We start from the raw sequence: 218,187 nt of genomic DNA on the forward strand, positions 1-218,187 counted from the left end.
CAGTCCCACATAACTCAATCCCCACTGGTTCTTACATCTTTTTGCACTTAGACACAGCTTGTGTAAGACGTGTTCCCTGAAAAATAAACTGTTTTTGAAGCTGTGTCCACCTAGCACCCGCCCTGCTCTGTAAAATGGCAACAGCTTCTCAGGAATTGTGCCACAACTTTTGAAATCAGCCCCAAATGATCTTCGGTCATGTGACACAACTGTGATATCCTGGCAGGTACTCACTGTAAAAGCAGTGTCAGAAAAGCATGAAAGATAGAGTAGGGAGATTTAAGGTATTTTAAGGGAGGTCTGCTCTTTGGTGAGATTAAAAAAAACTGCCCTGTGGCTTTACATTTGGATTCCCGTAATCATTTGGACACCCCACAGTGCGAGACAGGATACTGTACTAACAGATTCAACTTAGCCACGAAACTTCAGCATGCTTTTGATTGAGTATATGCTTGTTGAAACAGATTTGGATCAGTAGCCACAGCTCGGCATCCCCATGTTGGAAACATTTGTGTTCTAAACAGAACCAGACCCAAACACTTTTGAGAGACAGATAACTGTGGATCAGCCGATCTGAGGTATGCTGTGGAACTCATACTTCACGTTGGCCTTAAATAACATTTTTTACCATCAGTCTTATTTTCCTCTGACCTTCTCATGTCTGACAAGGTTGTGTGTGTGTGTGTGTGTGTGTGTGTGTGTGTGTGTCTACGTGTGTTGTGTTGTGTACCCATTCGTAGTACACAGCCCCCGGTGTAAATATTCATCAGCACCTGAGAGAAAACCAGACTCAGGAACGTGCCTCAGCTGAAGTCCTGGGTATTTTATGGAGGTTTGGACAGGAAAACAACACACCTGTCAATTCCCATTATGCTTTGTGGTTACCTCCTGCATAGCAGATCCTTGCCTGATTTAAGAATGTCTCTATAAACACATTCCAGGTTGATGTTACACTAATGCCACTTGCAAAGTTGTTGACCTGATTCACATGTTTGGGGTTTATTCTCCAGCTGGGGTCCCTATTACAGGAGTGACCTTAAAGGGCCTTTATTGCAAAATAACATTACAAAACATGACTGTAAGGCAGTTTTAACTAAAACTTCAAGTGACATGCAAATAAATAATCTACCTGTCAGTGAATGTCTGCTGGGTCTGAGGTGAAGGCATTTTGCTGGTGAAGGATGGCTGCCGCTGAATCCTGTACAGCAGAGGTTGGCAGCTGGAGCACAGAGGGCTGCCGGGGCCCGAGGACAACATGGCAGCATCGATCTCCATCTTCTCATCGAAGGTGCAGAGTTTAATGGCGGCAATGGCAGCTTTGTGGGTGTCGAGGCGCAAGGTGAGGGGCATGTCGCAGAAGACGTGCTGGGGTCCGAGGTTAATGCTTTTCCCCGTATCTGCTATCAGCTCTATGTTGGCTATGGCTGGGTTGTCTGCAACAGGGAAATACAGATAGATATGTCAGCTGTTCTTTTTGTCATTTCATTACATTTAACAGAGTAGGAAGGGTTATATCTGGAGGCCAGGATTTTGGTAACTAATCTTATACACGTATTCAATGCCAGTGGTATGTGACTACTGGGTGCCCTTATTTATCTCTTGGTTAAATATCAGTACAATAAGCAGTTGAGTTTAAATCATTCTGGTTAGCTGAAAAATAAGTTAAAGGTTCAGGACTCTGTACATAACATAGAACTTTAGGAGATCTGGGGAATCCAACCAAAACTGACTCAGTGGCAGGCATTAAGAATAATCATATAGAAGTAACCAATCTTCTCACTGATGGACTTTGTTTGTTGTAGGTTAGAGGCATCAGTATTACATTGAGGCTGTCTCATAACCAGTTAAAATCTGGCTCCCCAAACCTGTTCAGCTCTGTCTACATCTGCACATCTTAAAATTTCAGGAGTTTGGGGCGCTGTTTACATCAATTTTGCGACCTTTTTTTCGAGTCACTGGTGTCTATGCATTGCTTAGTAAGCGTCACCACACATTATTTATCCATCCAGTCTCACTGCATTTCACTGCAAACAACTTGTTTTTAGTGTATTCCAACTGCATACTGTTCTCTTACAGTCCTGCTGACTATGTATCACATCTCTCATGCTGCATTCATTAAATATAATATTCAATACAACATAAAATCACATGGAGGCACATTATGCACACAAAACTGCAACTGATTAGACATTTAAGTGAGATACTAAAAGTTTTGTTTTTATCTATTCTAAGATGATCTGTGCTCCTCCTCAGCAGCTGAAGGTCTGGGGGATGATGTCCCACCTTGTTTCCTTTCTGCCAGCATTTTTTAGAGAACCCACAGTATATTTACAGTATTGCTATCTGACACACTAAACTGACGGTATGTGAGTGTGACACTTACTTGAAGAGATGTAGGTGACCCAGAGTGTAAGAGCGTGTGGAATGACAGGGTGGAGGAACCTTAGCGTGAGGGTGCAGCCCTCCGTGTCGGGACATGGTGAGGTCACATTAGTGTCATAAAGGCTGAGCTCAGGACTCCAGGCCTGGAGGCTGGGATCACAAGGCTGCTCCACATCAGGTGGGCCTGAGGTTCAATAACATCACACAGACACACGTTTGTGTAACACACCATGCACACTGATCAGCCATAACATTATGATCACTGACAGGTGTAGTGAATACCACTGATGACCTGGTTATCATGGCTCCTGTCAGTGGGTGGGATATATTAGGCAGCAAGTGAACATTTTGTATTCAAAGTTGATGTGTTAGAAGCAGGAAAAATGGGCAGCGTGAGGGTTTGAGTGACTTTGACAAGGGCCACATTGTGATGGCTAGATGAGCATCTCCAAACCTGCAGCTCTTGTGGGGTGTTCCCGGTCTGCAGAGGTCAATACCTATCAAAAGTGCAGTGAACCTGAGACAGGCTCATGGGCGGCCAAGGCCGCACGTGGGGAGTGAAGGCTTGCCCGTGTGGTCAGAATGTTATGGCTGATCGGTGTGCTCAATCATAATCCTGATTCAGACATGATGATGATTAGAAAGTGTGGTGAGCTGCAGCGTCCTCCACAAAACAGAAAAACACACCACTGATAGTGGATAGATTAAAAGTCTCTCATTGATGCAGGACAACATCCTGCTGTAGTTGGACTGTACAAGCTAAGGCATGAGTCTGAATGGACACATACACACACATATACAACATAGGCAAATGGTTTGGTCTGAAGCAGCATCTGTCATTTGCAGCTTGTGTGTTTTTCCATATGCGGGAGTATGTTCAAGGTAAACAGAGGCATGTCAAGCCAGGCTGTTCAACCTGAAAGGGCCAAAGATAGAGGCTCTGTATGTGTGTGGCAGTCTAACATGAACCTGTGTCTCAGATCTGGACCGTGACATTTGTCTGTGTCCAAATATTTATCGCATATTGCATGGCTGGTATTGCTTTGAACTATCAATATGTATATGTATGTATTTATGTATTTTCCCAATCTTACTGTAAACGATGGGATCCTACGTGAATACACAGTCTTCGACCAATTAGACAGTTCAGTTTTAGTGTTTATAAATAGAACCTACAGTAAGTTTTTTTCTGAATTATTATTAGTATTTCATAGCTCATTTCATCTCAACATGGATTGTCCACTTCTATTTGACCGACCTAACACATTTCTCACGATTAGTTTTAACAACTACCATCAAGCTCACTCCCATTAGCAACGTGAGAGAGCAGAATTTTCCAGTTGACACAGTTACGACCCCCCCCTCCCCACACTTAAAACATGGCCCACATTCAAAAACGCAGTAGTGTATCCATTACACCAGACAAAATGAGTTGCTAATTGTTACAGTGTTAGCTATTAGCACAATGGAATTACATTACGGTAGTGTTATTATCAGCTGTGTCCTGAGTGAAAGACAAATAAAATCAGGATGTTAATGAGGTGTCTTTCACACCCACTATGATCAGTCCTGTGTGGGGATCACCAAGCTGTCGGAAAGACAAACAACAGCAGCTAAATGACGTCGAAATTGACCTAAATAGGTGTATAAATGAACCAGAGCTGTAAACTGTAAATTCTCATACATTTTCATGACTACTAAAGCACTAGCAATATTAACAAAATCTTAGACCTTAGATTAAAACTTTTTAATGTACTAATTATTGGCTAGAGGAATATAAGATATGGAGTCTCTCTAACGCTGAAAGAGAACTGGAACGACTGCCTACGTGGAGCAGGTGGAATTTATGGGACATACAGTAAGATCAGAGTAAGATTTGGCACCACAAAAGTACAAGCAGTACAGCAGAGTAGGTAATATATGGTCATGAGTCTGAAAATACACTGCTGGCACAGGATTAGCCATTTGTGCTTGTTAATTTCATCCTTGTAAATCCAGGAAACATCACTTTTTTGGTGCAGTTAAAGTACCAAATGATGAAAATCACACATTCATGGAAATTCACCCAACTCTGCAGCTCCATGCAGCTCTACAGAGGGCTTTAGACTGCCAATTTCTGTACCTGCGAGAGGTGTAAATGTGCAACTGTTTGCTAACACATTTACCATAACAACTTCAGAAGGTGATAATATGCGGGGGGGGGGGTTTCTTGTGCCACTGCCCTCAAGTGACCAAAAAAGTACTGATGCAGCTTTATGCCTTCCAATTAGAGCTTTGATTCTCTGCCCTAACGGGCTAGGTTCGGGCCCAAAACTGTTATGGTTATTTAATAGAAATTGTTTACTTTTGGTTTCACACAGGACACAAACAGTGGTCTCCTGGGTGAAAGTCCCCAATACCTTCATATGTGGACTTTCTCGCTCTTTAAACTACGTCACCTGACTTTCTTTGTCATGCGCGTCCAAAGGGCCACAGACCGAGCAGCAGGATTTGCCGGCTTGGGAGTGAGACTGGATTGGTATCACCAGCATAAAACTGTCTATATCAAGTGTCCCAGGTTTCTTTTTCCATTCTTGTACATATTTAAAAAATATGTGGTGATGCATTTTTGTCTATATTAATGAATGCGTGTTTCTGAACGCTGTTCTGTATGCAATATAATAATGAACAATAACGAGCTAGGACAATATTGCTCACACAGTGAAACAGAAAAAAGCTTTCTTTACATATGTTATGTTTTGTTTAAGCATTGTCTTAGCACTAGATACTTTCCATTCTAATGTTTAACTTGTGTTACTCTTGTTTTAATGCTATACTTATCTTATATTTTGGATATTTTTTCTTCCTCTATACTAGTACTTACTTTTACCGCAGCCACAACTCATTCCTTCACAAGTATTATACATTTCCATCTTTATACATTAGTCAGCTTGGAAATGTGATATTAGATTTTCATTCACCCTGTGCAAGTATGGACTTTTCTACCTTTCATTCCCTCACTCTACTTTCCGCAAATGGCGGTACAGTGAACAACATGATCCACCTAATTTAAATCCTCTCATTTTGAATTATTAACCACTTTAGAGCTCAATGCAGCACATAAACTAATTGAATCTTTCCCAACACGGGCACAGGCTCTGTTTTCCCTCAGCCTGAGAACCAGTCAAGACTGTGGCACAGGCAACATTTTGAGGAGATGTAAAAGGACAATTTTGCCAGCAATTCCAGCCAACAATGTTTTGCCATTAAACTTATGCTTTGTATTGCCGGCCATGATATCCGCATTGAATTTGTCCAATTTCCCCTCTCTGTTTCCCTGCTGATGGCAATATTGCCCATCTCTGTTGGCTGACAAAGTGACCCCGCGCATCATTGTTCTCAGAAGTGGGAAAGAGTGAAAAGGGAGCCAGGGAAGCCAGCAGACTGGCTGTCTCCTCAGCTGTGTGCATACCACTGTTTAGAGTAAGACTGTAATTGACTCTTTATCATCATTATGATCCCACAGCGAAAGAGAGGGAGCCGTAATCCCCCCCTGTTCCTCCTCACCGCTTGTTTTCAAAGCATAAATTCCATCAGAGGATTTCCACATATTTGGGTAGAGTTTCCACGGAAGAGAGGGAAAGTGTTGTTGTTTTTGTATGGTATTTCGCTCTCTTATTTTTCCTTTCTTTCTTTCTCTTTGCTTTCTTGTTTGCTTCCTTGTGTCTTTTCTTTCCCCTCACACTACATGTCATGTCAAAATAAACCGGACTTCTCCAAAAATTATGACTGGAATAACAAGGACCATGTGCTTACACGAAGCGTAATGTTTCAAAGTACAGTGCAACAAGATTCTCTTTTTTTTTTCTTTTTCTGGCTTTTTTGTTTATGACGGAGGTTCAATGTTTGAACGGCACCCAAACATTACCCAGAGTAGACGCTTTGCCTAATAATCCTTGTTCTCGCTTTGGCTAGAACAAGACAGAGACAGAGAGAGGTCTGTAGCTGAGGGCAATTATCATTTAATGATTTTCTGCTTTTTCCTCTTCCAGGACCCATTAGCCTTGCACGCACCTGAAATTTACAGGGAAGAGACGTGTGTGTGTGTGTGTGTGTGTGTGTGTGTGTGCGTGTTCGTGTGTGTGTGGGGAGGGGGTTCATGTGCTCTGCGGAAACAAGAGACAGAGGTAGAACTCACAGACACAAACTCAAACTGCTACGTTGCTCTCTGTCAATAATTATTGACAGAGAAGAACTGTAAAAACAATAATTTACCCGTAGTACTCCTTACCACTACCAATTTTCATTCCAACATGGCCATTATTTATTTGAATAAATTCCAATCATAGAAAAATAACCTGTTTTGATCAAGTAATTTATCACTAAAAAAAACCCTCTGTCATGGTGAAATTCTAACTCAAAATGTTGAGAATTTAGTTGCGGCTTTACATACAGTTCCAACAACCTCTCATGTTCAGTTCTGTTTATACTCACACTGATGTGCAGAAGGGGTGTTTATGTTGCAACAAGTAAAAGGCTGGCACTATTTGGTAAAACATATATATATATTCATTCTTCTTTTAGACACACAAAAACTAGGTGATTTTTGACTGACCAACTGCCTCCTCGGGTGTCCAGTAGCCTGACGTGTCACAGATGCGAGGTGAGGAAGCCTCATAGGCGTACTGGTGGAACACGCCGTCTTTCTCGCAGTCTCCACAGTTGATTGTAGGTACATGAGAGGAGGAGCTGAGACGAAGGGAAACTGATTGATTATGAAATATCACACTTTATCTATCGATTGTCATGACAAGGTAAATATGTCTCTTTTAAGAGTAAATCTACAGTAATGTTGAACCAACTCTTTTTTACTGTAGATGGAAAAAGCAAGAAAGCTGAAGGGCAGACACACAAAAAATGTAGGAGTGGGTTGCAGTTTCCGGTCAAAAGATGGCCCTCAATTTGTTGACTTGTGGAGGAGTTTTTTTAGGCTATAATCACAACAGTAGCTGGATGTGTTGTATGGGCCCTAAGGCTCCAAATCAAGATAACAAATTCAGCCTTCTTTTGACAAACTTTTTAACAAACTGTTAAACTGTTTAACTGAACTTTTTTACATTAGTAAGAGTAAGTGTCCAGGTGGTCATCACTGGTTAATACAAAACATGAACAGAACCGATTAAAAAGATACCAGGTATAACCTGGCACTGATTGCTCTTGTTAGCAGCCTGAATATGGTTTTTATCACCAGGCATTACACAGAAATTGGCCATTACACAACTTGCCAGTTGCCCATCATGTGTTTAAATAAGTCACAATTCATTCGGTAAACTTGGTAAATCTTCCCTAAGTTTATGGCAGGTGTACCACTTTGTATGGGGGCAACTTTCTGTTGGCAAATCTGTTGACAAAGGCCTCATGTAGTTAAAAATCTGCTTTTCCTCTTGTTCCTATATGTAAATGTATATGTCTTTATCTACATGCTGACGAGGAGCCACTGAATGCACCACTGTCTCAGCAGCCTATTTTGGCTTGTGTTGTTTGGAAAGCAGTGTATGTTTTGGCACTTAGCCCTCATGTGCATTGTCATTCACTTGCATGTGGGTAAAGAGATGACACATTGCTGCCAGTGTTGTCACTCATAGCAAGTGCAATCAGTTGTTAATTATGCACTGTATGAGTCTAATAGTTGCTATAAACACCATTTATCCCTGCTCATGAGAACAAAAGTGCATTCGTCATAGGACCAGGTGAACATATTCATATACAGATCTTTTGTGCTCAAATGGGTTTAAACAATTTGAAATGTATTTGAATGCAATAACCATACACTCTCCATAATTAAGGTAAAGATTTGAGAATTACTTTTCAAATGAAGAAACAAGTGCAGTCAACTCTCCTTTGAGAGATAAATAATTAAGAACCAATGCAATGGTACCTCTGATAAAGTGGTCCCCTTATAGGTGGCAGCCAATAGATAGACACAGAATCCTGATTCTGGTCTGTCACTATGGGGGCCAGAGGGATGGGGGCAGGTTGCCGGTCCGTCAGCCACTTCTGGTAGACCAAGTCAAGATAACAGTGCATCCGGGCCACTTGGTTGGGAGTGAAATGGTTGGTGCAGTTGTCATCTGATGTGGTGCAAAGAAAAAGGAAAAAGCCCAGGTAATCATCATGGATCAGGTCCAAACACTAGCCTCCATCTAACTTCAGTGCTAGTCACGTGGTTGGGAGTTATTAGCTTTATTGCAGAGAACTGAAGAAAAAAGGAGCATGTAGCATTCAGGTCTAATGGTCTAAAGAGTTATTTTAAATGAAAAAATGACAACTAATCACATTATTCTGCTGTAAAGATGCAATGACACATGGGTGATTTAGGTGACAGTTGTCATTCAGATGCGAAAATAATCTATTCCTAGCTACCCCTATATATTAATATTAACACTGTTGAGAGAAATTTTCACTATTATTATTGTTATTGTTCTTATATTTCATTATTATTATTCATAGCAAGCACATTATAATGCTGAAATTAGCTAAAATTTTCTGACTGAGTCTTGACAAAACAAATGAAAAAAGTAATGCAAGTTATTTGTATGACATTTATGTAGGATATGTGGTGTCCTTGCTTGTATGGCTGTGTTGCAAATGTCAAGAGGTAGATTACTTTTTCAGAAGTGTCTCACATCTGTCCCTCTTTAAAATGAACAAAGCATATGGATTAAAGACTAGTGTCAGGCTGTTATAACCACTACTTCCGAATGAATTTTGTTACACAGTATGTAATGTAATGTAGTAATTCTTTTCAGTGTGTCCGACAGTACGCCTGCTTTTAATTACAGGAAAGGAAAGTGAAGAATGTTTATCAGTGTACCTGTATAGCTCATGTAATTGCTATAAGGTGTGTCCTGGTACGTGGTGACTCCACAGGTATCGTTGACGGCGCCCGGATCGTGGCAGGCTTTGGATTTGGGTGTTGGTGCAGTGTCGGCACACAGATCTCCTGTCTCCATAGATGGCGTGGTCTCCTACGAGTGCACATTGACAGAGCTTCTAGCAAATGATCGCACAAGAGTGAAAATCTTTATCCAGGTAGGTAGGCGTGTACAGTGCACTCTACAGACAGCAGATGAAGAAGTACACAGACAACCAACAACTTATATCATTCAAATTGAAAATATCAACAGGTTCATGTAAAGCATGTTGCAAGCGTAGACATAATGACTGAAGAAAGACACTTTACTAGATGATATAACTTTTTGGATAAGGCAATAACAATTGTATGATAGAACAATAAACGTGATAAAAACTTCTTTGTGTAAGTACACAAAAAGTCCCATTAAGTAATCAAAAAGAGAAGTACTGTCTTACCTGACAAGGGTCATCACAGGAGTCCCGCTCACTCACACCCTTGAAGACATGGTAGAGTCCCAATATGTGGCCCATCTCATGGATCATGGTGTTGTGGTGGCCCATGGTACCAAAGTAAGATGGGTTCAGCACCATCCCACCTGAGGACAAACAGTAACATTCACAGTATGGCTCATAATATTATTAGATACTGAAAAGCGAGAGAAGGTTTGTGAGTCATTCCACCCTTTTGACAGGATGTAATGGTTTGGAAAGCTGTCCTTCAACAGGTGAACTGGTTTAGTGTCCTTTGGCAAGACAATAAATAACAGGAAATCCCTAGACTAAGCTTCTGTACCTAAAAACACAAAACCATATCCAGATCTACTGTATTACCCATGTAGAATTGTTTTAACACCAGCACTCAACAAAACAAGTGATCACAAAAACTGTAACTACCGGCTTTGTGTACTTACCGCCACCACAGTGAGCCCGCATTTCCAAAAGAGAAACAGACCACCATAGTAAAAAGACTAAGAACTGTGACATTTAAAACCAATTAGGAATGAAGTAAAACTTTAGTACTTTAAACCAAAAACAGGAAGCAGGATACGGTGAGGTGGCTGGGGCCATTTTTGCCTGCTTTGAATATAGAGTAATACTGGGCAGGAATCTTGTATTTACCATTTTGTATCATTTTCCTAATGATTGACACCTACCACAACTGTCTCACTTGTACAGAAACAGTTTAATGGCTTTAGTGCTTTGGAGGTGCATCAACATTGTAAACACTAAACATTAAACATAAAATTGTTGTCTCATTCAATTAACAGTAAAGGATATTACTAGATTTCTAGTTCTACCAGTAGGTATCTAGTGCTTGAAGAGTTTTATATAATAAGTATTACAGTAAGTAAGTCCATTAACATATAAAGATCTAAGTTATGAATTCTGGGTGAGTTGGGGATTTGTTGATTTTGTTGTTTGACATTTTTGCTCATTCTGTTAGTACTTTAATTCATTATTCTATTCTAATTCTGGATATAAAAAAAATGTTGACTTTTTGTACCATAAAATGACTAAATACAAATTTAATTCAAAAATGAAAGGCGAAATAAAAATACAAATCGTTAACAAAGTATTCCAAAGATAGCTAGTTTAAAATCAGCCATGGTTTTGGGGCTATGGTGAATTCTTACAAAAATGGCCTTAAGAGGAGATACAGGGTTTTTTGCAGCATGCTGATAATCACAGAATCGAGAACAGACATGACAGTTATTGGTTTTCTAATTAGAAACAGTGTGTTCAGTGGTGAAGACATTGAACAATGAAGACATTAAATACGAAGACACTAAACAACAGGGCCTCCGGAGACGACTTGTCATCCACTAACTTGTTTTTAAACAGGGACAGATGCTGAGCAACTGAAACAAATGTCATGAGGGAGACATTCAGTAGAGAACTAAATTGAACAGTCTTATTTGAAAATATAACATCTACTCTGACAATATAACTATACTGGTCGCATTAAAGTAGAGTGCCCTATTTGAATCAATGAATAGTTACCTCAAGCCCACATATTTCACATAGTACCCCAAAATGGAACTATAGCAAATACAAGCTTTTAACGGTGCAGTTGCTTTCTTTGATTATGCTGTGTGAGCATTATGGCATCATTTCATACTCATTTATTCACATAAATGTCTTTGGAAGACAGCTGAGATAAATTTGTGCCAGCTAATTTGATGGTTTGTGGGTATAAAACGTCACCAGTGTTTTGCCTATAAGGCCACAGCTAACAATTACTTTCATTGAATCAACCAGTTACGTTAATTACTTAATCTTCAATTTTGTCTAATTACATTTCTAAATAACAAATGCCCAGCAGAAGTTACCAGAGCTCAAAGAGACATTAACATTCAAATAAAACTGCTTATTCATTCTGTCAAAAACAAGAAGTGAGTATTAAATTCATAATTATATGAACTAAAATCCACTGGATTATTAGTACAAATCAATTAATTGTCAATCATAGAAACCTTTCATCACTAGTTTGTGAAAATAAAGCAATGTTGAATGTGCTACTTCTTTAACTTAAACATACTCAGTATCTACTTTATTGTGCATACTTTTAGTGAATAAGAACCACATTTTCCCATTTGAAAAGCCTGACTTTTTGATGAACGGATTAACCAAGATGCTGCGGATGTTATTTGTGTATGGCGATGTGATACAATCAAGTTTCTGCTGATGATCGCAGGATCAAGATCTCACACTGATAGTATGGACATTCTGTCTAACCACATCTTAAAAGGTCTTAAATGGTAAATGGACTGTACTTATATGGCGCCTTTCTAGTCTTTCAACCACTCAATGCGCTGTACACTACATACCACACTCACCCCATTCACACACATTCATATACTGATGGCAGTGGCTGCCATGCAAGGTGCCAACTGCTCACAAGAACGGAAATTTTGGGTTCAGTGTCTTGCTCAAGGACACTTTGACATGCAGCAGGGATATGGATGCTGGACAGATGTACATCTACCCCATGTGTCTACTACTCTTGATTCCACATACTAAGAAATCAAGGTACAACAATGGACCGAAAGGGTACAAATGCTTTGTTGCTACAGAAGTACTGTACCTTCGAACATGGTACATTTTTGCACCTTCTTTTCTGTACCTCTAAAAGAACATTTTCTGTACCCCTGGGCACAAAAATGTGTTTGTTTTTTATTCTTTATTCATTCGCACTGTTACACATTCATACCTGGAAGCTGCCCAGTACAACCACAGCAGATGGGGTTACAGGCCTTTCTCAAGGCCCACCCAGACTTAACTGCCAGTTCTGGGGATTGAACAGACAACCTTCCGGTCCCGAGATCGCTTCTCTAACCAAAAATCTCCAACACTGCTCATTTACAATTTATAACCAAAATGTATTTAAAGAAAAACACAATTAATTTACAATCAGTACCTCTTCATTGTATTGCTCAACTAGAACAGATTTTGGAAAAAAATGGGTTGCACTACTCAACTCTCCAGGGGCTCCATAAGGGAGGCCCCAGGTATAAATTAAAGTTAAATAAATAAATACAGAAACGAGTCCCTGCAAAGAATGAGAAAATAGATTGATAATAAAACAGTGCTAATGCTTACATAAAATAAAATTGGGAATAATGGTAATGGCTAGTGGAAGCATTTCACTCTGCTACACTGACAATTAGTTACAACCTCACTCAAATAGGTCCATTGTGAACTTGCCAATACACACTGAAGAAGGGCGTCTTGCTCAAAACGTTAAGATTTACTAGTAGCCTATTTTCTTTCAATAAACCTCTGAACTCTCTATTTAAATCAAGATTTTGTGATCACTGGTTTGCTTTTTTGTTTCTGTACAATTTTCCTGTACTTTAACCTTGTTAAAAGTACAATTACATACCCCTTACTGTCAGCCATGATTTTGTAGCTTTAAAATTAAACAAAGGTCCACAGCCACACCTCAAGGACCTTGTTCATACCTTACAGGGTACTTTTCTTCCAGATGTACCTTTGGGTACAGAAATGATATCCTTATTCCTCTGTGTGCACTCACTACTTTGTTCCGGCACAAGAAGAAAAGTGCATGAATAAATAAATAACAGCTGGCAAGTGGGCATGGGTGGCAACAATGGTACAGAGCCCACACTGATGTTTGTTTGTTTGGTTGTTGTTGGGTTGATTAGCCTTTTCCAGTGGAAAGGGGCCTAATGATTGGAAGAGGAAAGAGGCAATGTGCCGGGAAAATCTCTGCCAGCGCCAATTGCTCACCCCATCTCGTTTGGACCTCGCCAAAGAAGACAACAAAGGATGGAGGGCAAGGGAAGACATGAAGGGATGGATTAAAAGAGAAAGAGGAACGGGATAAAAGAAAGAACAAAAAAATGACAAAACTAAGAAGAAAGTGGAAGACAGAAAACTCAGAAAACGGTATAAAGATAGATAACAGATTAAAATACAAAAAGGAATAACGACAGAAGCAAGAGACGTGGAGAGATGACATTTCTATATAATATATAGTAGTTTCATGTAGTTTCACTTACCTTGGTGGGTAAGAGCCTCCTTTGCCCAAGGCCAGGTTGCAGTTCCTGCCAGCTCTTCACGCACCGAGTTGCTGGCAAAGAAAACATTGAGTGTGTCAGTGCCGCTCAGCTGTAGCTCTTCCTTCAGCTCTTTCACACTCATATAGGCCCTGCAGAAATGGAAAAAGAGAAATATGAAAATATTAGAACACTCTAAACAGGCTGTTTTTCCTTAGTGAATGTGAATACAGTGAGCTAATGGGAAAGTGAGAACTTTAAACCTGGACTTATACACCAGATATACTGAGAGAGAATATTTGAGTTTGTGAGTCTACCCACCTTAAGATAAAAAAGCATTTTACTTCTTAACATTAAATGAACTACATACAGTCATGAAACATAGTGTAACGTTATGCTTGTTACTGAAACAGATAAGTAAAACAACAAAAAACGATTTCCCTACACATGGTGGATGTTTTATCTCTGTGTGTTCCAGAGCTTGGGTCAGGACACATTTAGCCTAGCTTAGCACTGGTAGCGGAGAAAAGGGTAAAAGGTAAAGAGAAGAAAACCAAAACTCCAAAACTGTCTTAATTACACATATCTTTTTAACTAGCAAGCTAGTCACCAATATATCCACAGGGCTGTTTTTCCTTCAGTTAGCTAGCCAGCTAAGTGTACAAATCCACCAACTTCACAAACAACACAGGACACAACCTGCTGCGCGGTTGCTGCGCTAACCTAACTGTTGTTGTCTGTATGCTTCAGTCCACAGTTAGCTTACCCTCAAACCTCAGTTTTCTTCTCACCAAATGAGCTAAAGGCCTTACACAGCCATGGTCCACACACACACACACACACACACACACACACACACACACACACACGTGTTTCCACTTATCAAGCCTGATTAGACCTCTTCTCAGGACACTGCAGGTGTGTTCCAGCGACTGATTGGGGTCAGTGGGGTCAAACGAGCTGTCTCCCGACTACCATACGGGCAACAAATTGGGTAATGTTCTTTCTTTTTTTCTTTTAAAAACATGGACAAAGGGAAATTTTCCATTTCCTGTTTTCCTTTTCAAAACAAAAAAATGGAAAACAACTTTTCCCGATTTTGGTTTCCTCTTTTCAAAACAAAAATCTGTTAGCCACAAAGTACACTGACTAACAGGCATCTCCTATTCATTTTTGTTGCATCTACAACAGAACAATACAGTATATACAGGCTGCAATGCATAATATTACAGCTTTGGAGCTAGACTAGTGTAAAACCCTATTCGCACGGGACTAGTATTACCTGGGGACCTCATGTGATTTAGTAATCACCCCACCACGTCTGTGTTTCGTGCGGCGCATTTGCACGGGATAAGCTAACCTAAATAGATAGAAAAATGTTCCTTACCGCATGCTGCCATGCATGTAATCCATCTAATCATCTTTGGAGATTTCGCTCTTCTGATGGATTTGAGCTTGCTCTTTCTGCGAAATGGGTCTCCATGCTCTGTACCTAGATGAGCATCCTGAATTTGCACCCAAAATAATGTCAAAACTTTCATTTGTAATTGCGAACGCAGCCCCCATGATTCTCGACCGGGAAAAAGGCAGGAAAAAGGCGCGGAAAACACAAAAATCCTTAAAAAAAAACAAAAAACGACCCCAAATCACAGAGATGCCGATTCGCACGGGACTAATATTATCACATGACCTCTGTGTTTGGTGAAATATGGTAGGTAATTTGCAGTGGAATTTTTGCCATCATTACAAATTACTAGAGGTCCCCAGGTAATACTAGTCCCGTGCCAATAGGGCTTTAGAATGGCTAACTAGCAGAGGAAAACATCCCGAAGCTTTTATGCTAAATTAAGCTAAAAACGTGCTGGACCGATCTCTACTGGATGTAAAGAGATTAAATCTTCATGCAGGTAAATAAGCTTTTTTTTTCAAAATGTATAAGAATTGTATGAAATGAGTATTCCTTTAAAGCTCCAGTGTGTAACATTTAGGAGGATCTATTATAGAAATGGAATATAATGTTAATAGTTATGTTTTCATTAGTGTATAATCACCTGAATATTTGGAATTGAATGAGTTACTTTTATACTACGTACGCCACAGATCACATTTCATGGAGTCATCCATGTTGAACTGTATTTCTACAGTAGCCCAGAACAGACAAACCAAACTCTGGCTGTAGATGGGGGCTTTCATATTCTACATGAGTTTTGCAGCCAGCATAGTTCCTCCTACACAATTCACAGCTCGTTGTGATTCCCAGGTCGTCAAATACAGACGTTTACTGGTTTTCAGTTAGTTACAATCTGCAACTTCACCACTAGATGCTACTAAATCCTACACACTGGTCTTTTCAGCATGGAGAAGAGTGAGACGTAATTCCTGCCCAAGGCAATGCATCTTAGTATTGTGAGAGTGAATTTTCGGAAGTCGTACTCCTGGTGTAGGGTTTCTCTTTAGCAGGCAACAGTTTGCTTCAGTCCATCAACATCTGCCCTTGCCTGTATGTAGCTTCCAAATAATAACTGTTTGAATTGGTCAGGGTACTTCAAACCACTGTCCCCCGCAGCCCACCATTCCCCCACCTCTCTCTCTCTGACTGTGATTAATTACCCTGGAGGCACTTTGATGTGTGAAGCCGACCTTGTTTTTCTTTGACTGCGGTGATGTCACATGTCATTTTCCTCCTTTGCTTTCATAGCTGGAAAGCTTTTGCACCTATCCTGGTTAGGCCTCGCTGGGTCTGAGAAACTTGCAGTGGGGACTCACTGGCTGCCCAATTTGCACATGCCAGACAGTTAGGGCTTATAGCTGAGAGTCCCATGTTTTTCTGGCGCATTACGACTGCTCGACAAAAAACAAAAGTCAGCGTATGGGTCTTGCACTGGTGCATCAGTATAGCGTTGGGGCAAATCAGTTTTGTTAAATGTATGAATCATACATCACTTTGTTTGTGAAGTCTTGTTTTCTTTCATCTCGCACAGTCATAGCTTGGGATTTAAGTGTTTTTCAATGATTATAACGTAATGGATTATTGTTTCATGTTGTATTTCTCAAGCAGGGAGTTATGGTTTTATGTGATTGATCAAGTTCAGCTGTTGAGCTAACTTTGTTAAAATTACTAAGCCATGCTTTAATCTTTACCTCAGTAACTCCAAGTATATTGATTGGATGATTTGTTTTATGTCGGTTTCTTAAAAAGAAGTTAAGGTTTATGCTTTTGATCAAGCTCAGCTGTAGGGCTAAATTTATTAATATTGTTTAACCGTGCTTCAATCTTAAATGGTTTAAAAGTGCTCGTTTCTTTCATAAGACATATAATTTATATAATTGCTCATTAAAAATACTCTTTAGCTTTGGCTCAGCACTGCTTGCATCGTTCCAACAGCCTGGAGGTTAGACAGGTGAGCTTGTGACCGTAAGATCTTAGCTTTCAGCTGGGAAAGATCTAGATGGATAAAATAAGAAAGCAGTAATCCCCATCCTCCCATGCACTACTGTCAATGTAACATTAAGTGAGGCACTTCACCTCTAAATTGGTCCAAAGGTGTTACTCAGCAGCCAAGAGTCCTGCATGTGTGTAATCCTCCCGTCTAATGCAATCCCTCCCTGAGTGCATGTGTTGTACTGTAAATAGGAAAGTGTTTTCTCAGGCACTCTGCCTGACTAAATGAGGTTTAAGATTTAAGATGCTTCAGGGAAACCCCGCTCTCGCTACATTACTGAAGCTGAGTTCAGCCGAGGCTGCATGCAGTATCCATCACCGTAGGCTGTGCAATTACAAGTGACAGAAAGTTGACCACTAAAGAGTTGACTCTTCAACTTCTGAGACTCAGAGGATGCCTCAATGGAAGTCTAAGGCCAACCTGGCAAAAAATAAATGGCTCTAGATGATTGAAGTGAAAACCCTGGTTATGAATTAACCAAATTACCATTTGTGGGCAAGTCAAACACTGCGTGAATCAACAGCAGAGTCAGCACTAGCACTGTCACTGTGCAAAGCTGTAGATGTGTGTCCACTTTAAATATTATTGTTGACAAGTCAGTTACTTTGAACGATCAAGAATCAGAAGACACACTAAAAATATCACACCAAAAGCAGTCAAACATTTTAACATATTATATACTTGTGCACTTCACTTGCCTTTTTACAATGATACATGCTGAAATAAAGTAAATACAACGCAACTACAATCCAAACAGTTGCTTCACAGGTCTTGATGAATGCAGTGCTAGGAGATGATACCAGCACTCACAGGTAATCTATTAGAAGTCACCTTTATTGCATGAGTGCTTTGGTGCAGAAGCGTACTAGCACATCCAAAGATCCAGTCACCCACTACAAGCCCCATGTAACATAACGCCATGTTTGCATGCAACAGTGTTTCAAATTTGCGGAGGCATGTGCCAGATGGGTCAATGCTAAACCCCTCCTCTAACCAGCTGTTGTCCAATCGTAGCTAAGTAACGTAACTAGGCATGGCAGGCCTGTCTAGCTTTGGTTTCTCAGTTAATGGAAGCAGTGTGCACTGGGCTGTTGTAGGTGTAGTAAGAATTTGATTTTGATTTTGGCCTCTCCAAAACCCAATCTCGGAACCCATCAGCTATCATCTGATGATAGTCTGCCCTAATGTCCGGGCACTTCAAGTGCAGCTAGTTGGAAATCGGATATCTTGGCCAAGACTTCCTCTGCAGTCCAATAAGCAACTTGATAAGCGAGAATATCAAGAAATACACATTTTGGCTAATCTCTATAAACACATATAACATGTACAGAATGGATTTAACATTTTGTTTGTCTGCGCCAACATAAGATGCAATCAATAGCATATCAAGCTAGCAAACGGTAATCTAACCTAACATTACAATCCCTCCAGGAACTTGCGATTGCAACAATTAGCGCAACCCCTGTGAATTCTGAGCAACCTTACACTTTCATCCAATCACCGCAATATATTCAAATTTGACCAGTCATTGTAAACCATTGAGTCATACGTCAACAAACTACTTGTGATTATACAAAGAAATCACAACTATTCCCCTGCATTGCAAACGAATACCAAAAAACATTGCAACATGCAATTTTTTTAAAAAGGCTGCTGTGAAATCAGGCATTTTAGCCCCAAGTTTTGGGGGGATTGTTGTTTTTCCAAACCCAAGGAGCATTTCATTGTACATTATTTTGTGTGGTAAAATGTCTTTTTTTTTTTAAAGCCTTCTTCATGATAGCTCAACCACAGAGTAGTATTTCCTGACTCTGAGGATGCCAATCCAGGATGCTGCCAGTGTTTCTGGTAACATTAGCGGCTCTTTACTGTATTCTATTTATTGGATTTGGATTATTAGGAAATTTACACCCTAGCAACCCATGTATATAGCCATCAAACACACAAACAGAGTTCGCGTATTAAAATGTGGCAGCTGGAAACATTAAAAAGTCAGCTAGAGACGGCATGTTCAACTCATGGAACTTAAGTAAGCTTAATTAGTTAGAAAGCTACAGCTTATAAAATCTACTAGACAGTTGTCATTTCAGCACACAATATCAATGGTCGCCTGCTAGAACTGCTGAAAAGCTGCTTTTGGCTACCCTTTGTCTGAAATCAAGGATCCATTGTTTAATTTTTATTTTTTTATATAATATTGATGGTACACATGCAAAGTCATGATCATAAACTATATATGTCATGCCAGAACGAAAAGCTCGACAGGTGTAGCAACAGTAACTAATGGACCAGCAACTGGTCCATTACAGTATAATGGCCTTGTGAGTTTGCATGCTGTGGTACACGCTCACTAGCATAGAAGGCATAAGGCAGGCATAAGGCTGGCAACATCAATGGATCAACTGTGAGACAGAAGTGAATCTGTTCTGGGAAACATCGCAGCTATGTTTTTATTAGTGAGTAAAACATGACCACAATAAAACTTGACCAGAATAAAACTTGAGATTCACACGCACCTAAAGTGTCAAACAAAGTTGGAATGGTTTGTTCTTTCAGGGGAGTTGCCTGGAGCTCTTGGCACACAAGTGAACGGTCCAGGATTTGCTAACATTTTTTGGTTAGACATGTGGCTCAGCATAAATGGACATGATGTCCCCCACCACCCCATCTCTCCCTCTCCACCCTTGCCTCTCTCTGTCCGTCTTTCCCCTTTCCTCTCCCTTTTCTTTATTGTAATGCCAGAATCTGCAGTGTACCTGGCCATCACTCTAGAATTGGCTCTCGACAAGAAATTTGTGTCGTGACAGCAGCTGGCTTCGAGAAACCTCTGGCCCTACTGGCCAGCAGCAGCTGCACACATATAGGGTCCCACAATCTGAATACCTGGCCAAGAGCTCAGAGAGACGGGGGAGGGGAGATATCAAAAACCCAGATCCCAAACATAAAAATGGTTCAGTGCTCCACAAATGCCAGCGAAATGTCATCCTGACATTAATTCTCTCTCTGCCTGAGAAAGTTGCGAGTTGGGATCCATGGGCGCAGACACACATGCATGCAGGCATGTCGAAGCACTCACACACATCGACATTTTCAACATGCTGGGGTCAGGACCTTTCCAGAAGACCTACACTACTGTTAGTCTGCTGGGCCCAGTTTTTTACGACACTCTGGTCTCCTGTGTCTGTTCATGTTGTTCTTAGTTGAGGGTCAGGAGCTTATAGACAGGAACTCTGGCAAGATTCACTGCAGGAGTTACATCACTGCGTAGAAGTACACACCTACTGTGACTTTTGAGCTGTGCTTTCAACATCTGAACAGCAGAAGCTTTATTTATGAAAGTCTCTGCTGCAAAAAAAATATTCTGCACAAAACCAGATCAAATCCAGAGCTGTGATTTATAAAAGCGGGCTCACATCAACATCAGCACATTACAGTGATCTCTCCAATTCCCTGTCATATTTCAAACTAAAACGGAATCCAATTATTATCCAGAGGTAAGTGTGGTGGATATATTTTCATTTGTTCTTTGGAATAGTCTTTGCAATAAGCATCAAATTAAATCTAGAATAAATCACGGAGCATTTTATATAATTGAGGCCAAAGAACCAGAACCCTGTTTGTGCAAAACAACAGAGCAGTGCTGTCTGCTGTCCAACTTTTTTCATTAGTGTCCATCTCCTCGCTGCAGGGTAGAGAGCTCAGACTGAGAAAGGGGGGAACATCTGACCATAACAACTACCAAACCAAATTTTTTCCTGTCTGTCTCGCGGTGTCTATCCCACCAAGTTCGTGACAGAACAACATAAATTAACATTTACTTATGACACATATGGCCAAGAAATGAGACCACACACAAGCCAACTTTTTATTATTTTTTTAAAAGTTTTACCTAACCTGTGTCTTCCAGGGACAGTCAACCAAACACCATGTTCTTTTCCAGCAACAGCCTGTTTCACATTCACCCAGCTGCACAAATTCACACCTGGGAGCTGCACAATACAACCACAGTCTCCTACTGTTGGCCACTTGGAGCTGTCCTGTTCAGCCTCTCTTCTGTTGGCCACTGACACAGCTGGAGGTTAAGTGCCTTGCTCAAGGGCACCTTGTGGTTTGGTTGAGGGAAGTGAAGAAGCAATAAACTATAGCTTACTCCTTTGCTTTCCATTAGGGATGGGCAGGAGTAATCAAGTATTCGATTAGTGGTTGCTACATTTAGCATCGGTACTCCCCAGCGCCCCAAGCAAAATTCTTCTACTTCTACTTTTTCAAGTTTGTTACCTAACAGTCAGTTTTTTTAAATTGTAACTTGGACTAAGGGATGGGTACCAAGAAGTATTTCATAGATATAAAGTACAGTTCATTATTAAGATAGCTTTTAATTTGAGCATTTAATCCGAGAGATTAAGTACATTATACACACTGATTGAGTCTTTAAGAGTTCTGCTTTAGTTACAAGGTTGGGATTTGGATTATGGCACAAGGAGTTGTAATAACAAATCCTGTAAATTGGTAAAGAAAGGTCCATTTGACCAAAGTATAAATGGAAAAAATATCTATTCTAGTGTTTTCAAAGACATTAATACATCCTTGTGTTAAGCTGTCACACTCCTGTCCACAACTCCAGACGTCAAGCGCTAAATCTATCTTCTAAAAAATTGCTCTGGTTCCCATGTTTCCCAGTGGCCCAGTGTAAAGCTTGTGGTTGCAATTTGGATTAAGGATCGGGTCTTTAAGAACCTGGGCCGACGACTTCATGGCGAGACTTCATGCAAGCTATTTGGAACTCTGCATGAGCCTGTCTGTCAGACCAAATGGAAGGCAGCGGGCTGCCGCTCGAGTTGTTTAGTAAAAATAAGTGTGTACTTTGGCCTCTTAACCCACCATCCCCGATTCACAGAGCTCTCTCTAAAAACCACTGGGGAAAGTGAGAGTACCAATTTGTACATGTAACATGCTGTTCACTGCACAGCCCTGCTGAAGCACTGCAGCGTGCTAAAGCAGATATTCACCTCACAGGGAGAATTAGTCGCCATTTATGCCCAGACACTTCTTGCTTCTGGAAAAACATCTTGTCCTGAGTGGCTGAAATATTTATCCCCCTGGTGCTTCCTCTAGTGTGTCTCTCCACTTATGTAGCCATTTACATTTTCTTCCTGTCTGATATGTAAATGTCGATGGACTTACCATTTTGTTCATGGACAAAGATGATCATTGTCTTTTAATTCTGCCTTTGATACTGTAATTCTTTAAATACAACAATAACTAGACTTTAGCAGAGTGAGAATGACTTTTGTCTATTAACCTCACCTGTCGGGGGACTCGGGATCAAAGCAGGTCTTGAGGACGTCGGTGACCTCCGGATCACAGCAGTCTCCATCATCATAGTCATAGTGTATACTGTTGCATTCCATGTTACACACTCCATCCTGTCTCTTCCAGTTGTAGCAGGGCCCCAGTCTGAGGCAGTCCCCTCCATCGTGGCCCGTCCTTGGGTGGTCACACCCAGGGTCACACTGGTGGTTCCCAATCTTCCCAATTCGACAGTTGCTGAGGATAAACTGCTGTTGGAGGCTTGAGTTTTTCACGGTGTGCACGCTCAGATCCAGGGTGATGTTGTAAGGGCGAAAGGCCTCAGTTAGAGCCTGGTGTTGGAGTTGGATCTGGGCTTGCGACACAGTGGGGTTTCCACCATCGTCGTTGGAAAGGTTGACGATCCGGTAGCGAACTCGCTTGGGGGTACGGAGCTGCCAGTTGTTGTTGTAGCCAGAGATTATGTCGATGTTGTCGCAGGGTGTCAGGCCGCAGGGGGGCGGCAGGAATGAGGACACAAGTTCTTGTTCAGGGACGGGAGTGGTGATGATGGTTGGATGGAGGCCAGCTTTGTATGGAGTCCATAGCTGCCCCACCTCAAAGTTAGAATATTATTACAATATTTTAATTCATTTCAATACTACTTCCACTCCAATTACAATTCATAACAAATAAGTAATGCTGATAAGTATGCTTATAATTACATTAGTGAAGTCAGCCCACATCGCCAGGACTGGCTCGCTTTTGTCAATTTGAAGTGGTCGCTTCAGCAGGTCCTCATGAGAGCGGGCATAGCCCCACAAGACCACACCCCCTATATGGCCCCTGAAGCTGTGTCCCTGATCTGATTGGTTACTGCCAAGGAAGAGGGTTCTGCACGTCTTCATGAAAGGACTGTAGAGATTCCCCGACTGGAGACTGCTCTCTCCCACCTGAGAGGAAAAGCAGAGGACGACAACCAAGAAGAGAAGAGGGGCAGAAACAAATGTTTCTCCATTTCATTATGTTATGGAGATAACTGATTGAAGGCCTATTCTGAAGACAATTCCCCAATTTCATTTTACAAGTTATTAGAATTAAGTCGTCCAGGTTTTACAGCCGCCAATGTTATAGCAATCACTTGAGAAGCTCTCCATCTGGTTTAAAAAAAATTAAGGCATATTACATATTCACCCTTTTCCATGAATGCTCTGATTGGCTTACACTATAATAGCCAAGACATTAAAGGTGGGGTCAGGCATTCTGGCGAGAGATAGTTTGATTGTTGAGTCTCTCTGTCCTGTCCTCTGTGGAAGGACAAACAAAACCAACTCCTTGCATGTCAAAATTATGATGCACTGATGTGCTTAAACAATCCCTCATCAATGCATCCAGATTTGTTAATTGATAAGCTGAGGATGGACCAATGAGAAACTAGTCGGCTCTCATTCCGTCCTATGCCTTTTGTCCGCAACTGACATGAATAGAATTTGATGATGAAGAAAGGAATCAATAGTTTGACAGAACAATCCCAACTCAAGGACCACTTTCTAGTTTTTCCTAAGCTTTTAGACACAAACCATCGGTCTTCATCAGATGGAGTTAGCTCAGTTACCATAAAGATGGATCTGTTGACTTGCACTTTTTGTCCATGCTGACATAAAGGCAAAGCATGAAAGACCCTTCTTGACTTTGGAAATAGATGATCATTTGATATGGGGGAAAAAAGCTACTAAATGATCAACCAGTTAAAAGTGAAGCGGGAAATGGCCACACTCAAGCAAACTGCAAAGTTCAACCATGCACTAAAACCACACACCTTAGCTCCATCAACATACAGGGTCATGTGGAGGCCGTTGTAAGTGGCCATCAGGTGAGTCCAGGCGTTGCCTCGGTAGTGCTGGTAGCTATAGACAGTTGTGGATTTTACAGCTCGGTCTGTGCGAAGTGTGAAGTAGAAGCGCGCGTCTTTGGTGCCGGCAGGTTCCACAGTGCGTATGCCTACTGACCAGCCCTTCTCACTCAGTGAATGGGAACAGTTGTCAAATACACCTATGGCAAAGGGGAAATGGGGAAAAGTAAAATGTATTACTTTGAAAGAACACTGGTTGAATTCTGACTGCAGAGTCAAAAGGACTGCATAGTCAAAGGACAGCCAATTTACAAATAGCCATTGCCCTTATCAAAATGAATAAATGAACACACAAACAAGCAGTCTTTCTAAGTGATTGCAGTCCTGCAGACAAAAGAAAGGGGCAACAGAGGTACTGTAGGACTGAGAAACACAGGTAGAGAGGGTGAGACAGAGACAGAGAGAATAGACAGAGGCAGAGACAGCGGGAGAGAACAGAGAGGGGAAGGAGGACGGAGGTATTTCACTCAGCCAAGGCAAGGCCCTGATGTTTCCATCTGCTGTTGCAACAGACACACACAGATCCACATCTGCTCCCCAGATGTCTAACACTGGGACAGCAAAGGGTCAGGGAACCCCTTCACCCTCCTCAACACTGTATGTGTGTGTGTACATGTGTGTATGCTAACATGCGTATGTGTGCAAAAGTGTTAGAAAAATATCCCCAAGGAGGTGAGCCAGTTTCATGGTTAAGCATTTAATTCAGTTTTAAAAAGTGGAGGTTAGGATGCTACAGCTTTGCCAAGTGAATTAGATTATACTGAATGTCGCCTACTATACTATCAGATGTAATTACACAAAATACTTTAGTGTCAATCTATGCATGTCTACAGTAACACATGAAATGATAAATGTGCTGCATAGTGCACTTATTCATCAATAAATCATCCACATATAAAAAAGTCAGCCTTTACATACACTGCATTTCCAAATCTGTATCACAAGCTCATTTCCCGGGAAATCTGTGTTTCACTGTTTCATGTAACAGCAGAAAAAGTACTGCCAAAAAACAGAAAACAACTAGGTTTACGGGAAATGTGGTCTTTATTTTGTGAGACACACATTAGTTCAAAGCTACCATTCTTCTCATTTGGGAGATCCTAAAGATTTTAAAGCTGCATTTTACTTTTTTTGGGCCACTTGGGGGCATTGGAACTAGCCAAAAACACTGACATATCACCTAAATTTATATCATCATATCATCTAAAGTTGTTGTGACGAACATGTTAGCAAACGATAACCTATTTACACAGTTAGCAGACGGGAAGCAACATCAGCATTCATGTTTCTGGCAATGTCCAGTGGTCACTCTCCTTTTAACTCTCTTTCGGTCTCTACCAAGTCCTGTGGCTCTTTAGCTGCTAAATGCTTTACTATGTTCACCACCTAGTTGCTAACTTTGTCTGCTGTTTCATGCTGAGCAGGTAGTGTACAGTATCAGAGTTTCTTTGCTGAGAAGAATGCCTCCTGTTGCTGGAAATGAGGTTGTTGAGAGCAGTGAGAGTCAATAAAAACAGCAAAATGGTGGGCCAGAAAACTAAAACAAGATGCTAAAACGCTCTGTAGAGCTGAAGGGAAACTGAAGAGTTGGGTGATAATTTTTGCTCATCACTACGAGGGACCCCCTTCACATCACACATGGTCATTTCACCCATTGAAAATATTGATTGGTGCAGCTTTAAAAATGTTACATTTACAAGCCTACGCTATTAAATGTAATCGAAATGCCATGTAGCGCCAACACTGGTTAAATAACATATGTAACCGCAATCTAAAGGTCATTGATCTTTTCTGTGATCCACTATGCCATTCGCTTAATTAAATAACTATTCCTTTTCTCATAGATGGCACTGCATAGAGGCATGAAAACATACAAGACGGCTTTTTATCAAACCCAAAGTTAAAAGCATTTTATTTGACGAGACCTGTTTTCTAACACATGCAATGTACTTAAATTCTCTGAGAAGAAAAATACGAGGTGGTCTACAGTTAATAAGGAAGGCAGGGAACTTTTTATCGCCTAAATTTGATCAAATCAAATCCGGTTTTAAGACCCAGGCTATTCACCCTCTCAGCATGTGTAGCTCCACCACCAACGGGGCGGTCTTTTAGCCTGCTTTCGATGTACCATTTTAATCTTGTACAGTATTGCTCTCTTGTGGATTTTATTAGAACTAGAACTGCAAGGATTACTCGATTAATCAATTATTTGTCAACTACAACATTAATCATTTTGAGTCTTTTTTGGTGAAAGAATGTCCAAATTCTCTAATTTCAGCTTTGTGAGTATAATCTGGTTTCTTTAGTCCTGCATGACAGTAAACTGAATGACTTTGGGTTGTGGACAAAAGAAGACATTTGAGGACGTCACCATGGGCTTTTTTTAACCATTTTATGGACCAAACAACTATTTTGTTAACCAACCGATTCATCGATAATGAAAATAATCATTAGTTGCAGCCCTAATTAGAACCATATGAATATATTGGCCAATATTGGTCATTATTATCAGCCAGTACTATCAGTTAACCACTTAGTATTTCCATGAACGTTGACCAAAAGGCAGTTAAATACCTATAATACGATATGCATCCCATAATAATGCAGCACCTAAAATAATATAGAACCTTCATTATTGTTATTAGTTTCAAATTACATTGTTTGTGGAGCAGCGTACTCTGAACTCTCAACATTCTGTAACACATACAGTAACATAACAATAAAGGATGACATGCACAAACAAATAGATTTATAAGATCATCACTGACCATTAGAAGTCAAACCAATGTCACTGTCATGTCATGTCTAGCAGAAACAATAGGAGTTTGTTTTTCACTGTATTTGCCAGATTCCTTCAGGACACTACAAAGAGAAAGGCTCATGCCACAAAATGCCGCCCTCACATAAGGAAGCAATGAGGGGAAAAAAGTTGAGTAATGGAGTCGGATCTTTGATCAGAGTAAATGTGAGTGGACGTAACAGTTTGTGGTCTCCCTCACTATCTGGACAGCTGTGGTGCTGCACCATAGCGCTTTTCAATTTGTTTGATGTACGTGTCGCTCTGTTGAATGTGCAGCTTTGCAAACGTAACATTCTTGATGCTGGCTCGTTGGAAAAACAGTTTATGTTCATCTTCATGTGAACAGCCTGGTTAAGTGACGGTTTCATGAGATCAATGTGTCTGCAGCCACTGCTCAGAATCAATGGAAACAGTCAGGCTAACTATGAGGAGAGAGACTCAATGAGACACACCCTGGGAATTTACACAGTTATGTAACCGCATGCTTATTTAAAATGGCTTAAAAACTATGTTACTGTCATCTGATACTGATCGGAAGTTATTCTTTTTTAATACAGGTTCACCTGGATTTATCACCACCTGACTCTTGGTTTAATGGCTATTTGATGCACTACACGGCACTGGGGCATGAATGGAGTAGTGTTTTTGCTGTAATGACATAAAGAACAGGTATTAAACATTATCATTAATAATGTAATAATGATAATAATAAACGTCTTCATCATAATCATCTTGGAATCACTACTGTGGCCATTGTGATCATCATCACTACCATCCATCAGTACGTTCATAATAATCATATTCATCAGCACTGCAGTATAATTATCCTGTAACACTGTCGTAATCACATTGTCTTTGTCAGTAACATTATCCCATCATACTCATTATAATTGCATCATTATTGTTAGGATTATCCTATTATGTTCATCATAATTATCAGTATTGTCAGCAGGGGTCTAAACCATAACTTAAACAATGCCAAGATTAAGAGGTTAAATCGGGGTAGGGGGCACTAGGGTGAGGTAGGGGGCGTAGGGTGGGGGATCGAGCCAGGTTAATGAGGGCGTGCTTTATGATGGGTTTGTCCTTAATTTGATCATTTGAGTGCACATGCTTGGTTGTAAATAATGTATGTATGATTACATCTGAGAAAGACTGAAACACCGCTGCCGTCTATGCGTGGTAAATGGAAAAAGACACAGACAAATGATACAAATATGACTAATGAACTGGGGGGAAAAAAACACACAATATCTCAATACTAAAGTCTCAGTTAACCATTCTATTTCTTATGCTGACAGATCTGAGTGCAGTCCTCCTCCTTGTATAGAGAATGAGCCAGATGTGATGGGGAACCACAGTGATCGGTTCTTATTGGAGTTCATAAGTGCATATCCCTGCATCAAAACGATACTGGGTTTTTGAGGTTGAAACTAATATTTGAGAGTTTTAAAAGTCCAATATGTCAGGTCATTTAAGACACTTTTTTTTTTACCTAAATGTATAACATAAACAATGCTGATAGTACTTCCTTAGATTTTTTTGTGCCCTTTTTTACAGTTGAAAGATAAACTTGTTATTTCTCTGTGGTGGACAAACAAACTACAGAATGGCGACACTTTTTCTAAATGACTTCAAACCTACATTGGCTTTTCTGTAAGACAGTCTCTTGTTGCTTTTAACCAACACTCGATATATCGGCCTGGCTGATTCATGATGTGCCTCCACTTGGAAGCCCAATATAACCTGTATGACATCAATGGTTGAGTTCCGCTGTCTGACTGAATGTCATAGGGCTTCAGAAAAGAGATAAGAAAACATGATTAACATGAAGATGACATCTTCAAATTTCTTATTTTTGTCTACCCTACGGTCTAAAACCCAAACAAACTTGATTTACAGTCACATAAATCAATCATATAAACCAGTGTTTGGTCAGTTTATAAATGACTTCATGATTAATCAAATGTGCTGTCAATCAACTAAGCAATTATTAATCAAATTCTTTCAGCACTAAATGTCATCATGTATTCCTGATTGCTGTGATTTTCATGGCTGTCACCACATCTACAGTAGAAACCAAACAGAGTGAACCCTGGGTAAACTCTGTTTGACCTTTGTGGCCAGAAGCAGCCTCCTGAGACCAGTATCTTTTTTTCATGGAAACCATTTAACAAGAGAATTTTCACACAGCACAAGCAGATTGCTGTTAAACGGGAAAACCCAAAATGCTGTTAGGGTTACTAGATATAGTATAGCTGTCACAAGCAATTTGCAACAACATACATTCAGCACCATGAATCCTGTGTGCGGCAGTGGAACCCAGGCTACTTGCACAGAGCGGGAGAGAGCGAGCATTAGCAGGGAAGCAGACAGTGTGAGAGGTTGGAGACTGACCGGCCATAAGGCAATTAAAGAGACTGACTGATGCTGGATCAGACATGGCAACCAACAGGTGATATAAATACACTAAACACAGACAGAGGATCGAGCCAGAGCTTGAGACCATTAAGTTGTCTGTAAAAATAATGAATTCAAGTATTCCCCTTCTGCTGTCAGTGTGTGGCCATGGTCGGTTTCACCCACCTGCTATGACTGCGGGGTTGCTCTGCCCTCCCTCGGGCTTCACCCACAGCTCCAGGCTGAACTTGGCCCTCGGCAGCTCCACTCCCGCAGCCGGCTTTACCCTCAGCTGCTGCCGAGGCCCGCTGAAGTACAGGGCGGTCATCCAGGAAGGGGGCACCCTCGGCACGGGGCTCCCCCATGGAGAGGAGCTGCCGACGGGCAGGCTCGCCGGCGGGTCCGCCTCTTCCACCTCCCCGGAGTAGTCCTCGGTGGTGTCCTCCAATGTCCCGCCGGTCGAGGACTGCTGGTCTCCATCTTCATGCTGCAGCCTGTAGAGGACCTGGAGTCCCCTGGAATCTGTCGTTGAGCTATCGGGGAAAACTTTTTCCCAGCTGGAGTTGCCCTCTTCCTCGTAGGGAAACCCGCCGCCGAGGCTGCGCGTGAGCCTGGAGGGGGAGCCGCGCGGGTTCTGCGCGTGCCCCGAGGAGGAGACTGTCTGCCCGGCGTCTTTAAGCGGAGACACCGCGGGCGGCTGTGTGGGGTCTATACTGACATTTGTCTCTCTCCCGTCGTTTGTGGAGCGTTTCTCATAAAGCCGCCCGGGCAACGTAACGTATCCGTTCCCCGCTTCCGCTGCCGCCGCCGCCGCCGCCGCCTCCTCCGTGTCCCCCCAGCTTTCCTTCTCCTGCCGTGCCGGAGCGACTCGGCGCACCCCGGTATCAAACCCGCACCCTCCTGCACAAACCGCAGGAGCGCTCTTAACAGTGTACAGCTCTCTCCGGCTCGTGTGCGTCCTCGGACGGGCCGCTGGAGGGCGGTGTTGGGACGGGGAGAGGGAGCGGGGTTGCCGCCGGGACCTCCAGACGCCGGAGACGGTGCAGGGTTCACCTGCTAGCCTGGAGAGCTCACGGTCCGCCCGCCGGACCATGGCGTGTTTGTACCGGAGTGCATCGGAGCGGACCGGGCTGAGCAGCCACGTGTTGGTGATGAGGACGAGGAATATGGCCAGTAGTCTGATCAACAACATTGTGTCAGGTTAGGGAAGGTATTTGGCGGGGTTTTGTGGAAGATAAAGGAAGAATAAAAAGTTCTTAAGAGTAGGTCTATGTCTCTGATTTCCAGGTCAGCAGCAGGAGGTCTCACTCCAGGTTATTACATTTATTTGCGCACATTTACCCAGCAATAAAAAAGGCTGTTGAAGTTGCCTGTTTTGGGATTTTTTTTTTTTTCTTTGTCAAACAAATAATGAGAGTTAATCAAAACTTTCAGTGCATTCTAAAGGGTTTCAACTAATAAAGAGGATGTCACATTCAAAGTTTCTCACATGCATTTATTGCATCTTGAGGTTCTTGGTATATATTTTGCTTTTGATTGTTAACACTCCTGCAGAATCACAGAAAACAACCCGATCTAATCCTCTCTTGGCGCAGCTGTAATGGCTCTCCACACTCGTGCACTTTGCGCGGACCTTTAGAGGCGACGCTTTGCCTCCTTTCCATCCATGCAGCCTATAGCCACTGTCTGCGAAATATCTTCTGTCACTTTGTTTCTGTTAACAGGTAGAACAAAAACAACGTCCAACTATTTCTGTCTGCGTTGATCAGTGAGCTCATGAGGTAAATAAACTATGTTAAAACCAGGCTGATTCCAAATTAGCCAGAAACAGAATTGTGTTATTGCTGAGTGAAATGTGGAAGCAGTTTCCTTTGCTTTAAATTTTTTTTTTTTTTAATCTGATTTTATTTGCACGAATAAATCAGGTGGAATCGGATCACATCACTCCATCCTGACTTTGCGCAAATTTCCTCTAATTTCTTTTTTACCTGACCATTGCGGCATCATTTAGTGCGTCCTGCTCCAAAATATGGCTGCAAGGTGAATCAGAGTATTCAAATAAAAAAGTCACTCCAGAGGCAAATTGAAGTGCAGTGCAAAGTGCCAGCCCTGAAATAGCCCCCTAGTTGTTGGGCAGAAGCTTTTCCTATAATAATTTCTGAGAGAGGACAAAAAATGATTAGTCCGTTCAGTCACCAGAGCTCGGCGTCAGCTCCTCTTCTTGTGCGTCTGTGTGCGCTTTCAGAGTGACTTGCTGCTCCTCTGCACCGGTCCATGCACTAGTAGTAATATCCTCCTCCATTCACTCCTCCATCTTTTTCTCTCTCTCTCTCTCTCTCTCTCTCTCTCTCATTCTCCCGAGTCCAAAGGTTTTTGGGTTTTTTTTTTTTACAGGGAGCCCCTACCCGCCCTGACATCATCACCGGTAGGGGGAAGTGTGGTGGTGGTGTGGGGGGGGGGGCGTCCTTCCCTTTGCCTCACACTTGGGTTTTTACAAGGGAAATCCTCTTCTCTCCTCCTTCCCCCAGCTGCCCCAGTCCTATGCTGTGCATCCCTCTGATGCAGAGAGTGGGGCGACAGGAAAGGGGTTGTAAAGTTTATTTATGTATTTATTATTCTTGTCCTGACCCCGTTCATCTGCCCATCCATCTCCTGAAGTAAAAGTAGCAATACAAGAGTGTAAAAATATTCAGTTTCAAGCAACACAGTGCTATTCAGCAGCGGCGGGATGTGATACTAAGTTAAGTAAAATTTTGAGCTTCTTGTATTTTACTGGAATAATTCAATTTCATTCCACTGCACTACATTTCAGAGGGAAATATTTATGCAAAAAAATGCAATGCAGCTTGTAAAATCAATGCATATATAGATATAATATTTATAGAGGAAACCACCCCATGAACAGAATATACTGTATAATATACTCTACCTCCACCGACTGAAATGCAACACATACATTAATGCATCAGTAATAATATTAATAACCACATAATAGTACATTTTGATAATACATAATTGACACTTTCAGTGCAGAGTGTATTTTTGTGTCGCAGCACTTTTATTCACGCTATGTAAAGGATTTTCCTCGTTATGAAGCAGAATTGTACGTATAATACTGTACATTCTGTAAGTATCAAAAGCAAAACTACTTATTATTAAAAAAATGTCCCATGTGAGTGTATATCATTATCAGTACTGGATGATGCATTTATGTCACAGTCTTTTCCTGTTACTTTATAATAGTTTATATACTGTCTGGTAATTCTATACAAATGCATAGAGTTCATTTTATGTGTCAAATATGAATGTGCACAGTAGCCAGCTGTGGAATATATAGTAGTATAAGTATTAATAATAATAATAATAATAATAATAATACCTTGAGTAAATGTACTAACTGTCCGTATCTTCTTAATAGGAAGCTCTACTGTCAATCTGGCAGCGGATGAATGATGTTGGAGGTGGCTGAGCCGGGGGGATGGGGGGGTGTTTGCTCCTGCTACAGTAACATAAGTCTGTTTGATCTCTCCCTTGCCACCCGTCACTCTCACTCTCTCTCACACACACACACACATACTCCAAAGTGAAGGAGGTGAGGTTTGAGTAACCCTCCCTCGCTTCCTCCCCCTCTCCTCTTCCATCCCATTTCTCTCTTTCTCCCCCACCCTCCCTCCCTCCCTGTTCTCTTGATCTATCTGTGAGTATCTCACTCACTCATGCTCTGGCTCTCCTCAGTGCTACATCACAGACAGGCACAACATCTGTCTCGCACATGAAAAGGGGTTTTGTGAGCTTTTTATCATCCAAATATGTTACCTGCTTTGTGCCGAACCCTTGTGCTCATGTGGACCGAGCCAGGGCTGAACAAAACAAATGGGGAGAAGGCAGTGTGTGAGAGGGGGAATTAAAAGCAGGGGAGATGGAAGGAGAAATACATGGAGGAATATTATATAATAAAAGTACAAGTGGAAGTGAAAATACCACAAACACAATTTTTAATTATTCTATTTTATTGATTTTGCTGTATAAACTAATACAAGAATTCTCTCATATAGGAAAATCATGTTAAACACGCAATAATCTATACAGAAAATCACAAATATACATTCACAAATAAGATTATTTGAACACATTATAGGATATCGCGCTGTTTAGGACATTATATATATGTTATGTTTGACAAAAAACATTTTTTTTAACTTAAAGTCCACTTACTGTGCCCAGTGATAAGTCAAAGTAACTTTCCCAAGGTCTGAATAATAAACATTTTTCTTACTTTAAGGATGTGTTTGTCTGCTTCCATACATTCTGAAAAAATATTACATTCAAAATCTCACAATCTGTAACAGTCTGTATGGTTGCATCACACCAAACAGTGGAGAAAGATTTTTCCTTTCATTCCTGCTTAGCCAGCAGAAGAAGTGACCTACAGTCATACCACACACACACACACACACACACACACACACTGAGTTTAGCACCAATCGCAGTATTATCCACCTTCTTCATGTGGTGTTTTTGTAGTTTATCATATATGGTTGAGCATTTTGAGTCATTAAAGAAATACCTTGCGAATGGAAAAATTGCTTTTTGGCAACTCATGCAGGCTAACTCAAAAGACAGGTGTACCTGCTGAGATGTTTCCAGACACTGCAAAGCAAAATCTATACTGATATTGAAAACTCCATAAAACTTTACAGCTACAATATCTAGTCCTCTCGCAGGATTGATTTGTGCAGCTGTGTTCATGTTTATGCAGACAAATTCATTCACGTGTTTTATCATGATGCACTCGCTCATTGTTTAAGCTCTACGCTACCACAGGCAGCTGTTGCTGTTCCACACCATCAGAAACGCTGCCCCTTTCTTCTCCCCCGAAGACCCCACTATTTTTTGTCAGGCTCAATTTGCAAACAGGGCCCTGGCTCGAGGCTGGAGATGGAGATGGAGGAGGAGGCTGCTGGCAGTTATGGCAGGGGCCCCTGAAGGGGCAAAAACGGTTCCTAAAGAGTGGGAGGCAGGAATTCCACAATCCCAGCCTGCCTGACTGAGGGATCTGCCTGCTAAACATTCAGCTTTTTCTGCTGGCCAAGTGCCCTTTGAAATCCAGCTGCAACTGTGTTGGAAAAAAAAGACAAATAGGAGGGAGAAATAGGAGGGGTGGATTTAAGAGAAAGCAACAAAAAAGGGAGGGAAAGAGAGGATGAAGGAGAAGAGACAGAAGAGGAAGAGAGAGCAATAGAGGGGTGTGCAGTGTGTGGTAGAATGCGTGTATGTGTGTGTGTGTGTGTGTGTGTGTGTGTGTGTGTGTGTGTGTGTGTGTGTGTGTGTGTGTGTGTGTGTGTGTGTGTGTGTGAGAAAGTCTGAATGGGCGTGCTCCATCGGGGCCTCACCCCCCGCTGTAAGGGACCTCCACAGATTATCCTTCATCTGAGCTTGTCGGTCTTGACCCCACCGACCCTGAGGCCCGCTCTCTGTCTTCCCCTCTCCCACTCTCTCCCGCTCTCTCTCTCTCTCTCTCTCTCTCTCTCTTTCACACACACACTTATTCTCGCTCGCTCAATCGTTTCCCCACACACCCTCATTATTTCCTCTGTGTCACTCACTCTTTCTCTCTTACCTCGCTGCCGCTCACTAACCTCTAGCTCACCAACACTGCTGACCCTCCACCACCACACACATCCCCCACACACACACATATACAACCTGGTTCCTCATGCAAAAAGGGGGGGGGGGGGGGCAATAGGAGAAAATCCAGGCTGATGTGCAGGACAAATGAGGAGGGGAAGAAAGAAGAAAAGGGGAGAAAGAAAGAAGGCATGCTTTTCACCACCACTGGTATAAAATAGAAAAGGGGGGGGGTTGAATGCTCTGTGTATATACAGTACTGCAGGTGTTTGGCTCAAAAGATCTTATTCAGAGTCAGTGTTTTGAGTATTGAAGGTGTTTATAATTATTAATTTGTTATATGTGCACTTATTTATTGTCCCATCTCTTCTGTGGATCTGTACGGTATGTTATCTCTGTAAAACCCAGAAGTCATATTTAAAAAAGTATCGAAAGCAGTGTGAAAAAAAAAAATCCCAATTTGTAGATTTAATATGCATCAGTATGGCTCACATTGTGACATGTTTGAATGCAATTAGACAGAAAATTGCATGAAATCTTGTATTCTTATTCCTGGTATTAGTACACTGACTTGCACCTACTTTAGTCACACATTAAATTGAACCCAGCATGACTGACCTCTGCAGCCCATAAAGACATTTTACATGTACACGGTGGTCCTTCTCAGGGAAATTAATTTACTCTTCGATGTATCCAGTAATTTTCCTCTTGCTGAGAACCTTATTACACATCCTAACTGAGCTCTGTAATGATACATATAAACTTCTTCCGCAAACAAAAACATGGGAAAATCCATGTTGTGCGTGACTACGTGGAGGACCCCTTGTTTGCCCACGTGGAGGTAAAAATGGAAAAGCAAGTAGCAGGCCTGCATAAACTGTGAGCGTGAATACGTTAGTGCTCCTTAGGTTTTATTTGCAGAGCTGCAGGTGGATGCTTGGATGACATGACACTGTTTTGCTTGGCCCGGCTGCTGGCCTGCACTTTGTGGATGTGACCTACCTGCTTGGTTTTTTCTTTTTCTTTTTTTGATGTAAAGGCAATATCGTGTGAAAGAAATGACAAATATGAGGAGACACTGAAATCATTATACTCTTCGAAAAGGAACCTGTGTTTTATATCCTGAGGTATAATCATGATGTTCCTATAATTTTCTGAGGCGGCCATTTAGGAATCATTTTGTGCATATTGTGATATTTTTGTATTAATATTAAATATAGAATATTGACGACATACAACAAAACTGATGGAAAGCCCTTAATTTGCTCTTATTTAATGCAACGTTTTGATCACATTCCATATGGTTTACAGTTTGCCAGTATGGCTTATGCTGTTTATCCTGAGTTTCAACTAAAAATGAGGGACTTATTTAGCATGGTCAGATAAAAAGACACTGAACATGGATAATACATTTGATTTAAGTCTAAAAGATTATGCCAGTATACTGAGCAGCCAGAAAAATGGCATCATCCAAAGCAAAATGACTTCAAATAATCTTTCCTACTTGAAATGTTTTGTAGTATTTTACGTTTGTGTGTTTATTAAATTTGTGGCATAATATTCTTAAATGAGAAGTCCATTTATGTGCTTTTTCTGAAGTTTTAACTATATGAGATGTTGCTGAAAGCTCAGAAAAGTCGAGGAAGTAGATCTTTGAGGTGAGATACATTTGTCACACATACAGTTTCCAAGGTCAAGAATAAACCTTTCATTATCCAGTTCAGCTGCATAAATGGAGGAGAGAAAATACTGGAAATACCTTACTAAATAGTGTAATTAAGTACGAAAACACCACAAAGTACAGCATTACAAATTGCCATGGAGTTGAAGAGAACACATCTAGTTACAGCACTGTTGTATTACAGTAAAATGTGGGTTTTTATTTGTCTGCTCACTGGGTGTGGGGCTGTACTCTTGCTGATTTTAATTAAATAATGAGTTCAGCCAGAAAAAAATGCTAATTGTTCTGGTGAGAATCACATAATTAAAACCAAATTGACAGCTGTGGTATTTAGAAGTATGGATAATACTTTCCGCGCAGTTAAACTCCTTCTCGCCAGAGGGCGGTAGTTGAGAGCCGGGAGCATACTGGGTACCTGGGTAATCGAGGAAACTCAAGAGATTCCTCTCCGTAGCTAACAGTAGCTAGCCGGCTAATCTCTTGCACAACGCAGTTGTGTTTATATTATTGTCCGTTTCAATGTCCGTGTCTTTTTTTCCCTTTATATTACAGTAATTTTCCAATACGCCGTCAGTGACAAAAGTGAGTCAGACACCGACGGACAAGTTTAAATACGCCGGATGTTTGGCCACTGTTGCTTTCTCCCAGGATGCTAGCACATAAGCGAGCCAGCTAGCTAGCCAACCTGCTAAAGTAGCAGCACTGTCCGGATGCTCTGAACAGCAACGCAGCGGATTTTGGGGAGTTTCTAGTCGGCCTTGCATGATGTCAAGCAACCGGCCACAGCTAAACGCTGGTGGGGCGAGTTCAGTGCCCGGCACAAGTAGCAACAGCACGGGGGGCACTGGGAACACTAACGGCGGCGGTGGCAGCAACTCCGTCACAAGTAATGGTAACAATTCTGGAAATGTTGTGCCCTCCCGGACCTTGGCACCAGCCGGCGACGGCGGCTTGTCGGTGCCAACTTTGGCCGCCGTACCGTCGTCCCGGGGCGGTTTTGCTTCTCTGAGTAGACCCTCTGCGTCCTCGGGCAGCAGGAAGAAATCCCTCCATCAAACACCCCTATACAACGGCCTCTTGAATTCATACGAAGATAAAAGCAACGACTTTGTCTGGTTAGTTCTCTCTGGAGTGGGAGCTTTTGAAAATGGTGTTGTTCCTGTAAATTGTAGTTGCAGGGCATTTTGAAAGCTTACAGTGTTTCAAAAGTTTGAAAGCTACAGTTTGACATGCACTTAACACGGCTTTTTTTTGTCTCTTCCAGTCCCATTTGCTTCGAAATGATAGAAGAGGCACACATGACAAAGTGTGGGCACAGTTTTTGGTAAGTGTTGAGTTGTAGCTGAGGCAGTGGGAGAGTTGTTTCACAGCACATGATTTAAAGGATGTTTGAGGACACTGACACAGAAGCAGTTTAGACACCAGAGCGTGCACTCATAAAGACTTTTGCAAACAAATACAACTGTGCACATTTTTATGTATGAATGATGCTCACCTGTCGGGGCAGAAAAAGACACATCTTCCTTCTCCTCCACCTGTCCAGCACTTCACCCAATCACTACACAAGCCTTTTACATGCAAATGCAAATTATGTAATAGTATTTAGATTGTTTGGGCATGAATGAGTGGACTGTGTGTGTGCATGTAGGATGAGTGACTACCATGGTCAAACAGGGTAGTTGTTTGTGCACATACTCAAGTAATTCAAAGAAGAATAGTGCAACCAAACACTAAAACATTCAGGAAAAACATGTACAAAAGCAACATGAGAATAGAGAAGTCAAACTTGTCTGTGCTTGGTTATACGTGGGCATCTTATCGCAGTTAAGTTTGGCTTAACTTAATTACCACTAACACACTGCAACAGTGTTCTTTTGTCCTCTCTTCCTTGCACTGCTTCAGTTATTTCCACAGTATTCACTTGTTTCTCCCGCCTGCAGTTTCAAGTGTATCCGCCAGAGTCTGGAGGACAGCAACAGATGTCCCAAGTGCAACTATATTGTCGACAATGTGGATCAGCTTTACCCAAACTTTCTTGGTAGGTGTTTGAAATCCAAAGGTTGAGGTTTGTTTATGTCTAAGGTGCTGCTCGATATTCTTTTCTGCTGTCTGATGATCAGAAAGTAATTCTGAAATTGTTTTCTGTCTTGCAGTCAACGAACTGATTCTTAAACAAAAGCAAAGGTCGGAGGAGAAGAGACTAAAATTAGATCATCCTGTAAGTGCGGCACATTTCATACTGTGACTTGTTTGTTTCTCCCACACACTCTTCTTCTCCTCATGCTCACATTGTTAGGAAGCCTGGCTTTTAGGGTCATGACTAAGTGGGAGTCTCCACAAGTTTTAACTGATCAGCATCTCTGACCACCTCCCAGAACGGGTCTAGGTGGCAGGTGTTCCAGGATGTGTTGAGTCCTGACCAGGAGAACTTGGACCTGGCAAATGTCAATCTGATGCTGGAGCTCCTGGTCCAGAAGAAGAAGCAGCTGGAGGCAGTAAGTGAGGGTCTAAGGGCGATTTTCTTTGGTGCCAACCGTTTCTTGTATTTTGCATCTGAATTGTGGCTGCTTAGATTCACACAGAACAGTATTCCATAATAGCAAAGTGTAGTGATGATTATTTGAGTCACAGCTGACTCATAACCTGTTGGTCCATGTAAAAGGAGAAAGATGCAGAGTCACTTACTAAATGCAGGTTTTACACAGCTTGATAGGGGCTAACCACGCATGACAGTTTGACCACTGGTCAGTTGCCCTGGTGCAACATGCTGGAGGCTGTTCACTTCTTTTTAGTGGAGTTTCAGTCAACATCAGACCTGCACCAAACACTGCTGCTACTGCTAGCTTTGCTACAGTAGCTAGGAAGCTACTCGACTCTTAATGGGCAGGTGTTAATTCCAGCAAAAACTACTTTAACAATTTTCTAAATGTAATTGATTTAGCCTCTCTCGCTTTTCAGTTGCTTTTCTGAACCCTGCTAGTTGTCGTTATAAAAATTCTCAGTGCAGTAATAAGTTTAATCCGTAAAAATTGGGCCTAGAAAGTAATTTTATTGGATTCTTTTTATGACCTTTTGAATACCACATTTAGAGGTCTTAAAAAGTCAAATTAACACAGGATGTGTTTTGGACCATTAGCATTTATCCTGACAATAAGAAAAGAGAATATATTTAATAATATAAAAGATTTCAAAAGCATCTCCACATTGTGTTCTGGAGGGACAACAAAGGAATCTTCTAAAAATCCCAGCATCATAACAGTTTTATACAAACGAAGGAGATGGGCCTTCAGCAGTTGCTCAGAAACATGTACATCACGCTGGGCTCTGTACATATTCCTGCAGGGAGATGCTTCAGGCAGTGTTAAAAGATTTTAGTCATGGTTGATATGGGCATTGTGGCAGTGGATATGTGTGTTTCCTGGATTACACAGACACTGAGTAAAACCTGTTGCACATCACTCTGTCGGAATAGCCTGGAACATCCCCTTTTTGTATTGTTTTTGACAATCCCTCTCATAGGAAAAGAGAAGTAAGAGCCCCAACCTATCCTGTTGACTTGTATTGTGTCACATCAGCACTGTCTTTGAGTGTCAGCAGGCATAGCGGTTGACAATCCTTGACTCGCCTCACATGGGAGGAGACATTGAACTGTTTTTCTTTTCTTTTCTTTTTTTCAACCGTAAACAATGTGAACAGTTGTTCACATTGTTGAGATTGCCTTCCAGAGGGAGCTCCACCTTTTACCTTTCTCTCCATCAAACACATGCTTATCTTTATTTCTGTCTCCTTCACACACAAACACATGCACGTGTCTCTCTGTTTGGCTGTCATAGAAACCACTAGACCAGTAACTGATAGCCTGTTGCACATTCATTGGTAACTGTGTATTCTGTCTGTCGATAAGGAACGAGAAACTGCAAAACAGATATGTTTGAGTCATGTTCTGGTAAACACTTGCTCCCAGTCTCTCCTTAACTCTTCTTTATGTGTGTATGTTTTTGGTATGATGACATCAGCCTGTAGACAGTTTTTGATACATTTCACCCACCCTGTCCTTCCTCATAGTTGTTCAATAAACCGTTGTCTTCTTCTTCTTCTTCTTGCTGTGGGCACACAGGAAACAAAACAATATAAATTTAGCAGCTGCACAGTCTGCATGGTAATCCATGATATTGCTTATAGGCACACATCAGGTTTTGATTAGGTGTCAGACTTCTCCATCTATGGCTTTGGAAAACACACAGGCTTGAAATAAGTTGTTTACTACAGCAACATGATTGCTTGTTGTCCTCTTGGATGGCAAAATCCACAATGCGCAGTACACCTTTAAAAAGGTTGCCAGATCGTCAGGTATCCCCCGTATCTCGCCCTTTCACACTCCACTTTTTGCAGAAACACACAGGCCTGATAACACTACGAGGACATAAAATGAAGAGATTGTTTGAGTCAGTATAATATTGGTAGGGATGTTTGAGCAGCATCTTCAAACTGGTAGGGCCATGTCCCTACCATTCATACCCACAAGCCAAATCATTTTCTGACTTGTATGTTGTGGTCATTCATTTTAATATATCAGTTGTGAGTTAGATATTTCAGATCTACATGTAGGGATTGCATTTGGTGGCAGTTTTGGTGGTAATTTGCACATAGAGTTCAATTCTCTGTCTGTAGTAGTAGTTTTCTTACACCCCTAAACTCAAGAAAGCCTTGCGACCGCCACGTGAAGCCAAGTCCCTCGGGTTGGAAACCACTGTACAAGATTAGAAATACTGGCCTTTATTACTCCTTTACAAGTTCCTCTTTACTCCCTTTGTGAGTGATAATGGTGGTGGAGTTTCATCAAGGACTGAGCCTTTAAGCAAATCCTGATGGAAATATCTGCAGTGGATGCTGCTGCTTACCTTCTCTGCTGTTTGTATTAGTTTAGACCGCATAAAGAAATGGCCAAATAAGAGCAACAGTCCAAAATATGAGTTGACTTCCTGCTCTTGGTTAATTTAGTTATGCCAGACATTCAAAGCATGAGAAACTTGTAGCCACAGTTGTCAAAAATCATCTTCCAACACCCATAAACCCTTGGGTTTGAGATTGTTTCCTGTAGTTGAATTGAATAACATATTTTCTCCTAATAATCTGTGCCTCATTTTCATAATTCTTTTCTTCGCAACAGCACTTTAGTTTGAATGGAAGCACTAGGGATGGAAAGGGTAGTAGAACAGTACTATAACTTTGATTTTACTTAAGTAAAAGTAAAATGCCCACTCCAGAAAATACAGAGGAAGATTGCCTCTGGAGGCTAAGTTAGAGCCACCAGTGAATTTGCTGTTGTATTTTCCGCGTGCACTCCGTGAAGTCTTCCACAATCTGCTCTGGGTTTAACTTCCTTGCGCATTCATTCTCAGTGTAGAGGAAATATAAGCAGCTCATCTTATCGTTGGTGGTCTTGTTTGGACATTTAAGGTCATATTCAGGCATCCACTAAAAACTCAACACAGTACCTTTAGAGTAAAAGTACAAGTAGACAACATACAACTTTGTTATAGTAATTCATTATTTCCACTCCTGGGAAGTAAGTGTGTGTGTGTAAGTGTGTGAGGTGTGTGTGTGTGTGTGTGTGAGTGTGTGTGTGTGAATTTCAGACTGTGTACAATCATAAGCTTTAAAGTGGCTTTTCTACATCATTTTACTCTTGTTAGCAAAAACAGATGTTAGAAATGGAATGAACACGTATTGGGACTAGAGCTATAGTGTTCAAAATGTTTTCCCCACTGGCGACTAAAAAAAGTTTTTTTTCTATGACATTATGTCTTTAGAGGATAAGCAAAGTGTTCTGCAGCTTCACTCACAGTTGTTTGAGGTTATGCATGTCTGTCCGTCTTTCCACTAGGAATCCCAAGCAGCTCAAAGACAAATCCTCATGGAGTTCCTTAAAGAAGCCAGGAGAAACAAGAGAGAGGTACACAAACTGCTCTGTTAGGAACACAGTGCAATTTTCAAGAATAATTGAAAATAGAAAATATTTATGTATTGGAGAAAACTCATCCTTGGTACAAATAAAGCATACAAACACACACAAAAACAAAACAACATGATGTTGTGAAATGATTTTAAAGACGTCTACATGCAGGCATATATTTATCTGTGTTTCTGGTTCTCTCAACAGCAACTGGAGCAGCTACAGAAAGAGCTCAACTTTCTCGAAGAGGACATTAAGCGTGTTGAGGTAAAGTCATGCGTTACCAAACCCCTTTTTTACGCTGCAGTATGTTCTAAACGGAAAGGTAAAGGAGCAGCACGCAGGATTATGAAATCACATGATCTTGTCTATCACAGTTTAAGATAGACAAACATGTTATAACTGTCTTTTTCCAGGAAATGAGCGGGCTGTACTCTCCGATGATGGAGGCCGAGTGTACGGTGCCTAATGTCGAGGCTCCCTCACCAGCACCCAGGTACACCAGTACTCAGTAAATCATCCAACCAACCACACTCAACCAAACCCATTCTCAGCAGATATTTAGTTTTTTGCTTTTTTAATAACTACTATACCTTTTATGAAGGAGCTGATAACAAAGCACATGTCTCACTGTATGTATCTGTCTATCTGTTTTTTTGTTTGTTTGTTGAGTAGCTGCAGTAGTATTATTGACCCACCAGACTACAGCCAGCCTCCAGGATTTGGTGGAACAACCCAGGTATGTCAGAGAAACACCCATGCTGTGTGACTGATTGCTCTTGAATCCATCTCTAACCCTCTTTGAGATTCACGTCTGTTATTTTCATCATCTTGCCGGTTGACCTGTCACGATAATTATGTTATCGACTCATGCAATATATGGACATGACTAATGGCAAATTTTTGCTGACCTCTGTGTTGCCTGATGTGTTTACATGCATCTTTGTTTACATAAGAATGCCACCAACACTCTACCCAACATGATGCCAGAATAGACAGCAGGGTTTTCCTATCATCATTAGACTTGAGAGCAGTACCTTAATGTTTAATTTATTTAGGATTTTTGTGTTCAATGTTTTTTTTTCACATTACATGTCTGAATCATTATATCAGTGGCATAGAATGGTCTTAAAATGACAATAATATCGTTTGTTGCAGTTATTTGTGGGACAATATATCGTCCAACAAAAGTACTTATGGTGACAGGCCTACAGAAGTGTAGTCTGTTTAACTATTTATTTCCACTGCTTTTATTAAAGTTTTAATTAAGTTTTTTTTTTTGTGATAAGGATGTAGGCCGTTGTTTTTGCCCTCTTGAGAAAAAGTTTCTCCACTATTTAAAAAAAATAAATAAAAAAATGTCTTCACAGACACTGCAATAGTCAGAATGGATATTAAAGTAACCCCAAAATTCACAGTAAAACTATATTTACTTTTTAAAGAATAGAAGTCAGTATGAGTTTAGCACTGACTTGACTGTACTCTTAAACACTTGGGGTTGTTTTGCCAGGGCAAGAGACAGACCTGGTACAACAGCACCCTGGCGTCAAGGAGGAAGAGGCTGACTGCTCATTTTGAGGATCTAGAGCAGTGCTACTTCTCCAACAAAATGTCACGCATCACAGGTACTAAGCAGTTAGTGAACGCTGGCGTGGTTCTCTCACAGTTGTTGTCCACATTACAACAGAAATTTGTCTGGAAACATCTGCAGTCTGATATCTGTTGTTCTGATTCTGTACATCATTAGATGGGCCTATAGTTGCATGAAGCAAGGACATAAGTATATATGAGGTTGTTATATTGATCTGATAAGAATAAATTGCTGTAAAATGTAACAAGGAACCCCTTCCTCATTCAGTACGCTTATATTTTCCCTCTTTTTCCACAACACACAGTATATAGTCCATGTCCTCATTGCTCCTTGTGAAGAGTATTTGAATAATGTTTGTCTCTTGTGTACAGATGAGGGCAGGAACCTGAACCAGCTGGATGATTTCATGGAGTGCCTGTCTAAGTTCACTCGCTACAATTCTGTGCGGCCACTCGCCACCCTCTCGTACGCCAGTGACCTCTATAACGGCTCCAGTATTGTCTCCAGGTACAAAAAGGAAAAGGGCAAACTAGTGTATCGCTCAGAGTGATTATTAACATTTTGTATAGAATAGATTGTTATATAGAATAGATATAGAATGTTTTTTGTAACGAGCTGCATTCACAGAAACAGTATTTTTTCAGCCCTCTCACTGTTCTGACCTGTGTTTCAGTATTGAGTTTGACCGTGACTGTGACTACTTTGCCATTGCTGGAGTGACCAAGAAGATCAAGGTGTTTGAGTACGGCACAGTGATCCAGGATGCAGTGGACATCCACTACCCTGTTAACGAAATGACCTGCAATTCCAAAATCAGGTAGGGGAAGTCATTTTGGACTTGTGGACATGTTTCAGATCCTACAGTGCCGTGTTGGCAGTGGTGCTGATTTCCTTGTAAACCCACGAGAGAAACTGTTTGTCACCCAGATGATGAAGGCTAAATCTGCTGACCCCTTGTTTCATCATTTACAAAATAAAATGTATTTGTATTAAGTACATTATGTGACATAAGTCATCTGTTATTACATAAGTCCATAATAGCACAAAGAAGAAAAAAGAACATGTACCTATATTACTGTTTTACCAGGGCACAGTGGTGGAAGAAGTACTCATATATTTACTTAAAAGTGAGGTCAGTCATTCTGGAGAAAGATAGTTGATTGTTGAGTCTCATTTCCTGGTTGTCAAATACCGACACTGTGAGTTATGGAAAATGTGAAACCACCAAAGTGGCTTGGAGTGAGCCACACATCACAAACAGGTGGTGTTTGTGCTCCCAGTTTGCTGGAATCATTCTCCAGAATGACTGACCCCACCTTTTAAGTAAAAGTAGCAATACCACTCTGTAAAACTACTCTACAAGTTAAAGTCATACAAGACTTCACTTAAAGCTGCAGTAGGTAGTTTTTATAAAAAATAACTTTTTGTTAGTTTTGCTGAAACTTTCACTGTGTCCTGACAGTAGTGCATGAAACGGATAATCTGGGAAAAAAATAGCTACCTCTGGCTCCTCTTAGTGCTCCTAATGGAATTTGCAAGAATCCACCGGGCCTGAACAAAAACAACCAATCAGAGCCGAGAAAGACAGTTCATCGTGAGTCTCATTCCAGGTCGTTAAATATCGATGCTGGTAATGAAACTCAACCATCAGCTGCCTTCAGGTCACCTGCCCAAAGTGTCTTTCCATCTTTTTTTAGTAAAATCATGACATGAACACTACTCCAGATGAAGTGGAGTAACATGTATGATAGCAGAAAGGTAGCAGAAAGCTAAAAAAGAACTTCAAGTTGTACTTTAGTACAATACTTCATTAAACATATTTGGTTACTTTCCATCACTGCCAGGGGATGAGCTGTAAGTTTGTTCAGCTTGTGTTTCCTAAAATGCTCTTTCTGTGGCATAGATTTGTAAAAACCAAAGTCGGTAGTCAAAAGAAATGGTGAATGAAGCACTCATTAAGAATGTGACCAACTGCGTGAACTTAAAGTGAAAGTGATCGGAACCTTGTTTGTTGTAGCTGTATCAGCTGGAGCAGCTATCACAAGAACCTTCTGGCCAGCAGTGACTACGAAGGTACTGTCATCCTGTGGGATGGATTCACTGGCCAGAGGTCCAAAGTCTACCAGGTATGATAGATAAGTCTTAGAGCATCACTTTTTCATGATGAGGGCTCTATTTCCATTCTTTAGTGGAGTTATTAATACTGTACAATAGCAAACTGCACATTTGACTACACTGATTGTTTTAAAGTATCTATTTCATCAGTAATGTATAATACCATTTTTAAGGTTTCCTCTCCTTTTTCAGGAACATGAAAAAAGGTGTTGGAGTGTTGACTTCAATCTGATGGACCCCAAGCTCTTAGCCTCCGGTTCTGATGATGCTAAAGGTAACTGAGGAATACTACGTCTGAGGGGTTTTCAGACATAAATCCTCCTCTACCTCCCCAGCTTCTGTTCCATCCCTATTTTACCCCCAGTAAAATAGCTGACATGTCTGTGTTTGCGTTTCAGTGAAGTTATGGTCAACCAATCTTGATAACTCGGTGGCCAGCATCGAGGCCAAGGCCAATGTCTGCTGTGTAAAATTCAGTCCAACCTCCAGGTATCATCTGGCCTTTGGCTGTGCAGGTAAGGTCAGGATTGACTGCAGACCTGTGTGGTCTTTGTCCTGTAAAGTCATTGTTGATTACTGATGCAAACAATTATTGTAATACATTTCAGTATGTGCAAAGGTGTATGAGTAGGCTTAGAGGTTATACTACAGGATCTGTCCACAGGAGGAAAAGACATGAGAATGTGTCTCTTTTCAGGCAAAGAATCTTGTTTTTCTCTTGTTGTGATGTATTATTGTTGTTGCACTCTTGACAACACCTCACACCACTACAGTCTTTCCTTGTAGACTACATTTCTTTTGTGGTCGCACGGACTCTGGTGGTCCAGACGAAACTTCTGAAAACTTCATTCATGACTCTCCCAAAAGAGAGAAATAAGAATTAGAAATATTCTCTTGTACACAGAACAGTCCTTCACGTAGCTAACGCTGTATGAGCAGAGCAGCACATAAACTCCAGCTGTGAATTTCCCCCGGCTTATTTACTCCATTCCCTGTGTCTCTAAGGTCCAAGTCCTCTAAGCCTGGAAAATGAAACCTCTCCTTGACCTTGAAGTTGTTGGGTTTGCTGTCTGGAGTAAAGTTAGGACACTGGAATAAAAGTCAGCAAGCATAATGTAGCATTCATTCAAAAACAGACTTGATGGAGTGTAAGAAACACACATTTCAGCAAATGTCAACAAAGGCATTGCACCATCATTTCACCGTGGCTGCCTGCCTCGTTGGTTCCTGGATATGACTGACAGTTGTTTCCAGTTATGAAGGACACCTACCTCGTGTGTTCTCCCTTGTGAACGCATACCATCTTTTTCTTTGCTTGCAGACCACTGTGTCCACTACTATGATCTACGCAACACTAAGCAGCCAATCATGGTGTTCAAAGGTCACAGGAAGGCAGTGTCCTACGCCAAGTTTGTCAACGGAGAGGAAATTGTTTCTGCGTAAGTCAGTTTAGCCTTGTTTTTAACAGTAGTATATTTTCACCTCCGCCAAGGACGATATGTTTTTGGTGCCGTCTGTCATCAGGTTGAGGGAAAAACTACTGACCCAATTTTTATAAAACTTAATGGGTGTAGCATGGGCCGAGTAAGAACCCATTCATTTTTGGGGTGGATCCCAATCACGGGGCAGATGCACAAAGATAATCTTGACAAATATCTTGAAATTAATATCTTTTAATTGTGTAAATAATTAACATCTACAAGTTGGGAAGTTTGAGTTAGAATAGTTTGCAAGAGCGCGGGTATAAACCCACCGAGGCTGTAAAGACGGACCAGTCAGGGGGTAAGTCCCCTTGTTAGGCACGCTGACATTTAATGTCAAAACCTCTGTAGTCTCATTTAGCTACTTGTTAGCAACCACGTTAAGGCTTTATATTTCCGAGGTGGGGTATTTACTGACAATTTTTATGTTGTAGAACAAAACATGAAAAAACCCACTGTGCTAAAATGCTAACTCAGTTCCAGGTTATATGACTCATTCCTGCAGCACTCTATACAAACTCCTTTATGTGAACAGTGTTACTGTACTGATACTAATGCTGACACACATTTATGTTTTCTTCATGGATTTAACAAAAACACATGATTTACACGTTGACAATTGATAATGTTCTGCCACACATTAGTGAAAGATATTTTACCCTCACCAAACCTCCAGTTGTTGACTGATTAACACCCTTTAATTGGCAGTTCAACAGACAGTCAGCTGAAGCTGTGGAACGTCAACAAACCCCACTGCCTGCGCTCCTTCAAGGGTCACATCAACGAGAAGAACTTTGTAGGCCTGGCTTCCAATGGAGACTATGTTGCCTGTGGTAAGGATTGTGAAAGAAAAGTCTGGTCTGACCATGTCGCAAATGAATCCGTAACACGACATTAACTTGATATTTGCTCAGCCGTGCAGGGGCTCCCTGTAACTACACACATACCAAACTTAAAATGATTAGAATCTAAACGTGTGTTTGTCTGCTTGTACAGGCAGTGAAAACAACTCCTTGTACTTATACTACAAAGGACTTTCCAAGACACTGTTAACATTCAAGTTCGACACAGTGAAGAGCGTCCTGGACAAGGACAAGAAGGAGGACGACACCAATGAGTTTGTGAGCGCTGTGTGCTGGAGAGCCCTGCCTGATGGAGTGAGTTCACCTCAGTTATACTGTTGTTGTTCATTTTACATGTGCTGTACTAGAAGGAAGATTACACCAACTGGTTTATTATTGTTGTATTCTCAGACAATGTTAATGTGCACCACCTCTTGTCAAAATGGTAACATGTTTGAGCTATGAAAAGACAAATTCCACTCTATAGGAATTAAGCTATTCTTGGCTCACAATACTAATCTTTCCACGTCACGATTTGTTAAACAAATTGTAATATTGTCATATGTTGTGTTTTATTAACGATGCTTTGTTTTTCAGGAGTCAAATGTACTGATTGCTGCAAACAGTCAAGGAACAATCAAGGTTTGTTTTTTAACTTGCATATGAATCATGATGATGTAATAACCACAGGCCACCTGTGTAAGGTGCTAGATTGCTGTTGTTGTAGTTACATCTAGCAACAATTTCCATGTTTTTGCTTGAAAAATGACAAACAACGAATTGATTTTATGACACTGTATCAAGGTCTTATACAACAGCAACCTGCACCTCACACAAAGTCAATATGTAAACCATAGTTTCTAGATGCTTGAAGTACAATAAAAAGAAATGCCTATCACCTTCGTTGTACAGGGTAGCAGCAGTAGCGTTAATGTCCAAACCCTTTTTTTAAATTGTCTCTCTTTTATATTGTATCAGAGTTTCAGACTTGGACTGTAGAGCCTGAAACAACAGGAGCTATTATATAGTTTATTTGGTTTATGTGGGGTTCCGTGTCCAGACTATATAGTATATAGAACAGAGCAAAGCTGATTTTCCAGCCTTGCGTCCACTTAGTCTGTATTACTGAACTTAAAATTTCCTTCCTTGAATGCCCTATGAGGTGTCCATCATCAGGAATTAATGGACAACGGGACACCAGAACTGCCCAATGCACAGCGTTGAACACCAATCATTTATATTTTCCTGCATTATGCAGTCGATCAGTCATCAGAAGCCATAACCCTGTTTCCCTGGTAACACCTGACCCTTGGGCCACACAGCCTGCGCTTGCAGTGCCTGACATTGTTCACCACTCCAGTAAATAGGACAAACCTTAGATACGACTTGGCAACGAGAGGTGATCTTAATTCACTCAGCTCACTGAACCCTTTGGCTCAGCTGTGTGAGAGGATCGCTTATACAAAGTATCCGTGAGTTCAGAGGGGCAGTGTACTTCTTGCAGCTTGTGTGTTACAGTCGCCATCCTGTGGTGTTCAGAGGATGAGGCACTGAAGGACTACACTCAGTGTTGAAAATAAGATATTCAGATTTATTTATTATTTCATTTATTTATTTCAGCGCATTAATTTAGAACGATGAACAGACATTTCAATGGGACTACTATGTAGGTGTCCTATACCAGGAATTAATGGGGCGATCAGAAGTGTTAAACTGTCCTTTTTATACCTCCAGCAATACAGATTATCACATATCAAAGCAGTGGCTGTGCTCATTGGTGACAGCAGCGAGCCACAGATATCATACAATCTCCATTTTTCTCTCCACGCAGGTACTTGAGCTCGTCTGAAGGTCCACCACGTCTTCAGCGTGCGACAGAACCTCCGTCAGCCTCTTTGTTCGGCAGAGGATCAGTCTGATGCAGGGAGAGCCCAGGCTGCCTGCTGAACAAGGATACCCGACAACACTGGGAGAGCTGAAAAGAACTGAAGCTGTCTTCTTTTAACAAGCTCCAAATTTCAGACAGCAGTAAAGACTTTGGAGCAGTGCATCAGTATAGCAGGAGCAGATGCACTGTCATTTTACTGCGACAAAAAAAAAACCGAGGACCTAGTTTGGGCACAAATGGAACAAGAGACTTTAGAAAGCATTTTTGTTTCTTTTCAGTAAAGTTATATCTGCTACAATAGAACACCTCTTTATGGTTTTAGGTCAAATCAAAACTTGTACCTTTTTTTTAATTAAGCTGTCGCTCTCAAGGGTACATCCAGCCAAACGCTACTAGTGTGATGCATTTTCCCTTTTAAAGGCCAAAGCACAAGACAAACGACATGCAAAAATTGTCTTCACAAGAAGCTTTTAACCCCCCCTCATTGTTTGTCACTGTTTCCCCCCTTTATGTGTAGTTTTTTGTGTTTTTTCAGATTGAGAGAAAGCTGTTTTAATAATATGACTTGAATTTCATTCTGTCAGGCATATCATCAGTTCCCTTTTTGGCTTAAGAGTGTAGAATGTGAGGTAGTGTATGGAAATCAAGGAAGACCAATGGATTATGGAAAATGTATTTCTGTCACTATCAGAACTTAATGGGAGTTGACATGTTTGTCTAATCAGTGTAACTTGAGGCATTGATCTGCAATGCTACATCGAACTGGATTATTTTTCCACGTGTGTGAGCTGTTGGTTGAAAATGAGAACCTCACAGATTTAGTTCTTTTAAAGTAGCAATGGAATTACTCTTCACATACTGTAGGAACTGAGCTTCAACAACAACTGTGGAGGCCTGGTCCATGTTGACAACATTGACATCAAGAGGATTTGGTAAACACCGCCAAGACCTACCTATTTTATGATAACTGAGTGAGAGAGGTGTTTTGTATTTGTATAACTGAATAAATTATTTCGAAACAATTTTGTCATGTTTGGGTACATTTTTATTAGATATTTTTGGCACTTCAATGATTCTCTTGACTGAACTTGTAGGACTCAGTAATGTGTTTACTGTCGGTAATGGCTCTCATATGGGGTGTTTGAGCCTTGTGTGAAATGGTAATCTGTTAAATCTTCAGTCTCCCAGAACATGTCCGTATTAGCCGAAACACCAGAGAGCCATTAAATGTCATCTCAACCCCGCGGCTGTTCAGCTTCATGTGTGAAACCTCTTACCGCAAGATGCTTCCATTGTGGCTCCGAGTTCCTCAGGAAATTTCCTGCAGTCTTCTGTGATGTTTGTGAAAACAAAGGATCATTGGTCTCAACGGGGACTCAACTTCATGCAAATTTTTTCTTCTTTGAATAAAATGTTTATTTATACTTGCACATTTGAATTAAACAGCTCCATTGTCAGGGGGGGGAAAAAACTGTTTGCAGCTCGGCAAACAAACATGGACACAGAGAAGAGTCTAAAAATAAATCAATAAATATAATAAAAACAAAAAGAAACATGTTAGTTTTGGCCAAATTCACAACTAAGTCAGGAGTTATGCTGTTATTTCTTCCATTAACCTGTCTTGCCATTGTTGTAGGCAGTGGCTTGAGCCAAGATAAAGTTATCATTTTATTCTCGCCACCAATAAAAGGATATGTAGCAAATAAACCTTTCCCTTTTCCATAACTTCATGAGTAATGAAGATTCTGAACTGTGAACACAAAGTTTCACAGAGAAAACAGAATAACAATCAAGGCTCGGAATTAGCATGGTGTGTGTTTGTTTGCAGGCTTGTCTTTGCCTGTGGATGTGTTTACAGGAACTTCATAATAACTGTTCATTTCCACACACACACACACACACACACACACACACACACGTTAGTTTGTTCATCAATAAAGACCTCTAGGTTGTACCAGTAATGAATATCCTGTTTGCTATGAACCGTACGTAACATTTAATTATTTCTTTAGAAGTACCTCCTGGGGATGGAAGCAGCTCAGTCTGCAGGGACTTGGACCGCAGTGTAGAGTGTGGACTGGTGGCTAGCCAGGGGCCCTTTAGCAAAGTACCAAGCCTCTATCAGCTCCCAGGCTGGTGTTACATGGCAGCCCATCTCTCCACATTTGCATGTCTATAAGCCCTGTGTGTGTGTGTGTGTGTGTGTGTGTGTGAGTGTGTGTGAGTGAAGAAATATTTTTTTTAAATTTAAAATGAATCTTTAAAAACCCTTTCCAACTCATGTGTTAATCATTTCGAGCATGTCTGTTTATAATTGAGTCATGTCCAAATGGCTATGGCTAATGGACTGGTTGCACAGCAGACATTTGGACTCAGCAGGAACAACAGGTGGAATTAAAAACAGTACCAGACAGCTCTGTTCCATTAAGTGTCCCAGTGACAGTGACCGTGAACCAGCCCGGCTACGTTCACACTGCAAGCCTCAGCGCTCCATTCTCATTTATTGCTCGGATGAGATTTTTTTGTTTGGCTCTTCACATTACTTTTTAATAGTGGCCTATATGAGATTCCAGTGTGAACAGGTCACGGTCATGAAGTGACCCACATGATGAATGTCGGTCTAGACTGATCTACAATCCCATTTGGACCCTATATGAAAGTAGCACGAATCAGAATTGAATACATCTGACTCCATGTGATTTGTGCTGTTCACACTATCACAAAAAAGTCAGATCTGAGTCACATGTGAGCAAAAAAATCGTATTTGGGTCAACTTGGCCTGCGGTGGGAGCGCGGCCGAAAGCAGGACCTCCCTTAAGTGGAATGCAGCAATTATTAATTCATCTGCAAGTCTCCTGCTAGGACCTGTCACAAGCCGTAAATATACCTTGGTAAGGCACTATCAGTGAAATATGACTCTTCAATAACATCTAGTGGCAGCTGTAGGAAACATATTGTTTCACTTTCATTGTTTGAGAAAGGCAAGCAGTGCTACAGTCATCACTCCTTTTGTCTTACTTATCAGACAGGTCCTTCTAGTATGGGAGCCCATTTCTGCAAATGTGACATTGGAGAAATATTCTGTATGTCATTATAATGAGAAACGCATCTGAAAATATTGACTTAGAGTCACAGTCATTATTTTGAGATGCTAAGTGAATATTTTTTACCCAGAACCTATGTCAAAAGGAGATTTTATCTCTCAATTCAATAATAATTCTGACTTTTATCAAGTGAAAATTATAATATTATCATATAAGGAAAAGCAATGTCATGATTATAACCTCTCAATGACTTTGGGCTTTTTATTATTTAATTTTTTTCCACCTTCTCCATTTATTTTCTGGCGGGAATCCGTAGAGACAACTGAGGGGAGGGGGCAGGCACACGGTCGATCGGGAACAAAACATGGAACGACTGTTTTCCCAGCAGCGGCGGAATGTTTTAGCAGACGGACCACGGACAACTAGCTAGTGAGCGGCCGTTGGAAACAAAACCAGATTCAAGTTCTTATGTTACCCGGTTCAGTCTCGACCACGTAGCTAAACATCTCCTCTCAGTGCTGACTGTGGACTGATTTCACCCAGAGGTTGAGACTTTCGTGTTGAAGATGGGAGTACCGAAGTTTTACCGATGGATCTCGGAGCGCTATCCCTGTCTCAGTGAAGTTGTGAAGGAGCACCAGGTAGGAAACCCAGGGCTGAACATCGTTAGCTTCACAACCCGCTGTCGCTGATAGCCGCGGCGTTAGCTCAGCTAGCTGCTGGCTATCAGCGAGCTAACGTTAAGTGAAGCGGGCCGTACAACTTTGATTCAGCGAGGCTTACCAAAGTTTTCCCCCGCCGACAGGACGGCTCTCTTGTTGCCAAACACTTTGGACTCCATTATTTATTATAACGTGTTAAATGTTATTCGCCAAATCCCAAGACTAACTAGCTTTCCATTTTGGGCTTCTACCTGCAAGTTACACATTTGAACGTTAAACAGGTCAAAGTGAACATAACTTAGTGAATGTGTTAGCAGCCGGTACTTTAGGTCTTTGTTAACCAATAATAACCCAACTTTACAACAGGCTGCAGCTAGCTTAAGTTGGTTCAAACGCAGCAATTGTGTCGTAAGCCTGTAGTTGATACGTTTTAGTAAACATTTTAGTTAACCTTACATTACTTATGTTAGTTATTTAGGCTACTTCGGCTCTCTGGAGTGGACTTTAGTGACCTAGTTTTCCTGTAATAAGGAAGATAGTATTTCAGTGTTTGAGCAGCAGTTTCATCAGCTGGTCGTTGCTCAGTGTCACTCTCATTGCGTAAGACTGCTCTCATATGTGCGTTAGGTTAGCACAATATAAAGGACAGTTTTATATTTGATAGAAGCTGATGTGGAAAATGTGCTGTATGACCTTCTGATACTTGGGGTCAATCCACAGTAACCTTTTCAAACAGGAAACATGTGAATGTTATGGGAGAGGATTCTAAGGTTCTTTGTATAAGGGTGGAGGGGCAGAATTCTTTTGGTCAGGGTTCCCACACGTCTTGCAAAACCTTGATGTTTACAGAGTAGTTTTCCAGTCATTGAAACACCTGCAAATGGATTAAAATGACCAAATATCTTGCAAATAGTCTATGTTGTGCTGGAAATGTTTGTATTTCAGCCCCTCACTCAGATCGCCTACGCAAACATAGGTGTAAATGTTGTTTGAAACTCAAGCCTTTGCTTGGATAAACTGTATGACAGTTCAGAGCGGGTTCACCAGATGCAATGTGGAACTCACTTGCAGTGATCTTTTCGGGAATGAGTATATATTTTTTTTCTTAAGCTGAACACAATTCTCTTATCTACATACATACAGCCTAGTAGTGATAACATTTCTGCTGCTGTGGCTGATATATATACATGCACAGTGATGTTAATTGTACACGTAATGAACAATTTAACTTTCTAGAAGATGAATTTTATGTCAAATTGTATAAACTCTACCTGATTTGAACTGTTACTTATGGGCTTACTTAATTAATGTAATCAATTTGCCTGAAAGCACAGCTTAATATGACCGTTGGTAAGAAAGCTCTGTCCTGTATTGTCATATAAAAATCTGGGAAAATGTCCTGGGAAATGATTTGTTCTAAAGAGTGGGAACCCTGTTGGTGACTGACAAAGATGAGTTGACCCTTTCACTTATGGCTCCCACAGTCTGTCATGTGATGACCCCCTCGGTATGTGCAAACAAAACAGAAACGTTTCTATTGTTGAGAGATTTATTCCAGACAGTCAAGGCATTAATAGACTTTACAAACTGGTCATTTCACAGGAGTATTGCAGAATATATTTAAAAATTATTAGGACTACACAATTCATTTAAATATTATCAGAATGACAATGTGGCCGTTTCCTTTGATAAAGGTAATATGTGTGACAAAACAGCATTATGATGAAATCCTGTACTACTGCAGAGTAGCCCTGGCCTACAGATGTTGTTTCTCCAGATGTAAAATAACATGTTCGTTTGGTACAGACCCCAACAAAAGTCGGGATGCACCATTATATGCTTTGTTGACTAACATCGGCCCATTGGCAAATAAGATTGCATTCACTGCTTACAGTGGCCGATGTTTATCTGTTGTCTCACGTCAATATTGCACTGGCTAAAGGTTGTGTTGGTTGTTCCCTACTTGGACATTGGAGAAATTATCACTTCCATTTTCCAGCACTGGCACAAATGTCCCACAAATACATGCACCAGCACAAAAGGGTGAAAAAAGAACAACAAAAAAACTGGCCACGTTGTTGTTTCGTATAGTCGTAATGATTTTAAGAGGTTTTTCAGTGAAAAGGAAAATTGTGATGCAAAAATGATCATTCCCACTAACTCGCAATCATATAATTTGTCAAAATATTGTTATTTTTACCATATCGTGCAGCTGTACAATTTATTATTATACATAGTAATTGCATTTGTTTGTATTTTTTCACCGTTCAGATTCCAGAATTTGACAATCTCTATCTGGACATGAACGGGATTATCCATCAGTGTTCCCACCCCAACGACGAAGATGTCCACTTTCGCATTTCTGAGGAAAAGATTTTTGCCGACATCTTCCATTACCTGGAGGTGCTCTTCAGGATCATCAAGCCTCGCAAGGTCTTCTTCATGGCGGTGGACGGCGTGGCACCGAGGGCAAAGATGAACCAGCAGAGAGGACGGAGATTCAGGTAGAGATGGATGAAAGGGAGCATGGAGGAATTCTTTCTTTCCTCTGTTGCTGTAAAGAGTGACACCCAGAATCCTCATCAGCTCCATGACCTTGTTCCTGACCTGAATTTAATGTTTGTGTGGCTTTGTTGTGAAAGGGTGAACACAGGTTGCTGTAACAGCCATAGCTAATACCAAAATGTATTATTATATAAAAACTTTTAGCCCTCTCACCCGCAAATGTATTTCCTCTCAATCTCAGTCACATGAATATGAATGGTTAAACTTAGCTCGTTGCAGCTTTTCTTGTTGTGACCAAATAAAGAAATGGAATTTTATGAACATGTTTGCACCATGATGTTGAAGCTCAAGAGTAAATAATACCCAATTCTCTTTTAGTTATCTGATCAAGATCAAAACTCTTTGCAAATCTATGAATCCAATGTCTGGTGTAATTGTGTGGTTAAGCAGTGATGTTTGTGGTACCGCTGTTGCAAACCCGCCTAATAAGGCAGAATGAGCCCCAAACAGACTAGAACTAAAATGCAGTGTTTGCTTTGGTAAAGACCGAAGAAACCAGACGACAGGCAGCATAACAGCCTGAGACTGTGAGTTTGACCCGCTCTCTTTCATATCTGCTTGTGTGTGTGTGTGTGTGTGTGTGTGTGTGGGTGGGTGGGTGTCTGTGTGTCTAGGTCCGCTAAAGAAGCAGAGGACAAGATAAAAAAAGCTCTGGATAAAGGAGAGGTGCTTCCCACTGAGGCTCGCTTCGACTCCAACTGTATTACTCCTGGTAGGAACGCTTTGCTCAAGATGAACATCACACATTAAAACTGATGAATAGATAACAATACCTTTTCTTTTTATATGGAAATTAGTTTTTTCTAACTTTCTATTAATAGGAAAACTGTTCCAAATTATTTTGGATGATTATATTGAATTTCTAGATATATTTGGAATCACATTTGTCATTTTTTTCACTGACACTCCAGCAAGCCATTACCAGGTTTGCCATCAATATGCTATAAAGTGGTGCCATCTGGGACAGTTTCACACATTAACAAGTGGCAGAATTCTGCTGAAGCTTTGCGTTTGCCTGTTTTGGTTCGGTTTGTTTTGTCTGGTGTGAAAATCAAATCAAACTAAGCAACCAGTCCGAGACCCACCTTTGAGGGGGTCCAGGGCCACTTTGGTGCGGAATTTGCATTATTCATGATGTGAAAGCAAAGCAGACCAACTATATATATATGTGTGTGTGTGTGTTGGTCTTTAATGCAGCTGCATTTTCTTCTTTAATGCAGCCATTATTGTCAGTAAAAGGATGTTGTTTTTTGCATGGACATATTTTATACAGTGCTAACATATCGAGTGTAAATTTGGCAGCAACTCCTTTAATCACCCATCCCTTTTTCCAGGCACTGACTTCATGGCAAGACTCCAGGAGCAGCTCAAGTATTTTGTCCACAACAAGCTCTCCACTGACAAGCTGTGGCAGAACGTCCGAGTCTACCTGTCCGGTCACGAGGTGTGTTAACAGCTGGTTTAAAGAAAGTGGACACTGCAGTTTCAGCTTGTTCAGTCAGTGTGATTCTGCTGCAGCCAAAGTCAGTGTTGCTTGTACAAAGCTTGTCTTTCTCCTCTTCACAGACTCCAGGGGAGGGAGAACATAAGATCATGGAGTTTATTCGCTCTGAGAACACCATGCCAGATCACAACCCCAACACCCGACACTGCCTGTATGGCCTGGATGCTGACCTGGTAGGGTTTGTGTGTCCTGTGGAGTTGGATGAGGATGTGCATTATCCTCAAACCCTCTTTGGGTGCTCACACTGTGTTGCTCTTTGTGTTGTAGATAATGTTGGGTTTAACCAGCCATGAGCCAAACTTCTCCCTGCTCAGAGAGGAGGTCCGCTTTGGAGGAAAGAAATCCCAGAAAAGGTTCTTTCCTTTATCAGTTTTTGAATAGTAGTTTTCTTTTCTTTTCTGCTTTTTTTTTTAGTGTTATTGTGAACCCTGCTCTTTTCTGTTCTTCCAGGATAACGGCTCCAGAGGAGACAACTTTTCACTTGCTTCACTTGTCTCTGATGAGGGAGTACATTGACTATGAGTTCTCTGAGCTCAGGGTGAGACACAAACACACAATATGGAGTGAACAGTGCAATAGACCTTTCCTAAGTCCCGCCCCTTTCCCCCCTGTTCTCCAGTAACAGTTAAACAAGCCTCGCTCAGAACCATGGCCATCTTTTGCCTTTCTTTTACTTAGATATGCTATATAATCTATGTTGAAAAGACAGTCACATTTTAAAGGTGGTTAAAGGTAAAATCGACGTAGTCAAGTTAATTTGGTTAATGTAACAAAACATAATGGTTGACGTAAATGTTATCAAAATGCTCGCTATCAATGTACACGACGGGATGTAGAATAGCTAGCTAGTTAGCCAATGTGTTGCTGACATTAGCTTTGTTTTGTATTCTTTGTTAATCTGTGTTCTGGTTATGTTTATGTGTGTTTTCCAGAATCACATCGGTTGTGATTATGACTTGGAGCGAATAATAGACGACTGGATTCTAATGGGCTTCCTAGTGGGAAACGATTTCATCCCTCACCTCCCTCATCTTCACATCAGTCATGACGCGTTGCCGTTGCTGTACAAGACCTACATCAGCGTTTTGCCCAGCCTGGGGGGTGAGACACACACCCATGTCCTTTTGTACCATATTACCAAAGTCAGTTGTTAGTATCAAGTATGGTTTGTGTTGGTCCAACTGGTTTCTACATGTCAGGCATTCTAATATAGAAATATGAGCTGCTGCTGTAAGGTATTTCATATAAAAACTGAATCCTCTTTTGTGACGCAGGTTATCTGAATGAGAACGGCCATCTAAACCTCAGAACCTTTGAGAAATATCTGGAGAAGCTTGCTGAGGTGAGACAACACGTAATATTATCAGTGATATTTTCTGTTAAATGATAACTGTTACTATTGATTTTAAGAGCCATATTAATAGGTGTTAGTGCGTGTAATAAATGTAACGAGCATGAGTAGTTCAGTCAGCAGAGAGCTGTGATAAAGTTAGTGTGAAAGTGAATGAAATTACATGGGGTTTCTAAGTGAATTATCCTATAATGGCATATATTGGACAAAACCACCATAAATAATGGTTTAAATCTGTCACACTGTTCCTTCCCTTCTCTTCCTCCAGTTTGACCGGGAACATTTTAGTGAGGTGTTTGTGGACTTGAAGTGGTTTGAGAGTAAAGTTGGTAACAAGTATCTGAACGAGGCGGCCGGATTGGCAGCGGAAAAGGAAGCTGCCAGCAAAGACGCCAACAAGAAAGAGGTCTGCTGTTATCCCAAAATATTAAATAAACCAAACAAACATTGATTCCTTGTTTTCACAGTTTTGGTCACGTATCCCTATATGTATATTAAATCCCTGTATTTAATCATTTGTTTTGTGTGTAGGACTCTGCCCTCTGTCTGGCAGCTCTGACCTCATCAGACAAAGTGACTGGAGAAGGAAAAGGAGATGATGAGGAAGAGGAGGACGATATGTTTGAGACGGAGTTCAGACAGTACAAGCGCACCTACTATATGACCAAGATTGGCGTGGATGTGGTGTCTGAGTAAGTGTATAGACACACACGCGCGCACGCGCACACACACACACACACACACACACACACACACATATAATACACACAGAGACTTACTGAAGGAGACAGGGCTAGGGCTTGCAGATTATGGACAAACATAAAAAATGCTTTTTCATCCCCACATCACAAACACCACCTTGAGGGTGAAGTAATACACACAGTGTTAAAGTTTGCATTAACTCATTGAGGGTCACCCATCACACTGGGCAGTAACTTTTTGACAGTATGGGTAGATTACAGTTATTAATGTTAATAAAATGATTCTTGACATTGAGGTACATTTTTAGTTTACACACCCTCAGCAGGTTAGAGAGAGTATGTGAGTCATGAATAGACATACGTACGGTCAAACAGAAATGTGAAAATTATTTGTAAACAGTATTCGATGCTCATACATTAATTTACAAGTGTCATAGAAAGATATGTTTTTATTCTTTTATTTGCAGTGACTTTCTAGCCCAGCAGGCCAAGTGTTATGTGGAAGGTATCCAGTGGATCCTCCACTACTATTACCACGGGGTTCAATCCTGGAGCTGGTGAGATTGTCTTTCTCATGTTACTCACTGTCTACTCTTTGTTTCTTCTCATTCCAGTGACCTGGGGAAGTCATATAATTTATTCAGTCGGTAGCTTTGCAGGGAAATGTCTTTCAGTCCTCCAGTGGGAAAGCATATAGAATAGAATGTACAAATCACTGACTGAGGACAATAATGAGACCACTGTTTGTTCTAGTTATAAATCTGTCTTTAAATAATCTCTCTCTAGGTACTACCCCTACCACTACGCTCCCTTCCTGTCTGACATCAGGAATATATCGGGGTTAAAGCTGACCTTTGACCTCGGGAAACCTTTCATGCCCTTCCAGCAGCTGTTGGCAGTCCTGCCTGCTGCCAGCAAGGAGCTTCTCCCTGAGGCTTACAGGGTAACACACTCCTGTCCAAACACACACTCATGCACATATAATTTGTATGTACAGTATATGTACACACTTAAAGGGAAAATGTGGTATTTTTCAACCTGGATTGCTAGTGTCTGACAACATTATGGAAAAGATCCCTACAGAGACAGACATTTTTCTTAGAGTACAATCCTTTTTGTTTTAACAGAATCTTTTGATAGCCACCAGACTCCACTGACAAAAACAGTAGTTTTACCTCGCAGGACACAGCAGTTTCTGATGTGCTGCCTCGATCGACTTATCACAACAATCTGAGTCTGTCAGTGGCAAAAAACAGGCAGCCCGCAAGGATTACTTTGGAGCCTGTTTCTCGGCTGCTGGCTTCAGTGTTCTCACTCAGTACTGGCCCAACTTCAAAAACTGTTGTCCATTAGTCACTTAGACACAAAAACATGGGAAAATGGGCTCCAGGTTGAAAAATACCAAAGTATCTCTTTAATCTCTGGATTTGACTTGGTACACGTGCAACAATATTGTGCAAATAGCCAATATGCGAGTTTATGCAAGATCCAAACGTGAAAGAATAATGCTGACAATATACTGTTTTTGTTGTTTCAGCACCTGATGACCAGTGAAAATTCACCCATTATTGAGTACTACCCTCAGGACTTTAAAACTGACCTTAATGGCAAGCAGCAGGAATGGGAAGCAGTGGTTCTCATTCCCTTCATAGATGAGGTACACACACACGCACACACACACTCTTAGACTGGGGGAGATAATCAGACGTCATACTCATTAACAGTATAACTATATGTGTTGTATATTTATTGAACAGAGGTGCTTACTAGCAGCTATGGAGCCCTGCAATCACAAGCTGACTAAAGAAGAGAAGGCCAGGAATCGTCACACAGAGTGTGCAGTCTACTCATATGACCATGAAACAGACTACGCATACGCCTCCCAGCTGCCTCAGCTGTTCCCTGACATCGTCCACTGCCATAGCAGGTAGGTACACACATATACTCCCCCACAGCCTGGATACAAGCCGTAAAACAAGTGTACAACAACTGTAATTAGTCATGGTTTTACTGTCAAATTACAGTAGCTTTATTTGTCCATGCTATCACACACAAGCCACAGAAACCAGATCAGCCATTATACCCACTTAGTTCACATGCAGCCTGATGTTCACTGCAGGTCGATTGTATTGTGTCTGTTGGTTACAGGACAGAACACATCCCTATGGATGCCTGGCACGTACCGTTGGACTATGTCCGAAGACCCGTCGACCGCTCGGCTCTGTACTTCTGTGGCTTTCCCACACTGCAACACATTAAGCACAAGGTAAGTGTGTGTGCAAACATGTACAATGTACTGGTGTTGAATGATGCTTTTACCCTAATTATAGACTTACTTTCCAAATCAGCTGAACTTCCTCAGTAATAACTTGTTGTTTGTATAACGTGTTTGGTTCTTCTAAACTACTTGGAAGAAATTTAGTGTAGAAACGTCGGCTGCAGTTTTTCACGGTCTCTCTCTTTGTCTGCGTCCTGCTTGTCTGTGGGCTCTCTCACTTTTAGTTTTATAAGAAGAAGATTGGGGTGGTCGTGTTCCAGCAGAGCAGCAGAGGGGAGAACACCATACTGGAAATCCTCCGCAGCAAGGAAGGAGACGCGGTGAGATTTTGTTTGTTTTTTTTAACTGATCTCGCTGCTAAAATAATTATTGCAGACTTAATTAACTAATTAGCTCAACATACATGTTTTAATGATTGATAATATTATCATCAATAATATTGTCACTGGCAAAGGCACTATACTAATTCTTACTTGGTGTCTCTTTCTGCAATGATGTGAGCGTCCTCTAGATGGGGCTCTAGAAAAGTCACAGGATCTTTGTTTTTCGAGTTGTTTAATCTCAGGTTGTGGGCAGAATAAAATGGATTAAAACACCTAAACAATGTGTTATACTTTGACGATTTATTGAGTTTAGACTGTCTGGAAACCACTGCATCAATAGCACAGAATTTTACATCTGCATGACCATCATTTAAAAGATGAGAGTAAGCTGTAGTTTGTTGTCTACTCACTGTTGCATGCCTTCTATATCAAATGTCCTATAAAATGTACTGCCCCCCTAATTATTGTGTTGCCCTTTTCCCCCCTCTCTGCTCCTATGCTCTTAGGTGTGTGATGATGTTGCTGCACAAGTGCTGGGGAAGACTGTGTTTGTCAACTGGCCACATCTAGAGGAAGCTCGCATCGTTGCAGTGTCAGACGGAGACGTCAAGTAAGAATAAGCGCTGGGCATTTTGTCAATAATGATTTACTGAATGTGTGTTTGTTTGTTTTCTGATTTACACATGAGACAAAAAGTTGTTGTAATGGATAGATTCTACTTATTCTACTAAGTTATTGTCATTGTATATCCCTGGGATTTTATGGAAAGCATTTTATCGGCCAGTAAGAACTAAAATGAAAATATTATGTTGATGGAAAAAAAATACGCACCCCATGCTGCAAAGGATCCTTGTAGACACTACCACCAGGGGGCGCCAGATTCTACACAATGTGTCCTAAAAATATTAGATGGTGAAGACCACACATGGCCCAGAATCTGCAAACTTTCTTTTGTCTTTGGCTAGCACACAATTTGTCTTGGTATTGTATTGCACTGTATTGGTGCAAAGCATGAGGCAGCTAATCCAACTGAAACCTTTCACCCTGTTTTGCAGGTTTTGTTTAGAAGAACCACCTGGTGTCCAAAGCGTGTACGACAGGCCCTCCACTCCTCCTCCCACCAAAATCACCTGCCTGTCTGACAGGGAGCAGAAGGACTGGGTGAAGGATGTACAGGGATTAACTGAACAGTAAGGCACAAACAACAACCAAACAAGAGACTTTGTTACAGGAACTTGTAGAGAAAATACAGCTGTTTTAAAATGTTTAGAAAACATATTGGCGCCTTTCTCCTACCTTGGTGGCTAAGGGACCTTTGTAACATTGCCGTTTCTTGGTATTAAACCCAACAAGAACATAATGTGCGTGTTGCGTTCAAATCATAAGACCTTTTGATATTTTTGAATTGCCATAAAGTGTGACCTCTCCTGTCTTATTGCTTGTGTTAATGATCAATGGATTTATTTTAAATGCTGTTCTATGTATTTAATTATAGTTTTCTATGTGTGTAGCATGAAGGACGGCAAACTTTCATTTAGTTAAACCACCTTGTGTTTTATAATGATAAATACACTTCCTTTATTCCTTGATTTTTCTTTCTTGCAGTTTCTTAAAGAGGAAAGGCATCGTGGTGAACGAGACTGCGGTAGTTTTGTACGGCCAGCTGCTGACGGGAAGGAAGTACGTCCCCAAAGCCAACGGGGTGGTGGAACTGGAGAAGCAGTGGTCCAAGCAGGTCCTCCCCTTCGCCTACCAGACCGTGGTTAAGGTACTGGCATACTCATACAAGAAAGAAATACACAGATAAAAGTCATGGAAACCCGTGACCAGTTAAGCTCCACGAATGCAGTGTTTACAACTACAAACCCTTTGCTTACAGTTAGGGAAAGATTGTTACAGTCCTGTGGTTCCATGAGGTTTATTGACTACATACTTCATCTGATACACGCCTAGTTGCAGAACAACGAGATTTTGTGCTAAGCTATGTTGTTTTCCAGCAGGGCCATGAGGCTGCAGAAACAACTACATGAGCTGAGGAGTAAAGACAAGCTAAACTCTGAAATAAACCTTGCAATTGTCAACAACATGTGTCTGTTAATAAGCAGTCTTCTGTAAAATGTTAGCGCACACACTCCAGGACTAATGACATGATATGTTTTGTTTATTATACAGACTTAGTTGAATTATGGAATTTATTGGAAACTTAATATTTGTTAAAACAATAACTCGCTCACCCGCATTTCCCTTCATCTTCTCAGGACATCAAGGCCTTCTACTCGTCTATGACCTGCTTCAAGAGCTTAGATGAGCTCTTTCCTCCAACAACCACCGTCTTCATGGTGGGGAACCCTTACTACGGCGCCATGGGCGAGGTATGTGATCAGTCGTCTGCTTCAGCGGTTCCCGTCATTGTAGATATAATGGCAGTGCTGTAGTCAAAACCACCAAATCGAGGTTTGGTTCCAAGTCAAGACAGAGTCCAAATCATAGAGACAGAGTCGGGACAGAAAACAGAATGCTTTTGCCATTGCCAATGAGATGAGTTTTGGCTGCCAGGCATACGATTTGTAGTGACATTGATTGGAAAAAATAGCTGTAGCTTGTAGCTAACTGTAGCAACATGAGAAAAGGTTTGTACAGTATTTCTTTTTTATATTTAATCAAAGAAAACATCTGCTAAGCCTACAGGTTTCCAGTAGGGTAGATGCATAAATTTGATGTTGGTGTTTTGCAACACGCTAGTGTCAGAAAAACATATAATCTCCATATTTAAGAGGCTGAAAACAGCATTTCCTTCCATTTTTAAGTAATTAAAGTAATTAAAATTGTAATTATTTTTTCTTTCTTTCGATCGACTAATCAGTTATCCGACTAATCGTTGCAGCTCTACTCAGAGGTCAAGTTAAGCGGGACTTAAATATGAAATAGTCGTTTGTTATTAGTAGAGGTGGGCGATATAGATCGTTTGCGATAATATCGTCATTGTTGTTTTGACGATGTGCAAATTTCCATTATCGAGTATTTAAATTACTTCGCCAAAAATATTGAAACGCACGCAGAAACTCCTCACATTCACTGAATACGCGGTGCAGAAATGCTGCACTCGCTAGCATCCTCCTTGCAACAGTTTAGCAGCGCGTTGTGATGGTAGAGAGAAAATGCAAGCACCTCCAGTCCCTGAAGCTACCGGTACTTCAGATGATTTAGTGCTGAGACGCGGGTCTACCTCTCTGGCATGGAAATGGTTTAGTTTCAAAAAGACTTTTTTAGCGCTGCGCTCAGAGCGCTTCAAGTTGAAAACGCGTTTGGTGGACACAAGCCCTAACTCAGACAATTCCAATCACATTTTATAGGATATCGACTGATTATCGTTATCGCCAAAATCCCAAAAAATAACGAGATAGTATTTTTTGCACATATCGCCCACCCCTAGTTATTAGTTTGTAATTGACTCCTGCATTGGGCTGTTTTATGCATCTGTAAATATTTTGATGACAATCAGTTTAATTTTGGTTTGTCCTCTCACCACTTATAAACTATTTTATTCTGACCCTGACTCGTCATGGTGAAGTGAACGTCAATAAATAGTATTCAATAACTGATGGCTATGATTTTGAACATTCTGTATTGCTTAACGTCCAAAATAAATGTCATCTATAAACAAGGAACTTGGAAGTAGTCTCTCTCCTATGATGACATGATTGCAACGTGACATTGTAAAAGCATCCCCCATCACAGTGCTTTCTGTCTAGCAAGTCTTCTCTGATTGTGTCTCATTTGGCTAATTGAATCGCCATCTCTTCTATTTCTTGTTTTAAAAGGTGCAAGATTCTAGTGATGTCATCAAAGACGGCCGGGTACGAGTGGTCTTCAACGTGCCGCACGAACCACAGCTGGATACCTTGATTCAAAATCAGCATGTAAGACACACACACACTTAAACACACACCACGTTTGAAGGAGTTCAGTTCAGAGTTATTGTGTTTATTCTGAGGGTACTTTCCATGTTTACACCATCTGTGGCTCAGGTATGTAATGTCTGCCCAAATGTGTTTGTTTTTTGTAGAAGTACTGTGTGAAGTACAATCCTGGATATGTTCTGGCATCTCGTCTCGGCATCACCAGCTACCTCGTGTCCCGCTTCTCAGGAAGCATCTTCATTGGCAGAGGCTCTAAGAAGAAGTGAGTGTTCTGTCACTGTTTCCACGTTTGCATGCTCTTTTTTTCAAGTGTGTAAGACGTTAAGAATTTGCACTCCAGTGGCCTTTGTTTGGCATGGCTCTTTTACATTTTGCACCAATGTTTTCTTTGCATACATTGTTTGCAGTCCCTGTGGTGAGCAGAGAGCTAACGTGGGCCTGAACCTGAAGTTCAACAAGAAGAATGAAGAGGTTCCTGGATACACCAAGAGAACTGAAAAGGAGTGGGTCTACTCTGCTGCTGTGGAGGAGCTACTAGCTGAATACCTGGACAGGTATAAACTGAGAACATTAGAACTGTCCCCTCTGTATTCATACCAACAGGCTTTTCATTTAAAATGATGTTTTATGCTTTTATAGATTTTCTGAAGTATTCAACACAGTGTCCAGGAACAGTCATGATGATGTTTTCTATGAAGATGACATCTGGCCTGGATTGGACCAGAATGGGTAAAAGAACACATACAGATCTATATTAAGAATAATCTCATGTGATAATGCCACTCAATTTTCTGAATTAATTGAATCGGTGGTGTATTTATTGATGATGCCTGATATTGATGGACGCCCCACAGAGCGGAGAGGGTTGCTGAAATCACCTCGTGGTTAAAAAGTCACCCCGTGAGCTCCGTCAGCAGGGCGTCGTGTGACCTTCAGGTGCTGGACACCGCCATCGTGGAGAGGATTGAGGAGGCAGTGGAGAAAACCAAGGTGACCCTGACGCACACAGCCTCAAACTACAGCGTACTTCCCCCTTTGTGTCTACTCTCTGTCCCCCATTTGACACATCTCTCACTTTATCCTCTATTTCTGTCTCTTCCATCTCTTAGGTGAAGAAGAGCACCAAGAAAGTCCGTGTGACTGTCAAGCCTCATCTCCTCTTCAGGGTGAGTACTTTTTTGCCTGTGTGTGCCATTACTTTATGTTTAGGCAGTACTTTGTTTACTGGACTATTTTCTACTTCTTAGGCTGATTTCTTGCACACTTCACGACAAGTAAATCTGATTGTTTCACACTCCTTTTTAGATCTTTTAAACCAGGCCTCATACAATCAATTAATTGAGAAGATAATGTATGCATGCATGCCCGTGTTTGCCTTTAGCCCTTGGAGCAGCAACAGGGTGTGGTTCCAGACCCGGATGCAGAGTATCGCCTGTTTGACAGAGTCGTCAACACAAGGGAGAGCTTCACTGTGCCACTGGGACTCAGAGGAACAATCATCGGCATTAAAGGAGGTGAGGAGGATACACAGTTTCCTTTCTTTCATCCTGATTCCTTTATAACTTCATAAGGGTAATGTGCAGGTTCTCACAGTTTATATTGTGTCTGTCCCTCAGCGGAGCGTGAGGCAGAGGTTCTCTATGAAGTGCTTTTTGATGAAGAATTTGCTGGAGGTCTCAACATCAGGTAATCATGACCAAGTGTAAATGATAAACAACTGCTCAGAATTGATCGTTCCTAAGTTCTTTTGGCTCTGTGCTCTAGTAACAGTTGAGCACCACTCAGTCAGAACCTCGATCAACTTTCTGTACTTAGATCATAGACAGTTTAATTCAAAATTTGATGCATTCTCCGTGGTGTCAGCCATAGGTTTCCGAGCGTAGTTGACGCTGGCCATTGCCATCTTGGCAGTCCTGACTCCGCCGGCTCCCGGCTAATCCAGAAATGGGCAAATATCTAGAGCGTGGGTGGAGCTGAGGCCAGCCAAATGAAGCCTGGTTACTGAAAACAGCCACCTGTGACAAAAAGCCGCCAATTTCCCAATTCATCAACTGTCATGACATGATATGGGGGAAATCAGCTATAGAGACCAAAACTGTTTTTGTAGTGGGCTGCACATGTTTATTTTGGGCATTTTAATACAGGTGCTTATGGAGATTGACTCACTTCAGTAGCCGGCCTCTAGTTTTTGTTTCTTCCGCGGTGGCTATATACGTGTCACTTTTATTTTTTAACCGTCTTCAAAATGGGCTTGTATTTTCAACATAGATTAGCCTAGCACATAGCATATCTAAGTACAGGAAAGGAGAAAGTTGACTGAGGCTTGCTCAGCTGTTATTGGTGCACAAAGCAAAAAGGGGCGGGCCTTAGGAAGGGTTAATTCCACACATTTCACACAACACCAGAATGATTTCTGAGCAAACATGTGACCGCTGTATCATTGGCCCCGTGTCCTCAGGTGTACGTCACCTCGCGGTTACCGCCTCCCTCCCTGTGCTCTCATCAACCTTTCCCATGGAGCCCGAGTGGATCACACCTCCCACAAGCTCACCGCCATCGTCAAACCTCAGCCCGCCGCAGCCACAAACTTCAACTCACAGCGCCAGCTCGGCGGCCTGAACCACTCTCCACGTTCACCCTTTATACCCACACAGGTAAGAGGGCAGCCACACAGTTTTTCTGTTTAAAATTTAAAAACATTGGAAATGTCTCTCAGATGGATCTCCATGCCACTGTCTTATGCCCTTTCACACAAACCTCTTTCTCCATTCCCTCTATAGCATAACAGCAAGGGCAACAGGAACTCTCCCTCTAAGGGTCTCATCCAGAAACAACAGGGGAAGGTAAGTGCAGGATTACCTGCGTTTAGACCCTCCTCACTTGTTTATGCCCTTTTAAGCTTGTAAACATACAAATATACATTTTTAATGTTCTGTCTCTGCTGCTTCATCCAGAATAAAGAGGAGTACAGTAATGTGTGGCAGACTCTGCAGAGCTCTGGCCCTCCTCACAAACCTCCTGCGCACTGGCACAATGTAAGTCTGTATCAGTGTATGTGTTTGGTAAGCAACATCTTCTGTAGTGCTGCTACCATTTTTGGTAGAATGTTTTTGAGGGATTTTAAATGTGTGGAACTTCCCACCCACCCTCCTTGTCCTCGTGGCAGCCCTTCTTTGTGTCCACTCTTCCACTTCTAAAGATGTTACTGTGTTAAAGCAAAAATGAATTATTAAAACAACTGTTTCCAACTGTAGGAAGGGCATTCCCAGCAGGGTGGGAGCCAGCACGCTAACAAAGCTGTGAGTACACAAATGCACGGACCACACCTGCATGCTCCCCCATCACCCAGACTGCATGAAACTGCCGCATGTCAGGTCAAATTAAAAGCAGATGATATATTAAGATACATGTGTCGGTTGTGCTGCAAATAAGAAATAAAGGAATGCTTGATGCATTGAAGCTAGATGAAGCTCACACTGAGGCAGCCTGACATAATTAGTGTCATTTTGGATGCAGACTGTTGCTTTTTGTTAAATGTGGCTAGAATCATGTTGGTTTGTGTATGTTCCTTGCAGACCCCAGTTGGCGGCATCAGACTTTTGAAGAAAAATGAAGACGCCAACTCCCTTTTTCCTGCACAGAACACAGCCAACAAGGTACACACACCAACATAAACACTTCTATTCTTCTTTTCTCTTTATTCTCCATAGCCTGTTTTCTTCTGTTCAACCACTGTATGTGCATGTTTGAGCTGTAAGGGTATAAGGTTTGCAGCCAATCACTTGTTTTAAACTACAATGGTCAAAATCTTGTTTTTAAATTTGTGTAAACTCACGTCTCCTCACTTCCGCTCTCCTGTCTCTTCACATATTTCTTTCATTTAGGCTACGACTGAGTTTGAGGACCTGATAGCCAGTCTGAAGATCTCCAAGGGTAGCCAGCAGACCCCACCCCCTCCCATTCCTCCACAAGCACCTGCAAGCCAGTCAGATGGCCCGTTGTCTCCACAGTCTTTCGCCATGGTGAGTCATCAGAGGCAAAGACAGTCTTCTTGTAATGCACATTCTAATTGTGATTTTGCTGACTCATAGTGCTATTTACTAACTGTTCTCAATATGTTAAACAAGACTGTACCAAACGTTATTTTATAATCAGAAATGACCTCTTTGCATACATATGATGAAGTATTTGTCTACAAAAACTGAACTCGACTCATTTTCTTTGCTTGAAATCCTCGAGAAATTCATGCGTAATATCATTTTATTTCAATCCATTTATTCTGTCTCTGGTCAGTAGATCAACTCTGACACAAATTATACTGTGTGTGTGCTGTCTGTTGCAGAAGGGAACCATGGTGCTGAAGGAGATGCTAAAGATTGATGGTGCTGGAACAGGAAGTCCCTCTCCCCAGGAGACGGCTAACAGTGCTGCCTCTGGTGGTCAACAGCAGAACAGAAGACGTTCGTCCAAGAAACTAGGTAACTGATTACTGCACCGCAGGCAAGCATACTGCGACCAGATTTACAAACCAAAGAACATGCTTGTTTGTATAGAACTTCAGCCATATTTTTTCTCCCCTTTTCATCCCATTCCCCCCCCTTCAGCAGCAAATATGAACGCCCCACACGGTGACGCAGCTGTATTAGGATCTCCCGCGCCGGCTGCCTCTGCCAACCTCTCCAACGCCATGCTGACCAGTAAGGTGTCGGAGCTGGCGTGTGTCTGCGTGGGGTTAGGGATGGCACCACCTGAGTTTAGCTTCATAGGCAACAGACAGGTAACACCACACAGTCCATGATTGTCTTGTGCAACACACATCGAAAATGTATTCTTATATTATTTTGGTCTCATGTTCTTCTGCATGTTACACAAATACCTCTGAATAACTTTACTATGTGTGTGTCTGTGTGTCTGTGTGTCTGTGTGTCTGTGTCTGTGTCTGTGTGGTTGCACTAACGTTGTCCCCCATCTCCACAGGGTGTAGTAGTGTGTCAGGTGAAGCTGTCCAATGGGCTGATGGTTCATGGCCCACAGTGCCAATCAGAAAATGATGCCAAGGAGAAAGCTGCCTTCTTTGCCCTCCAGAGACTGGTACAACACACACACACACACACACACACACACGCACACACACACACACTTAATCTAAATGAACATGTTTTTAGAAGATAGGCAGAGCATTTTAAAGTTCAGGAAGTCTATTCTGAGTAACAGATCTATGAGTTTGAAGGTTATCAGATGCCAAAAATCCTGTACAGTGTTCTACAATACTCACAGGAATTTAAAACTGGTAAAAACATGTCTGTTCCAGAGGGCATGAAGGGACTATAAATATGCACAGATCACAGTCTGTCATTATTCCGATGTACAACTAAAGCTTCTGTCTATGCTGCCTGTAGAACTCCGTGGGATCAGGCTTCCCCCTCCCACCTGCTCTGTACCCAGGAGTGGGTCAGATACGGCCCCCACCCATAGGAGCCATGGCCTCCGTTTTCAACCAACAAGGTCAGTCCTCCCTCCTTACAGTTTAGTGTCACGGTCTGTTGCTGAGGTTGTGAGCAGATGGTGGGGTACACCCTCTCTGTGGCCGTACCTGCAAGACTACAGCCAACATGCTTTCTCATATCTACACTCCCATGCTCATTGTTTTTGGCATTCCCCAACAACTATTGATCACATTTTTGCAGGATTTACATCTGATAATGATACTGATAGCAAAATCTTTAGAAAATCTTTATTTTCTTTATTTATCTTTATTTTATGAGCTGGTGTCTCAAGAGAACGCTCTGTCCCTCCAGGGGGTTTGCTGTTGCCTCCCCAGGGTTATGCCCCTGGCCCTCTTTGGGGAATGGCGCTGCCTCCTCACCACCACCAAAACCAACCGTTCTACGGAGCAGCAGGAACCTTCCCTGGTGCCGCCCGCCACCAGCCTGCAGCGGCGCCGCCCATCGGCTCACACAACCAGTTTATTCCCTTACAGGTAAACGTAGACGTATGAACAGAGGCAGTTGGAACATTTTGCTGTACTTTTCCTTCCTTCTGTTGTTCTTTTATGCTAATAAAGTAATGCTGCGCTCATGGTAACCCAACCTTCCACTTGTCAGGTGACTAAGAAGCGAGTATCCGCCAACAAGAAGAACCAGGAAACTCGAGAGTTCTACAGCGCCGCCCATAGACACCAATCACAGAGAGCCCAGAACCAGCCCTCCGGCCAATCACAGGGCGGTAAAGCCGACCAGCCACACCAACACGCTGCCAACAGCGACCTCTCCTCGTCCAGTCCTGGCCTGACAGACACCGTTTCCACGACAACAGCAGCCCCACACACACCCCCTCGGCAAATCCCTCCAGCAACAGGCCACACCCCTGGCTCCGCCTCCAAAAGGAAGCACAGAAAACTGGCCGTCAACTTCGAGGCGGCTAAAGTCTCCGAGTGATGGGCGTGTGTGTGTGTGTGTGTGTGTGTGTGTGTGTGTGTGTGTGTGTGTGTGTGTGTGTGTGTGTGTGTGTGTGTGTGTGTGTGTGTGTGTGTGTGTGTGTGTGTGTGTGTGTGTGTGTGTGTGTGTGTGTGTGTGTGTGTGTGTGTGTGTGTGTGTGTGTGAGGAGCGAGAGAGGGGGGAGAGAGAGAGAGAGAAGTGTGTTTGGTGTTTTTAAGCTGCAGTTTTAAGCCTGACTCAGCATCTTTGATCAAAACCTCGTCAATGTGAACATTTGTTTTCACTCAACGTTTCAGCGTAGACAGCAGCGGCGGTTGGGACGAGGGCACAGAGCAGACTTCAGATTTTTTTTCTCTTCTGTCGGGCTCTTGAGGAAACTAAATTATTTCCACTTTCACGGTCTGTCTGCCTCAGAACACAACTCAAAGATATCAAACGTGACTGAATTCCTCTGTCCCTACACTTCCTCATTTCAGATCTACCAAACATGGCTATTGTGGTTCTACATTTCCCAGTGTGGAATGTGTTACTGGTGTGGAAAGGAATCCAACGTACTGGCTGGAAGAGTAGGGTGCATTCTGGGATGCATTGCTCTCTCTCTCTCTTTTTTCTTTTTTTCTTTTCTAAAAGAGGTCGATTTTATGGACTGATTCCGCTCCTGAGCAGAAGCGGTTAAAGTCTTTTTCCGTGTGTATCAGCACACTTAAAGGAAAACTATTGTTTATTACAGCTCACGTTTTACTTTCCTAGCCCTGGCCATTCTTTCTATCAGCTATGCTAACGCTGCGGAGATGACTGAATGGGGCAATGTTGCTGACCAGAGCTTCAAAAGTCAAACCCAAGTTGTAATAAACTCTAGATTTCCTTTAACTGCGCTCATTAGGTTCCCCAGGGAACAAGCTTCTTTTTCCCTCCAAAAACACATTGATTTGCTCGTTCATTGAGCCTGGTCTGGTTAATTCTGCAGAGTAATGACGGAGATCTTGTGAAGTCAAACACTGCCTTAAAAGTGAATCGTCTTCATTAAATGTACATTTGAATCCAGGTGGGAAAGAAATAAAGACTGTAATTATGTACTAGTGCCAGCACATTCAAACCAAACGGCTCAGAGCAAAACTAAAATAATGGATTTTTGTTTTTGGAAGTTTGGTTATTTACGCAGCCGATAAAATTAGAAGTCAGCGTGGTCAGTGTTATTATTAATGTTATTTCTCACGGCCCCTCGTGTCAGTCTTAACACCGTCCATCTGCGCCTCTTTCAAACGTTGCTTTGTGTATTTCCCGCGGCGAGGCGAGGCGAGGCGAGGCGAGGCGGGAGGGTTTTCACTGACTTGCGGTTGCTGCTGTTGCTAGGCGACTGCGCGGGAGGCTCCGTGGCAGCGTAGACTGAGAACACGCACTGGAGGGCGGCCGGTTGGGATTTGTCTGGCTCCTGGTGCAGATAGTCCTCGACGTTTTGCAAAACCTCTTCAATCACATTTGGATCTCGGTTCTCAGGGACATGCAGCCATGGTAGACGCTTCAGATCTGCACTGCAGTGGCAGCTACTTCCTGCTCTCCCAGTAAACCTATTTACCTGTACATCTTTAGAAAGCTAGCTTGAATGCATATGCTGCTGTGTCGGCCCTGTCTGGTTTTTAAGGGGGGTTGTTAGTGTGTTAATTGTGAATAAAAGCCGGCCTCCTATTATGGCTATTTGTATCAGAATACTTCAGCGTTGTCAGGTTTGGATCAGCGGTGTTCATCAGGCCGACATTGATTATCTGTTTTAATGTTTCCCTCTGTGTTGTGATCCTTATTTCCCATCAGCCTTCTATTTCCTTCAGACTTTTGACGCCTTGCTGCAATTTTCTACTTTTTTTTTTTTAATGCTTTAACAACGCCAAAGTAAAAAGTTGACTGCACACTGCCTGCACACACAGCAGAGTTATGACATGAGATAATTGGACTAATGCCCCCCCCACACACACACACATACACACATACACAATGATATTCCCACTCCAGAGCTGCTTTACACCAGCATATAACCCAGAGTCAGATAGTGTTAAAATTGCCAGATTTCTCTGATGTTCTTTTTCTAACTGATGTACTAACAGTTAACAGTTTACAGATGAATGGAACAGATTTTGGACCTACAGGAACATTTACACTGCCAGATTTCAAAAGCAACTTCATATAAAGTCAATCTCTCCTTTTTTTTTTTTTTTTTTTATTGAATAGCGCCAGAAGATTGTGGCTGATTTTTACACAGGTGCAAAAAAAATTGCCATTTTTTTATTTCTATCTTCCTGCTTCCACTAATGTATTTTTTAAAAGCTGGGACCGGAGGTTTTTTTTCTCTTGTGACTATGGGAGCTCACACAGTTTATAACAGTATGTACTTTTGGCGTCTTAAATTGAAACCAACAATTAGGATTTTATTAATTGTGTGAAGATTTCTGACATGTGACTGATGTTGTATTGGTCCAAAGTTTTCAGTTCAGTGTGTATTTCCACTTGTATAATATCATATTAAAGTACTCTTCAGCGACCCCTCAGTGGCGTGCGGCGTAGGACCCCAGAACCGCATGCAGCTGATAATTGATGAGCTTCCTTTACAACTTAATCAATCATTGTGATCAATTATCTTGCTTGAGTGCAAAGAAAAAAAAGTAAGCCTCGATGTACGGCGTTGACCTGCAGTACTATAAAGAACAGGTGGTTGTTGTATGTGTGTAAAGGCAGCCCAGCAGCATTGTAACAGTGTCGTATGAGGAGTTCCGATCTATTTAAAACATTTGTATTTCCATTATGTGCAAACTAAACGTTCTTCCATCTCTTGGTTGGTTGTTTTCTGAAGCTGTTTGGCTATTTTTAAATTCTTGGCTTTATTGTGCACTTCTGTACACATCTGGACTTATTGACACAAACACACAGACGTATAAAATCTCTCAGTTTTTAAGATTTATTTGTTTCTTTACCAAGCTATGGATTTTATGGATACCCTTTTTATAGACAGTCTTGGGGTCTTTTCTAAGCAATCTGAATAATTATTGTTTCAATAATGTGTGTGGCGGAGTTACGACGTGGAAGCTGCTGTAGCGACCGGTAAAGCGTCTTTACTTTGTCCTCGTTTTGTGGGACACATGCATACAGTATGATTTTGGCGTGTGTGTTGTTTTAAGGCTGACGTCCTTACGCTGACCCTGTGACTCAAGTCTGTATGACTCTGGTGCAATAAGGGGAGGTTTTAAAACATTTTTGAAACTGAAGCACATCTGTTGTGTATCTGTTGTTGTTGTTTTTTTTTTTCGGGGTGGGGGGGTGGGGGTGAAACTAAGTAAAGAATTCTCAATATGAAGACATACTGACCTGCTGTTTTGATTCAGGAATGTGCTGTACATATCCATTTAATTAAAGTCAATCTTTTGTTAAAGCGTGGATGCTTCTTATCGCTTCCAGAAACTGTACTCGATCCCCAAGTTGTTGTTGTTGTTGTTGTTGGTGGGTTATTTTGTGACATGATGAATCCTAAATCCTACATCCAACAGGACATCTCAGTTCATTTTTAACTGACATTTACAGCCAGACCGTGTACCTGTAGGATGAAGGAACAACCAAATCTGCTTCCTAAAAATTTAAAGTTGAATTCAAAAGTAACAAATCACACCTTTTCTCAGTTCATCACACTCACACACAGCTTATGGTGGCTAATGTTAGCTTTAGATAAAGATCGCTGTGTATATTACTGAGTTAGCTCATGACTCTACTTCTGTTACAGTTACACTGCCTGTTAGTATTCAGCAGAAGTTACAAAGGCTCACTTTAAAAAGAATAAAATGGAGAGAGGGTTGCAAATGTATTAATCATATCAAACAAAGCTAAAGTAAAAAGAGAACACCCCACACTCCATCTTATTTTTTACTATTTTAATGTGATTAAAGGTCCAGTGGAATATAATATAATAAAATGACTCATTCTCAGGTAACAAAAACACAACAATTGCTATATTCTGTTGATTCTACACTAATGAAAACATACCTATGAATATCATATTCCTTCTAAATGTTACACACTGGACCTTTTAAACATTGTCTCTATCTGCTGGGTAGATTTCATTTCTAATTTTAAACTGTAAAATTTAAAAACAAAAGTTGGGAATGACATTTCTAGGATTTGGTGGACATAAAGTGAAGGACAATGAAGGAGTCACCACATTAAAAAAAAACACAAAATAAGACATTTATTCAGTGAGCACCAGTCAGTCAGTACAAACCTTCTTTTTCCTCAGAAGCTCAAGTTTTGTTTGAACAGATACATAATCAGACATCAGGAAGACTAACTCTGAATATCTCAACATTTGTGTGCCTTTCAGCCAGGCCTACGTCATCTTTACAGACAGAACTACAGCTCAATCAGCGCTTGGTGAGAGAAAATCATTTAGTGTGCATCATACAAAATCTACATCTACAGAGTAAAAAACATTTGGACAATAACAACACACATATATATACTGTACACGTTCCAACTTCATCAAAATCTGAAAGTGAACTCGCTAGGTTTTCACACTACGTCCTGCTACTGTATAAATTAATGAGAATCACGCATTGATTTCAACTCTAATACTAATACTAACGCTGATGTTAATGTTGAGACTAGTTCAGATCGCTTTATTGCGAGCAGCAGGACCAAAGTTCAGCAGAAGAGCAGGAAAATATTGCCGTATTATCCTGATTTGCACAATCAATCTTTAATACTGGATTACGGGATGCCAATTGCAACACACTGGTGAGTCAGCAAGTTAACCGCAGGGGGCTTTATCTTGCATGATTAATGTCTTTAATATTTGTTTAATATCTGCGGAGTCAACGATTAGAGATCTTAGTGGTAAAATGTTTTTTGGTAAATTCCAGACATTTTTTGGGGGCGTTTCAGTGGCCTGGAAAAACATGGGAAAATGTGAATGATGCTGTGATTGGTTGACCTTGCTAGGAGGAAGTCATTTACACCCAGAGTATTTACATCTAAAATATGGCAGAAATGGAGACTGATGATGATGAGACTGCCTGACATTACAGGGTAAAAAAGGAATATTTCATTACACATGTACAGTAAACTGTATGTTTCCTAATTGTTCACATTGTGCTCATACTTAAAGGTAAGTCTGCCTCTATATTGTTCTAACAAATCCCATTTAAAGACCTAAACCAACAATGTATCTACTGACAAATATTATGAGTGTATCAAATTCTGATATATCTAATTCCTCTGTGCCATAGAGTTCCGTAGTTCTCCAAAAACTATTAAAAACGCATCAATGAGCCACACTGTTGCACAGGATGACACTGAAGTTTATTTTGAGTCTATCCACAGATGTATTATGGGAGAACTGGATACAGGGTTGGAGGTGGAGCTCTGTTCATTCTAATGGAAGCCAAAAGAGTTTAATTTCCCAGTATAAAATAATAATTTTGCATCCTGGGGCCCATAGAGCAAGTGCACTAGAGACATCTGCCGCGCTAACTTCCAGTTTAGCTCGCCGCTAACTCGAATGGGGATAAAATGATTGAACCATGCAGCTCCTTTAGACTTTCCAAATGTAATTGGACCGAAAGCAGTGCTGTGAAATGGGACAGTACTCTCAGTTACTGAGTATTTTTATTCACGAGTACCCTTATTGTGTAACACCACCTCATGGCCTTACTCACCACTTATCACCATTTATGGACCTCAGTTTTATTTTCAGAGGGATAAACAATGAAAGTCATAAAATAATTGTCTAAAAAGAACTTTACTTTGATGCTTGTATGTCCCCAAACCCCCTATCAAGTCTAGGTTTTGGAACTCTATTTCTAAAACCCTGCATACTCCTAAACAACTGCGTTTGGCCACCATGTCAAATCGGATTCAAAGCCCGGCGCTCTTCCTGGCGGCTTCAGTTTATCCCACATACACCGTCCTGCTGCCCCAAATACTCACTAACACAACAAATATGTATTAATCCACTGCTGAAAGTAGTCCCCAACAAATGCACTATTTCCTCCAGTCTGAGTAACAGTGTGTGTACAGTGAACAGCAGCACTTTTTAATCTATCTGTGAGCTGTGTTTAAAGATGTATGTCTTCTTTAACAACCAGTGGTCTTGGGGCAGAGAGCCGCAGACAGGGTAGGAGAGTTAAGAGATAACACAGTGTTGGTTTTGATCTTTTCATGCGGTTTGTTGATCCTAAATGAGCCGAACCTGATTTATTTCTTGCACAACCGGCAGTGTGAAAGTCCTCAGAAACAGCTCGCTTTGATACACAACACTTGCTTCTAAACTACAACACTGTCATGTTCAGAAATGATATTCTCCACCAGTAATGAGTTCATAAGAATCCACAATAGTATCGATAAAGACTACAATACGTTGTTTGCCTGAAATTGAACAATGAGCAAGTTTTTGCCCATTTACTACAAATCATAAATCATAGTGTATTTGAACCATTCTGCACACCATGCTGTCGTACTTAAGAAAATGTCTAATTTGTTTTATTTCTAAACAGCCAGTGGTTTCCATCCCTTTCCCTGTATGAAAATCAGCTGGCAGATGTGTTAACAGTGTCTAATCCATCACAGCGAACATAAAGTCGACGTTACGGTTGTCTGAATGTTATTGTTGTGAGCTAATGCAACGCACACACTCTACACCTAAACTGCGTCACCATACAACAGTAACATAACAAAAACCACAAAAAAAGCACACTTAATGTTCACAGTGATGGGCCACACAACTCAAACAAGAGTCTGGTAGTTCATTTCCACACATTAGGGAAACTGATAGAAACTGTAGGAAACATACTCCAAAAATAAATGATTTGTAGTTATGAAGATAAAACACTGCTAAGGTGTGTTCTACTGATATCTTTCACTTTAGCACCACATACTCTAAATCCCAACGTTGTAACATGATCATAGTGAATATAAATAACTTGAATTCAGACTGGGACGGATGCGTGGCGACATTATGAAGTATTGGATTACACATTGGCACTAAAAATGAAAGTAAACAAGGTGAAAGGAACTCAAATGTGTGTGTGTGTGTGTGTGTGCTGCGTAGGCGCCTGCTTCTGCGTGTTAACGTGCATATTTTATCTGCATGTGCGAACACAAGTGCCTTCTGTCTGTGTCTGTGTACTTGGATTTAACTTCTATGCAGTGATATGTCATCATCATGTGTGTATGTGCCCGAATGTGTTTCCCACTCAAATTCAAATGTATGAGCGCTGTGTCTCTACTCTGCACTTTCAGCAAGCCTGCGTGTGTGTTTGTGTGTGTGTGTGTGTGTGTGTGTGTGTTTTCAGGTCCTCTTTTGATGCGTGTTCCCCACATACGTGTTCTCTATACACAGCACTATGAAGTGGTTGGAGCAGGAGCGAGTGTGTTGTCCTAACAGTCGTCCCGTCTGCAGCAGGGCAGCCTGGCCCGTCACCGCCATGTCAGCCGTCCTCCACGCCTCGCAGTAGTTAGTGGTCAGACGGATGCCCACCGTACTGGAGCCGTGCCACACCAACTTCTCTGGCCTTGGGGGAGGAGGGAGAGGGAGTTGGGCTTGTTACTCAAAAAATATAATTCATTACTCGTTACTCGTTAGTCTTTTCAAAAGTAATATTATGACTTTACTTATGACTCCCTGCTAACAGTACCTAGTGATGAGAAACAACAACTCTATTTCAACACATACTGTAGTCTATCTTGCAAATCCACCTTTAAAAGATGGAGGGTCGGACATTTCATCCACCACATACCAGACACAAGCCTCATTAGTTCTTATCCTGTCCACGATTAAAATCCAGTTTTGTGTTCAGATCAAAGCACTGGGAATATTTACAGCCGCTGAATGGAAGCGTTTCCATTCTCCAAGCTTCTGTCCTGCTTGGTGACGTGCACGATTACAAAAATGAATCAGAGGATGTGGTTGAATTTTTGGATTTCAAATCACTAGGGAGTGACAACAAAAGTAATATAACTAGTTATTTTGGGGGGCTGTATCTTTAATATTATTACAAAAATGTATTAGTAATTAGTTACACTAGTAGTATTATTAAATGCAGGTAGGTGTTTAGACACACGGTATTACATAAACGGTATTAAGACCCAACTGAACTTAATTGGTGCTACCAAATTTGAGATAAGAACCCAAGTAGGAGCTATGGTTGTACTCGAAACCGCCTACTACACTAGAGCTACGTACTGATTTGCCCAAAATGTAGCATGTAGTAAGCAGCATGCAAACAAAGGCAAAATCTGCAGTATGCCAGAAATACCCAGATGTCGTACTGATTCGGAAAAAATCTCCAGTATGCATTGGACCTCGCCTACTGTGTCCCATAATGCAAAGCACTGGAACGATCACAACAACTGGTCAGAGCGACAACAGGAAAATTTTTGCTAATTTTGTATCACACAGTCACACAAACCTTTGCAGCAACCTGTTTGGATGAGACTTTTCAGGCCAATTGGGTTTTCATAAAATCTGCAATTTGTAATTAGCTTTCATTTCCCTCACACACACACACACACACACACACACTCTCTCTCTCACTCACCATGCTGAGTCCGTCATCACGTCACGTCCGTCAAAGGAGTAGATGGCTGTGGATGGGTTAAATGTACCTCCGTTCCCAGAGAAGATGGACATCCAACTACTGAACAACACCTCACCCTGAGTGGAGAGAGTGGTAAAAGAGAACTGAATCGTTTCCAAAGTAGATGTCAGTAGTAAATACACCATCTATTATGATGGCTGAGTGTAACTTTAAACCTTTAGGAACACAGTCTTACCCCTAAGTAATGAAAAACCCATCAATGGTCAGAAATATTGAGTAGTGTTGAGAATATTATCTTGAAATAAATTGTAAATGTAAACATAAAATTCTCCTCACCCTGAGGTTAACCACAGGCATGTCAGTGCGGTCCGCCTTCCTCACGATGGTTGCCAGGTCCTGGAGGTGGGAGGACAGGAAGGCCCGGTAGGTGGCTGTCAGGCCCATGGAGCGTGCCTGCTGGTAGCACTGGAAGTCTGCTCCCCGGATCCCACGCATGTCCCCTTTTAGCGGGGCGTTCAGTGCCACCAGATGGAGCTGGGACAGAGGAAAACACAGTAAATCAGACACATTATCCACCACTGCCAGGTAATGTTAAATATGTGGGATAGGTGCGTGTAAAGGTGTGTTTGTTACACTCACCCCAGGCACAGCGTTGAAGGTCTGTGGTAGTACGTTATAGCTGGGCTGATATCCTCGACTGCCCTCTTGAAGCTCCTATTGAACAAACACTAATTAGTATGTTGAGTTGTAAATGTGTTTCCAGAGATGTATGCATTACTCCAGTCTAGAGCACAGCTGGATCGAGTCTTTCAGGTTCGGTATTGTCTGTTTCCTGCTGTGGCTCTTCTGTTAGTGTCTGTTAGTGTCTGTTAGTGTCTGTTAGTGTCTGTTAGTGTCTGTGTGTGTGTGTCTGTGTGTGTCTGTGTGTGTCTGTGTGTGTCTGTGTGTGTCTGTGTGTGAGTGAGTGAGTGAGAGAGAGAGAACCTGGCTGTGGACCCTGTGTGGTCTGCTCCATTCTGCAGATCTGCTGAGGGCCTGAGACGCTGCTGAGGAGGAAGGTCCACTCTGGATCAACTCTCCGAGCTGAAAGAGGAACACACACGTACACAGTCTGGTTAAGAACTATGTTGATTTCACCAGTCAAATGTGCTCTCATTAGATTAAATGGCACTTTAGATGATGACACAAATGTGACAAGGAGTAAACTCAAAGCTGTAAAGCTTGTGAAAATTCAACGTCTCATGTACACTGATGATAAGTGACAGGTGATACAGAGGAGTATCAGCACAGCCAACCTGGATCTTGCGCCAGCCGTTGCGCGCTCTGATGTAGAGCTCTCCTCCCTTCTCAGACACGTAGACCAAGGTTCCCTCTGCAGCACGGTGAGTCTCTCTGCTCAGAGCGTGGGCCGTCTTATAGGTGGTCACCTGAATGTACACAGCATCACAGCGTCAGTGCTGTGCCTTCAGGACACTTTGTTGTTATAGTTTTAACTGTCAGTGTTAAGGGACATCATGGTAGAATGAGGTAAACAATGTCACTAGACAAGGGAACATAAGACCAGGGGTAAAGTGCCTAGCTCAATGGCAGGTATCTTACCGGGTTGGCATATCCTGGAGATCCTGGTGGACCGGGAGGACCAGGAGGTCCGGGGATACTGACAGCTGATGATGACACATCAGAAATACATATAACAGATACAAGACAGTCATGCGGTCTATAACTTTTATGAACGTAAACTGAAGTCTCTGACACATACCTGATCCATATGCAGGTGCTGGTCCTGGGGATCCAGCAGGGCCTGGGGGCCCTCGGGGACCAGGTCGTCCAAACCCGGGGGCTCCAGGCTGGCCCTGAGAACCAACAGGTCCTGGCGGACCCACGATGGATTCACCTTTTGGACCCTGCAGGAGTGTATAAACAGACATTCATTTGGTAACTGCTTTTAAGTTTGAGCTGAATATTTTCACTCTGTTGCAGCTGAACTGAATGAATAACTACTAACTAATTATCAAACCGTTTTCAGGATGTGACTCACCACAAGTCCTGACCTCCCAGGCAGTCCTGGAGGACCAGGCGGACCGCTGTCACCCTTCTCTCCCTTCTGACCTTGGTATCCTGCATCACCCCTAGCACCCTGAGAGATCCACAAGAAAAGAGACAAAGAAACCAGCATACAGAAGATCAACCACACGCCCTTTAAAGATAAGTTCAGGAGAATCCAGGAGCTTCTTTCAATGTCAATATTAAGTCCTCTCTTGGGTTTTTATCCTCTCAAACTTTATGCCTCTTTGTTTATAAAAAGCACAGCCTCTCCCATTATAGCAAGAGCCAATGAGAATTACATAAATTCATACAGTAGTTTCTTAATGATAGCTCACCGTCTAAGTTGTAAAAACACAAGCATGAATCATCTAATAATCAGATCAGTTAGTGATCAAGAGAACAGGCTTCCAAAATAAAACTTTCTTGGATCAACATTCATTCATTTTTATGACCATTTTCAAGAAGCAGAGGTGTACAACATGGAAGCCAACAGTTGTCTGTTACACCTTGAGCATGACTGAACAACCAGGTACCAGGTAGTCGCTTTCTTTGTCAGTACAGTGGCTAATAGCTGAAAGAAGCTGCTTGCTGTTGGTGAGAACAGTGAGAGTGAACCAAAACAGTAAAGAAGTGGGCCCTAAACCCAAAACAATGAGCGCAGAGGCACCAACTCCATTGTTCAGTGCACCTTTAACATGACATGTTGCTGCTGTTTTAAGCAACAGATCAGTACTCACCACAATTCCATCTGGAAACCCGGGCGCTGAGAAGAGAAATGACACGCCATCAATGTTACTGTTAAGTTTCTGCAGTCATTTATTGTTTACAAGTTTCAGTGGTAGTAAATGTGTCTGCTGTAAAGGTCTTACCAGGGTTGCCTGGCTCTCCAGGTACTCCCATATCTCCTTTGTTTCCTTTAGCATCCCCTGTCACTGACTCCTACACACAGAAACACGCACATGCATTAATATTACATGGATACCAGCATGTGATAGCAGACAAACACCAATGTTAAAATTAATAAAACTTGGGTTATAATTAAATAAGACAACAGTTATATCAGCTCTGCAAAAACACCTGTTAAACACAAGGGATGCATGCTTTAGGCAGCAGCACGTACAGCCCTCTCTGGCTGTGGTGGTTAAAATAGAACGGGTTAGGTAACAAGATTAAATCAGGTGTCTAAATGTCTCTACAAAATAGATCTTGGTTCAAAAATGAATTAATTTAAACTAACTTTTTTAATGGGGGAATGTGTTTTACAACAACTGTCAGTGACTTCCTGGAGGCCTCTGCCAGACTACACCTTACCTGCTGCTGTTTTAAATTAAAATTGACACTAGTATGCATCCTTACATCACACTGATAGCTGTCAGTAGCATCCTGCACATAGCTCAAATGGACATTAAGAAGGTGTTAACTTTATGATGGGTGCAATCTGCTGTCGACAACCATCAAATCATGATGATTTGTACACATGATAAATGATGTCCTATGGTATAGTTGATTATATTTTCAGGGCCTTGACGCACTTCTGCTACTCCAGAAGACAGCTGGGATAATCCCAGATTAGTCAAAAACTGTATATAAAATGAGGGCAACATGCTCCTAATAGATTATTAATATAAAACAGTCAGTAACAAATGTACTGTAGATCATAGGACCACTTCCCCTGTTTGTCAAATAAATCACTGCAGCAGTTAAATGTGTGGTGGCTCACATATTCATGACAGTTGCTTTGAGACTTTCAATAATTAACCATATAAAATACATCATGAGATTTAACTGTATAAACCTGCAGTACAATACAAGCTCTTATACAATTATATTTCTCATCAAATTTCACATTTAACCCTCATTCTACAGACTGGGCTATCCACAGACTAGAATAGATGGAACTATTTATTAATTCAAAGTAGCACACACTATCAGGGCAGGTACTGTCATTGCCCCTCACCTGTCGAGATTTCCTTATGTCTATTTTAGTTTTACACAATTTGAAAATGAACTGTAACCATCCTAAAAAAATATTTTTTGTTTTTCTTCAGATGACATTATTAGCAATATTAGTATTAATAACTAATACTGTTTTGAGAAGAAATAAATTAACATTTTGGGGGTCCCCAAGGATCCCAGTGTTTGAATGTTAAATATGTTGTTAGGATGAGGGTTAAATGTTGGCACAGTTATATTGAACTTCACACAGTAACTGGTACTTTGATAAGAATTTGTGTATAGTCCCTGCAAAGAGCCCGCCACCAGTTTATCCGATTGGAATTCAGCCGAGTAGAAACTGCTGCGTCACCTTCAAACAGAACGCACACACCCAGCACCACGACAGACTCTAACACCATTTCTATCTACAGGAGTGGAAGAAGTACTTAGATCTCTAGATTTAAAAAATAGTCCTGCATTCAAAGTACAGTAAAGTGTAAAGTATTCATTTAGCAGAATGACCCATTTCAGAATAATATAGATTACTGGATCACTTTAATGTTGCAGTTTATTAAGGTGGGGCTAATTTTGCATTACTGTATTTATGTATTGTGTAGCTTAACCGATAATAATATGTCTGATTTTACTTGTTGGTTATATTTTGTATTAATATTCTGAATCTGCAAAGTTTCAGTAGTTACTTTGCAGATTCAGAATATTAATCTATCAAATGGATGGAGTGGAGTAAAAATATTTCCCTCTGAAATGTAATCCAGTAGAAGTATAAAACAGGATAGAATGGAAATACTCAGGTACCTCAAAATTGTAGTATAGTACTTGAGTAAATGTTCTTAATTACTTTCCACCACTGTCTACCCAGTGAAAGGCCGGCCAGAGTTTGATATATCTCACTTTAAATACAATCAATTAAGGAAAGAGCTTTTCTTTGGAAGAAATAAAAATTGAAAGCCTCTAATGCCTCACATTTTAGGAGTATATTCTCTATGGAATCCTTTTTTGAATTGATTGAACTGGAAAGTGATTCGGCACCAACTCTGATGTACATAGAGTAGAAGTAGTAGTTGATGAGTATCAACAATTTTCACCCAGCTTCCTCCTCCTGATATGATGGGGACAGTAAGGACAGACAAGGCAAGCAGGACTCAGACTCAGACCCCCCCTTGGACCCCTGCCATTAACATTCATCCTGGGTGATCAGACTGGATTCAACAAACTCACAGAACATCTTGGTGTAAATGAACCCAAGATGCAACAAAAGATTGGAGCAGCCACATCAGGTGACTAATGCATCTATATCTGGTGACTATTCTCAATACATTTTGTATGTAGATCCAATCAAAAATATGTGTCAGGTAGATACGATAATGAAATCCATATCTAGATACAACCTGCATACAAGAGGAATGTTAAGGCAGTGACAGGGGAGAGCCAGGAGGTGGGAGAGGAGAAAATGAAGGGACGTAAAAGAGATGGGAGTGCTGTTTGTAGCCCAGACCAGAGAGCTGCCATGCTGCTACACCCACACACCAACAGAACCACCGGATGGTCCCATTTCAAACTGAAACAGACCAATCAGATGGTCCGACTCAGACTTACTCGTCCCTTTTTGCAGTGCGGTCTGGGGCGCACCGGAAACACTGTCTTTAAAATTCAAAGCAGAGCAGCGTAGTCAGACTAAAAGATTTCCAACTGTTAGTTGGAATGTGGCAAACACTGTTCTGTAGATGATCTTTACAGACAAAAAAACACAAACTGACTTCCAATGATACTGGTGCTGCACAGACTGATATCTACAGATACACAGTTCTTTTTTAAAGCCAAAATGTATTTTATGTGATTACAGCACAATGATTCAGACGGCTCGTAGAAATAGTGAAAACTGGACCCAAAGCCAACTGAATTAAAAGGCATTTTCATGTCCAACATATGCCTGTGAAACAGACTTTTACGTATTGCAATGTAAAGTATAAAACATAAAGTTTATCATGATCAATATCATCATCATCCCTGTCCACTAACTGAAAATGACAAATAAGAGAAATAAAAAGCCACAGAAGGAAACTTACTCCGCCCAGCCCAATAATTCTTCCTGGCAGTCCAGGTGGGCCTGGAGGACCTGGAGGTCCCTGAGAGAGAGAGAGAGAGAGAGAGAGAGAGAGATACAGAGAGAGAGAGATACAGAGAGAGAGAGAGAGATACAGAGAGACAGAATTATCACATGCCACATCTCATGTATCAGACAGACAGATAACCCACAACTCCAAAGTGAAGTGAAAAGGAACTTAAAGCTGCAGTAGGTAAGTTTTATAAAAAATAACTTTTGTCTTATTTTCTGAAAATTTCATTACATCCTGACAGTAGTACATGAGACCTGTGAAAAAATCAGGTTCCTCTGGCTCCCCCTAGTGCTCCTAATGGCATTGGCAAGAATCCACCGGGCCTGAATGAAAACAACCAATCACGACCAAAAAAGATAGTTGATTGTTAAGTCTCAGTCTCAGGTTGTCAAATACTGGTGCTTGGAATAAAACTCAACAATCGCCTGTCTTCAGGCCTCCAACCTAAAATGTCTTTCTATCCTTATTTTCATAAAATGTACCTACTGCAGCTGTAAGGTACAATCAGTAATCCTAATGTAAACAAAAGTGTCTCCCAAACACCAAATATCTGTCTGAAATGGTCAAATAGATTATTGATTAGGGCTTTAACAACAGGAAAATCTCAGGTTTTTCCTTTTCTTCTTACCGGTACTCCGACAGACTCTCCTCTGTCCCCTTTCCTCCCAGGCACACCAGATCGTCCCTGCAGAAAGAGAATGAAACACATGAGTGTTTTGTGCACAGTGTGTAATAGCATGTAATAGATTATCCTTCATCGCTTATTTGTTTAATTACTCAGACATGTTCTTGCTAGTATCTGCCACTACATTTTGTTTTTTGAGAGATACAATCTTGATTAGAGAATCAGAATCTTAGGTAATGGGGAGTGTGGAAGGTTCCTCACTTAAAAGCTACTTACAAATGAATAACTAAGGTTTCTCTTAGCACTAAGAAATACTGTACATTTCATTCTTGCATTGAGTTTTGAGTACCAGTGCCTCAGTAGACTCTGTACCTACAAAGCGGATGTTCATATACTGACAAGAATACAACAAACAGGCACTCACTGGGCGACCGGGGAAGCCATATTCTCCTTTTTGTCCATTTGGTCCAATTGGGCCCTGAAATAAACACAAAGACAGTGACGTACACATTATTTATATTCCCTCACTAAACAGTTTCTCCCAGTAGTTCAAAACAATAAGAATAAAGAAGGTTGTGTATAGGCTGTCCATGAAACATGATTTTACAGATGATAAAACACTGGTAAATTATAAATTCATGTTCTATTTAATATGAACTCACCATAAGTCCAGCAGGTCCAGCGAACCCACGGTCACCCTATGACATTACAGAGCAGTACAGGTTGAGATTTACATTAATGGCAGTAATGAACATGTTTTCAAAGACTAGTTTCTATGGTTGTAGGTCTAAATGACTTCTTCATCCAGAATACTGTAACAGTCACCCTTAATAGATAGCAGGAAACAATTGACCCTTCCTAAGCCCCGCCCCTTTTTTGCTCCAATAACAGTTGAGCGTGCCTCAGTCGGAACCTCAGTCAACATTCTCCTTTACTGTGTTTAGATATGTTATGAGCTAGACTCGTCTTAAGACAACCAAATCTGGAAGACGGTTAAAAGATAAAAGCGACATATTCATATAGTCACAAGTTAAAACACGAGCTAAATAGCTAGCAAACTAACATTAGCTTTCAGATGTAACAAGCTAACTACTAATTGATGTAGATTAGCTAGTGCGCACACAGGACCTGCTGATATACAGCTGTGCAGGCAGACCGCAGGTACAGTTATGTGTGGTGTAAGGATTCAGGCTTTATTTATTGGAGGCATCATCTTACTGTCACTGACCACTGTGGTAAGCATCAGTCACTGAGTAAGCTGTCAAATAGGTTCACTTGTGTGGTACCTTGCTGCCTTTGGGACCCTGGGGGCCTCTTGGTGCTGATAAGATGGATCCATCAGCAGCAATGGTCACCCCTGGCTCTCCCTTTTCTCCCTGTTAATGCAAAGAAAGAGACATTGAATGTTTATATTATTCTGCATGTACAGTGGGGCCTCCTTGTCTCAACTGTTACAGTTCAACATTTATTTTGTTTTTAGAAGTGACATATATGTTAAAATCATTATACGCATTCGGAGTAGCTCTGTCATCACTCTGGGGTCTAGTTCTCACCTTGAACCCTGCTGGCCCCTGGGTACCAGGAGGGCCCACGTCTCCCTTTGGTCCCCTGGGGCCCTGAGGAGGAATGAAATGGTAGTGAGGAAGAGTTTTGCGAGGATGATAGGATTTTAGGAGGAAGGCTGTGGAGCTTGTAAATTCTGAAGTAAATTTTAAAGGGTCTTCTCAATTCTATTCAAATAACCTAAAAGGAAAAAAAACACCTTCCTTCACAATAACATTTGCAGCACTGCGGGTACCTACCATGTTTAGCCCAAAGACAGCAAAAGCAAAATTGGAAGAAAGAAAAAATTACATTGCTTTCAAATAATTGTTGCATCTTTACTGTAAACTGTTAAATCTTCATGTACACACTTCTCTGAAGTCAGTCTACAGGTGACACAAATGTTTAGCATAAGGTGGTATTGCAAAATGCTCTTACAGGAAATCCAGCTCTGCCAGGCAAGCCTTCAGGGCCCTGCAACACGCAGACACACACATAAATACATACATACATACACATACATGCATGCATGTACAGACATCAACACAAATGCAAGCAAAAGCAGAAGGACTCGATTAATGACCTTTTTGACAAAGGCAGAAATGACATGCTCATACACAGCATCATCGAACACAACTGCAGCCAAAGCACTTCGAAAATGCACTGATGATGCTATAGTAAAGTATATTGTGGAGTGATACAAGGGTTATATTGCTATATCGTAGGTACAATTACAGTAAAATGTTATAGTACTGTAAAAGACATTGTCACTTTGCAATAATAGCTTAGTGTTACGCACCATGGGCCCTGGTGGTCCTCTGATCTCTGTGAAGTTGAAGATACCATCCGTAACATTGAGGAGCAGCTGCACACAGAATATGTGATGAGTAAGTTTGGGGACTGTTAGAATGTTTTACATATTCAGAGATTTGTAGAATTATTCAGTAAATTGGGCTTCCTGTGGCATCGCAGGAAAAAACATGTCTCAGTCATCTGAGAATGTCCCTGTGAGTTGGGAGGTAACACAAAAGAATTTCAGGAAAAAAAAATCCTCTTTGATGTGTGTGTGTATATGTGCGTGCGTACATCTTGCAGATTAATCATAGATCCGGGAGGTCCAGGAAGCCCAGGTGGTCCTGGTATACTCAGTCCATCAGCGCCTCGATCACCCTTCAGAACACAAAACAGAGATGTATTAGTCCTTTATTAAAATTAAAATAAAAACAAAAATTGGACCATCTGGCTTGGAAGGAAGCCTACCTGATAAATAACAGTCCAAAATTCACTCTTTTAGCTCTGTACTTATGAGGCAAATATCTGGCTCTTTAGCTGCTAAATGCTCCACTATGTTCACAGCTACTTACTAACTGTTCTCTGAAAGCAGCTGCCTGCGGCTGAAAACAACGCTATGGGCAGCTGAACAATGAACACTGTAACCCCTTTCACATTGTCATTTGGTACATTGTTATTACAAGAATGTCGAATATAGCCGCTAAACATCCAGCTACCACACTGCGCAGACTGCATTAGTCAGATATTATTATTCACACATTATGTTATGTTCAGCAGACCCACCTTTGGTCCTGCACTGCCCTTTTCTCCTTTGGCCCCCTGATTTTAGAGTAAAGAGAAATAAAAAGTATTTGTGTCAGTTCAGTAATGTCTTTCACATATTATCACACTCTTTGTGAACAGTGTAGCCAGTTCATTGCTGTAACGTACCAGGCAGGATACACCATACAAACATTCACCAGTTCAAAGACGGCTTACAAATAGATTAACAAATGAATGGATGTCACCAATTTGCTGGGAGAGTTTCTACTTTCTACTAGCACTCTTGTTACCTTCCTTGCCTCATTCAAGGCGTTTATGGTGTTCGCTGTTTACAACTGCTTCTAGTTTTGCTTCTAGTATTTTTTGCTTTTATCTTCTAGTTGGACATCTAATCTGAATGCACAGAAATTAAAGTCCTAAAACAGCAAACAAGACAGTTTTCCAAAAGCATAATTACAGAATTTATAGAAATTATAAACCCCATTACTGCCAACACTGATTGGAACTATCGTTGTCTGTAAGATTACCACTACCCATTCAAATGCTAGAATGTATATTACTGCCTTAACATTTGTGACCTTCTATTTTCATTACCACAACCAGTGATTCTAAAGTGTGCAGGATAAGTATGAGTTAATTTCTACATCTGTCCATATCATCAGTTTATTATATATATTTATTTGTCAATAAGAGCCATTTCAGGTATGAGTGAACAAACTACTTTGGAGCCAATAATTGCAAATCATATGCACAATTGTTGTGTAAACACCTGCTACTTACCCTAGCACCTGGTAGTCCAGCAGGACCCTGAAGACCCTCTGGTCCTGGGTCCCCTGGCTCACCCTGCAGTCCCACATGGCATAGACAGAGACACAAAGGTTGAACAGAGCACAAGTGATTTCACTGTTTCACATGTTTAACTGGGGTTGCTTACATAGTATGTAGTCTGTTTGTTAGTCATTTTTAAATTGAAATATTTGATTCTTTCATAATTCATGAGAAATGCTTTTCATGGGCATATTTCACTGTTTGTTTCAGTGCTCTATTTGACATAAAAATCTAAAGCAGCCCTTTCATCAGCATAGAATCAGTTTACCTTTACGGAGAGCCCTGGAGCACCTGTGGCTCCGTCCTCACCCTGTGGAAAACATAAGAGCATCTTCAACTACTGAGCAAGAAGGAGCGATACAAAGCAAGAGGAACCATACAGACTGTATGCTGTAGTAGTTAGTGGTATTTTCAATAAGCTAATAATAATGAGTACATTTAATCGATTTTAATAAATGTATTACCATAGGTCCCTGTGGGCCAGGTAGGCCGGGGGGTCCCTGGAACCAAACAAAACAGAAAACCTTACTATATATGAAACAATATATACAGTCTACATACAAGCACACACACTCTTGCACTGACCTGTGGGCCTCTGCCTCCAGCTCCAATGAGCATGTCACTCTTCCCAGATCCCTCCATATCCTGAAAACGTAAAGTCACATGTTACTGAACTGAAATCTTGTAGACCCATGTGGGGAGGAAGGTTTCCTTTGCTCCTTTGAGTCACCTCCACAAAGAACTTGGTTCCTGGAGGTCCGGGGGGGCCAGGTGGTCCTGGGGGACCTGATGAGCCTCTCTTGCCCTGTGGACCAGTAGGCCCTTGTGGCCCTGAGAGCCCTGGTGTACCCACTGTCCCACATTCACCCTGCAGAGATAAAGAGAAATGGGAAATTAGTTTTTGCAAAAACTGCCTTGTTAACTTGAAACATGCTCAATATAGGAAATAAAATATAAAAGCACATTGTGTGCAGCTAGCTTTTTTGGGCTGTTGAGTGGTATATTACCTTTGGTCCAGATGGCCCAGGTAACCCTTGGTCACCCTAAAGATGTAAAGAAGGAAGAAATAAAATAAATATTACCTCTGGAGGGAGCACTTTTATTTAACAATGGTGGACCGTATAAGATCAATATAAATAGAGGCAGTCCATATATGATGGAACATGGGCATCAAACCAGCTGTATGTATAGTATAGTATTCATTAAGCTTGCGTGCCTGGACTTGAGAGCTCACAAGAGAATCCATCTTACCATGCACTTGTGTCTGACCCACAGTGGTACCGGATCAATCAGCGTCCCATGAGGAACTACTGGCAGCTACAGCATGATCTACAGGCGTGGTTTAATGCTTGGTGTGTGTGTGAGGAGTGACTGTTTACTCAAACAACAATAGCAGCTGATAAAGCAGTTAGCGTAAATGCTTTATCTTAATGGAAAAGATGTTTCAGGCAAAACGGGGATGGACTATGTGATTTTGATATTGCCCACTGAGGCCAGGACACAATCCATCTTGACGATCATACCTTCTCTCCCACAGCTCCAGGTAGACCTGGAGCCCCATCTCTTCCTGCTAGGCCCTGGACACACAAATACAGACAGACACAAGTAGAGGTAGACAGAAAACTGTGATAAGTCATGAGAACATGCTAGTATAGAAAAACAACAGCAATATGATGCTTAGCTGTTTGTTGACCCTTTAGCCATTCCAACAGGGACCAACGCCAAATCCAAAGATGAAGATTAGTCACTTTAAAAGGAATACTCAGTCAGTTTCCTTAAGTTGTAAGATCATCCATGCCAACATTTTCCTGAGTGAACGAAAGATCTTTACCCTCACTGCATCATCATGCTCATGCTGGTATAGATGTGTGATTGTTCAAAAAGCGTCACTTTCAAGTAAAACCAATTGTGTTGTGGTATCCCATATTAGTTATTATTTTACCAACTGACAGTCACAAAACGGACTTTTTTCAATTTAAATGTACTGCTTATTGCTCATATTGCTTACTGTCAATCAGCTGAGATGTAACATGAAGCAGTGAAGTCAGCAACCTTAGAGGCAGGGATGATTTTGTCGTCTGTTTTCAGGAACTGATCTTATTAAAAATTAGAGTATTCCTTGTAAGCAGCATCAGACCAAAGTACAGCAATGTTACTGTACAATGTTTTTGTACCAACTGAGAAACATAGTGTACCAGAGGCCTGTACCAAGGCACAATGAAGTAATAACTGCTGACACATGGCTCATAGATTATTGGCTACTAAAAAGGTCTACACAAACCCAGCTACTGGTGGGCCGGTCACCCTGTTCTCTCCATCCAACATCCACTGTTTAGCAGAGAGTGAAGGCTCTGTGAATGTAGCTTGTGTTCAGGTCTTCACAGTGCCCATATCTTGTGAGATTCAAGTTTATATCTTAAATAATATTAAATAATAATTTTGTTTAGTTTTCTTGACAGAAATAAATGAGATGCTGAGATATAGGACAAGTGTATATTTAACTAAAAACAAGGTATCTCACACGGCTTAAAATCAAGAATCTGTAAAGCTTTGGCGACCCCTAGTGAGGACCCCCAGGTTGGGAAATGAAGCTAATATGTTAGAAATTAACTGTGTGATAAATGAACTAACTGAGTTTGGGTAAAATGGGAGCATTTCAGTATGCCTTGGTACTTTGCATTGACTGAGAACAGGCAATATACAGCAATATACAACAAGAGACCTTAAAGTAGATGAGTGAAAAGGCAGATTTGCTCCTTTACCATGTTGTATGACAGAAGCAAAATGGCAGCTCAAGCTGAGGTTATACAGCAAGTCTGAGGTCAGCTCCCTTTAGTTCATTCACTTTACCATGAAATGTTTCAGTTGGTAATGACAACATTTGAACTGAAAGTAAATGAACTGAAAGTAACTGACAAGCGCGTGCACACACACACACACACACACACACACACACACACACACACACACACACACACACACACACACACACACACACACACACAGCACTTCAGCCAGCTAGGTAACAGTAACGTTTGCAGTTTAGCCTGCTGCCAGCCAGCAATTAAGACAACATGGTTGGAGATAATGTACAGTCATTAGCCCTGAGCATTGGGGAAAAGAGCTACAGTCTTTACCTGTGTGTCACTGTTTTAATGATATTAAAGCACAGCTGATATGAATAAAACACTGTGATTGTCTCAGATTAACATTTAATATTTTTCAAATACGTAGAGGAGACTTACACTTCCTCAATACTCAGGCTCTGGACTGTAATTCTGCCTTTTAATTGTTTGCTGGTTTACCCGGCAAACCAGGACAATATACCTCGCCTGAACCCCAAGCAGACCCAAAGTCAAACCCAGAAGCAGAGGCAAAACTGGATTCAGAACTGAACCCAGAGCTGAACCCAGAGCCGAGGCCTGAGCTGAGGTCAGAGGACAACTCTGAGCTCAAACCTGAGCCATCAGACCCCGAACCACTAAACAAATCCTCAAACATCTGCAACAGAGCGGGGAGGAGAGGAAGAGGTGGCAGGAGGTGGAAAGGAACAATGAGGATGGGGGAAGAAACAAACTAAAGGTGAATTTTAATTGGAAATAGAGAAAACTAAATTTGAATAAAAGCAGAGACTAAAAAGGTGGATGAGACAATAGACACACACATAATGATAACAAAGACAGAAATACAGGAACACCACGAGTAAAACATAAAGGGAAAGGCAATACACACATCATTCAAATGTCAGTGTCATTGAATTTTTTTTTTTTTTTTTACAGAATTCAAACTTTCCAACAGCTTTTATTTATGCTTTTCATTTCCTATGCCTTCAATCTGTGTATGTAATGTTATTGTGGCTGCTCTTTCTAAGTGAATACAGACTTGAGACCTGATGGATGCTCAGAACCAGTCAGTGTAATATTTAGCCTCACAATTATCTAATACATGTACACCCAGGCATGTATAGCCAATGCTGTGCTCACATTATATAAACATATTAAAACATTATCATTATCATAAATTAATTTAAAGTTGAATACTGTATGTCTATATATTAAAGTAACTTACTGGTAGACCAGGTTTGCCTGGGAGCCCGTCTGTGCCAGGGGCACCGGGTGGTCCAGCACTCCATACAGTAAAGCCTTCGGCTGTGTCAGATGATGACAGGTTGGGTCCAGGGGGACCAGGCGGTCCTGGAGGCCCTGGTACACCAGGAGGACCCTGATAGAAAAGGAAGTTTTATTTTTTGCACCGTGATCACCGTGTATCAGACTATCCCATCTCTCTCTGCAGCCCTTCTCTTACCCTGATGAGTTCAGTGTCACTGTCCAGGTCCTCAAACCCAGAACCCAGGGCATCTGCTCCGTACTGTAACACAGATAAACACAATGCATACACGCAGATGTTTCTGATGCTTCACTTGACCCTCATCTACATTTAGTACGTGTTCATTTCATCACTAAAAAATGCAGCATAATATGATGAGTGCATGCTATGTGTACAAACAAATATACATAATAAGACCATAAACTGTGATACTCACTGGTACACTGCGTGATCTGGGGGGTCCAGGAGGCCCAGGGAGTCCGGGAGGGCCTGGTAAACCAGCTCCTTGGTCTCCCTGTACAGAGGGAAAGCAGGAGGAAGATCTGTCTCTTGCAGTACATTTGGTGACATACAATAAAAGTGAATGTATTTTGAATGAAGAGCCTACCACTTGTAATAGGTTTGTCAGTGTGACGATGTGCGTTTTAAACATACCTTCTCTCCTTTAGCTCCCGCTCCTCCATCCAAACCTGAAAAACCCTGAGATCCTTTCTGACCCTGGATGTAAAAACACACTTCAGTCATGTGATATAAAGCAGAGCAAAGAAGAAAGAGAGAACTGAAGAGATGAATAACTTACTGGATCTCCCTTTTCACCCTTGATTCCCTGTGATGATAGAAGGACTTGGGATTAGTGCTAAAGGTTCTGAACTCAGAGATTTATAAAATGATGGCAATACAAAAACCCACACACCTGCTGTCCATCTCTCCCTGGCAGTCCTGGGGATCCAGGGATTCCTGGTGGCCCTTGTGTCCCTCTTGGTCCAGGCTGAGTTTGCCCAGGCAGAGGGGTGGGGCCTGGTGGGCCAGGTGGGCCTCTGGGTCCAGGATCTCCACGCTCTCCTTTTGACCCATGCCTGACATGACCCTGGAAATTCAAATGAAACTCATGTACCATTTATTTCTGTAAAGAACACAGACATTTGTCCAGAATATCTGAAATATATTTGATACCTAAATAATATTATTATAATAATATTTGAAGTAACAGGTCTGAACTCACATCTCCTGACCTCTCCCCTGGCTCCTCTGTCCGGTGTGGCCCTGTGGATATAGCATATGACATCACCAACAGGTATGACCAATCAGATTCTTACGTATGAGGTAACACTGGCCATACTGTAACGTGTAATGTGCTGTAACAGATGATTTTAGACAATCACAGAGCCAAATTGCCAAATATTGCTTTAAGTACTTAAAGCAATATTTATAAAGGGTGTTTGTGTTGCCATCATTTTATAAATCTCTGAGTTCATGATGCTGGTTCTCTAATATTCATTAAACATTTTTTGCTGCATCTTATTGTATGTTGCTGCTTCTAAAAAACATTTCATCATCTGCTTTTATCAGTATGAACTAAGAAATTACAACTGTAGGAACTGGCTTTTTGATCTTCATTTAAGGCTGCAGTAAGTAACTTTTCTAAAAGTAATTTTTTGTCATATTTGCTGAAACGTTCACTATATACCAACAGTAGTACATGAAACAGATATTCTGTGAAAAAAAACACTACTACTGTCAGGACACAGTAAAAATTTCAGCAATAATGAGAAAAAGTTTGTTATATAAAAAATGACCCACTGCAGCTCTAACTAGTATAATGATCTTTTGGTAGCATCACTGTAGTAGAGCTGCAATGTGCCTTACTTAAAGGTAGAGTTCACCCCAAAATAAAAAATTTGTATAAAATGCTATTTATTCATCTATTTGGTGCGAGTTGCAGAGTTTTGGTGATATCAGCCGTAGATATCTCAAACATAATGGAACCAGATGGCACTCAGCTTGTGGAGCTCAAATGCCAAAAAAAGACATTTTAAACCTCAGCTGCAATGTCTGTTTCCAGAAAAAATGACCTGGTTATGACCCGTGATAATCCACAGACCTTGTTGTGAGCAGTATTATGTGGGAACGATTTTCTGTCTATGTATCAGTGCCCAGAATGAAACATGGATGAGAGGCTTGTGACAGCGCATGATGTAAACGTTAATGGTGTCCTCCTCGTCTGTAACGTGAGCCAGCTCACCTAGCACCACTGAGACAGTTATCGTTCAGCTACGGTTGGTGGGTGTAGTTTGGTAGAAAGAAAATAGTTCCTACATGAAACTGCTCACAAGGTCTTTGGATTATCTTGATTAACAGGGTCATCATTTCTGGAAAGAGACATTGCTGCTGAGTTTTTCAAATGTATTTCTTTCTGCACTTTGAGCACCACAGGCTCAGTGTTATCTGGTTCCATTATATTGGAGAGAAAAAAAAACTCATGTCAAAATAATCTAAATGGATAAATAGTGCTACAGGTAAAAGGAAAAATTATGTATTTTTAATTTTGGGGTGATTGTCCCTTTAAGAGGACCTCGCTAGAGCCAAAGAAGATGAGCTACTCTTTCATTTCCTGGACCCAGATACTAGCCCTGACATCAAACGGATCACAAGCCTGCTTCTCTAAGCTCTAGGCCCCCACTGCCCCTGTTGAGGTAGCTAATGAAAACATTAAGCCCGCAGTTCTCAAATGCGCAGTCACTCTCTAGTCTAGTGCGGGGTCTTGCTCCAGATTGCGGGAGATTGGATCTCATTTGCGGGCATCAAGGAGCCGCTATTAATATGCGGGAGAAATGGGAAAACTGTGTGGGCTTTTGCTCTGATGGCGCACACACATGGCAGGGTCAAGAAACGGGCTGCAGGCGCTAATAAAGAGGGTTGCGCCAGATGCGCACTGTGTCAAGGCAGCTCAGCCCTGAACTAAATGAGGTTTTGACAGAAGTTGTGAGCGTGGTAAATTTGATCCAACCCCGACCCCTGAAAGCGCGACTGTTCTCCGCACTTTGTGAGGAAATGGGAGCTGATCACACATCAGTGCTGTTTCACAGTGAAGCAAGGTGGCAATGTGCTGTCGCGCGTCTTTGAGCTCAGGGCAGAGATTCGGATGTTCTTGGAGGAGGAGCGCATGTGTGAGGCTGCAAGCAAGTTCAGTGATGAACAATTTCTGTTTAAACTGGCCTACCTCAGCGATGTGTTTGGCAAGCTGAATGAATTCAATCTTCAGCTTCCAGGCAAAGACAAGCACCTACCTCACCTGGCAGACAAGATCACTGCATTCCCCCGAAAGCTTGAGGTATGGGGCAGGCGCCTCGATCAGCAAAACATAGATGTCTTTGAGAACCTGAGTGAAGTTGCTGAACCACTGATTCTGGAGCCACCGCAGTGATCCCATGTATTAAGCAGCACATCTCTTCCCTGAGAGGATTGTTTCAAAAATAGTTCCCAAACAACAGTGCTCAGTATGCCTGGGTTATAGATCCATTCAATGCAGCAGGTTGGTATTTTGACATTTTATTGAATATTATACTCATATATTATACATGCATTTTATTTATGTTGTATGCTACTTACTAACTGGAATGGATTGTTGTCAAACAGATTTCTTTGTGTTTATTATGCAATGACAAATAAAGTAAGCCTATTTATTTATATTCTGTCTGCAGCACCTGCTGATTTTAGGTCTGCTGAGGAGGACCAGTTTATTGAGATGACATCTGACTCCACCCTGAGGCTCAGGTTTAAAGCTCAGACTCTTAGTGAATTCTGGTTTGGAGTTTCAGCTGTTGCTTCACTGAAAACAAAGTACAGATCTCGTCTGAACATTGAGCATGACTTGAGAGTGGCAGTATCAAGCCTGCAACCCCGCTTTGAGATATTGTGCAATGCAAAACAGGCTCATTGCAGCCACTAATGCAGGGATAAATAGACCTGTCTTGCCAAATGGATTTCTCTTCTTTTCTTTTTTTAACAGATTGCAAAGTGGCACTTTTATTTATTTTCTATTTTTGAACTTGATAACATTTTTGACACAGCTGCACTTTTATTTTCTCTATTTTTGAACTTGCTGTTAGTTGATGTAGATAGTTAGTTTGTATTTAGATACAACTTGTTACTATACTGATACTACTTGTTACTTCAATAAATTGGAACATTTTAAGCTTGTTGCGTATTTCATTAGCATTGTGTTGGGGCGATGGGGGCAGGTGGGGCTTGAAAATTCCCCCTTGTCCAAAGTTGGGAATGACTGAAAAAGTTTGAGAACCACTGCCTTAAGTACAGATAGATACAGTAGGAATTGTTCTTTGCACTGATGTAGATCATTTAGTACAAAATCTCTATTAAATATCAAATGTTCCAGAAATGGACACTGCCAAGGAACTGTAAGTACAGTAAAGTGTGTTTGCTATACACACTGATAAAATCATAGAGGTTAAATTATCTCCTAAAGAAGAACACAGAAAAACTGAGGTTCATTCTGACCTCTCAGTATCTCACTGGCCTCTGTGGGGGTCTGGTGACCGGAGTACTCATCAAGCTCCACCTCTGGAGCCTCGGTGGGTGGAGCTCTGACCGGAACACTGTCCTCCTCCTCAAAGAAATCAAAAAGATGAGTGGGTTAATGGCTCACACGTTTAAGGGTTCTCACTCTTTTTAAGAAATCATTATCCAGGATCTTTCTTGACAATACAGGACAGCACTTGCTCACAAACGGTCATGTAATTTACTGGTAGGCTGAGTACTGACACCTTTAACCCAGGTTCATTACAGCTTTTATGGGACACTTGTGTTAGCTCACTTTTCACTCAATTTTTCTGCAGCATCTACGGTAATTTGACTATAGATTACTACAGTTTCCTCTAACCCAGGTTTACGTAGGGGATCTGAGTGATGGGCTAAAAAACAATAAAAATTTTCCAAGACAACATAGATTAATTCTAGGATATTTGGCCAATTTTATTCAATTTCCAGGAGTTTGAAAAAGCTGAATTCAAAATACAGAATCTGAAAAATATCAAATCATCTGACATTGTCTGTGCAACACTGTTGCTGCTGAACGTCTCCAGACCAGAGAGAAAGCATCTATACTACCATGACTCTAATATCTGGTAACATTTATCCAGCTTCTGTAGGACTGTTTACTTTGAAGCTTCAAAGTCACTGTTGATTATGGGATGTTTGGGGTCAGACTGACTTCTTGGTTGTGGGAGAATAAAACATGGCAGCGGAACAAAGAAGAAACGCACACACAAACTGCTGTTTCAGGGTTAATAAGCAAGGGGGTTTGTATCAAACACAGCAGTAGACACAACAAGCTGACACACACACGCACACGCACAACAGACTAAATGAATGCATCCAGTACATCTCTTTTTCAGGATCACCATATTCTTTCAACTGGCAAAGGAAACACAACTTTCTTGCACTTTATCTCAGCAAACCTACCCGTTCTGTGCCATGTTTCATCTTCTGTGTGTTCTTCACCATTTCCTCCTCTGTCTCTCTGTCATCCAGAGCATCGTCTCCACTGGTGTATCCTGAGGCCTTTATCAAATATCACAGTATGCAAGTAAGCTGCAAATACTCAATGTAGGAACTGTAACATATACAGAGGGCAGGAAAAAACATCAGGTTGTCAGATTACTGCTGAAGTGTAAGAGGACCATTTATGTTGAGTGAAATCAGTTGACCACTAGGGGGTACTGTTGATTCATGTGTATGTTATTTCTCTATTATCGATCTCAAAAACTCCAGTTTTGTCTTTAACAGTGGGTTCCTGTGTGTATGTGTGTGTTTCTCACATAGGGATCGTCGTCCTCACACTGCTCCTCAGCTGCTCTGGGATCATCTTTTATCACCAGCTGCTGAATGGATCCCTGGAGAGAGAGGTAGAGAGAGAGAGAGAGTCCTCTGAAAACCTTGGGTGGGTTATACACGTATAATGCATACACTGAACTATCATCTTAATCTAGAAAGTAACTGAGTAAATATACTCAAGTACTGTGCTTTAGGAGAAATTGAGGTACTTGTACTTTACTTGAGTCTTTTTTGTTTTCATGCCACTTTCTATCTCTACTTCACTACATATTGGGAAATATTTTTTTTACATTTATTTATTTACAGCTTTATTTACTAGATACTTTCATTTTCACACAGAACACACACTAAGAACGTATAAAATCATGTAATAATGTATTTTTTAAAAAGACCAGACAATAAAGTGGAAACTATTAGTCAGTAAGTCCATTTTGATAACTGTACAAAACAGTTCATGGTTCTAGCTTCAAAATATAAGGATTCTCTGTTTACCCCTTGAATCCTTTAAGTAATTTAAACTTATTTGTAATAATTTTTTTGAGGTTTGGACAGTTATTTACAACATGAACAAAAAAAACATAAACCTTAACGTGAATGTGTTACTTTGGGTTCTGGGTAATTCTGATGGCATTTCTCAATGTGCAAACCAATCAATCAATCAATCTGATTAATGGAGAAAATAATCAGCAGATGAATCCATAATTCATAAAAATTGCAGTCCTATACCCAAAATCATATTGTCTGGGAGAGTTTAAATAGACAAGAACTTTGTTTTCATTCAGTTACTGTCATCAAGAACACATCTCTAAAGCAGTCGTTTTCAAACTGGTGGGCAAAGAGCCACTGCAGGGTGGGCATAGGTAACCAGATGGAGGAATGCCCAAGGCGCACCCAAAGCTGCATGAAAGTGATTAATGCGGTATATAAACACAAACAACCAAAAGTGCTGTAATGAAATAAATTATTTGGCTCTTATTTGGCTCTAAACACAGGAGCACCACACACACAATGAAGTACAGTTTACTTGCTGATATCACTATAGAGACCAGATTTACATGATGCACATCACTCAAACTCACAGCATGGTAGTAATAGTTCCATATTATATAGCTTGATGGGGACATGGAGACAAATGTCAATATATTTGGGTCAACATTCAAGCCATTTAACATTCACACAGGAAGGCATGCTAAACAGGGCCCCATGTCATTACGGCTCTCCTTTGAACCCCAAGACAACAAACCAAAGACACATACACACAAACAGAGTGACCCAGATATTTCAGACTGGACATGACTGATGCCGAACATGCACATATTCTGTGGTCATGGTTCAGATAACCCGTTCACAAAGTCAGGCTATGCTGAACAAAGCAGATAAAAGTTGGAATGGCCGCTCACCATGGCAACGACAAGTCACTATAGCAGCTCGTATTTGTGAGCATTGTTGGATTGAAAACAGACCGACAGTGATTCCAGTAATAATGCCAGTGTGAATAGTTTTAGTAGAGTCTGAGTGCTCGGTGTAGAACAGAACACAGTGAGCTGTCATTCCTTTTCACAGCAGCCATATTGACATAAAATAGTAGGGTAAACACAGGTTTAAAGCTGCAGTAGGTAATTTTCAGTAGTACATGAGACGGATAATCTGTGAAAAAGTCAGGTTCCTATGGCTCGTTCTAGCACTCCCTCATTTGCATGAATCCACCAGGCCTGAATGAAAACAACCAATCAGAGCTGAGAAAGATATAAAGACGCTTTGGGTTGGAAGCTTGAACATAGTTGATTGCTGAGTAAAATTTCCAGGGTCTCGAAGTGTCTGTATTTGATGCCCAGGGAAGGAGACTCAACAATCAACTATCTTTCTTGGCTCTGATTGGTTGTTTTTATTCAGGCCTGGTGGAGGTAAATGCCATTAGGAGCACTAGGAGGAGCCACAGGAATGGGATTTTTTCACAGATTATCTGTCTTATGTGCAACTGTCAGGATATAGTGGAAGTTGCAGCAAATATGACAAAAAATATTTTTATAAAAATTCCCTACTGCAGCTTTAACTTATGAAATTAATTAAGGTTCCACTTAGTGTAGCAGAGCCTTACTGATGAGCCAACATGCACAGTAGCAGCACCATGTTGACCTGATTGAAATTAAACCTAATTCGTATAATTTGTAACTCCTGTGTTTACCCTAATATTTCATATGAAATTGGCTGCGTTGAAAAAAGTGCGTTGACCAAAGAACAACATTAATTCAGCCTTGTGATTTCACACAGATTTTTGTTTATCCTAATTGGAACCATCATATTTGACATAGCAACACGCTCAAAGGCCTGAGTCAAGCCCCTTAATCGGACCACAACTAAGCCTTGTGGACATCGCTGACTTCCTCATCTGCCATCAACTTACTCCCCCGTCCTCTCCTCCCTTCCACATCTCAGCCCTCTCCCTTCCTCCTCCACCTCCATCTCTTTTCTTTCCTCCCTTCTAATACTTCCTCTCTGTGTCTGATCCTCAAAGTTTTATCCAGTAAAGTCTGTAACTGAGCCAGCTCAGGAAGCAGTATTAGATGTGATCATGACATTGTAGAGTCATAAAATGTCACTTTCATTTATATCCCTACATTTACTGCACTCATCAAAATGGCTAATGGTGAAAATATTCACATGCAGCTTTTCCGGTAGCTTACATTTTCATTTTTTTAAGTTTCAAGTTCTTCGTGCTAGAATTTGGTCAAAACATAAACTAGTCAGTAGACTGAATGCTGGGAAGTCTCCAGAGGAGATGGGCCGAGGGCAGACGACATGTCAGCTCTTTTACATGGTAATGAGAGGCCAGAACACACAAGCACATGGAATTCTGAGACCAACTGCACACAGATATTGACACATGCAGCCTGTCTCATTCTTTCTCCTTCTTTCACAGAGAAAAACTCTCTGTCCTCCAAAGGACACAAAAACAGACACACCTACTGTATATTCAGAGGATTTCTTCTCTTACCACAAACTTGTCAAGCCCTGTGCTTCCAGCATTAGACACGAAAATGCCTGAATTGTGTGAGAAGTTGAGTCTTTCTGGCCTCCGATGGAAAGTGGTCCTCTCGGCCTCTCCACAGTCCATATAGAGACGCACCTCTTCATGCTCCACCACCAGCTGACAAACAGATCAAATAAACCCATTTATTGTAGTGTTTTATGATTGAATTTCTAGTTGCCATCAAAAAAATAGCTTTTTTTCCTTTACATTTTTGAGAAACAGTTGCAAAGATTTATCTTGATACTTTTTTGGAGGGGGAAATATTGTCAAAGTAAATAAAGAGTGAGTGAATGCATTGCAATAAATAAAATAAAAAAACAACAGATTAACACAAATGGTGACCAAGCTATATTTCAATTTTTCGAAATTGCTTTTAACTCAAAACAAACAACACCTACAATTCTCTGATTTGCAGTGGAAACTACCATGCAGTGCCAGTACTGATTTCACACTTTTTAGAAATGCAAATGTCTTGATGATCTTGGCAAGCAGTTTATCTAGGGTTAAAACTTTACTGATTTAGACTAGATTTACAGTAAGAAATATCAGATCAAAGTCTGACAAAGCATTTGATGTCAGCTCTCAATACTTCATACTTTCTGACACTATATAACAAATATATTAGTTAATGTTCAATACCTATCAACTGTAAATACAATATGCAAAAAATAGAAATTAATTAATAATGTAACTATTTTTAGATGATGTGGAGTATAGAACATTTTTAATAATATGTCTGTATAAGTTGAATATATCCCTTGAATCCTACCATTTGTGATATATGTGTGTATGTAACGCTCACCGTGAATCGTGTCCACTGGTCTGTCATATCCGGGACACTGAAGGCAGCAGCTTTGTGGCTGTGGGAAGCTTGCTCTCTGTCAGTGTAGTACAGTAAAATGCTCTGCAGGCCCCCACGCACCGGAGTGAGGGCCAAACCCAGCTCCACCACCTTCTGACGGGCATCTGTGATGGCAAAGAGCACGCCTCCTCTCCGAGTGGTTGGACGCACCTGGAGTACGGGCAGACGACATCAGAGGTCGCTAAAGCTTATTGTTTTGGGATCTTGCTCCCATTATATGAAGATTACATTGATACCAGAAGGCATATACAGTGATATGTGCCTCACAAGTTCCAGTACCTGGACCTGGATGTGACGTCTTGCCTTATCATCAAATTTCCACAAGGTGGCGACATAGTGTCACTTTATAGTTGACCATAAAGCGTTATTTTGCATAGAATAAAAGGTACATGCAGTGCTTTATAGCACGTTTAGTCTGAATCACATAGTGAATCTTGACAAGTGCACTCAAAACCACAGTGACCCCTTTAAAAAACAGAATGACAGCATGAAGAAGGTTTAAAAGGTTGAAGAGACCAATTCCCAAGCGTTACCGTGACGATGATGGCAAAGTCCCTGTAGAATGAACCTGGCACGAAGGTCTTGGTGAGCCGGCCAATGTTGGCATCGGGCCCGAAGTTGTAGGCCGGAAAACCCTCGTAGCCAGGAGTGAAGGAGACGAAGGGAGGGAGGGGGACACCGATTAACTCCGTCAGGTCCAGATGACCTCCAGAGCCTCGCTCTGACAGAGACAGAAACAATGTCAAAATGCTTAAAAGATGGCTCTTTACATGTGTCTGATGTGTAGCCTGATGCAGATTATTTTCTCTCATGTGACCTTTTAGATTCATGATTTATAAGCACTTTTTCAATATTACTTATTGCTTGTTATTTCCCCAGTGGGATTACTTAACCGAAACATCCACCTGTAAGTGAACCTTATGTCCAGGGTGCACAGAAGCTGCTCTGGCAGCTTCCTTTGTTTGCTACTTGTGTGTTGCTGGTTCATACAAGACATTAGAGTAAGCAAGAGATGCAACGCAATCATCTTGACATGGCTTTAATTCGACTTGATCTGATCCAGAGCCTGCCCACGCCTCGCTGCTCTGCCCCGCATAGACATAATCCTCTGAAACAGAAATGCACACACAATGGCTAGCAATTAGAGTATTTAGTGTGTATGTGAAGAGATGGCTTCACATTCCCTTGATTCCCCCCACTATGAGACCTACCTCCCGTAGAGACAAACTCTCACCTCAGCATTCCTGCAAGGCTCACCCCTGCTTCCTATATCTCTGTCATGCACACACACACACACACACGCACACAGATAGAAATGCATTTGCATACACACACACATCAAACGCACATCTCACCCACGTGAACACACATAAACCCCAGACCAGACCAGACAGGCCAACATTTGAGGGTCTGTAATTCATCAGCCTGACCAAGTGGAAACATACATGATTAGAGGGTTTAAGGAGTGTGTGTGTGTGTGTGTGTGTGTGTGCGTGTGCGTGCGTGCGTGCGTGCGTGCGTGCGTGTACCAGTCACACCACTAAAAGTGGATCTCTGCACATTTACACATTGTTGCAAACACAGGTGGGCACTCAAGATGTGCATACAAAATACACACAAACACAACAAATCCCTCACACCTCCAGTCCAGATGTGAAGTCATTAGTGCTCTGTAATGACTTAATGACTGCCCTGGGAGAACTCATGCTACAACCAGCGTGCTGTTCGTGGCCACTGACTGCACAGATTTAACTTTTCAGTCCTGCACTGTGACACACATTTGAAACTAATGGCTGAGATTACTGTTGGAACCTGGTCTGAGACTGACTTGGCAACAGCAACGTGGTCACAAGTTGGATAGTATTTTAAGATACGGAAGGTATCACACTATTATTGCTGGCCAAAAGGGAGGTCAAATGTATGGGTTGGTGAGAAAGGGCAGAAAAACTAGAAATCTCTAAACACAGTTGATTTTGTGGCGTCAGTCCAATGTTAAAAATAGACTCAGTGACAATATGCCAGTCTTGTTTTACCTGGAAGATTTCAGGCTAAATGGGTAATCTGTGTAAACCAGATAACTATTTTACCACAAAAAAACAACAATCCATCAATTATAATTGAATATAATAAATTAATTTACAATTTAGCACTCTTAAATGTGTGATTTAAAAGTAGCTTTACCACACCAAACACACTGTAGAGCCAGGAACTGACATGTTAGCTACTGCTACTCTGCTAAGCTAGGCTAGTTACCTTTGGGCAGGACTAAGTTAGATTAGCACCGTCATTGGCTGTTTTTATTCTTCATGACCGGATACCTATTTATGTAAGATAACAAACTTAATTACCGAGACAGTTATTTGAAACGGCTATATTTCAATTACAGGAAACAGCTAGGGGGGAAAAGTAAGTAAATTTAGCTTTATCCAAGGCTAGCTGCAGCTATCTCACCCAATCTCAACAGCTAGCTTTAACTGGATTTAGCTGAATGCCAAACTGGTTTAACATGCTGTTTTCTTTCTTTTTTGGCATAAAAGCTTAATGTAAAACAAATTTTAGTAAGCAGGAGGCTTTGCAAAAGGTGATAAACCCTGTGTAGATTACCCAGCACCAAACAGCAGAGAGAAAGAGTTTGCAACAAGCAGGGGGACATAGCGGAGACTCGAGAGCCATACATTCACCTCAGGAGACCAGACAGAGCTAAAAGAGGAGCGAATATTGGACATACATTCATCAGATGTCCACTCCAAATGCTCCAAATGAATGCAAACATTAACACATGTTAAAATGCTCAATTACAAGTGAAAGTACTCCAACTAAATACAAGGGTAGTTTTAGTAAATCTAATTAAAGTAAAAATAAAAAGGGGATACACTAAGCATACTGTAATCTACAATGGATCTTGTTTGTAAAACTGTGAAATGTGTGTGTGTAATCTTACTCTCTAACTTGTACTACAACAGTAAATTATTGAACTAGAGTACAGCGTAAAATATTTCCCTGTGAAATGAAGTGGAATAGAAGTATAAAACTGCATATGATAAAAATACTTAAGTAAAGTACAATACCTCAAAACTGTAGAGTGCTTGAGTAAACTAGTTTGGAGTCCCACATGCACACACACGTGTAACGATGGCAGGAAGGTCTGTGGTCAAATCCCATTGTAATGACATCATGTGATGTGGATTTAAAAGTAGATACTTTGACATGATTCACAGTGACACAAATATCTTTGTTGACTTATTCCACAGACTATCAATAGGACAGTTCAAACCAATAAGCCAATCAAACAGTATATTAGTCCATCACATTCATGTCCTTAGCCAAACACCAAATGGAGCTGTGTGCCAGTCACCTAATAACTCACTCATTTTGCGTCACATTTTTCCACTCTAACTCCCTCCTCCTGAACCTAATCCTCATCATGTTGGCCTCATGGATTCTTGATCAGCTTGTGGCGACTTATAAAAACAATATTAACAACCCCCCTAGCGTTGCCACGTATAACCTTTTAAACCCACCTCGACCCTGCTGCGCCACACAAAAGCTCGCCCCTGCTCAGCCCACTCTCTCTAGATTTCTCAGAGCTCTAAAAGATTTAATGGAGAGCACATCAGGGTACGCCTGTCACATACCAGCACGCTACAGAAATGGGGGATTCTGTTCTGATTTGTGAGATACACTAAGACATGATAGGAGTTAAGATATCAGATGTGAGTCAAAGATTACATTGTGTATATAGGGGACTGAACCCTTCAGCCATCAACATGACCTACTGAACCACTGACAAAGCAATAGTAGGTTAGTAAGAGCCGTAGAGAGTAAAAAATCTCTCTTCTCACAAGGTTTAAGGTCCAGTGTGTAACAGTGTGAAATGGAATATAATATTCATAGATTCATTAGTGTATAATCACCTAAAAATAAGAATCATTGTGTTTTCGTTTGCTTAGAATGCCCCCTTTATATCTACAGAAGGAGCGGGTCCTCTTCCATTGAGTCGGCCACTGCCATGTTTCTACAGTAGCCCAGGACGGACAAATCAAACACTGGGTCTAAGGTCTTTACCATCAGATGCCACACAGTAGTCCTTTTAGTGTCTTACTTAAAGGTACACTAATCAGTATTTTATATTTACAGTAGTTTAATCACTATGTGTATTGTAAAAGAGGTTGGTCGTAGTGAAGAACCCACATAGAATTATTACCTGGTTTAGCTCTATGGAGCATTGTAGTGTCTTCTGGCCAATTGTTTTAGTTTTACAGCCTGCAACTTTTCTGTTTTAGTTCACTCTCATTAAACTTGTAACAGGGAGTTGTTTTTAATAAAAAAGCTCAGATAAACCTACACTACCTGCCGAGCACCAAACGGTAGACAGACAAAGTTTGCGACTAGCAGGGTAACATAGTGGAGCATTTAGCAGCTAAAGAGACCCAAACAGAATTAAAAGGAGAGTGGATATTGGAAATACATTCATCAGGTAGACACAAACAACTCCAAATCAATGCTAATGTTGCTCTCTGTCAACTTTATAAAGTGCTAATAAGTAAATGTTGTGTTTACAGCTTGTTTTTGCCGCCCAAAGTGGACCAAAAAAATAATCAATGCTGGGAAATACAATGCAACTCAACATAAGATGGCTTACATGAGAGGTAGCATATAGACACTGCTTCTCTTTAAAGGGTCACAAACCAAATTGGTTTGGACTGATCTGACCTCTAAGAACGGTTTGGAAAAAGTCTGAAGTGAAATTATTAAGTTTTAAATGCCTCCTCTCTTTAACATCCTGGTAACACTCACCACTCTTCCAGTGTTTCAGTGCTTTGTTCTGGACCTTGGCTTTGCTGCCTCCACCTGCGTTCTCCCCTGGAGGTAAGGTCCAAGGTTCTGCAGTGCTCTGGCCAAAGACTGACAGCCCTGGGTTTGGTGTCGGGGACAGCACAGACCTCTCTGTCTGAGTGTTACCCTCCAGAGTTTTCTCTATCACCCCGTCCTCTGTTACCATCCACTCTGTTGTCCCTGGGGTGTCAGAAGGGCCCAGAGAGGTGATGGATGGAGAGGGGGTGGAGGGAGGAATGGAGGGAGGAGAAGAGCCGGTTCCAGTTTTAGGGCTCGCCCAGATGAAACTCCACCACTGGGCTTGTACGGGAGAGAAGGGAAGGAGGAGGAGGAAGAGAGCAAGAGAGAGGCGAAGGGCTCCCATCCTCTATCTGTGTCTTGCATGAATGTGCAAACACGCCAGTTCAGTTAGCCGCAGCTATTTAATACTGCACACGTGCAAACAGGCATATAGGCAAGACACAATGCTAAGCCTCCAGTTATGAAAGGATGCACATACAGAATCCTGCAGAGTAAATCTCAGTAATCCAGGAGATCCAGGGAAGCAAAGAAAATTTGAGGAACAAACTTTCAGCTTCTTACTGCCCTCTCTGTTGTTCCTTCGCTTTTCTTCTCCTCTCTCGTTATGTCCTCCCTTTATCCGTTCGTCTCTGCCTCTCTGTTTGTAACTCCCTGACATCTCTCTCTTTTTCTCCTCTCCCTCCCCTCCTCTCTCCCTGTGTAATTACAAACTCCCCCTCCTCTGGCATTCTACGACACAGCAGACTTGATTTTCTCTCCCCTTTTCTCTTAGACAGGCAGATTAGAGAGCAAGTTCACTATTCCCTCCTCCTCCTCCTCCTCCTCCTCCTCCTTTCCTCTCCCTCCTCTCCTCCAATCTGTGTGTGTGTGTGTTCTCTCTCTCTCTCTCTCTCTCTCTCTCTCTCTCTCTCTCTCTCTCTCTCTCTGTGTGTTCTTTGGTTCATCCTTGCAGCCTCTAGCTCTACCCCTCATGCCACACGTATACTGCGTCAAGTCAAACACACAGACACACAGATTTGGGATCATGTGCATCATTTATAATGCTGCAGGTGCAAAACTTGTTGTCAGTCATCTTCTGCCTCATATTCCCATTGAAGTGTTTACCAGCTGATAACCAGCAGAAATGTCAAAACACCTTAAGGAACATGATTAATTTAAAAAGAGCCATTTTCTTCACAACTAAACAGTCATATACTGCACGTCTCTACTGATGATGAGGCTTGTTGTGAGATATCCAACAAAATACTATGTAAAACCGCAGGTCAAGAAAACACTGTAGGCACTTAGAAGGGAGCCTTCTTTATTAGGACATGGGAGCAAAACATTCCTCCCTTGTCTCCTATGGGACATTAAATACTTTTTCAGCTACATGGCACATTGAGAATAGTGTAAGAGAGACATAAAAAGAAACCAAATGTCTTAACCAAATGGCCATATGGTGACTGGGACATAATGCTTCCCATGTCCCGTAAACAACTGATTTAATACTCTGATGTTTTACTATTAATACTACTTTTACTGACTGTAGGTCTAATCAACGGCAAAATGCAATTAAGTAAAATGCAAGTGATGGAAGAGGGCTAGAAACTACATTAACATTAGATTTACTATGAAAAAGTGATTTTGTAAAAGTACGTTTTGAGGAGTGATTTAAAGCAGGTACTAACTAACCTAAGTTCCTCAGGTAGAGTTCCACAGTAATGTAAAACGCTTGTTTTCATTTTGTAACGAGGCAGGCTTCGGAACAGTTAAGGGTCAGTTAAGAATGCAGGTAGCGGTTCATAATGCACAAGTAAATCTGTAGGATCAAGACCATGTAGGTCTATAAAAGTAATTAGTAAATGATTGAAAGCAATTCTATACTTAACAGGTAGCCAATAAAAGGTTCCAAAGACGGGTGTCATATGGTCTTGTCTCTTAGAGTTTGTAAGAAGTGTGGCAGCTGAGTTCTGAACGAGCTGGATACAGGCAAAGGCCTTTTAGCTGAGCATGCTGAGGTCTGCATGATGAACATTTGTGTGAGTGTGACATTGGAGGACAGGTTCCCAAGATCTTCTCTAAAGTTGGCACTCAGGTCTTTGTCAGCACAGGATATTGGAACATAAAGTTGTGTTTCATCCACATAACAGTGGAATTAATGTTATACCTGCAGATTATTTGAACCAGAGGAAGCATATAAATAAAAAAATAAATTAGGACCATTGCTTTAGCTGCATGTATGTTTTACTTGCTGTATCGACTTGCCTACCGTGGCTCTTGTTGCTGCCTCTTGGACAGGTCGTCATTGTAAATAACAATTGGTTCTCAATTGACTTATCTGGTTAAATAAAGATAAAATAACATTTTCAATAAAATCAACCCCAGAATAAGCCCACACTAAAATATTTATCAGCAATGCTTGATATCTGTCAACTAATGAAAAAAAATCAAATTCAACTGAATTGAAGTTCAGACTTAAATTCTACTGTTTAAGGCAGATAATGCATTAAAAATGGCTTAAATTGACTAAAGATTATGATGGAAGGTTGAGTGGAAGCATTTATAGAGTGTGGACGTTCTCTCTTCTGCAGCTCACTGATCAGGGAGAGAGGGAGAGAGGCCCCATGTTGGTGATGACAAAAGGGTGCCTGTTCTGTTGTATTGTGCTTCTCTAAATGTTTGGTGAGGTCCAGGATGAGGGCTTGAGTGCTGCTGAGGATCACTGGGGAGGAGGAGTTTGTTCAGGCTTATAGTTTAACACATGGCGGCAGTGTCACATTAAGCATGTTTTGATGCACTTGTTGAGGAAAAATTCTGGTAGCAAGACCTCTAAAACTCTTCCACCTAAAGCTTGTTTAGGGTAAAGATGCAACCTGAACCAAATACAGGAAACAACCACAAAATGCAAGGGTTTGTGGGTGTAAGGAGTCACATGTGTGTGTGTGTGTGTGTGTGTGTGTGTGTGTGTGTGTGTGTGTGTGTGTGTGTGTGTGTGTGTGTGTGTGTGTGTGTGTGTGTGTGTGTGTGTGTGTAATCAGCACTACCTGAATGGGCAATGTATATGGGGTTCAAGTCATGTGGGAGCCAGTGGGGTCTGAGCTCCCATGAAAGCACTAAAATCATACATCTGTGTGATTTGAATCACAAATAATGCATTTTTCAGTGTAATGAGTATAATTTCTCTCCATATTGGCTGCCTTCATTTGATTTAATTTCTTATTTAATTTGAAAGATTGAAAAAAATCAAAACTACTTGGAGATTGGGTGTATCAGTCATGATGTTTATTGTCACTATACACTAAAATGAATATATCCCACACAGCATCAACAGTTCTTGACTTGCTGTTTTAAATCCCTTGTAGCGAAATGAAACCACCAGTGAGATGCAATCAGAACATCTCACACAATTATTATGAATAACACGCTATCCATGTTTTGATTGACTTTGCATTGGGTTGGTATTGAGTGTGGGTAGTGCGAGAGGAACATCAACAATCATACATGATTACTGGACATTAAGATGCAACAAAAAATACAAGCATATTAGAGATACTCATATCCAGTGCATTTGGCACATTTAGGCCCTTAAGGTGGGAAAATGTGGATATTTGGACTTTTTTCTCCATGTGTTGCACTTCTCCTCCACTCCATCACTCTTTCTTCGTACTGCCTTTCCTGGGGGTGGTTGGTTGTAGGTGCTATCTTGATAAATTTAATCAGACCCTGGGAGCCATGCTGGTTAGAGGACACTAACACATAAACAGTTGTGGGAGGAAAAAGGCTGGGGCAGTCTCTAATGGAGCAGATGATAGGTTTAAGATTTAAAGAGAGGGTGAGGGAGGAAACCCCCCAGGGGGAGAAGCTTGATTAGTCATGGATTAGCCAGGAATAAGGGTGTGGAATGGGATGGGGCGAAGATGGGTTGGAGGGGCTCAGGAAGAGACATGAGGGGGTAACTCCATCACAGTGCAATACCAACACACACACACACACACACACACACACACACACACACACACACAGCATCCTATGTATGTACTATATAATCACAAACTCTTACCAACCGTTGACCCTTGTCTGGGCTCTACTGACATGAGGGGATTTGAGGGGGTCTTTTCTGAATAGAATTGTTATCAGTTATGCGGGTTTTATCCAAAAATGGAATACTGGTATGTCTTTAAAGCAGTATTAGTTATTGCTTTGGCCACTTGGGGGCAGCAGAACAAGCTATAAACATTACATAAACATATTAGCAATCCAGCAAGTCCTACATTCACCCTCCTTTTAGCTCAGTTTTGGTCTTTGACAAACCTGTTACACAAAACCACCTGGGAAGTCATTGTTGGAGATAAATTAACTTATGATCTTGAGATAACGATATTGTTTTTATTTGTTCTTATTTTCCCTAGTACTTTTTTTTTTTTTGTTCCTGCTGGAAACAGGGTTTATGAGAACCAAAATGGTAATGTTGGCAAAACAATGAGCTAAAAACTGAGGTGATAATTCTATGTACTTCCAGCAACCAATTCCCATTACACATATCTGATCCATTGTTAATACGAACATTTTGATGAGTGCAGCTTAAGCCCATTTCCTTAATAATGGTCACAAAATACAGACAGTCTAAAGTAAAAGTATAAATAATATAAAATAAATATATAAATATAAAACCTGAACCTCTCTTGTAATACTACAGCTGTATTTTCAATGGGTAAAGAAAATTTATCAGGAATGTTTGGATATTAGGCTGTCTCTAGGCAGTGGTGGCAATACCAGAATGTTAGGTAGAGAAAACTAGACGGAGGTTATAAGCTGTTTCCCCCTAAACTACGACTAGTGTCCATATTTAAGGGTATGAATAAACTGAATGGATGTAGGGGGTCTTTAACATGGCCTCTATCAGGTATGATGGTGTCAACACATAACAAAAAGAAAGTGAACACTTGTGTGCAATAGCTTGTGAAAAGCGACCACATTCTTATGAGTATTTCCAGACCCTCTTTTTTTCTATGCATGGTGACCCCATTTAGGGCCTCTGGATTCCAGGAAGGGTAACCCCTTCACCCTTCACCTCTCTCTCAATTCCCTGCTCTACCTAGCAACCGCCCCAACAATAAACTCTAATTGGTTTACTGTCACAGCCTATCTCACAGGGATCCTATGAATTTATTCAAAGAAATAACCATTTCAGTGGCTTCAGGAGACAGACAGGACCAGTAGACATGTGTCTGTATGACATGTGAGTTGGACCTTGATCATTTGCTTGATGCTTCAAATATCACATTATTGTGTGCAATATATCCTATAGTCAAGCTTATTGGTCATTTTTAGCCTTTAAAAATAATGTCATACATTTGTGTTCCATGCACCAGAAGCATCATTTGTACATCAGCTTATTACTACTGTCAGGAATTTCAAAATCAACACCCAACTAAGAGGACACAAGGCAATGAAAAAAGAACCTGTAACATAACCGTGGTCACACATATTAGCACTCTAGTGTCACCTAGTGGTCATAAACAGTAGTGCACACTAGAGTGAAAAATAGTTAATAGTTAAAATAGAAATAGAAACTACCAGAGTAAGTTATAAACAGGATCATGTCTGTGTCAAGGTTCGGGTAGTAAAAAACATTCATTCACAAGACTATTCATTTTTTACTATGAGGATGTCTACCTTGTCATGTGCTCTAAGCCATAAATTCAACCTATTTGTGTTTCGGAGGAAAATAAATAAGATTACAAATTGATGTGAGGCTAATCTTTAGTATATTTATCATCACAACAACCAATAAACCACCAAGCTGACTGCATAGGACACAAGTCCCACCAACCTGAGTAAGTTGCAACACCTTAACACCCCACACTGGGACTGAGAGTGCCTGACGAGTAGTTTATAAGAGAGCAGAGAAGACAGAATAGATGGATAAAAGTGATGGATGCTGATATCAGTATGAATGCAAACTTGCAAATCAAACACTGAAAATAAGAAAAAAGAGAGACGGAAACCTAAACAAAGAAATTTCCAGGATCAAAATTGTTGCAACAAAAGTGTTGCAGCTATTAGTGATAATAAAGTTGTACTTAAGAATGATGTGTGTATTTTAGACAAAATAGTCCTGTAGAATGTATCCATACAAAACATCTAAGCAAAATTAAAGTGCAGATCTACAGGAGAGACATAAACTGTGGGGGATAAAAGAAACAATGGCTATCTACTCTATGTGCTGGTAGTATTTCTGTAACAGTCTGACTAACTGATGGTGGTCAAAGCTGTCACATAAGAGTGTGGTCCTTCCTGTTTTCTGTGTGTTATAAGTCCTACGTGTGTGTTTGAGGGTACAAGTTGGTCCATTATGCCAATTAGAGCGAAAGAGGTTTTGGCTCTCTGGCCAGTGTTTTTGTGCCAGAGCAACACAAGAACTCGTTTATGAGGCACTACAGATAATGATGTTTAAAGACAATTTAAACATATTTTCTAACTTTCTAATTTGCAAATAAGTGATTCATAAGATCAATAACAGCATTCAATTGTGGACTTCTGTCAAACAAACACTAGATCAATTGTGCCACTCACTGGAGCTTTTTGTATTTTGTTTTTCCTTTGTGTGTGTGTGTGTGTGTGTGTGTGTGTGTGTGTGTGTGTGTGTGTGTGAGTGTGAGACTGAACAGTATATTTTACTACTACCCAGTAGGTTTGATTGACACATCCTCTTAACCAACCCTAAAACATAAATTTAGGTGGGAGGGCTGCGAGGGTCAACAGAGAGGACCTGTTCTCAGGTAAAGGTGTACCACACATGCACATTTTCAGACACTCACACACATGCACACTGTAGCCACCAGGCCAAGTAATCAATGAAGCCTGTGTTGCAAAGCTGTTTTTCTCGTGCATCTCCTCCCCCTACACCCCTCCCCCTCCCTTCTCCTTCCGCTCCTCCTACGATGTGTTTTCATTTCATATTTCTAGGCCATGTTCAGTCAGGAAACGTTGGAGTGCTTTTATAAGCTCTCATTGGAAAGGGCAGCCAAGAAAAGGCAGTTCAGCCTCTAACTACTAACATTAACATCATGTGGAGTGGTGAGTCATTATCCACATTTAGTCTAATTCAGCGTATAAAGCCACTGATATGCATCAATAACATGACTAATGAAGCCAGCCTATTGGCCTGGTCATTTTAGAAGTGGCTGCTTTTTTAACCAAGCTGCCTCAGGAAAATACTGCAAATACCTGGCAGCAATGTGGACGTGATCTGTGACTGAAGATAAAAGGTATGATTAACTGAACCAAATACTAAATAACAAATAAAAGTCTTCTGAATTTCACGTATGGTGTCACAAAGAAGGAATTTGACATCTGACATAAACATGAATATAGTGGACGGCAGAGGTGTGGACTTGAGACTTCATTTGGACTTGAGTATCAACTTTTATTTATTCAGTATTTGGTTCAGTCACAGATCACGTCCACATTGCTGCCAGGTATTCGCAGTATTTTCCTGAAGCAGTTTGGTTAAAAAAGGAACTAAATTCTAAAATGACTAGGCCAATAGGCTGGCTTCATTAGTCATGTTATTGATGCATATCAAGAGTATGAACCTGAAACAGAGTATAATATAGCCTCTTTAATATATTATTAGCTACTCGTTGTTAAATGGCATTACATTTGGTGAGAAGTGCATTATGACTTACAAACACAAATCAATGTGAGGTAAATTCTTTTTCTTTTTCCATATTTAAGTTGTCTAAAGAGGAAAATAACTGCTGAACAACTGTTTTATAAAAATATATCTAACATTAGTTTACTGCATTTTGTCACTTAAAAGATTGTTAATGTGATTTGTCATATTGGAGATCTAAGTTCTCCCGACTTGTAATTTACAACTACATCACTGAGGGGCAGCAACACTTTCTATCTGTGGCTCTGCACACAGTTAAGGTTCAGTGGCGACTGCATGAGTGGGACGGGACCCGTCTGTCTCATCGAATCCCCTTTGTGTCCGGGTCGGCAGGTGGGAGACAAAAAAATGCCTGGAATGTCAGAGATGATGTTAGACGCGTACATGCGCTGATTGAAACAGTGACACACACACACACACACACACACACACACACAGACTCGCACACTCTTTGAACCTCTAGCTCAACCTCCAACCTGTAAGTCTATCAGTCTCCATCAGTTCTCTTCTGAGTAAGCACAAACAGAATTAATATAATGAATAGAACCACTAAACTCTGACTGGAGGAATATCTAACTCCACACACACCTGTTGTAGGTAGGAGCTGTGTTAATCTTCATCATTAACCATCCCTGTCATTCATGTGATTATTATTATTAGCAATAGTAGTAGCCCTGGCACATCATTTTTAAAGTAAGCCTTAAAATCTTTTGTGACAAATTAATTTTCAACATGGGAAAAGAGGGGGAGGATGGGGGGGGGGACAGACAGAGGAAGAGAAAAGAAGCAGACAGGGCTTCTTTAGAACAGACGACGAGAAAAGAAATAAGAAGGGAAAAGCAAACAGAGGAGGTTGGGAGTCGGTGAGGTTATCAGGCGGAGAGTTCGACCTGAGGGTGGGATTAACCCAGACAACTGACCTGCCCACACACACCCAAACACACAGAGACACACAAAAAGTAACCAAAGACAGTGATACTATAGACCAAAACTCTGATATCATTACTGATCTCTCTCTAGACAGGATCTTATCTTTGTATTTGTGTACACGGATTTGGATTTGTGTGTGTCTGTGTGTGTGTGGCACTCAGAGTGTCAATCAGAGCTTCCATTTAAAGCCAGTAGAGCGTGTGTAAGTAGAATTTCAATTGCATCCTGCTGAATGACTAATCATGTTATACTATGTGCTGACTTGATCCTATCAAATAAACAAATTAAAAACCCCATTGCTCACTGATGGCAGACAGCTGTTAGCCTCTATTACAGAGGACATGTATACATATACTGCTTTATCTGCTAGTTGTACCGGTTATTTTGGCCGGGGAACACCAGTTTGAGCTGGCTGTGTCATTCAAAAGCATATTATGAAAGAAGCACTAAGATGTCCGCTGTTTAACTTCACTTTTAAATATAGTTTTAGTTTTAGATAATGACTGGGGCAGGCATTCAGCCAATTACATTAGAGAAGTCATGAGGCCAACATAACACAATCTCAGATAGAAACACAGCTGACTAGACAAGACAGGAATGTGGTTCCGGGTAAATTCAGTTTATCTAACTTTTATTATCTTAAAGAGGATTCCTCCATTGCTAACATGCTCTAAATGTTACTGAGTGGATAGACGGTGCTTTAACTAGATGACTCAAAGGTTAAAAGAACTTGTGTTGTCACCTATCCTCTCAGCTAAAGTATCCGTCAGCAAGAATCCCAACAAGCTCCAGGTTTTGTCCTGTATGTGCAACCCGGTATCACGACTAAGCGAGCAATGCACTGGTTAACGAGGGCATTGTCACGTTTTGCGTTGCCGAGGCGTGAAAAGTCTACATGTTCTTATTCCATGGTAAAGTTAGCAATAATAAATATGCTTTCAAAATAAAGCTAAGGTTTCTCACTATGAGCGACAATTACACTTACAGATTACACAAAGTCATTTAATTTGTTAATATAAAAAGACGAAGTTTGGTGACGTGATAAAGTAGCATGGGATCATGGGAGTTGTTGTTCACCACTATTGCCATCATTGCAGTCAGTTTTCTCAGTTAGGATTCCTTCAGTGTTCAGGAGGTTTCTACCGGGAACCTGAATTATCCGCATTATCTTCTCCAAAACGAATAGACCCACTGATTAAAACCGGTAAAAACACAGAATAAAATAGTTCCACCTTAAAAATCATTGTTTCTCTGATGGTTCAACACCAAAGGACGTCCCAGAGGGGCTGCGAGCTGAGCTGCTGCTAATGCTTGCTCAGCTTGTTTTTCTCGACTACAATTATTCAACTGGTTCAAATATTTAGGTAAAACTGTGTATTATAAAAATGTGGCCTAAAACTGGATAAAAAGTTCATTTATGACAGCTTCTGGCAGACAACCACAATGCTGACGCATGCAAGGGGATATGACGTTGACGGTGAAACACAGCGTTACCTGAATAAAATTACAAATCTGAATATTGTTGGAAATATTTGGGATAACAACAAAATATATAACACAGGTCTAGTGTTCATAGACATTTCAATGAAGAAATGTTACATAATATATCTTTAAAGTTGATTTAAACATCATAAAAGTAGGCTGCTTAGTGTTATGATTGCACTTGGTTTCTTGGTGGCTGTAGGCCATGTAAAAAACAATTTTTTATCTTAGTCATAAAGTTAAATTAGTCTTACGGTAAATGGCATGTGATTACAGCACGCGCTCTGCAACATGAGAGCTGATTGGTTTAATGGTTTACGGGCTGCCTGCCGGTCCACAGGTTATTAAGACAATAACCAATTGACTCGGCTGGTGCTACAGATGAACTTCTGACTTCGAACACGCACACACATTATACACACATACACAAGTTCCCTCAATGCCACACTGTAAGGCCTACAACATATTTCAGATAAAAGAATGCATTGTTTGGAGTTGTTCGGCGGTCAGAGGTGGACATCTGCAGAGGGACAGTTTCCATTACATCAAGTGTCCCTGGCTTTCACCCCATCCTGCCCCCCTCCTCCAACCCCCCACTGCTATCCTCTCACTTCACCCCCTGAAATACACAATCATAGAGAGACAGAAAGAAAGAGGTCATCCAGTGTGCGGCTTGTTTTTTCTTCTTCCTTTTTTTCCACGAGTCACTGCCTGCTGAGATAAGCGGGACAGCTGAACACAGACGGTTGTGCGATGAGCTAGACAGGCAGGCAGACAGGTAGACCGAACTGACCCGAGCAACAAAATTTAGTCTGATTTGGTGCTCGGTCCTCTCTCTGACGCCATTTCCTCTGCGTCTGTTTTATCAATACATAAACAGTCCTCAGCTGTCAAATCACTGGTCATATTTCCAAAATCTAATTTTGCTCCAAACCTCTGCAAACTGTTAATTGATCTTATGCTTTTATAATAAATTGATACCACATTAAATTTGAGAATTGATATACTTAATATAATAAACATACTTGAGACAGGCAGGTTTTTCCATCCCCTACAAATGACACAACAATAGATTTGTTGTATCATGACATGCTGCATTTAAACATGTGTTACATGTATTATAAACATTTCTTTGTCATTACAGCAATTTCAAATTATGCTATTTTAAAGTGAGGGCAGACAGCCAATATTAGAGATCAAGTGAGCCTGTCAATTAATCCATTTCACCAAATGTGTGGTATCATAGATACAAGTTGCTGAACTATTAACATCCGCTTATGTCCTGATTATGCATGTATAAGGCACGGGGCACTGAATGTGAGTCCTTGAGTGTGTGTGTGTGTGTGTGTGTGTGTGTGTGTGTGTGTGTGTGTGTGTGTGTGTGTGTGTGTGTGTGTGTGTGTGCATGCAGGGTGTTGGCGGTGTTTGCTCAGCTGCAAGTGTTGTTCTCAGAGCAAACAACCTCTCGGAGATTCTCGCACAGGCTCATCTCCTCCTTCAATACGAATGTTAATGAAGCCCAAGGGAGGCACAGTAACGGGCAATTCTTTTACACATGCGACCCTGTAGAAAGCGACCACTGGCATTGTGTAAGGTGTGATTCCCACCACACCCATTGTAAGGACTTCTGGACCATGTCTGTAGGCACAGTGACATCCTGCAGGTCAATGATGTCATTCTTGTATTTTTTGGGGGTGCTTTATATTGTGTATTGTAATGCGAACTGCTCGGAATGAAAGACAACCTTCAGAGAAATGTGACAGGAAAATATTATCTCATGCTCGCTCCACAGTCCCTCTGGCAGAGTACCATCTATTGATGTCCACCCACGGAAGTCGCACCACAAAATTCGCTATTGTTCGGAACTGCAGAAGTCAGATGCTGCTCAGCGACGGCCTGTGTTTCTGTTTGTGTGTCTGTTGAGGCTTTTTTTTTATAGGGCAGTGCAGGTGGAGATGTGTACAGGTGCATTCAACACTATACTGAGGTTGTCCAATCTGCACCAGGAGTTTTGAAAGCTGTCCTTCCTTGCGAAGATTAGTTTCATTTTTAAGATAGACAGATAAACACCCTTCTTAAAATGAGTAAACCATCACCAGTTTGATTGATATTCCCCTGAGTACCCAAAAAATGACAAATGAACCCAAAGTGGAAAAAACTTAAAACTAATGAAGAAAATGTCTTCATTTTTTAAACAAAAAATGCACTAAACTTTAAATAATGTGTGAATACTCAACTTAAAAAACTTGTGTTTATGCTACAAATTATTAAGTGAGTGGTAATTAATTCCCCTAACTCAATGTAGTTAGTTGGTTGAACATAATTTCATTATAAGGTGTCAAAACGCAAACAAATTGATGCACACTGTTGCGTTTTTTTGTGTTGAGCCAAGAAATTTTGTGTATAGTGGGAGGCAAAGGAATGTTCTTTATATAAAATGACACATTTATTCAAAGATACAGTAGTGAAAGGAACTGATTGCTTCAAAAACTCCCCCACGTTTTTGGCCCAGGAACCTTAAAAAAAAGCATCCTCCAAAACCTTCAACAGTCTACTTGAAAATGTATAGAATTAGAAAGTATACTTTAGTGTGAAACCTAAAATTGACTTTGACAGGCTCTGATGTCTCTGTGGTTTTGCTGCACAGTCCTGCGTATGTGAGTTTTTCTAATTGCTGCTAATGTTCAAGCGACATCTTTCTTGCTGCACATTTTTCACAGGTATGGCCTGCTGACTCAGCGGTGATATACTGGATCCCCAACAACCAAAACAGAGACTAGAGAGCTGGCACTCAGCAGCACGTCCACATGGCCTCAGGGAAGGACAGAGGCTAAAGTGAAGGAGAAGGATTTGAGCTGCCATGTCTAATCCAAAGGTAAATAATAAAAGGGCAGCTGTGGCACAGAACGTCAAAACACAGAAACTGTGGAGGAGCTGATGGGTGGAGGGCTTTCAATCAAAATATATCTGTTTTGGAGAAAGGAATTAAGCTTTTAATGCAAAATAAAGCTGTAAAGACGAAACTGAGATGTGTTTGCTTTGAGTATGATGCAGTAAATTCTCAAGGATTTGCTGCTGGAATAATAAGTGACTTTAGAAAGTCAGGGTTTGGCTAAATTCAGTTTTCCAGTTGGATTACAGAGAAATCAAGACTATGTCTGAAGTGTTGGCGTATTATTCCATTAAACTCCACATAGAGGACAGGGCAAAGGTCACAACATATGTTACGATGAAGATGACAGTGTGCTTAGTAATTGTGTGTTTTTACAGGCAGATTTGTCCTTAAAGGGAGAGAGTGTTTGTGTGTCTATGTGTTTACTCTCCATCTGCAAGCAGCCAAATGGACATAATTTCAGTGGCCGCAGACTCAGATCCAAATATTCAAAAGCATACCAGAGCATAAACACGCACACTTACTTTCAACCTTTCCTGTAAAACTTAGGCAGCTATTGAAGGTTACCTCAAAATGAGTAAGTGAACATGATACAGCTGTTAGTCACATAACATCAAACAGGAACATTAAGTTATCTGGATAACTTAGCAGAATAAAACCCAGAGAAGGTCTTTAAAAATCCGTCCATGTTCCAGATTAGCCCGGTTGCAGACAAATCACTGCCCACACTTCCACACAAAAGATAATATACTAATAATACAATACTGACGTCAAATGGCAATGCAGGCTATGTCCAGATTGTATTATTATATGTCCAGGTTATATATACAGATTAAAATTATCCAAATGTTTGCACATGTAATAGATTTCTAGATTTCCAGGATGAAGGAGCCATTCAGAATGTGGGTTTACTTCCTTTCTAGCAGATACTTTTGAAATAAAAATCCCCCCAACGAGAACTGTTATTTTCACTTTTAGGATAATGGTTGCGTTTTGTGGTTATCTGACATGTATTTAACACATTTTGTTCAGTTTGGTGCCAGTTCACTGGTCACATTATGAGTAAAGTAACCAGCATGGCAAACCTGTAAAAGACAGTGTAGTCTTTGTGAGGGTACATCACTGCAACAAACTGGTCCTAGTTCAAAATTCAGTTTAATTCAGGACCTGGCTCTGTTTATGTCTTTGGGAAACTTTCTCTAAATGTTTAAGTCAGACCCATAGGAAAACTCAACGTGAAGACAGCAAGAAAGGTAAAATAACTGCCTTACGTAATATGAAACAAGGTCAGGTTATTCAGTCAGTCTGCCAGTCATCCATTACTGGCTGATGTCATCTTATTAGCTCTCTAAACCCACTTTCATCTCTGTGCAGACGAAGGTGTTTAGCAGTCATTTAAATACTTTTACTCAATTATCAGTGGACAGAGTCTGGATGCTGTGATTGTGGGCCGAGGAGACACAAGTCCTACAAGACAGGAGACAGACTTTTGCAGTTAAGAGAGGTTGTACACATATTGCTTTGTAGCAGAAACAAAGGCTGCATCGAACATTTAGGCTTCAAACATTTAACTTTTACTAATTCCCTTGATAATTATTTAAAATCTTGAAATACCATAAGCAGATCAAATCTAATATTACCGGCATGAGCTTGGCTTTCCTCCTATAACACAACTACAATGAACTAGAACTGAAGCCGTTGGTTAAATAATGGATTGAGTGACAGAAAATTAATTGGTAATGATTTTAATTACAGATTAATCATTTGCATCACTTTTCAAGCATAAGTTCGAAATATTTGCTTCTAAAATGCACAGATCTGGTGCTATTCTCTGTCTTATCTGTGTCCTGAAAGAGAACATGATTAACTGATTAATCAAGAAAATAATTGACAGATGAACTGATAATGAAAATAATAATAAGTTATGTTGGATTTTATTTGACAGTGCATATCTAATACTCAGATTTACCAAGTTTATACTAAGTTATGTTCAGTATGTTCATGTGTAGAGCAGTCAATACTGATACATGTACAAATCACAAATAACAGCCATAATATGAACACATAAACCCAAAGTTAACACTCTCCTCAATAAATGACGTTTTAGATTCTCTTTTAGTAAAAAGACTTTCTTTGTAAGTTCCTTTCCCCAAAGCACAGACAGACACAATGATAATGATTCATGGTCAGCTTTTTAACAGTAACCATGGAAACAGTGTACCCGAACAACAACAACAGAAAACCAGTGAGTGTTTCCTTTCTATAAAGCCATTACAGTAATCCAATCCAGTCCAACTTTATTTGTTAAGCACTTTAAAACAACCAAAGTTGACCAAAGTGCTGTACAGGAGAATAAATAAGACATCATAAATAAAAGACATAACAGCTCACATGAGGCGCAAAATTACATATAAAATACAACAATAAAATGAAAAGACATAAAACATGAGTAAAAATAATAGCCACGCAGTAAAAAGCAATCAAAATAAGAAATTAAATCAAGTAAATAAAGTCGACATCTTACTGGGTGTCAAAGGCCACAGAGAAGAGATAGGTTTTAATACGGGTTTTCTTACCCGTTAAGAGCTATAAATCTGAGTTTTTAAATAAAAAAAACAAAAACACTTGATAAACAAATCACGTTACGTCATAATTATGAGATACAAAGTCATAATTAATATAATTATTTTATCTTTTAATTATAACTTTTTAACTTATAATTTCGACTTAAAGGAAACATTTAGGGCTAGGTTCTTATTTTTTTATTTTACTGTGGAAATGAGCTTACATGCTAATAAATGCTTCTGATGTTAGTTTAACTTTGTCTGCAATGACAACAGCTTTTTCCTCATTTTGAATCCAAGCACAAGCTATTTTTCCTCTATACATTAAGGGGAACCAAGGTTAAAGAACTACATCATCTCAGCATCACATCATGGAAAGTACATGGCCGTTTTCAACGGAAAGTCAAAAGACCCTGAAAGAAACACCCATTCTTATTTTCAAGTTTCCACTGACTGTTTTTTTCCCATACAAATCCCATAGAGCTGACCGTTACACACATAGAGCAATGACACCTTTTACAGTTGGCCCATTGTGCCCAACTGTGTTCAAATCAAAGTCACTCTGGCTGAATGAGCACATTCCAGACAGGACGCCGCTGCAGTGAGGGCGCTCAGTTCTCTAATATACTGAAGACATTTAGGTAGAGGCTCTTTCATACAGACTCATAAAACACTAACGGGAGCTTGGTGGGAGTTTTACTCCAGTAACATTAGAGACCAAATAAGGTCAGGAGTGAAAGCAGTTGAAAGGCTTATGGGTAATAGTGAAGCAAATATTGGGGGGCGGGAGGAGCAGTAAATTTGTTTTGTTGAATATATATATGTATATATATAGCTGAATATGGTTCATAGATCAAACATTCTACGACTGAGGGAATCGAACCATGCCAGATATTGTGGACGTCAACCATAATACAACTGAAACTGTCAACAGTAAAATAATGTGAGTAAGTTTTACTGTACAGAAGAATGTCTTGTCTAAAACAGACTCCTACTGGGCTCACCTCACAATCATTTATATTGGCTAAACATGGAATCCTTTCAGAGCAACTCAACCAACGGTAAATGGAAAGTGAAGGTTCCTGGAAGCAGGAATAAGGGTGTTTTTGGGGGACAGGCTGGAGTTTAGAGTGTGGAAAAACAGTAAGAAGCAGTAAGAAAATGTCCCTTTTCAACTGTTTATTGTGTCTGGGAATCTAGATGCTGATAAAGACGCTCTCTGAAACTGTCACACTAAACCGACTAAATCAAAAAAGTTGTTTTAATGTTTTCAATCATGAAAATAACATGTGTTAACAGTAGTGTTTTGAGATTCTTTTTTTGTAAAGATTGCCATACTTAACAATCAGGAGAATGGGTAAATATAAGGATTCAGATTCACCAACTCTGCAGAGTATGTCCAAAAGAATGTCAAAAACACCATGTTAGTGTGGATTAGGTGCAATTCATCCAGATGAGTGTAGACACAGTGCGAGGGTCGCCCTGCAACTGGGCTCATAGGAACTGCTTTTCCAGGATAGCCAGTGACATAGGATTTCAACTGTGATCCACTAAAACCAACCCTATTGCCAGATAAGACCCTTGATATTGGATGACTGCAATGACAACAATTATTTACATCCAATGCCAGTGTTTGTAAGATGTTTGCATTCTACAATGTCTGCAAATGGCATATGATATGGTATGGTTAGAATTAGGGCAAGGTTGTGGTTATAGTAAATAAAATATAGCTACGGTATGGTTGGCTGGGCAGCAAAGAAACTTTAGTAGAAGATTGTGAGTCACTTAATAAGAAAGTGAACATTCTTATTAAATGAATGAAAGTTATTGCAGGATGTATGTTTCTCAAACAGCAATATTAACTCAACTTTGCAATCAATGCACACACACACACACACACACACACACACACACACACACACACACACACACACACACACACACCAAGCGTTACCAATCACAGTTGTTGCAGTCTGCGTCGCGTAGTTACACAATGTTGATGAGTTCAGTTCAAGTGTTTTGCTCAAGGGTTCACTGGAACATGCTGATATTCAAAGCTGGTAACAGGATTTGAACATGATATCCTAGTCACAAGACAGTTTTTCTAACCATTAAGCCTGTGGCAGTCTGCAATGTGATGAGCTGTGTTCAGTGTGTGTTCAGCATCCTGCAGAAACACTGGATTACTTCTTTCTCACTTTACGTACATTTTCGGAATAGAAAATCCCTTTCTTCATCCATCGTCAAAAATCACACCTACACACGCTGACATTAAACTGGAACTGGAACAAGTGTGTTCTCAACATCCCACTTCAAAGCTCTGTGTGACCCCGCGCACACTGCCCTCTCCCATTTTCTCTAACACACAAACAGCAAGTGCAGTGCAGATGAAACCCCTCACACCATTACCATACAAACTAAACACTTCATTTCTCACCCTGGTGTGGCGTTTGACTCGTCTGCCACTACCTCATTGTACACACACACAGACACACACACACAGGATAAAGAGGGCAGAGGAAGCCAGGTGTATTGCCAAATAAACAAACTCTCTCTCTCCTGCAGGGCTGTATAAGAGCAGCCCCACAGCAGGGTGTAACTAGGCCTAAATGAAAACAGCAGCAGCAGACAGAGGTGTGAAAATGGAAATGCAAAGGGGGACTGACTCACATTATGTGTCTCGTAATGGGTCTGTGAGGGAGGAGTGGATGACATTGTCATTAAAGACTGTTAACTGATTTGACCTCATCCTTTTGGCCAGTCTTGTAAAACTTAATCAGGTATCAGAACCTGTGCAGTGCTAAATGTAGCATTTGGGGTTTATCAAATTACGACCACCTTATTAAATCCAAAAAGGGACTTTCCACCTCACAGGTGGGTTGACTTCCATGGAGGCCTCTATGTTGAACTGTCATGTTTCTATGTTGTCCAGAGGAACTAACCGGACGCTGGGGTGTTTTTCACGTGTTTTGTAGCCACCATAGTTTCTCCTTCGCGATTGGAAGGGATGGGTGAAGGGGGGAGTTGTGATCTGCAACCACACTGCTAGATGCCACTAAATCCTACACGACTGCCCAAAGTGGTGCCTGTTGTTGGCCTGCCACAACGTTTGATTTGGCCTGCCTGATGTTTCTAGCAAAAAACAAATAAAAATGAATACATTTTAATATAATTTGCTGTTGATGCTGTTTTGTTTTGTGTGGGATAAAAATACTGTAATCGTAGTCATTATTTCTCACTATCTGAGCACACACCTTGCCAGTAAAGAAACTTGGGGTCCTTAAAAAAATTAGTTCTACTGTCCAACACAATCGACCTTTATATATATAATAAAAAAATATATAGTATATCATTCTCTTCATTCATTCAAATACAGAGTATCATTCTTACTGCAGATCCACACACACTGTTTGAACATGCAGGGAAACCCAAAGCTTGACCGACTGCAGTTATGGCTGCTAAACTGTGATAGACAATCACTGTTAGGTGGAGGGGTCCGCCGAACGGTCACTTGGCATAAAGTTGACCATTACTCACAGAGCAGAACTTTTTATGTTTTTTCAGCTTAAGGAAATTCACATTTGTGCTTAAGAGCAATCTGGCAAATATCCCAAAGGAATCTAACCATGTGACTCACAATATAAAATGCAGTTTAAAGGCTGCAAGTCTCTTGAAGAAATCAACTCCATGACGTACACCATAAAGTAGTTTATATAGTATATATTTTTATACTATATATATAGTATAAAAAGTAATATATTGCTCACGTTTTTTAGACTTTTGTATTAATTATGTATGCACACATTACCCTGAAATCTCTCCTCTTCTGTACATCTGTCATTTCAGGACAGATTCAACCCTCTGTCCTAGGATCAAATCTAATCACAGCATCCAGAATGGTTGTGAGTGTGTTGCCCTGTGCGCTTTGCTGAAGCAGTCAGATGAGGAACTATAATATTTGGATCATTAGACCTTAGTCTGATGATTCTATATGGTCAACAATTAAGCATTTAACTTTAAATGGAATCTGCCACAAGGTGACACATATTCCTAATTTTACTAGGTCACATGAAATTCACTGACCCCTACGAATAAACATGCTATCAGTCAAAACAAAATAAACCACTTTAAAATATAACACATGATGGTAGATAAGACTAAATTGCCTTCCATGGTCTTAAAAAAATCCAATCTTAGATTAGATTAAGCCCCATTTCACTCCTTTAATACAGCATCTATCTGTTGGTTCAGTGCCAAACAGTTTTAGCCTCTCATGGATCCTTCCCAGCTGTATATGTATTTACAGTTGCAGTAAAGAGCAGCATGAACTAACCTTCCATAACCTGCAGGGCAGCGGCCAGCCAGCACAGCAGGGCGAGATGCAGGGCAACAGACCACCTGAGGAGACACATCAGCCACACAATGTAAGTTGCGTTTGGTGAAGTTTAAAGTAGACTTCAAAACATAACAAAAAAACAATAAAAAAACGTGTGAAATAAAGTCATAACGTTATTTGAAAACTGATAATGTTGCGAATGAAACGCGTTTCAGCGTAGAGCCGTTTGCGCACGAAAAAGCTGCGCACAGAAGAAGTGCTGCTACATCACAGGTACACACTGAGTGCAAAAAGGTAAAGTGGATCTAAATCCACTCTGCTTTCTTTGCATGCTGAAAACGTTGAGGTAATATTGAACTGCCTTACCCTTGAGACATTTTAGCGTGTGAATGAATACAGGTCCAGGTTTGGAAGTGAACTCCAAGTGCATGTGTGTGATGAAATTCCTGCAAACTCCGTGGTCCCTCTGCCTCACTGCAGACCTGAAGTCACACTGCTGCTCTCTCTCTCTCTCTCTCTCTCTCTCTCTCTCTCTCTCTCTCTCAGTACAAAGCCTCTCTCAGTTCTGAGCTGAGTGACTCTCAGACCCACGGAGTTGGGAAATTTGACTCCTTTGAAGGAAAAAAAAACTCCCCCCTTACTCACTCAGTGGACCCCTCTCTCTTAACGTGCTGCTTGAGTCATGTTCCTTTCACTATTATGATATTACCTAGCCTACATATGTGCATGTGTGGACATATATGTATTTTATATAATAATAATATATTTTTAATCATAACATATACATTATATTATATTATATATTATATCATATTAATATTAATATTACTACTACTACTAATAATGTATAAAAATACTGTTGTACTACTACTAACATAGTATTTCTTTCCACATATATGAAAACAGGACACTTTAATACCTGCAGCGAACACTGTAAAACCCAATAAGTTAGCTCAACTCAAACTTTTTGAGGGCACCAACTGCCTTAAACAATTTAAGTTTGTTGATTATGTTTGATTTGAGTGTAAGTAAATCATGTATTTGTTCAGTTAAGTTAATTCTACTAATACCATTCAGTTAGTTAAACTAAACACTAGTAAGTATATTATACTCATGCAGCATTTTTCAAAGTAATTTAAATGCATCTTCCTTATACAAATTTTACCACTTAAGTTTTCCACCAAAGCAAATTATTACATTACTTTTCAAAACAGCTGACATATGAAATAAGCAATTTACAATTAATGAATTATCAAAGTAGTAGCCAATTAATTTTCTGTAGATCCTCTGATTGTTACAGCTCTAATTAAGTTGTTAGCAATAGCCACCTTGGTTTCTATGTGACTAACATCAAATCTTTGGACATCATTAAAAATTGATGCGTACTTGGGCATATGATAATTTATAAACTATATGAAAAATGGTTTGGAGGATGAGTTATGTTCAATTTTATTAGGGTTGTTAGGTTTTTACAGTGAACTACATTAAAATACAAATTGTCTTAGCTCAATTCTTGCTAACAAAGCCACCAAAATTCTGCACCAAATTAAATCATAACCTTTGTTTATGTTATTAAAAAAAATCCTTTTACTGATGACAATATGTCTGTGTTCATTTTAGTTAAATCTATCTTTCAATGCATCTTAAAAGTCCAGTGTGTAACATTTAGGAGGACTTATATTCATAGGTTGTCATGGTTTGGGGTTTAGTTTTGTTATTTCCTGTTTTATTTTGTAATACTCCTTCCTCATGTGTCTTTATTAACTTAACTTCCTGTCTTTATTTGTTTTAACCTCCAGTTTTGATTGCCTGCCCTGTCCTCATCAGTTTCACCTGTGCTTAGTTGTCAGTTCGTCCTGGTTGCCTGATTGCTTTTGCTTTGTCTGGAACTGTATCGGTTTACCTGTCTGCTGCATCAAAATGAAGTCTTCCTGCTACTGTCTTGCATTTGGGTCCAATCCTGTGTTTCCTGAGCCTTGACATAGGTATGTTTTCATTAGCGTGAAAATAAAAAATGTTGTGCTTTTGTTACCATAGAATGAGCCTTTTGTATCTACAGACATTGCGGACTGCCTTCCTTAGAGGCCGCCATGTTTCTACAGTAGCCCAGAACTGACAAGCCAAACACTAGCTCTAGATGGGGCCTTTTGCGAGTTTTGCCGCCACTGTGGTTTCTCCTACACTCTCGGAAGAGGATGGTGAAACGAGGGAGTTGCAGTCTGTAATTACACCTCTAAAAGCCACTAAATCCTACACACTGGACCTTTTAATGAGATTCCAGTTCCATCCAGACTATTTTATCTTATGATAAGTGTAGCTATTAGAGTAAAAATAATAAACTTAAAGTTAAATTTAACCTATAAGATGGCCTTGGGGCAAACATTTGCTGTTGGGCCACTTCTGCTACCTGACTTCCTACCTTCTGTGTATTCAAACAACCTGTTCAAACGTTTCCTTTGTAAGAGGAAGTGATTCTATGATTTAGTGGTGCAAATTCCCTTAAAAAAAATGACTGATGCACAGTGACTTTTGGCTCCCTGTGGATCTGGGGCTGTGTGGCAGGTGCCCAGTTTGCCTGTTGGGAAATCCAACCTACCTGAATATAGAGTTGTATTTTGTCTTTTTATTTAAAAAGTCAATATTTAGGAGATACAAGGCTTGTATATGTAATTTCCTTGAAGAATAATGGTTGAAGAAGGGGGACAAAACATCCCCAATAATAGCTTTATTGTAGTTGCCAGGTAGGTAACAGTTTAGTCTTATACTGCAGTCATAGAATTTCTCTTAAAATGTCGCTTTCACATTTCAGTTTCAGAACTCCTGCAAGTGAAATACAGTACTCCTGTGGACAGGAAGGGGTTCCCTTTGGCTGTAAATGTTTGGTTTCTGAAAAGGAATTCATATTTTCAAAAGGGATCATTCATGTTACACAAAGACCATCTGCTCCAGGAAGGTCATTTGACTTAGACGTGTAATTTGTGCCTTGCCAGTTGCTGTCTGGTTGTGCTCCATGTTTTCAGCACTTTAATCAGTCTGACAAGAAAATATTTTCTGACCCTTACAGTCACACCCTGACACTACCACACCCCCCATACAGATCACAAACTGTGTGATGTTTCACAATGCAAAAACACCCATTAGTCCAAGTCTGGTATTTTCAAGGAGTTTGTTGAAAACCTAATAAAATTTGAATTTTATAGAAGACCAAATTGACCTGACTGTTAGCGGCTGCCTGCAGTTCAATGATTGTTTTATCATAAACTGGGGGTTATGCAGGCTGACCCCTGTGTTCAACAGTGAGCAGAAACACAATTGAAGGCAGGCGGCTACCAGATAGCAATCATAAGATTAGTGTGTGTGGCCTCAGGCTACGTGAGTTTAAGATCTTTTCTAAAAAGATTGTCAAAGAATAGATCCCTTTGTTCTTGAATCAACACACTGTGTACAGCCAGTCTATTAGCAGAACATGCTTGTTCAAACAGTATTTAAACAGGCTCAGTAGATCAAAGTGCTCTAGATGGACCCCAGGAAAATAAGAAATAATAAAAATAAAACTATATATCTTTTCAATTTAAATTTAACAGACCACAGAAATGGTCCAGTCAGTGCTGGACTTCCTCTCCCAAGCCAACAGGGACAGAGCTTCAGGGGTCAACCAGGTCAGAGGGAGTCTCAGTGAAATTATCCATGTTGTGATGTTAACACCCCACTATTAGTTAGTTAGATGCTGGAATGATAATGGCTCACAGAAAGAAAGGTACCCTCCCTTTCCTCCTCTTCCCCCTCATCCTCTGCCCTTCTGTCTTTACAGACTACATTCCCTTCCTAAGCCACTTGTGTTTCCCTCTTTACAGATTTAGCTCTCAGATAGGCGGCTTGTCCAAAAAAGAGGAAAATGCTATTTAGCCAAAGCTTCAGATGTTACTGAAAGGTCAGCAGGAGCTGTGGGAAGATGATGTTTGTGGTCAGTGATAAACATGCTGAGAGTGAAGAACAATGGGCTACTGACAATTGGACAGGATGATGAGTGGAAAACCTTTATCAGGACAAACAATTCTCTTTTGTTGAAAATTTGCATATACATTTAAAAAAAGTATAGCCTAACATACATCAGCATGATGCAAGATTTTTGGCACATGTCCCTTCTGCGAACATGGAGGAGGTGGGTTTTATGACCTATACTGCAGCGACATACATGCATCTTTTTATGCAGTCAATGGGCTGCACTGTACATCACATGCTTTGTGCTAAATGCTAAAGTCAGCATACTAATATATGCACAGTTCCAGTTCTAACAGGTTTATGTGTAGTGGGTAGGGGAGACTGAGGTAAGATGAGCCAGTGGGTAAGTTGACCCACCCCTTGTATCTAGGTAACCGTGCACATGTTTTGTCATTTGACAATAAATTCAGGAAGCACCCATCATTTCCATCTTGCTGTGATGCAGAGAAGTACATGGGAGAAGTGGTAAGTATTTTTTTACCCAAAAAAAGTGTTTTTTGCTTGTCAAAGTAAATTTTCTGCGTATGAGGTAAAATGACTGTTGTGTCAAAGCAAATTTATCCAGGTCCAAAATTATATATTATACATGTTGGTGATTTGCTAACGTATAAAATCATGTGAATCACTTCACTCAGGGGCCGTCCACAGAATCCAGATAAATACTTTATCGTATCGGCTTCGCGTCCAGACGGATACGGCGTTTTCGGGGTGTAATAACGGTATTCTTTGGAAACGGGTTCCAGAGTGGGAAAATCCGAAAACGCTGGTTTCCCCGGAATCGTCTGGACGGCAAAAACAGAAATGATGACGTATTAGCCCCGCCTCTCTAGCCTTTTAACCTCAGCCGCCGCCGCTAGACGCGTCATAACAACAACAACAATGTTTATGGAGATTTTTTTGAAACAACATCGTATTGGGTGAGGCCGCGTATTCGTGTGGACAGGCTCTAAAGATTAGCCTGAATTTCTAAGCTAGCCCGTTTTCTCCAAAATGGTGGCTATGGGGCAAAGTGAGCCAAAAGCTATGGGGTAAATTGAGCCAATGGTTCAACTTACTCCACCATAAAGCACTGAAATTCAGTTAAATCTCTGACGTATAAAGTGGTATTTCAGTTGAATATACTGGTTTTGTGTGTTTGTCATATGTTAACCAATGTAGAAAAGGTATCATGCCTAGAACCTACAAGAGGAAAACAAGCTGGGGCTCAACACCCCTTGAAGAGATGGAGAGAGCAGCCAATGATGTCAAGGGTGGAAAGTCCATCAGATCAGTGGCAAAAGAGAGAGATATTGACAGGTCAATTTTCAGGAGGTACATGAAAAAGAGGGAGGCAAAGGAGGTAAAAATAGTAGGGTACCGTGGAACAGCAGAAGCAGAGAGAGTCTTCTCAGAGGAGGTGGAGAAGGAGCTAGCAGACCATATCAAGAAGCTTGCAGAGCAGTTCCATTTCCAAAGAAATGCCGTGAACTGGCATTGGAATTGGCAGAAAGAAACTATATTCCTACCCCCAGCAACTGGAGAGAGAGAGGTTTAGCTGGTAGGATGTGCAAGAAATAACATGACTCAGTAGGTTGGCATAGACTCATTTATTTTGTGTAGTTCAATACAGTACCATTACTTTGTTTTAGGTAAAGATTGGTTCAAGAATTTTATGGCACGCCACCATCTCTCCTGCTGTATGCCTGAAGCGACATCTTTGGGAAGGGCTTCAGCCTTCCAGAAAACTACAGTTGGGGAGTTCTTTGACAATCTGGCTAACGTGATGAGCAGGTAACAGAATTTATATATTTGAAAACATTAATAACTATTTATGACAACTACATACAACAGTTAAGTAAATAAACAACAAACACATGTTTACTTACAGCTATAATTACCATGGTATATTAAGGAATGTGTACTTGCTAATATTTTTTGCATTACTTAAGGTTTAACTATTCTGATTATCATCATTGCTCTTTTCTTTGTTTTACAGCCATAAATTCCCTCCAAACATGATTTATAATGTTGATGAAACAGGAGTAACAACAGTACAGACACCAAAGCAGGTAGTGGCAGAAAAAGGAAAGAAGCAAGTGGGTGCCATCACATCTGCTGAAAGAGGCGAACTTGTGACTGTGGTCTGTGCAGTCAATGCAACTGGTAATGCAGTCCCTCTCATGTTTATCTTCCCAAGGGTTAGATACAAAGACCACTTCATTACAGGAGCACCTCCAGGATAAATTGGTACCTCCACCAGATCAGGCTGGATCAATGAAGACACCTTCGTTGAGTTCCTTGAACATCTGGTTCAGCAGACCAAGTGCTCCTCTGACCTGCCACTGCTGCTAATCTTGGATAACCATGAAGCCAACATTGCACTGAAGGCTTTGGACATAGCAAAAACAAATGGTATTGTTATGCTCACAATTCCACCCCACACATCCCATCGCTTGCAGCCTCTGGATAAGAGTGTGTATGGTCCATTTAAGACCTATTACAACAGAGCTCTTGATGGTTGGATGAGATCCAACCCAGGCAAAACAGCCAGCATATACCAAATCCCTGGCTGTGTGAATGACGCTTTCATGTCAGCAATGACATTATGGAATATCTCCTCTGGATTCAGATCCACTGGGATTTTCCCTTACAACAGAGATGTCTTCTCCGATGCAGAGTTTGAGCCATCCATGGTGTCAGACAGGCCCAACCTGGAGCAGCAGCCTGCAGCTGCATGTGATGCACCTGTGGTTTCAACCTCCCTTTCTGCTGAGATACCTTCACCAGGCCCTGCACATGCATGTGCTTCACCAAGTGACACAAATTCACACCCCAACCATGCTGGATATGTGTCTCCTACTGAGATTCTACCCTTACCCAAAAGTCAGCAGCCCAAACAATCAAACTGAAAGCGTGGGAAGACAAGAATCCTGACTGATACACCTGAAAAGCAGGCAATCGAACGTGCCCATGAAGAGAGAAAAATAAACAGAAAGGCAAAACAGAAAGAACCATCAAAGAGCAAGGAAAGCTGAAGAGGAAACAAACTCAGACGGAAATGGCAGTTGAAAGCAGCTCTGAGGAGAGTGATGTTGCCATCCCATTTGATAAAACTTCTGAGCATGAGAGCTCCAGCGATGAAAGAAGTGAACCAGACGTCTCAGATCTGGTAGTTGGTGACTTTGTCATCGTAAAATTTGCATCCAAATGCAGGAGCCACCATTACATTGGCTTGGTTGACAGCCTTGCAGGCAACGAAGAGAAGCCAGATTTCTCAGAAGAATCCGAGGGATCACTGGCAGTAAGAAACCCACCTTTGCATTCAAGGAAAAGGATGAGGCATCTTTCCCACGGAGTGATGTGCTGAAGAAGCTACCTCAACCTCAAAATGCTGGAGGAACTGCAAGGAGGGAGCAACAGTTCATATTCCCCTGCAACCTTGACAGTTGGAATATTGAATAGTTGTTTTGATTAAATGGTTAAATGGTTTTGAAACTAGTTGGTGGTTTGTTCTCACAAGTTCAAAACTGTTAAAACTGTTTGTTAGCACAATATGCTCAGGTTTACATTTTAAAACTCAGATGGTCAGTTTATCCCCAGATGTCTCAACTTACCCACTGACTTGGCTCAACTTGCCCCGGGTTAGGAGCACTTTTTTTTGAGAAGTCATTATTTTGGGCAGCTTTGTCAGAGACGCATTTTGATAATTTCATTTGATAGGAGACATCCTGAAATAAAGGTATATGTTTTCATTCTATTTCTGTCATTTTTCCTTACCTCCAGGACAACATAAGTAAAAAGTGGCTCATCTTACCCCACTCTCCCCTATAAGGGTTTCCATCCACACCATTTTAGTTTTGCATGTTAGCATGCTAACATTTGCTAAGTAGCTCTAAACACAAAGTGCAGCTGTTGCTGATGGGGAGGGGGGGAATGTAATTTTTGAACTGGTGATTGTGCTAATAGAAGAAGTAACCCCAGCTGGTCGTGGCAGATGGTCGCCCACCTAGAGCTGGGGTCTGTACGAGGTTTCTGCCTCTTGAAAGGCCGTTTTTCCTTGCTGCTGTCGCCAAGTACTTACTCATGGTGGGACCTGTTTTTTTTTTTTAGTACGGTCTAGACCTGCTCTATTTGAAAAGTGTCCTGACGATTACCTTTGTTATGAATTGGCACTATGCAAATAAAATTGAGTTGAATTAAGGGATTACCAAAATTGTTACGATGCATCCTAAAGGGTGATATACTGTATATAGTCAGTGTGTATGTATAATAGTCACACGAGTCACACACGAGCGAGTGAGTTTTGACTCATCAACAACTCAATGATAAACATGTGAGTGACCAACTGGTGTATCAGAGATCTGTGAATGGATCCCATAGCCATGTGCACAGCTGTTGTGTTCACTGTTACTGTGTTTTGCAAAGTTTAACAAAGTCAAACTGTAAAACTAACCAACTTTATCATATTATTTCATGGGCAAATCAATTGTTGATGTTGGGGGCTTTAATGCATTTTGTGTCTTAGGCTGATTAACATGTTAGATGGCTTTGGATACTTGAAAACCTGATCAACATGTGAAACATCACTTCTTTTAAACCAGTGTGTTTTTACAGTAAAGTATGTTCTGTAACAAACACATTCACACATTGCCCGGTGACAAAACACACATTGTAGCATTTGACTGTGAGCAAGAGTCACTATGGCCTCGTTCGGCCTGCCAGCTGACACATATTCCAAGTGTTTGTGTGCAGCTGTAATTTTAGTGAAGGTACATGTAGAACTCCAATCAATTGTGTCTCGATGAAGATCATGGCAGATCTTATAGTTTTATTTCATTTTTTAACTTTTAGAGGTGTGTCTCACTGAGTAACACACCCATGACCTGCAACAGATGCATACATACCACGTAATATATATGCATAGTTGTTTGTACCATTCATAGCCTTATATGTCAATCTATATTTGAGCCAGTGTAGGGAATCACTCATGCAGAATAATTACTGCATTCTGGGCTTCTATGCAACTATAATTGAACTTGTACAACAAAAGGTCAAGATTGCAGAAATCTTGCAAAACCTCAGTGAACCCATCATTTTCCTTTCCTGTTTTTCATGAGCTCTGTGAATTTTTTTTATACAGTGACACTTGTGGCTGTTGTTTTTTTTTATGTGGATCCTGGCCACAGGACAAGATTCCCATTGGGGAAACAATAAAGCGTCAAATTAGGTAAACAGTTCTGAATCTTAGCGAAAGACAGCCTGTACTTTAAGCTGAGCGAAGAGTGAGGGTTACAGACAAGCACAGAATGTAGCCGAGTTGTAGTTCAGACAGTGATCAGAGCATCAGACCGAGATTGTTGTTGTTGTTGCTCTGTGCGTGCTGACCCAGCTAACCACTCTGTGGGACAAACAGGAAGCCATTTATCCAAGGCCAAGTTCCCTGAAAGCTTTCTAGTGCAGCTCCAAGATTGCCTTTGTTCTTTTGCGAGCCGAGAGACGATGATTTTAGGATTAAATTGATTTTTGGAAAGTGAGCCTGGGCCAGTTATGTAAGAGACAACAATCCAGCTCAGCTCTCATCTGGGTCAGACAGGAACCGATTCCAACTGAATGCATCACCTTCAGGGTGCCACAATAGAAGATCAGTGATTTTTAATAAGAGATTCAATTGCGTAAATAAAAAGGTGGCAACATCAAATTGATTCTGATTTTGATGCCCTAAACCTCAGTTAATGAACTTGTTACAGAGCAATCACAGAAATGTGTTCTGTCATTCAGCTTCATTTCCTTTGTATACACACTTCCTGATTTGATGTTTCCTGCTTTTCGTCTGTGCGTGTCCATAGATGCATGTTTCATGTCATGTTATGGGAGTTCCATCCAAATCTGTACAAACACTTCTCACTGTGGGCCAGCTCATAATTTATAGCCCCAACTGGTACCTAAAGCTCTGATTGAGATTAACATACTGCATGATCTTCAGAGTTAAAATGGTGATCAGAAACTCTGTGTAAAACAATGTTAACAGCAATCTATTGCTCTTTCAAAGCAAATCATCAAAGAGTTGGATTAACTTGTCTTTACATAATGCTTTCACCTGTGTTTAATATTCAAATCTTGATGATGTCAATATCAGTGTCCTGAGATTACTTTTGTTATGAATTGGCACTATGCAAATAACATTGAGTTGAATTACGGAATTACCAAAGTTGTTACAATGTATCCTAGGGGTGAAATATTCAGTCAGTGTTTGTGTATAATATAGTCACAGACGAGTCACATGTGAGTGACCAACTGGTACACATGATGCTTTCACCTGTGTAATATTAAAATCGTGATGGTGATGTCAATATTTGTTTATGTGGTTATTTTGCTGATGGCAGAATATCCTGTTATCTGGTGAAAATATTAGCTGAATAAATAATAATCAATTATTTAACTCGTTATTATATAATAAGTAATAATTCTCGCCCAGTTTCTGGCTGGCTGGATGGATGGATGATAGTTAAATACCAGCTTCCAATTTAGCATTTTCTTTTCAATTCAATTTTATTTGTATAGCGCCAATTCATAACAGAAGTTATCTCTTCATTGTGGTTTTACAGTATAAAAGAAAACTCCATCCTCTAGTAACACTAGCTTTTATCTAATCTACTTGAATAGTGCTGCATTCACATAGACAGCACCCTCACAGCATGGGAAAAACAAATATATTAAACAAAATGATTTAATGTAATTACTGAATTGTTAGCAATCAATGTCCAGATTGCCCATCTTTTCTCCTTACTGTTACCGGTATTCTCTGGTGGCCTCACCTAATTTTACGTCCTGCTCTCATCCACTTACATGGCATCTGGATTCCGTCTTGTGTTTGCCTGAATCCATGTGAATGCAGCATAATACTTTCCAAGTATAGGCTAAATCATACTTTCTGGACTAGAGTCAAAGATTGATGCATTGCAATTGTACATAATACCTATAAGTATTACTCAACCCACGTTAAGACAGACACACCCTGACGTTTAAACTAAAACATGTCTTAAGACTTTTCACAGTAGCCGGAAACCAAGCGTGGGCCTTTAATCGGAGGGGCTGAGGGGCTCAGCAAAACATAACATTGATAGTATTTTAAAATGGAGAAAAAAGAAAAACTGGTGATTGCGCGCATGACGCCACACAAACCGTAGTGTTGGTCTTTTGTTCAAATGTGTTGCAAACATTAGCAGCGAACAGGTTGGGATTGTTGAAAAGTAGATTGTAATGGATGGATAAGTGACTGGTGTTTATTTCCCGTTTCCAACAGCGGTTTTAGGATAATTCAGGTTTATTGGAACTGGGATTTTATTTTCATTGTTTTGGACATCATTTCTACACTCACTCAAGGTCACTGCTGAAACCTGGGAATACAGTGAATTTTTTCGCTTATCTTTCTGTTAAGAGAAGTCAACTCCACATCATCAAACGTTCTTAACCATCTAAATCTGCTCTTACCCAGGTGTGCTGAATGATAAATCCCACTTGATCTTAAACTTGAGGCATGTGGCTGTTTGTTACTAGCAGAGATAATGCCCACTAAACACTATACAGTAAGGGCAGGTGTTGTCCTTGAAGAATTGGGAGCGATGCCACCAAACAAAGATAGCTCAGTGCAGAGTTTAAGACCTTAGCATATGCCATAAATATAATATCTATATAACGCAGCAGGCTATCGTGTCCAAGTGGAAAGCATTAACAACTTTTCTTTCACATTATACCTTCATGATTCTGCAGGGACACAGGAAACATACATAACAATGCAACACATGAGTATTTCTGGACTTTGCAGAGTAAAGACTCTGCGTCTTTAATTCAATTCAATTCAATTTTATTTGTATAGCGCCAATTCATAACAGAAGTTATCTCAGGACACTTTTCAAATAGAGCAGGTCTAGACCGAACTCTTTAACATTAATTACAGAGACCCAACAGTACCACCATGAGCAAGCACTTCTGGACGTATTGCCTGTTAAAAGGCAGTAACCTAGGAGATCCCCGTCTGGTGGGTGGTCGTCTGTCTCACCAGTTGGGGGAGAGAGAGAGAGAGAGAGAGAGAGAGAGAGAGAGAGAGAGAGAGAGAGAGAGAGAGAGAGAGAGAGCGACAGACAGACAGACAGGTCACAGCAACAACAGTCTTTACTCTGTGTCTTTAAAGACATAAACTTTTTCTTTGGTTTGTTTAATATGTGTGTCTTTTTTCATGAACAAACATCCCATAGCTAAAGTTATCTGTGTTTAAAACATATGAAATCACATTAAATGAAAACACTACTACATAGGCTCCACATTGCTCAGTTTTCCTCATCAATGCACGCTGGCTGGTTAAGAGCTGAGCTCACACACATGCACACACACACACACACGCACACACACACACACACACACACACACACACAGCGTAACGTTTTCCTCAAACACAAAAATCATCGACTAAAATGCTAAAATCACAAAAGTTGCATTTTTACTATCTGGTGCTTTTTCATCACATATGGCAATAAAAACAGTGGATAAGCAATGTTCAAGACAATCTATAGATTACAATCAATATTGCCACATTTGCCCTTTAACTGCCCTGACAGGACTCAATGGGGCTTTAACTTGTGATACATGATATTCTGTCAGATATAATGGCTTAAAAACATGTTCAACTCATCCCATGATTCTAGAGTCAGTGCTTGTTATAAATCAATAGAAAGTTTCATCAGTGGCACTGTCAGCTATGTTGGCACTCCTCATTGAAACTACAATCAGTGAACTGCTAAAAATGACAACCAGCTGTAGTTGGTGTTCTTTCCTCCAACAAGTGCCTGGTGAAGCAATGAAATATGTTAAATTGAAATGACAGCTCTTACAAAGTTTATCTGAGGGGAGAACATCTCCACAGTGCAGCCGTACAGTTGTCATTTTACAGTGTACAGATGTGGCGGAGTTAGGGAGCCCGAGGAGGAGGAGGGGGTGTAGAGAGAACCTCTGAGCCCACTGAGGCTGTGCTGCAGGTAAACTCCCCTGTCCTTCCCTTCGACCATGACCCTCCAAAATGGTAAGTGGCACTGTTTTCCTCCTGGCAGTATGAGAGGGAGCACACTCTACTTCCTCTGTCCAACATCTTTGTCCATCTCAAATCCATGACCCTCCTCTGTCAACTCCCTGTCCTACTGTCCAACAGTGTTTCTTTCCAGTGCCCTTCCAAACGATTAAGAACTCCTGGCACTAGGAGTAGATGGTAATGACCTCCCGACCACCTCCACGAACCAACACGACACGGTCTAGGCCATCCATCAGGACCTCCAGGAACTCCATATCTGAGAGACACATTCTGGTTAAGGACATACTGTACAGCAGTTAAGACCTCCATTTCTGCGTGTGACAAATTCTCCTGAGAGTGGTGGAATATAATTAAGTACCTTTACTCTAAGTACTGTACGTAGGTACAGATTACTGTACAGTCCCTGTATTGTTCTTGGGTGTATATTTAATCTTACTTTAAACTTGTACTTCACTACATTTCAGAGGGAACTGTACTTTTTTACGGCACTAAATTACCACATTACGGGGGCGGCTATGGCTCAGGAGGTAAAGTGAGTTGTAATAGCATAAAAGTCAGGGTGGTAGCTGTCATTTTAGATATAGTGAGATCTAAGCCATAACTGTCCGGTTACATTTTTTGTACATTTCAATTAGTAGGCTCTAGAGGTGTTGGTAGGTGGAATCTGTGAACTTTGAACAGAGCTAGCTGTTTCCCTCTATTTTGAGTCACTATGCTAAACTAAGCTAAGCTAAACTAAGCTAAGCTAACTGCATGATGGTTCTAGCTTCATATTTTGCATACAGAGTGGAATCGTTTTTATCATGGCAAACTCGATTTTGGCAAGAAAGTAAACGAGTATCTCCCAAAATGTTTAAAGCCCCCCTCAACTCAGGAATCAGTGTTTCCCCTGTTGTTCCCACAGTGTGCTGTCTGAATGCTGTCTGTGCAGAGTTTGACTCTAGAAGGATGTTTTCACATTCATCTGCTGAATAAGATTTTTCAGGGGATCTTTAACTATTCCTTTAATGTGCCAAAATTTCGGTGACCGACCGAAGTAAAAGTCTGGATATCTTGTTGACTACATAAACGACTGATGAATTGAAAAGGATACAGTTCTCATCCCCTTTCTTGTTCTTCGGTGGGCCTGGCATGTTGAGCAACACCAGCTGTGAATTCTGGGATTTCTTGACCACCACTTCGTTCAGCTTCACGGCTGTGTGCATCCTCCGCACGTTGGACTGGTTGCTACATCAAACCACAGACATTAATAATAACACTGCCATTCGTCATGAGGACCGTTTCAGTATAACACTCCGAATCAAAAGTCTACAGGAAGCACAGTAGGCGTGGCTGGGAATCGCATGATCTGTGCAGGCAACTACAGCACATAGACACATGCAAGCTGCACAATCGCGATCATGCAAACTGAACCTGTGATTTAAGCATGCCAGCGCATTGCGAGATTATTCTTACAGCAGGCACAGAGAGCTCATGCACATGCAAACAAAAGGTGAAGATAAAGTGACTTACAGATTCTCCCACTCGCTAGAGGAAGGGAGCAAAAACATATCCAACATTAACGCAACAATAAGGGGCTGCTCCTCTTCGAGTTTATCAGATATTTAGATTTTACTTTCTCAAGACTTTTCAAGACCCTTCAACAGATCACATTACAAAAACACAAGCCCATGACAAAGTTATTGAATGTACTTCAGGGGACAACCATTGAATAATAAAATAGGATATGACCAATTCAGTGCTGAAATTCCTAAGTCTCTCCATAACTACAACTACAAATCTATCACTAATAGTTCTTGTAGCTATGTGCTGTACAACCGCAGCTTATGTGAATAAATAAAACACAAGTAATAATAAAATAATGATGAAGTACAATAAATAAAAACATCTACTCATGTATCTACTTACGGTTTCATATTAAACATGTCTTTGACTCCCATGCCTTCTCTGTGTTTGTTCCTCTCGTGGATCAGTTTCTCTTTGGTCCAGGTCATGTGGACACGATCTGGTGTGGCACCAGCAGCTTTGTCAGTCATTGTAGAATGAGACGCTGTGTTTCTATCGTGGATCAGCTGGGCCTAAAAACAAAAAAGGACAGGTGAGATGATAAAAAGACAGTTTGGTTGTTGTAGTTCTCAGCCATGTCAGATCTTTGTTGTTTTCTAATTTCTACTAATAAAACATTGGATTTCCAATGAAATTTAATTTCTGGTAACTCAAACTCTAGCTCATGGGAAACAATAATATGACTTACAATTATTCTTACTGACTTATCTACTTTTACTATTATATATATATATTATATATATATATATATATATATATATATACTGTATTTTTTTATACCTCTTTTATTTTCTATACAAGTGTTGTGTAAGCTGCTTGAAATCCAATTTCCTTGCAGGAGTCATCCCAAAAAGATCAATAAAGAGAAGTCTAAGTCTACTCTGATTCTGCATTTCTTCCCAGTAGTACTGTGTGTTTTAACTTACTATTAAGGAAATTTTAACCACAAAAAAAAACCATCACAAAGATGAATGTCATTGCAGAGATATCTACATAGTTATGAGGTACATGGACATATGAGCAGAAGGAAATATGAAGACAAATTATGTAGATGTAGTTATTTTTATGGCAGTCAGGTGATAGACAGCTTTATGGGGATGACAGCACATGCAGGTAAAGAACACAGAAACTAAGACACTGTAGTTTACAGTGTACGCAGTAAACCTCCTGGTCTGTTCATGTTAAAGACATAATGAAATATAATATCCCTCTCTTGTCTCCTCCTGCAAAATATGAAGACCTTTTATAACTCGTGAAAAACTTTTACTTGTTTTTACAGTGTTTCCTACGCCCTGACGCTTGGCTGTTGTTTTATTTATTTATTTATTTTTGTTGTTTCTACTGCGCACTCATGCAGGACGAGGCTGTTTATCAGAGAGTGAAGGCTCGGTTAACATAGCTTGTGTTTAGGTCAAGGTTATATTAACAAATATTCTAAACTTCCAAAATAATTATCCTTTAATTTAGTTTTCTTCACAGAAATGACTGAAATGTTGAGGTATAGGCCTACTGTTTTTTTGGTTACAGTTTTCACTCAAGAACAAACCATAATCTTATCTTCCCTGCAGAATGGAACAGACAGATTTTCAACTGTAAACAGGCTGAAGTGTTGACTGTATGAAGGAGAGGATGTAATGTTTAGTAATCCAGAGTCTCATACAGACCTCCACTACTGGGAGTCTGGGGCATATTTACAGGCACTCAGTGAGGAATTTGTCTTCCTCTAGTGGCAGCATTTGGTGTCATTGTCTCTGCCTGGTCAGCATCTCCAGTACATTGACTGGAGGGAGGACAGCAAACACTGAGGCTCAACATTATTTCTCTGATGACAGCACTGTCTGAAGCATTGCAGTTGTTATGAATGGATTATGACGTGAGAAAGGATGGCATGGATTAATGGAGGGACCAGTGTCGTCATGGTTGGTTACTATGAGCTGTTTGGTTGCCACGACTACCTCATCCTCAGGTATGCAAGGCGTGTTGAGGGAAGGGGCAGCAGCACCCGGCGACTTCTTCCGCTTTATGGAGCCACGCGATACATCTGTGATGCTCTGAATCTGAGCCCGTTGACCAATCACACAGCCAGGTTGGGGGAAGAGTTCAAAGGTCAACATCAGCAGAAGAGGTATGCTACACCTTTTTCTTTGGGAGGTGGGTAGCTGTATCCTGTGTATTACAGCCTCAATATCTTATTGGGCTGTATACAGTTTGTTATATCTGAATATTTGACAGTGGAATATATTAATGTGTGCTGTAGCTCTGAACATTTTATTGTGCTGCCGACATTTTTTTATAGCATAGTTTCACATTAACTTGACAAAGGAGATTTGTAGTGTGTTTTTAAAATGTTGTGGAGAGTATTTAAGTGTACACTTTCAATTGAATTAAGCTTAATTGTCATTATACTTGCATACAATAATACAGTACTATCTAGGTTACTTCTAGATGGTACAACACATAACTGGTCATATATGTACTCAATTTATATTTTAACTGTATCTTTTAAATGCATTCTTATCCCCACTGAGATTGGATCGCTCTCGTCTGGAGTGAAGTGGCAGCAAATCAGCTCCAGACTGCCTTAGAAAACACTTTACTTTTAACCTTTTTAAAAAGTTTTAAAAGCACATCTTTTAGTGCTTTCATGGCACAAAATAATGAATAGAACATAATAATCATTAATTAGGGGCATATCTAAACTCAACAACTTCTGATTGGATCGGATCTGTCCTGCGTCTTGGGTGCATTTCCATCTGTTCTTTCATGTGGTCACACACCCAAAACACATTTTAATGCAAAGTGTAAAGGGGGTCTAATGTCATAAGCAACAGCTTTATCCTGGAGCTATTGCCAGATTTTTTAATTTTTTTTTACAGTGCATGATTTCTTACAGCGGATTTTTTATGTAATGTGAGTTTTAGTACCTCTCTCTCCCTCTCATTGCGGGACAGCTGCATCTGTTTAAGCATCTGAGACCTCTGCTCCATCACCAGGGTCTTCTCATAGGTGAAGGCTGAGATGTCGCTGTCATGCTGGAGGGACACACAGATCATTTTCAATTGCAGATTTAGAAAAATATGGTCCATTGATGTATTTGCTTTGGCAAGCGTTCTCATTTACAGCAGTTTTAAGTGAACAATCAGCCTGCAAATAGTCTCACCATTTCCACCACCTCCACCTCTGCATCCAGGCGTAGATGGTAGAGAAACATCTGGAGGTCCTTCTTCATCTGGATGGAATTGTCGTCCATCTGGGCCACCGTGAAGATTCGCATTTTACACTTCCTCCATACCTAGATAGGACATGGATCAGTATATGCTGTGGTTTTAAACACTGTAAACAGGAGGGACATGTGAGCAAGAAACTCTAAGCAATTAAGCCATCTGAATTTTTTTATTAATAGTGAATTAGCCACTACACTATATATAAACTGTGTGACACCAGCCTGCATTTATAAGAATGTCCATTGAATTATTTTATGGCACAAACAGAAGTTCCTTTATATAACAATATAACTGTTAAAGATTGAAAGGCTGGTGAAATAAATATATATTTAAAGGGTTCGGGCAAAGAAGAACACGGTTATGGGGGAAGTTTAATTTAACCCTTTGTTTTCTTTATTAAAACACTAACAATACCATTGATTTGAGAAAGAGGCTTGGCCTAACCATAATCCTATCTGATGATTGTAAGAAAACAGTTGGGTCTGTATTGTTTCACAAAACAATCCTAAAATATCAGAAACAGTTTAGTTATGCATACAGTAAAATATGTATAAAAAGCTGAAAGCTAAAGTTTATTCTCTGTAGGCTGCTGTGGTTTTTACATTATTATTGATAATTATTTCCTTTTTTTTAAAGAGTCTATTATCTATAAAGAGATTGTGTTTCTACTTTGATAAAACTTACAGTAAAACCCATTAAATAATCTAAAAGGAAAAGACCATTTAGACACACACACACCTTGTGTTGATTCAGTAGAAAAGGCAGCAGCATGAGTAGTCCACCATCATGTACGATCCACCACACATCAATGGTTCCCTCCTTCAGACGCTCCTGGTTACTGGGGAAATGGTCGATGTTCTTAGCAACAAGCAGAGCCTGTTGAGCTGCCGTCGTCTCTCTCACCGTTTCTGCCGAGAGTAATCAAATGTTTCTATATAACCTTTCCTTTTTTCTCTTTCAGAGATAAAGGTTCCCTCTACTTCTTACAACTCCTTTGTGTCTTCAAACTGCTGAATTCTTGTGTTAAAATCATACCAGTAAAGTTGTTAGTATGACAAGAGAAAAGCCCTTATTACTGTAGAAATATGGGTTATTCTTACCTTTAAAAATCAGTTAAATGCAGGGAAACTTCTAAATTAATTATTCTACATATCAACTTAATTGTCATTTTCTTAATAATGTCTGATTTGATTTTGTCACACACTTCCTTCAAGACACGCCTGTTCAGTTTACCTATGAAGTTCCTCCTTGCGGAGGAGTCCCGGGCTTGTGTCCAACCTGTCGGCCAGGCCATCAGGACAGCGTTGTGTTTCATTCCTCCCAGTCCTGCCGACTGGATGAGCAGGGAGAAACCATCACGCAGGTTTGAGGACACCACCACATGGGAGAAACCCTTCATCCGCTCTGAAGCCATGGCTGCTTTCAAGTTCTGCAGGGACCAAGTTAAGCTTTATTTTGACATTATTTAGAGCTTATATTAAAGACACGGTTAGACACATAGACCTGCAACCTGAACACTGGGAGACCCTGTGGAGGACTAAACGGGCAGAGCAGATGAACAAATGAACTGATTAATAAATTGACAAACCTGCTCTCCAGTCTTGGCCTCATTGCCCCGGGTCATGTAGGTTCCCTCCAGGACTGAACAGACGATGGTCAGTCCCTTTCCTGCTTTGAGCTGTGTACTGAAGGACAGGAGGCGAGGGTGTTTCACTGACAGGTCTGAGTCCAACTTACACAACACCAACAGCTGAGGCCTGAAAAGACATTCAAGTGGTGGAATACAAGCAAAAATGTGAGTGCAAAATAAGCATTTAGAATTAAATATTAACAATTTATGATATAAATCCAAACCAGATTGTGAAAATAAGTTTGTTAAAGGGAAAGTGATCTTGGCATAACAAGAAATAAAGATCCCAAAAATAATACTAACTATAAGTTTTGTGTTTCAATTTCCCTGGCTTCATTGTGATTAAAGCAAATCACAGTGCACACACACACACACACACACACACACACACACACACACACACACACACACACACACACTCGCCTCCAGTTTTTGGTGTGTAGTGGTGCTTCTTCCAGCCGGATGAGAGCATAGCGTGCTGCATTTAAGGACAGACCTCTGATCCCGTCTCCCCATTCCTTCACTGCCCTGCAACCAAAACAGCAAAGTAACACCTCTTTTCCAAATGTTTAAGAATAGAATAGATATGCAAATGTTTTATCCAGTCTGGCATACAATACATTAAGCCTTCACTGCTGGCTTGAGAGAAATTACATCCACATCTCCAAGCACACAATTTATGGGTTTTAAGAAGATATAGCAAGTGGTCACAAACATTTCAGTTTGTTTCATATATTGTTACATAAGAGCTGTGTGGTGTTATCTAGGATGAATCCTAGAGCCATGGAACCGATTAGGAGACTGTCGGAGCAGAAACAGCTCATCAGTCATGTGAGTAAAATGTTATACATCAGAACTTATTTGGAAAAAGAGTTTCCATTTCCCATTAAGCACATTAACTCATTCAAAAAAGGCAAAAAAAAAGAAACTTTTGAAACTTTTTTTGGAATTCGCCATTTTCATCAGCCTTTTCTGCTACAATACTTTAAAATGAGCACTAAATGTGCGTATGGAAATCCGCAGTTATTTTAATGGTGTAGTTATAATGCAAGGACAGTGAGGGTAAAATAATTGTTTTCTCTTGTTCCATCAAAGAAAACCGAGTATGTCTGTGTTATACTGTTTGTCTACCACTTGTGGATATCTATAAATCAAGAGAGAAACTATGCTTCATTTAACTTCACAAACAAAACTTTACTCCACTTTCACAACACTTATGAACAGTGGCTAGTTTTGCTTGGATACTACCAATAATGAGGAGTTTAAAGCCGTTTTGATTTGATCTCTGGACCTAAAACCCCCCAGACTCACCCTTTGTACTCAATGTACTTGTAGATACAGCCAGCTATCACCATGGCAACCAAGGCATAGTACCAGGAGGAGATGAACATGAGAGATAGACACAGACTCATCCCTAAGAAAGACAGGGTCCTACAGCACACATACAGTACGTATTACTGCAACAGTCTGTGGTTTTAATAAAAACTGTGGAAATCTTTTTTTTTTATTTAACGACATTTACAGGATTTATTTTGAGTTTAGGTGGAAGCTGTTCTTACCAGTGATAGAACTTGAAGCGAGGTCTCCAGTTGGGGGTACAGAGCAAAGTCTGAACAGCACAGGCCAGGTTAACAAACAGATAGCACATGAGGAAAAACCTGAGCAAGCACAGAGATGGAAATTATCATTAAAGAGGGAAAGCAATTACTTTGGCAAATGGGATAGATTTGTATTTTCTAGTGTTAAACCACGTACATGGAGAGGATGGGGGCCACAGCATCCAGAGAAGCGATGAGGATTCCTATCTCACAGATCCCTACTGTCAGCAACAGAGCCCAGGTTGGCTCACCATTAGCCTTCCCATGGCCAAAGACCTGAGAAAGACAGAAATGGTCCAATACAGTGCTCCATTAAATAGCAGAAACGCAAATACATACACGTCTTATCAATGTCAAACAGCACAGTAGCTTCCAGATGTCTCATTACTTTAGCACTGACCTGTAAGAAAGGGATGATGCCATCCCGAGCGATGGCCTGGAGTAGCCGGGGAGCGCCAGTGAGGCTCTGAAGTCCCGCCCCACAGCAGGAGAAAAACGAGCCAATCACAATCACCCACGGTGACGGCCAGGCCAGAATACCAATTACTGGGTTCTTCTTTACTGAGTAACCAAATCTGAAACATCCACAAGCATACACACATTTGTGTGACTGAATACATATACTTCTAATTTTGTGTACCCTGTGTATGCACAGCATTTTAGGAACAACTGGAAAAAGTTAATATTGCACATTTCACTTCCCAGTAAACAGTATATTGTTTTCTAAAAAACATTATATTTAAAAGCTAATGAGCACCTACAAGATGTCAAAATAGCAGAGTACCACCATTTGTTTCACTACAAAAAGACAATAGAATTAAAAATACACTCACTTGTCTCTCAGCACCACTCCTTCAATACAGGCTCCAAACAAGACCACACAGGAGATGTCTGGACCATGAAGTTAAGATGGAAATACCCGCACTGTGCATTTACTTTTTAACAGCCTTATCTGTTACATTATAACAAATAAATAACGACATAGCTGATTAAATCAGTCTTGCTGCTCCCTGTCGTCAACTGAAACACCACCTACACATGCTTGTGTGTGCACATTCAAAGGTTAGTTTATACGGCACTGCGTATCAGCTGCAAACACACTTAGAGTCTAGACTCTAGAGGATACAAATGAAAGAGGTGGTGAGAATAGCCATTATGGTTCCTATTGGAATGGACCTCTGGGCATCTCTGAGATCACCGGACCTGTTAGAACCAGCCATTATGCCTGAAAGCAAACAAACACACAACGTAAAAGTTAGTGTCAGTGGTGGATGAAGTATAAGTAAAGGTATCAATACTACACTTTGATAATACTCCATTACAAGTAGATTTTTAAAATGACTTCAGCTAAATTACATTAAGAAAAGTATTAAAAGCAAAATGTATTAAAATTACAAGTATTGTACTATTACTCGAGTATTATTTATTCCTAAAAGTATTTTTGTTAAATAGGTAGAAAAAAATGCCAGAAAACCCTATTGCATAAATTACTTGGCAAGATAAAGATTTTAGTGTTTTTTTAACATTTTTAAGTAAATCAAGCAATCAAATACATGTAGTTAAGTAAAAGGTACAATATTTCTCTCTGATATGTAGTGGATTACAAGTATAAAGTACTATATGGTAATATAGTAATACTCAAATTAAAAAAGTAAAAAAGTACCCTAGTAAGTATACTTTTACTTTTCACTTTTTGCACACACATAACATTTAAAATCCAAATAAAACAATCCTCCTCTGCCCTAAGGAGACTCTTTTCTAATACAATTCCTCATTGTATTATTTACTAGACTGTGTGAGAAAATCATATTGGTATCATCAGCAAACAAAGCCGGAAAAGAAAATGTGTATAAGAACTAATAAGGGTCCTAAAATAGATCCTTGTGATACACCACATATTATATGAACTGTTTGAAGCACAACCATTAGTTGCTCTCTTTCACTTATGCAACCACTTTAGTGTATCACCATGGAAATCATAGTGTTCTAATTTGGCTAATAAAATATCATGGTCAAACACTTTGGAGAGATCTAAAAAATTTGCAAAAATGTTGTTTGCAAATTGCAAATTTCTTATCATTTATAGCTGCATGTATTTTGTCTACAACCTTATACCATGTAGGTAGAATTATCCTTTCTCAAGCCATACTGATGCTCATATAATTATTAGTATACTTTCTTAGAGAAATTCTACATTGAGCATATAAAGCCTCTCAAATAATATCAGTATTGGATATAATGTCAGACTCCTAACATATTAATATTTGTTTGGTATTTGACGGAATAAAGCATCTACCTGTAACAGAGGGGAAGTATATTCCCACAAGCAGAGTGAAGTAGGTGGTGATGTCATTGAAGACGTAGGGCTTATCTGTGTCTATAGGCGTGTCCAGGAGTTGTACAGAAGGCTGGTCTTTGTTCTCTATGTACATACCAGCTGGACTGTAGTCGCCCCACAGGTTTTCTGACGGACAGAGAAAAGAATCATCAGGTGGATGCACATTAAGATTGTGGCACCATGTGAAATAAGCAAGAGGAATCCTTCCTCTCCTCTTTCTCACCTTTGATAACTCCACTCAGAAGCCCAGGTATGGCCTGTATCTCTGTCAGGTTGTTTAAGGTGAAGTATTCATCACATGTTGCGTTGGGGTATTTACTGTTACAGAAGATGCTCCATAGCTCAGTGGTCACAGTTTGGTTTTTCACAATCTGCGTCTTTGCGCATGTTTCAAACTTTTCATTGCTTAGAGATCGGTTTCCCAACAGACAGACACTGCAGGGGAGAAAGAAAAAAGGAGTGTTGTTAGATGGAATGATGGTTAGAACAACTTAAAAAAGTTTAAATAAATGTAAGAGGAATTTTCCATTCTGGTTTTTAGTCACTGATAACATCATGAACCTTAAACCCATGACTACACACACAATCACAGCAACAACCAAAGCTCTGTCATGCCTTGGCTACAGTCAGTGAGAGAGAGAACGTTAACAAGCTAAGTATCTATCCAGATGCAGCAACTCGCACTGTGGTCACAATCAGCAGCAATCAACTACATAATACATAATAGCATATCATATTATTTTTCTGGGCCAGTGTGAATGCAAATCATACTGCAAATCATTCAGAACACTTTTGATGGTGCAAATTTACCAAAATGTAAACAAATATTGTTATATTATATTATTATAAATAATAAAAATCAGGGCTCAAACTGGAGCCTACAATGTGAATCCAACTTTGTACTTTTTGTTTACATCCCCAAAATTATTATGGGAACTGTTCCAAAACTTACACCAATGAATACCCCTGAAAGCACCAACATGATGAAATACAACAACATCAACACATTAAATGGGACGCATTGAGCGTGCAATGACAATCAAAAAGGGGAACAGGAAATTTAGTTTTTAAGGACATTTCACTCTTGAAAACATGTTAGTGTTTAATTGGAAAAGGTTATTTAGCTGTTAGTAACTCACTTAAATTCTGGTGGTTCGATCATCGTCTTGATTACTCCTGCATAAGTGGCCATGATGGACAGAATCACACAGGCCAGAAACACCAGAGCCAGTTTGTTCACATACCTGCAGAAAGAAGGGGAGTAAGTGTGGGTGTGTATGCCTCTGTGTGTGTGTGTGTGTGTGTGTGTGTGTGTGTGTGTGTGTGTGTGTGTGTGTGTGTGTGCGTGTGTGTGTGTCGGTGGATACTTACTTCACCCCTACAAACACTACCAACGCCATCAGCACCAGGCAGCATGTGCCATAGACACGCATGTTGTTGAGCCTTGCTTCATCGTCGGTTCCTTTAAACACTGTTGCTGTTGGAACAATGTATGTCTGGCAGTGGGGAGAGAGCAAAAAAAAGAGAGTGTGTGTCATTGCTATGCTGTATAGCAGAAGTGACTACTGGTGTAGCTGTCATAGTGATAACATACCAGCAGAATCTCTATGGTGCCCAGTATGTACATGGATCCAGCGAAGGTGGTTCCGAGGTAGAAGCAGAGACCCACTGCTCCTCCAAACTCCGGACCCAATGATCTGGAGATCATGTAGTACGAGCCACCGGCTTTTGAGAAATGAAATCCTGGTTAGACTACTTCCAAAGGTATTCCGTCTGTTTTAGTTCCAGACACAAGCACGGATCAAAGATAGTGCAGGAATAATAATGCAGAGCTCTTTGTACTAAAGATAAAACAGTATTTGTTGAGTTTAAAGGTTAAAGGTTGACATTTGAAATAACACTTTGACATTTTTGTCAAACTTTTTTATATAACATCATAACACTGATCATGAAGTAGCAGGTCTCAGGGAAATTATAGGTGGTTTTAGGGCTAGTGCATTAAAGTGCAGTAATTTAAGATGCTTTTTTGTGGGTAAACTACCATTATTACAGAAATAATGTTAAACAATTTGGTCCTATTTTCCATAAATTGTTATTTGATAGATTAAATACCTGCATGAAGAAAATAACATCTCATACTGCTTTTTGGATGTGCCCATATACACTGAAAACAAACCTTAATTTTTCATAATTTCTTAACAATTTATGTAACTGTTATGTAACTGTAATTTCCTGGGGAGGTTCCTGGAAAGGAACATGTCATCTGTTACAAACCATAGGAAGAAAAACTGTGTGAAAATTAAGTTTCTAATAATAAATAATACTAATATCTACTTGGGTTTACATGGAGATTATTTCCAGTCATCAAGAGAGTTTCTCTCAATGGAAATTTAAAATACTGACATATAAAATCTACATGTTTTGGATTGTGAACCTTTAAAATGAAGCACTGTCTATGTTTGAGTCTTGTCTTAGGTTGCATATATCTGTGACAATATTCCCTCTCAGCTTGCTGTATGAATACTTTCAGGCCTCCTATATAAATAATCATCAAACAATCAACAACCAAAAAAGCAAATATCTGCTCTCATATGTTGTTAATAATCTCATAACCTCACAGATTTATCTTGTGGCCCTAGGTTGAGAACCACTGCTCTAACCAACAATGTAACCACCATATTATTTCTCTTATGCTTATTTAATTATCTAACAAATAGTGAAATGTATTTATTTATGTTCTTCTGTGTCTCTGTTGTGTCATGATGACTTTGAATTCTGGCCGTGGGGAAGCTTCACTGTATCTCCTAAAAGTTGCAGCTGCAGTTGGAAGTCATGGCATATAAATATCACGAGTAGAATAGAAAAACTAATGTGCAACATGTCAGAATGTACCTGGGACAACTCCATTGGTTGCTATGGCACTCATTGATATGGCTGTGAGCAAAGTCTGTGTGGAGAGAAAGAGGACAGATGTTAATTTCTGGATGGAAGAAACACAGGTGATAAGTGTGCAGTTTCTGCACTGACAGACAAACAGTGACCTATAGAAGACCCTAAATTCTCTTCCCATAATTCCTTAGAACTGTAGGAGTCCTCCCTCAGAGATCGAGCTCTGAAAAATCTGATCTGGTCAAATTTCGTTTGTTGTTTGGATTTCTTTCTCCAAGGGGAGTGTAAATAGACCCTGTGGGTTCCCTAAAGGGTTCACTGTACTTATCTGGTTACTAACATTTTTTATTAAGATTATTTCAGGAAGAAAAAAGGAAACCAATACAAAACAAAAACAAGAAAAATAAGGGAGAAAAACCCTATACAAACCAACAAACAAGAATGAACAATGCAGAGATGTTGGGAATAGACTGGAATAAAGACATCTGTCGCCAAGGGCTGTATGATGTCAAGGTACCGGTGAAAATATTCTAAATAGTTTACACATGAACTGATATTGATATTGTTTTGGTGGGCCTTTTCTTAGGTGGCTAAAAAACCTCATACAACCCCATTTCAAAATCTCTAAACTAACCCTTTAAGGATGAATGAGACAAAGCTTTATGCCTGGAGATATCTAAACAGAAAATCTTAGCTTTAAGAATATTAAAGGTCAACCGAGTTTCATTCTTTATTAGATTCTCGACTACATTCATCTCTACCTGCCCGTGGGGGAAAGGAATTGGCTTCAAGTTCAGGTGGGAAATCAGACCTAACTACAGTAGTCCTCAAACTCTTCTTTGTAAATCTCCACACTTTAAGGCTATTTTGGGACCACAAATGAACCCTGACCTTATATTGAGTCATACATAAAAGATGGGCAAGCAGTAGAGGAGACAGCCAAACTTTTCAAATGTTAAATGCTGTTGTTTTCAGTTTAGACAGGAACTATCTGAAGAAAATAACTTACATTACATACAACTAACATATATATATAACTATATAACTACATAACACACAAAATCAGGGTTTCATTGTCCTTCACAGTTATAAAAAAAGACAATAAAAAGCATCTGCATATTTAAAGGACCAGTACGTCTTGCCAGAATCTCTCCAGATATCAGAAGCCAGATGGCATTGACAGTTTCTGATACCTAGTGTTATGAACACGCCTAAACAGCACCACCACCATCTTCATCACTGTCATCTCTTTGGTCTAAAGTGTCAGATCTGTGATCATCACATCACATGAGCACCAAGCAATTAAGTTCTGACTTTTCAAACAGTCAGCTCTCTGTTTGGCCACGTGGCGCTACTGACGTATGATCCATGGTTGTAAATAAGGTTAATTTTGTGCTTGCTTTGGGGACTCTGCTCTGAGCTCAGGCATGGAGATTAATGCATGTCATTCATCAACACCATAAATTCCAAGAAGGGCGTATCGATTGGCCTCCCAGTGTGTCAGCCACGCCATAAATCTCAGAATCAATCTCAGACATGTCATTGTTCCGTTCAGGCATTTATAGAATGATCAAGAATGGCCAAGAGGGACTCTGTTTGTTTGTCTTTCCTTCATTCACAGTATTACTTATGCAACTTGTCACATTGTGGTAATGCGTGATGAAACGATGCGTCTCGTTTCAAACCTAAACTTAATGCACTTAGTTTGACATTACATTTATTCCTATTATATTGTCAGCAGGGAGACAGTGTCCTTAGCTGTTAATTTGTTCATTATTGACTCACACAGATGCAGCACATGGAGACGATGGCGAAGGATCCCAGGATTCCTGCTGTGCCAACGATCCAGGTGAGACGCAGAAAGAGAATCACACCCAGGATGTTCTGCATGCATGGCAGGTAAACTCCAATGAAGGTTCCCATTTGGGGGACCTGTGGATGGGTAAACAAACACACAGGAGAGTCATCAGGGTAGACAAGAGGGAAGGAGAGGAGGGGAGAATTACAATGAAACTGTCAATATGTCAAGATGTCAATAATTAAACTATCTGATACACCTTTATCATTGATTATCCTGTTGTGATCTGCAGAAAGTGTGCTAAAGCAAGTCACACATTTTTTGCAGACCACTAGACTTCCAGAACAAATACAGCCTTCAAATAAGTATAAACAGGGCAGTGTTAAAGCACAGAGGGTTAAATACAACTCTAGCACGATTGGAGCTTTTCCTAATTTTCTTCATATTACTACTAAAGATTGTTTTCAGTGCTTTTGACTTGTGATGAGGTATTAAAGTAATTGTTCTTTTGTGTCCAAGCCCCCCTCCGCTCAAATTAGTGTTTCTTCTTGTTCCTACAGTGTGCTGTTTGAATGATGTATATGCAGAGTTTGACACTAGAAGCAAGTTTTCACATTCATCTGCTGAAAGTGGAAAGTTTCTCTGTGCTCACTGAAAAGCTGATTTGGAAGTCAGTCCTGGTCCAGTATGCAACTTGTACGGTGTGATGTAGAAACTTGAAGCCACCAGTGCACATCCACTGAGAATGGACTTTACAGTGAAGTAGGAGACATCTCGTGTCCAGCAGGAAAACTTTAGAAATCAAGAAGTAGTAGCCCTTTTAAGCATTTTAATGTGGAAATTATACTTTTTTGGTGGGAAAAACATGCTAGACACACAGTAATTCTCTTGGAAAACTTGCTTCAATTTGTGTTTCCTTTTACAGGCTATGTAGTGGAGATGTCTGATTTAGCACATTGGATTGAGTGAGAGAATGAAGCATTTAATTTTCAAATGATGAAATCTTAAAGATCCCCCTGATATGTTCAAGATATATAAAAGTATATGTTTATTTAGAGAAAATAATTATGTTTATAAAAACTTTTTTTTCCACAAATAGAGTAAAATCACCTGGTTAAATAAACTCTTAAACCTTGTATCTATTCCTTCTTGTGGAATAGATCGATCTCACTGACTTATATGAACATGCAAATATTGCTCAGTTTAAAAGGTGAAGTACAGTTTTCGTGGATGTGCCTTAAAACTGCCACATAGAAATAAATTTTAAAAAATCAAGAAAAAACAGAAAAAAGTTCAATAGACCTTGAAATTGTCCTTTAGAAAAAAATACAAGGAATTCGAGTTATGTCCTTCCATACTTTAATTTAACTTTTAGTTAGTGTAATTAGAACATGAAGAAATTATTTGACTGCCAGATACAGGATTCTCCCACAATATTAATAATGATAATATGCTATCTCAAAGATCCACATTGAGTATCTTTAAAGTGTCTTTTGACACTGTGGAAAACTCACATTTAATATTCCTTCTTTCCAAACACAAAAGCAGCTTTTAACTGCAGAGCAGTATCATGATATTATCATATTAACATGATCATGATAGGCTCCTACAGTCTCATGATCTCTTTCTTCTTCTTAACATTAACTCCATCTTCTATTATATTTACAGTATGCATCACACTGCACAAAGATGAACACATACACCTCTACTAATTTCCTCCCCAAAAACAAAGCGTACATACCATTTTTCGAGTTACAAACACTTTGTCCTGTGCTTTCTCCAAGACACTCAGCTGTCTGCCTAAATGCTGTGAAGTGCCTGATGTTGATTTCAAGATCTCCCACATCTTCTCTCTTGTGTTCGCTCTGTCTTTCTCTCTTGTCTGTTTCTGTGTTTCTCCCCCTCACTCTGTCTGCAAAATCTGCCTTGTTCTCTTTAGTCTCAAGCTTCAGATCTCCTTTGTTGCACTCTTCAAGAAAAGACACAGCTATCATTCAGGGGGCGGGTTTCAGTGAAACATCATCAATGCCTTTACAGAAAGCTACAGTCCAAGGTCCTACTCCGTTTAACCCAATGACTCTGGATGCTCAGTGACACTGGTAATGATTCCATCCCTACTGTTTGCATCATGTACAGTTATTAATGTGGCTATTGAGAGCAAGGAGGTTTTGATCTCAGACTCTGTATATTCAAATTGAACTACCTTCAACTACCTACAAACAGATAATACACAATTTAGTATTTCTCTACCAGAGTTTTAGTCCTAGCAGTGTGGAGAGAATAAAGACCAAATGCAAGTAAGTCACAGTCTATCTGTCCAACATTATAAATCTCTCTAGGCACAAGGTTGGCAAAGATATGGCACTTTTGTCACGCTCATGACAAAAGATGTGTTTTTTTTCTTCTCTTTCCTCGTTTTAAGTGCCTAAAATACCAGCACTACTAATCCAGGTAGTTTAGTGCTTGTTGGTGCTATGGTACACAGGGGTCTTCAGTACGGACAAACACATTTTCTAAAGAAGGGGACAATCTTTAAAAGAAGTGTTCAACATTTTGTTAGCTCCACTTATTTGCTTTTCATACCAGAAGATTGATATTAATCGCATATCAGGTTTGTTAAATATAAAGCAAAAGTTAAATATAAAGACTGGAAACAGGGGAAGGCCAGCAGCCAGTTATCTCGGGGTCATTTCTGTGTTCCCAGGGTGCTATGTGTCCCAGAGTTTAATGACATGTAATGGAAACATGACAAAGGGTCCTATATTCCCCAGGTCTAGGGTAAGGGTTAGGGCCAGAGGCTTAAGGACCCTGGGAACATAGATATGCGCCTATTAGCTCTACTTAGCATAAGGAGCAGAAACAGGGGGAAACAGCTAGCATAGGTTTGTCTGAAGGTAACAAAATCCACCATGAGCAGTTTAAAAACTCATTAATTAACATTAGAGTAACTGTGCCGGGACACAAAATAGTCCAGCATATAACCCCCTGTAAAATCCAATCTCGATTTTACACTCTGGTTTTTCTACGGATTAAAACAAATGAAATATAATGTGTTAATATGTGAGCTTTAGAGTTGTTGGTAGGCAGATTTTGTTTCCTTCCGGCTGAGCCAGACTTGCTGTTTCCCCCTGTTTCCAGTCTTTATTCTATGCTAAGCTAACTGGCTGCTGGCTGTAGCTTCATATTTAACAGATTTGAGAGCGGTGCCAATCTTGTATGTCTAAGTGCATAAGATTATTACTCAACATGTAAGTCCTTTAATTGTTTTTCATTCTTATCCTTCATGACCAACTATAGGGAGGCTGGCTTTTACAGAGCTCTCTGACACTGATGATACATGGACACAGTCCATTTATTCCCACACACAACAGATTTTACAGACCAGATGATATTTAAATTATACACAGCTCACTCAATGTCCTTATATACACTCATACACATATAAAAAACAAAGAAACAGGCCATCGCGAGTGGCCTTAGGAGAGTGCATACATGCAGCTCTATCTTTGTGTGTGTCCGTTTTAACACCATCAGCAGCAGGTGGCCAGCTGGCACAGAATGGAGGAAACACCTCAACCTGGCACTCAAACGCAACCTCCCACACCACAGACATAGTTCTGTTCTCTGTGAGGGCTGAGAGGAAGTACTGGCCAGACTGAACCGTCGTTAGCCAACCAGCAGTAAGAAGGTGACTGGCGTAGGAGAGGGATCTGCTACACGCACACTTTGAGTTCACAGCTGTATGTATATTTGAGCAGAAGAAAAGTGTCATTTCTGATCATGACCTTAACAGGAATGTTACTAGTTCAGTGTTTGTGATATCAGGTCTTTTTCCCACGCCAAATAGGTTATTCAGTCACCCCGCCAGGATAAGCACAGAGGAGATGTGACTTATCTTGTGACTTTGTTCAAAGGCTGATAGCAACTACAGTTATCAAGGTTCTATCAAAGTAACAATATTAGGTTGTTTGAAAGCCAGTGATGTGTGAGTGACATGGCTGTTCTGTGGGCCCACAGAAGGTGTTATGTCATTAATCAGTTAACATGTGTTTGGTTTAACTACTAATGTATTTAAGCATTTAACGATCCTCAGTTGTGTGACATGAAGCCCAAGTGATTCAATTTGAATAGATTGAAAGGTTAGAATATCATCATTTCTCTCAGTATCTGCCTTAAATCCTCTCTGTCCTCCACTTTCTCTTGCTGACCCACTTCCACTTCTTCTTTCCTCTGCTTTTGTTCTATTCAGTAAACCTTTCACATGGCTTCATGCAGCAGCCAGCTGATCTCATCAAAGAAACTGAAGTCCACTCTGTCAGTCAGGTCTGGGGCTGATAATGCTTGTGGTCTGCGGGACATGATGTGTGTCCAGTGTTAGCAGGATCCTCTAGTGGAGGTGCCGGTGAGCAGCCATGCATTATCCACCTTTAAGGTCTTCGTAAAAAGGGAATACTCTTTAATGAGGATGCAAGTTTGAGAAAGATTTTGTTGCCGTTTGTGCTGAATTCAACATTCCACTAGAAAATGTACTACTGAGAGTAACCATAGGTTCCAGCTTCTCAAATGTGAATATTAAAGCTGCAGTAGGTAGCTTTTATAAAAATAACTTTTTGTCATATTTACTGAAGCTTTCACTATATCCTGACAGACAGATAATCTGTGAAAAAATCAGGTTCCTCTGGCTTCTCCTAGTGCTCCTGGTGGCATTTGTTAGAAGAATCCACTGGGCCTGAACAAAAACAACCAATCAGAGCCGAGAAGGATGGTTGATTGTTGAGTGTCATTCCCAGGATGTGAAATACAGACACTTTGGGACCTTGGGAATGAGACTCAACAAGCGTCTTTATATATTTCTTGTTTTATTTTTACCTAAAATACATCACAAAGATCTTACTTTTTCACTAGTTTCTAAGATTCCCCTTAGTAGTAATACCCATATCATCATATATGGTTTGTGACACATCAGCAGTCCCTGAAACCTAAATCTGAACCACAAAGATTACCCAGTAAGATATTCTCCAGCTCCTTGTTTACTGATTTTTTTGTACTACAGGTGAAAAGGTTTGAAAAATCTACAAATGAGTTCATAATAAATCTCATAGGATGAATGAAATGGCACATCTCTTTCTCACAATACTGCCTATTCTTAAATATGTTTATGAGCTGCTTTATTTCCTCGTGATATCACCCCAAAGATCAAAGTAAACTGTATTTAAATCTTGATAGACTGAAAACTGACGAGTAGGAATTATTTTCTTAAAGATTCTTGAAAGTGGATCAGATAACCAATACATTCTTTGTCTTTTCCAATTCAGTTTTACTAAATCATTTTCTAAAAACATTGAATGGGTTTCATAATGACAGGTTGAAATATTTAACCAGTTGTTCTGTCTATTCTATACTATATGTACTATAGCTCCATTTAAAGGAATGGTAGGGCTGTTTTTTATCATGTGGAGCTCAAGTCAGCACATTAAAGATTCCACTGCCAAAGCAGGACTTCTTTTTCTAAAATGACATGTTCTTTAGATGATAAGAAACCAGTCAGAATCAAAACTGACAACCATTACTAAAGATCATCTAAGCTCAAAACTTGAATCTTTAGCGTCCAATATCAGAATTTTCACTGGCTCCGTACCATTACAGCGACTCTCCTGACCCCTTCCTCATTCTCAGCCTCCTCATGCTCGCGGACACCCTGGGTCAGGTTGGTGTAGTTGGCCAGCTTGTTGAGAAGAGATGATACCATGGGGTTACTGTCCATTTCCTCCTACAGAGAGACGGAGAGGAAAGCACAAATGAAACAAACCCTGCACATTCTGATCCATCAACACACTTTCATACATCCACACAGCAGTGTGGAAGCCGCCAGGGGATGCCGGGGTGCCGCTGCAAATTTGAAGGAAGGGAACATTGTTGAATGTTGTAAAACTGACGAACAATGCTTATAATGGAAAACAGAAATATTGACTTTAAAGGAAAGTTTTTTTTTTCAATAGGTTTTTAAAAACATTTATCCATATTTTTCCAGCTGATGGTTCATCATACAGCTGTGACTTTTGTGTCAGCAACTCAATATAATGTACATTTATGAATAAGTAATTGTATTAATAAATATGAATATAAATAAAATATAAATATCATACAACATGCAATGATATAATCTTTAAAACAAATCAGTTAGTTAGTTCAAACAGAGAACATTTGGAGATGAAAAACCTTTTTGTCTTACCTCAAACAGGGCCATGTTCTTGCCTTCATAATAGGGTTCTCTGTCATTGTCTGAGTTGATGAATGGACTGGACTCTCTCTGACTATCATCTCCTAGTGGGATACACAGGAAAAGATCCATACTGTAAGATTTACACTGTTAATAGATCAACAAGAGAACAGGGGCAGCAGCATCACTCGGTAGCCACTGTTCTTTTATCTGTGACAGCTGATGTCTGCTAAGTCGAGACTCGTCGGGACCCGTGGAACACATTTTCATTCAGATATCTAGAGGTCAGGGGTCAAGGGATCCTTTGAAAATGGCCATGCCAGTTTTTCCATCACCAACATTTTGCCAAACTTTGGAGCATTATTTAGCCCCCTTGTCGACATTCTAGAATGCCATGGTTGGTACCAATGGATGTGTTAGGTCATCTAGTTTAATATGAGACCAGTATCTTCACAATATCTTCTAGCTTTAAACAGAGCCTGCTACAGCCTCTGAAAGAGCAAGTGGAAGAGCTCAGTGGGTAGAGCTGGCAACCTATGTACCGAGGCTGAGTCCTTGCTGCAGCGGCCCAGGGTTCGAATCTGACCTGCAGACCCTTGCTGCGTGTCATTATGTGTTTTTATAATAAATTTCATCAATCACACAGATTTAATAGGCTTCTTTTCTGACAAATTCATTTTTTCTTCTCCCTGACGCTGGGCCGTTGTTCTATTAGACAATTTACTTTATATTTACTTTTATTCACAGAAATGAACCAAATGCTGAGATACACCATACTGTGTATATTCTTTAAGTTGTCTTACAAAGACCTCCAAAGCCAAATCCTCACGACACCCCATGAAGCTTTGGCAACCCCTAGTGAGGGTCCCAACCCCTAGGTTGAGAACCAGTGCTCTAAACTACTTTATAGAGTTGTTGTTTGTGATATGGGGTCCAATACAGTTTGTAGAGAATCAGGGGTCAAAGACTTCAGTTTTTGGCAGACAAATGAAGGCTTTGCCCACAGTTTAGCCTTTTGCTACAATCAGCTTTTGTACACACCCCTGAAAAGACAAAGCAGCATAAGATGTGCCTTTTAAGCCGCTTCTTAATTTGGTTTCTCTTGCCCCTGGTTGTCATGCAGCGGTCTCAGTGTATTAGGTTTGGCATGTTATCACACTAGATCACACTGTTGTCTTTATTGCCTTGAACAACCCAAGGCCTAACAGTGGATCAGGGATCACTGAAGAGCAGTTAATAAGAAGAACAGTGTACTGTGGATGCACATGACATAGTGAGGATTGTGACAAAATGTAGCATGCAATAACGAGCAATAATGGGCTCTGGGCCAGAACCACAGTCCTTTAAAATAACTAAAAGAATCTTTCTATAAAATATAAAATCCCCAGTGTGCAGAGGTTAAGGTCAGGGTAGATCTGTTATCAGTATTAGCTTTGTGGCATTCTGCCTGCCACTTTGTATCCATCCTAAACTGTTGATTGGATTGTTATGGGAATATGAATGATGCAAGGGAATACATTAGACTGAACAAAGCAAATAAGGAAGTAGGACAACTTCTGCCTTTGTCACATATAATGGTTGAATACAGCCTATATCACAGATAGTTTGTAACAAGTACATTTAATCAAAAGGAACAAAATACTGTACATCTAATCACAGCGGCAGTGATACTGTATTTCTATAGTATCTGTAATTCGATAGAAATAAACAGTAAAGAAACACAACATCAAGTCAGCTGTAATAAACTATGTCACATTAATGCATATTCCATACGTTAGCTATATTTAGAAATAGAGATAGATTACCTTTGAATGTCTACCTCAGTGATGAAATACTATCAGGATTCATGATGTGGTGTGAAAACAATAATGAAGTTGCCGTACACAAGCAAACTTGCTATTATTAGATGCTTAAGCACTCTGGTGCATCGTAGGCTAACTAAAGGGCTGAAGAAGAAATGTGCCTCTCCACCTTGTACACTGTATTTCTGCCAGCAAATCATACAATTAATGTGAAAACATTTTAAAGCCAGGAACTCAAACTGCTGGGGACCATTTCTGGCCTTCCATTAAAACATTGTCCTGAGATAATTTCTGTTATGAATAGGCGCTATACAAACAAAATTGAATTGAATTGAACTGCCTGTGTGTCCCTCTGTCTCCTCTGCTCAGACTCTGTCTGTTCCACTCCTCTTTTCTTTCTTTATCCAATAAACTCTGTGTGCTCATATTTAGCAGTGTGCAGAAGTACAGCAAAGAGCACACATAGGCTGAATTTAGCATGGTCCCTTGAGACAAAGGCACAGTTATCTGTTGGACTCTGAAGACTAACACACAAATTTGTATAACTGTGTGTGCGTGGACTTCATTGAACATTCCCTAACACTAACCTTGACCTTCAAAACTACTTACTCCTTAACAAAACTCCCATTAACAAAAGTCATGTCCTGCCTTCATTCTCATCCTAAATTGATTGCTATTGCAACAAAAATGATGGAAAATGGCAGAGAGAATGATGAAATATGACCTCTATAAAAACAAAACATGTACAAGAACAAACCAAAAACCTCAGAAGGTTGTTTCACAAAACCTAAAGATTTTCCAGTTATCCTGGCTGAATTTAGTCGTGACTCGGTTTCACAAAAGCAGCTTCATGTAAGAAAAAATTGAGCCTTGCTTTTTCAGTTATCCTGGATTTCTTGATTCTGCTTTTGTGAAACAGTTGTGTGCGCAGAAGAGATTGTCTTTTATCAGTGAGTGACTGTAACAACGTCACACACTTCTGTCATTTGCTTACACAAAATCCCACATTTTGAAAACCTTCCCATGCAGTAATCATGTTAACCACCAGATGTCCATATTCCTGTATGTGCAAAAGCAAGGTGTAGAGAGGCTCAGTTCACCGACTGCATCACATTATGTACAGTACAGACTCATATAACATGCTGCTCAATGATTACCCTACATCAGTACAGGATACTAAGATGAATTGGGTGAATGTGTTTGTTATCACTGAATGTTCCCACCTAATTGAGATTCTGCAGAATGGTTCTATATGTCCAGTTGAAGTAAAGTGAGTAATATCCTGCCAGAAGTGCTGAAGGTGTTTCTGAGTCATAAAAGCTTGTTCTTTTGTATCTCTTGTGTTTTTGGTGTCCTTTGGTATAAAGTCTAATAAAAGTCATACAATAAAGCCAAAGGTTATAGAATTAACGTACTCTGTGACAAACTAACCCGAACTACACCCACCCTCTACAATTCATAGAGTGCCTAAGTGTGACACTGGCTCGCTGAGGCAATACAGAAGTGGCAATCAAACTAAACAAAAGTCACAGGCAACTTAACTAAAAATACACTTCCAGCAGGATGGCAGCCTGTGGCGGTTGGCACACCCCACCAGGCTAGAAAACAATGCTACATATGATTAACATCCTTTTCCTCTGGACAGTTGCTACAAGTGCTCAGTGTTAAATGCCCAGGGGAAAGGACATGATCATTAAGGAATGGAACTAATAGCCCTTAAAGGTCCAGTGTGTAGGACTTAGTGGCATCAAGCAGTGTAGTTGCTGATTGCAACGCCCTCGCCTCACCCCCGTTCCAAGCACGAAAAGAGGCCCGTTGTAGAGATAGTGTTTGGGTTGTCTGATATTACCATGGGTTATTGTAGAAACATGATGGTTCAACAGGCAGCTGCTCTCTTTGTAGCTAAAACCGGCTCATAAAGTAACAAAAACATAACAATTCTTATACTCAGGTGCTGATACACTAATGAACATACCTGTTCCACACGTTTTACACAGGCTTCTGTACATTTGTCTTATGAGCAGCTTAGTGTAATAAGAAAAATATCGTAACCCTGAAAGGTGCGCGCTGTGTGTGTGTGTGTGTGTGTGTGTGTGTGTGTGTGTGTGTGTGTGTCCATGTGCACGTGCTAACAGAGTAGTGTCAGTGACAGGATGGTTATGGCTGTACTGTTACAACAGAGGCAGAGCATTGATTACTATACCTTATACTCTATTTCACTCTCCAGTATAAATACTATTCTATAAATAGAGTTAAAGGACATTTAGGCTTTCTGTTGGAGTCTGGTGAAAATAAAGTAAATGAATAAAGGTTTCTTCAAGACAAAGCAGCAGAAAGAAAACAATATGAAAAATGACACTGGTCATAGGACACTGCTTTGGAAAATGATGGCACTGAGATGTTATTGTTTGTACAGATGGCATCTTGTCTAATCAGCACTGTGTGTGCATACATGAGTGTGTGTTCTTTTGAACACTGCATGTTCTGTGACTTCTACCTATACAATGAAAGACAAAAAGTACTCACTGAACTGTCACTAAGGGATTTATGATACAACGCTCCCATTAAAGGAATAGTCTGGTTTTGAGGCATTTAGCCCAGTGGGGAAAATGTGTCTTTCTTAATGTATTTTACTGAAGGGGAACTCCCAAGATTTTTCAGCTGTTAATCATAAAGCGAAACCTCCCTTTTATAGCTTAAAATAACAAATCAAAACCAAACTCATCACACTTCCATCACCGTAATAAGAACTACCTAAAATGCCAGAAACCATCTTTGGGAAAATGTATTTTGGCGTATACTTTGACTATTCAGTTTGGCCTATGTCCCGTCTGCTAACATTGAGGCAGCAGGCATTATACTGCAGTCAGCCACCAGCAGCGATCAAGATGTTTTGGATTCACTTTTAGAGAACTGTCATGTCGTCCATCTTTATATATGTGATGTCCAGGCTATGTCAGCGTTCCAGTTGCATAGTGGGTAATTTTTTGGCAGGTTTTGACAAGAAAAAATAATTAAATGGAAACAGTATCTCTGGTTCTGCTGAATCAATTATGATTATTTTGAAAAGTCTGATAATGTAATATGAGTGCAATCGGTGGAGTATACTCTCTCAACAGAAAACCTTTATCACAAACAGGTATGGTATTTGATTCTCAAGATCTCACTGCTACAAACTGCATCCATGCATTTTTCTGGGTAAGATGGTATGAGGTTTATTTGTGAGATATATATTTTGGAAACTTTTTTTTATATGGTCCTGGAAATTACAAATGTATTACTTTAATTTCTAGGAGTTACCATGCAAACCCCAGATACCTACACATTGACATCACAGCTTGAGAAACATCTTTGAATCATAATTGATAAATGTTTCAACAGCCCAATGATTCAGTGAACAGCCAGCTGATTGCACTGTATTGCAACACGAAATGGACCATAGCTTCCTGCTTAACAGGAATTGCCTTGTTGCTGTAAAAAAATGCACAGTGTTAAGGCAAAAGAATGTGGTTATCAAAGTAGAGCATTCAGCAGGTGCAGCCATTTGGAAACTGGACATACTGCCTTCTGTCATATTATATCACAGTCACTACTAAAGAATTACTCCATAATGCTTCATTATCTTTCTAAAGCCTGGTGAAATCTTACAGTGTAAACCTATCAACACACACACACACACACACACAAAGACATTGGTGTTCATACCCACACACTTAAGATCTATATAACTTTATAACAAATGGAAACGTCTCATTACTGGAGCCAAGGGTCCAACCTGCAATGTTCCTAGGTTATAAACTCATATTGAGGCCAGAACACACTGATTTACTGCTTGTTAATACTTGACTAGTAGGATGTGTCATTTCTTACCTCTATTTTATCCTTGTTTCTCTCTGTCATTGTTAAGTAGCAGGACTGCGGCATATAATCTATACTCTGGACATAGTAACCTTAAACCTTAAAGCTGCACAAACAAATATTGAATCTACGCTTATCAGTATTTTTATGTCAACAATAGATCAATGATGTGTAATGTAAAAAGGGTAGTAACAAATGCACAGAGAATTATCAACCTACTGATCTACAGAGCCTTTAAGCGTCTGTCAGCTCATTGTTTTGGTTTTCCAGCCCTCAGACTCCACTCTGAGATATACAGTAAATTGAAAGTGAAATAATAGTATTGCCAGTGTATTTTTTATACTTTCTACACACATTTGCTTATTCTTGTGAAAAAAACCTAGTAGACGTAAAACAATTGACTAAAATGAAAAATCTTTTTGCGTCTGTGTAGGCGGGTTGGAGGCCTTTTACATGTTTGTGTCCCGGGGCCCCTTGTCTTATTATCTGCCCATACCTGTAGGCTTTCTGGAGTTACAAATAGCAGCGATTTATTAATATTCAATAATTCAATAACTCGGGCAGAATCCTTTAAACGCACCACTTTGAGAGATAGAAAACTTTAAACAGAGACGACAGTCAGACCACTGATAGAGACAACAAAGGTTGATCAGAGACAGACTATAACAGGACTATGACCTTCAAACTGAATCAAGCAGCCTTAGGCCGACAATAAGACAGACAGCAAACAAGGCTCTAGGCACCCAGGTTGAGGTGTTGAAGGCTCACCTCCAGGATGCAGAGCAACCTGTCAGGAGGAGGTTAGTGAGCTCTCTACCAGGCTGGAGATGAAAAGAGACAAAAGAGAACATGTCCCTGTTGTTCCTGAATCTCCATAAAGAGCAGACCTGGAAAGTGAGTTGCAGCAACAGACAGACCCCCAACAACTTGAGGCAGAGAAAAAAGTCTCATGCTGAGAGGGAGAGAGGATCAGCAGCTGATCCAGGGGCTGAGGGAAGAGCAGGATGCCCTCAGTCAGGAGTTGGAGGGCCTGAAAAACAAGACTGAAGGAACTGACCTCAACCAACCTTGAGCTAGCCGCTAAGCTTAAGGCTATGCAAGAGGTCAGTCAGAACCTCGAGAGGGAAACTGTCGAGCTGAAGGAACGTTACCTTGTTAAGGGGTGTCACAAGGACAGCAGGATTGTTGGTGCCAAAACATTCATGATGTGATTGGTCTATAGTGGGTTTGACGTTTTATTGTTTTAGTGCCTGCCAACAATCCCAAAAGGGGGCCACATTTTATATTATAGATGCCAAAATTACTGATGTGTGACACCATGGATGTAAAATGATTTATTTCAATTCAAGGAAGTGATTTTACACACATCCTTTATTTTACTGCCCCATAGCACAAAATGACCTAACATATCTGCAAGGGTTCAGTAGAATTTTGATTAATACCAGTGTTATATAAAAGTTAAATCACAATGTGCTAAGTTTCAGAAGCACATATTTAAATCTTTGAAACTGTATTTTAATAAATCTTGGTCTTAATATAAATATTAATTACAAACAGACACACATGTAATTCTTAGGGGAAGTTCTGTATAATCAACATTCTCTATGCATTCTGTGAAGATTATCCAAAGGCAGTGTGCAATATATGCTTTTTCTAGATATTATGTACTGTAGATTCTATGGCAATACTTTCTGGAGGTAAAATGACCAGCCTTAAAAGGTATACAATGAAGATATTACTGTTTCACAGTTTGCTAACATGGTAACTTTGAACCCTTTTCTCTACTACTTCTTCACACTGTTTTTGGTTCTCTGTTTATGGTACTTTATAATGGACATACAGACATACAACCAAAGAGCCCCAACCATCAATCAGAGATGCACAGACTTAGGTAACAACAAAACACAGTCCTACCTTCCTGACACACCACTCAAGCTGCCTTGCAAGTTCTAGCTAGTCGAACGACGTCACACTTAAAAGCTGTGTGTGTGTGTCTACATACGTTTGCTTTGTGCTTGCCATAACAGGCATCTGACTGAGTCAGCATGCTTCCATTTGTATATGTTCATCTGTACAGTTCATCAAACTTACACGTTTTAACATCTGTCCTTCACCCAGTGCATGTTGGGATAGGATCCAGCTCCCTCATGACCCCGAACAAGATTAAGAGGATATTGGAATTGGATCTCCCTGAGTGTATGAGCATGTCTACAAGCAAAATAATAGGTTTTGTCTTACACTGTATCCCTACCTGAGTTGGTTCCTTGTGAGTTCTTATCCTCTTCCTCCACAAACAGTTTGCGCAAACTGACCGGTTTACTTCCTCCAGCTGCAGCCGCACTGTTGCTGCCACCCTCCGCATCCTCCACCGGCACTACAGTGAAGGTGGGCATCTTGGCTCTTCAACTGTCCGGAAGAATGTATGAAGAGGTGTCAAGTGACGACAACCAGGAAGGCACTCACTGTTGAACTTTCAAACCCCACAGGGAAGGGAAAAAAATCCTGTCAAGTGGAAGACATAGGACTTCAGTGAGGAAAGCTGGGGATTCAGATTGACCACAACATGGCACTCCAACTCTTTTCTTCCCTTTCTCTTTGTTGTGTAATCCAGTGTCCTCTAAAGTCAGGGTGAAAGTGCTCCCTTATAGACGTGAGGCAGGCCAAAGTCTTGTAGTGTGTAGTCTTCACTCTCTCCTTGTTCCTTTCCCTCCCTTTTCCCCCCACTGCTCCAAGACTATTGCCCCATGTGACCCTCTATTTACCATATGAAGAGAGTCCATACATGGAGAACCCTGCAGCTCCTCCCATTACTCTGACAGTCCCACTTCTCTCACTCACACCTTTGTAATGCCAAAAGGAAGGGAAACAAACCCTGAAGTATCTCTATAAGTATCCAAAATATCTTTAAAATCCACTTTCACTACAAAAAACACTCTGTTGTCTTGTTGTTTTGTCTTTGGTTTTGTTTCCCACTCTTCTCTTCAGGCTGGGAGTTTCCGTCTCTGGTTTCCTCCAGGTAAACAAAATGGGTGTTACCTTTCCCACAGTGCATTATGGGTAGCGGGGAAGTGCTGATTTTCAGCATAGAGTGGCAGCACATGCTCACATGCGCACACGCATTGTGAGAGGAAAGGAAACACCTTGAGAGCCTTGGAGACTAACTTTCCTCTGTATTCTCGACAGGGGGAAAGGAATGAACTAATAACAATGGACACATGAATGTAAACATGAATTGTTTTCTGTTTGTGTGAATGATTTATTGACGGTCTTACGCAAGGTTTTTCTAAAGCGTTGGGACATTTATCTTGATAAAAAAGAAAAACTCCTTCAGAAAGATATACAGTAGTGCAAGTAAAAAAAAGTGAGTACATGTGTACACTGTGTATATATCAGTTGAGTGTCTTTATCAGTCTCTATTCTTTTCCACAGCATTTCTGTTGGACACCTCAGTACAGGGGTGTAGTGAACTCCATTTCAGTTGTCAGGTATAACATAGTCTAGAATACAATAGAATAGCCAATACCAATTAATAGTGTTATGTTCACTAAGGAAGTGTTCTTTTGACTCTTCCTAGAATAATTACAACACTGCAAATTATGCAAATTCCAGTCCTGTACATGTCTTTTTGTCTGTTATTAATATTTACTGTGTTTTCACATCATAATGCTTTTCACTTAACACAATGGAAAATCAAACAAATGTGTAAAATACTATAACATTATTATTCCATGCAATGTTTTAGCTTGTTTCTGTTGCAGGTGGTTATCCTTAGCCTGAAGCCTTATGTCACCTTTAATAATAATGTTATTTATTCCACAGCACTGATATCTCTCCTTGTGTGCCAAAAAACTTAGTTAGCTTAGTTTGGCTTACCTCACCTGAGCTTTGAACATAGACATACAGTCTGTGAGCTCAGCAAAACCATAGCCTTAGCTTAGTTTATGTTATTCTACTGTAGCTTACCTTACTTTATATCATTGCAGCTTAGCTTAATTAGAATAGTTCAGCTAAACCTTCCCTTAAATGCTACAGTAATTTCATTATTAAAATGCTGTCTTTGTGGTTCAGAGTTTTACTTTGGGGCTGACCTGGTGATAAAATTAGGCCTATTTGATGATGACAAACAAGCAAGCAAGTAATCTTTTGCTGAACTACCATAATTTTTATTTTTGAAAGATCTATTAAGATTTTGCACACAGTTTGTCATGTAGTTCTAAACTAGCGTCACCATGTCACATTCCTGCATATTTACGTTTGTTTGGTCTCTTCACACACCTCACAGAGGAATGACTTTCTGTGTGTGTGTGTGTGTGTGTATGGGTCTGACTTAGGCTACCATCAGTGCCACATTTCAGACTAAAGACCAGTTGACTTTGTACAATTTGTCTAATTGGGGACAAAGGCTGTGTCCCCAATTTGGAAAAATAGATTTTTTTGTGTTTTTGAGTCTGTGTAATTTTTAAGTAATCATATGGATGATAAAGGTTTTAACGTTCCTTGGTCCATGACACTTTTTACTTTGGATCTGAACACTTTCCCACCTTTCTCAAACCTAACACTTTCTTTAGTGTGTGTGTCTATGTCTCTATTTGTTTGACAGAGGCATTAAGACACATTTTAAAACTATATCCTGATCAGCTATGATTTTCTGACTAAACTTGACTCAGCTCAATTAAGCAGTGATGTTGGAAACTCTAAATGTAGCAGACAATCTCCTGCATCTTTAAACTACGGGCTGCCCAGATGTTTGACCAGATGTTTGCCTTTGAAAACTATTCGTCCCCAGACCTACCTCAAAAGTTCTGAACCATGTAATAGTTAGTATGAAACATAGTGTGCCATGAAATGTAGACATTAATAAACAGAAGTGGACTGGGACAGGAGTGAAAGCAAACATGGCTCATGTTTAACCTGCAGACACCCCTTGTTCAGCTGGCCTGATATCAGATAATCTCCCAGCCACAAAAAACACACTGGATACCACAAAAGAAAACTGCTATTTGTTCAGCTTTGTTTAAAAAGTGGTGTATAATGGAGCTGTACATATTTCCCTTCTCATTTCCCACCAGCTCTATGGTACGAGGCAAAAAACAGCTGAGTTTCAGAAAATCTTAAGTCTGCATTCAGTCAATTCTTTCACTTTAACCATTCACTTTTTGTGTGCAAATGTTGTTATGATCTTCTGATCCAGCTCTATAGATTTTTAGAAATTCTAAATCTTCTTTTTCACATAGTGACATCAAGTGATAGTGACAGGCCATCAGGTCTGCCCATGTCCTGCCAGCAGAGGGTACTGCAGGTTCATGAGGACCAAACGTTTTTGAGCTGACAATGAATAGTAGAAAGTGAGAGATGTTCGGTCCATGTCCAACTCACAGGTAAGGATATTTATAGTTTGTAAACAGTGGGGGGGTGACTGCAAATAGGTTTTAGCAATGGTTCACAGCAGGAGAGATACATATTTCAGTGGCTTGAGGACTTGTGTTGCACTGCACTGTTGAACTTTCCTGCAGCAAGTCACTCAATAATTTGGTCCTGACCTCTGACCTCCCTGTGAAATGTATATGGAAATGCATGCATATTTACAAGCATGCTTGCTTATAGAGGTGGCATGATGCAAAACCTCCAATCACATCGCTTATAAAATGCCAAACATTTCTTTGCTGGAATCAGCTAATCGTTGGTGTGCTATCACTTGGCCCATGACTGAACTACTACAGCTTCAGCTTCCTTCATGCACAAAACTGCCATTTTATACCCCTAAGATGGCTTTGAGTGTGCATGTTGAAAAAAAAGGGGGAAAGCAAGAGAGTTAGAGGTGAAATCAAATCCCTTTAGCAAACAGCAAAAAGGTCAGTGCTGACGCAGACCCGGGAACAGGCTGCCCTCCCTCAAGACTATATTCTTAAGTGGCTAGATTCTATTTGTAGCCTTTTTACCTGTTTACTGACTCCCCCACTCCAAAACCAGGTAGCTGCGCAAACATACTGGAGGGTTTGGACGACCTCTTGTGTCATCACATGGGGGATACATTTCAACTGCCTGCACTGTGCTGTTGGACCACAAAACGCAATATCAGGGCAAAAGGATTCATGTTTATCAGGACAGGAGTGCACTTTTTACTCACTCAGTGGATCAGTATGCTCATTTTTGGGATCATTTGATATGAGACTAGAACTTCTAATTATTAATACTGATAGCAAATGTATTGCAGTTTCCTTAAAGCAACAATGCAGTGCTTCTTTCATTACCCTCAGGGTTCTTTATAAGAATTAGAAGGTTCTGCTAGGTCATACAAAAAGTTTCTATTTGATTAAATTATCATAATAATGTTGATATATAGTAGTATGCATTATTTTTCTTTCTTTTTTTTAAGGTAATCCAAATCCCTTTAAACACTAAAATAGTAACACACTTTAGGTTAACAACAGCCATGACATGCACACACACAGATACAGACAAATAAAATTCAATGAATAAAGTAATTACATAAACAAATAATAAATAAATTAAATTAAATTAACATTCACATGTTCCAGCTTCTCCAATATGAGGACATGCTGCTTATTTCAGCTCATTGGATGACTAGCTTTCCATGGAAATGACGTCCGATGTGAGGTTGATGGCCTATGTCAAACATAAAGCATGTTTGTAATTTGTCTTATTGTCTTATTGTCAAATATTTGAGGAATGGTGTTTGTAATGAAGTGGTTAAATAGGCAGGAAGTACAGTTAATACAGGAGCTTCAAAATAAAAGAGCAACCTTAGCCTGAGGGATCGGAACAAAACAGGAACAAAAATATACTAATCAAAATAGAGTACACGTTTATTCATTTCAAAATTAGATTTGTCAACCTGACTGATAGCTTGTAGCCAGGTCTTTATTTACACAGCAGTTATAGGCTATCATTTCATGAGTTGTATGCTTTAATGTACACTATATGTAATTCTTTGTTGCTAGGGGCCTCTCACATCCAAAAACAACAATAACCAGACATTGTTGTGAAGTTGTGAAGTAGCATTGTCTTCATTCTTAAACATCCATCATTGCTATGGCAGAAAGCGTTCATGGAGATGGTAATATTTAAGTTTTATTCATGATACGTTGGGAAACATTTGGGATAATCTGAGTAGCCAACAGAACTCAACAATATTATAATATAGGTCAAGCATTTTTAGACATTTCAATGTGGAAATGTTACATATATCTTTAAGCAGCATTAAATATTTTAAGTAACGTTACACATTACATTCATTTCCATTAGATTAGTTTCCAGCTTCACTGGCTAAACACGCTAATATGGCTAATGTTAGCTAGTATTTACACCAAGCAGTCTTGAATTAAAATATACTTAAACTGACTACTTACTACTTATAAATTGAGGGCATACCCATGGAGCCATCTCTCCATTACTTACCAGAAGCTACTTGGTGACCCACCTTAAATTTCATTAATGTTAAAGGAAGCATGACATTTTAATTTGACGGTAACTACTGGTTAGCTAAAAGTTGAGCTAACTGGCTAGCTGACAGTTAACTGACATTAGAGCGTAATTTCACTTGTGTCATTCTTATATTAAAATGCTGATGAAAGAGAGAAAGAGTTATGTTCACATGCAAGAAAAATGTCTTTGTATTAAGTGCTACCAGTCCGGGTTGGCTGAAATTGGTAGTTTTCAGACTGGTCAGACACAGCCCTGTGGCTCTCCAATAGTCAGCAAGTCAGAAAACATAAAAGTCCCTATTTTCTCTACACATCTAATATTGAACCTTTTTGTGGCAAAATGTTCTTTGGGGACAGAACGCTGGGGTTCTTTATTAAAACTTTTTACGAGAGCATTTTTAAGAGTGTAGTATTTGTGAACAGTGCTGTCAACACACCAGTTTGGGCCTATAATCCTTAAACCATATTATTTTACAATTTTAGCCATTCATTAAATTAGAAATTGGGTATTTTGGCCAAGTAGTATACTGTATAGTAGCATTGATGATCATATACAGTGCCTACCTTGTCCCCATCCCTCATCTTTTTTTAGGGACATGCCCACTCTACATACAGCAATGCCCAGAACACCCAGTAGTATTTTCATTTATTTCATCTCCAACTTTCTCAAAGTCTCAATCCTTTTCGCACACACATACAGCCTCACACAAACTGGATGCTCTTTCGTCACAGTGAAAAAACAAAATCAACAAATTAATGAATTTCATAACTATTAAGATGAAAATAGTCTTGTTGTCGGTGTGTGTACTCAGCCTGCCATAAGCGACATGAGGGCACCAGGCGAGCATGGCCAGCAGTCAGACAACTATTTTTGGTACAAGCGGAAAATTTCGATGGGGATTCTATGGTGGTAGGGACCAACAGCAGAGGATCATGGGGTAAGAAGAAAGTCTGTGAATCTTGTGGGACTGTGGGAAACAGTGACCCTCTGCCACACTCGGCTGGCACTGGAGGTCTGCATGTGGGCTACCAACAAAACAGGAGGAGAGGGAGAGCTGCCAAGCCCATAATTTGAGTTTGGGATCAGTATGTGTGTGTGAGTGTGTTTGGTGGGTAGGAGGTGTGGAGCCCCGGTGAGGCCAAAAATCACCGTCTTCTAAATGCTTTCGAGCTGCAAAAAATAAGTCTTCCAATTCTGCTTTTGTTTGTTGTTTAGTACAATCTGCAAAGGGTGAAAGCATGTTAATGATCGCCTTCATGCCAGCTTCTTGAAATAAAACAGACCACTCCTCCTGTATCAAACACTGTCCCTTCAGAAATGTAGAGGAGATGGATGGGGGAGACTGGCAAAGGGAATGAAGGATGGAGACAGAGGAAGTCTGTAGGTGGAAAATGAGAAATGAGGAGAGCATGAATCAAAAACGTACCTGCAGTTCTTCCTATGAGACAAACAAGCACCAAAATGAAAGAATACCAACAATTAGAGAGCACACTTAAAGGAATCAAGTATTTTCACATCTCTCTCTCTCTCTGTCTGTCAAAGGCTTATTCCATCTGTAATTACTCAGCTCAGACTTCTCAGATGAGCTCTATTAAGTGTTACTGGAACATAGTACAGAATGGAATCACCATGGAGCCTGGTGGGTAAATGGAAGTTGGAGTTTGAGCAAACAAGGAGATTGTGAGTGAGATATCTGTCTCTGATATATTTCTGTCACCTGTCATCACCCACTCACTTTCCGGCAGAGTGGGCAGAGCATTGGCAGTGACCCTGTTTCCTACTAGAACAACCTGTAGGCGCAAAAATGAAAACACTTGCGGTGTTTTGGATACGGATTTAATTCAAGCAATTACAGAAAAAAATAGATAATCTAAAAAATCATATATCAAAATCATGGCTGGTTTAATAAATGTTAAAGGTGCCTCAGTGTAGTCATTTTCCCATGGAAGTGAAAATCATATGGAAATTCATTCAACCTTTATTTTAATCTCTAACAAATCTTCATTTTTGATAATGTTGAGAGTACAACAGAATAAATACGCACAAAAAATAATTAACAGGAAAGTGAACAGGCAGACCTGCGTCTCTGTGTAATCGGCCACTAGCAGAGCCACTAGGACTCTTACTAATATAAATTCAGTTGAAATAACACTTTATGGTTATTTCAACAATTGGAGGGGAAAGAAATAACCTACAAATTGTCTTCTTAAAATACTTTCTACCTTTGGCACCAACAATACCCACTGACTTTCAATAGACCATTTTCACAGCAGCCATTTTGACATGAAAAAGTAGGGAAAAAAAAGGGGTTACAAAAAATACAATCATCCCATTTCATTCTGGTCAAAGGGGGGTTTCACTGAAAAAGCTTAGACCAACTGAATATGAACCTTAATTGTGATCTTGGTAAAGGTTACCTGACATTTCATGACGATCTGTGTTTGAATTGTCATGATAATTTTAGAAAGTAGACGTGAATTAATGAGTAAACTAATAAAATCCCCTCAAAGAGAAATAGTTACACCAAATAATTTTTTAGGGAAAATGAAAAACAAAAAAAAAAAAAAAAAAGTTTTTTGTTTTTTGGGGGTTTTTTTTTTTTTTTTTGAAAAAAAAAGAGAAAACAGTTATAAATACACCTCAACCAACAGAAAACCCAGCAATGGGGAGATAATTACCATGTTTCACCCCCAAAACACAGCTGCTAACTATGTTAAAATAATAACAACGTCTAAATCTATGAGTGGTGGAGGGCTGAGAAAAGGAAGGGCAACCACACACTCAAACACCATCACACACACACACACATTACTTCTCGTCTTGTCCGCAGGGATTGTTAGCCCGCACGCACGGTGTGTGTCCGCCCAGGAGTCAACCGCCAGAGGAGCCGGCTGCAAAGCATGAGAGTGATTGCACGAGTCATATTTAGAAAAGTGTCTCACTTCTACACATGCAGGACACATGCACAACTACACATTCATCCTCGGAGGTGTATTCATACATAAACACACACACATATACGCACGCACACCGGTGTGCTTCAGGCATAGCCATACAGCTCAAAAAGCCTCATAATTGCTATGTCCATTTGACGTTTCTGTATTTTACTGACCAACATACACAATCAAAAAGGTTTTATTGCTAAAACTGGCAACACAGGAGTGTGTTGTTAGACTTACACAAATACCAGCCATGACTATTTATTCATTTGCTATGAAAAGACTCATACTTTCCCTTACAGCTAAATGTTATGGATTAAGTGTTCAAGGCCTGTAACTAGCCTTATTTAAAGAATCATGAGATGACAGTTACAACTATAAGTGCAAAATATAGAACCAAAGTAGGGTGACTCAGTTTAGTTTGGTTTGAGAGTTGAAGGCTTTGGCCCTGACACAGATTTACTAAAGCATTCAATGTATGCAGTGGCTTGCTGAGAAGTGTGGCTCAAAGATGCCAGGTTATACTGTGCTAAGTTCAACACATCAAGGTCAAAGTTTTCTTTCTTGTCAGGGGGCCCAGAATTCCTAGCAGTGCACCTGGGCCCCTTCAAATACTGCACACTCTGCCGTGTTTCGCAGAAGACATCTTGGAAGTATTATACATTGTTTAATACGCTGCTTTTCAATGCATGCATTGTAATAGCTGTTAATACAGTACTATTGATCATCCACTTTACCATCATTTACTGCAAAGTTATTGTTAGTAAGGCCCAATTTCCCACAAGCCCCAGACGTTTGCAGGCTAAATGTTACAGCTCGACAAGGACAAATTACCCAAAGGCAAGAATTAGTCAGAAAGGCTCATTTTCAGCTGTATAAAGGAATAGTTTCACATTTTGGAATACAAACATATTTGCTTCCTTGCCTTGAGTTATATTTCAGAACTGTTAATAGGTACATCAGTTTAGTGTTGCAGCTGGTTGCAGATGTGCTAATTTTAATTACTTAATACACTGTTAGCTTGTGAATATTCCTCTTATCTTATCTTAAATGATACAAGAGTCCAGGTAGGTACCAGAAGTACTCCATACACCTACAAAGGACTAAGCTATCCTATAGTTATCTTATTATTATCTTTATATTGCGTTATTTTAATCTGTCTTTTATACAAAAGATATATTAATCGTATTTTTCTTATTTGTATTATATACAAAAGTTATTTTACAATAGGCAACATAAATTGTGCAATATATATTATCTACGGGTTTCTCTTCTCTTTTTTTAATAATGAAAGTCTAAGTCTACTGTGGTGGCATCTCCTTACATAAGTTTGAATGCAAGCTGTCTTAAGAAGTCTTCTACTTTTCCTTTAACTTTATATGTAACGTTACTTTTACAAGATCGGGAAGAACCAACATTACTGCTTTTATCCACAAGGTCCAACAGAATCAACACAAAATGAAGGTTCTTTTAGGCTTTAAGTTAGCAAATTAATGCAGTGGAGAAAAAGCTAACTATGTCCTGGCACCAGCTTTATATTTAACAGACTGAACAGACGGAGTGGTATTGATCTTCTCATCTAACTCTCGCCAAGAAAATGAATCATTTTATTTCCCAAAACTACTCCTTGTGAGAAGTGAGAAACCAGTACTCTGAAAACCAGTGTGAAACCTTTGCCTGATTGACAGCCTGCTTTTCTGCCTGTAATGGACTGCTTGGCTAAGTGGGTGGCTATTTGTCTGACCAAACCAGCGGCCTGTCTGACTGATAGAGTTACAGTATGACGTACAAACTGAATTTCATGCTGCCTGCCTGCTCTGAATGCTTGGATAAGCCTCTAATTGACTGTCGTGATGGCTGACTGACTGTTTTCTGACTGACAGGCTGGCTAACTGACCAGAGCAGTTCACAGGGATCCTGTGCCAATGGCCGCCTCTGCAACAGGGTCTTGTGAATTTTGACAGCACTGCGATGCTTGCCTTCTTTCTCCAGGAGACCTGGCCCAAACCCCAGTTAGCTTGGTTCATAGTTTATGTGATATACATTCAGGGAAAAAGGTCATGTCCACTTCAGAGCCATATGACTTGTCTCATGTGATGGTTAGACTGGAAAATGTACACTATATTGACCAATATTGGCCTTTTCCAGCTGTTTTTTGGGGTCCTGCGGTCTAAATGGTGCTTTTTTTTCACATCAAAACCCAATTCTTGGTAAAAGGTTCTTTTAGTCTCAAAATCTTTGAATATTAGCACAAAATCAAAAGTAAAATATCAGCAACTACAAAACGTATTTTCTTTTGGTATGATCTCCTTTTCAGAATCTGTCAAACCCGGTCTACTTCATTCAAAACGTTTGCAAAGTGACAGTGAGCATGGGTTTGTGAGTCTACCTGTATCAAATGTACGTTTGCGCACTCCTCTATGAGTGTGTGTGGGTTCTTCATGTGTGTCGAGGGGTGACTGACGGGGAATTTTTTAGCTGGAGCCTGACCACATCTGTGCCCCATCCAGATGAAGGAACGGAAATGCATCCTGGGAAGTTGAGAGATTGAGATCAACAAAACACAAAGTTGGTCTCTGTCCGGGCGCTGGCACAGCCAGTCATCCTGAGGACTCTAAGATCAGTTCACTCTCACTGAGACTGAACTGAAAAACGAGAAGTGATAAAAAACACCACAGGAACACACGCAAATGTGGCAGTGCGTCGAAGTATCGTGTTGAGTGACCCAAAATGAGGTGAAAACTGATAGATGAAACTTTTAACACAGAGTGCAGGTCAGGTTGGTGGCATTAAAATTGCTTATTTTCCTCAATGTACTCTTTTTTTATTCCTAGAAAGCAAAATGTTGTGAATCTTGACTCCAAAATCAGCACTTGTGAACTGAGTGGTATTATTTTAGGCATTTGGGTCTAGCATTAACAAAAACTAAATCTTATGTTGGATTGACAGGACGTGAATAGCTCATGTGTTTAGTTGAGTTGGTAAACTGTAATGACATCTACTGTTTTGACTGAACTGACAACTTCTTTGCCCTTTACTTGAAACATGCAAAGCCAACTGGTAGATAAGATCTCTTCCCTGGACCTGAAACAAGCTGCTTTCTCTTCCTCTGTGCTCCCCGCAGTCCCTGGAAACACTCACAGCTTTCTAGAAAGAAATTTCACTTGAAAGTTTGATCCGCAGCTGAATTCGAGACGTTGTTGAAATGTTAATGCCGCAGTCCTCAGGCTATCTGGACGCTGCAGGGACTGATATTAAAATAATGTGGCCACTCAACCATATGTCTGCAAAAACTGAAAACAAGTGTAATGTAATACAATGTAAACTGAGGAGCAGATTCAAGCATGTAGCTTGGGGTTTAGAATTTAGGTTCAATATTTTCTGAGACTATAATATAATAATAATAAGATAATGTATGAGAGAATACAGCTTCATGATTTTATAACACTGACTCTTTAACACAATGAGGGATGACACAGAAACATGAACATTTTACCACCAAGTATTTTAATTATAATTTTGCCATGCACATTCCTGGCCAGCCAGGGTCCATTTATATAAATCTATAAACAAACGCTGGGAAATGCAGCATAAAATAAAACAATATGTTACATACACAATATTTACAAAAATATGAATATACTAAAATTATGATGACAATTGTCCTTTATAAAAATAAAAGCGTGAGTGACAAATATATGTTTTGCATGCAGAATCTGTTTCAGCATCTACTGCTTATTGCAGTTTGACTTTGTATGGCTGGCAAGGTGTTAGAAATGTAAATGAACAATGCAACAGTAGCAAGCATTTCATAGCATAGTGTTCAATATTATTTACAACATCATTATGTACAAAAATATACAATCTGTATTCTACTGCCTGCATTGTTGCTATACTGTTAATTACCGTGAAATTAATGATATACAGAGGCCCAAACCAGACTTCATAGGCATTTTCCACAAAAAAAGTATGATTTCCATATTCAAATCCTTAAACAGACATCTCCTCCTTCTACCTCATTAAAACTTCCAGAATCTCTGAATATGCATGTGGTTTATTTCTACAGTTTTCCTGCTGGACACAACATGTCTCCTACTTCACTGTAAAGTCCATTCTCAGTGGATGTGCACTGGTGGTTTCAAGTTTCTACATCACACTGTACAAGTTGCATACTGGACCAGGACTGACCTCTAAAGTATTTGTGATGTCACAAGTCATGCTTATAGGCCCTGCCCCTTAAAAATCAGATTTTTAATGAGCACAGAGAAACTTTCCACTTTCAGCAGATGGATGTGAAAACATCTCTCTCTAGTGTCAAACTCTGCACAGACATCATTCAAAGAGCACACTGTAGGGACACTGTTTTTTGAATGGAGGGGGACTTTAAATAGTTTTTGCCTGCCTGGTTTGGTCCTCCATAGACATATACAGAAAGTTGCTTTGAGCAAGTGTGATGGCAACAAATGACCAGATAATTCATTTCAGCACGAATGGTCTGACTAAATAGTAAACTAAATTTGTTTCCACAAAACGAACTGATTTTATGACTCTGTCTGGCTGCCTGTTATTTACCAGGTGTATGTCTTTGGTAAAACCACTGATGTTAACCGTCAAGGTCTGACATTTTGGGAGGCATTTGGAGTGGTGCTAAATGTTGTGGTGTTTTTTTCAACTTTTCTGTATTAAAAACATGATGTCATGATATCATGTCAGCAAAAGATGCATGGTAGCCCAATGTGATCATTACGGTCAGCTCTAGAAATGTAGAAAAGACGTAAGGCAAAAGACATCCAGGATCATCATCCACCAAACATCCATTGCTGAGCTATTATTGGACACTGATTCACTCATGACCAGACTTTGAGGGGAAGCCTTGAGTAAAGTCATGCTGCACTTTTAGTGTCAGAGGCTGAAAAAACAAATTATTTACTGCAGGAGTGAATGTAATGGCAGGTTGTAAGATGATAATGAGTGGGTTTGCTGGATGTGAAGTGGCCATGTTTGACGGTACTCTGTCCTTTGACAGTGGTTTCTCAGATGACTGCAAACACTCTGAAGGCTTTTCCACCTGCTGGGTTCAGTAGGCTGGAAGAGGAAGAGCAGAGAGAGAACAAAGATGTAGTCCAGTATAGAGATAACAATTTCAACTCAAAACAATATCTTTTGCCAGTTATCATATCTGGCATTCCTTAAATTAGCTATTTTTTCATACATGCACATTTTCCTCAGTATATACATTGTATCACATTCTTTTAACCATACCTCTCCGAAGTGATGCCGTTTTGGTAACTGCCACTGTACTGGTTCCTTTTCTCCACAGGCATCACATCGAGGTACCCTCCAGACTCATTCTGGATCACTCCAGCATGAATGGCTGCTCGGCAGATACTAGATTTCTGAAACAACAGCAAAAAAATTGGCCAATTGGAGTTAACATGGTGTCACATAAAATCATTGATTTAAAAGAAAAAGAAGAATCTGCTGTGAAAAGGGTCCATGTGTGCCAAAAAGATTTTAGCAGACATTTAGACATAACAGGAAGTGTAACATTGGATATGGCTGGATTCAATCTAGTTTGCATTTTAAAATAAGTCTAAAAGTCTCAAATAAAGTGCTGGTGCTGGACTCAAGCCATCATTAATGTTGTAAATTAAACCTGTGCTTTACTGGCTATGATAGGCCAAAAATGTCGGTTGTAAAGAAGGTCTATTATTTCCAGCAGAATCAATGAAAGACGGCAATGGTCAGTTTATGACAGTGGTGTAGGAACTCACATCTGAGTAGTGTTTTGTCCCAATGACTCGGGCTCGGCTGTCACGTTGACAGTTCCTGGGACAGTACAACCTGGAGAAAAAGCCAGAGCTCACTTTAGGTCATTGGATATTTTGCTTGCTACGTATATGCAGGCCAAAATAATCTCATTGGTTGACATAACTATTTAGGCAGAGTTAAAGAACCGCAGGTTGTTGGACTGCAGATAAAAGAACACTATAAATGGCAAAGCACATAACCTTTGTTTGCCAGATATAGCTTCAAATATCCACATGGTGAATATAAAAATCTTAACTCAGATTTTCCTTGATTGATGATATTGAAAGGTTAACAGGGTAGCTAATGGCTAGTGGTCCATATGCAAGGCTTTCTTAGCGCACTGCGGAAAATCGACTTTGAATCAAAATGTAATCCCAAGATTCAAAATTTAATTGTGAGAACCCAAAAAGAAAATCACACCCCTAGCTACATCCCTCTCCATTTGAAAGGTCACATGGGCCCAATAGCTATCCCCCATGACTTAGTTTGACTGTGGCTCACTGGCTCAACCTATTGTGGTTTAGTTCTAACTGTGTTGTGTTTTGTGTTTGAGCGAGGTGACTAAACCCAAAGCAGAATGTTACCTGGGACAGTGTCGTACGGGTTTCTTGAAAGGGCAGAATAGTGCCACGGTGGTATCACATGTTACTGCCTTGACTGGGAGACAAAAAAGGCACAAAAAGCAAAATGATCCTCCAGAGTTTCATGTTTCTGTAACTGTGTCCTCAAAGTGAAAATGACTATGCTCCTTACCAGGCACCGTCTCAACTTTGAAGGAATTTGCACTCCTGTTTTTCCTGTGAATTTAAAGAAAAGTGCATGATGGTCTGTCCTGCATCATATAGATCCTGTATGTTGTTAGACATTGTTGCTTTTTATTACATACACCTACTTCTTCACCTATTTGTATGTACAAAATAGTTTATTTTGACCTTTGTTTTCATTGTTTTCAGCTTTATGTCTATTTCTATCTTCCAGAAAATTGTTCATGGAACTTTGTGTAACATTAAGAGTAACTTAAAACCAGTATCAAATACTCGTACGTGTACAAACGTATATTTGGACAATAAAGCTGATTCTGATTCTGTATTAAACTAAATATGGAAACTCATTCATACCCAAGTGACTGAATACCATTCTTGTATGACTTGGTGAATTGTTGTTTTCTACCCAGTCTGGTCACGTCCAGCCATCCTCCATCATTGTCAATAACGCCAGAGTGTAACCCAGCTCCACACACACTGGATTGCTGCAAAGATGTGAGTGTTAATGTACAGCAAGGTGTAGTATAAAAGTGGAATTTTCCAAATGTTAGTTTGAAAATTGAACTGAAAGATGAAGTTGGATCTGTCAGTAACCAAACATTAGCTTCTTTTTTAGGCTCTTATTATTGCAGATTCTTATTATAGAGTAATACAAATTATAAATATATAATTGTCATTGGTGATCATTTACCATGTCATAATATCCAGTCCCAACAACTTTTCCAGGACTGTCAAGGCAGCCAGGCGGACACTCATATCTATACAAAGGAACAACAGTAAAATGAACAACATCTTGGCACTGGTGCTTTGCTTTTAATATAACCACCTTATATTGTCCTGTTGTTAGTATAACTCAGTGTCTTTTGTAATAAATGATGTAATGTCTATATCTAATCTGTACTGATAATTCTCACACATCAAATGTTTACCAAAATTTGCATATTGCCTATACTTGATGTTCGCCTATTGTCCTCAGCATTTACCTGTTACAGGTCGTTCCCTTGCACTGATCTCTCAGCTTAGTCTCACATTCAACCTGTTGGCCTAAAATAACAAACAAACAATATTGTATTAACAATAACAATAATAATAATAATGATAATAGCAGTAATGTGTGATCTCAAAACTGCGCCATTCAGAAAGATGAGAGACCATTTCTATTTCTAGTATTGGGAGCGGTCCTTACACATCTGCTCTGTGCTTACAACCTGGTTTCTCTCTAGGTTGTCATTGGGCGAGGGGTTTGGGCTCTGGGCCCTGGGTTGGGGCTCCCTGTCCCTTACTGGTTCTGGTTCAGGTTCAATATAGTTGGTCTCCTCAATCTCAGGAGCTGGACGCCTGTCAACACCCCCATCTGAAATCATGCATGTAAGTTTGTCATTGTATTGTTTCACTAAGTGTTATCATTTTTCTATATTGATACAAGTTGCACAAAACAAAATCTAACATATTTCTTATATGGAAAACTGGGCACATAAAAAACATTATAGTGAGGGGAAATATCCATGGTGAAGCCTATTATTATTAAATAAAATTAACTATTTTCGTTTGACAATTTGAGACGGTACAAATGTATGGAAGGAGATCAAACTTGGAAGAAAACCACAACCCTGTCCCAAACCCACCTTTATAGCAGAGATTGTCCCTGCAGCCTCCAGCATAGCTAGCTGGACAGGCAGAACAGGGAGCTCCATATTTGTACGGAGCATGACCCCACCAGTTGCCCCTGAAAGAAACAATTACGTCAGAGACTATGTTATAGTGCAGAAAATCTGATTTATTTCAATGTTTTTTTTAACAAGAGATGAAGATCCATGAATGCAACAACAGGAAATGATTCCTGAAAAGTACTTTATGTGTGTGCTGCATTCATTGGCAGCAGTCACTAAGACAACAATGGGATGTTCTTTGGTTTACACAGCAGCAGAAACCTCACAAAGTACCTGATTGGTTTAAAGTGTTTACTTCTGCCAAACCTTTAATGCTGTCAAGAGTTCTTTACAGATTTAACATTGCACTCTGACCATGTCAGACTCATGATGGACAGACATCATCATCAATGCAGCAGAACCACAGACAGATCATCCTATTTACATTGTTCTTCCTTGTCAACCTGGTGACTACATTAGCCATTCGGGTGTGTTATGCTAGTGATGACAATGTAGCTTCAAGGTGCGAGCTTCAAGCAGAGATGAGCAGCGGGCAACAGAGGTCTGGTAAAATCACTTCTTTCTAATTTATCAGACTTCACACAGTTCCCTCTTGAGCAACGGTTTTATACAACTATTTTCACATATCCAGCAGTACTCCCCAACACCTTTAAACAGACTTGGATTTGTAAAATTGGTGGAGATCTTGTTTAAAGCTGAAATATATAACTTTTATAAAAATAACATTTTGTATTATTTGCTGAAACTTTCACTAGTACATGAGAAATATAATCTGTGGAAAAAATGGACAAAAAAAAGTTGATTGTTGAGTCCCAGGTCACCAAATACCGATGCTGGGAATGAGACTAAACAATCGACTGTCTTCAAGCCACCAATGCAAACCGTCTTTCTGTTTTTCTCAGCTCTTATTGGTTGTCTTTGTGCAGGCCCGGTGGATTCTTGTAAATACCATTAGGAGCCCTAGGAGGACCAGATGAAACCGTATTTTTTCACAGATTATCTGTCTCATGTTCTACTGTCAGGATATAGTGAAAGTTTCCGCAAATATTTCTATACAAAATTACCTACTGCAGCTTTAATAACTGTTCATGTGTTGTATCTTGTTTGTATCTTTTGTTTAGCAACAATATACCCAAGTTAAAATAATTGATTCTGACATTATAGTAATGATCTTTTCTTTATTTTGAAGTGTATCACACAAAGAAGCAAACACATACGGTGGCGAGTAGTTGCAGACCAGATAGACAGCCTTAGCCCAGATCATTCCCCACACGTTCATGTTGTAACACACATTGATCGCACAGCCAATACGATTGCTTGTCGCCCACACCAACTGAAAATTTAAATACACAAAAACACACACAGAGTAAATCTTGTAGCTGAATTTTCAAAATGCAAGTGTTAGCATTGTGTATTACAGCCTGATTTTACATTGTTTCTGTACATGCAAATCTTACACCAATACCAATACTGTTAAGCTTTAATAACTTATAACTACTACTAATAATAATAACTAACTAATAACTAAGATTGGTCCTGTTTTTATCAAACTGATGCCACTGAACACCCTCAGTACATCCACACAGGTGTTTTTACTCATTTTAGCGGGTGATCCCTTCTTGGATCCGATGCCAGAATAACTATAAACATCTGTCTGGGTACAGTTTCATATTAGATTTTTTCAGAAATGTTATATGTTCCATTTTTTTTAAGTTTCAAGTTTTTTTAATTGGGAAGTTTTAATATTGTGTTTTAAAGAGCCAAAAATGATCCAAAGGCATTGTTAACCCTTTAAGACATGGAAAGAAGCCCTTACCTGCGTGTAGTGAGTACAAACAGGTCCTGAACATCTGAATGGGCAGTGTGGGTTACACTCCTGGGAGTAGGGATAGCTGTAGTACCTCACCTCATCATACCAGGCCTGGACGTGGTATGTAGGGGGGCGGTCCCTAACGTCATACAAAAGATGTGATACTGTATGCTTTAATTTTATCACCAAAAAAACAATAAATGACGATGAGAATATATATATATTGAAGACATGTAGCAATGGCACATTAGCAATGGCTGCATTCCATTTACATCTACATTCTGAGTTGTGAGGCTTGGAAACGATCTTAACAAAAGGCACGTTTGTTTGTTGTTAAAATGCACTTGGTATTACACTGATGTGGAAAAGGTGCATATTTGAAGAAAACACAACATTATTTTTAACATAATACTCTTGTATAAAACCCAATTTTACTGACACACACTTGCACATACACACCTGCCCCAGTGCGCTCCAAGGTTTTGACCTATTTGTGTCAACATGTGGCTCGGTCCATGTTCCCATCGGCAGGTATGTGCCCAGTGCTCTGCGCTCCTCTCTAACTCATAATCCCATACCTGGGGAGCAAACAAACACACACACACACACACACACACACACACACACACACACACACACACACACTCAGAACGACACATCTTCTTGGTTTAAAAGTTATTTGCCTCTGGAAAGATGAACTAAGTCACCTCTGGAGGTCAGCCAGGGTAGGTGGCTAACTTTTTTTTTTTTTTTTTTTTTTTTTTACAGCTGGCAGCTAAAGCATTAAGTTTGGTTGTATTAGTATTCTCTTGGGCTCCAGGTTAAACTCAATGAGTCCAGAGCAGCTTTGCCTCCAACAGATGTTTGCAGACCTCAAACTCCACTCTGGATTACCCTCACCATTGAAGTGGGCTAAGTGGCCACTTACCGTAGTTGCAGCTTTAATTGCCACTCATTACATTTTTCAGATATCTCCTCATTCTCTTCGAGGGAACTAAGCTACCAAAAATTCCACTGAAACTAATCTGAAAGTAACCTTACACACTGGAGGCATAGTCAACCTGAAAGATGCACTGCTCCTTACTTTAAAGTGCAGTGGCTGTGCGCATGCGTCTCGCAAATTTAACACAGTATAGTCAAAACTAGGCCTCTCCTATTAAACACACACATTCACTCTCTTACACGTAGACACATGCATGAGAGAGAAAGGAAACAGAGAGGTATCACCCCCACCACATCAACTTGCAGCTTTGTGCTAGTATTCAATGTGGTTGTTTCATAGCTTGTTTCCAGTAAGTTTTGGTCTCATAAAACAAGCTGAGAGAGAAAAAGCTCACCAAAAAAAAAAAGCTACCAAAACAGAGAGCCTCTGTTTGGAGGCTCAAAATACCTAAAAAAAAAAAAAAGGATTCACAAACCTCTTGTTTTGAACAAAGCAGGAAAGCAGACTGGGTATGATATTGAGCAATTCAAATGTTGCAGCAAAGTTAATTTGCTGATTACTAATTGACTTTGTTGGGGAGGGAGAAGAATGGGTGCAGTGTGCTCTGCTGTTGGCATATTGTTTGGTTGAATTACGCCTATCACACGTCAAAACTAATGGGATAATGCTGAAGTGTGGAGTTGTAACTGCTCTGATTGACCACCATAATGTGTTCCACATGTTTGGTAGGGCTAATACACTGTGCACACTGTTGCCCATTCACGGTGGTGCTGCTTTCTGTTCAGGCCTGATTGGAGAAGTGATATTTTGACTCTTTACTTCTTTGGCCACAATCCACCAGTGAGGTGATTTTCTGTTTTGAACTCCTGCATGATTCCAATGTGATACTATATTTTTACATGATCATTACACTATTGTAGTTGTTAAGTAGAAGTCATATTATTTAAATGTTGGTGATCTTCAATCTGTAGTTTCTCCCACTTGCTTTGGGGAGCATGTTGATGCAGGCATCAACATGTACAAATATAATCTTGGAACGCATGTTTGAGTAAGGACTAATGAATTTGAGGTCTTACCAGACATTGAAAGAGCAGTTTGTGACAGGATTATCATGGAAAAGGTATCATGGTAACAATTATTTGATCCTCCGTCTCAACTATCTTGAGTGTACTGTATAACTGTATAGTACTGTATAGTGAACTGTATAATTACCCCATTCATGTTACAAAGTCACCTATGACGAATGTGTGCTTCCACATATTTGACTATAATGTGACATAATGAACCAGGTTTTGTGTTTTGGCCACACAACCAGCATTTTTCTAACCCTGAAATCACAAGATCAAAAAATCATGAGAGCACATCAGAATTCATCTTACCAGGCTTCCATCTATGTGGTCATACTACAGTGGTACAGAATCTGTCAGCGTTCTTTAAGGAATTACTGGCAGCTACGGGGTGGGCACTAGGTGTGACTTAGATACTGCTAGCATCAGTTATATCAAAAATTGGACTGTATTTCTTAGTTGAAAGAAGAGCTGTTCAAAAACCAACTGGTGATGACATGGAAGGTTCCCACTTGCTTGCTCCTCTCTATGACGGTCTTAGAATCGTTCAGACAACTCCTCGTAGGACCTATGATGCATACTGAACCCCTACCCCTACTTCTGAGGCAATATTGCCCACCTGCACAGCCCATCTTTCACTTTTACTTTTATAGGTTATAATGAAATTTGAATTCAGCACAAAGCTTTCACTGCAAACAAATACAGCAGATTCTAATGATCTCCACCAGTTCATTATTCTCTCCATGTTCTTGTTATTCTTCACCCTCAATTATCCAGCAGAGAGGAAGATGGACTGCCCGCCAGCCTTTGGAGAAAGGTCAGGGTAACAACTTCCAATCTCCTTTTGCATTCCAAAGAGCATTAAGTTCCCAAAATACAGAGCTGTTTCCAGCCATCTGCCAGGACCACCTCTGCGTGTAAGAGGTGCAGTCTTAAAGCAGTAGATTTTAGGGTGAATGCTCAAGGTAGCTCTTTGCAAAAAAAAATATTGAAGAAGAAAACAAGAAGCCATCCTTTGCATTTGGAATTTAAAGTATGCAAAATGTTTCACTTAAATGCCTGTAATTCAACCTGCAGTATAGAAAGTGGTTGTGATTATGGGAACCTTTAATGAGGTCTCTGTTTCTCAGGAAAATCTGATGGGCAAGAAGTGACGTACTTTAGATTAACAGACGCAACATTGCTTTAAAGGCATTTGCTGAATCGCTTTTGTATGAAGTTGTATGAAAGTGCAGCCCCTTTGGCCTCCAAATCCTGCAATCTGAAAGCCGAATACTTGGCCCTCATCAGTCCACTGCCTTACCACATCATTATCATCAGTAATAGTATCCTTTGCTAAAGAAACACTGGATTAGTGTACATAACATACATTTACACTACCATGCCCCGCACTTCAAACGGTGAGGCTCGACATGTTTGAAATAGATTCACCGCTGTGGCACCCAAAATGAGATGCGTGGAGGATCAAATAAAAGATAACATTGGCCTCAGCTAGGGTTTGAGTGAGCTGCGATGGATGGGGAGAGAAGAGGCGAAGGGAGAACGCGAAAGACGAGGAGGGTGAAGAAAAGCCAGAGGGAAAACTTGTAAAGCTGGAAATCAAGAAAGCAAAGGAGCAAGGCAAGGAGAAAGAGACTCAGCAGGAGGAGAAATGGAGTGAGAGAGTAAGGAGATGCAAGGCAGGAAGAGAGGGAGGGAGGGTAGGATGGTTGAGGTAGAGTGGAGGACAACACTGCGGGGGTGAAAGCTGGATTTGGGCCAGGGTCAGCGAGGGCGGGCAAGCAGGAGGCAGGAGCTAGAGCTAGCCAGATGGTGGCTTTGGCTTGCAGATCTCGTTCTCTCTGTCTTGACTTCCCTTCTACGCTGACTTTAGCTGACAGAGCCATACTGGCAGAGTCAGGAAAGTGCTTTCTCTGAGAAAAACTTGTGACTTTAATGTCAAACCTCTCAGATTTGGCAAGGTTCACTAGATACTGACCCGATCGGAGACTAGTGTGTCTAATCTTCTCTCATGTACGTATACTGTATGCATGCAGTCACAAGGGCAAAGATCCAGATCCTGATTTACCTTTGCCTCATGCATGCTTTTCTAGCATGGGACAAATGTAGTTTACAATAATAACGGTGACATATTTACTAAAATCAAAAATTCCAAGGTTCAAAAATGTTTAGCAACGCTGTCGTGTAAACAGCATCCTCAGCACTTAGGCCTACCATGTATTCCATGTTGGAGGCAGGAGGGTGGACCTGACCTCGCAGCTTGTTGTGCAGGTCAAGGATGAGGTGCATGTCTCCCTCACTGATGGCCCTCTTCCCTCTTGACCTGGCCCTCCACCACTCCTCATCCTTGTCCCTGTACTTGTCCAGGATGGACTCGAGTCGTGTGGAGTTGGTGAGGACCATAGCCAGGACAGTCTGGGTGAAACACAGGAACAAGCTTGCTGCTCTGACCCAGCTTGGGAAAGGAAGAGACCTCTTCATGATGGAGACAATACTGCTGCTGAATCAGAATACTTTTTGTTGTCTGCAAAAAACAGAGAGTGCATGTTTAAGTAGAATAGCATGAGTTTGAATTTCTGCTTATTTACTTGTTGCATATGAGAACACAGTTTCCATGCAGCTGTTTAATATGTGATATGTAAAGCACTTTTTTTGCATAACCATTCACCTCAGTGTACATATTAATTTTCTCCCTCCTTAGTAAGCTCACCTACACCACAGCATCTTTATAAAAGAGGCCAAAGGCACCCTGAATCTGTCCTCTGTCTCTGTTTAATAATGCTGTAATTATAGGGGGACTTCACTTCAAACAGTAAGGCTAACACAGCTTTCAGCAGTCCGAGTGCATCTGCAGGTCACTGCATCACTACACACAGTGGGACCAGTGTAAACTTACTTTTCACACGTTATGCTACAGAGCAGGATATTTAGTGCGCATGCGCGAATTACCGTACTGTATGTGCTAACATGTACTGCATGAAGGCATTTTAATTTGAGATTTAAAAACGGATTCAATTATAGCACGCCTTTGACCCTTTTCTTTAAATGATCCCTTCAAGTACTACGATACTGCAGTGATATTTTCTTTACAACAGTTACATAAGAAAACAGTTCCAATGAGTTTAACCTAACAGAGAATATTGCTTAGGCTATATATGTTTATTTCTACATTATGATTCTAGTGATGCCATAGGAATACTTTTAAAAGACAAAAAGTGATAAAGGTTGCTCAGAGAGTGACAAAGACACACACACACAGGTCCTAAATAATATTATGTCATTTGCATTGGATCGTAATGTTTAGGGCCAGTTTACCTTTAAATTCCGCCAAAATATCTCTCAGGTGCAATACTCCAGATGCCAGAACGCCTTGAGATTATTGCAGAGTGACAGTTTTCCAATCCAGGGAGCCTTTAATTCCATCCATCACACAAAATGAGTGCCGGCAGTCGGTTCTAAATCAGGCTGTACATCCACGCTGGAAGACAGAGAGCTCACAAATGTCTGTAGGTACCTGTTGAATTCCTCAGGTCGCTCAGTGCGCTACCGGCTGCATGGGGCCGCTGCTCATTTTGCGCTTATATGCCAAATTTGCGCTTAGCAACGCGCAACGCATGGGACCACGCCTCCACAAACCCTCTTCATCCCCCTTACCGCACCCCTACAAAACACACACACACACACACACACACACACACACACACACATACACACACATAGAGGCCGGCGGGGATCTGTTGGAACTCCAGGGCTGATCTTGCCTATTTGAGGAGGCACCTGATCACACTAGAAGTGACGTGAGGGTAAACTTGTGGATGTTATGAGAGCAGCCCACTCCTGTTACAAATACAGCACATTTGGCTTTTTCCAAGGTTTTTGTTTGACAAGAAGACGCGGCCAAAACCTTTAGAAACAAAGTTATTGGCTGAAACAGGATAAAGATACAGCATTCATGTGCAAGGAAGTGTGAGGCCCCCTAATGAAAGCCAGTTTTAGGATGAGTTAAGAAGCAAATTTGCAGTTATTTCTTCTAGTCTCATATTGGATCAGTACTATAGCCATTTCTCACAGTACCATTGTTTACTACAGGAGCAGGGTTTGCAGTCATATCTGTACAGTGTCCAGTAGAAAATAGTTCCTATATTTTCTACTATTAATAATTATTCATTCTCTTTGTACAAATGCATCAAACATCCCTTTTTTTTCCTTGGGAGCTGAACTGGTCTGAGATCACATCAGGTTTTTTGAAGAATGGCAGCAGCAGTATTCCCCTGTGACACGACCACAAAGCACTGATTCATCTGCCTTTACTACAGAAAAGATTTGTGTCAGGTTTGTGTGCTGTGTGTATATATGAGGGTGTGTGTGGGTATGCTCTCTCTCCACTCTCTCGCTCTCTGCTCCCTCCACTCCAACATGCTCTGTTCTGCCAGTCCATCAGCATGAAGGGGACTGCTTCTTTTAAATTGTCCTTGAGGTACAAATAATGCAAATAAAAGCTAGCAAAAGTACAGTGAAATGATAATACATAAGTATATTACACAGGTAGCGTAATACAAGGATTGTGGCATGGCCTGCAGCATGTATCACATTTCAACCAGGAAACCTAAAGTCAACTAATTTACCATAATGATCAGTTGCTCTTGCTTTCATTTAGTTAAATATACAGTCTGTTTACTCTCACAGAAGCTCATCTATTAGCACGTATTCCTTAAAATGCCAAAGAACATGTCCATCAAAATATCCCAGAGCCCAGGTCAGAGTCTTCAAAATGACAAAATCCTCTCACATGAGGATGAGGGACTTACTGTCAGGAGTGCATTCATCAATTATCAAATTACATGATAATGTCAATGATAATCAACCAGTCGTTTCAGGACTCTCATAATTCTACATTTTAAGTTGTTTGTACTTAATACAAAATTAGTAATTTCCCAGAAGAGGGTTGAAAAATAAGAAGGTCTGCAAATAAAAGTTTTGCTGACCCCAAAAAAATGTTTTTTGTAAAAAAAAAAAAAGAAGACATCATGGATGCAGAAACAGCATCAGCATTGTTTCAGACAGATGACAGGCAGCCTGCAGGGTTGATGGGTTACTGGACACCCCTCTCTGGCCAGATGGGTTTTATTTGAATTTTATTTTTCTCATCTTACACAGTATATTTGTAATTTGCAAAACTGGTATTAACAATAATTTTAGCTAGGGCAGCCTTATATACAGACAGTCACCAGTTTTAATCTGTATTCCACTAAAATCAGGTAATGTCAGAAGTTTGAGTCATCATTATTAGTGATCACTGTGCACACTTAAATGCCAGCCAGCATTTATGTGCTTTGGTGATTATATTGAATGATTCAAGATGATGATGGCTCTACAATATTTGTTTGGTCTTTTCTACAAGCATCTACTGCCCCCTCTTGGATAAAGAAGAGACTTTCTGTAAAAAACAACTTGAGCCTTAAACAAGCCATCAGTCCATCAGTGAGGTTTGAGCTGAGTCATGCAAGATAGTAGTCATGTCTACCTTGCAATTTTAAACAAATTAAACAAAGATCTTTTTTTTTTTTTACATGTACTTCAACTATCTATATTGTTTCTCTGCCATGGCAATACAACCACAAATACACATCCACTATGTGAATTCATACAGGGAGAACATTAACTCTGGTTTAGATACCTGCACCTGCATGGACCTTTCATTGCCCCTCTACCGGCCCCTCATATTGTCTTTTAAATCATGTGGAGCAGAGCAAGCTGTCCAGATTATTTATCTATTATGTGCTGTATTGATGTATTAATGTTTTCTTTAACAATTTACTGTAATGATTAGTGAGGCTGCTTCCCATGTGTCTCTACAGCAAATACTGTAAGCAGCAAAACTAAAAATTGTACTTGACAGGACGGAGTAAACTGTATATACTGTATGAACCTGGACTGTGTGTGATGGATGTGTAGAAGAACACAGAACTATGATTAACATTAGATCCTGCTGGCATGTTGGGAGATTTAAATAGTCAACAAGGTTTAGCTGCTGTGGCTGTGTAAATGTGGTATTAGTCAGCTATTAATCAAAATCAAGTAAAAGAAAAACCCACTACTTACTGTAACTCATGTATAAACATCTTTGGAGAGAATCATCTTCTTCTATTGACTGTTTGGCTTTGTTCCACTGTTGGTGACATGTTTGTGGGCAGAAGATAGTTTCCAAGTAAAATTGGCTGCCTGGCTCTGACCTCAAAAACCATACATTGTTTTTATTTATTTTTTGATAAAGGTGTAATCAACCATGATATCCAGGTCTGATTACGCAGTATGTCATGTTCACCATGTTAGCATGGTAACTGCTAATTATCACTAAACACAAAGTACAACTGAGACTGATGGGACTTTTGCTTTTTTTAGCCAAACATATAGTTCATCATGTGGGGGGGATTGAAAATATGTACTAAATGTCATGGCATTACACCTAATTATTTTTAGGACATCACTCAAAACAACATACCCACTTCACGCCAACACAGTCAGCGAGTACTTGAGGCTGTGGGGTACAACAACAACCCCATCAGAATGAGAGAGGAGCCAGAGAGATTGTTGTAGTGGCTGTCAATTTTAAAAAAAAAAACAACAAAAAAATTCTAACAAGCTTTTAATCTGGTATCCATGTAGGCTATCTTAAAATCCACTGTGGCCTGCTCATAGTGCGAGATGTATGTTCGCTTTTGTAATTCATGTCTAAACAGGCTGCGTAGTACGAAAGCTGCATGTTAGCAGAGCAGCAGCAGCTTCGGTCCTCCATCAGAGACACAAGGTGCATTCAGGGACAGCACTGTACGTAGATCACCTGCCATACAGCACCACTAAGAGCCCAGTACACAGCCACTGTATTTACACGTGTCACAGAGATGTGGGAGAATGGCAACAGGGGAAGGACCCAGATGCAGACATGCAGCACGATGATAGGCTAGAGGGAAGGAAGGACCCCAAAAGTGCTTTAGCTCCTAAGATATCCCAACAGGAGGTAGAACAAAGCACAACAATGTTTTTATATTTTCTACAAGGTCTACCATATATGAAATGGATTTTTGTATAAAAATATTTTACTGTAAATAACTGATAGATATTGTGGCATACCCCATATATAAAGTAAGTGCAAAATAAAGCCTGGCCGAGTTCAGTAATTTATTGAAGAAATGTCTTACAGGCAGGTACAGGTAGGCAGACAGGCAGGCCGCAAGGCAAGCAGGCAGGAGGGAATGAGATGCAGGTGAGGAGGTGGAAGGGGGAAGTGGGATAACTGTAGGGCTTATAAGAGAAGTGAGAACAGGTGGGTGGGGCAGTCAGCTGGTGTGGAAAGGAAATTTGTCAAAGACCTGAGAGGGTACTATCCACCACATGTCTACACAGTCAGCAAGTACCTGAGGCTGGTACCCCACATTGCTAACAACCCCAACAGGATGAGAGAGGAGACAGCGCCCTGCAAAATCAGTTTATTACTATACGTGTGTACTACATCTAAGCTTTATTATCTGTTTATCTCACCAAAGTACATGAATCAGTTAATAATTGACAACCAGTCTCTGGACAATCTGCGAGAAAACCTCATGGTGCCGATAAAGGAAGACATCAGCATTGAATTACGCTCTGATTCATGTGTTTCCAACCTCGCTAAAGCTTCACCAGCATCAGAAATTCTAAGGACAATCAGCTGTACACCTCTTATAAAAAAAGACGAACTGCAAGACCAGATACAATTATCTTTAATCTCAACTGTGACCCAGAGGCAGCTGACAATGATTCCTTGGCAGAAGTACAAAAGTCTGACAACGGCATCCAAAGAGCTTTTGAAGCATTGAGGTGGGATGCACAAAAGGAATGTGTGCATTAGTTTTCCAAGATAGAATGGCTGAATGCCAAGCTCTAGCTGTCATGTACATTTGTAAGCACTTCACCTCAAAGAGAAGATTTTGACCTGAAGGCCAATGCACTTGGAAAATGGCCCGAGTAGTTCGGTAGAGCTTCAGATTTGGAAATAAAACAATTTAAAGATTTCTAATGCCACCTTTAGACATTTCTATTCAATGTTTTACTAATGTGCCACAATAAAAGAAGAAGAAGAAGATAGAAGATATACTTTAATGATCCCCTAGGGGAAATTGTTCTTTTCACTCTTTTTTATACACACACACACACACACACACACACACACACACACACACACACACACACAGAGGCTGAAATGCACACTTCATGCACTTGTGGACATACAAAGGGGAGAGAGACGGTGGAGTGATGGGGCTGCAATGTTACCGGTGCCCCATGAACAGGTTTTGGGGTTAGGTTGCCTTGCTCAAGGGCACCTCGGCAGTGCACAGGAGGTGAAACTAGCATCTCTAGCTACCAGTCCAAACTTCACATTTTGTGGTTTGTGGGACTTGAACCGGTTCCCAAGCCAAGTCCCTACACACTGAGCTACTTGAGTTAAATATCTTCATTTTGGGGCTAGCAACTTGGTGATGTCTGTGTATGGTCTGTGCTTGAACCAATTATATTCACCTTATATATGCTTCCTTTAGGCAACATTATTAGGAATCAGTCTACTCCCTCAACATTCATTGTTACGCAAACGATACCCAATTATAACTATCGATTAAGCCTGATGAAATTAAATAAAGAATAAAGTTTCAGATAAAAGAAAAAAACAATAGGCTTAAAAACAAAAGAGTAAGACAAATATCATCCATATCAATACGACTGTCTGGAATAGATCTACTCAGCCATGTCTTAGACCATAAATATCAGCAGTTGGGCCCCAGATTTGGCTGCACATTCCCAGATAACAACAACATAAGCGGAATGAGACATTTCCGCGAGTGTGTATAATGCAATGCAAGATTGGGATTTTCTTTGAATCAGTTCTCTTCATGAATACAGGCCAAATGTTTCTCAGATGAAACAGGCATTGAGGAGGAGGAGGCTTGAAAGATGTTTAAAGTCTGCTTGTTGTGAGATGAATTGCTGCTTCACAGAGCACTGTTTGCTTGTTTATTCAAAGTTTGTTAATAAAATAATGTGTTGCATGCTCTAGGCTCACCTCTGATGGGAATGGGAATCACCGCAAGCTGTAAGTAATTCTCTTCAAAATCAGCTGAAAACACAAAGAGACTTTTTTTAGACTTTTGATTATATTTCTACTTGTAAACCTTCTCTTATTTATGTTTAAACTAATCCTGATTTTATTTCTAACCTTAACATGATATGATAAGCATCGTAAATCATAATTTTGTTTCCCAGTATGAACTTACCTCTCCTTGTGTTTCCTGAGGAGGACAGCTTGAAGATTTTCTCCTCCTCAGGTGAGGCGTTGCTAAAGTTCTGGCTGATGTTCCCTCCATCGTCAGCAGAACTGGTCTTCTTCAGTTCAGAGAAGTCAGTGTGGCTGCTGGTGTCGCTCTCACTGAACCTCATCTTCTTTGAAGGCACCTCTTCCTTTTCACAGTTCACTGGGGTCGGTGGCGTTGGTGTCACACCTTCCCCTCTGTTGCCCTCCACTGACTGACTGTGGTCAGTGGGGTCAGTGAGGTCAACCCTCATCCTCTTGAATGTTGGGGTCAGTGGAGTGGGTGATGTCTGTCTTTGGTGATCTGGTTTTTCCACCGATCAGTCTTTAACTTTTTCAGGAACCCAGTAGCTATGACGTAAAATAAATGTCAAACAAGACTCTCTGAAGATATTCTGTTAACACCTGCAGATAACTGAAGAAGTGTGAAGTGATACAAAGTCAGTCTGTGTTCTCAGGTTGAACATGTCAGAATTTTAGAATATTTATAATATAATATTATTTATTTTATATTTTTAATTTTTTTCCCCATGTGTATATATATAGTTTGTGATACAGTCCAATGTGTTGTGTGTGATCTTCCATTACCACAGTAATGGTCAATCTCAGTTACCTGTCTCTGTGTGTTTCTGCTCAAAGAGCTGTTTGTTGTCACTGAGTTCATAAAGTCAGTGTGCAGTTTGAGAAGAATAAAAGTTGTTGCTGTAACCTGATCACTAATATACAATCCATTTCAGCTCAAATAATGGGTCAAAAAAGAACTGTTAAGGAAAGAAAAAAAAATACAAAAGGCCCCTTTAAGTTATAGCCTTGATGCCTTGGCATGTGGCCTTTGACCCCTTAAAAAATTGCCCCACTGCGGACCAAGTTGCAGTGAGCCTAATATTACGAACTCCCAGTCCTGGTTCTGGATGTGTTTCATGTTGTAATCTCTGTTTTTTGCTTACCCAGTCCCACTCTCTCATAGAGTTTCATAGAGAAATCTGTTTTAGCAAGATGATCACTACATCAGAGTCCTCACTGACTCCCAAGCAGCTGGAGAACTTCACCCAGGGCCTGAGGAGCACTTTTGGCAGGGAGGGCAAGGTCACTTTTGGTGGGGTGGGGGTAGTGGCCCTGTCCCTGGCTGTGCTGTTTGACACCCTTGCTAAACAGGCAAGAGGAGAGTGGGTGTCAGAGTCAGAGCCCATTCCAGGTTTATTTGCTATCCTATTAGTCATTTGTACGAAATTTGTCATAAGTAGCGCATGAATTCCTATGAAAAGTTATGGCCAAAAACCAGTCACAGTGACCTCTGACCACCAAAATCTTGTGCCAGATTTCAAGAAATACCCTCAAGGCGTTCTTAAGATATTGTGTTCACGAGAATAAGACAGACATGAGGGGACAGTAACCTTGAACATAACATAAAGATAAACATAAAAATAAAGGAAATGTAAGATAATTACGGTTGAGAGTTTGCATTGTTAAAACATATTTTGGTGATAGGATGAAGAAGAGACATAGGAAGCTAAAACTGGTCTGTGTATAAAGCTATAGTATTTAACACATTGAATTGTTTGTGTAAATCTATAAAGAATAACTTGAGGTTTTACAGGGAGCTAATCCATGAGGTTGCCAGGCAACCAGGGGAGATGCTGCACACAAATGATTAAAAACAATCTTCTTCATCAAAAAGTAGTTACACTATGGACCACACTCTAAAACCACAAACTGTTGTTTGTACATTTCTGTTGGGTATGGATTAAACATCACAATCATGTTTTACATTAAAAAAATAATCTGGTTTTAAATTACTGAGTTTTCATAGCTTGTTATAAGCTTGCTTATTAATAGTAATTTACTTAAGGCCCATTACAGTCTTTCAGTGGCTAGATTTTTATGCCAGTTTTAGGAATTCTAGAAAATGTGATTATATTTAAGAATATTTGGTTTGTTTCTAGAAGGGCTGTTTTTGCAGTGTATTTGTTGGATCATATGCCCCTGCCACTGTTAGGCAAGGTTCATTGACAACAACAGGGTTGTGCAAACATTGCACTTTGCTCTTTACCAGCAGGCTGGCCTGGTCAGAAGGCAAAAATTGCGACATGCACAAAAAACTGAAATGATGAAAGCCGAGTAAAAAACACTACTTATTGTAACTCATTGTGAACATGATTTGGAAAACACATAAGCACATAAGAGTACATTTCTCCTCCTATTGACTATAAAGCCCCTTTTTTCTTGTGAAATCATTGTGAGCATATGGTCACTTTCCTTTTTCCACACCTTTTCCTGTAATTGTCCGTCTGACCCCTACTTCAAAGAACGTTAAAATACTGCTCAGAATCGTGCCGTGGACACTTATGCATGTTTTGAAGAGTACATTTCCATGAAAGAATAAAAGTCCAGAATCAATCAACAGTGATGTGCAAGCATAATACAATGTTCACTATCTTAGCTTTGCATGTTATCATGCTAACATTTGCTAATTAACACTAAACATAAACTACTCTGAGGCTAATGGGAATGTCACTTTTGCAAGTATTTACTCATATTAAGTATTGGGCAAAAATATACAGTTATTCCTGAGGGGAGAATGAAAATATATGTCAGTGCAATCCATCTAATCATTTTCGAGACATCACTCAAAACAACAAATGTTAATGATGGTGCAATAGGAAAAGTCAGAGGTAAGTAATTAGGATACATCGTTTGGCACCATGAATGAATGAATGAATTTAGCAAAGTACAGCACATTATTTAAACTGTGATAAGTAGTCAAAAACCTCATAAGGCCTTATAAATGCACAGTATGTAATTTCTGCTGCTCGGGGAGTTCACATCAGATAGAGTGCATTCCTAATAACTGATAAATGATATGATCATATACACTTTATATAAATTTAACTTTATATACAAATATCTTTAAAAGCAATAAATTACATAAAATAAATTCATATAATGCATGTAAAGTATAAAGTAATAAAAACAATACTGTTAACTTGTGTAGTACTGTTGCACTACAGACTATTGTACAACATGTCTATGTATGGGTTTAAGTTTTCTTTTTTTGTTTTCATTAAAAATGTTACTATCTTTGCACCTTATCTGACATGTGCGTCTGCTGGAGGGAGTTTTCTTTTTTTTGCAACCTTCAGCCAGTTATTCAGTTTGTCAGTGTGCATGTCAATATGCTTTTGCAATACGGGGAACAGATTAAACAATGTGAGACACAGACTCAGACATGTACAGAGGGAATCAGGTGAATAATTAATTACAGATTTGACGTCATGACCCCAGTGTGACTTTATTAATGATGTCCACGGACGGCCTGTCAGACACACACAGGTACTGTTGTCCAGTTGACTCTTTTTTGCACAGATCAGTAATTCTCAAGATGGACTGCCCTAGTGACAACGCAGCCCCCCTGTCTACTGTTGCTCGAGACATCTGCCCTTTCCCAAACTACAACCCCAGTCCTCTTTTCGTCAACATGCTGTCCATCAACTCTTCAGCTCACCTGAGGAACCACTACACAGCAGTGCAGTCCTCACTTACTCCCAAGCAGCTGGAGGACTTCACCCAGGGCCTGAGGAGCACTTTTGGCAGGGAGGGCAAGGTCACTTTTGGTGGGGTGGGGGTAGTGGCCCTGTCCCTGGCTGTGCTGTTTGACACCCTTGCAAAACAGGCAAGAGGAGAGTGGGTGTCAGAGTCAGAGCCCATTCCAGGTTTATTTTACAAAGACCTGAGAGGGTACTACCCACCACATGTCTACACGGTCAGCAAGTACCTGAGGCTGGTACCCCACATTGCTAACAACCCCACCAGGATGAGAGAGGAGACAGCGAGGTAGGTACTGCACTGTGGATTTGTGTTCATGTGCCCTACAGAATCAGTTGACTATATGTACTATATGTCAGCTTGTGTGTGATTGTATTGTCTCTTCATGTCACCAAGGTACATCAAGCAGTTAACAATTGATGACCAGTCTCTGGACAATCTGGGAGAAAACCACACGGCACCGATAACGGAAGACATCACAATACTAAACTCAATTCTGGTAAAGTGGTTTACAAGCAGTCTGAAGCTTCATCTGCTCCGCATTAAAAACGCTACGGCCGATGAGTTGGTCATGTCTACTGGAAGACTACCAGCTGTCATTATCTTTAACCTGAACTGTAATGCAGAGGCAGCTGACAAAGAATTTTTGGCTGAAGTAAAGAAATCTGACAGCCACATCCAAGAAACTTTTAGAAGATATATGTCAAACATAGGAAAGACATATCTGCTCCAGGTTGCCGAACTAGAATGGGTAAATGCCATATTCGACCTCTCGTGTGCAATTGGAAATATGGATGATTTATTGATTGCCCAGAGACAGGATTTTGACCTGAAAGCCAATGCACTCAAAAATGGGCAGAATACACTGTAAAAAAAATCTGTGTATTTTACGGTAAAATACTGGCAGCTGTGGCTGTCAGAACTTTACCGTTAAAAATATGGTGACCATGTTTAAGACATTATGGTATGCTTTTAGGAACTGTAAATTTCAAGGTTGAAAATGGTTTAATTTACAGTAAATTACTATAAAAAAACAGATGTATCATAAACCTATTTACAATAAGTTGCTGTAAAAATAACAGCTATAATATTAAATATTACGGTAAACTACAGTAATTAATATAGTGACCTGAAGAAACACCTGTGACCATAATAATTTCATAATCAACCACTAAAAACTAATAAAAAATACTGATTTGTTTTTTCTAAAGGAGGAAATTAAAAAAATAAAAAACATTTCTTTACCTCTGAAGGAACTCAAGTGTGGAGCTCAGATCCACGGGATAATAGATATTGAGGCAGTAGTAGGTTCCAAACATCAAACAGATGGCATGAAGTTGGGGATGTGGTCATTCACAACCTTTCCATCTACACTCAACATGAACTGTCTTGAGGCATAGCAGGAGGTTCCTGCAAAGAACATACAGATGGAATAGCAGACCAGCCATTACCATCCAAAAGCTGTCTTACCAAACTTGCTAGGTTTTGAAGCAGCACTTTAAAACATGACAGTGCATTTCATGTAATACTTCCTAACCTTAGGCTCCTTCAGTGAAACTGATTATCAACACTTACCACATACAGTGATGCATGGTGTTACAGGCAAGCTTTCCACTTGTACTTCCTTTGCCAGACATGTTTGTTTAACATAGTGGAAGAGGTTCTCTTCTTTTTCATCGAAGTAGGACAGAAGGAGCACCATGTCCTTGACATCTTCTGAGCAGCCCTCCAACTGTCCTCTCAGAATTTCCAGCTTTGTGACAGCCTGAAGAACTCTTTTGTTCTTGTCTGCACAAATAGTTCTCATGAAGTCCAGAAGTCGTTTTCCCTTTTTTTCTACAGTTTTTAGCAGTGAAGTAAGTAGAACAAACTCACGTTTCTAAGAAAAAGATCACTGAAATTTTCAGATATGTCCAAATCGGCTTCCTCTGTGCCTGTCACTGGACCTGCATCATAGTGAGAGACAAAGTCACCTGACTCAGGTGGCGCAGATGATGACGGATGAGAAGCAGATTCTCTGTACACGTCACTCATACTGCTGTTGGTAAAACCTCCTTGCTTCCGGGACATATGCACGGTATATGAAGACTTGACCTGGAAGTCAACACAAACGTGCAAAAAAGACAGCGTTAAATTTAACCTGACTTTATATAGCAGACCTATGTATCGGTATTGACGTTATTACAAACCTTCAAGAAAGCTTTGTTTACTATCAGACTGAAACAAATTCTTAGACATGCAGACAACTCTTAAGAAGATCATTTTACTTAGATGCTCTTGAATCGCGTTGTGCCATCACGAACTGATCCCCACAGAAACAAAAAACCAACTGCCTGGCCGCGGAGAGCTGCCACTTGGTGAAATTACCACAACAAAGTTTGAATTCCATGACCCTGACAGTAGAAACTGTACTCTACTGCGCGTGTCTCTTTCTCCACTGCGCGTGTCACTGACTCTGTCACTGGTTGGCAAGCCTCACAGGTACAGCAGGTACTACCCCCCCTCCCCCCACCAGTCAACTGAGAGCAGAGTGCACACAATATTCTCCACATGCTCTTCAGTCACAGCAGGCCTGTTTTAAGGATTATAATGTTGAAAATAAAAGCAGCTTTACATTTATCACACAGTTGACTTCAAAATAAGACACCTAATGCGACATAACTCTTCCCAAGTACAGTTGATATTCAAAGAATTTCTATTCCGTCTGCTGAATTACATTTCCCATCTTTTCTTGACTCTACAATTATGGGTACATACCATGTCCATGGGTTGTATTTATCAATTTGACTAAATATTCATTTCAAGCAATGACCAATTTTATATTGGGTGATATTTCTTTCTTTTAGTACAGAAAGTTAACAAGTTCATTAATTTATTTAACAAATCATAAACTGGAATTTGCAGTTTTTGCGCTGTCCGATTTCATACATTTCAAGTTTGCTCTTCAAAATTAACCCTAGAAGACATGTTTGTGTATATTATTTTCAGCATTATTTGTTCAAAATAATCATTAAAACATGATAAAGGTGTTTTCTGAATCCTTAATAAACAAAATTATTCACTTTGTGTGTGTCCGAGAAATCTGTCAACTTTGTTACCCATTGATATAACCCCTATAAATCAGCAATGGTTTGTCCAAATTCAAATATGCAACAATGTGTGATGCCACACCCTTTTTGGCAGGAATTCTGTAGACAGTGCGGTAAGTTTCAACTCCTCATCTTCAATATTTCATCAAAATGATTGTCTGCATATGGAGTGGATTAATTGTTCATCAACTATGTTATCAACATTTTCTTGTGTATTTACCTTAGATTTTATAATCAACAAAATGTAAATGAAGTATATAGAAATATGAGTTGATCAAGGTCATATGATGACATGTTTATGGTTTGTAAGGCCTAAAATGGAGGAAATGTCAACTATGTTACCTGTCAACTATGTTACCCATCAAGTGTAACACAGTTGACAGGAAATAACACGGTTGACAATGTTGTCAGGGTTTACTGGGTTTATGCTTATTAAGTCTGTTGATTAAAAAACTTGATTAAATTGTTACTACACAGAAATTAAATTATTATAAAAATGTAATAAGGTAGTAATTACATTAATGCATGATTTGAGTGATACTTATCAGGGAAGAAATCAGCTGATCTGAAACCATTTACTATTGTTATTAAAATTACATACATGACTGGAAGTGTAATTACATAGTAATTAGGGTACATGTTGCAACCCAGTCTCATCTACCGGATCCTCTGTGCACTTAACTTCCTGTGTGGTGCAATCTCATTGATGGGTTTTGGCGCGTCATGGCCCCACGAAGAAGAAGAAAATTAGAAGAAGAAGAAGAAAGAAACGAGGGAATAGAAGCAGGAAAAGGTAAACAAGGAGGAAAAGGAAGCGTGGAAAAATAACTTGACCAAGCTAAACAAATGAATCACCTTGACCCCGACGATGCCATATTCCTGGTTGATGCGTTCCTGGATGAGAGCAAGGTAAATAACATTATCTCACTATTACTAATACTATTACTAATTACATGCTAATTACAAGGTCTAAGACCATAATAGACTCTGAGGTTTAGCAGGGAAGAAGAATCAAGGTGCATGTCTTTATTCAAATGCAAGCTATAGTGCTGAGCTGAGTTTACACGTTAGAGCCAGTGAGAGATTCATTCAATATTCTGTCAAAATGTTTCACTATCTTTTCTTTTTTTTTTATGTAGAAAGGGTTTTCTAGATCTGTCAGTACAGTACAGGACCACAACCATTAGACTGATTTCTTACAATGTAATATTCAATTCAATTCAATTCAGTTTTATTTGTATAGCGCCAATTCATAACAGAAGTTATCTCAGGACACTTTTCAAATAGAGTAGGTCTAGACCAAACTCTTTAACATTATTTACAGAGACCCAACAGTACCACCATGAGCAAGCACTTGGCGACAAGGGCAAGGAAAAACTGCCTGTTAAAAGGCAGAAACCTAGGACAGATTCTTCAAGGTGGGTGGTCGTCTGTCTCGACCAGTTGGGGTGAGAGAGAGAGAGAGAGAGAGACAGAGACAGACAGACAGACAGACAGACGCACAGCAACAACAGTAGCAACAACTAAACTAATAGTTATTAGTATATGAACATGACAACAGCAACAATGGGGGACAATGAGCAGTGACAACAGCAACAACAGTAATCGTAGCTATAATAATACTATAATAATACTTATAATAATAATAATAACAACACTAATATCTGATATTGGCAAGGGCAGTCAAGCAGGACCATGGCAGGAGGCTCCACCAGGATCCATGAGAACCTGCGAGACGAGAAAGCACCACAACTCCGGGGAAGAAGTGAAGTTAGTAACATGCATTAATGGAACATGAATGAGTGCAGAAAGAGAGAGGAAGGGAGGAGCTCAGTGCACCATGGGAAATCCCCTGATAGTCTAGGCCTATAGCAGCATAACTAAGGGATGGTTCAGGACTCACCTGATCCCTAACATAGCCCTAACTAGAAGCTTTATCAAAGAGGAATGTCTTAAGCCTACTCTTAAATGTGGTATTAATTAATTATAACATTGGTTTTATAATGAGATGTTTGTAGGTGGCAATAACCTTGGTGGGTGGTGGTTTATTCTGTGGCTCAATTATTTATTTAGGTGGATCAGCATGGACACACAAAAGGAGGGTCAAAAAAATCCACAAAGCCACGTGTTTGGCTTGATGAGGACAAAGATGGTCAACCTCTGCCAAAAAGATGTAGAGCTGGGGAGAAACGAAAGCGAGATTCAGCCACTGGTTGGTTTTTTGTTTGTTTTTTCATCAGTAGTTGCATTCATTATTCACTGAGCAAGTTCTAAATGGACATTCATATTTTTGCAGTTTCTTCAGCAAGCGTAACACCCTCCTGTGCTCCGTCTACCGACACAACTGGAGAAACTGTGACCATCGAAAATTTAGTTTGTTTGTTTTTTCCTTTTTTTCCCCTTAATACTTGTTTCCTCATTTGTTATGTGGTAATTACCCAGATTTACCATTGCCTTCTTCCCTTTTCATTTTCAGACTCCCTCATTCAAGATGTCCAAGACCCCTTGGGAAGTGGTGCTGAACAACCTCTCCCCTCACACTGGAGGAACAAGCAAATTGGACAGTGATGAGGCCCTTCATGGTGAAAAATATGTTGTCATCTGAGAAGCCCAAGGAGGGGGTTTGCCATCATTGTGGACCCAAGGCTGCAGTAGTGATGTGTAGGGACTGTTTACCGCGATCACTCTACTGCACAGCCTGTGACCTTTCCACACATGAGGCCCTGGTGCTTCATAACAGAGTATCCACGGTGGAGGGGTTCTTCAGACACCTACCGCCATCCACTTTTGTTCAGCAGCATGAGCGAGGGAAATTCTCCTATCATGAAAATGGTAGTTTTTAAGTCTCAGGTTATATAGGCTGTTTTACATTTTACACAAACCCTGGTTTACTCCAACAAACATGCTGGATGAAGTTTTGGTTTCATGTACTCTAATATGTAAACTAATTCTGCTTTTTAGATTGCATGTTACCAATTGTTCCTCCCTGCTGCGACTGCTCCACTGGGCAAACACGCTTTTCCAAGGGAAAGCCAGTTATTTTAATTGGAATGAATGGTAACATTTTTTTTTGTTGTTTTTTGTTTCTTGTGAACAAGAAAAAAAAAAATTATTGTTTTTCTCTGAAATTTCAGGAAGATACAACCTCTTCCTTCCATCAGTAAACTGCTCCTGTGGAAAAACCTTGCCAGTGACCATAAGTGATCTGGTTGAAAGTGGTTATTGGCCAGCCACTGTCAATTTTGAGACCTTGTACATAGTCGACTTGTTCACCACATATGAGGATCTAAAAATCACTGCCCCAGGGATGTCGCGACAAGCTTTTGTCAGCATGCTCGAGTGTCGAACAAAACTCTTCGTGCGAGTGAGTGGATTCATCATTTAAGTTATCTTGTTTGGATCACCTTTTAAATAACTGATTCATTATTAGGACTTGTTCTTACAATCCCCAAAGTTTCACCACACATTTCTTCACAGAGCCCTTTTTTCGTCATGACCACGGTCTGAAGCCAACCTTCGACACATCGTCAGTTGTGTACTAACTGCACGGTTACTTACTGTTTTGTTTTTTCACTTTTGCTCTCAGAGTGGTAAGATATGTGGGGACACAATGCAGAGGGCCTTCCTCGAATGGGCCTATGCCAAATTTGAGGTTGACAAGCTGTCTGAGGTTCAGCATTTTCAGTGCCCTACACGCACACCCTCCATGTCCATTCAGCCCACCACCAGTCCTACGATCCAGCCCACCATCCAGTCCACCACCAGTCCTCCCATCCTACCCATCACAGAACCACCTCAGCAGAAACGCGGTAAGTTCTGCTGATATTTTCAAATAGCATATAAATCATGATTAGGGTTGGGTATCGGTTGGGTTTTATCCGATACCAGTGCCTACTCGGTATTTTTAAACGGTTCCAGTGCTTAAACGGTCCTCGAACCGGTACTTAAAAAAACGAAACCACACTCACTTTGTCAACAATACCTTTTTATTTCCAGGGCCAAATTGAACACAATATTATGAGTTTCATATTAAGCAGAAAGTCAGCGGACACTGAGTGGACACGCTATTGAATGGCAACAGTGTTTGCTAGCATATTTGACATGCATGATTTGTGGTTGGCATTAAATTACTAGACTTACCCGAAGAGGAAAGGCTGCTGTCATCCTCATCATCTGTGATGTCCACCACCACACTGGCAGGGCTGGGAGTCTCTTCAATTTGTCCGGCGAGGCCGACAGTGGCTGCTGCGGCTGCTGAAGTGCTTGGCCTTGCGTCACGTAGGTTATCAAACACGGTGCATTGTTCGGCTTTTAAATAAACTCCATGTGTCGCCAGATGTTTCATCAAATTCGACGTGTTACCTCCCTTGCATGCAATTGTTTTATGGCATCTGTTGCATGTCACAGAGTCTGCATTCTTAGACATGAAATGCAGCCAAACCTTGGAGCGTTTTGCCTTCGGCATCTTCATTGATCCTCTCACTATCAGTTCTGATCAACAAGTGTGCTGAGTAGTGGCACTGACGTCACGCAAGTTGACACCGAAACACCAGGGGTCAGTAAAAAAAAAAGTCAGGCACAGAAATGAGGCACTGAAATGTTCGTTCTTATTCAGTCTGGTTACTACCGTTTATGTCCGAACCGGTGCCCTATTGGTACCGCGTTTCAGTACCCAACTCTAATCATGATTCAATTACCAGTCATGTTTCTTTTTCATATGTTGTTTAATCATGGTATACATGATAACCATGTTAAACATTTAATCTGTCTCTCCTGCTTAAACTGAAATAATACTCTAAATGAAGAAATGTATTTAAATTTGGGAAAAAAAATAAAAATGACTGATTAGTGTGAGGTGACTTCTGAGGTGTTATACCAGTAACTACTGTTATATGTAGGTCTGGATAACCTTTCAAATATTACTAAAGGGAAATATAACGTTTCAAAATTCTGACAGGATGATTGACAGATGCTAAAGCAAAAACTTTTGGCAAGTGAATTAGTGAGGTGGTATAGGCCACAATGTGCCACCAGCACAGCTTCAATCTATGTAGGAAGTGATGATGATGGAGAGCACAGTTGCACATCCAAAGTCTGCTGTAGGTGTTTGGTGCCTCATTTTTAGCTGTATAGAATTCACTTCAGTCTACTGTGTGTATGGACAAGCTCAGTATGAGCTTTCATATTCTGTGGGGAGCGTGAATTTCTGTCATCATAATCAGTTTCTTATTTCTCAGTTTGTTTATATGTGTTTATACATTTATAAATTAGGCCCATGATGATCATACAATTCCCTATTCCAATGAAGTTCCTATATGCAATGAATAAACAACAAAGACAAGATATTTAATGTTCAAACCGAAAAGCTTTATTGTTTGTTTGCAAAGATTCACTCATTTTGAATGTCATGGGGCATGGGTATGCCATGGACACTAACACACCCCCATAGCATCACAGATGCTGGCTTTTGAACTTAGCGCCGATAACAATCTGGGAGGTCCTTTTCCTTTTTATCCAGAGGAACACAACGTCCATGATTTCCAAAAACTATTTTAAATGTGGACAGCACTTGTAGCACTTGTAGTAGCGACAAACTGTGTTAACTGACAACTGTTTTCCAAGGTGTTGCTGAGCCCACGTGGTAATATCCTTTACAGCAGTGATTCCCACCGTCACATAGCATCCCCAGAAGGCTCAGTCATTCACAACCAAATGACTTGCTTGTGAATGAATTCCGGGGATGCCCCTTTTATGCCCAGTCATGACACTCACGTGTTTCCAATGAACCTGTCCACCTGTGGAATGTTCCAAACATTGCCAGTCTTGATCCTATCCCAGGTTTTTAGGAGCATGTTGCAGGCCTCAAATTCAAAATGAGTTGATATTTGCTAAAAAGTTTATCAGTTTGAAGATTAAATGTCTTGTCTTTGTAGAGTATTAAATTTAATATAGGTTGAAAATGATTTGCAAATTGTTGTATTATGTTTTTATTTTCGTTTTACAGTTGTCCCAGCTTCATTGGAATTTGGGTTTGTAAAACCCATTGAATCAGATTGACAGAATCTTCATACTTAGTAAATCATTCAGTGAGACCCTGTGCCCTGTGAATTGAAGCATTATCAGTCTGGAAGACACAACTCCCATCAATATTGAGATTATAGGATAAAGGTAATCTGTGTGGGAGGAACTACATTCATTGTTTTTCCCCTCATCTTCCAGGCTTTTCCTTCAATTGGTCACCTGTTTGTACCTGTTGTAGTCTATAACCCTTGGTAGAGCGAAGAAGTGACCATACAGCATATGGATAAACAATTTCCAAGTATTTCAATGAGTGCCCTGCAAAAGATTACAATCTATAGCTTTCCAATTGTAATGTGACATTATATATTTGTTATTGGAATAGAGGTATTTAGTATTCATTGTAATAACAGCTGTTCACAGATACATTTCCTTAATCTCAACAGATATGTCTGCAAAGAATAAAAAGAAGCAGAAGAATTCTGCAGCCTCAGCAGACATGTCTACAAGGACATAACTGAGGGGGAAAAATCACCCACAGGTTATTAAGCTTTCCTAGGTTTACATTTCACCATTTCAAATCAGACTTCAAATACAGTGATTATTTTGCCTTAGCCAGATAAACTTAAGTCATAAATATATCATGTGTTGTCTGTCAAAATCATTTTTAATACATTGATGAAGATGTATGAGGTCAAACTCAAGTACTTTTTTTGCTCTTTCAGAATGTAACCATGGGATCCAAGAAGGGGAATCTTACTACCCAGTGAAGAGGGTGATCCGCTGCAAAATTCTGAAGATTAGCTTTACAATGATTAAAAGTCTTAGATGTACTCAGTGGAATTGCAAGCACTCCAACTGGAAACCCCCCAACTTTGATGTTTTTTCAGGGGATCCAAATGAAGTTGGTGGAGTGGGAGCCCTGTTCACTCTGGTATGTACAATTTATCATAGTTTTGATTGGAATAGCCTAATTCTTAGTACTTAAAAAGTTCAAGTAATAGCCTTGGCTTGTATTTGTGGGCGGCTGTGGCTGTGGTGTCGAAGTGTCCTTGGGCAAGACACTGAACCCACACTTGCCCCCCAGTCTGTCATTGGGTGTGTGAATGCGTGGGAATCCAATCTCCAAAGCCTGTCTGCAAACAGTGCTGTATGAATTTGTGTGTAAAAGGGTGATAGTGATGAACATTGTAAAAGTGCTTTGAGTGGTCCCAGAGACTATAAAAGTGCTATATAAGTGCAAGTCCATTTAACATCCATAATTGCAGCCACTTAACTGAACGGGTTGTATTTGGGATAGCCATCTATAAGTGGCTTGCCTTTAATTTATTTTGTGCAAAACTCTTGCTCAAATCTAAATTAATTATAATTTGGTGCATGTGGGTACCATGAGATTAACTGGATGGATTAATTGTTTAGAATCAAAACTAAATAATGATATGTCGCATGCTGCCTAAAGTTAAAACATACACGCTAAGCTGCGTGAGGGAACGGAGATCTACTACGCAAAGCAATATAAGCCTTATTCGCACGGGACTAGTATTACCTGGGGACCTCATATGATTTAGCAATTACCCCATCACGTCTGCATTTCGTGCGGCGCATTCGCACGGGATAAGCAAAGTCTGTGTTTTAACACGAATTTACTGACATTACCCTAACCTATGCGTAACATCCGCTTCCTGGACGACAAGAGCAATGGCTGAAGAGCCGAAGAGATGCTCAGTTTAATTGCTGTGTGGGGTGAACCACATTACCAAAAGCAATTTGATCAAATGGTGCACAACCACTGAGTTTGGGAAAGTATTTACAAAGACCTCTTGCTCCGGTGCCTGTCTGTACAGGACTTCGGAGATTGGACCAACTGTAAAAAAAGGTTGGACTTCCTTCGAATAAAGTACCGTGACAGCCCCCCCAAAAATTAATTAAAACAGATTAGCCCCCATTAAGTGTGTCTATTTTGATGAACTGGACGCTGTTGTAGGTAAGTCCCTCAAAGGAGACAGCACTTAATGGCTAGCTAAGCATTTTTTTAATATAATAACTGGTGACGGCCTGTTGAAAAATAATTTTCCTTACTGCATGCCAACGCAGCCTCCATAATTCTCGACCGGGAAAAAGGCGCGGAAAACACAAAAATCCTTAAAAAAAACAAAAAACTACCCCAAATCACAGAGATACCGATTGCCGATAATATTATCACATGACCTCTGTGTTTGACAAAATATGGTAGGTAATTTGCGGTGGAATTTTTACTTTACAAATTACGGACATGGCAGATTCGCACGGGATTAAAATCACAGACAACCTCCGCAACTATAACAAATTACTAGAGGTCCCCAGGTAA

At 40.3% G+C, this 218,187-nt stretch overlaps 7 protein-coding genes across 16 annotated transcripts in view; 3 read left to right on the top strand and 4 right to left on the bottom strand.

Annotated features, from left to right (window-relative positions):
- The window catches only part of pappa2 (pappalysin 2), a 73,409-nt gene extending 41,502 nt beyond the window's left edge, over positions 1 to 31,907 (bottom strand). Inside the window, 11 exon segments of the mRNA XM_051401885.1 lie at positions 1,130 to 1,433; positions 2,384 to 2,566; positions 6,977 to 7,110; positions 8,300 to 8,492; positions 9,236 to 9,389; positions 9,733 to 9,872; positions 13,800 to 13,948; positions 22,547 to 23,145; positions 23,254 to 23,481; positions 24,348 to 24,580; positions 29,827 to 31,907. Coding sequence (XP_051257845.1) covers positions 1,130 to 1,433; positions 2,384 to 2,566; positions 6,977 to 7,110; positions 8,300 to 8,492; positions 9,236 to 9,389; positions 9,733 to 9,872; positions 13,800 to 13,948; positions 22,547 to 23,145; positions 23,254 to 23,481; positions 24,348 to 24,580; positions 29,827 to 30,832 — 3,323 coding nt within the window. The 5' untranslated portion in view covers positions 30,833 to 31,907.
- A 5,467-nt stretch (positions 31,908 to 37,374) lies between these two features.
- Positions 37,375 to 51,844, top strand: cop1 (COP1 E3 ubiquitin ligase). Its single transcript, XM_051403716.1, has 20 exons — positions 37,375 to 38,064; positions 38,214 to 38,273; positions 38,890 to 38,987; positions 39,103 to 39,167; positions 39,325 to 39,444; positions 42,837 to 42,905; positions 43,113 to 43,172; positions 43,322 to 43,401; positions 43,581 to 43,644; positions 44,416 to 44,530; positions 44,868 to 45,003; positions 45,170 to 45,313; positions 46,514 to 46,622; positions 46,804 to 46,885; positions 47,010 to 47,126; positions 47,933 to 48,050; positions 48,801 to 48,925; positions 49,089 to 49,249; positions 49,532 to 49,576; positions 50,766 to 51,844. The coding sequence occupies exons 1-20, from the start codon at positions 37,712 to 37,714 to the stop codon at positions 50,781 to 50,783; spliced, it is 2,139 nt and encodes a 712-aa protein (XP_051259676.1). The 5' UTR covers positions 37,375 to 37,711; the 3' UTR covers positions 50,784 to 51,844.
- A 2,396-nt stretch (positions 51,845 to 54,240) lies between these two features.
- On the top strand, positions 54,241 to 77,025 carry xrn1 (5'-3' exoribonuclease 1). 2 transcript variants are annotated; one of them, XM_051426773.1, is made up of 41 exons: positions 54,241 to 54,507; positions 56,800 to 57,032; positions 57,708 to 57,805; positions 58,428 to 58,537; positions 58,660 to 58,770; positions 58,865 to 58,950; positions 59,048 to 59,135; positions 59,530 to 59,698; positions 59,872 to 59,939; positions 60,217 to 60,354; positions 60,480 to 60,640; positions 61,117 to 61,206; positions 61,436 to 61,592; positions 62,187 to 62,306; positions 62,407 to 62,576; positions 62,798 to 62,915; positions 63,152 to 63,247; positions 63,757 to 63,860; positions 64,306 to 64,440; positions 64,856 to 65,018; positions 65,509 to 65,622; positions 67,072 to 67,170; positions 67,317 to 67,432; positions 67,578 to 67,724; positions 67,810 to 67,899; positions 68,025 to 68,160; positions 68,280 to 68,336; positions 68,552 to 68,684; positions 68,787 to 68,856; positions 69,629 to 69,824; positions 69,951 to 70,013; positions 70,125 to 70,205; positions 70,425 to 70,544; positions 70,746 to 70,826; positions 71,055 to 71,192; positions 71,513 to 71,648; positions 71,775 to 71,947; positions 72,148 to 72,261; positions 72,570 to 72,675; positions 72,969 to 73,150; positions 73,275 to 77,025. In XM_051426773.1, exons 1-41 carry the CDS (start codon positions 54,433 to 54,435, stop codon positions 73,605 to 73,607), a joined length of 5,175 nt encoding a protein of 1,724 aa, XP_051282733.1. In that variant the 5' UTR covers positions 54,241 to 54,432; the 3' UTR covers positions 73,608 to 77,025. The 2 variants fall into 2 exon arrangements, with proteins under 2 accessions (XP_051282733.1, XP_051282818.1); XM_051426858.1 differs by having other exon boundaries at positions 54,242 to 54,507; positions 70,425 to 70,469.
- Positions 77,026 to 77,806: 781 nt separating this feature from the next.
- Positions 77,807 to 131,972, bottom strand: col15a1b (collagen, type XV, alpha 1b). 6 transcript variants are annotated; one of them, XM_051427282.1, is made up of 45 exons: positions 131,784 to 131,972; positions 131,415 to 131,479; positions 107,232 to 107,419; positions 106,639 to 106,848; positions 105,801 to 105,953; positions 102,790 to 102,864; positions 102,434 to 102,532; positions 101,471 to 101,579; positions 98,175 to 98,215; positions 97,866 to 98,039; positions 97,752 to 97,778; positions 97,607 to 97,669; positions 97,389 to 97,466; positions 97,151 to 97,213; positions 96,914 to 97,066; positions 96,173 to 96,346; positions 94,369 to 94,422; positions 93,853 to 93,888; positions 93,576 to 93,713; positions 93,431 to 93,490; positions 93,310 to 93,345; positions 93,114 to 93,155; positions 92,798 to 92,860; positions 92,039 to 92,074; positions 91,550 to 91,633; positions 91,263 to 91,328; positions 90,902 to 90,937; positions 90,475 to 90,537; positions 90,208 to 90,297; positions 89,584 to 89,619; positions 89,346 to 89,399; positions 88,925 to 88,981; positions 88,246 to 88,305; positions 87,776 to 87,820; positions 85,093 to 85,162; positions 84,961 to 84,986; positions 84,216 to 84,314; positions 83,937 to 84,081; positions 83,777 to 83,841; positions 83,473 to 83,604; positions 83,162 to 83,260; positions 82,817 to 82,891; positions 82,514 to 82,711; positions 82,178 to 82,293; positions 77,807 to 81,151 (listed from the first exon to the last, which is right to left on the bottom strand). In XM_051427282.1, exons 1-45 carry the CDS (start codon positions 131,792 to 131,794, stop codon positions 80,929 to 80,931), a joined length of 3,987 nt encoding a protein of 1,328 aa, XP_051283242.1. In that variant the 5' UTR covers positions 131,795 to 131,972; the 3' UTR covers positions 77,807 to 80,928. The 6 variants fall into 6 exon arrangements, with proteins under 6 accessions (XP_051283242.1, XP_051282940.1, XP_051282870.1 ...); XM_051426980.1 differs by lacking the exons at positions 131,415 to 131,479; positions 131,784 to 131,972 and adding an exon at positions 111,496 to 112,275 and having other exon boundaries at positions 101,471 to 101,576; XM_051426910.1 differs by lacking the exons at positions 131,415 to 131,479; positions 131,784 to 131,972 and adding an exon at positions 111,496 to 112,275.
- An 11,625-nt stretch (positions 131,973 to 143,597) lies between these two features.
- Positions 143,598 to 174,440, bottom strand: LOC127364855 (solute carrier family 12 member 7). Of its 4 annotated transcripts, XM_051402612.1 has the most exons (27): positions 173,655 to 174,440; positions 165,756 to 165,847; positions 165,162 to 165,293; positions 159,511 to 159,657; positions 157,729 to 157,783; positions 156,431 to 156,561; positions 156,208 to 156,332; positions 155,976 to 156,080; positions 155,060 to 155,271; positions 154,795 to 154,962; positions 153,625 to 153,723; positions 153,332 to 153,389; positions 152,899 to 153,073; positions 152,656 to 152,774; positions 152,460 to 152,558; positions 152,212 to 152,331; positions 151,324 to 151,428; positions 150,859 to 151,027; positions 150,504 to 150,699; positions 150,009 to 150,178; positions 149,207 to 149,338; positions 148,971 to 149,078; positions 148,002 to 148,103; positions 146,389 to 146,558; positions 145,993 to 146,007; positions 145,574 to 145,707; positions 143,598 to 144,736 (listed from the first exon to the last, which is right to left on the bottom strand). In XM_051402612.1, the coding sequence occupies exons 1-27, from the start codon at positions 173,794 to 173,796 to the stop codon at positions 144,645 to 144,647; spliced, it is 3,372 nt and encodes a 1,123-aa protein (XP_051258572.1). In that variant the 5' UTR covers positions 173,797 to 174,440; the 3' UTR covers positions 143,598 to 144,644. The 4 variants fall into 4 exon arrangements, with proteins under 4 accessions (XP_051258572.1, XP_051258574.1, XP_051258573.1 ...); XM_051402614.1 differs by lacking the exon at positions 148,002 to 148,103; XM_051402613.1 differs by lacking the exon at positions 145,993 to 146,007.
- A 10,835-nt stretch (positions 174,441 to 185,275) lies between these two features.
- On the bottom strand, positions 185,276 to 197,451 carry crispld1b (cysteine-rich secretory protein LCCL domain containing 1b). Its single transcript, XM_051402616.1, has 15 exons — positions 197,169 to 197,451; positions 196,068 to 196,377; positions 192,303 to 192,421; positions 191,850 to 191,982; positions 191,251 to 191,366; positions 189,989 to 190,089; positions 189,550 to 189,717; positions 189,347 to 189,407; positions 189,055 to 189,121; positions 188,718 to 188,848; positions 188,353 to 188,396; positions 188,184 to 188,256; positions 187,563 to 187,632; positions 187,051 to 187,184; positions 185,276 to 186,873 (listed from the first exon to the last, which is right to left on the bottom strand). Exons 2-15 carry the CDS (start codon positions 196,332 to 196,334, stop codon positions 186,822 to 186,824), a joined length of 1,536 nt encoding a protein of 511 aa, XP_051258576.1. The 5' UTR covers positions 196,335 to 196,377; positions 197,169 to 197,451; the 3' UTR covers positions 185,276 to 186,821.
- Positions 197,452 to 206,496: 9,045 nt separating this feature from the next.
- Positions 206,497 to 209,797, top strand: LOC127368175 (uncharacterized). The gene is made up of 2 exons (XM_051408709.1): positions 206,497 to 207,021; positions 207,130 to 209,797. Exons 1-2 carry the CDS (start codon positions 206,570 to 206,572, stop codon positions 207,602 to 207,604), a joined length of 927 nt encoding a protein of 308 aa, XP_051264669.1. The 5' UTR covers positions 206,497 to 206,569; the 3' UTR covers positions 207,605 to 209,797.
- The last annotated feature ends 8,390 nt before the right edge of the window (positions 209,798 to 218,187 follow it).

The sequence above is a fragment of the Dicentrarchus labrax genome, unplaced genomic scaffold, assembly GCF_905237075.1.
Source record: "Dicentrarchus labrax unplaced genomic scaffold, dlabrax2021, whole genome shotgun sequence".
Classification (NCBI taxonomy): domain Eukaryota; kingdom Metazoa; phylum Chordata; class Actinopteri; family Moronidae; genus Dicentrarchus; species Dicentrarchus labrax.

Bases quoted from the DNA above. Each gene is read 5' to 3' on its own strand.
- cop1 (XM_051403716.1), top strand. From the start codon at position 37,712: ATGATGTCAAGCAACCGGCCACAGCTAAACGCTGGTGGGGCGAGTTCA. The intron at 44,531-44,867 runs GTACTAAGCAGT...TCTTGTGTACAG, and splicing joins CAAAATGTCACGCATCACAG to ATGAGGGCAGGAACCTGAAC. The intron at 48,051-48,800 runs GTAAGTCAGTTT...TTTAATTGGCAG, and splicing joins GGAGAGGAAATTGTTTCTGC to TTCAACAGACAGTCAGCTGA.
- col15a1b (XM_051426910.1), bottom strand. From the start codon at position 111,898: ATGGGAGCCCTTCGCCTCTCTCTTGCTCTCTTCCTCCTCCTCCTTCCC. The intron at 89,620-90,207 runs GTACCACACAAG...GTAATGTCATAG, and splicing joins AGGGTCCCAAAGGCAGCAAG to GGTGACCGTGGGTTCGCTGG. The intron at 84,987-85,092 runs GTAAGACCTTTA...TTCTCTTCTCAG, and splicing joins TGGAGAGCCAGGCAACCCTG to CGCCCGGGTTTCCAGATGGA.
- crispld1b (XM_051402616.1), bottom strand. From the start codon at position 196,334: ATGAAGAGGTCTCTTCCTTTCCCAAGCTGGGTCAGAGCAGCAAGCTTG. The intron at 189,122-189,346 runs GTAAATGCTGAG...TCCTTTGTATAG, and splicing joins AAGGGAACGACCTGTAACAG to ATATGAGTGTCCGCCTGGCT. The intron at 187,633-188,183 runs GTAACATTCTGC...CTTTTTCTCCAG, and splicing joins CCCGTACGACACTGTCCCAG to GTTGTACTGTCCCAGGAACT.
- LOC127364855 (XM_051402612.1), bottom strand. From the start codon at position 173,796: ATGCCCACCTTCACTGTAGTGCCGGTGGAGGATGCGGAGGGTGGCAGC. The intron at 153,724-154,794 runs GTAGATGCTTTA...GTTTGCTTTCAG, and splicing joins ATACTTCCCCTCTGTTACAG to GCATAATGGCTGGTTCTAAC. The intron at 152,559-152,655 runs GTACGTGGTTTA...GTGCTTGCTCAG, and splicing joins GTGGCCCCCATCCTCTCCAT to GTTTTTCCTCATGTGCTATC.
- xrn1 (XM_051426773.1), top strand. From the start codon at position 54,433: ATGGGAGTACCGAAGTTTTACCGATGGATCTCGGAGCGCTATCCCTGT. The intron at 61,207-61,435 runs GTGAGATTGTCT...ATCTCTCTCTAG, and splicing joins GGGGTTCAATCCTGGAGCTG to GTACTACCCCTACCACTACG. The intron at 70,206-70,424 runs GTAAGTCTGTAT...TTCCAACTGTAG, and splicing joins CTCCTGCGCACTGGCACAAT to GAAGGGCATTCCCAGCAGGG.
- LOC127368175 (XM_051408709.1), top strand. From the start codon at position 206,570: ATGGACTGCCCTAGTGACAACGCAGCCCCCCTGTCTACTGTTGCTCGA. The intron at 207,022-207,129 runs GTAGGTACTGCA...CATGTCACCAAG, and splicing joins ATGAGAGAGGAGACAGCGAG to GTACATCAAGCAGTTAACAA.